At 44.1% G+C, this 247,500-nt stretch overlaps 8 protein-coding genes across 10 annotated transcripts in view; 2 read left to right on the forward strand and 6 right to left on the reverse strand.

The window, feature by feature from the left end:
• The window catches only part of strip2 (striatin interacting protein 2), a 47,085-nt gene extending 25,451 nt beyond the window's left edge, over positions 1-21,634 (reverse strand). The window contains exons 1-9 of the mRNA XM_056275882.1: positions 21,504-21,634; positions 14,380-14,449; positions 13,012-13,086; positions 7,015-7,149; positions 5,796-5,916; positions 3,486-3,554; positions 2,913-3,019; positions 2,538-2,665; positions 447-635 (exon numbers count right to left, since the gene is read on the reverse strand). Of these exons, the coding sequence (XP_056131857.1) occupies positions 447-635; positions 2,538-2,665; positions 2,913-3,019; positions 3,486-3,554; positions 5,796-5,916; positions 7,015-7,149; positions 13,012-13,086; positions 14,380-14,449; positions 21,504-21,524 (915 nt within the window). The 5' untranslated portion in view covers positions 21,525-21,634. The remainder of the gene's footprint in view (positions 1-446; positions 636-2,537; positions 2,666-2,912; positions 3,020-3,485; positions 3,555-5,795; positions 5,917-7,014; positions 7,150-13,011; positions 13,087-14,379; positions 14,450-21,503) is intronic.
• Positions 21,635-30,898: 9,264 nt separating this feature from the next.
• On the reverse strand, positions 30,899-124,785 carry ahcyl2b (adenosylhomocysteinase like 2b). 2 transcript variants are annotated; one of them, XM_056275961.1, is made up of 17 exons: positions 124,427-124,785; positions 52,086-52,194; positions 48,441-48,584; positions 47,894-47,994; positions 47,628-47,730; positions 47,270-47,364; positions 46,746-46,852; positions 44,874-44,990; positions 44,269-44,332; positions 43,012-43,100; positions 42,380-42,450; positions 40,263-40,357; positions 39,375-39,473; positions 36,384-36,452; positions 36,182-36,260; positions 34,520-34,640; positions 30,899-33,737 (listed from the first exon to the last, which is right to left on the reverse strand). In XM_056275961.1, the coding sequence occupies exons 1-17, from the start codon at positions 124,754-124,756 to the stop codon at positions 33,731-33,733; spliced, it is 1,800 nt and encodes a 599-aa protein (XP_056131936.1). In that variant the 5' UTR covers positions 124,757-124,785; the 3' UTR covers positions 30,899-33,730. The 2 variants fall into 2 exon arrangements, with proteins under 2 accessions (XP_056131936.1, XP_056131937.1); XM_056275962.1 differs by lacking the exon at positions 36,182-36,260.
• A 783-nt stretch (positions 124,786-125,568) lies between these two features.
• Positions 125,569-148,335, reverse strand: tmem209 (transmembrane protein 209). 2 transcript variants are annotated; one of them, XM_056277398.1, is made up of 15 exons: positions 148,292-148,335; positions 147,693-147,852; positions 147,458-147,516; positions 147,152-147,283; positions 146,749-146,975; positions 144,998-145,196; positions 137,057-137,232; positions 136,430-136,501; positions 136,173-136,269; positions 135,544-135,669; positions 135,198-135,295; positions 130,552-130,666; positions 130,034-130,131; positions 128,221-128,294; positions 125,569-126,266 (listed from the first exon to the last, which is right to left on the reverse strand). In XM_056277398.1, exons 2-15 carry the CDS (start codon positions 147,803-147,805, stop codon positions 126,212-126,214), a joined length of 1,641 nt encoding a protein of 546 aa, XP_056133373.1. In that variant the 5' UTR covers positions 147,806-147,852; positions 148,292-148,335; the 3' UTR covers positions 125,569-126,211. The 2 variants fall into 2 exon arrangements, with proteins under 2 accessions (XP_056133373.1, XP_056133374.1); XM_056277399.1 differs by having other exon boundaries at positions 148,297-148,332.
• Positions 148,336-149,182: 847 nt separating this feature from the next.
• Positions 149,183-157,513, reverse strand: prdm4 (PR domain containing 4). Its single transcript, XM_056276681.1, has 10 exons — positions 157,399-157,513; positions 155,101-155,289; positions 153,955-154,725; positions 153,364-153,513; positions 151,737-151,855; positions 151,549-151,634; positions 151,108-151,235; positions 150,053-150,664; positions 149,759-149,927; positions 149,183-149,528 (listed from the first exon to the last, which is right to left on the reverse strand). Exons 1-10 carry the CDS (start codon positions 157,511-157,513, stop codon positions 149,183-149,185), a joined length of 2,685 nt encoding a protein of 894 aa, XP_056132656.1.
• Positions 157,514-166,465: 8,952 nt separating this feature from the next.
• On the reverse strand, positions 166,466-169,749 carry sapcd1 (suppressor APC domain containing 1). Its single transcript, XM_056276682.1, has 4 exons — positions 169,651-169,749; positions 167,539-167,709; positions 166,812-166,970; positions 166,466-166,555 (listed from the first exon to the last, which is right to left on the reverse strand). Exons 1-4 carry the CDS (start codon positions 169,747-169,749, stop codon positions 166,466-166,468), a joined length of 519 nt encoding a protein of 172 aa, XP_056132657.1.
• A 29,193-nt stretch (positions 169,750-198,942) lies between these two features.
• cdkn1d (cyclin-dependent kinase inhibitor 1D) lies at positions 198,943-205,887 on the forward strand. Its single transcript, XM_056275627.1, has 3 exons — positions 198,943-199,194; positions 201,179-201,663; positions 202,293-205,887. Coding segments are annotated over exons 1-3 (546 nt in total). The 5' UTR covers positions 198,943-199,192; the 3' UTR covers positions 202,352-205,887.
• A 290-nt stretch (positions 205,888-206,177) lies between these two features.
• slc37a3 (solute carrier family 37 member 3) lies at positions 206,178-239,627 on the reverse strand. The gene is made up of 14 exons (XM_056275628.1): positions 239,582-239,627; positions 237,477-237,720; positions 235,675-235,789; positions 233,820-233,912; positions 232,338-232,421; positions 221,986-222,131; positions 221,182-221,278; positions 220,983-221,067; positions 218,284-218,492; positions 216,561-216,702; positions 216,109-216,210; positions 211,717-211,916; positions 210,637-210,702; positions 206,178-210,008 (listed from the first exon to the last, which is right to left on the reverse strand). Exons 2-14 carry the CDS (start codon positions 237,551-237,553, stop codon positions 209,916-209,918), a joined length of 1,509 nt encoding a protein of 502 aa, XP_056131603.1. The 5' UTR covers positions 237,554-237,720; positions 239,582-239,627; the 3' UTR covers positions 206,178-209,915.
• Positions 239,628-245,540: 5,913 nt separating this feature from the next.
• The window catches only part of LOC130109688 (DENN domain-containing protein 2A-like), a 15,045-nt gene continuing 13,085 nt past the window's right edge, over positions 245,541-247,500 (forward strand). The window contains exon 1 of the mRNA XM_056276683.1: positions 245,541-246,592. Coding sequence (XP_056132658.1) covers positions 245,601-246,592 — 992 coding nt within the window. The 5' untranslated portion in view covers positions 245,541-245,600. The remainder of the gene's footprint in view (positions 246,593-247,500) is intronic.

Consider the following 247,500-nt stretch of genomic DNA (forward strand, 5'->3'; position numbering starts at 1 on the left):
TAAGTCTAGTTTCGGTTATTAGTGTTGTGTAGCTATTGTAAACCACAGCACACCTACAGTATGGGAGGAAGACACTGCAGCCAAGCTGGCAGAGGTTAGAGAAACCAAACACAACTCTGCCATCGATGGGGAAACGAGTGTGACAAGGAGCTGGATGTTAGAGCTCACTATCCAGGCAAAATACACACAATGGATGGATTCACATGGCTAAACTACATTAGCAGGGAGTGTGACGTTAGCATGGACTGAGTCACATCATTGAGTCAATTGTGCGTTTAAAGATAAATAACTGTGTAAATTATGTGTGGACATATAATGATTGTCTCTGTCTATATGTGTGAGGTCAAAAAAAACTTTGCTTGTATACTGCATTTTGTGCGGGTGCGAGTCTAACGTACATGCAACAGAATATTTGTGTACATGTGCAAACTGCATGAGTGCTGTACCCTGCGGCTCCGGCGGCCTCTCTTCTGCTGCTGCTGCTGCTCGATGAGCTCCATGGCGGACGCCGGCGGGGAGGCAGCCCTCATGGCTCGCACCACCTTGATGCTGTCCTCGGGCAGGGGGGGCAGATTCAGACGTTCCCGGTGTCGCACCTTCAACTCCTGGAGCTCCTCGAAGCCTCCCAGGGTGAACTGGAGGATAGGTACAGATACAGAAACCCCAGCATTGACAACAGGTAACCTTCACCGCTGGTTACATGCAAGTTGCTCAACTGCAACTTGTTGTGTAATGGAAAGAAATATCAATCGCAACCATCATCACCATCATCATCATCATCTGTCTGGAACTTTGCTCGACTATGTTGCAAATGTAAAAGACTCACCGAGATGAGTCTCCCATTCCAACAAATGCACGATTTGCAAACATGTTGAAAAACACAGGAAAAATGACAGAAATACAGAGAAACAGCTGGTTGGGACACCGGCCCAGAGTCATAAAACTCGGCGATAACAGTACTGCGCCATCTACATCACGGTCATCTGAGCTCACTCGTGAAAACAGCATGGCGGTGGATGCTGCTCCATGGCGTTACTGTCTCAGCGGCGGCCCCAGTGAAACCCACTTAAAATTGAGGTGCAGTTGAAGTGTTACGTATTTATTACCCTCGGATCATCCACAGCCATGTGCAAACACAATGAATCAGCAACTGGACCAGTCAGAAAGGGCAAAGAAAACAGACGCTTTCAGCACCAGAACTCTTTCTTATTAAGAGAGGAGGTCGTCACCTCCCACTACAAAATGTCCGCAATCTTATTGCTGGATAGTCCTTCCTCAAATCATCTTCTTCCTCCTCCTCATGCACTTCCAGTGCCATAACCTCGGTGTATGTCATGAACTCAAACCACTTAAACTTTTTTTTTCGTGGCTATTTTTCTCCCTTTTTTTCCACAATTGTATCTGGCCAATTACCCCACTCTTCCGAGCCATCCCGGTCACTGCTCCACCCCCTCTGCTGATCCGGGGAGGGCTGCAGACTACCACATGCCTCCTCCGATACATGTGGAGTCGCCAGCCGCTTCTTTTCACCTGACAGTGAGGAGTTTCGCCAGGGGGATGTAGCGCATGGGAGGATCACGCTATTCCCCCCAGTTCCCCCTCTCCCCTGAACAGGCGCCCCGATCGACCAGAGGAGGCGCTAGTGCAGCGACCAGGACACATACCCACATCTGGCTTCCCGCCCCCAGACACGACCGATTGTGTCTGTAGGGACGCCCAACCAACCCTAACCCTAACCGGAGGTAACACGGGGATTTGAACCGGCGATCCTCATGTTGGTAGGCAATGGATTAGACCGCTACACTAATTGGTCGCCCTAGTTAAACTTTTTTTTTTTTACTTTTTTCTAAAGCATACCACCTTACCAGAGCAGACGGTATTTTAGCTTGCTGGTGAGTTTTTATTAATCTCTTGCAGGACATGAAATCAAAAGGAGGTCAAATATAACACAAGAGGGAAAAAGTGATGCACAAATCCCCATTTATAAACGGGGAAAACTCTTACCACTACCATATTACTCACCACCCCGCTGGCGCGTTTTATGAATTTGGGCCACAGACTAGATGTCTGTCTTTCTGTGTCTGTCTGTTCATCTGTCCATTCATCTCTGTCTCTGTCAGTCCATCCCTCTGTGTCTGTCTGTCCATCTGTGTGTGTGTGTGTGTCTGTCTGTCCATCTCTGTCTGTCTTTCTGTGTCTGTCCATCTCTGTCTGTCTGTCTTTCTGTGTCTGTCTGTCTATCCACCTGTCTGTCTTTCTGTGTTTATCTTTCTGTGTCTGTCTGTCTTTCTGTGTCTGTCCATCTCTGTCTGTGTCTGCCTTTCTGTGCCTGTCTGTCTGTCCATCCATCTCTGTCTGTGCCTGTCTGTCTATCCATCCATCTCTGTCTGTGCCTGTCTGTCTGTGTCTGTCCATCTCTGTCTGTCTTTCTGTGTCTGTCCATCTCTGTCTGTGTATGTGTCTGTCTGTCTGTCTGTCTCTGTCTTTCTGTGTCCATCTCTGTCTGTGTCCGTCTGTCTGCAGTGTATCTGTCTCACCAGGACGGTCTTCCAGAGCAGCAGCAGGACCTTCTTCATGGGGAAGTGAGGAGCGTTCATGCTGCAGAACTTGGTCACCATCGTGAAGAGCAGCAGAGCGAAGGGCTCCCCGTTGTACAGAGGAGAGGCTGAGAGAGGTGGGCAGATTTCTATTCATATGGCTTGTCGTTTACACTTTGAGCAATTTCAATCCAAAACAAAGATACCGACAAAAGGGTACAAAAGGGCAACATTTTAAACAGACACTGTTATTTGTGTGTTACTGAGGTTGAGTCATACATTTCGGTAATGATATTTTTTTTTGTGACTCAAATCAGCATCTTTATTAGTAAGAAGTAATTGCTGCACCAATACAACAAACAAACACATACACACCTAGTTCACTCTTAAAGGCGTCTCTGGCCGTCCTCCATTCGGGTCTGTCATCTTCTGTCTGCACACGTATGGTCTCCACCATCACATACATGATGCTCAGTAACACCCTGCATGGCAGAGGACACACCACACAACATAGTCCTGTCTGGCTCTGTTTAAAGTGTGTGTGTGTGTGTGTGTGTGTGTGTGTGTGTGTGTGTGTGTGTGTGTGTGTGTGTGTGTGTGTGTGTGTAACAGGATGAGTAATGAGAGTAAGAAACATGTAGGTGAATTCAAAAATGACAAAATATGACACAATGCCCAGGTACAAATACACATATATATATAGACACAATGTGTACATCACATCATATAATACCACCATATGATGTGATGTGATGTGATGTGATGCGTGATATAGAATGGACAAAAGCAACGTGCGGTGGCACTGATACACAGCCCGAGCGATGAAAAATAAAACGGGTCTGATTGCAGCATCCCAGATTGTCAACATGAGTCACTGCTCGGTGAGCCGCCGAACGTCCCGGGTGTAAACAGAAGGGAGATTGGCACCGCAAGGAAGATTTCTCTCACCTGAGTTCTGTGCTGTCTGCCAGGGAGATGGCTGGCTTTCTCACCGCACTGCTGCACGCCTGGCTGTTACTGCGACACACACACACACACACACACAAAACACACACACGTAAAGCAAAGATTATGCTAATACCTGATGTGCTGTGTGTTTAGCTACATACTGCATATTGTTTTCCATCACCAGAACCCAAGCCGGAAATCAATTAAATAGGGAACAATTAATATCAACAAACAGAAAATGATACAACAGAATCTCCATAGGTAATAATGATCCATTCAAGTACGTGAATTATTCTTTGTTTTGATTTTTTACAGGGTTCTCCCCCCTTTCTTTTTCGCCCCAATTGTCCTTGGCCAATTACCTGTTTTGTGAGCCGTCCCGGTTGCTGCTCCACCCCCCTCTGCCGATTCGGGGGCGGGGGGGGGGGGGGGGGGCTGCAGACTACCATGCCTCCTTCAATACATGTGGAGTCACTAGCCGCCTCTTTTCACCTGACAGTGAGGAGTTTCACCAGGGGGATGTAGAGTGTGGGAGGATCATGCTATTCCCCCCAGTTCCCTCCCCCCTCAAACGGGCGCCCCTACTGACCAGAGGAGGCGCTAGTGCAGCGACCAGGACGCATACCCCACATCCGGCTTCCCACCTGCAGACACGGCCAGTTGTGTCTGTAGGGACGCCCGACCAAGCTGGAGATAACACGGGGATTCGAACCGGAGATCCTCGTGTTGGTAGGCAACGGAATAGACTGCCACACCACCCGGACGCTTTTTTTTTTTTTTTTTTTTTTACAGCGTTTTACGGCAAAACCAACCCCATCTTTGATTTCCTGCCTTCTCCCTGCTATTCGGGTAGATTTGCTCCCGTTCCTATCCCCAGCGAGTTCATGTGCGTTTGTCACATGATCATACCGACACCCGCTGCTCTGTGGAGCGGCGAGAGAGAGAGGGAGAGAGAGAGAGCGAGCGAGAGACATGCCGGTGCCATCTTGACAGGGAGCGGTTTACATAAGAGGAGGGAAGACAGGCAGCGGAGCCGAGGCGAGGCCAACACCAAAGCGAAACAAAACTACCTTGAAGGAGCTGGCACCTCCGAGCATCCTCAACAGACTGTTTGAAGAAGGGCTCACATGCTCCGCACTTCCTCTATTTCAGTCCCTCTCCACACCTCTGCCTCTCTATTCCTTACTCTCTGGTCTCTTTTTCTCTCTCTATCTCACTCAAGTGGGTGCCTCATTGCCCTGGCACTTCTGATTTAACATTGACGTGTGTAGGCATATATACACACACGCATATGAATGTATTTGTGTGTGTGTGTGTGTGTGTGTGTGTGTGTGTGTGTGTGTGTGTGTGTGAGGTGAGAGAGTTAAATTTGAGATTGTCCATGGGCTCCGTTCCGACTGCTCAGTAGGATAGCTGGTCCCCTCAGCGGCCTTCCACAAATATCTAACTAGTATCCAGGAAGACATTGCTTTATCTGAGAGTCACCATACAGCTTTTTCCGTTCTGCTACAGATCCCCCCTTCCCATACCCCCCCCCCCCATACCCCCGCAGGCATCCCCCTGCAGAGAATCAAAGTAAAAATAGACAAAATCCCGTTGAACATCTTTTTTTTTTCTTTTTAAAAGACGAGAGCCATCCTTACCCTCCTCTCTCTTTATCCAATCTCTTCCTCCCCTCCTGTCTTCTTCATCTTCTCCATTCAATTCAATTCAATTCAATTCACTTTCTGGGCATGACAAACTGTTCATCTGTGTTGCCAAAGCTTTTGATACATTAAAATGGACGTAAACTAAAAACAATTTATAAAACTCCTTTATTTAAAAAAATAAAGCTTCTCTCTCTCTTCTCTCTCTCTATCCAATCTCCTCCTCCCCCTCTCCTTTATCTTGTCTCTCCATCTCTCTCTCTCCATCAGATCTCTTCCTCCCCCTCTCTCCTTTATTGTCTCTTCATCCAATCTCTCTCCTTTATCGTCTTTCTTTCTTCAATCTCTCTCTCTCTCTCTCTCTCTCTCTCTCTCTCTCTCTCTCTCTCTCTCTCTCTCTCTCTCTCTCTCTCTCTCTCTCTCTCTCTCTCTCTCTCTCTCTCTCTCTCTCTCTCTCTCTCTCTCTCTCTCTCTCTCATGCCCCTCCTTCCTTCCCTCTTATCTTATGCAGACACAGCAGCTCCGGCTGTATAATCTTACCCGGACAAAAAAATACAAGATGGCTGTAACATTGTACCTTCGGCTCCATGCTGCATACGAGCTGGATGTCACGTTCTGGAGGCCAAACACATGGTGTGTTTTGGAGCCGGCGTGTGTTACTCACTCTATCTCCATGCTGAGCAGCTCCAGCAGGGCTGTGAAGATGCCCATGTCGTAGAGGAGGAAGACGTTGTGTCTGGACCAGTGGAGGACGTCCACGTCTGTGTCACACTCGTCAAACACCCCTACGGCGGACATGTCACATGACACGCATCAGACACTGACATGGTCTGAGACACAAAGTTGCGCGTTGAATGAAAACACAGGTCTTTTTGTTTTTTTGGATCCCCCCCCCCCCTTTTCACCTCAATAGTATCAGGCCAATTAACCCACTCTTCCGAGCCGTCCCGGTCGCTGCTCCACCCCCTCTGCCGATCCGGGGAGGGCCGCAGACTACCACATGCCTCCTCCGATACATGTGGAGTCACCAGCCCCTTCTTTTCACCTGACAGTGAGGAGTTTCACCAGGGGGATGTAGCGCATGGGAGGATCACACTATTCCCCCCAGTTCCCCGTCCCCCCAAACAGGTGCCCTGACCAGCCAGAGGAGGCACTAGTGCAGCGACCAGAACACATACCCACATCCAGCTTCCCACCCACAGACATGGCCGACTGTGTCTGTAGGGACGCCCGACCAAGCCGGAGGCAACACGGGGATTCGAACCGGCGATCCCCATGTTGGTAGGCAATGGAATAGACTGCCACGCTAAGCGGACACCCCGGGTCTTTCTGATTTGGAAGTAGTTACATGAACATAACCAAACACTTATTAAATGCATACACACACTCTGAGCATTGTGCAATGCATAAATCAAATCTCAGAGGGCAGGCATTGCTGAAATTAATAAATTAGTCTAAAGTAAGCTTAACAACAAATGATTATTTGTCCACAAACTAATTGTGCGGATGGATCTGTGCACTTTATGTGGGCTTATACAAGTTGTGCTACTGTATGTTTTGCTTACTGTCCATCTTAATAGCAGATTTTGTGAGACCATACATGGCAGCGCCAGGCCACGTTGTCGTTTCTATGGGTTTACAGACTTGCGTTCGCCACCCGTGCAAAAAACATTCACAATCAATTTATGGTGTCTGTGTTGTGTCTTGTAATGCTTTCAGACGTCTGCAGTTTTTTGCAGATGTTTATTGTTTCACAAGATGCACATGAATCTTGGCTCTATTCTGCACAGAGCGATTAACTGCACATCCTACCACACACCGACTGCCGTGTACCGACTACAACGCGGCGACATTACCGCGGTGCATTGTGTGGCTGCACGTACCCTGTGCCAGGTAGAGGATGGCCCTGGCCACCTTCAGCCTCTTGTCTCTGTCCGTCACCTCCAGAGCGTCCAGGAGTCTCATCACATAAGCCCTCTGCTCCTCCGCCGTCAGCTCGATCCACCTCCTTCCCTGGACTGCAGCGAGGATGGGTGAAGGGAGGAAACACACAGGGTTAGCGTTACACACATTTTACCAATACCCCTTCTGTCCTTCCTTGGACAGATACATACACAGGGTTACTGTATATATACCGCAGGTCTGGGTACTTCGGTGTACAGTGGTGCCTATGAGAAGGTTGCCTGATGTCCTCTACTGTATCCATACATACATGGCAGAGAGTTGTTTGTTTGCATTGTGTTCTGTGTATTGCTATATCCTTCCCCTATAGGCTATACAGTTTATTACAGAGTTTATTCCCAGACCTTCTGTATTTTCATTGACTTGACTGTAAACAACTTAAAATGGAGGACCTCCTTCCAGATGGAGCTGCCGCCACCTATGTGTTAGCTCTTGCCTATAAAGTATATCAGCTGCTCTTCTCTACATATTCTTTGAAACTTCCCACATTAAGGATATTTCATTACAAGGGCGTCCAGGTAGCGTAGCGGTCTATTCCGTTGCCTACCAACACGGAGGTCGCCTGTTCGAATCCCTGTGTTACCTCCGACTTGGTCAGGCGTCCCTATAGACACAAGCGTCTGCGGGTGGGATTTTTTTTCTCCCCAATTGTATCCGGCCGATTACCCCACTCTTCCGAGCTGTCCCAGTCGCTGCAGTGGAACAGACCCCCACGCCACCAGAACGCCGCTATTCTAACACATTCTGACGCACCCACACAGCATCATATGGCATGTGTTGTCAGCAATGTGGTGCCAAAACCTATAAGGACATTTTGTAAATGGACGACTTAAACACTGATGTGGCTCTGGTGTGCTAGTGCTTATCCAGCCTCCAATGTATGTACAAATCAATGACCAAAAAAAAACAACACAAAACAATAAAATAAATAAACTACAACTGTTCAACACAGATGGAATATGTATATATGGATGTATTTCACACTACCTCATGATTTTGGGCTATAAAATAAACTTGACTGTAAAGAAATGCACACTGTGCAGGCATGCTAACCACTAGCTGCTGTTGCATCAGTTTAATATCCCTCTATGCATATTCATGTTCTGCTTTTGCTCATTTCTCTCAAATCCTGTCCCAGCTGTTTCCCCTTTGTGAAACAAAACTGGAAATGCATTGAATCACAACCGGGACCCGGCTGATAACGGGCCGGCGTGACCCACTTTGGTTGCCGACGTGCGCTTTTTTCTGAAATCCAGCACCGCTTTGTTCTCTGGTCATTTCCCTCACCTTTCTTTTCCACGGTCATCTGCACTCACTAACATTTCCTTCACTCTCTTTCTCCCCCCCCACTCCCCTCCACTCCCCCTTCCCTCCATCTCACATGGGAGCCAAGTCAAACAATCAAGGGCAGTGAAAGTTGAACCAGTGAGGAGCTTTTGACTGAGGGGATGTGGGTTCAATGACACCAGCTTGCACACATGCATAAACACACACACACACAGAGTGAGGAGCTGGGGGGGGGGGGCGCTGTGGTCCAGTGAGAGTGACCTTTGATTCGCTTGTTAAAGAGTTTCTGAGAGAAGAGGAGGGGGAAGTGGGGCAAAGAGAGACAGACCAGAGGGGGGGAACAACAGGAGCAGAAGAAGGTAGGAGGAGGACTGGACAACGCCGACCCGAAGAGAAGGGCTGAAGTAACAACAGAGGACAAGATGGAGTATGGAAGGAGACCAAGGTAGAGAGGAGGAGAGAGAAGAAAAAAAAAAAGGTGACAGAGAGGATAGAAGAGAGGCGGGGGGCTGGCCGTCTGTCCAAGTCTAAAGTTCTCTAGAAACTCTGCTCTCCTATTGGTTCCCCTCCCCTGTCCGTCATCCGCTCTGAACGTCAGATTCACACCCATGACTTCTGGCGAGAGTAACACAGTACCGCTGAGTCACGGTGTGGGAGATATGTAATTAACAGAATTAGAGGAGGCATGAGCCTGGCAAGAGAGCGCACACACACACGCACACACACACGCACGCACACACACACACACACACACACACACACACACACACACACACACACACACACACACACACACACACACACACACACACACACACACACACACACACACACACACACACACACACACACAGGTGAACCGACTCTCCCTGGGCACATGCCAGAGTGAAAAACAAGTACCGAAGCCTAGCCATTACCAAAATCACAGTAACAGAAGAATTTTCCAGGACTTCACGCACCTGACGGGTGAACAACACATTCTACGAACGCCTCGCCTTGTGAAGTCAAGGGGGGGAGGGTGCTTCAAGCCCCCTGTCTCGTCAGCCAAAGGCAAGCCTCCTATTCTTAGATGTGTGATTTGGTTAAGCAGACACAGCAGTGAGCACCGGGCCAGCATGGCATCACCGTGATCACCACAGACCAGACAGATCCTCTGGTACTTCAAATACCCCGTCTCTACTCAAATTAGGGAGGGTAAAAATCAGCTTTATTATGTCAGCATCTCCCGAGAGAAACCCTTTCATTTCCCCTTCTGTACGTTTTACAGCGAGTCAGACGCGTCACGATAATCATGGGGATTTAGGCGGAGCAGGCGAGGGGGTCAGGGCTTGACAGACCGGGGAATGATGGGGCGCGGCACTCGTATAAAAAATTGATGCGCACACACCGTCGGCGCCCCGACTGACTCGCACGCTCAAGCACGAGTCATGACAATCTACCCGGGCCTCAGACGACTCGCCCATGCTGCCCACGAGGTCAAACACAAAACACAAATGTAGCGCGCGCGCACACACACACACACACACACACACACACACACACACACACACACACAAAGACATGGAGAGCGTGATGCCACCCGACAGGCTTTGTCTCTGCAATGCAGGCCACCAGAGAGGCCCTCATCTGATCCGGCCTCATATTACCACTTGGCTAGGGGGAAGGAAGGTGTGTGTGTGTGTGTGTGTGTGTGTGTGTGTGTGTGTGTGTGTGTGTGTGTGTGTGCTTGCATTTGTCGTTCTGTGTCTGTCCAGTCCAAACAGAAAGCTGCTCTTTTGTCAGCATTCAGTTTGTTGAAGCAACTTGAGAACTGTGTGTGTGTGTGTGTGTGTGTGTGTGTGTGTGTGTGTGTGTGTGTGTGTGTGTGTGTGTGTGTGTGTGTGTGTGTGTGTGTGTGTGTGTATATACACACCATGTTTTTCTATTCTAATGGGGACCAACTGTCCCCATTAGAATAGAAAAATCTGAAACCACCTACCTCATGGGGACATTTTATGGGTCCCTATGAGGAAAATGATCTAAGCACTTTGTAACTTTGTTTAGAAAAGTGCTGTATAAATAAAGTTTATTAATTATTATTATTACTATTATTATTTTAGGATTAGGACCTGAGTTTTTTATTATTTTTTTATTTTGATATACTTTATTAATCCCTGTGGGAAAATTATGCTCTGCAGTTAACCCATCCTAGCTGTGTAGCTAGGGGCAGTGGGCAGCTGCCGGGTAGAGCCCTGGGACAAACTCCAGTTCGTCTTGCCATGCCTTGCTCAGGGGCACAGGCAGGAGTACTAACCCTAACATGCATGTCTTTCTGATGGTGGGGGAAACTGGAGCACCCGGAGAAAACCCACCGCATATACGGGCAGAACATGCAAACTCCACACAGAGGACGACCTGAGATGACCCCCAAGGTTGGACAACCCCGGGGTTCGAACCCAGGACCTTGTTGCTGTGAGGCGACAGTGCTAACCACTGGGCCACCGTGCTGCTGGTTTAGGATTAAGGTTAGAATTAGGATTAGGTTAAGGATAGGGTTAAGGGCTAGGGAATGAATGTAATCAATGAGGGGTCCCCACAAGTATAGGGTGACATGGTGTGTGTGTGTGTGTGTGTGTGTGTGTGTTGCAGTACACAGTGTGAAACAAAGCAAGTTTTCAATATTCAAGAGTGAAAAGTATGGGCTTTTTTTTTTTAATTTCAAAATTCATTTTTTATTCATTCAAAAAACAAAACAAAAACACTATCCTGCCTGATGAGAAGGCCTGCACTGACACAGAGCCCCTCAGTTTACCTTCCTATGGGTTAGCGTCGAAGCGCACACATGTAACTTCATGCTTGTCGTTGTCGCTCCAACATGGTTACACAACATAACAGGATGTCTCTTCACACATTCCTGCTAGCGCTAACACAGGCCAGGTAGAAACTAGTTTCCCCGCGTCAGAGTGGTTTTTCCACAGCGCTGGTTTAGGAACCAAGCATATTTGGTTTTGGCCCACCTAATGAAGTATGCTGAACTACCACACACCTCACACCAAATTAATCCATGTCAGTTTCAATGATAAGTGAAAGTAAAGCCCCTTGAGGCAAATTTGTGATTTGTGATATTGGGCTACACAAATAAAACTGACTTGACACTAGTAGCAGGTGAAAGAAGCATGTAAAAATAATGACTTTGATTCTCTACAGGGCCATGTGCGAGTTTAAATGGGTGGTCTGGGTGGCCATTGCCACCCCTACAATCTGATTGGCCACCCCAGATGCCGCCCCAAAATTTCTGCCACGTCACTGGCTTCCACCTTGCTGTGGGGCGGGGTGTTTGGCCAGCGAGTTTGTTTCTGCCCAGACGCTGTGCCGTGCCTGTCTGGTCTGTCCTGCTCTGCCTGAAGAGACTACTGAAAACAAACCATCCCCGCCACAAATAACTTCAGCCGTGCAGCAGATTTGGATAAGTCCCCCTCCCCTCCTGAAGTTGTGACATTAATGAGACTATCATTTCTTTTCTTTTTTTTTCAATTTTCCCTCTTTTTCTCCCCAATTGTATCTGGTCAATTACCCCCGCTCTTTTTGAGCCGTCCCGGTCGCTGCTCCACCCCCTCTGCCGATCCTCTGGTCTGTCGGGACACAGGACCAAGCCGGAGGTAACAGAGGGATTCGATCCGGCGATCCCGTGTTGGTAGGCAACGGAATAGACCGCTACACTACCTGGACGCTTCTTAGTTTCTCCAGTCCACTCATTCTGCCCTGAAAAAGCCCCATAATGCATCACCTAGTGTTTGTGTAAACTGAAACTTCAATTCTGCCCTTGAAAGATAGGGATGCTCCGATGTTCCAGCCTATTTTGTACCACCAGAGCCCCGCCCCCCACCCCCTCTAGCTCTCCCCCTCCCTCCCTCCCTATTTATTCTGATGTCTGTTGCCCAAGTCCACACCCCTCCTTTCACAGTCTGCACATTCTGGATTATGATAATTACAGGTGCTGGTGATGTGAACATAGCATTTGTTCGCTCCAGATAAATACAAATACTGTACAATATCATCAGATGCCTATTACTTCCACGCAGAAGTGTTTTTGCTGCCCCAAATTTTTCATATGCACACACACACACACACACACACACACACACACACACACACACACACAGCAGATTAGTGCTGATAGCTCACTCTTCTTTGCTACTCCCTGTGAGCCTGTGACAGAGGGGGGAATGTTACACAAGGGAGTCTTCCAGGATTCAGCTCAGCATCTTCTCTGGCTCTCACACACTCAGCCCCTCTCTCTGTCTCTTTGTGTCCATATAATCTCTTTGTCTATTTATCGCTCCTTCTCCCTCTCCCCATCTCATTGCGTCTATCTGTCCCTCCTTGTGCCAGTCTCTCTCTTCCTCCCTCTCTCTCTCTCTGTCCCCATCTCCTTGTGTCTATCTGTCTCTCTTTGTGCCAGTCCATCTCTCCCTCTGCCTTGAAACACATCTGCACACATTCGATGTTTAAGTAAGCTAACAGTTTTAACCAAGGTTGTTCACGGTGTGACCATTCACATGTGCATGCACGCACACACACACACGTGCACACACACGATAAACACATGCACACACACATACACGGCATGGAGACACACACATATATAATACCATGGCTTCTGAAGTCCTCCTCAAAGTAGTCTCTGTTGAGAGAAAACTCTGGCTCCTCGGTGTAACTATAGAGCTCTGCAGACAGATGGACAGAGACAGGCACGGCATTATTAGAAAGCCCACAGAACAGAACAGAACCAAGAGCTCAAAAACAACACATAAAAATAACCCCCTTTCTTTTTGCAAGAACACATAGCCGTTTCAAATATGCCCACCAAGTGTCGTCGTCTATTCAGGGCTCTACGAATACATCCGTATCTATTTATTTTTCCCCTACAGCAAATATGAAAAGGGTTTTTGGATCTTGTTTGACAATCACTCAGCTCTTAAAATAAAATGAGTAGTATGGGTAGAAATGACAGATGACAAGGTTGGTACATATTTTAGAATGATAATGCATTTTTAAGGATTATTTTGTATATTTTTGTATGGATAATATATAATAACAATATATATAAATAATATATATCATTCTTAATGCAGCTTCAACATTGAGGAAAATCGTCCATAAGAGTAAATATTAGCGTCGGACGTGGTTAAAGCAAGGCAACCCCACGTATTTTTACTCCAGACTGCAAAAGGGTCGGATGCGGCGTTTCTTACTTGGGCACGAAATGCGCGTCACGCTTTAGAGGTCTGTTATATTTTAACCAGCCTTCAGTCTGGATCTGACCCATTACCCCATGAATGCTCAGATCTGTGACGTCGCTGTCCAATCCTGCTGTATCTGCTCCTAATCAGGCAGGAGCCCTTCTTTTATCCTGAAGGCTCGTCAATACAGAGCCTCTGTAGCTGTCTGTCTGCCCTTTTTGTGTGTGTGTGTGTGTGTGTGTGTGTGTGTGTGTGTGTGTGTGTTGAAGCGACTGTCTAACAGCAAGTCAGTCTCTGTTTGCACCATACTAGCAGGATCGGTTATGGTGATTTTAAAAATCGATGCTATTTTTCATCCTCCCATTCTGTTCTGCTGCAGGATGGAGGAAGAAAATCCCATCATGTCAAATGTGAACTGCACCCAACAGGATGATTCCTAAGAAAAATCAGTGGTGAAAAAAAAAAAAGCAAACACTAAGGATATTGAATGCAGCAACCACTGCACGACCGAATTGGACGGTGTGCAAGTTTTTTTGCTGCAGTCCTCGGGGATCAGCATATATATATATATATTTTATTTTTTTTTACATTTGGTAAATCACGAGTAAACATAGCCATGCTTCCTCTCCACTTTCGGGGCATACGGTAGGTGTTTGCACAAACTTAAAAGCTTTTTTTTCTCCAGCAAACTGTGAGATTACAACATGAGTAAAACTAGCCAGAGAAAAAGCCTGGTCCGTGATGCTCGGGTTATGTTTAGCAGCCAGTTGGTCTGACCTGAAAGTTCAGCGGTCAGGCTGTCTGTGTCCCCATACTCGAACTCGAGGTTGGGGGACTCCATGGAGCTCTGTGGAAAAACAAGAAGAGAAGTAAGAACAGAAACACAACACTGACGCCAGACAAGTGAACAAAGCAACACGAGATAAAACGCATTCAGCTCTTCAGAGACTTCTAGGCTTAAAGCAAAGCAAGCGTGGTATATTGAAATCAACGTATAAACTTCTGAATATACTCCTCCTCCTCCTCATTCACACACACACACACACACACACACACACACACACACACACACACACACACACACACACACACACACACACACACACACACACACACACACACACACACACTTCATGCTCCTGTGTTGTTTCTCTGCAGCCTCATCAGCACAGTTTAATTACTCTCCGGGTTTTCTTGACTGGCTGCCATTATGCAGCTTGTCTCCAAGCAGCCCTGACAAGTCATTTACATTTTCCCCCATTTAAGCTGCCATTCTCATCCAAAGCCACTTATAGAGACAGGTTCCTCACAGCCACTCCGCCATGGTGGAGCACTGGCAACTGACAGCTATTGCCGGTCTCCAATCTGTGATAGTTCGGTCACGGGACAGTTTCTCTGACCTCTGACTGGTCAAAATAATACATTCAGGGTGTCCGGGTAGCGTAGCGGTCTATTCCGTTGCCTACCAACACGGGGATCTTCGGTTCGAATCCCCCCGTTGCCTCCGGCTTGGTCGGCATCCCTACAGATACAATTGGCCGTGTCTGCGGGTGGGAGCTGGATGTGGGTATGTGTCCTGGTCGCTGCACTAGCGCCTCCACTAGCGGTTGGGGAATCTGTTCGGGGGGGAGGGGGAACTGGGGGGGAATAGCGTGATCCTTCCATGCGCTACATCCCCCTGGCGAAACTCCTCACTATCAGGTGAAAAGGAGCAGCTGGCGACTCCACATGGATCAGAGGAGACATGTGATAGTCTGCAGCCCTCCCCAGATCAGCAGAGGGGGTGGAGCAGCAACCATGATGGCTTGGAAGAGTGGGGCAATTGGCCGGGTGCAATTAGGGAGAAAAAAAGGGGAAAAATCCCCCCCCAAAAGATAATAATAACAATAACAACAACAACAACAACAATAATAATAATAAATTCAAGTAGAAAATACACAGTAAAGCAGCCAGAGTGGTAGAGGAAGGGGGGACGGGGGGAGGGGTACATAGGAGTCACCATGCCCTCCATATCAGAAGGGATTAGCAGCTGGATCCCTTTGAGGGTCTCTCATGGCCCTGACACAACCCATGATTAGCACATGCCCTCGAGCTTTCGAATTACAGACACCGTGTGCATATAAAGAGGCCTATAAACACACTCGCACGATACTTTGTGAATGCTCTGATTGTTGCACACATCCACAAAATCCATGCACTCGCATGCGTGCATGTGTGTGTGTGCGTGCGTATGTACATGCATTGCACAATATCAATCACTCAACAATTGCACATACAGACACACTGTGAAGCCCTGTGGACTTATGGACGCATGCAAACATATGAATTTGTCAGACCCTGGCTCTCTATTCCTTACTCTCATACTTATACATGCACACACACACACACACACACACTCGCTCGCTCACACACACACACACACACACACACACACACACACACACACACACACACACACACACACACACACACACACACACACACACACACTTGGTGGATAACCCCTGGGGCAAAACAGACAGACACAGAGAGGTGCTGACATTTTCAGTGCTGCTAAATGGGTTCTTCTCTCAAATGTACAGTAACAGACTCAACCCTGTATAGTGTGCATGGTCCAACCAACGCAAACAAAACACCACCAAATGATAAGGCCACACAGTCTAGTCCAGAAAGAATGGACGTAGAGACGGATCTGTGCCCAAGGTAAAAAAAAAAAAAAAACATTTAAAAATTCTTAAAAATTGCAACCACCCAACCTTTTACTTCCCTCCGTATTAGCCGACTGCTCTCTGGCCAGCTTATTTAGACATTTGCAAAAGAAACAGGAGCACAATCTCTGTACCTTGGACAGTGGCAGCTTCAGAGATGGAGGGTCAAAGTTGTCAGTGAAGAATCATGTGTTCGACTCCCTGCCTTGGGTTATGCAGCACAAGTGAAGGAGAGGCACTCTCCCCTCGCTTTAGAAGTACTGAGTCAATCCGACGTGTGACTGGTTCAACATAGCCGACCCTGCAAATATTGCTCAAGGGCAAAGGCTTCAAATACAAACACGCTGTTGGTTAAATATCCTGGTTAAATAACTCTGTGTGCAGCAGCCAACCGACTGTAAAATCCAATGTGGACACCCATCATTGTACAGAATTGAACCACAGCAGCGCCGGGTTAAAACAAATTTAATTCCAGTTTACCAGTGCAATTGTAAAACCAGGAAATGACAGCCTTTCAGCTGCATAGCTGCCTCATCAAAATTACCGACATGTCTAATACCAGATGGAGAACCTGTTAGTCTGTTCGCCTGCCCATGTGCTGCCCTCCCTCTCCTCTCTAGTCCCAAACCACAACAAGCATTTAAAGAGTCATAAATTGTAAACTGGTTGTAATTTAGAGGCGTCCAAATGCTCCTGGGGCTTGACCTGAGATACCCTTTAACTTTTACATCCCACTGTTTACCGCTGCAGAGCAGGGTAAAACAAATAGTACCAAGAGATCACAAGTCGGATTCTTGCAGCTGTAAGAGTGCACATCGACAGCCTGCAGCTGCTGAAGCGTTCTTGAGCAAGGCATCAATTCCCTGCCAGCCCAACGGACACGTTCATTACTGGATTAAAAAAAAAACATATATTACTATATTAATCCCTGTGGGGAAATTCCTCTCTGCATTTTAACCCATCCTAGCTGTGTAGCTAGGAGCAGTAGACAGCCACCGTGCAGCACCCGGGACCAACTCCAGTTCGTCCTGCCATGCCTCGGTCAGGGGCATAGACAGGAGTATTAACCCTAACATGCATGTCTTTTTGATGGCAGGGGAAACCGGAGCACCTGGAGAAAACCCATCGCAGACACAGGGAGAACACGCAAACTCCACACAGAGGACGACCAGGGATGACCCCCATGGTTGAACAACCCCTGGGGTTCGAACCCAGGACCTTGTTGCTGTGAGGTGACAGCGCTAACTACTGTGCCACCGTGCCACCCAAGTACTATATACTACTACCCTTTTCTACTATCTTCTTAGATGTCTAAACTCCAGCTGCCTATGCTACGAGTAAATAATCTGGATTATTGGTTCTGGAGCCTGTTGCTGGATTGTCACCGATGCCAGTATTGATCAATCCATCTGTGAAATAGGAGTGAAATATTGACCAATAATAGTTACAGTTACAATTCCAGCTCGGATCAATAAAAATGCTTTTTGGTTGGCTTTTACTGGATCAATGGAAGTCACTTCTCTATGCTACTATTACTACTACTACTTTCAGCCGCTCCCGTTAGGGGTCACCACAGCAGGTCGTCCATTTCAATCTCTTCTTGTCCTCTGCATCCTCCTCTGTCAGACCAGCCACCTGCATGGCCTCTCTAACCACATCCATAAACCTCCTCTTTGGCCTTCCTCTTTTCTTCTTCCCTGGCAGCTCCATATTCAGCATCCTTCTTCCAATATACCCAACCTCCCCCCTCCACATATGTCCAAACCATCTCAATCCTGCCTCTCTTGCTTTGTCTCCAAACCGTCCAACCTGAGCTCTCCCTCTAATATAATCATTCCTAACCCAGTCCTTCTTCATCACTCCCAGTGAAAATCTAGCATCTTCAACTCTGCCACCTCCAGCTCCGCCTCCTGTCTTTTCATCTGTGCCACTGTCTCCAAACCATACAACATAGCTGGTCTCACAACCATCTTGTAAACCTTCCCTTTAACTCTTGTTGGTACCTTTCTGTCGCAAATCACTCCTGACACTCTTCTCCACCCACTCCACCCTGCCTGCACTCTCTTCTTCACCTCTCTTCTGCACTCCCCATTACTTTGGACAGTCAACCCCAAGTATCTAAACTCATACACCTTCGTCACCTCTACTCCTTGCATCCCATTCTGCTGTCCTCCCTCTCATTCAAGCAGAGGTATTCCGTCTTGCTCCTACTGACTTTCATTCCTCTTCTCTCCAGTGCATACCTCCACCTCTCCAGGCTCTCCTCAACTTGCACCCTACTCGCGCTACAGATCACGTCGTCCGCAAACATCATAGTCTACGGCCCTGCCTGATCTCGTCCGTCAACCTGTCCACCAACAATTCAAACGAGAAAGGGCTCAGTGCCGATCCTTGGTGTAATCCCACCTCCACCTTGAACCCATCTGTCATTCCAACCACACACCTCACCACTGTCACACTGCCCTCATACATATCCTGCACCATTCCTACATACTTCTCTGCTACTCCCGACTTCCTCATACAATACCACTCCTCCTCTCTCGACACCCTGTCATATGCTTTCTTTAAATCCACAACTCCTTCTGGCCTTCTCTATACTTCTCAATCAACATTTTTAAAGCAAATGTCGCATCTGTGGTGCTCTTTCGTGGCATGAAACCATACTGCTGCTCGCTAATCGTCACCTCTCCTCTTAACCTAGCTTCTGTTACTCTATCTTCATGCTGTGGCTGATCAACTTTATACCTCTGTAGTTGCTACAGTTCTGCACATCGCCCTTATTCTTGAAAATCAGGACCAGTATACTACTTCTCCACTCCTCAGGCATCCTCTCAATTTCCAAGATTGTGTTAAACAATTGAGTTAAAACTCCACTGCCACTTCTCCAAGTCACTTCTCTATGCAATAGAGCGTTATTCGTGGTGACGTGTTTGGTATAAATGCCCAAACAGGAGGAAAATTTGAGTTCTCATTGTGCGAATTGAAAGTCAGGAAAACGTTAACTTCCTTTTGATGCCCTAAAGTCAACATCAGTATCAAAATGCAGAAGGCTATCATTGTGTATTTTCATACTAAGCTCTAATACGGGTCAGACATGTCAGTCAGACTCTAATAATATAATCTGTGGCCATGAGGAACCATAATATCATAACATGACATCATAGGCTATCTGAGTGATTACTCCATGTTGGCCGCACCGGGACGATTGCTCAGTGGCACAACATTCATCCCCCCCCCCCCCCCCCGTCCCTGCTCATTCTTTATCATCTGGGCTCGGCCTGTTAGAGAATAACTGCTCTCAGTTTGGATGCACCTGGTGATCCAAGCTGAAGAGAAACCAAAGTGGTCGTTCCTTTCAAGACTATCTGAGAAGTGTGAGAGAAAGCCTCTCTCTCGCTCGTGCTCTCTCCCCTTTATCTTCTCTCTTTCTCTCTCTCTTCATCCGATCTCTCCCTCCCCCTCTCTCCTTTTTCTTTTCATTCAATCTCTCCCCCCGTCTTGCGCTCTCTCTCCAATCTCTACACCTCCCCCTCTCCTTCATCTTCTCTCTCTTCATCCAATCTTTCCTGCCCCCTCTCGCCTTTATCTTCTCTCTCTGTCTCTCTGTCTTCATCTAATCTCTTCCTCCTCCTCTCCTTTATCTTCTCTTTCTCACTCGCTCTCTCTCTATCCAAGCTCTTCCTTCTCCTCTCCTTTATCTTCTCTCTCTGACCACCTGCTTACCAACACTTGCCTTCTCTCCAACCTAGCATAACTGCTACTGTCTCTCTGGCTCATTCCAGAGTACCAACACTGGGCACAGCGTCAAGGCAGACACCCCCACGCTGAACGGCATATGCCATAAACACCCACCAAACGACCCAACAACACAAACGCAACAACACGAACAATGAACAGCCTTCAAAACAGAGAAATAAGCGGCGGCAATTATCTCCCACTCTCTCTTTTTCATAATTGTTCACGATTACAAATGGACGTTTTCTGCACGAGCGTCATGCAGAGAGCGTGTGAGAAAAGGCAAGGCAAAACATTAACATACCAAGTCAATGTGAATATTGACTGGATTTCAGTGAATGGTTTGAATTACTTACAAAGGACAAGGCTGTGTGTGTGTGTGTGAGGGGGGGGGCATCAACGAATGGCTTCGGCCTGAGCATATTATTTCACGCCTGTAATTCAAAATCCTCTACCCCGGGGGACCCTGCCACCAACCCCCCCCTCCCAAATCCTAGAAATCCTCTGGCTGCGGGTTGAATATCTTCCAATTCCCTCGAAACCATTAGATGTGCTCCAAACCAACACACTGGTGGAGGAGGATGTTATTGAGTGGGTGGGTGTTGCACCATGGTATGGAGCCATTGTTGATGCATCTGGGTTGAGCTCTGGAAGAATGAATGAAAAATGCATTTGCTATGGACACTGCAACAACCGCTTGAGGTCGTTGACGGAGTGGGTGGAGGTGGGGGACTATATAATGAGTTCAGACCCAGCAAGGAACTACGCTGGTGTACATAAAGCTGAATGGGAAACCACACCACACATCAAAACAGTGCATCTGCAGCCTGTCCACATCATCATCCCACCGGCAGGACAAACCGATCTGCTGAATCTGTTGATTTGGACACACTGCTTCATCGATTACGTGCTTCAAAGAAGCTTTAGATTAAGAAAAAATTGTGATTATGCGAATGAAACGCAAACGCAAAGCCACGTCTCGACGCGGCCAAATTACAAGGACCTACAGAAACGTCCCGGTTGGGATTCAGCGGTCACCACCTGCAGTATCGCTCCCCCCGTGTGAAATCACAGGCTTTACTCCAGCGTTATTTATAGAGACGCCGCTCGCCACTTGCGCTGTCGCCAAAATTACACCTCGCTCTTCGGCCGGCCGGCCGGCTGGCTGGCTGCCTGCATGCTTTACTACGACACTGTGAAAAAAATGACACTCAGCTGATCTGAACGCAAACGCACACACACACACACACACACACACACACAAACACACACACACACACAAACCTCTATAGGATCCTGCAGCGCCTATGTAAATCCCCCCACCGTACACAACCAAGACCCCTCTCGGATTTACCTCCGACTCCCCTCCGCTGATCCTTGAACCCATCTTTCCCTTTTCGACAGCGGCGGTCTCCCGTCTGTCGTTGCTTATTGTTCAAATGATTAATGATACGTTACCTCCATTTCCTCCGCCTGCATCGCCTCGGCTGGGTCGGGTCGGCTCACCCTCTCCGCGGTCGCAGCATTCCGGGGTCGAAGCTCTGAACTGCAACTGTCAAACTGGGAACGGAGTCCCGATCCCAGTTGAGAGAAATACTCCCCCCCACCCCACCCCCAATCCTGTCCGTTTGATGTGTAGCAACTCCGCGCCGGGGAGGGCGGTGCTACGGCTGTATGGACAGGCTGCTGATCACGTGCAGGTAGACTAAAATAGCATATAGTTTGTGCAGGGCCACTAAATAAATAAATAAAGGACTACACAGGTTTTTTACGTGATTTAACCAATTTACTGCATGTAGCGTACATTACTCCTGGCCGTTTTCCAAAGCACACCATAACGTTTTACTTTTTTCTTTTTTTATTTGTCCAAACTTCCAGGCAGCCATTGGTTTCCATTCATTTCAATATAAAAATCCACTAGCAGGGACGTGAATACAGGAAAAAAGATTTTAATACATCATGGTGACGTGTTTGGTATAAATGCATTAAAATCTTTTTTTCCTGTATTAAAATCTTATTTTCCTGTCTCCGTGTTGATATTAGTTGAGCACTCACAACAGCTGATTTCTTTTCGTACCCGTTTTCCGGGAACTCTGCCTCTGATTGGCTAGTACTCGTTGCCTCCGTTGATTAGGTTGGTTAAGGTTAGGGTTAGGGTGGGGTTAGGGATAGGGTTAGCCAATCATAGATAGAGTAGGGCGGGTCTTCCCGAATCCAGGTGAACGCTCGCTCAACGAGTACTAGCCAATCAGAGGCAGAGTTCCCAGAAAACGGGTACGAAAAAAATCACGCCTCACAACACCATTGACGGTGATTTCTACAGGAACACGCTTTGGTTGCATGTTGCTAACAGTCCGTGTGGGGCGCGAAAGAGGCGGAACACATTGGCCGAAATGTCATCTAGAGCCAAAACACCAACAAAAAGTATCGATGTTTGTGTATTGTGTGAAGGAACGTACGACTCGTGTCAAAAACCTGTGAAACAATCCGGTCGTAGACGTCGTTTCTCAACTCCAACTCGCATTTTCGCGTCTCAAGTTGCTAATCCGACTGTAAACAATGGCGGGCGCACGGAAGAGGAAGTCTTCGTGAGTAGCCAGCAGTTACACCGGAAGCCGCGAAATATTAGCCGTTGTTCCCAGAGCCTCTAGGGTCTTAGATTAGCACGACAGAGACGGGTAATCCATCACACTGAACATTTAATTTTGGTAAAAGTTGCGTTATCATCGCGCGATAATGCAGCTGAAAGCACATTTTGACTGCGTAAACTGATTTTTAGGAATTCGCTTTTCTGGGGCAAATTCTGCTTTGGGAGCTCCCCCAAAAAAGTCCAACCCTGCCACCAACTGATGTGATGGAGAAAATAAACTTTATTTTTATTTTTTTTGGGGGGGGTGTTAACAGTAATGCTGATAGGTGGCAACCCAGCCACTGAGGATGCACAAACCAGTGCATTCTTAGTGCCAGTCCAAAGCCTGGATAAATGGGGAGGGTTACGTCAGGAAGGGCACCGGCCTAAAATCTTTGCCAAATCAAATATGCGGATCATAAATAAGATTTCCATACCGGATCAGTCGACGCCCGGGTTACCAACGACCGCCACCGGTACTGTTAATCAGCAGGGTGCTGGTGGAAACTATGCTACTGTTGGGCAAAGGAGAAGGAGAGTGGGGCATGTCCAGAGGCAGCGAGAGAGGAGGAAGGGTAGGAGTGTTGAGGTGAGAGTCGGAACTTTGAATGTTGGCACTATGACTGGTAAAGGGAGAGAGCTGGCTGATATGATGGAAAGAAGAAAGGTAGGTATACTGTGTGTGCAAGAGATCAGGTGGAAGGGGAGTAAGTCCAGGAGAATCAGAGGTGGGTTCAAACTCTTCTACTATGGTGCAAATAGGAGGAGAAATGGGGTAGGGGTAATTCTGAAGGAAGAGTATGTCAAGAGTGTGCTGGAGGTGAAGAGAGTGTCAGACAGTGATGAGTATGAAGCTGGAAATCGAAGGTGTATTGATGAATGTTATCAGCGCATATGCCGCACAAGTTGGATGTGAGATGGAAGAGAAAGAATTCTGGAGTGAGTTGAATGACGTGGTGGAGAGGGTACCCAAGGAGGAGAGAGTGGTGATTGGAGCGGACTTCAGTGGGCATGTTGGTGAAAGGAACAGAGGTAATGAGGAGGTGATGGGTAGGTATGGTGTCAAGGAGAGAAATGTGGAAGGGTAGATAGTGGTGGATTTTGCGAAAAGGATAGAAGGGGTGATGTACAAGAGTGGAGGAAAGTGCACATAGGTGGACTTTATCTTATGTAGAAGGTGTGATCTGAAAGGGACTGGAGAGTGCAAGGTGGTGACGGGGAGAACGTAGCTAGGCAGCATCGGATGGTGGTCTGTAGGATGACTTTGGAGACCAAGAAGAGGAAGCGAGTGAAGGCAGGGCTGAAGATCAAATGGTGGAAGTTGAAGAAGGAAGACTGTTGTGTGGCGTTCAAGGAGGCGTTAAGACAGGCACTGGGTGGTAGTAGTGAAGAGTTGCCGGATGGCTGGGCAAGCACTACAGAAATAGTGAGGGAGACAGCTAGGAAGGTACTTGGTGTGTCATCAGGACAGAGGAAAGAAGACAAGAAGACTTGGTGGTGGAATGAGGAAGTACAGCAAAGTATACAGAGGAAAAGGTTGGCAAAGAAGAAGTGGGATAGTCAGAGATGAAGAAAGTAGACCGGAGTACAAGGAGATGCAGCGTAAAGCGAAGAGAGAGGTGGCAAAGGCAAATGAAAAGGCGTATGGGGAGTTGTATAAGAGGGTAGACACTAAGGAAGGAGAAAAGGACTTGTACTGATTGGCTAAACAGAGGGACTGAGCTGGGAAGGATGTGCAGCAGGTTAGGATGATTAAGGATAGAGATGGAAATGTGCTGATAAGTGAGGAGAGTGCGCTGAGAAGGTGGAAGGAGTACTTTGAGGGGCTGGTGGATGAAGAAAATGAGAGAGAGAGAATGTTTGATGATGTGGGGATAGTGGATCAGGAAGTGCAGTGGATTAGCAAGGAGGAAGTGAGGGCAGCTATGATGAGGATGAAGAGTGAGTGGAAAGGCAGCGGAGGCATGGAGATGTTTAGGAGAGACGGCAGTGGAGTATTTAACTGGACTGTTTAACACAATCTTGGAAAGTGAGAGGATGCCTGAGGAGTGCAGAGGAAGCATACTGGTACCGATGTTCAAGAACAAGAGCGATGTGCAGCACTGTAGCAACTACGGAGGTATAAAGTTGATCAGCCACAGCATGACGATATGGGAAAGAGCAATAGAAGCTAGGTTAAGAGGAGAGGTGACAATTAGTGAGCAGCAGTATGGTTTCATGCCACAAAAGAGCACCACATATGCGACATTTGCTTTAAAAATGTTGATTGAGAAGTATAGAGAAGGCCAGAAGGAATTACATTGTGTCTAAGTAGATTTAGAGAAAGCATATGACAGGGTGCCAAGAGATGAGGTGTGGTATTGTATGAGGAAGTTGGGAGTTACAGAGAAGTATGTAGGAGTGGTGCAGGATATGTATGAGGGCAGTGTGACAGTGGTGAGGACTGTGGTTAGAATGACAGATAGGTTCAAGGTGGAGGTGGGATTACATCAAGGATTGGCTCTGAGCCCTTTCTTGTTTGCAATGGTGATGGACAGGTTGACGGATGAGATCAGGAAGGAGTCTCCGTGGACTATGATGTTCGCGGATGACATTGTGATCTGTAGCAAGAGTAGGAAGAGTAGTGATGTTCACTTCGAGTTGGATAGCACTGTGGCCCCTGTCCAGTGCGCACCAAGAAATGTCCTGGTGGCCCTCAAGGCAGCTGTTAAGGCGCAGCTGGACCAATATGAAAAGGATGGACACTTAACCACAGTCACTCAGCCCACAGACTGGATTAGCAATCTGGTCATAGTGAAGAAGCCAGACAAATTGAGGCTTTGCATCGACCCCAAGCCACTTAACTGAGCCCTGAAAAGGTCCCATTACCTCATGCCCACTTTAGATGACGTGCTGTACAAGCTGCCTAAGGCACGTATCTTCACCCTGGTGGGTGCGCGCGACGCATTCTTGCAGTGTCGCCTGGATGAGGAGAGCAGCCTGATGACAACGTTCTGGACGCCGTGGGGTAGAAAGCGATGGCTGAAGCTCCCTTTTGGCGTGTCAGTCGCACCAGAGCTGTACCGGAGGAAACAACATGAGCTGCTGGCCGGTTTGAAACGAATTGAGCCCATAGCCGATGACATCCTCATAGTCGGCTGTGGGGACACGGAGGAGGAGGCTGTTCGCAACCACGACGCAAACCTCATTGCTCTGATGGACAGATGCAGGGAAGTGAAGCTGAGGCTGAGCATAAAAAAGCTACAGTTTCGTGTGAGGGAGGTCCGCTTCCATGGCCACATACTGTCGATGGAGGGCCTCAAAGCTGATCCCGAGAAGGTCAGGGCAGTCCTGGACATGCCAAACCCCACGGATGCAAAAGGCGTTCAACGGTGTGTCGGCTTCGTTAACTATTTATCGAGGTTCATGCCCCGCTTGTCAGAGGTGTGTGAACCGCTGAGAAGGTTGCTGGACAAAGGTGTGCTGTGGCACTGGTTGCCCAAACATGATGCTGCTATGAAAAAAATCAAAACGCTGGTCGAGGCGGTGCCAGTACTACGTTACTATGATGTAAGCAAGCCAGTCACCATACAGAGCGACTCCAGTCAGACCGGTTTGGGCTGCTGCCTGCTTCAGGGGGGACAGCCGGTCGCGTTCGTCTCCCGCGCGCTGAACCAGATGGAGCAAAACTATGCACAGATTGAGAAGGAGTGCCTGAGCATCGTATTCGCTTGTCAACGCTTCCACTACTACCTATATGGGAGGGGTTATGTGACTGCAGAGACCGACCACCGCCCGCTGGTGTCAATCTTCACTAAGCCCTTTCTCAGTGCACCAAAGTGCCTTCAAAGCATGCTCCTCACACTTCAGAACTACTGCCTCACGGTGATGTACAAGCCAGGCCCTGAAATGTACATCAGTGACACGCTCAGCAGAGCCACCACCCCGCCACAGAGAACGGACACTCAGTACAGACGTGAAATGGTCTGCAGCATGCAGCAGGTGCAGTACGACATGGCAGCCATTCAGCAGGCAGACTATCTAAACGTCACCAGCCAACGCCTCGCACAGATTCGAAAACACACAGAGGAGGATGTGTGTCTTCAAACACTCAAGTCGGTCATGCTGGAGGGATGGCCAGAACACAAAGAGGAGAGCCCCATAGCCATCAGAGAATACTGGGCCATCAGAGATGAAATAAGCGCACAGGACGGTGTGCTTTTTAGGAGCCAGCGTGTCATCATTCCGAAAACTATGCGTCCTGAGATGCTGAAACGGATCCACTACAACCACGTGGGGGGTGAGGCTTGTTATAGACAGGGTTACTCTCTACTGGCCAAATATGCAGGGGGAAATCAAAGACTATGTGCAGCAGTGCTCAGTGTGTAACGAGTATGCACACGAGCAACAAAAAGAGACTATGATGTCACACCCGCTCCCCACACGTCCCTGGCAGCTGGTGAGCATGGACTTGTTCAGCTACGCAAGGCAGGACTTCCTGCTCATGGTGGATCACTATTCAGAGTTCTGGGAGATTGATCTACTCCCAGACCTGTCGGCAGAAACGACCATCCGAAGGTGCAAGGCGCAGTTTGCACGGTACGGTATCCCTGACCGGGTCATTTCCGACTGCGGAGGTCAGTTTGATTGTGGAGAGTTTCGGGCGTTTGCGAGGGAGTGGGGCTTCGAACATGTCATGTCCTCCCCGAGACACCCAAAAGCTAACGGCAAAGCAGAGTCTGCAGTGAAGATTGTGAAAGGCCTATGCAGAAAAGCAGACCGGGCCGACGAAGACCCCTGGAAGGCTTTTCTACACTGGAGAAACACGCCCACTGAGGACATGCGCTGCAGCCCAGCACAACGGCTGATGTCACGGAGGCTGAGAACTCTTCTCCCTGTGGCCGACCAGCTACTAGCACCTCAGATCATCACTGGGGTCACAGACAAGCTGAGGGTGAAGCATCAGGCAGCGAAGTTGATATATGACAGAACTGCGAGGGATCTGCCAGAGCTGAACGTCGGCCAGCCTGTCAGGATGAAACCAATCCCAGGTGACAGGACGGGCCGATGGAGGAGAGGAGTATGCCTGCAGCAGGTGGGACCGCGGTCCTATCTCGTCAATGTGGAGGGAACCATGTACCGTCGCAACAGGGTTGATCTCCGACCAGCAGAGGTTGCCCCTCCACAGCCGTCAGCCCACACAGAACGGCCACCGGAGCAGCCTGTGGGCACATGTGCAGCTGAAGGGGGCCATGTGAGCGGGGGCAGCATGGAAGAAGTCGTCAGCAGCCCCGTAATGTCTCCAAGGTCGTCAGCCCCGAGGTCGCCGCCATCTCCCCCACAGGCTGTGACCACACCATGCCGTGAGTTACAGGGCCGGGCCTTCTCCCGTAGCGGGAGGCAGATTAAGCCTCCAGAAAGACTTGACCTCTAGGTCATACACTGTACTGAGATTGACACACACACGCTCACACGCACACACACACACACACACACACACACACACACACTGGACTGTGGACATTAAAAAAAAAAACGAAACAAAAACTGTGATGTTCACTTCTAATATTCTTATTCAGTGGTCTTGTGGATGTTCTGATGCTACCATTTTGTCGTTATTGTTCTGCAGAGGTTTTGGTTGATATTGACTTGCTGTTCCTTCTTGATGCACTTTTTCCATTGCACTATTTAATATTGGGATATGAGCACTAATGTTCTAATGGCTAATACTATCCATTATATTATTTAGTATTGTATTCTACGAAAGGAAGGGAGTTGTTGTAGGGTAATGTTATGCAGCCAACAGCTCCCCCTGGGGGCACTGATTGATGTATACTTGCCTTGTGTAACATGCCTCAGTTCCGTTATGGGCACAGCCGGTGAATACACGTTACTAAGAGACACAGCCCGACTCTTTCTGTTATTCATATGCACCTACACCTGCAACAGCTACGTCCCCCTGGCGAAACTCCTCAGTCAGGTGAAAAGAAGCGGCTGGCGACTCCACATGTATCAGAGGAGGCATGTGGTAGTCTGCAGCCATACCCGGATCGGCAGAGGGGGTGGAGCAGCGACGGGGACGGCTCGGAAGAGTGGGGTAATTGGCCGGCTACAACTGGGGAGAAAAAAGGGCGGAAAAAAATCCAAAAAACTGCTATAAGCAACAGCACTTTAAGAGGACTGTCTGTGTGCCCTCAAGAATTGAGAGGTCGGGGGTGGTGATCTCACATCTTTAGCGGAGCGACGGGTCGCAGGAGGGGGTGGAGTGGAGGGTTGTAGACTACCATGGCCCAACTCCTGCTTTCCAACACGGGTGCATGTATCTACGCACGGGTCCCTTGCTGAGAAAGCACTTTACAGTAGGATGACATGATTGGATTATACAGTCCAATGACTGCATGAGTCAAGCTCATGTCACTCTGCTGTGTGAATTTGACCACATGGTGGGTCTTTTTTTGGGGGGGGGGTTGATTTTGTCCATCGCTGGTTGATTCTTTTGGACTCAATCTGACAATCAAGACATCAAATGAAATAACACACAACATAGATAAGATGGGTGGATACTTTGTTGATCCCGAAATTAAAGCGTCGTTACAGCACGCATAATCTAAAATATGTAAAGGCGAGGTTTTATAGATGAGTAGGTAGCTGTGACATATCCCTCATCAAGCAGTGAACAATAATGTAACCTTCCACACCACTTGAGCAAGACACTTATAGCCCCCAGTGACCCCCCAACTTCTCCAACGGAGGTGCTCACTGGTTTTACTGGGCAGCTTCTAAGTATGAATGTGTGTAACTGTGTGAGCATGAAAATGGACTTTGCTGTGAAATAAGCATTCGTGGTCTGTGAACCTACTACTACTACTACTACTTTTGGCTGCTCCCGTTAGGGGTCACCATAGCAGATCATGTTTCCATCTCTTCCTGTCCTCTGTCCCACTAGCCACCTGCATGGCCTCTCTAACCACATCCATAAACCTCCTCTTTGGCCTTCCTCTTTTCTTCTTCCCTGGCAGCTCCATATTCAGCATCCTTCTCCCAATATACCCAGCATCTCTCCTCCACACATGTCCAAGCCATCTCAATCCTGCCTCTCTTGCTTTGTCTCCAAACCGTCCAACCTGAGCTGTCCCTCTAATATAATCGTTCCTAATCCTGTCCTTCTTCGTCACTCCCAATGAAAATCTTAGCATCTTCATCTCTGCCACCTCCAGCTCCGCCTCCTGTCTTTTCATCAGTGCCTCAGTCTCCAAACCATATAACATAGCTGGTCTCACAACCATCTTGTAAACCTTCCCTTTAACTCTTGTTGGTACCTTTCTGTCGCAAATCACTCCTGACACTCTTCTCCACCCACTCCACCCTGCCTGCACTCTCTTCTTCACCTCTCTTCTTCACTCCCCGTTACTTTGGACAGTTGACCCCAAGTATTTAAACTCACACACCTTCGTCACCTCTACTCCTTGCATCCTCACCATTCCGCTGTCCTCCCTCTCATTCACGCATAGGTATTCCATCTTGCTCCTACTGACTTTCATTCCTCTTCTCTCCAGTGCATACCTCCACCTCTCCAGGCTCTCCTCCACCTGCCCCCTACTCTCACTACAGATCACAATGTAATCCGCAAACATCATAGTCCACGAGACACATGGTCTGTGAACCTCCCCTGGGTAAATGAAGGTTAAAAAAGAAATCATCACTGTCCACAGGAAAGGCTGTGAGGAACCTACTGGGTGTCCTATAAATGAAGCTGTGGCCCGGTGGGGAGCAAGTGAAATGGTGTGAATTCCCATTCCAACTGCAAGAATTTGGGGGAAAATGGATTCACTAATTTCCTTTAACCCCAAAACTACTGCTACGATTTATCGAGGTGCCATGCCAGCCGTATAGTCTATATCTAGCTTAGCCTATATACCATTTAGACTGTGGGGGAACTCAAACTTAACAGTCTTCATAGACCAGTGCGGTCCAACCATGTGCCGTGGGAGGGCTGTGTGTGTGCAGGTGTCATCTCAACCTATAATACACCAGCTGATTTAAATAGTTAGTCCTTCCATCTGATCGAAGGTGCCAAATGCTGTCAGATGTTCCCATCTGACTGCTCATATCTTTCATAAGGGATTATAAAAAAAAGCAATTAGGTTGTAAAGTTGCAGGAAAATTGTCCCAACTCCGCCGAAGAGTTGTGTTGACAATGTTATGGGATACCATCACAAGAAAAACACAGAAAAGCACAAAAACGTCACTTTTTTTACATCTTTATTCATTAAGATTACAGATATTTTTAAATTATTGCTCATCATCTACCTTTTATCATTTGCAATATTTAAACTTAAGTTTTATTTGACAATTTAAATATGTCTGAGAGTGTTGCCAGTTCGTACTTTAGGAGGATTTACAACAATAAATACAGGTGTTGAGTCCGTGTTTGTTCCTACTCTGTAGAGGTGGTCATTTCTTCATTTCGGTGTGTATATTTCATATACATATATATGCTGGTGTCATCCCACTCCACCCATGTATTTGTCAGCCTAAGGGACCGAGAAATGAATTTCTCCCCTTATCGCGCAGGCTAGGATCCTGAGGCAGTTGTTAACAGAGCAACCCTGTCCTAGAAAAACAGGAGGCTATTACACACAAACACACCGAGACAGACTGACAGGCGCGCGCGCGCACACACACGCACACACACACGTCATACTGGCTCGCCTTTCACCCGCGTAATCACATAATCGCTAGAACTCACTAAAACCACGCTCGGGGTGCATGGAGGAAATATACGACTTAAGACAACGGGTCCAACAGGGCCGACCCGAGGTGTGGGCAGACTAGGCAGCCGCTTAGGGCGCCGCAGCCATGTGGGTAACAAAAAGGCTCGGGCCGACCCAGGGGTTGCTAACAGATAAGACGACTAAGAAGTGGTTCTCAACAGGACAAGGAGACGGTGAAGCGGTGCTGATGTGGGCGACGTAGACGGCCGGCGCGTGCGATTTGATTGGTGGAGATGAGGGACGGAAATGCGCAAAGCGTGGCACCGGACAACGTGACATCGATGTCGGGGGGTGACACAGTATGGGGGCCCTTGTCACACCGTGGCGTTAACACGGGTGTCATGGAGGGGTATTCCTACGTTTTCCCATTTTAAGAATTCCACGCTTTTTTTTTTTCAGACCTCAAGCTCTTTTAACCGAATCCAGAGATGTTCTGTCTTCAGTGACGGAGGCCCGCCAGTGGCCGAGTAGTAAAACTGTCAAGTGGGACACATCACACTTAGGATAGTTGTTCATAACGAAAAACATGACACTTTGGATTGAACAAATATACTTTTCAAGACCTATTTTTTTGTGCAATTCCTAAACCGTTCAAAGACCTGGAAACGGTCAAATTCATTTCCCAGACATGCATAGAAGCCCTGCAGCATTTGGAGAGCCATCTGGTTCAGGTCAAGGACCAGCAGCGGCATTGTGCACCGGCTGTCAATGATTTCCCATTTCCAATTTCCAGTCAGGTCAGCTGGGTACGAACTACCAAGGATGGTGCCGCTTATCATGCCAGAGAAATTTGACCTTCTTAGACATAAAAAAAAAAACGAAAAACAAAACAAAAATAAACACACAACATCATGATCTACACACTAAATTTGGGAATCCTTAAAAAAGGGTGAAAATTTCCTTCCACCACAAACACACAAATTTGTGAGAGATTTGCAACACTGTGAACTGAAGGTCCCCGATTACTCGGACTACATTTTTGATTTTGTCGTCGACACGAAGCCTTCTTCGCTATCTAAAATGGCTCGGTCGACCCCGTGACCGTAGCTGTGGGTACCAGAACATAGTGGCTTGTAAGTATAGCATATTTTAACAGCACCATACTTTACTTAAGTACCAGACTGGCAGGAAAATTACTGTACATTTGGTATCTCTGTAAATATTCTCTGTCACAGTATTCAAAATGAGGGTTTCAGTACATTTATTACACTTAGCATTATCATAGAACGTTTAAATTGCTCATCTTTATGATAACATAAAGGTTGATTCTTTGTCCAAAGGTAAATGATATTAGACAGCGGAGGAGGAAAAAAAAAAGATAGAAAAATCTTAATTTCTATATAAATATCTAAATATATATACCCCTTGTTATGATTTGATAACCTGCCATGCTTCTAATACAGTATAGTAATTCTTGGTAAAGGAAAAAAATCGAAAGAAAAAATAAACCTAACAAGGTGGCTGAAAACACGTTTCCTTGCTTCAATGCTGGCCTCGTGTCGGCAGCCCGAAGCCAAGAAATTATTTAAAAAGCCATGGGATTTTAAGTGACGAGTAAACCGGGGGCTTCTCTCTCTCCAGTCTACGATGAAGGCCACGTCCCACTTTAGCGGTCGCCTTCCAGTCGCAATAAAAAGGAACCGTCAAAACTACAATCTGATTTAAGAAAACAAGTAAAACACTTTAAAACAGACACATGGTCAATCCCGATGAAACAATCAAATAAAAAGACAGATATGATTGGACCCTGAGATCCCACCTAGCCACGCCCCTCTTGGTATCACAGAAAAGGAAAAAACAAAATAAATGAAAGTAAAAAAAAATACAATTAAGGGAAACAATTTCACTAAAATCATCAAGGTCATCTTCATTCACACAGATTTTTTTTTTAAAATCAAGTTTTTTTTTGTATCTTTTTAGCATTGATAACTATCTCTTGTAGGTAAAAGGTAACCTGGTAACAGGGTGGGGTGGAGAATTTATGTACAATTTGACACATGAGCGTCTAAAAGAGAGACGGCTGCGATGAAGACGGGGGGAAACTGTCGTTGGTTGACAGGGCGCTAGCTAGCTAGCAGTGAATGGCAGGAGCAGCTTGACAAACTAAGTTAATGTTTTCATCATCTAGCGTGAATAAATAAAATGACCGCTAGTAGCACAGCAAACGCCCCACCCCCACCCCACCCCCAATCTTGTTTTATAAAGCAGGTGTGTGACTGTTTCCCCCCCTTCCCCTCTTTCTCCTCCCCTTCTCCGGGTCTGTGCGATTATTATTTTTGTTTTTATTCCACCTCGATGTTGGTTTAATACCTGGAATAACAAAGAAGGAGACACAGTCAGGCTTTAAATTGTCGGCCCATGTAAAAAAAAAAAAATCAATGCACAAAATTACCAAAGCTTAAAAACGGTTTTCCCTTACTGGCTCAGCACGCAACTTTCCAAGAAGATAAAAAATGTTAAAATCAACTGAGGCATCGATCTTGCACTTACTGACTAATGGTATTAACTCACTGCAGTATACAGAGCTTGAAATTAACATAAGCCTCACGCCAAATTATGGTACATTTTTCTGTGATGTGGCAGGTGAAGTACCATTCTTTCTCGTCACTTTGCAACACTGGCAGATACCCAGCTAATTTTCCGTTCTTATCTCAGAACGGCGTTAGGTATTTCAACCAACCTAACTTAATCCTCAACAACTTGGCCGTTTAACACTGTGTCAAGATGTTGGAAGGGATTAGTATTAGACCTTGGAGGTAACCATAGTTTGTTGCTAGTATTGTATAGGGCAGTAGTCTTCTGATGCTCATAATGGTATCTGCATATAAATAAATGGACATAGCAATTGCTCCAATCAAATTAACAAATGTTTTACTTCATTTAAATTTCATTTTATGACATTTAACTGATAGTAAATGAGCAAAGGCAGATAGGATCAGTGTCTTTTTCTAGGGCACTACATGAAAGCATACTACATGCCTCTTGATGGACCCACTGCAAGAACTTAAACCCTGTCATCTTCTCATTTATGGGACAACCTGGTTAACTACAATCCTGTCCAGTTGCATTAGATGTGTTGGTGAGGTTTATACCTGTAGTAGTTTGGTTTGAAGGGCCCATTCTTGTTCAAGCCTAGATATTTGGCCTGCTCGTCAGACAGCTCCGTGAGATGGGCATCGAATGTGGGAAGATGTAGGCTGGCCACATACTCATCTAGATGGAGCCATCAAGACAGAGAGAGAAAAGGATGGAGTAACAGGGAGGCAGAGAGAGGGAGAAGATGTTACGATTCACAAGGTGCCTTTAGTTGATTAGTCATTCAACTGTGAGAAAGCAGAGAACAGGGGAGGCGGCTCTGAGATTAGCCGTCTTCCTTTCCCATGTCTCTCTCTCTCTTCTGCACCACCAGCGCACTCCCTATTCCCACATTCCTCTCCTTCCGTCCATATTCCCCTACTCAGTCCCCATTTCTATAACACCCCTATAATTCCTTTCTCTCAGTCTGCTGTGCCTTCCACCCATCCCTCTCTAATTCACTTATCTTTATGTCTGGGCATTGCAGTAGAGAGCATACGCCTTTGACAGTGTGACCTACATTTGGCTTTGTCTCTCTCTTTCCCTGTGTGTTTCTGTACATCTCTCTCCCCATAGGTCCAGAGCCAACAACTGCAATAGGCAGAGCTGAGGCCAAGCTGCTGGCTGTGTACACACAAGCATGAGATCACTCACTCACTCATTCACAAACAATTCACTCTATTGTAAGTAATGTTTTGTCTGGGGGGACAGATCTGCATTGAACAGATGAGACCAAGTGCATTGTCAATAGAAAGACTACACTCCTGGCAGTTGTTTTTGCAATACAAATGCATGTGCACTCTGTCATGCATGCAATTTGCCTGCAAGCTCTTTCCATGGTTTATGCAACAACCTCTCTAACTACTGAAAAATTTGTACCTAATCATACCTTCTCATCTATCCCTTCGTTATCTGACTACTTGTCTTCTGAAGCAAAGTATTAGTCTGTTCTGCTTTGTCACCTCAAGGAAAGTGCATGGCTTAACATGAAAGAGCTGCTGAAACAGAATCTGAAAATCTCCAGATCTTGCCCCACTCTCGCTGGGTAAGTACATGTTTTGCATTGTGTTCATTGTTATCCATTTATTCTTATGTCCACACGCATTCTGCAGCTTTGCTAATGCTAATAATTCATCAAACTTCATGAAAACAAAGCACACATAACTGTATTGCCATCCTCCCATCCATCTAACTAATGATGTTGCCAAGAGGCGGATTGTGTTTGTTATGTTTCGAAAGGGGGGAGAAGTGTTTTGAGGACAGAGCTAGGCCACTCTCCTTCTAAAGGGGGGGATGTAGGAAGGGATAGGGTGGGGGTGGTGAACATCAGTGCCAGCTGACAGCTAAGGGAAAGACAGCGTGTGAGAGATAAACAGAGACAGGCAGATGGATGGAAAGCTAGACAGATGACAGAGACAGATAGTTGGCGAGAAATAGATGGAAAGAGAGAGAAAAGAGAGGGACAAACAGAGGACGAGAGAGCAGAGTGCTGTGAGCAGGCAGTGAGAGGAGAAGGTTGAGGGCTCAAATAGAACGAGCAAGATAAACAAAAGAAGGCGTTAGTGTAGGGGTCCATCCTGGAGCACAGATAATGGGATATATGAGGTGGGGTAGACAGAACGGTAAACCAACTGGTTTAACCTTGTGTGTGTGTGTGTGTGTGTGTGTGTGTGTCTTACCCATTTTCTTGGGCAGTAGGTAAACATCCTGCTTGTAGCGTCCCTCTGGGGCATTGTACAGCTCGATCAGAGCCAGTGCCTGCCCAAGCACACAAAATTGCACCCCCCCTTGTAGTGTGACTTTATTGGCACTACTGTTTAATAGTGTTGAAACTGCTGAACCAAATTCAATAAAATCACAGACATTTTTCCATCAATTTACCTGAGTGGTGGCGGTGATGGAGAGCACAAAGGTGGGAACTGTGGAGCAGCTGAGATTCAGCAGACGACCCTGGACGGAAAAAGAAAATTAAAAGGTATTCTTCTTAACTAAAAGATATTAATTATTATATCATTCCATTCCATTCTCCAAGCCGCTTATCCAAGTTGGGGTGGGGGGGGGGGTGATGCTGGAGCCTCTCCCAGCAGTCATTGGGCAGCAGGTGGGGAGATATCCTGGACAGCCCGCCAGTCCATCACAGGGCCGACACACACACATTCAAAACTAGGGAAAATTCAGTATGGCTGATTCACCTGACCTACATGTCTTTGGACTGTGGGAGGAAACCGGAGCACCCGGAGGAAACCCACTATTATCATTAACCATTATTATGATTAATTATATATCCATCCATTACCCAAACTGCTTATCCTGTTCTCAGGGTCGCGGGGATGCTGGAGCCTATCCCAGCAGTCATATATAACCATTATTATTATTATATTATTCACATATTATTATTATTATTATTATATTATTTACTGATATAATAACAACACTAAATGAGTCCTGCATCCAGGCGCTAAGATCACATATGATGTATTTGTGACATTTATGGATTAGAACAGGTTGTACTTGTGACAATAGTCACATGTCAATGGGCACAAACACACACAAACACACCCATGTCTACCGTTTGCTGCCTCATGAAGCAGCGATGGTTCATCAGTGTGTTGAAACATAGATAAATGAGGGCCATTGGATGTTTTTCCTGTTTGCTCTTTGTAGTTTCACTGTTTTATTGCTCCGGCAATGCATGAAATGGAAGTGAATGACCAAAGACCTGGAAAGACTGCGCTCAACTTGAATCTCTCCTTCCAAATGCTTAACTGGTGGTGTTTTAGCTACATGCGGAGATGTTGCATTGCAGTAAGTGGGTTTGGGAGAGCCCCGAGAACATGAAGTCATTAGTATGTGAAACCGACACTCTCTGCAGTCAGGAGGGAGATTGGTTATCACTCAACACTAAGTTGATGCATGAAAAAAGCAGAACAAATACTATTTAGACTTCTCAATTCCACGCACACCTGAAGGACATCACACACACAACCTTTACACACTATAAAACAACTCCCTTTAAACCAAACTTCTGTCTCACACACACACACACACACAAGCACACGCACGCACACGCACGCACACACACACACACGGCTGGTATGACACATCCAAAAGTTTACCAGATGTTACACTGACAGCAACACCCAGTGAGAAAGAATAGGGGAACAGACGTACAGTCGCTACTGAAAAGTGGACAGTGTCACACACTGATTTGTACAAAACTGCACCAGTTGGGTGAAAACAACAGCAGGGACATCGAGGGACGGCTTGGCTGGCAGACTGTCTGCCTGTCTGGCTCTCTCAAACTGCTTTCATTCTGTCGAACACAGCAACATACACCCAAACACCCATGGACACCATGAGGACATTGAGGAATGCATGCATGCTTACATAATGTAGACTAATGTAGTGAGGCCAACGAGAATGTGTGTGTGTGTGTGTGTGTGTGTGTGTGTGTGTGTGTGTGTGTGTGTGTGTGTGTGTGTGTGTGTGTGTGTGTGTGTGTGTGTGTGTGTTTATGTCTGCATGTCTGACAGGTTCCCTTCAAAAAGTTACTGTTTTAGAAGTTTACACTTTCGGAGCATGCGGGTAGCGTGGTGGTCTATTCCGTTGCCTACCATCACAGGGCTCGACGGATCGAATCCCCGTGTTACCTCCGGCTTGGTCGGGTATCTCTACTGACAGAATTGGTAGTGTCTGTGGGTGGGAAGCCGGATGTGGGTATGTGTCCTGGTCGCTGCACTAGCGCCTCCTCTGGTCGGTCGGGGCGCCTGTTCAGGGGGGAGGGGGAACTGGGGGGAATAGCGTGATCCTCCCACGCGCTACGTCCCCCTGGCGAAACTCCTTACTGTCAGGTGAAAAGAAGCGGCTGGCGACTCCACATGTATCAGGGGAGGCATATGGCAGAGGGGGTGGAGCAGCGACCGGGACGGCTCGGAAGAGTGGGGCAATTGGCCGGATACAATTGGGGATAAATAAATAAATAAAGTCTACACTTTTTTCAGAATATTTTCATGACTACAGTTAAAGATTTTGGTCTCAGTAAGAGTCCCTCTGATAGTAGCTGGATGATCTGACTCAATAAGGCTACTACAGTCTAAGGCCTCATTTATGCTCAACATTAAATACGTAAACAGATACGGATGGAGCCTTCTGTCTGTACTCTGCATTCATTTTGTCTGTATTTGTGAACATTTTCTTAAAGCGTACGAATACTGATTTAACAGAGCAGTACCACTGGAGATCGTGGGGGCAGTGTAGCCAACAGGTGACGCGAGACCAGCGAGACACGACGAAGACATTTAAAAAAATGGCGGAACTCTTTGAGGAGAAATCCTACGAGTTGGTGAGAAATTATAAACATACGTTACGTCACTTGGACACAGAGACAATAAGGCACAGGTACATTTTTCAGTTGTCCCCTCATAGTTTTTCTCATTATTTGTATATTTCCCGAACTTTTCCAGGCCTTGAAACGATCAGATTTGTTTCCCGTAAATTTCCAGTTTTCAAATATGTGTTTGGCATTGATCACACACTTGAATTAGTCCGTCGTGAGAGCTGTGGGCTGATTCCATGCATGACAGACACTTTTAAAATATGTGTGTGCTATTCCCCAGAGGTGTAAAAACCAGGTCCAGAAAGTAAATGTCCAAACCGTGTATTTGCTCCAACCATGTTACTAAACCAGCTGATTTCATTAGCTAGTTTTCCCTACCTAGTTGAGGAGTGGTGTTGACAAGAATCTGCTGGTGTAGTGCATGAGTGGAGCAAATACATGGTTTGGACTTTTACTTTCTGGACCTGCTTTTTACACCTCTGCTATCCCCCCATACTCCCATCCCACGCCGAGTGTGAATGCATGTGTATGAGCACCTCAGCCAGCAGGACTATCCTCTTGCCATCCGGCCAGATGACGTGGTCCACCTGAGAGCGCACTCTCTCCCATGTCAGCTCAGGGGTCCGCAGACTGGCCTAAAAGGATCACCATGAAAAACATCTTCATCCAAATATTCATCATCATCATCATCAGTATCATCAGTAAATCTAAGGACTTGGCCCATTAAGTCATTTATTACTTCTGAGGTTTTTGCTGGTCTTGAGCCATCGTCTTTGTTGCGTTCTGAAGTCACCAAGTTTCTGTTTGTCACTTGCATATTTGTGATAATGATTTTTCTTTTGTCCTCCATTTCAGTACTATTTACCATTTACTATTTGCATGTGCAAATAAAGCAAAAACTAATTTACAAACAGAAAATTGATAGCTGTCACTCCCTTATCTAAACTTGCAACAACCCCAGTCATACACAAAACACTGGTAAATTCTGACTGTGGCTGATGAGTGACACTTTGACAGGAAACCAATCTTCAAATTTTGTTTTGAAAAATCAAGCAGGTTTATAATAACCTTCAAAGTGGTCAACTGGGACTTAGTAGCCTTCGTGACCAGCTAAGGTTGTAAATAATAGAGATGTATCAGGTGAACGCAGGGCTGCACAGCAACAGCCCAATATTTCATCCATCCTTTCGACCGCTGAGCTTGGGGTCACTTTAAAGCCTCATCCAACCATCGCAGCACGTTAGCAGTAGGGGATTTCACGACTGCACCCCCGAAGCAGGCAATGCTGTCAGTTGCCGTGACAACAACGGACTATCATCGCCCACGGTCAAGATGACTGACTGTCAATCATTGTGTCAGACTGTTTCACAGTAACACACACAGAAAAACAAACGCTTGCGTCATTAAGATGCGTGATAACTGACCACATCAATCTCGGTGTTGGAGTGTCCCATGTTGCACACAATGCAGCCATTCTTCATACGGTCAAGGTACTCCCTCACCACCACGTTCTTATTACCTAGAGAAAGAGAGCCGACGTGAAGAGAGGAGATGTCAGTGACAGTAAAGGAGAGGGGGATACATTAGATGAGATACATTAATACAACTGCAGAGAGAGAGAAAGTGAAACAAATGGGAAGAAAGGATGAAAAAGTAAATTGAGCCATTGGAAACATGAAGCACAGAACCAGTCCTTTATTTTTTCCTGGATAAATGACAAGGTCAGCATCTCAGCCAAGAAATCCATGTGTAGACTCTAGACTAGTGCTGCACGATTAATCTAATCGCAATCGCGATGTCAGCCTGTGCAATTGTATAACTGCAAAAGGCTGTGATTTAATTAAATAATAAAATGTGCGTGTGTGAACGTCTGCTTGTGTGCAGTCTGCATATCTACGCCCATAATTAAGACCTGACCAATTAGTCTCTGTTTAGCCAGTGAAGTGTGTGTAGTCTACGGTCACATGACTATCCGGTGTGCTGTGTGCAGACCAGAAAAAAGGAAAAAATGGACACCGATGACAATGAGCCAGGTTAATGCTGATGAACTGGTGGCAAAAAAATAAAATAAAAATAAAAGCGACCTCTGTTATATGGCGATATTTATAAATATGCGATATGTATAAATATGTTTATTATATCACAATTGCAAATTGCAATATTGGCCACAATAATGGCAATATGACCTTTTCACCAAATTGTGCAGCAGTACTCTAGACTGAATAAGCCGGGAACATTTGGTCTATCTTTGCTGACTTTTGTGTCAATGCAGATGGCAGCCTAGGATGCAGATGGCAGCCTCAATGACATTCATCATATGACTTTTGAAACCTCTGTGAACATTATAACCAATAATTACTATCGTGCACAAACTGCTTCCATGAGGCTGTTTGTTTCTGTACAACTTGGGAGTGTCCTAATTGATTCAGTGACTTCTCATCTCACTGCACCAATTTGGAAGTTGACAAGTCTATTAGGATGATAAAGCAGACATGGCGTTCGTGAGAGTCAGTGCGTGCTTGCCCATCTGTGTGTTTGCGCATCTCCAATTTGACTTAAATCCCCTTTGACATTTCGGTCAAAAATGATTAACTTAGCTCTTGCACAGGCCAGTTAAGATTTATGATGGGGGGAAAATGCTATTCAACAAAGACTATTTCAGTATTTCTATATGGGGTGTGAACACTTGTTTGCCCAGTTTCAAAACGAATCAAAAGTGGAGCCTTACAATCCCTCCCTGATGTCATTACTGCCTAATCTTAAATTGCTTCATGTGTTACTGTTCCAAATAAACATGTGTTTATTGGAACAGTAACACATGAATAAATCCGGCTAAGCAATCTGTGCAGACGTCAATGATCGATGGGTGTTAATTAAGTCAACAGGGCAATACTTTCTTGTTTATCTTCTGTAAATAAAAGGAAAGACGGAGTCAGCTGCCACAAGGTAGCTACATAGACTTAAGTTTGTATTGTATCTTTCATTTCCCAGAACTCTCACTTGTTAAATTTTTTGATAAATACTGTTATGATCTTATTATCTTTGCTGTTCCTTTACCATCGCTCTCTGATGGTTGCTTGGGGCCTGGCTGCTGAGATCAGGTAATGCAGCAGGGGAGGCAACCAAGCCTCTGTTCCAATTAAATGTTCAGGACAGATCCCTGGCTGCTTAACTAGAGAAAGGGATTAATGACTGCTAGAGGCTCAAAACACTGACTGGAAAATCTGTGCCTAGTCGCCCTAAGAGGAGCGCGTGTTAAGAGGATGGGCATAAACACGTGCACGTGCACCTGCACATGCACACGCACAGGCTCTGGTTTCTTAACGTGATCTTAACCTGTGCTTGTTCTTTCTTGTTGAAACACTTTGTAGAGAAGCTGCTAGTTAACGGCACTGTGGAAAGGAATTTGAATCCGTGTGAGATATAGTCTGATAAGGTGAGAATGTGAGACAGGGAGACGCAGTGGAACAGAATTGTTCATTTTCATTTTTGACTTAAGCAAACAGGAGAGGGATTGATGGTGTGGAGGGAGGTCTTTTACCTGTGCAGGTGATGACAATGTCCACTTGTCTGATGACTTCATTCAGTTTCACCAGCCTGAAGCCGTCCATGCTACAGATGGGACAGGAGAAAAAAACCTTAATAAATACCACAGGTATTAAGTTCTGTGTACTGCTTAGCAAAGAAAGACGGGAAGAATTTTAATAAGGCAACCAAACGTCTGAGTGTGGCAGACTTTCAAGGGTTGATGGAAAGGTTGTCTTGATAAAAAACAGGACTACTACTTAGTATTTTGAAAACAAAAAATGCAGTTTCTGTTCCATATCCCAAGAAGACACAGCTCAGGCACAGGGTAAAGGACAACACATGGTACCTGTATCTCAACACAAATCATTCGTTTCAAATAATTAAGTGAATTGGGTGAGGGTTTGCGGATCTCTTGTCACTCCTGATTAAGCAGTCTTAATTGGCAATTAAATATTCATGGTAGTATGGCCTACAAATTAAGTGAAAATAGAAAAGTATCCCTGCCACTTTGAATCTTATTCATAGAGACAACTTTGAATGAGAGCATTGACTGACAAATGGAATGGAACAATCTCAATTTAGGGTGTATGAACAGAATTGATATTGTAATATAGGTGTCACAATATATGACGGGTCACATCTTACCAGGCCTGCAGAGCACAGATTGGATCGATCTCTGTGACGTACACAATGGAGCCCATTGCCTTGAGGGCAGCACAGCAACCCTTACCCACCTGAAAATTGGAGACAAAGAAAACATGCATATATCAGTGACTGTATGCTTTAAGGATATCTGGCGTGATGCCATGTGACCATATTATGTTTTTTAGTACTTTAAAACTCAGTTGTCAGCGCGTGGAGCAAATGCTCCCCAGGTTCGCTGCCCTGTTCCATTTTCATTTTGATGGGTCAAGCATGGCACCAGTGGTGCAAAGGTCAAGGGTTGCTACCCTTTGTAGTTAATAAGCAGAGCATAGAGCTGACACAGCCAGGGTTGTGGGTTCTGTCCCATTTGTAGGTCAGTGGGTACAGCATGGTATTAACAATACTAGGGCATTAACGATACCAGGGTATTAACAATACTTGGGCAACAGGTTCCATTCTGACAGCAGTCACTGAAGTCAAAATATAAGTGCTGAGGGTACAAAACGCCGTTTTGGATTATTGTGTGTGCCGGAATAGAATGTGATTTTTGAAATTTAAAACACAAAACTATCCTCAGTGTAAAACATGTTTTTGAACATGTAATATTTAATTTGTTCTGTTTATGAGAATTTGTTTACTGAGTTTGTTGTATAGGTTTATTGTTCATTTCAATTCAATATTTTGTTTTTATCTTTTTTCTTTGTTTCTTTTTTTCATATGTTCAAAATAAATCATATCTCCTGAAAAAAAAAAAACCTTATATGGACCAAGCTGAATATAATGAGAGAGATATGTTTAAAATCTGTCCTTCCTTCTCCAGTTACCTCACGGCAGTCTTCTGAAGTCGATATGCACAAAGCCCTCTAGTGGCCATGTTATGTTAATACAGCTAAAGTGCAACTAAGCTAATAGACTGGTACAGTGGGTGTACAAAATATAGCCTCAAAATGTACCCCCTTTTGAAAAATAGTTTTATCAATGGACAAAAGGGTGCATCAAACGCCTCTTTACAATATATCTATATTTTTGTATATTGTACTGACTGTTAAGTCCTTTGGGACTACCTTGTGATTTTGGGCTACACAAACAACTTGTCTTGTATCCCCCAACAAAACGGATTTAATAAGTGAAATGAACCAAGGGTCATTATTTTCAGATGGGTTCAAGTGGCCACAGTGTTTATTGGAAGCAGCAGGTGGAAACATTAAGTAACAAGAGAACAGGTGCTGTCTCAGCATGTGTGTGTCTATGACTTACCTCACCATATCCGCACACCACCACCTGTTTGCCTCCAAACATGACATCAGTGGTCCTCTTCAGTCTGAAGTGGGAGATGTTACAATGTTACAATGGAGGTGACACAGCAGCTTACATTTAGTTGCAGTAACAAAGGCAGAGAATGCCTTGTAACAGAAAAGTCCCTGCTTCAAGCCCCGAAAATTAAAAAAAACGTCAACATTCATCTGCAAGGCCACAGTGCCCTTTTACCATACATTGAACTCCTATCCATTCCCTCACTGTTAGCTAGTCTGTATGAGAGCGTCCGGTAAGTCCTTCTGATGTAAATCTAATTAAAATCTAAACAGTGATTTCTAGCGATTCGATGCCACACACACAGAGCCTTTGCAACCGCACCCTGCCATTTTCAACCCTTTGCACAATTTCTCACCTGAAGACTTCTGATTGAATGGGAGACGTAAGGCTTGCTTAAAGCTGCTTGGAAGACAAGGGGCTTGGGTAAAGTATAGTGTGAGGCTAAGGGGTTAGGGGTGAAACTGAACAGGGACCTAATGTTTAGGGTAGAGTGGAATTGGAGACACTGTATTGGGAGAGGGTGGAACCACAAACAGAGCGTTTTGTACCCATCCAAGATGGACTCCCTGCAGCAGTAGAGGTTGTCAAACTTCTGCTTGGTCACAGAGTCGTTGACGTTCATGGCTGGAACACACAGCTTCCCTGCCTTGGACAGTTGGTACAGCCTATACACAAGGAAACACACAAGTTCACAAGGTGGCAGGGATTATGTGTGAATCTTGAATAGTTGATTTAAATGGGAAGGGGGAAAAAGAGATGAGAGAAGTAGCAGAGAGTGTTTAAATTTTGAGGAATATGTGTTTTTGAAATAACAATTTGAGGATTTGTCTTTATGTATGCTCAATAATCCAGGTAGGAAAATCACAGAAAGGTGAATCAGTTCTCTGGACACAATGTTTATTAAGAGAAACGTTTCATCACTCATCTAAGAGACCTCTTCATTCTCAACTGACTGCAGGTATCCCCACCCTTATAAACAATAAAGTGGCATAACAACCAAAAACAGTGATCGGTTTCATATGCAAATTGCTATGACCATTAACTAGAGTTACAATGGCCATGTGTACTATTCACAGAGGATTTGGGAATGGTTGCAATCACAGCATTGTGAAATGGTGACAGATGTACTCTTGGGCCCCCCTCTGGTTCAGGGATGGTCGTTACCTCTTCACATAGATGGCCTCTTTGACTCCCCGTTAAAACCAGCATTCCTCCCTATCAAGGATGTGCACATCTTCCTCCTTGAAAGAGTGGCCACTGGCCTGTAGATGGGTGTAGACTGCGGAGTCCTGGCCTGATGCGTGTTAGCTCTCCTGTGTTGTGTCATCCTCTTGGCGAGTGTCTGTTTGGTCTCCCTAATGTACAAGTCACGGTAATCCTGCTGGCACTTAACAGTGTACACTAAATGCCAGGCCGATTGCCGGCACTTAACGGTGTACACTAAGTGTCTGTGAATGTTCTCATTCGTGTCTGTGAATGTTCTCATTCATCCAGGTCATGGTTATCCAAAGGAATTGAATCGAGTGCAACTGGACTTGATATACACTAAATGCCAAGATGGCACTTAGCGGATCGTTGTGTTCGGTTGTTATGTCACTGTATTGTTTATAAGGGTGGGAATTGCGTAAACACTACATCTATTGCACGCTGTCCGTCTTGGGAGAGAGATCCCTCCTCTGTTGCTCTCCCTGAGGTTTCTTCCTATTTTTTCTCCCTGTTAAGGGTTTTTTTTTAGGGAGCTGTTCCTTGTCCAATGAGAGGGTCTAAGGACAGGATGTTGTGTTACTGTTAAGCCCACTGAGGCAAATTTGTAATTTGTGATATTGGGCTATACATATAAAATTGATTTGATTTGACTTGATTTGAATGCCTGCAGTCAGTTGAGACTAAAGAGGTCACTTGGATAAGTGATGAAATGTTTCTCTCAATAAACGTTGTGTCCAGGTGAACTAATTTACCTTTCTGTGATATTTGAGAACTTCAAAAGGGATGAAAAAAGTTCATGTTAATTCTTTGATGACACTTATATTTGTCATATAATAATCAAATCAGTTCCAACTCAGCATAAGACGTAGAATTAATACACTCCTGTAATGAGGAAAACATTTTGATCACGATTCTAATCAAGTCAACTTGGACTTGCACCGGGTCAATTCCTTACTATAAAGATGTTTACCACTAGGTGGCGGCATTATCATACCAAAATGTGTTCAGCTAACCGTTTAATGAATTTGAGGGGGTGAGTGAACTAATTCACAGCTTGTGTGTGTGTGTGTGTGTGTTTGTTCTCTGTTCTCAAGTATCGAGCTAATTTCATTTTCTCAGAAGTGTAATATTTTAAAGCTTCAGAAACTATGTCTGCTTGGAGGTCAACCAAGATTACATGTGAGTGTATCTATGCGTGTGACTGTGAGTCGCACCTGTGCACACCAGTAACACTTTCCTCCACAATACCCTTGATCTTCTTGAACATGTTGGGGTATTTTTTATAGATCCAATGAGTAAGGTCTCCACCATCATCCAATATCTGATGGGGGGGGGGGTGAGAGAACGAGGGAGAGACAGAGAGACATGGGGGGGGGGGAGAAGAAGTGAGAACTGAATAAATACAACCAGTACTTGTTTTTCCCCCATCACAAACATACATGTGAATTTAATCTTTACTACCATTTCTCAAAATAGCATTCAGAATCCATGTAGGAATTTAAACCCAGTCACCGACCACAAGCTGCCAATATTCAGCTGGAACTGTTGAGTTGTCTTTACTTACAAGCCCACCACCCGCTCTATCCCAATTTAGGCAAAAAACCCATTCAAAATACCCATGCTATTCCAAAAACCCAGTCTCTTGATAACACAGTGAAAACGGTTTGTGTACCAGTTTTGCTGTGGTTCTGCAGTGGCCAGTTGGTGGCGGTTTTTAAATGTAGAATATGTGTATTACCATGTTGGGTTGCCAGCCCTCCAGGTTGACACAGCGATCGATACACCACCAGAAGTCATCCTCTGACTCGCCCTTCCACGCAAAGACGCTGAAACCTAGAGAGAGAAAGCATGGCATTCAGAAAGACAAAGAAAAGAAACAGGCAGAGAGAAAAAGATGAAGGGAGTGATGGATGGATGGGGAGACACTAAAATGAGCGAGTCAGACAAAGTGTAGACAGTGAGTAGAGAGACCTTTAACAAGACCTTTAAGAAGTAGGAGACGGGGTGAAGAGGAGGCCAAGCGTCATTCCAGAAAGGGCACCCCCCCCCCGCACACACACACACACACACACACACACACACACACACACACTTACCTCCTTCTGCCAGGGCAGCTGCTACTTCATTTTGGGTGGAGTAGATGTTGCAGGCGGCCCACCTGCACTGAGCTCCCAAGGCAGACAGAGTCTCCATCAGCACCTAGTGAGAGGACAGGAGAGGAGATGAAAAGGCAGGCGAGAGCAAAGAGAGGAGTAAATGTTGAGGTCAAATAAAACAACATAGTCTGGTTTGATTACTGCTACTTTTATTACATTAAATGTATATTGGGTCAGAAATTATGTGTGCGTGTGGTCTTACTCACAGCAGTTTGGGCAGTGATATGGGTGCAGCCCACCACCTTTGCCCCTGCCAGGGGCTTCTCCCCTTGGGCTCTCTTCCTCAGAGCCATCAGGGCCGGCATCTCTGGAGATGGGTAAATACACAAACAAACACATATACCATCAAATGTTTTTGAGAAATATAGTGGAAGTCTTGGGAATTTCCTTCATTTATTTCACACTGAACGCTTATCAATCCAACCATTTGCACATATGTGTGTTTGTGTGCTCAAACTGTGGGCTTTTGTCATTAAAACTTTCACTGACTCATTCATTCATTCATTCAGTTACGCGCTCACACTCACTCACACAGAAAAAACCCCCCACTGACCCCTGTATCATCATATTTGCATTAAATCACATGCATTCCCTTTACCTGAACTTACACAATTGCCCCTTTTCAAAAGGAACACTGACAATCATGTCAGAGAGATTTCCTCATCTATTTTATCTGCATCGAGACACTTGATACTCATAACAATGCACAATAACACATATACACCGAAAAAAAACACACACTCCTACACACACCTTGCTCAGCAATCTCTATCTCTCTGCGCCCAAAGTCTGCCTGTTTGATGTTTTTGATGCAGAAGTCTCCATTGCCCTTGGAGTTTTTCTGCTGTTTGTCGCGGGGAGACGTCTCATCGTCTGAGCTGTCTGTGTATGACGCCGCTGCAACACAAGACACACACACACGCAAACACAGAAACCCAAGGCATCGTCAGTCAACACTTGAGCTTTACACACACCAATATGCCACATAACATCCATTTCCCCATCATCCTCCCCTCTCATACCACTACGAGGTTCCTTGTGGCAAAAAAAAAAAAAAAGTTGAAAGAAAAGTGATTTGTAGATGTGTCAAGTGTATTCAACAGTGGCTCTCTTTCTGGGAATAGAGCTGGTTCAAATGTGTTGGGAGAGAGAAAATGAGATGCTGTCGATCAGAGTTTGAAGAGTTGGAATAAGATAAAGTTGAACTCTAAGGGGATCTGAACGGGATAAGCGTGTGCTGGTAGGGAGGCTGCAACAACTTCAGCTATCAGATTGAAAAAAGCAGCCTCGAATGAGTTATCCTTTAATATTGGGAGTTTGGATATTTTTCTCAATAACTGTGTAGCACAGTTAAAATACAGTCAATATCCATCTGTGTATGTTTGTGCAGGCACAGAAACAAGTGTGGGGCATCATTGTACATCATTATACAACTCATTGTGTGCAGTTCCTCTAAAAAAGCTCATAGTCACAGTACTATTGGTTCGCTGAATACCACACAGTTTAGCCATCTTTTCAGTAGTGTTGTAATGTAATATTCAGGTACGGTGCAACATAAGCACTCCTATGGTTTATGATTTAATTAGCAGGTACAGAATATGCCAGTAATCCTTCAAGCGCCCCCTGAAAGTGTGCCAGTATCAGATGTGTTGAGGTCAGGTATAACCATGTTTCATTTAAATAATGTGCAAAACACAATCAAACATACTGTCATGCACCAGTGTGGCTAACATCCATCCATCCATCAATTATCCAAACCACTTATCCTGCTCTCAGGGATGCTGGAGGCTATCCCAGCAGTCACTGGGCGGCAGGCGGGGAGACACCCTGGACAAGCTGTCAGGCCATCACAGGGCTGACACACGTACACATACCCACCTGGGGACAATTTAGTACAGCCGATTCACCTGACCTACATGTCTTTGGACTGTGGGAGAGAACCCACGCAGACATGGGGAGAACATGCAAACTCCACACAAAGGACGACCTGGGATGACCCCCAAGGTTGGACTACCCCGGGGCTTGAACCCAGGACCTTCTTGCTGTGAGGCGACTGCGCTTAACCACTGTGCCACCATGCCGCTTGGTGTGGCTAACATCTGATACCAAATCTGATCTCAAAACAATATAATATTCGGAATCGAAGCCCAAACACTTGATTTTCCCAACCCCTCTAACAGGGGGAGATGTTAGGTCTCCTTAGCAGATAAACATGGATTACACCATCAAATAATTTACAAGTAATGGCCTCAATCTTTATGACTCTCTTTATCATCTGTTACTTAAAACAGGGTCCCTGATGAGTTTTTGCTTTAAAACGGTTTTAAAAAGACTTTATAGTCAGTGCTTAACATGACATGTCGATGACAGGAGGTTAAAACTGTCAACCCGGCATCCGGGTAGCATAGCAGTCTATTCCGTTGCCTACCAACACGGGGATCGCCGCTTCGAATCCCCGTGTTACCTCTGGCTTGGTTGGGCGACCCTACAGACACAATTGGCCGTGTCTGTGGGTGGGAAGCCGGATGTGGGTATGTGTCCCAGTCGCCGCACTAGTGCCTCCTCTGATCGGTCGGGGCACCTGTTTGGGGGGAGGGGGAACTGGCGGGAATAGTGTGATCCTCCCACGTGCTACGTCCCCCTGGTGAAACTCCGCACTGTCAGGTGAAAAGAAGCGGCTGGCGACTCCCACATGTATCGGAGGAGGCATGTAGTAGTCTGCAGCCCTCCCCAGATCAGCAGAGGGGGTGGAGCAGCAACCAGAACAGCTTGGAAGAGTGGGGTAACTGGCTGGATACAATTGGCGAGAAAAAGGGGGAACCCCTCCCAAAAAAAACTGTCAACCAGGATATTGACCATGCCACGTTAACGTTCTGATAATAGGATATTACCATCGGTCTATCACTGCATGAACTGTGTAGTCATGTCCGTAGGGATTGAACGTCAAAACCATGTTTTTTTTTAATATTTCGTGACCATGCAATATCTTTTACAAACTTTTCATGATAAAGAAGTTATATTTGCCCTTCCTTTCCCGACGTTTCAGACATGTTTGTGATGAACTCTAATATAAAGTTATCATGTCAAAAACAATTGTGGACAAAGGGCCTCAAGTGAGTACAGCGTGTCCTGTGGTCTGTGGGAACCGTCAGAGGAATCGGAGGCATTCTGCTGTGGGGATTATAGGCTGAGACAGTGGAATGAGGAGGGACGGAGGAAGGAGGAAACAGGGTGGGAGGTGGAGGGATAGGTGTTCATGGGAGGTGCAGCTGAGGCGAGTCTGTCTTGAGACAGTTGCTTTCTCTCTTGGGCCTCCCCTACCCTGCCTCGCTCTCAGCTTTCCTGCTATCTGTCATAATCTCTATAGAAAAACACTACAGGTGAGTGGGCTGCCAACTCGATTTAAAAGAGCTTCATTTACATGACTGATAGCGGGGCCTTCGCTGCACATCTCTCCTAGGGGATCCATGTGACTGCTATTCTTTTTCCCAGACAGTGGCACTGTCCATCTGTCTGCCACTCATCCATCTGTCTACCCCTCATTAGCAACAGTGCTAATTAGCCGAATAATAGAAATGCTGGACAAGCTACAGCCACCAGAGATGAATTCTTCAACTTAATGGGGTCATTGGCAGAGCCATGGCCTATAACTGACCCCAAAATGTAACACAAGCAGCATCCGATGTTGAAGCAGATGATGTGATATAAACCTTGTCTGAAACCTCAGCCATTACAGGGTTGGTGATGGGAGAGGGAAAGATTCACAATTCACTCTCTTGGAATGGTCCTTGCCAACATGTAAAACTAACAGAAGTCAGAGCTTTCTTCCAACACGTGTTTGTAGGCATCAGGCACAGACCACCATGGTGCAGGAAGCCTGCTGTAGAAATTGAATGGAGAAAAAAAAAGAATGTTCTTTGCTGGCTAGAATGAGTTTCAATGTGATTCATGCCATGCTATCACATTTCCCCCCTTTCTGCACCATCCTGTCAACCACCAACGTGTGTGTGTGTGTGTGTGTGTGTGTGTGTGTGTGTGTGTGTGTGTGTGTGTGTGTGTGTGTGTGTGTGTGTGTGTGTGTGTGCTGACTAACTGACCCATCGCAACCCCTACTCCACTCAAATTGCTCTATCATGCTCTTTCTGTCTCTGTCTCTAGGGAACCACCAGGCTCTAATCCTCTTACGCTTGACCACTCAGCAACGTCAATGAACCCAAATTTTCACACGAACCCTAGTGGGTCGGAGAGAGAGTGGAAAATCAAACAAGAGGTAAAAAGAAATGGAATGGGTGGTGAGAAAAGAGACATGACTAGAGAGAAAATATAATAGTATCCTTATAATGGGTACATCAGTGTATGTGTGTGTGTGTGTGTGTGTGTGGGGGGGGGGGGGCTTACCTGAGCTATAGCTGTCTGTGGAGGACTGGGAGATGGAGCGGGACAGTGAGCGTCGGCCAATCTTGCTGGGACGCTTGTTAAACTCCTGCTTCTGGTCCGCAAACTGAATCTGATGGTGTAGAGAAGACTTGGTGAGAGATCTTTCAAAATTCGAAGTGTGACCACACACACATGCATTTGGAGGGTTACATTACCATTATATACATTTTACTGTACCAGACTATGCAATTCAATTCAAGACTGCATGTTCTTACTTTCCAACTTGGCTGTTCGCCATTTCACATTGATTATTTCAACCCGGCATTTCAACACTCACTGTCCCACATGAGCACTGAGGGTATGCATTTGGCATTCTGCCAGATTTTGAGTAATGACCTCTCAGCTCGAGTTGTGATGACAACCACAGTTTAATTACCAGCTGTTTTAACCGAAGTTTCACCCGCCTATTCAGGATTAGCACTAAGGAACTGTCTTTGGTCTGTATGCAAGGTGTTTTTAATACACACCTGACACTAAGTGCTTCACAAAAAAACATAAAAAATACAGATAACAAAAAGAGAGAACGAATGTCAAGCAGACATCAAGAAATGGCGCCCATCTTAACAGTCATTGAGTTTAGTCGGAACTTGACAGATAATGGCTGAGTAACATTGGGGCAATTACCAACCAATATGAAGGCTATACAGATGATATGAGGTTCAATAGTCCATCGCAGTTCTTCGGGGGTGGGGGCTCGATGAATCGGTCTGTATGCAATGGCATCAGTATCAATAGCTTGTCAGCAGCAGCTTGGATAATGCTACCAGGACCTCTATCATAACACATGTAATGCAAGTATTAATGATATTATTACTAGATGATTCAAGGGTGTCCGGGTAGCATAGCGTTCAATTCCGTTGCCTACCAACACAGGGATCCCGGTTCGAATCCCCGTGTTACCTCTGGCTTGGTCGGGCGTCCCTACAGACACAATTGGCTGTGTCTGCGGGTGGGAAGCCGGATGTGCGTATATGTCCTGGTCGCCACACTAGTGCCTCCTCTGGTCGGTCAGGGCACCAGTTCGGGGGGGAGGGGGAACTGGGGGGAATAGTGTGATCCTCCCACACGCTATGTCTCCCAGGCGAAACTTTTCACTACTACTACTACCACTACTACTACTATTTTCAGCTGCTCCTGTAGTAGTGGTAGTAGTAGTAGTAAGAGGTGGAACTCCTCACTGTCAGATAGTGGTAGTAGTAGTGTAACGTTAAGCTAGTTGTAACATAGCTAACTATTTGCTGGAGCTCAAGGTTTAACAGTTAAGCTTGCTAACATAATCAAGAATGAAGGCTAAAACTTGCAGGATTAACAATTGATTATTAAAACTGACACATTTGTCATAATAACTTTCTTACCAGTGATATAGGGAGAAAATCCTTTTGTTTCAGTTAAGTAATTGTGTCCTAAAAATGTTGGTACGCAAAAGTGCCTCTTTTCGTATTATCTGCTGCGCATCATTTATTTTGACCACGCATGCACCTGCACACCAGTTATGTGCACCTCTGTGTGTGTGTGTGTGTGTGTGTGTGTGTGTGTGTGTGTGTATATATATAGCGTTTTTTCCCCGGAAACCGTCAATGGTGCTAATAGAAGTGCTCAACTAACGAGGTGCAAAATATCACTACAGATGCAGGAAATGAGTGCACGACGCACAAAACAAGCTGGAACTGCTATGTATTAAAAGTTTTTTTTTCTGCATCTGATATATATATATCCCCATTATCCAAGCCGCTTATCCCAATTGGGGTCACAGGATGCTGGAGCTTATCCCAGCAGTCATTGGGCGGCAGGCGGGGAGATACCCAGGACAGGCCGCCTGTCCATCACAGGGCCGACACATTAGGGACAATTTAGTATGGCCGATTCACCTGACCTACATGTCTTTGGACTGTGGGAGAAAACCGGAGCACCCGGATGAAACCCATGCAGACGAGGGGAGAACATGCAAACGCCACACAGAGGACAACCTGAGATGACCCCCAAGGTTGGACAACCCTGGGGTTCGAACTCAGGACCTATATAATCCAGTGATTCAAGTAATTCTTTAATGGACAGTACAAGCCTGTTTCATGCCATAAGCAATCATCAGCTGTCAAGCCTGTTTCATGCCATAAGCAATCATCAGCTGTCAACTGAGACATTGTCAATTGAAACTTTCCATTGACAGCTGATGATTGCTTATGGCATGAAACAGGCTTGTACTGTCCATTAAAGAATTACTTGAATCACTGGATTATTTTGCTCCTTGTTTGTCGAGCACTTTCCCTACTGTTGAGTGTTTCATTTAATGAAGATATATGGGGTGTTTGCTGGATTAAATTAAAGGCAGGGAAATCTACTACTTTGCTCTTTCTGCTGATTTCATATGTGGTTTTTAATTGGTTTCTGGGATACTCAATGTTGGCCTTTTCAATGTCATTACACTGCCGAACATGTTTCTCCGTTGTCCTTTGCTCAAAGTAATCCTCATCAAAATACATTTGCATGTCCTCAAATGGACATTCGCACTGTTGACATTTACCATAAGCAAAACCCACCTCTTCTTTAAAGCCACACAACTCATGTTGAGCTTAAGCATCTCCACATATTGAAACTAATGCTCCAAATACTTCTTGTCCGTGATTCTCAATTTGCATTTTCACAACATCATACAACAGAACCAAGTCCTTCTGCAACCTTTCTAATACTGCACCAATTTCACAATCAGACAGCTCGCTATGCTTTGCAATGGCAAATAGGTAGACTGTTAAAAGCCACAAACACATAGCATACAAACACACTGCCAAATAATTTTCATCACAATGGTTGGGAGTGTCCAACTGCGGCCAAGTGTGCTTATCTGGGCATGCAACAACAGTGCAAATTTATGGTTGATGATATCAAGCGAATTCAAGGGGTTATCACAATTATGGGAATGCTTCTGAACAGCCAAAGTCCGTTTTTTAAAGATTTGTTTAAATTTACATAGTTAAGACTCTAATATGCAATTATTTCAGAACTGAATTTAAAATTGGTTGAAGGAACTCACGTAGAGTAAAACTTATTACAATGAGTCACACCCCTTTGCAGGAAGCTGAGTTGGGACAATCCATTTGTTTGACCTTGGCGCCTTGCAATCTTCTAACGCAGGGGTGGGGAGATACAGGTGTGCAATTGCTTGGTTGGGGCAAAAACATTCACCCACACCGGCCCTTTCTGGATAAGATTGTCCACCCCTATTCTAATGTCTTACCCTCGGACTCCCCTCCCTTTCCATTTATGTATTTAATTTTCTTAATTTTCTTTATTTTTATTCCCCCTTTCTTTTGTTTTACGTGTTGTATGTACAATTTAAACATGTCCAAAAAAAAACCCAAAAAACTTCCTTCTTATGTAATGAAGAGGGAAAATTGGGTAATTTCCTCTCCCTGGGGTATGAATTAAGTAGTCTGATTCTGATATCCCAACTTAAAAAAAAAGATATTTATGTTCTCTTTGTAATGTTTTGAATTGAATTTAAATAGTTTTGTTAAACAGACTTTGACTCAAGTCACCGGAAAACGGAGGAATTTTGGTAGTTACACAGTGGCTTTGTTCGATATTGTTGTGGCATGGATGGACTGGACGATGTCACAATTGCCACTCTGAGGTAATTACTACTTAATTAACACCAAAATTGAAGTCAACACTTGTTTGCTGTTGCTAGCGAGCTAGCGCGCACAATTTGCTATCAAACTTGTTTGCTAGTCATGTTAGCAGTGCTGAAGCTCTTCCTTGCCATTTAGCTAGGTTTCATCCCATCTAACAAAGTTTTTTCTAAATGATAGAGCAGCTAATACTGGAGAAGATATACTGCCTACTTTCCCCCGAGATGACATGAGGGAAGGGATCTCTTCCCTGGTCCAGAAAGTTTGCTGCGGCGCAGGGCTATATGGCTCCAGACTTAGTGGAAGAAACGGTAAATTAGCTAACTAATACTGGTAGCTTTAGAATAGCCTTATATCTTCTAACCGTTTAGCGCGTGTGCTAACACCGGTGCGATTAGAACACGAGATTGAAAAAAAAAATCAGCTAATTTTAGCTTTGAGAAAACAACAATTTAGCGTTAAAAATATAGCAAATGAGAAGCTTAATACGCTCATGAAAACATAATGAACCATATAACGTAATCGGTTATTTTCTTGCCCGGTGCGAGATTCGATATGGGGTGTACTGCACCACAAGGCGACATCACTAACCGCTCGGCTAAAGGGTAGGAGACATTAGCTAGGGACTAACGTGTGTTATTAGTAGTTTACAGTCGTCACCCTCCCCGGAAGCGCGCCCTCGCGCTTGTTCTTCCCGCGCTCCGAAGAGACTACTGAGGATCTGCACACTTCCGGATCCTACCGCTGCCACCAATGTAACCGGCTATTTTCTTGCCCGGTGCGGGATTCGATAAGGGGTGCACTGCACCACAAGGCGACATCACTAACCGCTCGGCTAAAGGGTCAGACCCGTCAGCTAGGGACTAACGTGTTTTATTAGTAGTTTGCAGTAACAGGCGTGCTACATAGTATAAGATACGTTACGTGCGAAACGGTTAATAACAACAATAATAATGATAGTAGTTATTGTTATTGTAAATAATAAATGTGATGTTCGTGGCGGTCTATTCCGTTACCTACCAACATGGGGATCGCCAGTTCGAATCCCCCCGTTGCCTCCGGCTTGGTCGGGCGTCCCTACAGACACAACTGGCCGTGTCTGCGGGTGGGAAGCCAGGTGAGCGTATGTATCAATCAATCAATCAATCAATCAATCAATCAATCAATCAATCAATCAATCAATCAATCAAGTTGCATTTTCATAGTGCTAACTGCAACAGTCACTCAAAGCGCTTTAAAGTTAATTAATTAATTAATTAATTGCTACACACACACCGATGGCATGGAAGTGTCCTGCGACCTCCCCTGGTCGGTCTGGACACCTGTTCGGGGGGGTGGGGTGGGGGGGGGATAGCATGATCCTCCCGCGGAAGTGTCTGGTGAAAAGAAGCGGCTGGCGACTCCACGTGTATCGGAGGAATCATGTGGTAGTCTGCAGCCCTCCCTGGATCGGCAGAGGGGGTGGAGCAGCGACCGGGACGGCTCGGAAGAGTGGGGTAATTGGCTATGTACAACTGAGGAGAAAACGGGGGAAAATATGGTGAAACCTTGTTCCTGTACATTTTTAAATGTATTTTATTTGTACCCTGCAGCAGTATGTTTCTAAGAAGCTGTTTAAGAGACTCTCCATTGTGAAAAATCCTGCGAAACCCAAAGGTCGTCCTATCAAAATACAACGTCGGGATGAGGATGCTGATGTGAGTGCTTATTCTGGTAGGAGTGATGATGCCTATTTCAGTGCATCAACTGTTATTCTGGAAGACTCACCGGTTAGGAAAAACACCCCAAAACAGCTGTAGGACAACAATGATGAAATATGCACAGGTATATTACACAGTACATGCAGCTCAATGTACTTGTACAAAAGCGATTTTTGGGAAAATATTATAATCCACAAGGAAGTACACATTGCTAGAATTTTGTTATGCAGTCGTCAAGGTAGCGTAGCGGTCTATTCATGTAGCTTATATTCCTCAGCATTTAACACCATGTTAACAGAATTCTATTAAGATGGGAGGTCAGTCATCAATTGTGTGACTAGCACTAGCTGCAAGTGTTCCTGCTGATTTTTAAAAGCATGTGTGGATATGTTTTTCAGATTATGGATGAGCTGTGCAGGATAATAAATCCCAAGAATGCCCATTACATTGCTGACATGAAGGATAGATGGGAAACCTTCTACAGTAAAGTGCAGTTTTACGGTGTAATGAAAAAAGTTGTGAAGCCTCCAAGGACTGTGGATGGTGGTGAGTTCACAATTCATACATTTTAAACCTAATAGTTTGAGATCTCACACTGAGTGTTTTATTAATGCACTGCCTTTATGTGTTTTCTTTTACACCAGTGGAGGTGGAGCATGCCACAGCAGTTTTCACAGTCCTGCCTCAGCTTTTCCCATCTGCTGGTGCAGTCCCCAAGAAGTTGCACTCTAGCAGCGAGGCTCTCTTCCACATTTTGATGGTGAGACTTAAAGCAGTAATGACATTATTGCAGTTGTTAATGCAAAAGTGCTTATATATGGTATTTGTATATGAAACGGTCAGTTACGGTTGGGTTGAGTAGTTTGTGATTTGCTGGGGCACGTTCAGAGGGCCAGTATTCACAGTATAGGCCCACCTATGATGCTTTTACCTGGTTACCTATATTATTACCTACCTATATTATTATTATTGTTGTTGTTTTTATTATTATTATTATTATTATTATATGTATTACCTATATTGCTTAAGTGGTGGTGTCTTATCTTCTCCATTTGCTTACTATGTTTTCTAGCCTTTTGAAAAGCCTGATTCTTTCCTCCACAACCAATCCTTGGGCTGTCCGGTTGTGCTGTTGGGTGAGGAAAACTGCCTGCTGGCAATTGGCTCCACTCCTGTCTCAACATTCCCCTGAAATCTCTCCCCCAAGGGACTCTTATATTTAATGGGGTGCTGTAACACTTTTAATTTGACATACCCAAAATGCATCGCCACACTGCTCTCCGTTCTTCACACTGAAATACTGGGTGATGCCATCCATGAGAGGGGTGCAACCCCCTCACAGAAGAAAGCTATTTCTGATTGGAAATCATTCATTGAGTAACAGCCTACAAACTGCCGTACTGATTCAAGAACCCACACAGTCATTTTAACTGTTTGTTTTTTTATTCTCTTTTCCATTTCTCAACCTGAGTTCTATAGTCACAATGACAGGCTAGTCTATTTTTTTCGTCTCATCCTCTTTGCTGGCATCTCAACAGGTATCAAGTTAGCCCGCTTTGCTTTGCAATACTGTTTTTTTTCAATTCTTTTTTTCTTTTGCTCATATGTAATGATCGTAAGGGTAGTGTATTAAAAGAACTGTAAACTGTATGCAACTAGCCTCTAATCTCATTTCAAGACAGTTTGACTATTTATATTCATCTTTTGAGAAATAACATCTCATTATAAGCATTTGTCCGATATATACAAGCTAATTTAAAGAATAAAATACTTACTTTAAGATGAGTTATGAGACAAATTTACTCAATTTAAGCAATTTTATCCAAAATACTTGCATTGCAGTTACTTCTAACAAGCCAAACCTGCCTATTTTAAGGATTTCAGTTAGACATTTTGTCTAGTTTTAAGTTTTCCAGTGGCTAGAATTCTCTGCTAGTTTTAAGAGTTCTTCCCAAGGAAAATTTACTTACTCCATTGCTAGATTTTTTTACCTGAAACAGACTTTTTCCACATTAAAGATAATGTGACTTCTTTCTAGTAGTGCATTTTTTGCAGTGTAGTAGGAGGTGAAACTCCTCACTGTGAGGTGAAAAGAAGCGACTGGCGACGCCACATGTATTGGGGGGAGGCATGTGGTAGTCTGCAGCCCTACCTGGATCGGCAGAGCAGCAACCGGCACAGCTCGGAAGAGTGGGGTAATCGGCCGGATACAATTGGGGGGAAAAAGGGGGAACATTTTTTTAAAAATTTAAAAATACGAGGACATGCTACCAGGGGGGGGGGAAGCTCAATCAAAAGGCATGATGCAATGATGTAGGAGATCTACGTGGGGAGTAATAGTGCTTTTTAATCTTTGGTGAGACAGAGAGAGAGAGAGAGAGAGAGAGAGAGAGAGAGAGAGAGAGAGAGAGAGAGAGAGAGAGAGAGAGAGAGAGAGAGAGAGAGAGGGAGTCTTATTTTAGCTGTTGCATAACGTTCACAAATAGGAGCAAAGCGCTCCTTCAAAACACATATCATGGAGAGAGATTTCATAGATGTGACGTGCGTCTGACGGGGGGAGGGGGGGCTGAAAAGGGTTGGAAATTTGAGGGGGGAAAAAAGGACGCACGTCACTCGCTTATTTACAGTTTTTCTCCGTCAAACAGAGATTGGCCTTGAGGTACCAACAAGGTCACAAGGAAAATATATATATTAAAGATAAATGAATCAAAGCGTGAAAAGGCTTATGGGGGGGGGGCTAATGAGCCGTTAACATGGATGCACAAAGACATATTATGAAAAATCAGACTTCCGTTGTGTGCTTGTGCATGGGTAAGTGTGTTAAATTGATACATGGTAGTGAGTGAGTCAGCAACTCGGCACAGCTGTGTGCTCCTTTGGTCATTCATACTAACAGTGTGTGCCAATACACACACACACACACACACACACACACACACACCATATAAAAACTACGCTGTAAAGCGCTTGCTAATGACAGAGGACAAAGCTCTTATCAAGAGAAAGCAGTGAGTCATCACACAAAGGTCTCGCAAGGATGCACACATGAATAGTGTGCCTCTTTCTGTTCTGTTTCCCTCTCTCGTTCTGTTGTTTTTCTCTCTGCCCAGCGACCATCTATCCAGCTCACAACGTAGTACAGCACAGAGCCAACTGGAACGCTGACATGTCTCCGAATGGGTTCGGGACAGGGAAAGTCCACGCTGAACCACAAAACTCAACAATGCATCTTTCAAAAACAGTGCGGACAACAGTTATATAACCCAACAAAGAAAACCTCAAACATATTAACTGGCATCAAGTGTTTACTTGAAGTTTCCTCCAATACATGCTACCACTGGTTTTCTATTAGGAGCTTATGAGAAACACAGCTTGAAATTTTTATCATGAAAAGATGAATGAATTATTGAGTTTTTTTCACTGAGAATTTTGTCAGTTCTGTCAAATGAGTTTGAGCCAGGCCACACCAGGACTTTTCCTCATCCATCCGACCCCCCCTTCTTTCTTACCTTCTTCTTACTAGGCTCCCCATTCTCGCCATCTTTCTTCTTCTTCAGCATGGCTACAGGTGTGTGGCAGTGAATGCAGTGCGATGTGAATGTGTTTTAGCAAAGCCTATGAGGGAAGTGGGAGTTAGAAGTGGGTGTTATGTTGGGGCTTTTTTTTGGGGGGGGGGACCTAGCTGTTCAAGGTCCGATCCATTTATAGCCTACTTCTTGTCCCTCTGCCGTTCACTGGCCTCTACTTTACTCTGATCCAGCCCAAACTGGTCCGACCATGCGCCTGCAGACACAATGCAATGAATTGTTGTTGTTTTTTTCTCCCCTCGCTCTCGCCCTCTCTCTTATTTCTTGTTTGATTGTTGATTGTTCCACAGATTGGACCTCGGGGACATCCATATCAAAATCCAGCTGACCCAAAGTGAACTGGCCTGTAGCCCAGTAACTGAGGGTAATCGGGGTGGATATTGAAAACTGACCTATCAGTATCACAATTCACTAGTATCGATAGTATACAGTGAATAGAAAATGAATTTTCATATTTAGTGGACCTACAACCAGGAATTAAAATGCAATAAATATATATATTTCAAAGTGAAAACCCAATTATAATATTTTTATATCAATTAATAATAAACAAATGCCCTATCTTGGTTTGATAAGTATGCACCCCCTTTACTATACCATCCCTAAACTATCTCAGGAATAACCACTTGCCTTCAAGATCACAAAATAACTTTGTCCAACACCTGTGTGCAATTACAGTGATTAACTTCCATCCATCCATCCATTATCCAAACTGCTTATCCTGCTCTCAGGGTCATGGGGATGCTGGAGCCTATCCCTGGCGGCCTGTCCAGGGTGTCTCCCCGCCTGCCGCCCAATGACTGCTGGGATAGGCAATTAACTTGATAATGAGAATAAAAATAGCTGTTTAATTTGGTCCTTCAGTTTGCAAGTACAGTCCTGCACAAAGACGGCGACAAGGGCTCCAAACATCTCCCAAAACAAGTTTGTGACAAAGTTGCAGAAAGGTACACATCAGGTGAGGGATATAAAAATATTTCCAAGGTTTTGAAGAAACCTCGGAGCACTGTTAAGTCTACCATTAAGAAGTGGAAAGTGCATGATACCACCCACAGTATGCCAATATCAGGGAATCCATCAAAACAAGATGACCAGTAGAAAAGACAACTGGCAGGGGGGACACCAGGAATGGCAACCTTGAAAGTCCTACATGGTTTTACAGCCAACAGCGGAGAACATATGCATCACACAACAATATCAAAGAAATTACACACATCTGGCCTGTATGAGACAATGGCAAGATGAAAGGCATTTCTTATAAAGGTCAATCTAGAGACCTAATTACAGTTTTGTCAATTAGATGCTATCTTTTTTTTTCTCTTCCCAAATCAAAATGATTTCAATGCATTCATACGGTATCTTGTGTTCTTTGGATCAGGGCTACACAAGTCCCATTAAAATCCATGAAATTTACTCCAATACAAAAAAATGTAAAAACTTTGAAGGGGGGGTGCGTTTGTTTTATATCCACTGTATACTGGAAGATAGCCAATAGGCAATGAAAAGCTTTGGTGTGAGAAAAGCTTTCAGAGGGCATGGTCTATTCAGACAGGCATTACTTTTATATCCAGCGGGTTTTAGGCTGCTTCTTCACCAGGACCCCCAAATAATGATGCTGCTGGTTTCTCTTGTTTCCCTCTCATTAAGCATTCAACGTAACATTCTTCCAATGATACACTTACCAGCAAAATTTTTTAAAGACCTCTGGCCTTTCCTGGGACCTACAATGCTAAACATTGTTAATTCATCACTTACTACTGGCACTGTTCCCGAGTAGTTTTAAGACAGCTGTAGTTAAACCGCTTCTTAAAAAAACGCACCTCGATCCAGGGTCTCTTAATAACTATAGATCAGTCTCTAGTCTTCCATTCTTTTCTAAAGTACTAGAAGAAAACCATCTATACATGAACCTTTCAATCAGCTTTCAAGGTCTGTCACTCCACTGAAACTGCTCCGACCAGAGTGGTGAACAGTCTTTCATTAACTATGGACTCTGATTCCACTTCTGTGCTTCTATTACTGGACCTCAGTGCAGCCTTTGACACCATTGATCACTGTATACAATTAGACAGATTTAATTGTAATTTTGTTGTCTCTGGCTTAGTTCTCTCTTGGCTGAAGTCTTACTTAACTGGAAGAACACGTTGTGTCTGCTATAGTAATATTACATTGAACATTCTCTGATGTTAAATATGGTGTACCTCAGGGCTCAGTTCTTGGTCCTCTAGTTTTCTGTCTTTATATTTCACCTCTTGGTCAAATTATACGCAGTTATGGAATAAATTTCCATTACTACGCTGATGATACCCAGCTGTATGTGCCCATAAGGGCTGATGATCATACTCAAATGACTAATTTAGAGGCCTGCCTGGCTGCTGTGAAAAATTGGATGTCACTGAACTTTCTGCTTTTAAATTCGGATAAAACAGAGATGCTGGTCATTGGCCCTGCTAGACACAGACACCAATTTGATCAAGTAACGATAACAATCAACAACTCTGTGATTTCACAAAGTGTGACAGCCATAAAATCTTGGTGTTATGTTTGATCCCAGCCTTTCCTTTGATAAGCATATTAAAGAAATCCCCAAGACTGTTTTTTCACTTACGTAACAGCTAAAAATCGGTCTTTCCTGTCCATGCCTGACGCAGAGACTCGTCCAGACTTGATTACTATAATGTTCTGTTTTTGGGTCTGCCACATGCTAGTACTAAAAATCTTCAGATGGTTCAGAATGTTGCAGCCAGAATCCTAACTAAAACTAAAAAAAATTCTTGCCTCCCTTCATTGGCTTCCTATCCATGTTAGATCAGACTTCAAGGTGCTTCTGCTGACTTATAAATCCTAAAAGGGGTTGCCTCAACTTACCTGTCTGATGATCTTAAATCGTACATTCCATCTCAAGCTCTTCGCTCTCAAAAGACAGGGCTCCTGTGTGTACCTAAAGTTAAAAAGAAGTCAGCTCATGGCAGCGCCTTTTCCTATCAGCCCCTGTTCTTGTGGAATAACCTGCCTGCTGCCATCAATCAGTCTGTTGAATCCTTTAAATCCAAACTTAAAACTAATCTTTTTGCCTTAGCATTGAATTTGTTGCCATTACGTCGAGAGCTTCACAACATGTACTGCATGGCGGGTCGGTTTCTGTCTCAATGAATTTACCAAGCATTGTTCTGCCAACGAGATTATAGTGTATAGATTATTGACTATTGCAAACTATTCTCTTCTCTCACATCTTTTCTCTCTCTCTGAATGATAATTTTGTTATGCTATTTTAATGTTATATCTTTCTCTCACAAAGATGTTCAACTAAATTTTTCTTTGTTTTTTTTTTTTTTATGGTGATGCTGGTTGCGTGGCTCGGGTCCTTGGCTGTTCCGGTGGTGTCTGGACACTGCTTGGCATCCTCATCTTATTCTTCATATATTCAATAATTCCATTATAATTCTGTTATCCTCTTTCAATTTTGTATTCTGTAAATTGTCTGTCTGAACATCCATTGCACATTGTCCGTCTTGAAAGAGAGAGCCCTCCTCTGTTGCTCTCCCTGAGATTTCTTCCTACTTTTTCTCCCTGTTAAGTTTTTTTTTTTTTTTTTTTTTAGGGAGTTGTTCACTACCCGATGCAAGGGTCTAAGGACAGGATGTTGTGTTGCTGTAAAGCCCCTTGAGGCAAATTTGTAATTTGTTATATTGGGCTATACAATGACTTGATTTGACTTGTTCCTGTCTCATTCCTATGATGACAAATATCCACATTGTGACAAGATTGCAACTTAATTAGACCTGACCCTTTAATAGGCTTTAACAACCCATTTACGGGAGAGGTTTGGGCTACTAGCCTCATTGGGTTTATTGGATGGAGGTTAGATGAGGGGCTTTCAGGAGCTCAGAGTTAGACTGAACAATTGAGGGTCGTTTTGGGAGCTCAGAAGCAGGGGATGAAGGGGCTTATAGGTCGTTTGGGGGATAAGATTACCACAGGTTAACTCAGGTCTCAGGACAAGGGGTACCAGCCAAGAAAAAAAGACAAACTAGAATGACACGCACATAATCAAACAAAAGCTGCTTTGTTACACACTGGTATGATTACGATCCCTGTGTGAGTAAGAAAGCAAGTTAGCAAAATGAGAGCTAAGTAAAGACAGGGAAAGTCCACGGACAAAACAAAATCCTAAATCTGTGTATCTTCCTCACCAACCAGGACTATCTCAACTAAAATGAGGCCTATACACTCATGAAAGTAAGCTGCTGTTAATAAGCATCCCATAGATAACATGGATTATTAAATTATGAATACATAGGATTTTATGGAAGTGGCAAAATTCTTTCTGATGCATGGAACAGCGTAGACCCTGGGTTCTAAATCTATGGTTCAACACCCAAATTAGGTTGCAAGCTTTTTACTTTTGGGTCCATGCATGACATGTGAAGTTTATTGAGTATGGGTCCCAAGAGGAAAGATTTAATCCCTAATTTTGGTCCTTAGCTAATGAGGTTTTCAGAAGATTTAACAGATGACAATGGCCCCACAATTCATGAAAAACAAAGATTCCATTGCATTTTCCAATTTTAGAAAGGCTTCAAAACAGGGTGTTTGAGTGCAGTGAAACTGGTTGTCAGGCAAATCCTTATTCATTTTATTTACGCTGTACACAATCCCAAGTATCAGCACCCAACTCAACACACACAGACTTTAAAAACTGATCAAACACATTAATAAAATTTGTGTCGGCATCCCAGTTTATGTAACAACTGCAATATCCAACACTTTATGGGAAGCATGATAAAAGTGTCATTCTATTTTCCAATATTATCCAATCTTTTTGTGGATTGGTCAAATTAATAAAAAGTGTGATAGTACAGCATGTTTATCAAATCTGGTATGGTGAGGACATACAAACTCTGTGATAGTAGCAAAGCTGAGAATGACCAGCAACACATCACACTGCCAAAAACTACATATATCACAGAACCTGCATACAGACAAAGGGCTTGAGTTGTGAATTGGGGAAACCCATGTGCTCCTTTGGTTTTTAATCACATCAAGGCAGAGACAGGAGACACACACCTCATGTGACTGCACATATCTCTTTGCTTTAAGTTCCTTGCTTCACCAATGCCCAACTGTGGGTGTTTGAGTGCAAGGGACAGAAAGAACAAAAAATACACTGCTCAACAAAATAAAGGGAACACCTAAAAACACAATATAGACCTCGATGAATGAAATATTTCAGCTGAAAATCTTTATTTATTAGACAGAGGAATGTGTTTAGAGCAAAATAACCTAAGAATGATCAATGGAAATCAAAATCATTAGCCCATTAAGGTCTGGATTCAGAATCATACTCAAAATCAAAGTGGAAAATGAGAACATAGGCTGAGCCAACTTCTGTGGAAATTCTTCAAGACGATTCAAAATGAGGCTCAGTAGTGTGTGTGGCCTCCACGTGCCTGTATGCACTCCCTACAACGTCTGGGCATGCTCCTGATGAGACGACGGATGGTCTCCTGAGGGATCTCCTCCCAGACCTGGATCAGGGCATCGGTCAACTCCTGGACAGTCTGTGGTGCGACATCGCGTTGGCGGATGGTACGAGACATGATGTCCCAGAGGTGCTCAATTGGATTCAGGTCTGGGGAACGTGCAGGCCAGTCCATAGCATCAATGCCCTCGACATACAGGAACTGCTGACACACTCTGGCCACATGAGGACGAGCATTGTCATGCATGAGCAGGAACCCAGGGCCCACTGCACCAGCATATGGTCTGACAATGGGTCTGAGGATCTCATCCCGGTACCTAATGGCAGTCATGGTACCTCTGGCTAGCACGTAGAGGTCTGTGCGGCCCTCCAAGGATATGCCTCCCCAGACCATCACTGACCCACCGCCAAACCGGTCATGCTGGAGGATGTTGCAGGCAGCAGAACGTTCTCCACAGCGTCTCCAGACTCTCTCACGTCTGTCACATGTGTTCAGTGTGAACCTGCTCTCATCTGTGAAGAGCACAGGGCGCCAATGGCGAATCTGCCAACCAAGATGTTCTCTGGCAAAGGTCAATCGGGCTGCACGGTGTTGGGCTGTGAGCACAGGCCCCAATTGTGGATGTCGGGCCCTCATACCATCCTCATGCATTCTGTTTCTCACTGTTTGAGCAGAAACCTGCACATTAGTGGCCTGTTGAAGGTCGTTTTGTAGGGCTCCGGCAGTGCTCCTCCTGTTCCTCCTTGCACAAAGGACCAGATAGCGGTCCTGCTGCGGGGTTGTTGTCCTCCTGCGGCCCCCTCCACGTCTCCTGGTGTACTGGCCTGTCTCCTGGTACCTCCTCCATGCTCTGGACACTGTGCTGGGAGACACATCAAATCTTCTTGCCACAGCACGCATTGATGTGCCATCCTGGATGAGCTGCACTACCTGAGCAACTTCTGTAGGTTGCAGATACCGCCTCATGCCACCTCTAGTGGTGAGGGCACTAGCAAAATGAAAAACTAACCAAAGATCGGCCAGAAAAGATGAGGACAGGCAAATGGTCTGTGGCCACCACCTGCAAATCCATTCCTTTTATAGGGGTTGTCTTGCAAATTGTCTAATTTCCACCTGGTGGAAATTAGACAATTTACCAACAGGTGAAATTGATTCACAAATCAGTGTTGCTTCCTAACTGGACAGGTTGATATCTCAAAAGTGTGATTGACTTGGAGCTACATTGCATTGCTTATGTGTTCCCTTTCTTTTTTTTTAGCAGTGTAGTATGGCTAAACGATACCTTTGTGATCCTCGCAGTGAAATTCTCTTGTCACTTACCCTCCTTCCCAGGGAGGCCATGGTGTAGGGTAAGCTACAGAGGCACCTGTGGAACTTATTGTCTTGCTCACCAAATCTTTGGTAGGGCAGGTAGTGGGGTTAAACCTTGGTCATCAAGTGAGAAAAAATGATCTTGCTCACCAAAAGGCCAATGGGAATGTGTTGGTAGATGAAAGACTACACCAGTGTATCTGTGTTAATGGTTCTTTTTTGGTTACAGAAAAATCTAAACATACACACATACTTACTCAAATACATGCACAGTGCCAAAAAAAAGGTATCTCTCTGAGGGCAAGGACCTGGGGTGCAGTAAACGAGAAATTAAATGTTGCTCTCAATCATGGCTTTGGCTGCAATCATCCATCCATCCATCCATTATCTGAACCGCTTATCCTGCTCTCAGGGTCACGGGGATGCTGGAGCCTATTCCAGCAGTCATTGGGCGGCAGGTGTACTTTGGTCCATGCATGTGCGTGCGTGCGCGCGCGCACACACACACACACAACACACAACACAACACAACACAACACAATCCAAATACAGAGCTAGGAACAAATTGGAAGAAGAATTCATATAAAATAGGGCATAGTGGACATGAAAAGTACATATCTTGAAAGCCCCATTGGACTGGAAATAAAATCCTCCCCCTCCGATGTAACAGACCGAGATCCTTTGGCAATCAAACAGCAAGAGAAAAAATACCTCTGAGTAATACTGCACAACGGGGAATTTCATTTACAATTTAGGTACGTAGCCGTCTCTCTTATCCAGAGCAACGTACAGTGGGTGCCCACCAGGCATGCACTGGCTGGTTGCTGCAGTAGCAGTACTGCTATACAAGGCACTTGGAGAAGTAACTAACCGTAAAGATCAGAATTAATTGTGGCTGCTGAAAAATGTTCTAGCAGGAAGTGAATTTTAGAATACAGCAGTATTAGTGGAGGAAAAAATAAACAATCCTTTTGTTTTATGACCCGTTTTGGACTTTATTGCATCCAAGTCTACATTTATGAATGGAGTGTCATGGGGAGCTTGAGTGGTCACAAGATCATCATTTAGCAGGCTAAGAATAGGACTGTCAACTAGATGTGAAAGGCCTAATACAGAGGTGGACAAGGACTTGAGAATGTCTGGGGGAGGGTTGCCATGTTGATTTGAACAGACTAGGCACGCGCATCACAATCATGACATGTCAGTCAGTGTGTGCGCAGCAAGAATAGGAGGATGAGTGAGTGTAACTGTGTGAAACAAAACAAAAGCATTAGGTCTTACGTAAGAGAGAGAGAGAGAGAGAGAGAGAGAGAGAGAGAGAGAGAGAGAGAGAGAGAGAGAGAGAGAGAGAGAGAGAGAGAGAGAGAGAGAGAGACAGAGAGAGAGACAGAGACAGAGAGAGAGAGCACGCTGAGGGCTACTGATGGAGCTACATTAGTGTTCAGATTGATACAGTAGTATACCAATGGACAAAGTGACCAGCCCACAGACATAGCTCAACAAGGCTTAATAAATCTGTTTCTACATTTATTATGAGGGAATAAAACATCATCAGTATCAGTATCTCTGAAAAGAAAAGACATATTTCCCTCTCTCTCGCTCTCCTTATCTCCCAGTCTCTCCTCTATATCTTCCCATCTCGTGGTCTCTATGCATTCAGCCCACTTTTATTCATTATGAATGCTGACTGATTGGTAGGCTCATGACATGTGAATTCTGATTCTGATAATTCAAATCTGCGAAACGCCAGAGCACACCAAAGACAGTCACACACACACCGCGCCATTCACTGTGTGTGTGTGTGTGTGTGTGTGTGTGTGTGTGTGTGTGTGTGTGTGTGTGTGTGTGTGTGTGTGTGTGTGTGTGTACATACACACAGGGTGTTGTGATGCGTCTAGTGCAGCAGTGTGTAGTTGGAGGGAAGGTGCATGTGTTCTTCCAACCCGCTTGTGTCCTTCCTGCCCTTAGCTTGCTGCCGCTGGCTAGCCTTTGTGGCGAATAGGGAAGCATCCTAGCGTGTAAGCCTTCCCTTGCCAGTACATAGCCTCTCCTTCACCAAGACTCCTGCCAGGCCTCCCCGTGGCCACACATGGTAACTGGGGTCTTGCGGCCCCAGGCTAACTTGGCAGGGGATCTCGGAGCAGCAGTGGGCCCCAGAGATATGGTGTGCAGGCCCACCCTGGTGGACATGCCCTGGCACCTATCAACCACTGCCCCGCTGCCTTGTGGGTGAGTCTGGAAGACATAAGGCTAAGGGAGCTTACCCCAACAGAAAAGCAAGCTGTGGCGGCACGCTTCGAGGCGGTTTCCGAAAAACTGGATTTCCGGCAGCCCCCTGCAGTTGTGTGGAGGTGCCGGTCGTCTAGGGATCCCCCTTGCCATCGGAACCATCTCCTCTACAATCAAGTCATGTGGCGTTGGGAGAAGCGCACCCCCCATGCCACTTTAAAAACCATCTCTGCGCAGGTATCTTCTGCTATCTGAGTCCTCAAAGGACCCACAAATAGAAGAAGATGGTCATCATCGGGCACGATGGACAACCAGCAAGCAAGTATTTTTGTGTTTGGGTGTAACGATCCATCGATCTGGATTGATGTATTGATTCAATGATCAACGCTCCAACCATGCAAAGGGAAAACATCGACCCATATCATCTTTAAGATACGCCTACGCTGCTCCACCCCCTCTGCCAATATGGGAGGACTGCAGACTACCACATGCCTCCTCCGATACGTGGGGTCGCCAGCTGCTTCTTTTCACCTGACAGTGAGGAGTTTCACCAGCGGGACATAGCATGTGGGAGGATCACGCTATTCCCCCAGTTCCCCCCCCCTCCTGAACAGGTGCCCCGACTGACCAGAAGAGACGCTAGTGCAGCAACCAGGACACATACCCTCATCCGGCTTCCCACCCGCAGACATGCCAATTGTGCCTGACCGAGCCGGAGGTAACATGGGGGGGGATTCAAACCGGTGATCTCTGTGTTGGTAGGCAACAGAATACACCGCCACACCACCCGGATGCCCCCAAGCGCAACATCTCTAATCCACTGAGCACATAGACAGAAGCGTGTAAATCCAAGGTGATGAAGCAGAGGTGTGCATGGTTTATGTTCATAATGGAAAGGTCATCAAGGGCTCTTTAAGTTAACTGATAAAAAAAACACTTGCACTTAAACATGACAAATGTGGCACATTACAGTGAACAAGAGGAGGTATATTTTTACTATTTTTATTAAAAATAATAGATTGTTTTTCACTTAAATGTCGAAGAGCTCAGTAATAAAATGGTCAAAACATATTTTAGTTGCTTTTAATGAATTGATATAAATGTAATAACCGATTGTGTTAAATGGGCGTATGATATCATCTCATATCGATCGCAGGTCCCTGAACTGAATCAAATCGAAATCGTATCGTGGCAGACTTTGTGATATCAGCAAATATCGTATTGTTGTCAAATGAATCCATACAGCAATGTATCGTGATGACACTTGTGATTTAAACCCCTAGTTTATAGTCAGATAGGATTTAAGTGTAAGGAGGTAGCGAAGCCATTAGTTGAATCCAATATGAAGTATGACTGAGCTCCACTTCCTTTTTAAAATCAGTCATCCATGTATGGCTGTGTGTGAGTGTCAACTATCCCACCAACCTGTCCCTCAGTCTAGCAGGTACATTCATGGCTAAATTCATCTCCTCTCTCCAATGGGAGAAGCCAGGCCGTATTTAGAGCAATGTTTTAGCACAGAAGGTAAATGGGAGTCTAGGATCGAGGTCATGTGTATTTTTAAAGTGTACCTTCTACCCAAAATCTCAGTCTAACTTCACTCACTGCATAATTTTGAAGAATGCTAAAAAGTGGCCAAGGGGCTGGGGGGGGGGGGGGTTGTGTTAGGCAGGAGTAGCTGGGGAGATCCGCGAAAAGGGCTCGGCGCTGGCTCGCCCCCACACACACTGCTGTACCAGTCCTGGCATGGCGTCAAACACCACCCTACAGAGGGTGTCCGGGTGGCGTGGCGGTCTATTCCATTGCTTACCAACACGGGGATCCCGGTCCGAATCCCCATATTGGCTTCGGCTTGGTCAGGCATCCCTACAGACACAATTGTGGGTATGTGTCCTGGTTGCTGCACTAGCGCCTCCTCTGGCTGGTCGGGGCACCTGTTCAGGAGGGAGAGGGAACTGGGGGGAATAGTGTGATCCTCCCACATGCTACATCCCCCTGGAGAAACTCCTCACTGCCAGGTGAAAAGAAGCGGTTGGCGACTCCACATGTTTCGGAGGAGGCATGTGGTAGTCTGCAGCCCTCCCCAGATCGGCAGAGGAGGTGGAGCAGAGAAAGGGAAGGCTTGGAAGAGTGGGGTAGAAAAAAAAAAAAAACCCCGTAAAGTTGCCCCAACCACCGCGACGTGGATGAACCATAGACGAAAGGGGGCCCCACGAGACGAGCTGTGGCTTTCCAGTGGCGGAGAGAGGCAAGTGACGATGCATTTGCTCTCCTAGCCGTGGTGCTTCCCCAGTCTGATGGACCCAGTTGTCTGGTGGTGCTTCTACAGCCATCAAAACCACAAGTCCAAACCATTGCGCCAAAATTGAATATGACGAAACAATAAAACTGTAATTGTAAATTGAAAGAAATTCAAAAGGTTGGTAGAAAATGTAATAAAGGCACAAGGTGGGCAACACGGTGGCCCAGTGGTTAGCACTGTCGCCTCACAGCAAGAAGGCCCTTTGAATTGAACCCCAGGGTTGTTCAACCTTGGGGGTCATCCCAGGTCGTCCTCTGAGTGGAGTTTGCATGTTCTCCCCATGTCTGCGGTGGGTTTTCTCTGGGTGCTCTGGTTTCCCCCACCATCAAAAAGACATGCATGTTAGGGTTAATACTCCTGTCTGTGCTGCAGACCGAGGCATGGCAAGACGAACTGGAGTTGGTCCCCGGGCGCTGCACGGCGGCTGCCCACTGCTCCTAGCTACACAGCTAGGACGGGTTAACTGCAGAGAAAGAATTTCCCCACGGGGATTAATAAAAGTAAAAAAAAAAAATGCATGATCCGACTACTTGTTGGACGCAATGTTTTGTGGTTGACTTTGAAATGTTGGAGTTGCTGTGAAACACACGTAACTGGTTAATGTGAAAGGTTCAGAGGCCCAAACGCTTTCAAGTCAACAGCTGGAGCCATCAAGTCGTTCTGACAATTACTCCCAGATGACATGAGTGCAGGGTACCATGATACTAAACAAGCCGTTTTGGGGGATGGTTGAAGGAGGAAAGTTTAAGCATTTATTTCAGGATTAGGAGAGAACGTGTTATGTCCTAATGGTACTACTTTGGCTTACAAGGGAGACCTTGAAACCATTGAAACGTGCCTGGGCTGCAACAGATGTGTATCTGATCTCAGAGGTCACGCGCACAGGCCCACGATTTAGCATCCGCATGTTCCAATGTTACAATCCAAAAAATAGCCTAATCACCATTGATAACAGGAAGTTTAAATATCAGCCACCGCCAAAATCTGCATGGGTTTCTCTGAGGGTAATATGCATGTTGGGTTTGAGCTCTGGGATAAAGCGCTTTGCTCAAGGGTGGGACAGGGCAGGCAATGCAATGGTGTCAAGCCGACCTAACACTGGAAAGAGGCTAGCTAGTTACCATGGGGTTGCAGCACGGGGCAGGGACAACACTGAACCCAGGCAGAAAAAACACTAAAGCCCACAGGGAAAGACAGAAGGAAAACAAATATGCACAGATGTAGCAGGAAATGTGCTGCGATATGATACTGTGTGATGGCTATGTTTTGCACTTGGACAGAGCAAGCTTTTGGGAGAGAGAGAAAACAGGCAGAGAGAGAGAAAGTGAGAGAGAGAGAGAGAGAGAGAGAGAGAGAGAGAGAGAGAGAGAGAGAGAGAGAGAGAGAGAGAGAGAGAGAGAGAGAGAGAGAGAGAGAGAGAGAGAGAGATTAAAATAAGAAATAGATTACACCAATTACTGAAGAGAGGGGGATTGGTTTTCACTTGACATTATGATCAGAAGGCCACGCTACAGACCTGACAAGACATCGGTTTGAATCAAACAGCCCAGGATGTAGGCATTAAGCCCAAAGCAGCCAGAGAAAGACAGCACAACATGGTATTCAAAGCCATGATTTCCAAAAATCAATGTCGCCCATGGCATTTCCCAGTGGTGCTATGAAGATCATGGTACAAGCATGTTGATCATACAAAGTTATTTTAACACAATGTATCACTAATAAGACCTCATATAAAGACTTATACTACAGTACACACAAATAGATATAAACAAGCTTTAGCCCCATACTGCAGCTCATGTAAAAACCAAGACCAAGAGAACGTCCCTTTTCACTGATGCTTCCTGATGCTTTACCAAGGGTATTTAAAATTGAAGAATTATTATTAAGGTGGCTAATGACCACATGCTAGCATAAGGTCCAAGGTTTCAACACAACAGCACTGAAAATGTGACATAACACAACATATGCTTCCCATTGCACAGGCAACAGTCATGGGCGCAAGTCCATGAATACCAGCATTGCATCCGGTATTCATCCCTCATTCATAGGGTTAGTGGTTGTGTTAGGAAGGCCATCCGACATAAAACTCTGCCAAATCATTATACGGATTGACAAGATCATACCAGATCAGTCAAGGCTCCATGCTGGTTCGGTCGAGGCCCGAGTTGACAATGACCACCATTGGTGCTGTGCCCTCATAGGGTACCAATGGAAACTATAAAATCCACTGTGGCAACGCAAGAAACAGGGAACAAGCCGAACGAAGAAGAAGATGCTCCCCAATGCAGTGCCATTTCACTTGGGAGAGCAAAATTAAAATAATTTCTTCCCTATGTGGCATGTGAATATGGGACGAATGGATGTGTTTTGGGGATAATTTGACAGACGATGAAAGAAGAAAAACAAGCAGAAAGACTGATCGAACAAAGAGAAGGGAGGGTGAGATGCTACAAAGCTGACGGGCCTGAATGACAAAATTCAGCTCTGCCAGACATGAAAGACATTATTTACCACTTCAGAGCGTGTTGACATTTCAAAACTCTTCAATGTCTCAATGTCACACCATCCTCCTGCCCTCCTCTTCCTCTGCTTTGAGACGAGTGAGAAGAGGGATGGGACAAGACAACAAGACACAACACATTCAAGTATTAAAAAATGACCACTGAGAAGGCTAACAAGTGTGGTGGAGGAATGTGACTGGCTCTCAAGAGGTTCATAGGTTCCTATTAGTTCCTGATAATTATCAGTGGCTAGGTCAATAGAGGAAGACTTGCTTAAAAGGGTCACTTACACAACCACTACCTATACTTATGTAGGCAGGAACAATTATGACAATTTCATTCAGATGTGTTGGATTAGTGTTCACTCCAGGATGAAAATAAGAACTGCAGCTCAAACAGGTGGGGAAATTATCACCAGACTCCTGCTGCTAAATTTGAGTTGTGGCTGATCAAATTTGTCAATTTTTTGGTAGGTAACCACCCTTTAGAAGTTGTCTCCCTAAAGAGACTACAACTATAGGGAAAAGTAACACAGCAAAATACACACCATAACCAAAGCTAACATTGTGTACAGAGCCACATCGTTACAAGATACAAATAGCTGCAGGTGGTAAGGACCAACACAGTTAGTTTAAGGTTATGGTGTTCAAACAACCTGGGGGCTGACGGCACTATGTGACAGACTCGTGATATACTCCCAACATGAGTGCGAGTGTTTTTAATCTCCTAAAATCAGATAAAGACGAAAAAAGGACAACTCTCTTTATTTAATCGACTAAAACAGCAAAAAGACAACATCTAAGAATGAGTTCAGTTTCATTAAGCCAATATATGGGTTAAGCTAGATTCCTATTTTAGGTTGGCTCTCTTTAGCTTTCTCAGATTAGCCTCCTGAGCATCAATCCATAACCACCACCACTAAGGTGGGAACTGCTGGTAATCTTACCTACTCTAGCAGTCGCTTTTGCATGTCCTTGTTGACTTTAACTGCGATAATTTCTGGTTCATCTTTAATTGTAGCAGCCAGTGTGTCCTGGAGTCAAAAACAGCACATTTCTTACCATCATGCCTATCACTACCACAAATCAATATGACCATAAATTCCCCCTACTCGACCTCGCCCCCCACTTGGGTGTGTATGGGCCGCTCAGCCTCTCTGCCACTTTCCCTAGTCATCTTGAGGCCGAACAGGCCATATGTTCTCTTCACGGTTCGTCGTTGCCGTCGCTTAAAATCCGCTTTCAGGAGGTAAAAGCGATTTGATCCAGCTCCAAGTTCTGCCTTGACCAGAAATGGACACCATTTCATCTGGATTTACAGACCACATCCCACGGGTCAGGTGTAGAAACAGACTGTACAAAACACTAACTTGAGAAGGAGCAGCGACAACAATACAAGCAGGTAGGATAGTGTTTGTGGGTGTAACATGAGTGGTCACGTGTCACAAAGGTCCTTGTAATGAAGAGACCTGGGATCTGGCTGAAAAACAGCAGGGTGGAGTTTGTGCACATACAGGACAACCATGTACACTCGTACCGAAATGAGAAATCAACAACAACCAACAGCTGCCAGCAAAATTTTAGTCAACTGTAGTTATGGCTCGCAGGCACGACAGCACATGACAAAGTAGGCTTTCTGCTCGGACATGGGAGAGCTCTCTGCCTATAGCAGAGTTCAACCAGCAGGGACACAATGTTGGCAGGTTCATTATAGGAAATGTACAATATGCATAAAGATGTATAATGTCATATTTACAGAAATGTCATCTAAGACTGGGGTCTCCCATTGAAGAAAAAAAAAGCCACATTTAGGCCTTTAAAATTTTCACTCATAGAAGTTATTTAAGAGTGCAGTAGCTCTGAGGCATCAGAAGACACAACATGAAAAGTGAATGATTCTGCCATACAAGTGTTTAATCAGGCAGAGGTTGCAGCGACAATGCTGACGTTTCAGAGAATGGGATCACAAATGTGCCAGAAGTTAACTTTTCGGTGTGTGTGTGTGTATGTGTGTTGTGTGCGTGCGTGCGCGCTGGGGGAGACTGCAATATTTGTACATGAGGTCATTGATGGATGTGCCACAGTTACACAGTGTACTGCTATGTAGCTGGCAGTTCACATGGCCTCCACGTCAAACATCACACAGAAAAGACTGAAAGCATGTGTGTACTCTTTTCCCAGCATCACCCGTCTTCATGTTCACACAGTTCCGGGCTTTCACATCAGGGGAGCTGGATGTTAAAACCACAGTGATTGATTACTGAACATAAAGGTGTCTCATTAGAACAGTTTGAGTGCCTTGCTCAAGGTGACCACAATGGTTACAACCTAGCACACCTAATTCTTACACACAGACAGAGTATGGGTGAACAGTGTAGTGACAGATGGCGTCCAAAGGGCAACAAACGAAAGTCAATGAGGAGATGGAAAATTAATATCTAACGGCACCAATTAAATGGCAAGGCTAGATGTGGACACATGCTCAGTGAAAAACATTAGCAAACACACAACTCAAAGCTTGGTGATCAGAAACTCTATTTTCAGTGTCTGCACTGGTTCTGGCAAACTCAAATTTGTTGCCAGATTCTTAATTTGATAATTTCACGCACCTCCCTTTTTTCTCCCCAGTTGTATCCGGCCAGTTACCCCACTCTTAGCCTGCTCCACTCCCTCTGCCAATCCAGGGAGACGACCGCATGTGGCCGGCAGACGACCGGCATGCCTCCTCCAATACATGTGGAGTTGCCAGCCGCTTCTTTTCACCTGACAATGAGGAGTTTCAATTCAAACCGGCGATCCCCGTGTTGGTAGGCAACGGAATAGACTGCTATGCTACCTGGACGCCCCAATAATTTCCTTTGTTAAAGGAAAATTTGTCTTTTTGCTAAAGCCTGAGATTCTCTGACCAATTTTACATGCTCTTCTGGATCTGGTGAGAACTCACTGGATTGCCTTCTAGAAAAGAAATTGATTGCGGTGCTTTGCGTTACATATTGATTTAACAATCAGTGCTTAGTAATGCCAACCCTTCCTCTGATACTAATTTCTGACCCTACTCCGACACCCCATCAAGAGCAATGGACAGAGACTTGTGAGGTGACACACGATAAACAATACAAATTAGTAAAAGGCATAACCAAAAGAAAGCAAAACGGAGAAAATACATTGTTTGGAAAACTGCTGAATAAATACATTTCAGCCTGAGGAAACGGAGGGCAATGATGTTTAAGCTTCTCCCCAAATTCAAATTTAACTTTCAGGAGTGCAATCTACAGATTAAACTTTGTGGAAGACTACATTTTGAAATTAATTAAAAATATATATATATTAAGTCAACAGGCACACATACACTCACCGGCCACTTTATTAGGCACACCTGTCCAACTGCTCGTTAACGCACATTTCTAATCAGCCAATCACATGGCAGCAACTCAATGCATTTAGGCATGTAGACATGGTCAAGACGATCTGCTGCAGTTCAAACCGAGCATCAGAATGGGGAAGAAAGGTGATTTAAGTGACTTTGAACGTGGCATGGTTGTTGGTGCCAGACGGGCTGGTCTGAATATTTCAGAAACTGCTGATCTACTGGGATTTTCACGCACAACCATCTCTAGGGTTTACAGAGAATGGTCCGAAAAAGAGAAAATATCCAGTGAGCGGCAGTTCTGTGGGCGAAAATGCCTTGTTGATGCCAGAGGTCAGAGGAGAATGGCCAGACTGGTTCGAGCTGATAGAAAGGCAACAGTAATTCAAATAACCACTCATTACAACCGAGGTATGCAGAAGAGCATCTCTGAACGCACAACACATCGAACCTTGAGGCAGATGGGCTACAGCAGCGGAAGACCACACCGGGTGCCACCCCTGTCAGCTAAGAACAGGAAACTGAGGCTACAATTCGCACAGGCTCACCAAAATTGGACAATAGAAGATTGGAAAAACGTTGCCTGGTCTGATGAGTCTCGATTTCTGCTGCGACATTCGGGTGGGAGGGTCAGAATTTGGCGTCAACAACATGAAAGCATGGATCCATCCTGCCTTGTATCAACGGTTCAGGCTGGTGGTGGTGGTGTAATGGTGTGGGGGATATTTTCTTGGCACACTTTGGGCCCCTTAGTACCAATTGAGCTTCGTGTCAATGCCACAGCCTACCTGAGTATTGTTGCTGACCATGTCCATCCCTTTATGACCACAGTGTTCCCATCTTCTGATGGCTACTTCCAGCAGGATAACGCGCCATGTCATAAAGCTCGAATCATCTCAGACTGGTTTCTTGAACATGACAATGAGTTCACTGTACTCAAATGGCCTCCACAGCCTCCAGATCTCAATCCAATAGAGCACCTTTGGGATGTGGTGGACCGGGAGATTCGCATCATGGATGTGCAGCCGACAAATCTGCAGCAACTGCGTGATGCTATCATGTCAGTATGGACCAAACTCTCTGAGGAATGTTTCCAGTACCTTGTTGAATCTATGCCACGAAGGATTAAGGCAGTTCTGAAGGCAAAAGGGGGTCCAACCCGGTACTAGCAAGGTGTACCTAATAAAGTGGCCGGTGAGTGTATATGCCCAAGAGGATAACTACAGTTAGTTTGCACCTTTTACTGTGCCAATATGACACTGATGTTTAACTAACCCATAATAGTAGCACTCAGAGCTCACCTTAAAAGGTAGTCAGACAACACAACAATAAAAATTCAACATATTGATTCTCTTGAAGGATTTGATATTGTGTTGGAACTGTTTTGCATTGAGACTTTAATTTCTTGCCACCTAGTGGCAATATCAGAAACAGCCACCTAGTGGCTGTTTCTGATATTGCAGGTAATTTAGCAATTGCACTTCCTGTGTAGCATAGAAGAGTCTCAGACAGCAAGTCCCTCCTCCTCAGCAGAAAAAAAGCAGTGTTCCTGTGTTTAGATAGATGGGATAATCCTCAGCCATCCTTTCGTTTCCAGACCTTTGAGTGGCATTATCATTTCACTATCTTATGATATCTTAAAAGCCATCCGATAATACTGTGTCTGATTATTCTGGGCAAGGACACAACCAAAGGAGAGATACAGTCAGGAACACAAGAGCAAGTGAATTCATCAGTCAAACGGGAGAGCTCATTAATTTTGGTTGTCCAATTCCACTGTGACTTTGATAGCCATCTGACTTTACAATTTCTTCTTTAAATCACTGTGTTTCACAAGTATATATCAGCCAGCCAGCAACTCCAGCCAAAACTCTCACAGTCCTGTTATCCAACTCAGTTGTTTTTCAGTCATTCATTTTTTCTTGCATTTTTTTAAGAGCATATGGTTTTTGGTACAGGGCACTAAGGGCTTGTTGTCTCACCTGCATAAATGTGTTTCTTCTTTTCTTCATTCTTGCTTTTTTCCCCCACAAAGGCTTTGTTCAGACTGCAGATAAATTGGAACTGTTTCTCAAATCAGATCATTATTCAATTAAGCTCAGTTAAGATAGACTGACTGCACTGATCAGATTGGATTCATGTATCCAGACATCACCAACCTATCTGGATGGGTTGCTGTGGTAACGATGTAGGTATGTAGTAACTATGTACGCTTGAGATGCAACGCAGAAGCATGAGAAATGGAGAGCTATCATCTTGCTCTCCAAACAATCATGCTGTCAGGTCACGGTGCAGAACTCCTCCGTTGCATCATACAAACTCAGCGATGGAGGAGGCTGGTTGGTATACATTGCGATGTTCCATGCTGCAGGCATGGTGGGCTCCACTTCCGTCACTCTGTGGATTTCACGTCGTCATTGTGTATCGTGTTATGAGTGACGCAAAAGACAGTTAGAAATCCGATCTGGGCGGCCAGAGCGTCTGGACTGAGACACATCTGTAGAAATCGATTGGAATCGCATGTCAAACCAACTCACAGGACCGCCCACAGAAATCGCTGGGCCCTGAAAAGGAAGGTCCAGTGAATGCCCCCCCCCACCAAAAAAAAAAAGAAGAAAAAAAAAAAGAAAAAAAAGGTGCTTTACTCAGAACGCATGCGCATTCTCTCTCTCCTACTAAACCCACAGATGTACTCAGTAATGGGAGCTACATAGGCACACGCACATGCACGCACACACGCACGCACACACACACACACACACACGCACACACACACACACAATAATAGAACTCTTTGACAAAACACACCAAGGTCAACAAAGATTTGCTACACTTAAACCACACCTTTCCTAGTACAAAATGCAATTTCTTACCTTATGGCTTCATCTTTGCCTCTTATACAGCCATTGTCATTGTCTTACTGGATGCAAAGTCCTTTATAATGTCTTTACAGTTCATCTGTTCAGCCAGTTCACACTCAGTGGCAAGTATTGCCATTATCACTGCTTATATTTAGGATGAAAGTGATTATTGCTGGCCTCCATGGGCCCTCCTAGTGGCTTGGACCCAGAAAGCTTTCCCCTTTTCCCCCCTTATGGTCAGCCCTGCCACCTGCAAATGCGGTTTAGATCCGATTTGCAAAAATTGCATTTCATGTGGTTTTTTGCTGTTCATACAATCTGCCAATGGATACAATCTGGACATGCCGAAAACAGATTTGGGCTGGCAGTCTGAAAAAGGCCAAATATGTGCAAATAAATAAACCCCCTGATTGAACAAAGTCAAATTATGAGAGAGAGAGAGAGAGAGAGAGAGAGAGAGAGAGAGAGAGAGAGAGAGAGAGAGAGAGAGAGAGAGAGAGAGAGAGAGAGAGAGAGAACTTGTGTGTGTATGCACAGATAAAAGAGGTTATTGTTCCAACATTCCAGGAAAGAGGTCTATCAGAGAGCGAAATGATATTTTATCCTTGCGTGCGGATCATGGGCGCTCCGTCATGACCCTGAGCTCCATGTCGTGATGCCCCAGTGTGCATGAGCATCAGCATGTGTATGCATGTGTGTGTTCTCAGCTGTGGAGTAACAAGCTGCGCCAGTATGTCCAAGACCAATACGAAGCAGTGTTTCCCCAGAATTACGAGTGCCACTGCTAAAATTTCACATGAGCATTAGTATCAATGGGCTACTAATAATTATTTTCACTCACACACCGTGCAAACAAGATAACACCCTACATTATCGTGGGATTGTCTTGAGTCAACTACTGCATCAAATCCCAGAATCCTCGCGCCCCTCATTCTTCAAAGGACATCTACCTGAAAGGTAGTTATAAGAGTAGCTTAGCGTAGCTCCTTAAAGGAATAGGGCGGTGTATAATGTGTGTGTGTGTGTAGTGAGTGTGTGGTTGAGCAAGTGTGAGAGAGCTAGCGGGGAAAAGTGATTGTGAATGTGAGCAGAGCAGAAGAAAGGGTTAGCCAGGGTTTTCTCTACCATTATAAGGCTTAGGCGCAGCACCCAAGCCATTTTGGGCACCACCTAAGCCGAATGAATGTAAAAATCAATGTGGAGAGCATCAAAACTAACTAAATGACTTTTCCCAGATCCAGAGCTGGACTTGGGGGGGGGGGGTTCTGTCCGTGGCTAATCTCGCAAACTACTAGACCCATCAGCCTAAAGATTTTGTGCGCAGTTATGACTGTATGCTGTATGATAAAGAACCGCTTGTGGTTTAGGTAATTCAAAACCTTCGAAAAACGTTTATTCTCGCTATCGCCACTCCCTCTCTTCATTCACTCTCTAGCTCGCTCGACCAACGCTGCTCTCTGTCGTTACCTGATCTAAGTCAATGGTGCCCATGCGCAACTCACCTCTATGGTTGACTCGGATCGGGCAGCGACATGATCAAAGGTTATTAAAGGAGTTTTGATAATCAAAAAAAAATGTGAAAGGTATACAGGAACAACTTCTTCTAGGTTGCAGTCAAAACAGGAAGTGTTGCATATTCTTGTCGCTGCCTGATCTGAGTCAACCGTAGATGTGAGTCACGCATCTGTGGCTGTAAATGGTTTGCGCAGCTTTAATATATTATGAAAATAAAGACAGGATTAGGGTTAGACCAAAATGGTCATATAGCAAACCTTTTCTTTTTGGAAAGTACAAGCTCACATTGGTTGCATTCGTGAGAGGGCCTGCCTAAGAGGCTGCACATCTACAGACTAATGGGCAAAACGTTTTTATTAGGTATATTATTTAGCTTGAGCACTGCATATTAGAAGAAAAAAATTCCCCCCGTAATTCCCATTCATTCGAGTTGGGCTCTGCGCAAAAGTCTTAGAATGGCAGAAAAAAACTGGTTTTCCTCTGTGTGTGTGGGTGTATCTGTCGGCTGCTAATCTCACATACAACTGCGACTGTCAGCCTAATAGTGTTTGAGCACACTTATGACTGTATAATCAACAACCTCTCCTTGTTGCATTGTTCTAAACCTTTGAAAAACCTGTTTTATATCGCAATTTAGTGCTAATTCGTCTGGGGGTTTGCCAAAGTCCGAGCACCGGAGAAGGAGAGACAGGCAGTTAGTGCCTCCGTATTTTCCCTTCTCCCAGTAGGCGAAAAAGGGGTAATATGTCAACAAGTCCGAGCACCGGAGAAGGAGCGATACACCTGGCAGGGATCTGCACTCTACTGAGTGCACTCATCGTCATTAATTGAATTCATCATCATCGTCATCATGGCATGGCACACACACTACCTCCCTGCACCCTCCTGTTTCCCTACATACCGCTTACTGCTTCAACTACACTCTCCTCCTGCTCACTCTGTTCATTGGCTTCCCTGTCACACACCTGCTCCTCTTCCTGCTCCTCTGCCTGGCAGTGGCCATGGCCAGCCACATCTCCTCCTTCCACCTGTTGTTGCATAATGGTGGGCACTGCTGTCGCCATAGATATTGAACTACTGCTGCAGCCCCTGCAGCAAAATGTCTTGATGCACACTCAGTGTTGAAATTGGCGATCAGTTTCATATGAAAATTCTGGGCAATTTGCATATGAAATGGTCGTTATGCAACTGTGCCGTTTGTAAGGTTGAGGATACCTGCAGTCAGATGAGACTGACGAAGTCGCTTAGATGAGTGTTAAAACATTTCTCCCTCTAAACTTGGTGTCCAGATGAACTGATTCAACTTTCTGGGACCCTACAGCAAACATATCTGATTTTTGCACATTTGGCAGCATTCGCATCTATTCTAGATTCATTTTTTTGGTCTGCAACACCCTTCTTTCGGTTTTGCATATCCATCTTGACAACTGACAAAGACATTCTTCTTCATGCACATATGTTTGGCTCTGAGCCATGCAATCGGACACAAGAAACAGAGAAGAAAGAGGCGAAGGGATGGGCCAGCCTAGTAAGAGATGTGATTTGACAAGCCTGGTGTCATTATAGAAAATGAACCAATGGGCCGCTGCCCCTGCTTTATGGGCCGGTTGTTTATATATATATATATATATATATATATATATATGGCCCTGTAATGGTCTGAGAGCCTGTCCAGGGTGTCTCTCCGCCTGCCGCCCAATGACTGCCGGGATAGGGTCCAGCATCGCCGCGACCCTGAGAGCAGGATAAGTGGTTTGGATAATGGAATGGAATATATATATGTATGTGTGTGTGTTTTTTTTTATATTAAAAATTACAAATTTTATCGGCCCCAAGGTGCGTTGGCCCACCAGGAAAATGCCTGGTATGCCAGATGACCAGTTCAGCAGTGCCCAGATCTAATGGTTGTAGTTTTTCCCCAGTGGACTTCTTTAGTAAGTTTTGTCTTTGCGCTTTTTGAGTGTTGTTTTACTTATTATTTGCTCTAACTTTTCCAACTTTTTGTAAACAGATATGACAATAATAATGGTCAAAAATTATGTGCAATTGCATATTATTTAATTGAAAAATGTAAAAAACCCACTATACTGGGGAACCCATAGCACACCCATGCCTCTGCCTATAGTACTGCCCCCTGTATGTGAAGTACGTGGACTGAAGACACAGCTTCAGGAGCTAACACACTTGGTCAGTGTTAAGGGTGGTCCTATTATTAAGGGTGGGGTCATTTTGTAATTTCATACGGGCTACCTCTGTCACCATTTTACAATGCTGTGACTGCAACCATTCCCAAATCCTCTGTGAATAGTACACATTGCCATTGAAACTCTAGTTAATGGTCACGGCAATTTGCATATGAAACTGACGATCATTGTTTCAGTCGTTATGCCACTGTAGTGTCTATAAGGGTGGGGATACCTGCAGTCAGTTGAGACTGAATGTTGTGTCCAGATGAACTGATTAAACTATCTGTGATTGTCACCGGGCAATTATTTCATAGAAAAAACAAATTGGCACTATTTAACTATATAATAATCAGGGTTTGAAAACTGCTGTATAGTACAGCCACTGTTCATAGAACCAATGTTAAAACAGCCGCTTTTTATGCGCAGTCACACAAAAACAGCCGCTTTCTACATGTAGCTGTGGTCCAGCCATACTTGGTTTTACCCTAGTCTTGTTTTTACTCTCTTGTCAGATTTGTTTCAAGACTGTTCTACAGTTAGACTTCACTTTGATGGTTAATGCGGTTATTGAAATTTTGATAGGCGACATGGTTGTTGTTTTTTCACTATGAGATGGATAGCCTAACTGGTATTAGAAATACCAACAGACTACAGTTTATTTTCATTTTTATGGTACTTAAATACAATAAGTCATTTCATTTACAAATGTGATTACATTTATTCAATTCAAATGAGACAATTCCATCTTAAAGATATTGAAAACACGATTTTATTTAAAAGAACAACAGCCTAACTTGTTTTATCCAATGTGTTTTCAAACAGAATTATTTTCTTTATAAAAACAAGATGTGGTCTTCAAAAAGTCTTTTGCCAAAAATGGGTCTTGGGGGGAAAAAGGGGGGGGGGTTGTCTTATATTCAGTTCAATACGGTAATTCCAATCCTGCGCCCTATAACTATGGTTTATCTAAATGAATATCCCCTGGGCCCGGAGTTTAGGGACCACAGCTTTGTGGCCCGTTCACAGAGTGCCATTGCTTACATTGTGGAGGAGCCCTGAGGGAGAGAGAGCCACACCCACAGATGGGTGGGTGAAAGAAGCACAGAGAGAAGGTTGTTGTCACGCTCGCTTATTCCCCAGCACAGCGAGGATGAGGGAAGAATGTCTCAGATGAACTGAACACAACAGAAGGATAGAGACCAAAGAGAGACAAGGAGAGATAACAGACTGAACAAGAGTAAGAGAGAAAAAAAAGTTCCGAGTCAAACAAGGAGACAAAGAGAAAAGAAATGACGGCTCTGTCTTTTGTCATATCGACCATTAAACAGCCACTTAAAACCCCTAATTCTTGTCGCCTCTAGTCTGTCTTTTCAACTGAGAATAATCAGAGGACACTGGTTCAATCCAACACCATCTGCAGTTTATGTTATGTACCGACGTGACAAATTGTGACCGGAACGTTCGCTCATTAACTCCTCGCCAGCAATCTATCATTTCTACCTGCCTCCCTCACCCATCAAAGCCTTAAAATCTGCTACAGACCGGCTCGGTCTTGGCCATTCATAACCCACTTCAGTCCTGGGAGATTCAGAGCCCTTCTCGATGCACCATCAAAAGCAATCATTGTTCGCAGAGTGAGATCAGGGTGTGAGAAACTATTTTTTTCTGTTTGTGCCAGAGATACCGAGGCCCACGCAATGTGAAATGTAGCCTACTCTACGTCTGTGTCTGTGTGTGTGTGTGTCTGCATGTGAGAGAGTGAGTGAGTGAGTGTCCTTAAATGGCTCGGCTTGCAGACGTGGGTTCTGACACATTCCTCTGTCTGAGAGAGGGCTTTTTCTATTGAACCTGGTATGAATGAGCAGGAAGCTGGAACATCCCACACGGTGCTTGGAGGAAACTATGGCAAAATCCTGCATTTTGACTTCAATGAGAGTGGGAGGAAGACAGTTCAGAATCATGCACTGTGGTTACCTCTCTACAAAGGCCTTGAAGGAATGTGGTGTACAATAAAGGCATCAAGTTGTTGGGTTTGCTGATACGGCCAGCACAAGCTACCATACATAACATACTGAACTTTCTCATATTCAATTTAGCAGGGAGGTAATTTTCAACAATATGTTAAAATCAGAAGCGATTTTCAGATCTTGAACATCCAACATCAAACAGTGCAAAACGTACTGCAAAAGGCATCAAGGGTTTGGCTGAGGCCTAAATATAAAGTGAGGTTAGGGACTTGTAAGGGTTAGTAAGGCTCAGTCTAATGAACACTGGCTATCCCAAGACTGACTCAATATCATAGTGTCCCAGTGTGGGACATAATGTCAGCTAAGTATTGGGTCAAACATCCTAAATATCATCTTCCTATACATCTGATTATCCGTTTCTCTTCCTATAAAGATAAAGCAGTGTATCAAGAGGTTATATACACTGCAACACATTGACTAAATGCCTTGTGTCATACATAGGATATCGGTCTATATCTCTGCCTAGATCGGTTCTTCCTGACTGTTCCGGTCTGTTTATCTAAATCCATAAAAAGAGCTGAGGCTAAAGGCAAAGAGGGATAAGCCATTAGAGACCAGTTCCAGGGGTTTCCCCAAAAGACCAAGGCAGAGAGAGAAGACGCAAGAGGAAGTGTTCTCTATTGGGACCAGCGATTAGCTGTTTACCCTCCTCTGCTACAACACACTGTAAACTTAAGAAACACCCTGGTAACTACATTTCCAACAGGTTGTAAATAAGATGGGCTGGATAGGAACCTCAACTTTAAAAAAATCCTAAATATCACACATTTGGGAAAGGTGGAAAAGCCGATGCATTGATTAAATATTAGACCTTTTGATTGAGAGCAATGGAAATAGCATTTCTGGATTTTTCTAATGACAAGTAATTGCTTTACATCTTACTCCAATTTTTCTTTTGAACATTTTTAATAAAGTAATCTTGGTATTCCCTGTGTACTGTACAGGGAAATGGTTTGTAACTGCTTAAAACTCACTGAAAAATTGGACGGAAAAATTGCTACTTTCTTACACTGGCATATGCACAAACAGCACTGACCGACAAAGGATGCCTATTGAAAGAAACCATTTAAATTTTTGGTGCTGACACTGGTTTCAAGTTGAAAGGCCAAAAGCTTAAAATGTTGATTTTTTTTAAAAAATAAAACTACAAGATTTTGTGCCATTCTCCATGGTCTGATTCTTTCCATAAAATGCGAAAATTGTGATAATACTGTGACACTTAACAGATCTTTGAGGCATGAATTCTCTTCACAGCGTTGTTGCATGCGCAAGCAAGCATGGTCTGCAGTTATAAAAGTTAGCTTACTGCCCAATAAATTCTGTGTGTTTGCGGTAAAAGTAAAAACGGAAAAAAACACAATAAATTTGGGGGAAGAATTCAAGCTAATTTGAGGGGTGAAAGTTTACTTGGATCTAGTAAGTTGGATCTAGTAAATTCACAAATATGTATTAACAGCATGTTCGACAGACCTTTCCAAGGCTGTTTTCATCGCAGCACAACTTTGACAGTAGTAGAGATTTGGCCTAATCTTGTCAGTGGGCTATAAGACAAACGTAACTGCCTCATGTAACTGCGGTGGAAAAATATGAGTGTTCCCTCTTATGCTGAATCAGACAAGAAAGGTCCCAAACCAAAACAAATATCACAGGGCCTGAAATCTGACGACTGCGTTGCACCCAAAAAAAGAACCAGACATTGTGAGTGACTCATCTCAATGTCCCATCATGTTGACTGCAAACATGAACGGATACTAAAGTATTTACCCTGTTGTGTCAACACCTGCATGAGTTACTCCGTCCATTCTGGGAAGCTTGCAGTCACAGGGAAATCTCATGTTACCAAACAGCGCCGACAGGCCATATCGGTGACAACTGGCTCCGAGCAGCTTGGGTGAGGTTCATTCTTCTAGATAGGCGCGCACTATAGCAATGGGTGGTGGGGCTGGGGAGTGGCCCGATACTTGCAGTGATTCCCATGTAAAATGAAAGGTAAGCCGTTGTGTCCAGCATGGATATGCAAAGAACCAAACTCTTTATTGTATGGCATAAAATGGGCAAAATTAATTAAATCTAACTCATCAGAGAGACACATTATTCAAGTTCTGGTTAATTAAAGTACAAACCATAACTTCACTTGTGTGTTGTATTTATTGTGTGTGTGTGTTAGGGGTGGCTGATATGCCTCCAAAATAACATCAAGATATTTCAGGATATTTCTGCAATAACAATATTCTTGACGATATGACAAAACACTGAAAAATATTTTATTATTGATTTCAAGAAAATACAATTGCAACAAAATGTTAATAGTTTTCTTTGTCAGCATAAACACAACAGTTTTCCTTCAAATATTCAGTAAAAACTAGGGCTGCACTTCTTTCAGCTTGTTCCCTGTTTCTCAGGGGTCGCAAGAGCAGATTTTTGTTCTCCATAGCTTTCTGTGTGACGCATCCCTCCCCTGCAGTCCAACCCTCCTCGTGTCCTCCTCTATCTGGTCTCTCCATCTTTTCCTTGGTCTTCCTCATTTTCTTTTGCTAGGTCTTTCCAGGTCCAGTACCTTCTTTCCTACAGAGTCTATGCCTCCTCTCTGTACATGTCCAAACAATCTCAGTCTTGCCTCTCTCAACTTCTCATCCATTCCTCTGACCTTGAACATAGCTCTCACTTCATTTCTCTTCCGGTCTTTTCTAGTCACTCCGAAGGACCAATGCAGCATGTTCATCTCTGCTACCTGTAATATAGATTCTAGTCTCTCTGTTGCTGTCACTGCTTCCATAACATAGAGCATGGTAAGCCTAACCACTAATTTGTATACCTTGCCCTTTACCCCCAACAGCATTCTTTTGTCACAACGCACTCCAGCTAGCTTTCTCCATGAATTCCACCCAGATTATGGCCTTTTCTTGACTTTCTTCTTACCACCGCCTTGTCTGTATTGTCGATCCTAAGTACCTGAATTCGTTAACTTCTGGGACGTCTCCTCCTAAGGTCAATCCTGGACTTTCTACTTGCTTATTTATACACAGATACTCAGTCTTTTTCTTCTAATCTTTAGTCCTCTAATCTCTAGTGCTTCTCTCCAATCTTCAAGATCTCTTTCAAACCTTTCCTTGTCCTCATTTGCTAGCACGATTTCATCAGCAAACATCGTGCTCCATGGTGGCTCTTTCTTAAGATGTTCTGTGAGGCTATCAGTATCACAAACAGGAAAGGGCTCAATGCCGATCCTTGATGCAGTCCTACCTTTACCTCAAACTCCCCTGTTGTTCCCACTGCACATCAAACAACAGTCTTACAGTCCCTGTACATGTCCTGAATTATGCTGGTGTAATTTTCAGCCACTCCCTTCGCTCTAAGGCAATACTACAACTCCTCTCTCAGTACTCTACCATATAACTTCTCCAAATCAAGAAATACAACGTGCAATTCTTTCTGTCCTTCAACGCATTTTTCAGCTAAGGTCCCGAGTACAAATACTGCATCTGTGGTACTTCTTCCAGGCATCAATCCATATTGTTCTTTCCCTATAGTCACTTCCTTCCTAAGTCTCACTTCAATCACTCTCTCCTATAACTTCATTGTATGTCCCATCAATTTTATCTCTCTGTGGTTGTTGCAACTTTGAGCATCACCTTTTTTTCTTGTAAATTGGTACCACCATGCTCTTTCTCCATTCATCTGGCATTTTCCCAGTCTGTATTATGTTGTTGAAGAATCTAGTCAGGAACTCTATGCCAGTATCGCCTAAGTATTTCCAGGCTTCTGCTGGTATATTGTCCGGTCCCACAGCTTTTCCATTTTTCATTTGTTGCAATGCTTTTATCACCTCATCCCTCGTAATGTCTCCCACATCCTCTTCATTCCTTGGTTTGTCTGTCCTTCTGTTATTCTCTTCATTAATTTGGTGACTGAAATAATCCCTCCAATCTCTGTAAAATATCCTCATCTTTTGACAGTACTCTTTCATCTGCATCCTTGATCAGTTTTACTTGTTCAACATCCTTGCTTGTGCTATCTTTCTGTTTGGCTATTCTACATATATATCCTTCTCTCCTTCCTTTTGTATCTAGACTTTTGTACAGGTCCTTGTATGCCATTGCCCTTGCTATCTCTACTGCTCTCTTAGTTTCTTAGCTTTCTTACATTCATTCTTGTTTTGCTCATTCTTGTTTTTGTCCAGCTTCATTTTGGCCAACTTTTTATTTTTTATGCAGTGCTGCACTTCTTTCTTCCACCACCAACTTTCCTGTCCCTTCTTTTTACCCCCTTGAGATTCTCCTAGCGCTTGCCTGCCTGCTTGTCCTTCTGCTGTTCTATCCCAATCTATCTCCCAACAGCTCTCTTACCTTCATCCTAAAGCTTTCTATACATGTTCCGCTTTCAGCTTCCACCATTGAATCTTCCATGCTGCTGGTCTTTGTACGCTGAGTTTTCTTCTTGTCTTTATTTGGCATATCAGTGGTCTCTATGTTGTTTTGTTACACACTCGCTTGGCATTACTTTGCAATTTACAGCTTCCCCCGTGCTGCTTTCTGCATGCAAACTAGGGCTGCAAAATATTGGAAAAAAACCAAACATTGTGATTTTTACTGCCAATATATATTGCGATATGAAAAAATACAGTAATTTTCACTAGACGACTTGAATAGCTCTATTTGGAAAGAATTAATCATTCTAGTATGATTGGGATGATTTTGTAGGGGAGTTGTTTGGAAATTGTGAAATTGTTAAAAGTGAACTATGGCTTTTTCCGAATCAGAATCATTTTATTAATCCCCGAGGGTAAATTGGGAAATTTTGCGATTCATATGGGAAGAGGAGGAGATGGAGACAAACCGACAATGTGGAGCGACAGCTGAGAATAGTCATGTGCGGATTGGCTCGGATGTCATCTGAAGTTGCATGTATGCATCATCTACCCGCCGCCCATCCAAACCATTTTTTTTCTTCGCCGATTTAGAGAGCCGCACCCGAGCACACATTACCATTATTTCTTAGTGGGATAAATGTAAGCGCGATGATATGGTAACGTAACATCCATCCATCCATCCGTCCATCCATTATCTTAACCGCTTATCCTGCTCTCAGGGTCGTGGGGATGCTGGAGCCTATTCCAGCAGTCATTGGACGGCAGGTGAGGGGGACACCCTGGACAAGCCGCCAGGCCATCACAGGGCTGACACACACATACACACACCCATTCATTCCTCGTGACAATTTAGTATGGCCAATTCACCTGACTTACATGTCTTTGGACTGTGGGAGGAAACCGGAGCCCCCAGAGGAAACCCAAGCAACATGCAAACTCCACACAGAGGACGACCAGGGATGACCCACCAAGGTTGGACTACCCCGGGGCTCAAACCCAGGACCTTCTTGCTGTGAGGTGACCGCGCTAACCACTGCGCCACCGTGCTGCCGATATGGTAACATATTATACTATTATACCATGTTTGAGGTACCAGTTTTGTAGCCATAACAGCACTTTGGAGCTGTTGCATATGACATACCCAGCACTTGACACATCATGGTTAAGTATTTCACTAAATTGCTACCACAGGGCTTTTCTGCCCTTCCTTTTTTGTTTTTAATTCTTTTTTTTTTAAATTTTCTAAATTTTTTCTTAGATCTTTTTTGCCTCTATTGCTGCTTAAGGCAAATGGATGGCACAATCGACGCAATGAGAGTCTAGTCTGCTAATTCGTGCCTGACGAAAAAGGAAGCTTAAAATATGTAAACGTTTTAGAGAATCTAATTAATATTCTCCTCATTATGCATTATTTTGCCCACCCGTAACCCATCAGCTATTAATCAGAAGGTTAATTTGTATGACTCGGTCTGCCCGACCTGCGGATATAACTGCAATCTGTGCATCACTAGCCGGGAAGCGGACTAAGATGTCGACGTGTCATTTGTACAACGGAGCGAGAAATTACGACATTCTGAGCATTAAATCAAGAAAATTATGTTATATTCTCTTTGCTCTTGTAGAGTAATCATGGAAAATAAGAACCTTGTGAGTTTTCCTTTTTTACTAAGCAGCAAAAAGTTGTAGCATGAGGTGTTTTGAGTTAATTAGCCTTGCTTTGCACGTCCTATTGTGCATGTGCACATCACGATGACGATGCTGACACGATATATCATGCAGCCCTAGTAAAAACTAAAGAAAAGTTCTCTCTCTTAAAGCTGTTGAAGCCTTCCTTCTCAACTGTTTGGATTGGCATCATATTTTTAGCTAAACAAAATGTGATGGCTTCGGTAATTTATTTCCAGCGTCTATTTTTTCTGTCATACGGAGTATGACTTGCCAATGGTTCGGTGATGCTATGCTGAGCCAAAGTAGTTTGTCTGCTAGGTTTAGAACTCAGATCAGCTGTTGAGCTCTCCTTGCAGGACTTTTGGCTCTCCTCGTAATCAACCGGGTGCTTCTGCTTGAGGTGGTGAAATAAGATTGTTGTATTGCCCCCTTTTGTTCTTAGAGTCTTCTTGCACTTTTTATAGATTACCATGGTTTGTTGCATATCTGATCTTTTGTAACCAAACCACTCCACTGCGGAGCTGGTGGCAATGTTATTCTTGCTTTCTGCCATGCTTGTTGTTGCTGTGCGTAACAGTATGATATCATTACGTTAACAAGTCAGAATATCATAATAAAAGAAACCATATTGTGATTATGACGATATTCCGACTTGTTGATGTAATGATGCCATACCTTATTCTATTGTGAAAAATACATGACACACCCCTAGTATGAGTGTGTGTTTCTAATGACTATCTATACATTATGCCTGTGGTCTTATTGTCATCTTTTTAATTCAACTTCACATAATTCTTTATGGCAGCAATAAACTGTGCAAGTAACAGGTACCAAATTGGGCAGGAAACTAGGTTTAAGTTTATCAAATTTATCAGACAAGAGTAGACATTTATTTACCACAAAAAAATGTATCATTGTCTGGTTAATTGTGGGTATTTAAGCTGCTGTGTCCAGTGTAGGGCTGGGTATCTAGACAAGATCAGCAGTCAGATGTGTTTTTATTGTGCAGTGACAACAGAAAAATGACTGATGACTGTAAACAAAGCCCAAGACAAATGGAAGGAAAAGCAGGCAGAGAAGATCAAATCAAGTGAAAGCATGGAAAAAACATTTCCAAACCGGAGGCCTGCATGCTTTCAGTAGCTTTGCGTGCGTCTGTAGTTGACCTAGGGCATTCAAAACTGGAGCGATAGCAATGATGTAGATATGCTGCACTCTGTGAGCAGCTTAATGCTTAAAACGGTGTCTAGTCAAATCCCCAAAATGCATCTGCCTGGCTGTCCCCAATCTGAGAGCTATTGAAATTATAGGGTTGAATAAAAGCTGCTATGGGTGAACTATAAGAGTAAGATGTATAACTGCATGCTGAAAAAAAGAAAAACACAAACAAGCACATAATTTACATTAATTAAATTATTTTAGAAAATTATCAATATCTGAGCTTCATTGGTCAGTAGCTCTAAATTAGCTAGTTAAAGAATCATTAAATCAACCAAACACCTGCTTGATTTTAAACATCACCATAACTAATTCTAAACGTGTGGTACCAATATTTGGTTATAGTACAACAGATGATCACAGAAAGCTGAATCAGTTCATCTGGACACAATGTTTACTGAGACAGAAACTTTTCATCACTTATCTAAGTGACCTCTTCAGTCTCAACTGACTGCAGGTATCCCCACCCTTATAAACAATAAAGTGGCATAACGCCCGAAAACAACAATCGGTTTCATATGCAAATTGCCATGACCATTAACTAGAGTTTCAATGGCAATGTGTACTTTCACAGAGGATTTAGGAATGGTTGCGATCACAGAATAGTGAGATGGCGACAGATATACTCTTAGCCCCCTACAGCTCAGGGATGGTTGTTCCTCCCTGTCAAGGATGTGCACATCCTCATCCTTGAAAAGAGTGGCCACTGGCCTGTAGATTGCAGAGTCCTGGCATTGTAACTCTAGTTAATGGTCACGGCAATTTGCAGATGAAACTGATTGTTGGTTTCGGTCATTATGGCACTGTATTGTCTATAAAGGTGGGGATACCTGCAGTCAGTTGAGACTGAGGAGGTCACTTAGATAAGTGATGAAAGGTTTCTCTCTCAATAAACGTTGTGTCCAGATGAACCGATTCAACGTTTGGTGATTTTCTTGCTTGGATTATTGAGCATGCATAAAGACAGTACAACAGATGGCCTCTCATTTTGGAATTAAGTTCCTGCTTTTGCCATCCACTCCCATAGCAAAACCTGCTGTCTGCATTCTGATCTTATTTTGGTCACCAGAGGTCGACATGAGTGTAATCAAAATTCAGTTGCATAAAGGCACGGTTCAAATACGAATACATTTGAGGCATTGCGCTGTTGTCACATTGCTCTGCGAACAAACATGATGTCGTGACCACTCCTGTAATGTGGTTCTCTGGCCTTGGCTCTTGATGTGGCAGATGTCGTTTTGTGTCTGCCCACTAGACATTCAGGCCTACATGATGACAGGTTTGTGGACAGAGCGATGGTCATCTGCTGCTTTTGAGACACCCACACACCACCTTGTGGAGGACAACTCAAAGCCACTTTCATCTCCTTTCATTTACCTTCCTGCCACCCCCCCCCACCCCATACTACCTTCTTTCCTACAGCCATGACCGTCCTTACTCAGCTCAATGCAGGGGGGGAGCACGGTGAGATGGCTATGTGACACAGTTTATAATGAGGATTTTCACAAACTCACATTTGCCAATAAAAAAGAAAAATCATTGGATGGCACATGGGAGTACTGCGGACTCAACTCGTTTCTCAGTGCTTGCATGTGCTATTCCTGGATTTTCACTGTGACATAAAAACTCAAATAAAAGAAAAACAGAAATAAACCAAAGCAGACAAAGAGATGCCTGCGCTTTGTGCCGCTCTACATCTTAGCTTCTCACTCACTATGTCCAATCTCTCACTTACACTCTCTTTCTGAATCTCGCGTTCCGTCTGTGGCTATCTTTGCCGCTCCCTTTCCTACCTCCCCCTAACTGAGGGCTAGATCAAACAAAAATTTTGATCGTCTGGAACACAGTGCCCTTGAATTCAACTCGCAGTCAGATATACTAGACCCATGAAAACAAGGAGGGTGTGCAGTAAAAAACCCAGGGTACCAGTTAGCAACAGTCAAAGTGGATGTCAAACATTTCCCTCTCAATGGGAATTTTGACTGTTGTACTTAGTTATAGTTTTGTTATGATGCTTTGTTGACCCCCGTGGGAAAAATTCACCTTGACCCCCGCTACTGAAAGGCCACTACCGGGTGTTAGCTAAAGAGACACACAGGTAGCTAGGAGAAATTTAATGTCTTGCTCAAAGACACTTTAGTGGGAATTATGTTTGCTATCAAGCACCAACAGTTGAACCTGAACATTCCTGTCATGGGACGATCTTCCTAATTGCTACCGTTAGACCACCATGCTGACAGACCACAACTTGCAACGTGACAAAACAATGTCCATAACTGATTCTTCTTGGTGTAACTGTTAAGAGTGTTGGCAGTTGAGTATGTGATGACTACTGCTATAGGAGTGGGGAAGGGAAGATGGATTGTAAGAGACTGTTGTACAGCTATAGGTTTACCGGTTTCATCGTAGTAACAACCAGCATGTGTCCATCAAGAGCAGTCTGTCTTGTCTGAGTGTCCTTGAGCAAGACACTGTACTGTACACTGCAGCCTGTACCTTAACATGCGTGGCTTTTTTTTTTTTTTGATGGTGGGAGGAAACCGGAGCACCTGGAGAAAACCCATGCAGACACGGGGAGTTTGTATGCTCTCGCTGTGTCTGTGTGGGTTTCCTCCAGGTGCTCTGGTTTCCTCCCACCATCAAAAAAAGACATGCATGTTAGGGTTAATACTCCTGTCTGTGCCCCTGACCAAGGCAATGGAAAGAAGAACTGGAGTTGGTCCCCGGGCGCTGCAGCTGCCCACTGCTCCTATACAATAGGATGGGTTAAATGCAGAAGACACATTTCATTGTAACCAAACAACTGTACAATGACAACAATAAAGTGGCTTTCTTTCTAAAATAAAAGTGGCTTTCTTGATTGTCGCAGTGTTAAATTGCTGTGGACAAGCGTGTCAGCTAAATGCCTGAAATGCAATTGGAGGCTGTGGCACTGCACACAGACAGGATGAGCCACAGGCAGTAAGGGAAGGAGACAGTTATTGTGAACAACAGACAGCACATATATTGATGAAAATTCCCACGAATAAACGCACAAAAATTATGCATGCATACCATCATGTGTATGCATAGACATATAGTAGAGGTCAACTGATTAGGACGTTTTACAAACTATCAGAACCAGCACAACTTAGCTCCGATAGTGGCCAATGGCTACACAGCCTCCACCAGTCACACAGGGACATACGTCACCGTTTTGCATGGAGGCTTCATACATGAAGTCAAGGTAATGTCATTGTGTACTCGAGATAACTTATATTTAAATGAAAGCTAACTACAGCTTTATTCATAAATTATGAGCATGATAAGGTTGATGGCTGTATTATGGCATTATTGATGCATTAGACTAAAGGGTGGTCGTTAGAATTTGGCTGGCCATAAATGCAAGCCTAGCTCAATGATAAGCCAATGGCCATATCTGATATGATATTTGCTAAACATATGTGTACATATGATCAACTTCTGATAATAAGCTAAATAACTGTTAAAGACCCCATTAAAAGGCACTCTTACTTAATTGATTTTATGAGACCGGAAGAGGGGGGAAAAGCACTGGCACTCAGTGCACTCCTTCAGCCATAAATGCACGACAGACTAAATTAAATTACCTTTTTCAATGTAGACTACATCAGAGATCATTTTCTCAGAAAGCAAACCTCTACTCCATGAAGACATCTTCAATGCATTATTCTGGTGATAGGGTTTAGAACATGTGGGCTAAACCTTTGTGGTCCCAGGGTAAACGCTCGAACAGCTGATTTTACAGCAATGCTGACAAGTGGCATTCAACTCATTCAGAATTCGGCAGCACGGCTTATTACACGTTCGAAGTCCACTGACCATGTCTCTCCCCCTGCTGATTCAATTACACTGGCTTCCTGTGTCACACCGGATTAATTTCAAAATTGTATTATTAACATTCAAAGCTCTTCATAATCTATCCCCTGCTTATCTCACAGACCTAGTTCAGACTTACACCCCATCTCTCCCTGCGGTCTTCACCAGCAGGTCTATTGGCACTACCAGCCATCAACCTCAGCACAATGGGTGCCAGGGCTTTCTCCTATGCTGCACCCAAACTCTGGAACTCCATTCCCCGTCACATCCGCTTACTGGACTCCATTACAGAATTCAAAACTGCTCTCAAAACCCACCTTTTTAAACTAGCACACTCAGTTTAACAGCATCAAACTCATCTTTTTTTAACTCCTGCTGATGTATGCTCTATTGTTTATTGTGTGTTTTATTGTTGATTGCACTAATGTTTTTTACTGCTTTGTTTTATAGTATTTGATGTAAGGTGACCTTGAGTGTCATGAAATGCGGCTATAAATAAAATGTTTATTATTATTATTATCATTTTGACTTGTTCCAGTTTATTTCTCCCTACAAAAGTTATCTCTTGAATATATAATGCAACACTATCAGCTCCTTGTCCATGATACATGACAGAGGGAAGAAAAGACACCATTCAATTTTGACTTTACTTACCAATTTAACATTGTCTCCAACAAATAATCCAGCCACGTAACTATCCATTCATGAAATGAAATCGCACACTTTAGGATCCGTCTTACCCCAGGAATATGCACAAACATTAATGGTTTGCAAGAGTGGCATTTAACAATCTAACGGGATGTGCAACAGAAGTAATCCTGGCCAGTCATAAACCACAGATCAGCGCATCGCCCATTGTAAATAAAATATACTCCAACGATGTAATCCACCAAATCACACTCCAGCATGTTCTGTTACCAATGATGTAATCCATGATGGACAAAAAACTGGTTTGCTAAAAATGGCATGATCAAAAGTAGCAGACTAGGCTAAGTAAAGCACGCCATGCATGATAACATCACAAACTCCGACTGATGTCGCAGTCATAAAGGAGTAATTCACTTTTAAATAAGATTATTATTGTAGCTTCTTTGATGCTACTTGAGTTGTGTCAGCTGAGTTATGTAGTGTTTTGGCTTTTTTTTTTCTAAATAAAAGCCTGATTACCTAGAAAGATTTTATATTTTTTATGTACAGGTTTTCTTGTTCTCCCTGTGTCTACGTGGGTTGCCTTTGGGGGCTCCAGTTTCCTCCCACAGTCCAAAGACATGTAATTCAGGTGAATCGGCCAAACTAAACTTGTCCCTAGGTATGAATGTGTGTGTGTGTGTGTGTGTGTGTGTGTGTGTGTGTGTGTGTGTGTGTGTGTGTGTGTGTGTGTGTGTGTGTGTGTGTGTGTGTGTGTGTGTGTGTGTCAGCCCTGTGATGGCCTGGCGGCCTGTCCAGGGTTTCTCCCCACCTGCCGCCCAGTGACTGCTGGGATAGGCTCCAGCATCCCCGTGACCCTGAGAGCAGGATAAGCGTTTCAGATAATGGATGGATAATGGACAGAGTTTATGTTCAGTGATCCAGATTGATTTATCTAAGTATTTATTACTTTGACTTGGATGTTCAGTTCAACAGTTATACAATTTCTAATTGTTCATTTCCGACAGTGTCGATTAATCAACTATTGGCTTCTACATGTTCCAAACTATCATTATTATATAGAACTTAAAAAATCCACTATCTGTTGACCGCTAATATACAGAACTGTGAGTAGAATTAGAGGATGAATAGCAGCATGTTGTTATGACCTTCAGGCTGCTTCTGCTGTAAGTTCGGTGTGAAGCTTTGTCCTAACACTAAGCCAGATGAATATCTAAGGCAGAGGTGAAAAGTGGGGACTTTTATCAATCACAGCAACAAAAAAAAAGCCACGCGGGAGGGTAAAGCTATTCTATATGTGAACATATTGGGGGAAAGCAAGAGGGAGAAAGGGGTGAGAGACAAAGTGAGTCGAAGAACATGAGATGCTGCTCTAAATGGGGGAGGGTGGGTGATCCACTTCACGGCTCTCAGCCAATAGATATCTTCTCTCAAGAGTTTTGACCAATAGTGCCAGTGGATGGGGGAGGAAGCCGGCACCCAAGAAGTGCTGTCTATGCCTGTGTGCATGTGTGAGTCAGAGCACAGCTTGCTGCCCTGGGGGTGGATGTGATGTAAGGTTGGTCTTGCTGATTTATACACACAGACAAGTGCTCAGACTGTAAATAATGACACACACACAATCATAGGCCTGAGTCACGTCTGGTCACGCATGACACATTAGTGTGCATAGGCTTGGCAGCAACTAAGCCAACACGACGCTACCGGCAGCCTAACACGTGCCTGCACACATAGGCTTGACAACTCGACGTGCACTATTACATGTAATGCAGTTATATCACCCGTGGCACCAGGGGCGACCAACCAGGGCTCCTTCACCCCACATATTGTTGCAGGCTACACAACGTCTACAGACAGGCAGCAGGGTGGTACAGTGTGTAGTAGCTCCCATAGCAGCACGTCGCCACCTTACTCATGTGTTCCCAATAGGTTCACCTCAGCCTATAAGATGAAACTGCAATTTGACCAATCTGTTGAAGGAAACAAGCAATAAGATAACTTCCCATTGATATTAATTACCTACCATACTATAATTACTATCATTAGCAATGTATGTGGACAGGCTAGGCTACACAATCAGTACAGAAAACCATGAGTAAAACATCACTATGAGAGATGTGTGAAGGGCACTGCACAGCAGTTCTGAAAACTTTTCATCAAGCTGCTATAGTTTGAAGGAAATACATATATATGCTCTCTTAAAAGAGACACTGCAGTCAATGGTATTTACCTCTTCTGCTGAACTGGAACTTGTGGGAAGGTGGAGTTACATGACGATGATGCCACGCAGCTTCAGTATATGCGCCCTACCCAATTGCTGCTAAACTAGGGACAGAATGCATTCTGCAGTGACAAGTATACCAAATCAGAAAGAGGCCCGATATCCAAGCCCCAGTTTAAAAATCACCACAACTCCACCTGTTTTTATGCTAAGAATCTCCATACTTCACAAATCCCCAAAAATGCAGCATGGATAGTTTGGGACAGAAATCCAGAATACCAAGTGACTGCAGTATCTCTTTAAAGCTACAATTCTGTAGATTTACATGCAAAAAAAAGTCCTTTTAGATATTTTTATTGCTGGCATATTTAAGACAATAGCTGACAAGCTATGGCTATGGTTCCTAGAAATTCACAAACCATGAACAGTCTTGTATTTCTTCATTTTAATGAATAATGCTGAGTAGGACTTTCCCTGGGTAATTATAGGCTAAGCCTGGGCTATAAAACAATAGCGATATGTACCAGCGATAGACACTTCATCAATAGCATTAAGAAAATTGTTTGACAATGTTTGATAGTTTCACTTAAACGCATTAAATGCAAACCACCATGAACGTACATAACGAACACACATGCTTCCTCCCTGGCTCCTAAACAGCTTATCACATCCCTTGATAATGGAGCATGCTACAAGTGACATGCAAAAAGCCAATCATTTAACAGACAAACCCCAAGTGCGCTCCCTCCCTGGCTCATAAACAGCCTATCATATCCCTTCATAATGGAGTGTGCTACTAGTGACCCGCAAACAGCCAATCATTTAACAGGTGTGTTGTTCGGTTGCACCATCGACATGTGACAACTGAAACAGCATGGAATGAGAAAATAATGAGTGCAGCTAGACAGTGAGGAAATTGTTGATAAAAAAACGACAGGTCAGCTTGCTAGTATAGCAGTTTTTTAGTTTTTCACACGGTGCGCTCACAACTGCTGCTGTGGGCCATGCATTGTAAATTTTGCTAAGGTACATTTTAGTACAGACATTTAGTAGGATGTGCCATGGGTCTGGACGGTTTCATGCTTGTTTTAAGTCTGACCGATATCAGAAAACCTTTGTGTGCAAACTGCTCAAGAAAACCATGTCGACCAAGAGTAAATACAACAAACTTATTTTATCACCTTAGCTGCTTCCACCCTTTAGAGTAAAATTATTACTTCTATGCCTTGATAAATAAAGTAGTTAAATTCAACCTTTTTTGTCCCAGAGTTTATTTGAAATAGGTCATTAAAAATTATCAATAATTATCAGACTTAAATTAAACATTTTATCATGATACATTTTTCTGCTATATCACCCAGCCCTATGATAGGCCAAAGTGTTATACAACTTCAGAATAGCAGCAAAATACTTAATGAGGCAGTTACCAGCTAACTTGAAGAAGAAGCAAAGTAATTGTAGCCAACAAGCTGATAAGCCAAAGTTCATAGAAAACCTTTGCCAACAGATAAAACATCAAAAGCCAAAACTCAAGTTAAACCACACGTTTAGTTTGGCTGTGGGTAAGGCGCTGACACAACAGCACTGGTGACTCCATTTCAAATCGATCTCTGTGATTTGGGGTACTCAAACACCACTGTATCATTATATGTATCACTAAGCAAAAAAAAAAAAAAAAGAAAGAAAGAAAAGAAAAATCATCGGGATTTCAGCTTTAAGTTCTCTGTGTTCATGTTCCCAGCACCAGGAGCTTTTTAAGCTCCTTAAGTAGGTTTTATACTTTAAAATCACCCACTTGCAATGAGAGACAATAGGTTGGGCTATAGTGTTTAACTAATGGACACTTCAACTGCATTTATAGCTGACAACTGGCACAGTGGTTCTTATAGGGAAGGAATCTATGGCCCGTCAATCACAAAATCTGACAAGAATAACCTGTGTTGGTCAGTGCTATTATAAAACCATGGTATATGTGCAGGGCTATCTACAAAGAGTGTTACCCACAAGAGAAAACTATAAGTCTCTGGAATAGGCTGGTTGTAACTATTTAACTCAGGGACAATAAGTGTAGAGTAGGATTGAGAATGAATGACAGGTTCTTAGAAAAGGATTAAACTCTACCTGCCTCTTATGAAGAACAGTCAACACACATGGGATGGAAGCTGCAGGACTCTACAGTGCAATTATTTCACTTACATTTCCCCTTAAAAATAGATATGTGTGAACCGGAAAAATAATTTACAAGCACAGTGTGCGAGTTAAGATTACAACCTACCTTAACCCCCCCCCCCACTGCTAATCATTCAAAAACTACAAGTCCCACATTCCACAAGCTGCAATGCGCCAATCACAGTAGTTTTCTGTGATGAAGCAGCCGGTGTCAAGTGAGAGAAAAGTAGGCAACACTGAAAACAAGACAAGGGCAAAACCTAGCATATGGTTGGGCTGTGTATGAAAGGATGGAGGGCTTTTAATTTGAAATGATGGATACAGGTAGTGGCGACACAAGGCCAACCAATAGTGTAACGTTATCACTCAGTATCGCAATATCTAAATAAATAAATAAATCACTAAAATTAAGCCCATTAATATTAATTTTGAGCAACAAAAAAAAAAAGAGACAAGGAAAAAGAGGAATCCGGAAAGGAGGCTTCACAAGGTCTAACCAATATGTCTGTTAAAATACAGTGTCAATATTTTAAAGACTGTTTCAATGTTTCAAAAAAGTTGTTTAAAAAAAGTTGTTTCAATGCTTTAATGTTTAAAAAAAAACTTTAATCTCGATGGAGCTAAAGCTTTTGACAGGGTGGAATTTGAATTTCTGATTCTTCAGAGGTTTGGACTAGGGCCTGAATTTATTAAGTGGGTATGGCAGTTCTATAGCACCCAATGGCGAGACTGCTAGTCGATCGTTGTGCCTCCGAAGCCTTTCATCTGGGACAAGGCACATGATAAGGCTGTCCCTTGTCCTCTCTATTATTCTCACTGGCAATCAATCCACTCAAAGAGGCCATAAGATGTGCAAATGATATCTTCGGTGTGAGTCTTAGTGGAGTTGTTCATAAACTGGCAGATAATATAATTCTCTTCCAGACAAAGCCTGAAACTTCAATTAATGCCCTTGTCTCAACTATAGATGCCTTTTGGTAGTTTCTCAGGCTATAGAATTATTTATGACAAATCCAAAGCTTTGCCACTGGGAAGCTATGGGGACTCTTCACTCCCTGTCAACGAGGCTACAGACACTGTTCCTCACTAGCCTCCTCTCTTAACAAGCTCTGCCCTCTAGCATCCAAACCTCCTTGTAATGTCCCCCCTAGTCCATGGCTCACTGAGGTCATCGGGGCGTAAAGGGCAGAACAGTGCCTCACTCACCTCATTCTCCCTCTTGACCAGGGAGGGAGTCTCCCAAGTTTCTGCTGGGCTCTCGTCCCACTACTTGTCCGCTGGACCCGATTCCATCCAACCTCCTACAGACCATTTCCCCTGCACTTAACCCCACAGTCACACACATCATCAACTCCTCGCTTACAATGGGTGTGTTCCCCAACTGCATTTAAGCAAGCTCGGGTCACCCTGCTGCTCAGAAAACCTACACTCAACCCAGCCCTGGTTGAAAACTACAGACCCTTTCATTCGATGAGTGTACGGTCTTTAACCAAGTCTCTGAATTCCTTTCTGAGAACAATCTATATGATCCAAATCAGTCTGGCTTTAAGTGGGGTCACTCTACCGAGACTGCACTCTTGTCGGTAATAGAATCACAGCGTTTGGCTAGAGCTGCTGGTCAGTCCTCAGCTTTATTGCTGCTAGATCTGTCAGCTGCCTTTGACACAGTTAACCACCAAATCCTATTCTCCACACTCACTGAGCTTGGTTCTCAGGATCTGCCCTCCGCTGGTTCATGTCCTACCTCTCGGGGAGATCTTTTAGAGTATCTTGGAGGGGAGAAGTGTCCAAACTGCACGGCTTATCCACAAGGTTACCTCAAGGGTCAGTGCTCGGTCCCCTTCTCTTCGCAATATACACCTCCTCACTTGGTGCAATCAGCCGCTCCCATGGTTTCTCATACCTTTGCTATGCTGATAATACCCAGCTCTTCCTATCATTCCCGCAAGATGACCTCACAGACAGTCTCAGCACAGATATCATCATGCCTTGCTGATATGTCTGCATGGATGAAAGAACAGCACCTTCAGCTTAACCTATCTAAGACCGAGCTCCTTGTCATCCAAGCCAGTCCATCCTTACAACAACAGATCAATATCCAGCTCAGATCAATCCAACTCATGCCCACAAAGTCTGCCCGAAACCTGGGTGTCATGATGATCAACTAACCTATAAGGTTCACATGGCCTCGTCTGCTCAGTCATGCTGATTTGCCCTGTACAACATCAGGAAAATTAGACCTTACCTGTCTGAGCATGCAGCACAACTCCTGGTACAGGCTATCACGCATTGACTACTGCAACTCCTTACTGATATGTCTTCCTGCATGCACTTTCAAACCTCTGCAAATGATCCAGAACGTGATGGCACATCTGGTCTTCAACCAACCCAAAAGAGCATGTCACTCTGCTGTTCATATCCCTCCACTGGCTCCCAGTGGCTGTCTGCATCAAATTAAAAACCTTAATGCTCGCTTACCAAACTGCAACTAAAACGGCTCTCGCCTATGTGAACTCCCCCATTCAGGTCTACACTCAGTCCTACTCACTATGCTCTGCCAATGAAAGACGCCTGGCACTTCTACCACAACGGGACCCTAAGTCACAAGCTAGACTCTTCTCTTCTGTAGTTCCCAAGTTACCAAACTCCATTTGATCTGCTGAGTCCCTCTCCATCTTTAAGAAGTTAAAGACCCAGCTCTTTCTCGAACACCTCCACACCTGATGGTATATACTATATACATATATACAGTGCATCCGGAAAGTATTCACAGCACTTCACTTTCACCACATTTTGTTATGTTACAGCCTTATTCCAAAATGGATGAAATTCCTTTTTTTCTCATCAATCTACACACAATACCCCATAATGACAAAGTGAAAAAGGTTTTGTAGAAATTTTTGCAAATGTATTAAAAATAAAAAACTGAAATATTGCATGTACATAAGTATTCACACCCTTTGCTATGACGCTCAAAATTGAGCTCAGGTTCATCCTGTTTCCACTGATCATCCTTGAGATGTTTCTACATCTTGATTGGAGTCCACCTGTAGTAAATTCAATTGATTGGACATGATTTGGAAAGGCACACACCTGTCTATATAAGGTCCCACTGTTGACAGTGCATGTCAGAGCAGAAACCAAGCCATGAAGTCAAAGGAATTGTCTGTGGACCTCTGAGACAGGATTGTATTGAAGCACAAATCTGGGGAAGGGTACAAAAAAATGTCTACAGCTTTGAAGGTCCCGAAGAGCACAGTGGTCTCCATCATTCATAAATGGAAGAAGTTTGGATCCACCAGGACTCTTCCTAGAGCTGTCCGCCCAGCCAAACTGAGCAATCGGGGGAGAAGGGCCTTGGTCAGGGAGGTGACCAAGAACCCGATGGTCACTCTGACAGAGCTCCAGCGTTCCTCTGTGGAGATGGGAGAACCTTCCAGAAGGACAACCATCTCTGCAGCACTCCACCAATCAGGCCTTTATGGTAGAGTGGCCAGACGGAAGCCTCTGCTCAGTAAAAGGCACATGACAGCCCGCTTGGAGTTTGCCAGAAAGCACCTAAAGGACTCTCAGACCATGAGAAACAAGATTCTTTGGTCTGATGAAACCAACATTGAACTCTTTGGCCTGAATGCCAAACGTCACGTCTGGAGGAAACCAGGCACCTCGCATCACCTTGCTAATACCATCCCTACAGTGAAGCATGTTGGTGGCAGCATCATGCTGTGGGGATGTTTTTCAGCGGCAGGAACTGGGAGACTAGTCAGGATCAAGGGAAAGATGAATGGAGCAAAGTACAGAGAGTTCCTTGATGAAAACCTGCTCCAGAGCGCTCAGGACCTCAGACTGGGACGAAGGTTTACCTTTCAACACGACAACGACCCTAAGCACACAGCCAAGAAAACGAAGGCGTGGCTTCGGGACAAGTCTATGAATGTCCTTGAGTGGCCCAGCCAGAGCCCAGACTTGAACCCCATTGAACATCTCTGGAAAGACCTGAAAATAGCTGTGCAGCGACGCTCCCCATCTAACCTTACAGAGCTCGAGAGGATCTGCAGTGAAGAATGGGAGAAATACCCCAAATATAGGTGTGCCAAGCTTGTAGCTTCATATCCAAGAAGACTTGAGGCTGTAATCACTACCAATTACTGAGTAAAGGGTGTGAATATTTATGTACATGCAATATTTCCGTTTTTTATTTTTAATAAATTTGCAAAAATTTCTACAAAGCCTTTTTCGCTTTATCATTATGGGGTATTGTATGTAGATTGATGAGAAAAAAAAGGAATTTAATCCATTTTGGAATAAGGCTGTAACATAACAAAATGTGGGGAAAGTGAAGGCGTGTGAATACTTTCCGGATGCACTGTGTGTATATATATATATATATATATAAAAATCGCTTCTATGCATGTTCACAATATGCCTTTGTGCACTGCCTGTTGACACTTATGTCCTATCAGACTTGAACCTAGTTTTTTTTTTACACTTACTTGCATTGTTGCCCCCTGACTAGATCCTTGCTTGTGTTGTATTAACTCTCAGATGTACACGTATGTTGCTTTGGATAAAAGCCTCCGCTAAATGAAATTGTAAAAGTGTCTCGGGAAATTTTCCTTTTAAATGGTCAGAATCTGGTTTTACATATTCAGGTATTAAAACCTCTGCCAAATTAAATAACTTATATAACATTAATGTTGCCTATATCTTCAATTAAATGTGATTGCCTTAGGTGGCTTGACCCCCCTCTTTCCTGGATGGGTACAGTAAGTCTAATTAAGATGAATATCCTCCCAAGGATCTTATATCCAATGCAAATGCCCCCTTTGAGGATTATGAAGTCTGTTTTTTCTTATATCGAAAAATCTATTTCCAAATTTATCTGGCACGGGAAAAAAAACATGTCTCAGTTTTAAGACACTACAACTACCAAAGGGGTGGGGGGCTTGCAATCCCTAACTTTTTGTTTTACACCTTAACTGGCCCTGCCAAAGGCATTTAGTGTCAGGCTGGCTGAGGTACATTCTTGGGTCTAGGCGGGAGATCCATATTGATGCCTGGCACTGTCCTTCTTCATCTTTACTTAGCCTTGTTACTAACAAAACATCCTTGCTTTCAACCGAGGTCAAAAACTGCAATTATGCTTAGCACGATCAAAAACTGGGAAAATATTGTGAAGTTCACTAGAAGGAAGGGTCCCTCATCAGCCCTGCACCCCAATTTACACAACAAAGCCTTCCCCCTGGAATGGGTCAAAACATATTTCAATGCTGGTATGACCAAGGTATCAGGATTATTAGTCATCTGTTTGAGGCTGAAAAATTCTTATCATTTGAATGTCTCAAAGCCAAATATGGCATACCATCTAAGCATCTTTATGGTTTTCTTCAGATTAGACACTTCAACAATCTAAACTGTCCTGAAACTCAGTCAATAGCTTCTTCTATTTACTCATTTTTGTTACAGTCTCGTAATAAAAATTTCATATCCCATTTTTATGGGATTACAGTCCCTCAACACATTCAACAATGACAGAATTAAAGGCGTACGGGAGAGGGACCTGGGGACTGAGTTTGGAGAAGTGGCATGGTCTGATGCAGTGGAGTCGATAGCCTATTGCACAAAAAGATTTCCCAAACATACAGTCAGTACAGGATCCTTCACAGAATGCAGCACATGCCCCAATCCATTAACACTTTCTATCTGGGGATTTCTCCCCTCTGTGTCAAGTGCAAGAAAGAGGTAGGGTCTTACAAAAACTGCATATGGCACTGCCCTCTGATATTTAATTTCTGGGAAAAAGTCCCACAGGAACTTCACTCCATTTTTGATAAGGAAATACAAAGGAATCCCGGTTGTTTCGGCTGAATCTTCAAGGTGAAAGGCTCTCTTTGACAAGTGTCCAACAAAAACTTTTGAAGAAGCTTCTCCTATTAGCAAGAAGATGTATTTTATCGTAATGGATTAAGCCCAGACCTCCTACTGTTAACCAGAGGTATGGAGAAATATTTAAAGTTTTGCCGATGGAGCGTTTGAGCTTAGTCTTGAAGGGTAATGAGAGGGTTTTTAATAAGCTGTGGGCACCTTTTCTAAATTACCTCCCAAATTGCACAGCAGACCTAGTATGCAGGGGGCACTGCACTGTGACCTGGCATCCTTCCAGTAGCCCCGTTAATGTCTAATGTTCTCTCTGGTGTATTTAACTGTTTTGCATTAGTTGTATACTCCCTGCTCTGTGTAATGTGTCCAAGCTCTGAGATCTCTGTATAATGTCCTCTCATGTAATGTGTATGTCTACATGCCATGCTGTTTTTTTTTCATCCCTTAGATACAAGCAAATCACAGACCCTATCTTTAGTGTTGTGTGTTTTGTATTATATTCTGTTCTTGAAAATTCAACAAAAGTGTTAAAAATAAAAAAAGCTTTCAAATGTTTTAAAAAGCTCTTGCAATATTCTATTTAAAAAGCTTTGTTTCAACATTTCAGCATTTTAAAAAGGTATGTTAATGAATGAATGTTGTTTTCAATATTTTAAGGTCCATCCATGCCTAGTGTATAGATACAAGGGCCTTCCACTTTCATAGTCCTCTACTGGTTTTCACATCATAATTGCACACAAGAAGGAGCACACATGCACGCATACACACACACACAAAATAAAAATATGTAAAAATATGTATTTAATCAACTGTAAACTCTGTTACTTGTCACTGTGCTACTAAATGTCTTTGTGTGCTCCTAATTTTTTATTTTATTTATTTAGAAGCACATGTACTCCTTGGGAAAAAAGTTACTGTAGAGCCCTGAGGCTACCTTTAACTATACTTTCAGTCCTTTACCCCCCCCCCCTTCTGTGCCTCCCCGTTCCTACTTAAGCTCCTGTAGAAGTGGGAAGAGCCAAGACTGCAGGTTTTCGTGCGTCCTTTAAGGACAACTTAAAGCTTCCAGTGCACGTCTGCTTCTGTTTTACGGCAAACATAAACATCTTTCAGCATCTGGAATGTATGTTCGAGTTCCACTCCCTCCCTGAATTAAATCATTTCAAAGGCCATACGTACGAATATTTCATCACAAGTTTTAATTATAGCTTTCCATTTAATGACAGGAGCCCAATTAGGTCATCTAGATGCAGTGGAGATGGGCGTTTTTTACTCCTTAGTAAACGAACTACAACAGAGAACTCTTCGAGCCATAATGGGAAAGAATGTTTCCCAGTATAATCATTCCCTGTGAACACACAAGCATAACACACTTGTTCTGGAGGGTCCCCATTCCTGTCGAGACCAAACAAGGCCATTGTTAGGAGCCCTGAGGTTCAGAGAGAAAATCAATCTTTCTGATTGAGTGACCTTCATTCGGACTGACTGCAAAGCAATCAGCAGCACTATGGATCAAAAGCAGGAATCAATTGCTTACCACAATGTTCTCCCTTTTCCAAACCTTTGAAAATCAAATGATCAATGTGGCAAAAAACACAAACACTACAAGAAAGTCATTTCCAAGTAGGATCCACTTGAAACATCGTTTTCAAAGATCTAAAAATTGAGTAATGCAGTTAAAAACAATTAGCAGTAGTATTTGTGCATTTGTGTGTCTGTCATTCAAAACCCAACCTGTGATGCTGTCTTAACACTAAAGCTCATTGAAATCTAAGTAAATCCTTGCACTGGGGAAAAAAATGGGGCATTAATGTCTGTTAGCCAAATGAAATTGAATCCCTGCATAAGCCTGAAAGCAAAACTAAATGAAACAAGAGGCACAGAACACTTTCAGAGCTAGGAGATTATTCAAAACTAACAAACGGCTAAAAGGGGACAGGTCAAGCTTGGGATTGTGGAGCTGCATGTTAGCATTTCTCACAGCATTGCTAAAAATAGAATTTTCTTGTCCCTGGGGAAGGTATAATTTTATATAAAAGGCACACATTCAGTGGTGGTGCTAGTTTTTTTTTTTCAAATGAGTCCAGCATGCATTCAATGATCTGTGCTTAATTGGGAGTGCAAAGCAGTTCTCCATTCAATTCATTAATAGAGGAGGAGGAAAAAAAGAGAGGTTTCTGTCAAAATTTGTTTTAGGCCTAGATGTGGCTTTCCCCCTTGACTAAAGCTCTTGATCCCTGTGCTGAAAAAACAGTCAAATAGCAAGCTACAGCTGCTTACATTGAGTTTTTGCACATGGATAAATGCTGCTGATCTGGGGAAAAACTTAGAGCAGACAGAGGGGATGTTTTTACACAATGGTATCAGCCAGGGCCACCGATGCCAGCTTGACAACTTTGTCTATTTGTGTGTGTGTGTGTGTGTGTGTATATATATATGTATCTATTTTTTTATCTTGTTTGTACCACTGGGGCGTTGTACTTAATTTCATTGCACGGCTGTGCAATTACAAATAAAGGCATTCATTCATTTTCTTGTCACTAAATTTAGAGACTGTAGGTAGCGACTTAATTTGTCAAAAGTTACTGGCGATAAAACATATGACTTTTTCTGATCTTTGGGGAAATTTTTGTGTTGACACCAATATATTTGGTAAAAAAGTGACATAGAAGCACATGATATATATCCAGTTATGCACTTAACCTTCCCATCTGCACTTAGGTGGGTCGCATCTACTGAGAGGGGCCTGGTGGGTCAATTTCAAGAGAAGGGCTGCAACTCAGTGTGTTGGTTAAAAAGTGCTGGTTAAAAAGATGCAATGTAGTTATGTAGCAAAAATTTAAGAAAAGTAAAAGCCTAACTTAATATATGTGTTGTGTTAATTTGTTCATAGTAACTTTAAATCATCCAGACTGATGTCAATAGTATTCTTAAATATGTAAGCTAGTTTTTTGTTAATAATTTGGTGTCACTTTTTGTCTTCTTCCCTCACATAAATGCCTTACTGAATATTGTTCTTGTAAAAGTAAATCATTATGGTATCTAATTTCTGTCAACACACGCCACTGCAGCCCGTTTAGAATTAGTATGCAATTTAGTTGACGTCTTTTAGGTGACTTATAAGGTAGCCATTCGGTACTTTCTGCTCAGAGGAGTTGGCAACACTGGCTAGGGCTTTTCAAACTTGGACTAGTGGACTGTTCCCAGTCAGCGGGATACTGCTAAGCTAGGGGGTCAAGTCTTACATGAATCAAGCTGTGCTGGAGCTGAATAAAGTCCATAGTCCTCTGACTTCCCACACCATCAAGTGTGGGGCCTCTTCCAATATAAATGGATTTACCTGTGGGTTACCTGAGGTCTGCTGGGAGCTGGCAGACAAGGCCAACTGATAGGAAGCAAATCAGACAGGCCAGGGGGTGGGGGCTTCATTTCTGGCTTTGTAAGGGTCTACTATGAGGCAGCACTTTCTGAACACAATACTGGCCCTTTGTGTGCACATGGTGTCACAGAGTATGAGCCACATTCCTCTCTGTGCAGTGAGGTGATTCAACTGTTGAAACCAGTTCTTACTACTGGAAAACACGCACGCACGCACGCACGCACGCACGCACGCGCACACACACACACACACACACACACACACACACACAAAGCAGCTGTGGAGCTTCTAACTTACTTGTTCAACACTAACTAAAACAGCTGGTTTAAAATTTCACAGGATTCTGGCTCTATGCAAAAGGTACAGCTTCCAGGAGAAATGATCCCTCTCGGGTTCTCTGCATTTCCCTGTACTGAGAACCTGCGACACCAAAAAAGGCCTACTGATAAAACAACAGCGTGTACCTTAATGAACCGTGCTAGCACAGCGACCGGGAGCTGCAATGACAGAGCAGGAAAGGAGTTTCAAGTACACCGTACATGTGTGGATCAACAGGTCCCAGCTCCATTAAGGAAACTGCATTGCATAGATACTTACAAAATAAAAAAAATCTGTCCAACCAAAGGGTGCAACTTGTCAATCAGACTTGGGAAGTTGGACAACCACATATGAATTTACGGCTGGCCAACATAATAGTTTTTTTTGTTAACAACTTCCTTTTAAGTGTGTGTGTGTGTGTGTGTGTGTGTGTGTGTGTGTGTGTGTGTGTGTGTGTGTGTGTGTGTGTGTGTGTGGTGTGTTGGCTGATTACCAAACACGGAGGTAAAACCTTTTCCCACTCTGCTGCATTCTCTGTGGGTGAAAATGACCTTAGATAACTGCTAGCTATCAGCTGTTCCTTGCATTTGAAGCTCCCTCAGCCCAGAGTCTAATACCAGAATAGCGGCTAGAACGGCCCATCTGGAGAACGATAGAGCAATCATTATCTGGCGAGGCGAAGCACTGACAGTTGGTTCTGCGTTCAAATCTGGAAAACACTTGAGGAGGTGAGAACTCGCCTTCCACCTACACTGCGCAGTGATCTGCACTGTGGAGGGCAGTGGAAGGGAGTTTGCACCTTCTCAGTACATAATGAAACTGCGGCGTAGGTAGATTTGTAGATTTCCTTGCATCTAACTGCCCCCCTTGTTTTCGTGAGTTTATACGGTCAGCTGCTATACTCGTTTGGGTATCAGGCCTTTAGCTCTTACTTAATCTACTCTCCTAGGGCCACAGATTACCATAGAGCAAGGAGAGATGGGTGAACAGGGGCAGAAGAGATCAAGAGAGAAAGTAGTAGTAGATGGAGCAAAAGTAAGAGCCGAGCGACACAGTAAACTAGGAAAAGAACAAGAGTGAGAGCAAAACAGTCACCAGATAAGATGGGTGGTTTATTCTGAGGCTGTTAAAAAAACACCCATAACCCTCGACATGGACACTTGAGCACTGAGGGGGATGACTGCCAAATATACACTCCCAAAGCTTAATTTTTGAAGGCTGCTACGAAACACCAAATTACACAACAGCACTGCTGTGTTCCTCTAAGAATCTATTTTGGGACATACTTTTTGTCCTTATGCCTGGTAGGATTGCTAGTAGAAAGCCTGAGTAGCTTTTAGTAGTTTTTGAGCCCTTAACTCCCATGTGTTCAGTTAATATGATACCCACCCACAGCTGGAGAATTGCCCCCCCACTGATAGAGGTGAAGCAAATGTTACAAATACTCATCTCACCCTGTTGCTCATAATAAGTGTTACATTGCAGTTAGAGTGTAATTATTCCACACTATCTATTTAGTACAAAATACATTTTTATACAAACTGTAGGGCAAAAAAAAAAAAATTGAAACAAGGCAACACCTTGTTCTGAGGCAAAACCTGGTTCAAGCACAGAGCAAAGCCCCACTCCTCTGCCACTGGAAATTCCAAAGGAAACAGCTTTAACTTGCACCCTTTCTGCCTCCCATCTATCCCCTAACCTAACCCAGATGAACTGTTGAGACTGGTGAGACAGGGTTTTAAACTGATGCAGAGCAACAGTGCTACCTGAGGAGAAAAGATGGGGCAATTGGTCAACAGACACAACACACGTGGCCACAAAGTCTCTAAAACTTACAACAGGCGGCACGGTGGTGCAGTGGTTAGCGCTGTCGCCTCACAGCAACAAGGTCCTGGGTTCGAACCCCTGGGTTGTCCAACCTTGGGGGTCATCCCAGGTCGTCCTCTGTGTGGAGTATGCATGTTCACCCCGTGTCTGTGGTGGGTTTTCTTTGGGTTCTCCGGTTTCCCCCACCATCAAAAAACATGCATGTTGAGGTTAATACTCCTGTCTGTGCCCCTGACCGAGGTATGGCAAGACGAACTTGAGTTGGTCCCCGGGTGCTGCACTATGGCTGCCCACTGCTCCTAGCTACACAGCTGGGATGGGTTAAATGCAGAGCATAATTTCCCTACGGGGATCAATAAAGTATCCCAAAATCCAAAAAAAAACAACCCAAAAAACAGCATTACCTTCCATTTGACCCTCGTTCTGACTCTCAAATCTCTTCAATGTCATCTGGGATGCCAAGTGGAGTGAGACATTTTTTACTCGACAGGACTTGTTGGAACTCTAGTTTTCCAAAATGAAAATGTTCATATACTATCAGATGTAAGCATGGCACAGGTACAGCACAACTCAGTTCTTCTTGCAAGGTCCCCAAGCCGTTTAGGTCCCGTTTCCGTAGAACAGAGATAAGCAAATATAACCTACCATCATCCTTTCAAATAGGGCTGACGTGAAATATATTCAACTGCTTTGTCAGTACACTTCTTACATGTCTGTACCATACCTGTGTAGAAATACTAATGGGACAAAAATCACATTATATTGTGCCCGTACAGCTACATGACTGTACACCTACGCAAGGGGGAAAAACCCCTCATGGATGCATACAAATGATGAGCTCACTGGCCAAAGGCATTTAGAAAACCAACTGTAAGCAGGTGTTAAAAGATTCTCACACTTTCAGAAACACCATCTCACATTATAGTAGGACATATTGAGGCCAACTAAAAACACAACTTTTGTAAAATAATGATTCCTCATTGCTCCCTAAAGTGAACTCTCTTTACACATTCTCCCATCAACAAGGACATGGGTCAAATATGGAAGAGCACCTCTGGAGCTGTGAGATTCAGTGTCTTGCTCAAAGACACATCAGCGGGGAGGATGGACTCTACTCAGTACTGTTTGTAAATACATATACATTATATGCACACACCAAAAACAACTTCACCACCTCTAGTTTCCACATAAACCAGGTATGCAGTTTCATCACATGCAGGCCAGGCTGGGGTGTCCATTGCTGTTCCAGCCAAGCGTAACAGGTTTCATGGCTTCATGAGTTTCCTCAGCGGGCCAACTCCTGGTCAGGTTATCTTCTGCCTGCTTACAAAGGCCTACAAGCCCTCCTTATCTGTTGTTCTTTAAAGACCTCCTGGGCCTCTGTCTCACACTCATTTTCTCCTCCCCCGTGCCCGTGTGAGTAACCTCTGACAATGTTCAAACTTACTCGACGTCTTTCCTGATGACTCAATAACCAGGAAACAACATTTTGTCAGCAATCTAGTAACAATTACAGGACTACACTCTGATGTTGTCATTTCCTCTAGGAAAAAAAAAACCAAAACTGTTTGCCTATCAAAAAAGAATGGAAGCTCTGTGAGGTGGGTTGTAGTTTCAAATAGCACAGTCCTGTAGCATAAGCCTTTTGAGCTTACCTTGCTGTCGAAAATGGGCTGTCTGTTTCTGTGTGGCTGGCCATTAGGCTTCATGTCTCAAATACAAGTAGACTAAAGAAGAAAACAGCATTGAGCACAGGCTTTATTTAGTCCCCCGAAGGCCGTTTTTCACTTTTCCCTCTCCTCAAGCCCACATCTCAGATAACTCAACAAATCTGACTTCATGACACCATTTTCACATATATTTTCCCCCTGGTCAGGGATAATGCATTTTGCTCCATTAAGCTTACATTGTTATGAGATTTGAGAGGACTGACTGGGCTATCCTCAGTTTGCCCTGTAAAGTGGAGATATGGCATGACGACTGCAATACCATTGCCAAAATCCCCAGATCTTCAAAAGTTAAAGTCTAAGAGGTTTAGGAAATGGATTAGGACAATTTAACGGCTATACCAGCACTCAGGAGGCCATTACCCCTCTGAGTTCAACATCCTAACAGAGCAAGTCTGAAGGGCTGATCGGCATTGGAAACAGCATCACAGCCCCTTCCCTCTCTCTCTCGGCACATTACATTTGAGCCCAGCGAGTCGGTCTCAATCTTCACACTATGGTGCCACATTCCCCTCTGTCACCAGACACATACACAGCCAGAAATTCTTTGAGTAGGTATGTGGGTTTATCTCGCGAGACATTCCCCCATGTACCCCATGACACTCCCCTCAGGTGGTGAAATCCCACAAGCTGGTTAATTCTGACTGTTATTAGGAAGAAAAAGGGTAACAAAACAAAGGCCACGAGACACAGAATCACAAAATCAAACCCATTTTCATTTGGGTGTTTTACAAGCATAACTGCAATATTAATTTCAGACGTTTTTCTGAGGGGACTGGACAGTCGACACACACCACACTTAAGCATATTTTTAATTTCTCAAGGAAAAAAAAAACCCAGTATGTCAAACTCAAAACAATAGTTGCTGATCTGTGTTCGCACACGCCAACTTACAAAAAACAGGATTAGCGTCGATCTTTAACAAGAGGAGTGAGGAAAATAAACCATTAGTATGTGCAGACAGGTGCTCCTATGTTGCTGAAGGATGGATGACTATCTAGAGAGAAGGGAGGATGGGCGAAGAGGAGAGGGAGGGTGGGGGACTGTTGATAACGCTGGTGTCAGTTAGGCCTTTTCTGATGACAGGAGATGGAAGCCCTCAGGAAAATGCAGCACGCACACAACAAGCCAGCATGATCTCGGTTTGTGAGTCACACAGGAAAGGATGTAGAGGGGGGGAAAAAAGGGCACATTTCTTCTGCGTGGCCAAGGAAAGTCAAGGACAGAGGAAGAGAGATGGTCAACAATGCCTGACAAAAATTTCAACTTTGACTACTTTAAGAGCAGTAGGTAGGCGAATGTCTGCAAAGCCTTTCCACCTCATTGCTCATCTTTTGCAAATGACCCCTCGTGGATCTGTTATGATGAACGTTTGGGGCAGAAGACTTGGCATTTAAACATACTTGAGCTTGTTACAGTTTTAAGTTAAGATCGAGAAAAAGGAAATGTGACAGAAATGGAGAAGGTTGCTTATGACTACAAGTTCATTATCAAAACTACAGCCAATAGGGAAAGTATTATCCTTAAGTAAAGTTTATATAGCCACAGACAAGGGCTACACAATTAATAACAAATACTGGGATTTTATGTTTCCACAATCGATAATCAGGTAAATAAGCAATATTGGAAGTGTTGAAGCTATATTTCTAATGCTTCTTAAAGTCCCTGAGTTATAATATAAGGTCTTTCATTGCACCTGACCAATCACGGTCGTTGAAGTGTACAACATGCACCAATATGAGCAAAATGAAAGAAGTCGAAAGTAACAGGCAGGAAAGAGGGAAGCCCTATAGAGCCTTCTTGGAAAAAGGTGGTAACTGATAAAGAGAGGGCAGTGGTTAGCGCGGTCGCCTCACAGCAAAAAGGTCCAGGGTTCAAGCCCCTGGGTAGTCCAACCTTGGGGGTCATGCTGGGTCGCCCTTTGTGTGGAGTTTGCACGTCCCCCCCATGTCTGCATGGGTATCCTCCCACAGTTCAAAGACATGTAGGTCGGGGCGTCCGGGTGGTGTAGCATTCTATTCCATTGCCTACCAACAAGGGGATCGCTGGTTCGAATCCCTGCTTTACCTCCGGCTTGGTCGGGTGTCCCTACAGACAAAATTGGCCGTATCTGTAGGTGGGAAGTGGATGTGGGTGTATGTCCTGGTCGCTGCACTAGCGCCTCCTCTGGTCGGTCGGGGTGCCTGTTCGGGGGGAGAGGGGGAACTGGTGGGAATAGCGTGATCCTCCCATGCGCTATGTCCCCCTGGCGAAACTCCTCACTGTCAGATGAAAAGAAGCGGCTGGTGACACCACACTCCATGTATCAAAGGAGGCATGTGGTTGTCTGCAGCCCTCCCCAGATCGGCAGAGGGGGTGGAGCAACAACCGGGACAGCTTGGAAGAGTGGGGTAATTGGCCGGGTACAATTGGAGAGAAAAAGGGGGGAAAATCCGACCCCCCCCCCCAAAAAAGACATGTAGGTCAGGTGAATCGGCCGTACTAAATTGTACCTAGCCCTAGGTGTGAATGTGTGTCGGCCCTGTGATGGTCTAGCGGCATATCCGGGGTCCCTCCCTGCCTGCCGCCCAACGACTGCTGGGATAGGCTCCAGCATCTCCGCAACCCTGAGTAAGGATAAGCGGTTTGGATAATGAATGAATGAATGATAAAGAGAAAAGGAAATGGGCAAGGCTGTAGCCTCCTGGTTGACCGATATGCTCTTGTCCGACCAAATTCTCACTGGTCGGACAATCGCCGGCGCTAAGGCCCTTTCAGACACAACACGACAATGGCACCACTACGCTCTGAAACCCATTATTTTCTATGGCTTACGTAAGCTCGCGGGCACTGTGATGAATACCCATGCAGCCAATAGAAACAAAAGCAGCCAGGCAGGCAGGGAAGGCAAAATGGTAGAAATGATAATATAAAATAAATGATATAATAATATAAATCAGCTGTTAAAACAGCAAACACTACCAGGAACACCAGCTTAGCAAGTGACATAACATTACATCAGGGATGATCTCATAAGCATGCTGTTCTGTGGAGCTCTACCAAAATGTCACTAATGCCGGGATCAGACTACACAATTTAAGCCAGATTTTCACATGATTTTGTCACCGCCGACAAATTTCTAGCCTCAGGCCCGATTATGAATGTCGGGAATGATGAACGGGCATCTTTACTCCATGTAATGTGACATAATCGAAGAACAGCGAACACGCCACAACACCGTGACAAAAAGTCTAGCATGTCAGAATTTTTTGTATTTTCCTGCGTAGTCTGACATCTCCTACGACGTGTTCTTTGACATTGACAAATAGGATGACTCTGGTGCACATACATAAACATGGCAAAGAGAAAGCGATGCTGCTGTCAGGTGGAACGACAAAAACGAGGAAAGATTTATTGAGCAGTGGCAATACCCCTGTCTTTTTTACATTTCCTTGGGGGAGGACCACGACAGTCAAAAAAGATAGGAAATGTTGGCGAGAAATGGCGGAGGCACTTCAGCAACCTGTTGAGTAGCTGTTAAGCTATACTAGGTTATCATTCCCCAGTAGCACTAGCTGCAACAGTGTTCAGTCAATTTTTTCTCTGTTTTCTTTATCGGAACACAAAGACTGCCAGCATTACACATAGCGCTTCTGTAGCCATGATTGACGATTTCTTGACCCTCCTCCCTGATGACCTATGAACTCACGCAAGATTGTAAAAGGCAGCATTGATTGGGGTCATACTTGTAGTGTTGCCAGTTTCCTGGCCAAGACGCAGCAAGAATTTATGGCACTATGATTACCTAATCTAACATGGTGACCATCATGAAACACAAAAATATTGCGTAGTCTGACTCCAGCTTAAGTGATCTTTTCTAAAATATGTTACCAGGTGTCATTATTGCCAAATGTCAAACCATTGCTTAAGTGAGAACTGCTAAAGCTAGGGAAAACATCTCCCTTGGTCACCACTTCAGTTGGTCACAGACAAAAGTGTTATGTAGTCTACAAGACAGAGGCTGACATCATTGTAAAGTAAGCTAGTGGTCACTCGATGTCACAGACTGTGAGAACACAAATTTTTACACATAGAAATTGCGCTCAGTCACAGATTGAGGCCACGCTAAGGCTTAACTAAGCCCGTAAACCCTTTTACTGATCCTCCTCTCATCCAAGTTGGAGGAGGAATGACCCGAGAATTCCCATAGGTTGGAGGTATCAGTGCCAGGACCTGGAGATTCCATTGAACAATCATCACCGAGTCTGAAAACTCACATCTGGACCCACCTACAGTGAAAAGCTGGCCTCTTAATCCCCTCATGTAGTGGCATGATAAAGGCATGGATTAAAAACTGGTCGGTCATTGAGTCAGCCATCATGCTGCCTGCCTACATATCCACATTATCAGCTCTTCTGCTTCAGCTGCCCTGTAATCGACTGGGCAGGAAGAACTCAACAGATGCATCAGGCAAGGCCAAGGCCCCCTATACATAATGCAACATACCCCAAGACCCATACTGCATGGTGTTCTATAAATAGACCCAAGGCAAGCCTCCCTGTGGACATACACCAAACTGGTTGATCAGCCAAATGCAGAGACAACTGAGTGTAAAGGGTAGATGGCTGGTCTACTGTTCAACTAAGAATATTCATACTATGTTATTTTCATTTCACTGACATACCACTCACTCATCAATTTAAAGAGATACTAAACACCTACAAGTGTTTTTTGAGCCGTTAACTAAATGATATGACTGTACAGTGATGAAGAACATCAATGCTGGTATTAATATTAACATTTCTTACCAAATCCATAAAAATCGGCATTTGATGGGGTTGAAAATGGCTCAACACGCCATCTACGGTTTTAAATCAGCCCTGAACCCGCAAGGTCATGCTGATGTAGAGTCGACCGGTTGGGAATTATCTACGTAATGAAATGACAAAAAAAAAAGTTAACGCCCTATAATCAGAGCTGGGCAACCCACCTCCCCCAGTCCCGCCCCTGAGTGTGTCTGTGAAACCGTGCTTGTTTTATATACGCTGATCGACACCCATTATTCACAGGAGTTTACTTGCTAACCTTGCGCCTTTATTACATTTTCTACCAACCTTTTAAATTTCTCACAATTTACAGTTAGTTATAGCTATATTATTTCATCATTTTCAATTTTGCCGCAATGACTGCTGGGATAAGCTCCAGCATCCCGCGACCCCAACTGGGATAAGCGGCTTGGATAATGGATGGATTCAGACTAGTGCTTTTGATGGCTGTAGAGGCACCACCGGACAACTGGGTCCGTCGGGCTGGGCTCGCGCCGTGGCTGGGGGAGCAGTCTTCCCGTTGCCCATCTCTCTTCGCCGCCGGAAAGCTGTGGCCTATCTCGCGGAGCCCCCTTCCGCCTATGACGCAAGTGCGTCAATCAATCAATCAAGTTGCATTTTATATAGCTTTGCGGTAGTCGGGGTGTCTTCGTGGGGTGGTGTTTGACACCGTGCCGGAAGGCAAGCCAGTGGAGGGGACTGGGTATGGTGGTCTGTGGCGGCGAGCCGGCAACTCGCGCCGAGCCCTTCTCACAGATCTCCCCAGCTACTTCTGCCCATGCTCCTGCCTGACACATCCACTTTTTAGCATTTTTCTAAATTAGGCAGTGGGTGCAGTTAGGCTCAGACCTGGGGGACAAGTTACTCTTTACACCCACCGACATGCACATGCACAAACACTCACATGCACAAACAGTGCAATATCTATCTGTCCTACTGTGCCCTCTGTACATGGTCACTTTGCATAAAACCCTCACTACCCTGTAAATAACTGCTTCTACAAATAACTTCTTATTCTGTAAATAACTTATTTAAAATTTTGACTTAATTAAAATTCTGACTTAACATTTTCTAAATAGAGTACTTGCCATATTCCCAGTGTTTCCCCATTATTGCACCTTGTTTTTTATTTTATCTTGTAAATATATTTTATTATTATTTCAACTTTGAGCTTTACCATTTACTGTTAATTTTTCCCTCTTGCACCAACATACCAAGACACATTCCTTGTATGATCTTGAACTACTTGGCAATTAATCTGATTCCGATTAAAACCTAAAAATGATGAGGAAGGCTTTTGGTTACCATGATTATTGTGTCGGATCTGCTCACGTATAGACTTTATATTACTTCATCATCATAACCATCCTAAACAAGTACCCAATAATGTCTTTTAAATAGTAAGTCCATGGTGACAAATAGTAAAGAGACACTTGAACGAGCAGTAGCAACTATATTTTGGGATATATGTGCTGCTGCCTGTGGGCCTGGTGGTTCTGACTGCCGGCTGACTTCCAAATCTCTGTTAACTGACAGCGAGAGGCAGGGAGCGCCATCTGCTCTGTGCTGCTGCCGTGTTACAATTCATCCTTCACTGCATTATCTTGCACTCCCCCGAAGAGATACTTAAGTGGGATTCCCCTCAGTGGCCGTCAAAGGGGATAGGATCATACTGTTTGAAAGTGGGTGTGAAAATGGGGTAGGGTAGGAGTGAGAGTGGGTATCCCGTAGGGCTTCTTCTGTCACCATCTTCTCTTTTCGTAACATTAACAATCAGCTTGCTGCTATCAGTCATCTATAGGTGGGGTTGGGTGACCAGGTTTACGCTATTTCCATGAGCCCTTTGTCTCTTGAGCGTAATGCCTCACAGGCAAAACATGACAAACCAGTATCTTGCATTCATTTGCCTGGCGGGATGCAAAAAGAAAAAAACCCCACATAAGCACACATGCACACACACACATTTATCTTTAAAAAACAAAAACAAATTCTCAGTATTAGGCTAGATATGGAGGGGTGCACTGGGTAGTTAACACTTGGAAAAAAAATATGTAGAATACACACGTCCAAAGCAAAAATAAGGTGCAGGTCAGGGCACCAAATTGAACAAAAATTGAACAAAAAGTAGAGTCCACACACTTGTCTGCTCCCACCATTTTTAATGGAAAGATCAATGTTTCATTCCCACAAGGATCTCTGTCCTGAAAAAGATCCTTGTGGGATCCGAAAGTGTGGGATCAAAACATTGTTCTTTCCATCAATCACACTGGCAGCAGATAAGTGTATGGACCCTACTTTTATCAGTTTGGTTAACAAATCACTGCCTTGTCTAATGAGTGACACCATGCACATATCTAAGGCCAGTACCCCAAATCTAAGCAGCTTTGATGAACTATAATACAGCACAGGCCGTATTCAATCAATGTTAATAAGATCCTTAACAGTGGAGCTGGCAGCCTCCTCAAACAATCCCTTATCAAAGATTGCATTTTCCTTGAGCCTTGAACTTTTTATTCCCTTCTGTCCTGACCAGTATTTGCCATGCAACTGAAAAAGATAAGATGGGTTTAGGGTTTAAGGCTGCGGCCAAGCCGTAAAGGACCGGCCAGGCTAAAAGCGTTTGATGCCGTGCACTACAGAAGCTAAGGGACAGCCTCTGAATTACGCCAGAGGGTAGGAAAGACCTACCCTGGTATCCATTCTGGTAGCTAGACAGGCTAAATCAGGACTTGAGAGGAGACAACCCAAGCTGGCAACAGGGATCACAGATTAGTGACTACTTTAATGTCCCGACTTTCAGACCAAATACACCTTGGGTAGCATTATATAAACCAAACACTTGTCATGGCTGAGTGGGATGCATTTTACTATAATTGAACTAAGTCTAATGTAAAAACAAAGAAAACAAAACTACATTAGAGTCAAGTAAGGCGCAGGCATCAGTAGATCAACACAATCCAATCTTGCAATGAGTCATTTAAAAACAGAGCAGCGACAACAGACCACTTCCCCATTTACTAACATCCAAATAACCGTTAGTCAAAGACGGCTCCCGGTAAGAACCAGAAGAGGCATTCAACTGTTGACAGGGTGCAGAAGTGAGATGTAATCTTAGGAATAAATAAGTGCTTTAGTACCAGTTTTCCTCGCTGTCTAACCATAACGTGGCTCAAACGCTGGCACCGCGTCCACAAAACGCACTGCGGTCCGAGCAAACAAGGAACACCAGATCACATCGGTTTGGAGAAAGCCTTAGCTCAAACAGCTGGCATTTAACGTTTACTAAAGGTACGCCTGACATGTCATTTGTGTTATTATCTCAATGGTTCCTGTTAGAAATGTGTTGGCAAGAAAGCGCACATAGTACAGAGGAGCAGACTGACTGACACAGCTGAATCGTGTTTAGCAGCAGCTAGCCTACTAGCATCGTCACACAATGCCAGGTTTCCATCGCAGTGTGGTGGTCAACGCCGGAGCAGGACAGCTGTACGGTGAAAGGTATAAATTGCCAGGAAAGAATAAAATGGCTAGGTTTCCCTCACCTTTTTCATCCGCGGGGCTTCGGCGACGGTGCCGTCACGGTTGACGAAAGCGTCTCCGCCGTTTTGCTGCTGGTCCGGACGCCTCATCGCCGATGCCTGGGGCATCTTCGCGGGGTTCGGGGTGAGCAAGCCCGGGCTCGGGTCGCCGGCTTTTACGGAGGGCTCCGCCGTGGGGGTCGTGGCGGATGAACCGACCTCATGCGGCTCGGTTTTGACGAGCTTTTTATCCTCCGAGTTCGGTGTCACCGGAGATTCAGCCGGCGATTCTTTGCTGGGGACGTCTTGGAGCTCAACCTCGGCCATTTTCGCTGCCACAACCTGGACTGACATCGCTGCCGTTTCACAAAGTCCTTTTTCCAGCGCAGATAGTGAGTAAAGCGGATGAGTGGAGGAACGATGTCGAGCAATGCATTGTGGTCTTTGTAGTTCGATCATCAACTCGACCTAGCCTCACAAAGTTACACTTGAATTCAAAGTAAAGGCCACACTACCGGCGTCCCGATGCATTGACAAAAAATTAAAAGTGAATAACTCAATCAATAATTCATATCTTATTGATTGATGAAAAAAATAAAGAACCATACAATGCGACTACATTTCCCGTCACAAACAGCAGTTTCACAAGTGCATTACGGTAGATGGTGTTTGGCAAGAAAGGAGGACGACTAAAAACTACAAAACAAACACGACTCATGCCACATGATCCTTCCTGCTATGGGAGACGGGTTTTCTGGAAGAGCCCTGTAGATAAAAACTACACTGATTTTCTAAACGACATCGCCCTTAAAAGAAAGAAAGAAAGAAAAGGCATACAGATTAGAGTACGAAAAGGCCTAACTGAATATTATACAACATGGGCTATAATACGCCCGCTCCATCACAAACAAGCAACTCAACACCCCCATTCTCTGGTTAATACCCAAACGTAACGTGACATTTCTAATGTAATTTCCCGTGTTATGGCATGAGTGGCGATTTTGCATCAAATTACTGTCATTCGTCATTTAGGTTGTATTTTCACACAAGGGGGTGAGTCCCAAATTAGGGGGCCGTTAATTGTTAACGACGAACGACATCTCCATCAAAACGGATGCTTTCAAAAGATAAAAAATAATCCAAGAGCGTTCAGAATTATATTCTACATTTCCATGTGTCGTTTTTATTTTCATGTCTTATCTAAAATTCACAAAAAAATTGCATAATTGCAAAAGGGCAAACTTAATTGAGAGTTTGGAATTCAAGGCGAAACAAACACAAGATGCGCTGAAATACTAAAGCATTGTGATCTTGACAGCTTGAGACTGGAAGGCATTACCCGCAATAGATTATTCAAACTCAAACAAGAAATATCATGTACACAGATATTTACATTCAAGCCAAGCTGAGCCCTTTACCAACCATCAGATAATTATGAGGTATATTATTTACAAGGCTGTCATGCTGGCACATTCTCAAAATAAAAATTTCAGAAAACTGAACAGGCAAGTTAAAAAAAACACTTCTATTTTATTATATGCACATTGTTGTGTGACAAAAGCATGTATTCTAAACAATTCAATGAGTATTTCCAAATTTCTAACTAAAATTGACAGAATACTGTCTGTGTGCATATGCTGAGCCATTTCACGCTGCCGAGAAACTCTGAAATGCTTCCTTTCCAACATGTGTCTCAGGCCAAAAGGGAAAATAGCCTTTCCACCATCTAATGACACATGCGTAAAAAAAAAACCCACTTGCATCTTCTTGAGAGAGTCTTCTATGGTGTGTTCTTGAACTGGAGCGGCCTCAGTTACCAAATATCCACAGAATGTTCACACCAGACAGACCAAGATTTACTCTCCTGCCAAGAGCATGGGGAACAACTTAGAAAACACTCAAACTTGTATTAGACACAAGCAGTACCAAATACTGAAACTGTGTGTGATCAAATTATACATGAATGTTATACACTTCATGAGCCAAAACATTATGACCATCTGGCTAATATGCTGTTGGTCCTCTGTGTGCCGCCAATACAACGCCAACCCACTGAGGCATGGACTCTACAAGACCTCTGAAGGTGTCCTGTGGTATCTGGCACCAAAGCATTAGTAGCAGGTCCTGTAAGCTGCAAGGTGGAGTCGCCGTGGATCGGACTTGTTGGTCCAGCACATCCCACAGACGCTCAATTGGATTGAGATCTAAAGAATGTAGAGGCCAGGGCAACACCTTGAACACTTCATCATGTTCCTCAAACCATCCCCAAACAATTTGTGCAGTGTGGCAGGGCACATTATTCTGCTGAAAGAAGCTATTGTCATCAGGGAATACCACTGTCATGAAGGGGTGTACCTGGTCTGAAACAATGGTTAGGTAGGTGGCATGTGTCACGTGATGTCCACATAAATGGCCAGACCCAGGGTTTCCCAACAGAACATTGCCCAGAGCATCACACTCCGTCCATAGTCTTCCCATAGTGCATCCTGGTGCCATCATTTCCCCAGGTAAACAGCGCACACGTACACAGCCATCCACATGATCTAAAAGAAAATGGGACTCATCAGACCAGGCGACTGTCTTCCATTGCTCCAAGGTCCAGTTCTGACGCTCGCATGCCCATTGTAGGCACTTTCGATAGTGGACAGGGTTCAGCATTGGCACTCTTTCTGGTTTGCGGTTATGCAGACCCATACACAGCAGGGTGCGATGCACTGTGTTGTGACCCATTGCTCCCATAACCATTATTAAAAATTTCTTTTGAGTTGTGCCACAGTAGACCTTCTGTCAGTTTGGACTAGACAGGAAAGCCTTCGTTGCCCTCGTGCATCGATGAGCCTTGGGCACACAAAACCCTGTCGCTGGTTTGTGGCTGTCCCTCCTTGGACCGCTGTCGGTAGGTACTCACCACTGCTGACCGGAAGCATCCAACAAGCGTTGCTGTTTCAGAGATGTTCTGACCCAGTCGTCTGGCCATAACAATTTGGGCCTTGTCAAAGTCACTTAGGTCTTTACTCCTGCCCATTTCTCCTGCATCCAACACACTGACTATGAGAACTGATTGTTTGCTTATCATCTAATCTACCCAGACCTTAACATGTGCCCTTGTTTGGAGATGATCCAACATTATTCATTTCACCTGTGAGTAGTCATAATGTTTTGTATCCGTTTGCTCTCATGAAAGGAAAATGAATACATGGATATTTTATTCAACTTTAAATGGCTGCTTACTCATGTTGTCAAAAAAGGGATTGTGCCATGCAGGCTGGTCATTTATAGGACTTTGATGACAATATAAGAAATAAAAGGGGCAATCGGGTGGCATGGCGGTCTAGTCCATTGCCTACCAACATGGGGATTGCTGGTTCAAATCCCCGTGTTACCTCCAGCTTGGTCGAGCATCCCTACAGACACATTTGGCAGAGTCTGCGCGTGGGAAGCTGGATGTGGGTATATGTCCTGGTCGCTGCACTAGCCCCTCCTCTGGTCGGTTGGGATGCCCGATCGGGGGGAGGGGTAACTGGGAGGAATAGCGTGATCCTGCCACATGCTACATCCACCTGGTGAAACTCCTCACTGTCAGGTGAAAAGAAGCAGCTGGCAACTCCACATGTATTGGAGGAAGCAGGTGGTGGTATGTAGCCCTCCCCGGCTCAGCAGAGGGGGTGAAGCAGAGACCGGGACGGCCCGGAAGAGTGGGATAATTGGCCAGATACAATTGGGGAGAAAAGGGGGGGAAATTCCAAAAATAAAAATAAAATTTAATAAAAAAAAATTTTTTAAAATACAAGCAGGGGTTAGAATGCCAAAGTACTCACCCCAGCATCCCTGACTCTTTGACCTTTATGACGTAGAGGAACATGAGAATAGTGTGGAAGAGATTGTTTCTACCCTGTAACAGAAATCAAAAATATTTTGCATCATTATCATTAGAAAGAGGCCTGAATGGGCAGGTAGTTGTTTAAGAAGCAGAAGAAAGTTGGACTTGATGTGTGTGTATGTGAGTCAGCCCAAATTCTTGTGTGGGCAACTAAAAAGATAAGAGTGACTGGGCAAGAGCCAAGTGTACAGTAATGATACAGTTTGATACGTTTGGCCTTGGAGCAGTGCAGGCAGAGATAGGTAGAATAGAGGGAGAATATGGCTGTGTTGTCCTCAGTTTATCTATCTTTTGTCCAGCTAAGTTGTTGTGGGTTTCCTCCGGGTGCTCCGGTTTCCTCCCACAGTCCAAAGACATGTAGGTCAGGGGAATCGGCCATGCTAAATTGTCTTTAAGTGTGAATGTGTCGGCCCCGTGATGGACTGGCGGCCTGTCCAGGGTGTCTCCCCGCCTGCTGCCCAATCACTGCTGGGATAGGCTCCAGCATCCCACGACCCCGATGGGATATATGGCTTGGACAATGGATGGATGGATGGATGGATGGATTTTGCATCATTGCAGTGCAATTTAAATTGGGTGAGAGCAACCCCAAACTGTTTGAGGATAATGTGGCCACTTGTACGCGGTTAAGTGCCAGGAGGATTGCCTTGACTTATACATTTGGGAAACTAAACAGAAGCTGGCCAAGAGAATGGCACAGCACAGAAGAGCCAACACGTCAGACCAGGACTCTGCGGTCTACACCCATTTACAAGCCAGTGGCCACTCTTTCAAGGATGAGGATGTGCACATTCTTGATAGGGAGGAAGGCTGGTTTGAACGGGGAGTCAGAGGCCATCTATGTTAACAGGGAACGACCATCCCTGAACGGGGGGCTAAGAGTACATTTGTCAACATCTTACAATACTGTGATTGCAAACATTCCCAAATCCTCCGTGAATAGTACACATGGCCACTGAAACTCTTGTTAATGGTCACACCCATATTTGCACATGAAACTGGTCGTTGATTTCGATTGTTATGCATCTGTCACCATCTTAGGGCCCAGATACACCAAACTGACTACCAGCGATGAAGGCCGACTGTTGCGTCGTTTCATGTCGCCTGCCGTCTGGGCCAAAAAGTAGCACTTGAATACAACGTAAAGACTACAGCTGACGGCCCTGATTCACTATCTTAGAACTGATTCGCTAAGCTGAACAGCCAATCAGAGTGATCTCTCTTCCCGACGGACTCCACCGATTCAACTAGCTGAATCAGCTGAAAAGCTGCCGACAGGGGTCTGACTAGTGCCAACGTTGTGGGACACACTGCAAAAACTAGGGTGACAGGGGCTCACCAACGGCCCGACATTGGTCGACGGCCGACCATCCGCCTGGTGTGTCAGGGCCCTTACAATGCTGTGATTGCAAACATTCCCTAATCCTCTGTCAATACTACACATGGCCATTGAAACTCTAGTTAACGGTCACACCCATATTTGCATATGAAATTGGTCGTTGGTTTCGGTCTACATGCAACTGTATTGTTTATAAGGGGTAGGGATACCTGCAGTCAGTTTAGACTGAAGATGTCACTTAGTGGAGCGATGAAACATATCTGACAATAAATGTATCCAGATGAAATGATTTAACCTTCTTTGATCTGTCAGAATTGCTAAAAAGTCCACATGTGCCTGGAAAACAGAACTACCATTTCTAAAATAGAATAACAATAAGAAACTTGATAATTATTTTGAGTTCAATTGTTACCTCAGGTAGGCTGTAGATATGGCTGTGATGGATGAGCTGGTAGTGAGGAGGGTTGTTGCTGCTCTGGTGTATGCAGAAAAGGTTCTCATTGGTCACATCTAGGTCAGGCAAACAAACATATCAAGACTGAGACACCAAACAGCAGCATAGTATTGAGCATACAGAAGTAGTGCAAGATGATGTGTATGTGTTTTGGCGGATGTACAGGAAAGCAATTTTCTAGCCCTTTATTTCAATGAAACCTTTATTTATCTAAGGATGGGTAGCTCCTCCACATTCTCACAGCTCCATACATTCATATCTGAGAGGTGTCTGGTGCAACCAGTCAGCAAGGACACTTCAAAGGTAGCAGGTGACAAAACAAAAGAGAATTCCTCATTCGCTTTCCGCACCAACACTTTCCCAGTCAGCCCAGGGATTCCTGCTGTCCACTTTCCAGTTATGAGCAATTCACACTAACCTTTAGGTTTCCCCTGTACCAAATACACAACATACCTAGCAAAAGTATATGGGCTTACCAGGTTTATCTGGCATATGGCTGAAGTGTTGCGAGGTGAAGGTTTTTCCATCTGGATACTTGGGGTGTGGAGGCAGTCTGGAGTCCAGGTATGTACAGAACACGTGCATGAGGATCTGATGGGAAAAAATGGGACAGAGGTTTAATTTCACATGAACACGGTTCCACAGGCCCATATTTATGAAGCATAGGGCAACAGTGCCAATCCTGGGCAGAAATCCACTCAACAGAGTGTGAAACACAAAACATTTCAAGAGCAGGGCAAAAAAAAAAAAAACTCTTTACTGGCAGCTCTACTCAAAGGACCATATGGGACCAGCAGGGTGTCATAATGAGCAAGACTTCCCATCAACAAGAGGACCTGAGTTCAAGCCTCTTTGTCAGCAAAGGAGCCTTACACCTCCTCCTCCCCCTCCTCTAAATGTCCTGGAGGCAAGGACAACCTGAAAACCCTGAAGCACTACCCCGCAGAAAAGCCATCCTAGTCAACTATGTGCAATAGATAGTTCTACCAAAAACAATATTAGTGGCAGTGAGAGAGCGGAAAATGATTTTTTCCCCCCCGCTACTGGCCACGGTTGCTAATCTTTCCTAAAATCCAACTGGCACTACTATTAATTTACCGACCAACTTGTGTTTTTAGAATAGATAAATACAGCTAAAATGGCTGGTAGAGAAAAAAAGTCCAAAAATACCTGCTGAAGTCTGGTTTTAATTTGTCACCCTGTCAATTCACCAAACAGGTCGGCAAACCAAGAGCAGCACTCCTAAACTAAGATATTTGGAGCACAGAGACCAAAGTCCAGAGGCTCAAAGAAGGTGGAGATCTATTACAGATAAGTAAAGCAGTGTGAGAACATGTGCATTAGCATATGTTAAAAGAGTTAACAAGACCTGAAACTAATTAACTAAGCTCAGCCGGAAGCGCTGGCTTTTTTCTCTTCCATATCTTCATGCGAGATCAGTGTGAAGCCAGGCTTTGTGACTAAAAAAAAAAGCCCCTTTCACAAAAATGCAACAATGTTACATTTCAAAGTCTCATCGTTTCACCACTGGTCTCCACCTTATAACCAGTTTAGAAAAAAAGAAGTAAGGTAGCACAAAAGCACCTTAAGTTAAGATTTTCCTTAAAGTCCAAGCTAAGGTTTCCTTAAAATAAAATCAGTTGCACAAAACACCCTTTAGTCTTCTCCTTACGGTTTCCTTAAAATTTTAATTTAAGCATTTAAGGTTTTCTCTTTATCTTGGTCTAATACTTGAAGTTCATTAAACCGTTGCACAAAAAAAACCATAGCAACCAAAGTACGATCAAAAACTTAAGGAACTTCTGACTCTATCTTAACGGCAACATGGCCGAGTTTATGGCGATACATGAAGAAAATAAACACGTCCCCAGAAGAGTGTTCCGCAACCGAGAGAACCCAATGGATATGCTTAACGATGAGCAATTGATTTTACACTATAGATTTGACAATTCGTGATTTGTCCGACCATCTACTAGAATTGGATCACTCTACTTTCCCCAGCTGTGCTCATCCAGCACCTTTGCAATTAATGATTGCTCTACAGCAGGGTTCCCTAATTAAGTTTTCCACAAGGGCCAAATCATGTCATGCTGACCAAGCAAAGGGCCAAAACGTCCAGAGATTTTTTTGTGCCAGCAAAAGTTGTTATATGTGCCGATTTTCCTGTTGCTGCTATTATGATTATTATTACCATTTTTTATTATTATCATTCGTAATAATAGTAGTAAGTAGTAGTAATAATTTAAGCTGTGATTCTCAAAGTCTGTGTTGAGGGTCACAAGAGGAAAAAAAAAAAAGCACTCTTGAAACAAAATACGTCCAAAACAAACCATTTAATTATGGACAAAGGGACAAAAATAAATGGATGTTCATTCACCAACTAGTGAGAGCAAGGGGATGAGGCAATCCTTCTAATGTCAGGCTTGTTTTTTGTTGTGGCAAGCCTGAGGCTCTGGCCAAGATGTGCATTGGAGAGTCTGTTTCTTTTCTGGTTCTTGATTGAGTTCACTGAAGAAAACAATGACTCACATGTGTATGTGGAGGGGAACATTGTGAGATGTAGATGAGACACGATGTCACACAAAAAAATTAACATATGCCATCACTTTATTGTCACTTAAAAACCTCTGATATTCTTGGGCTTTTTGGCTCCACAGTCTGGGTAAAAATGACACAAGCTCATCATGCAGGTCGCACACCCTCTGCAGCATACGGCCTTTGCTCAGCCAGTGAACATCATTATGCAGAAAAAGATCCTCGTGTTCTGCTGACATTTCCTCCAGCAATGCTCTGAAAAGGCGATGTTGCAGACTAGAAGTCTCGTGAACGATATCCACCAGTCTTGTCACGCTATCCTTCACCTCTTTCATTTCCCCACACAGTTTATCGCACAACACTGATTTGTGAATAATGCAATGAAATGCTAAGAGCGCTGGGTTAACAGCGGCAAGCTTGCTTACCAAGCCCTTGTGTTGTCCCACGGTCGATGGAGCCCCATCAGTGACAATGGACACAATTTTGCTCACATCCAAGCCATTCTTCTCAAAGAACTGTGTTAATTCATGAAAGATGATTTCCCCAGTTGTGTGCCCAGGCAGAGGAAGCAAACAAAGTAGCTCTTCCCGAAAGGTCTTCCCATCAAAAGAATCATGTGAACACAGATAGCTGTTCCATATCGGTTCAGTCACAGGATGAGTCTATGGCTAGTGATATATGGCTTCTGCTTTCTTCAAATTGGTGAGTAGATTGGAAAAATACTCTTCCACTAAAATTTCTAGTCTTCTTGTTGCTGTGTTAGCCAACAATGGCACCTGCTTTAACAGCTCCACAACCGTTTTCCTGTTTTTCTCATCATGGCTTAAAACTTCACCAGCCCTATCAATTGCACACGTTTTAATCAACTCGGCATCAAGTGAATGGCTTTCTAGTTTAGTAAGGTTCCATGAAACATGCAATGATGCAGCTGTTGCACTCTCTTGTGCCCATGTTGATTTACGGATAGTAGAAATGGAGTGCTTGTATGATGCAATCATATTTGCTATTTTTTGTTTGTGGTGATCTGATTTTGTAGGGCAGTTGGCATTAAAACTGGCAGCATCAATAGTGTTGAAGTGCCGCTTGAGATTATCTGCTTTGCAGACAGCTACAGTCTGCATGCATATCAAGTATGTCGGTCTGGGATTGGCATGGTCCGGTAAAATAAAACAAAACTGATCAATCCAGTCAGATTTAAACTGACGGTTTTCCTGGTCGACTTTCCGCTTTGTCATGCAGGCAATGTTCTTGGTTTAGGACAGTTATTGATTATCTGTGACTTAGCTGGTGAGTAACTCAGTCTAGTTAAGGACCGTAGAGAGTGTAGAGTATGTCTTACATCTACGCATGCGCTACGGCATAGGTCAAGTGTATAGTGTGGGGTGAGGTCAAAATAAAGTAGACCAGCATGAACTTTATTTCACATGTTATGACTGGTGCGTTAGTGCCAATGGGTCAGGGCAGGCCAGACATTTGGCTCTTGTGGAACAGATGTGGCCAGTGGGCTGCTTATTTGGGTTCAGGGCTCTATGGTTTTATGCTACGCGATCTTTCCAGTCAGTAATAGGCAATATGAGGAGATTCAATGAATGTGCTGTTAGTTTGCAATCATGAAAATAAAATAAGAGGTCACCTATCTCTTCCTTCTCTGACCAATTTGGTTTTCATGTCTTCTTTTCTTCCATTTCTTTTTTACAATATGCCAACTTTGTGGGGCGATAACAGGTATCACAAGAGCAAATGCAATCAAACAAAAAGTCTCCATGGAAACTGTAGAAATTTACTGCTGTAAAATCTTTCAATGCAGTAAATCCCATAACATTTTTCATTGACTAAGAAAACATTTTAAGAAATTATGCATAACACCCTTAAGTAAGTCCATCAGCTATGGAGAAATTAAGCCCTAAGTGTCATACTTAAGGTGAAAACTTAAGGTGTTTTGTGCAACCGGCCCCTGAATTTTTTAAAAACCTTGCACGCACGTGTGAGAGAGAGAAAGAGTTTCTTACAGTACATACTGTAAGAAACACAAAATAGTCATGCATCTCCCCACACAAGCTCTTATTCCTTATCATCTCTAATCTACCTTGAAAAATGTAGACAATCAAAACCAAACCACCATTCATTTGAGAAAGGGGGAGCGATAACATTGTTGATTCAATTTTAAATGCTGTAGAAACAGCATTTCAGATGGTAATGGCAGGGCTTTCAAGCACTGCAATGTTAAAGATAACATTTGAACAAAAAAATGTCCCAGGTTTTGAATTTGAATGAACAGTTCCCAACTCCATTGTATGTGTGTGTGTCTAAGTGTGATATATTTATGTTCACAATTTTAAGTGAATACCAGTCCACATCTATAGGAGCACCATTATAGATGGTATATATGTATGACACAGCAATGATACATGTGAGCTAATGCAAACATTCATAGCAAATAACAACAGGAAAGAAAAAAAACTTTTGACAGAGCCGCAAAGCATGTTGGGAATCAACCCAAGTAACACACTGTTTTGCATTGTGTGCACTGTAATTGGTTGAGCCACCAGATCACAGTGTGTGTGTGTGTGTGTGTATATAGACTCACAGCACAGTCTGTGGGGAGGTCGGTGTCCCACTTCCTGTTCTTCAGATTTCCACCGGCATTCCAGCGGAAGGAGCTCATGCAGCCGCTACGCGCCAGCTCTGACAGAGAAGAACACAAAGCAGAGAAGTTATGTATTGTGTAGGAGGAAGACATTCTGTCTTATTCTTACATGCATGTAATGATTTATTCTACACAGATGCATATTATGCACTAACATGAGTAATTATTCCTTCTTCCTCTTATACATGGCAAAACCACTGAACGGGTTACACACACACACACGCACACACGCACACACGCACACACACGCAAAAATGCCACAGAGTTGGTGGCTTGTTGAGCCTACCCTTTATCCTCTCCACTACATACTCCTGGTTGGGTGTGACGTCAAGGTACTGGACAATAGCGTTCATGGAGGGAATGGATGAGGCTTTCACCACCGCTGCCTGCTTTAAGCTGCTTATACTGGCCTCTGGTGGTGTAGAGAGGTAAAGTCACTAAGGATATGCAGTAAAACAAGATAGCATCATCACATTCTTGACAACCGCAATTTCCAAATAGCAAGGGGTGCAATGAATATTCTATTTTTATTTTCTCTTTCTTTTCTGTGTTATGTGCAAAATTCCTAAATATCATTTTGTATTTTGCAGCTGTTGGATAAAGACTTTGTATCTTCACAATGTCAATTTTTAAAGAGGGAACAAAACACTTGACTACACATTTATTCATTGTGAAATTACAATACTGTGAGTTTTGAATAGCATTCAACACACTCTTTACATAAATCATATATTCCAAAAATATCATTTTATATCAATAGTTTTTTCTAGCAGTAACCCCTGCAAGAACTCGTTCACTTGTTGGCTACTAATTGACTAGAAGTAGAGGCATTGTAAACCCACCAAACAGCAGTTTAGGGACATACTACATCTCCTGTGATTCAAGGGACCCATTTAGTGATCAGCGTGCATGTACCTCCAATCTGGAGCTCAGGACAGCCCATCCTCCGGAGTTGGCTGTTTACAGAGTCTATCTCTTTCATCACAGGGACCAGGATGGTATCACTGAGCCACTGCAAAATACAGACAAACAGGTGTATGATGCTGTTAGACACCAATAATTTCTGCTGCTGTTAAGTCAAATTTAGGCCAGTCTTTCATGTGCTGAGAACTTTCATGGCTGAAAGGGCTATAAACTCCCATCAAAACACCCTTTTCCCTTTGACTGCTCACATTTCTCAGCTTGGCCGTCCAGCTGTCTATGCGGTCCACCACTGGTTGACTGGTGATGATTCTGGCCCAGACCTACACAACAGAAGAGTGACCGAACAGGCAGTTTTAAAGCTGGTCTCAAATCAAAAGACAACAATTACCGTTTATAGCCCAAATTTCCGTGTAATGGAGTGACTGCCACTTCATGTAAATAGCTGAGTTACACAACAATCGAATGGTTCAAATTTCTTGTCTTTTCCACTTGGCAAGGTCTCCATACAAACTATGATTTTTACCTCACTTTCATAAACACAATTAACCTGTCACACTTTTAGTTCAGGTCAAAGCCCGTTCTTGTCTGTTACTAAGGTTGCAAATAACTCATTTTCTGCTGCCCCTTGCAATGACGGAATCAACCATGCGACAACAAACTATCTATTTGGGAAATAATATTTTCAAAGCTAATTTTCCATATTTCAACATATATATACACACACACACACAAGTTCATAATGAAATATTCATAATGTTAATTAATTAGAGTTATATATGTACCATTATTCATTTTAAGAGTAGGTTTTGTTTTCTCCACCAAATGGTGAACATTTCATTTGAACATTCTTTATGGATTGATAAATCATCCCTGACCTCTTCGGCAGCCTGTTTGAAGTCTATGTCGGTCTCGTCCTTGTGGGCTGAGGGGGCCTGAGAACGGCAGGCAGACTGGTAGAGGAACTTCCTCAGGCTCTGGCTATAGTCCCCAACCGAGCGGTTATAGTTCCAAAATGTAGGACTGTGAGTTGGAGAGGCAGACTCGGGACTCCCTGCAGCGATGCCAGAATTAAAAACAAAATAAGAAAATATAGATGACAGTATTCTCAAAAATGCTAGCCTTGGCAAAGGTTTCTTTAAAGCTAATGAATTAATTTAAAAAAAATCCAATATAGGCTTTACTTTCTTGTCTGCAACTATTTTAAGAGTAAGTGGCACTTCAAATGCATTTTATATCATTTTACAATACAGTTCTTAATATGTTTCTGTACTGTTGATATTCTTTCCCTATTTCTCTGTGACCCTTGTGTTTGGGGAAAAAAAGAAACCCAACTGCCATTATTTTTCAAATGGCCCAGTATGGATACACAACTCCTCTCTAATGAATGTTTTAGATTTAAAACAAAACTTTTTTGGTCAACAAAACACAAAACAAGAAACTGGCCAGTAATAAACAACAAAACACAAAACTGGCCAGTAATAAATAGGGTAGAGGTGCGAATGCGAAAAAAGGTGCGAGCCTAACACGAAGCGAAATTCCCGAGTGGCAAATGCATGAAAATTCAATAGTGGGCGGAGTTAATCCCAGCAAAACTGCGAGTGTGGCGAAATTAGTGTTTGCTCGAGTTAAGAAATGTTCAACTCGAGCGAACATTTCACCTGGCGAAAGCCAATGACCAAGTAGGGCCAGAAGCCACGCCGCCTTTACATAAACGTGTTGGTTGCGAACAACTCAGCTCTATGTGCCAGCTCCTTTAAGTGAACGATGGGAGCTGGCTCCCGTCGAGCCAATGTCTTTTTTTCTTCCGTAAATTAATACAAGACAGAACAATAGGATTATCCTATAACGTATTTGTTAAATATGATCCAGAAACGCCTCACTTTGGTAATAAATTAAGAGCCAAGCATAGTGAGTCTTATGCACTTTACCAACATACAAAACATAGTTCAAATATAAAAAAAAATTTCAATACACCATGTGTAATGGTGTTCTGATGTTTTTACATTATTTATCATACATCATTTGGCTCTTATTGCTGAGCCAAATGATCTGGCTCACTAATAAAGCTGTAATTCCCATCACTTTAACTTAGCTGTCTTATATTGGGTCTAGCAAACTTGCTTGCAGCATTGATGTAATCAAAGAGGCTTGCTGTGACGTGGCACGAAATCCCCAATTTTGTGAACCCAACCACTGAGGATGCACAAGCCATTGCATTCTTAGCACCAGTCCCCAGCCCGGATAAATGGGAGAGTTGTGTCAGGAAGGGCATGGGGCATAAAATATGCAGATTATAAATCAGATTTCCATACTGGTTTGAATGAGGCCCGGGTTACCAACGACCACCACCAGTAGTGTCGGCCAGCAGGGTGCCGGTGGAAAAGGCATGTCCAGAGGCAGTGGGAGAGGAGGAAGGGTAGGAGTGTGGAGGTGAGAGTTGGAACTTTGAATGTTAGCACTATGTTGGTTACTATGTTGGTAAAGGGAGAGCGCTGGCTGATATGACGGAGAGAAGGAAGGTAGATATACTGTGTGTGCAAGAGACCAGGTGGAAGGGGAATAAGGCCAAGAGCATTGGAGGTGGGTTCAAACTCTTCTACCATGGTGCAAATGGGAGGAGAAATGGTGTCGGGGTAATCCTGAAGGAAGAGTATGTCGAGAGTGTGTTGGAGGTGAAAAGAGTGTCAGACAGAGTGATGAGTATGAAACTAGAAATCGAAGGTGTGTTGATGAATGTTATCAGTGCAGATGTCCCACAAGTTGGGTGTGAGATGGAAGAGAAAGAATTCTGGAGTGAGTTGGATGAAGTGGTGGAGAGTGTACCCAAGGAAGAGAGAGTGGTGACTGGAGTGGACTTCAATGGGCATATTGGTGAAGGGAACAGAGGTGATGAGGAGGTATGGTGTCAAGGACAGGAATAAGGAAGGACAGATGGTGGTGGATTTTACGAAAAGGATGGAAATAACTGGTGAATACATATTTCAAGAAGAGGGAGGAACACAAAGTGACATATAAGAGTGGAGGAAAATGCACACAGGTGGACTATATTCTTATGTAGGGGCGCAATCTGAAAGGGATCGGAGACTGCAAGGTGGTGACAGGGGAGAACGTAGCTAGGCAGCATCGGATGGTGGTCTGTAGGATGAGTGAAGGCAGAGCCAAGGATCAAATGATGGAAGTTGAAGAAGGAAGACTATCGTGTGAAGTTCAGGGAGGAGTTAAAACAGGCACTGGGTGGTAGTGCAGAGTTACTGGATGGCTGGGCAACTATTGCAGAAATAGTGAGGGAGACAGCTACAAAGGTACTTGGTGTGTCATCTGAACAGAGGAAGGAAGACAAGGAGACTTGGTGGTGGAATGAGGAAGTACAGCAAAGTATACAGAGAAAGAGGTTAGCAAGAAAGAAGTGGAATAATCAGAGAGATGAACAAAGTAGACAGGAGTACAAGAAGATGCAGCGTAAAGCAGAAGCGTCCGCGGTGGCGTAGCGGTCTAAGCATCGGCTTGGTGTCGATGCAGTTGCCCACTGGGGACTGGGGTTCGCGCCCCGGTCTCGTCAGATCCGACTATGGCCGGACTCGATGAAGCAGCAATCATTGGCAACGCTGTCTTCGGGAGCGGGGCGGAGTCGGCTTGTGTTCGTCATGTGAATGCGTCTCTGTGTGTGTCGGGAAAACAGTGGTTCGGCTTGGATTCGCCTTGTCACGAAAGCGGGGAGGCGTCTCCTTCGAGACTGCCGGCCGGAGAGATGCAGTTGGCGAACACATGCAATACGAGGGTGGGTGTTTGAATTAAAATAGGGATCAATTGGCCACTAAATTGGGAAGAAAAAAGGAAAAAATCAGAAATAAATTAAAAAAAAAGAAAAAAAGAAGATGCAGCGTAAAGCAAAGAGAGAGGTTGGGAAGGCAAAGGAAAAGGCGTATGGCGAGTTGTATGAGCAGCTAGACACCAAGGAAGGAGAAAAGGACTTGTACCAATTGGCTAGACAGTGGGACCAAACTGGGAAGGATGTGCAGCAGTTTAGGGCGATCAAAGACAGAGATGGAAATGTGCTGACAAGTGAGGATAGTATGCTGAGAAGGTGGAAGGAGTACTTTGAGAAGCTGATGAATAAAGAAAATGAGAGAGAGAGAGAGAAGGTTGGATGATTTGGGGATAGTGAATCAGAAAGTGCGGTGGATTAGCAAGGAGGAAATGAGGGCAGCTATGAAGAGGATGAAGAGTGGAAAGGCAGTTTGTCCAGATGACATATACCTGTGGAAGCATGGAGGTGTTTAGGAGAGATAGCAGTGGAGTTTTTAACTAGATTGTTTAACACAAGCTTGGAAAGTGAGAGGATGCCTGAGGAGTAAGGGTGATGTGCAGAGCTGTAGAAACTACAGAGGTATAAAGTTGATCACCCACAGCATAAGAAATAGGAAAGAGTAGTGGAAACTAGGTTAAGAGGAGAGGTGACGATTAGCGAGCAGTAGTATGGTTTCATGCCACAAATGAGCACTACAGGTACAATGTTTGCTTGGAGAATGTTAATGGAGAAGTATAGAGAAGGTCAGAAGGAGTTACATTGTGTCTTTGTGGATTTATTTCACTGCACTCGGGACTTCATTTCACTGCACTCGGGATTGTACTTGTGTGTACGTGACAAATAAAACTCTTAAATCTTGAATCTTGATTTAGAGAAAGCATATGACAGGGTGCCGAGAGAGGAGGTGTGGTATTGTATGAGGAAGTCGGGGGTGGCAGAGAAGTACATAGGAGTGGTGCAGGATACGTATGAGGGCAGTGTGACAGTGGTGAGGTGTGCGGTTGGAATGACAGATGGGTTCAAGATGGAGGTGGGATTACATCAAAGATTGGCTCTGAGCCCTTTCTTGTCTGCAGTGGTGATGGACAGGTTGACGGATGAGATCAGGCAGGAGTCTCCGTGAACTATGAGTTTTGCGGACGACATTGTGATCCGTAGCGAGAGTAGGGAGCAGGTTGAGGAGAGCCTGGAGAGGTGGAGGTATGCACTGGAGAAAAGAGGAATGAAAGTGAGTAGGAGTAAGACGGAATACATATGCATGAACGAGAGGGCGGAAGGCAGAATGGTGAGGATGCAAGGAGTAGAGGTGATGAAGACGTATGAGTTTAAATACTTGGGGTCAACTGCTCAAAGTAACAGGAAGTGTGGAAGAGAGGTGAAGAAGAGAGTGTAGGCAGGGTGGAGTGGGTGGAGAGAGTGTCAGGAGTGATTTGCGACAGAAGGGTACCAGCAAGAGTTAAAGGGAAGTTTTTCAAGATGGTAGTGAGACCAGCTATTTTGTATGGTTTGGAGACAGTGGCACTGACGAAAAGACAAAAGGAGGAGCTGAAGGTGGCAGAGTTGAAGATGCTAAGATTTTCATTGGGAGTGACGGACAGGATTAGGAATGAGTATATGAGAGGGACAGCTTAGGTTGGACAGTTTTGAGACAAAGCAAGAGAGGCAAGATTGAGATGGTTTGGACATGTTTTGAGAAGAGATGCTGGGTATATTGGGAGAAGGATGCTGAATAGGGCTGAACGATCAATTGAATTCAAACCGACATTGCAATGTAATAGAACACAATTTTCAAATCGCAAAGGCTGCCATTAAAAAAGTGTTGTTTCTTTTTATGTTACACAATCTAACCAATCAGAGGGTCGAAGACACCTGGCCATGTGGGGTTCACGTACACAGGCTACCCTACGCTCACGTGACATGCAAGTGAGCGCAGTAAATGAAGAAAACAACTTGCCATGGCTCTGATTTGAGCAGTAACGTTACTATCTTTTGAAAATGGCCTCAGTAGAACCGAACACTGAATAGGTGACTTTAGTGTCAAAGAGGAGCAGTACATCGGTTGTCTGGACCTATTTTGGATTAAGGAAAGAAGATGTTGCACAGAGTCAGGTATTGTGCAGAACATGTCTTGCTACCATAGCTACAACATGGAGCAACACCACAAACCTGTTCCAGCATTTAAGAAAGCATGACAAGGTCATGTATGACAACTGCATGGCTAAAAAACCTGACCATCAGTGTTTCCCAAGAGGGATCACTTTTTTTTCGTTCTTTCTTTTTTTTTTTTTGTTTAAATTTATTTCTGATTTTTCCATTTTTCTCCCAATTTAGTGGCCAATCGATCCCTATTTTAATTCAAACACCCACCCTCGTACTATATGCATTCGCCAACTGCATCTCTCCAGCTGGCAGTCTCGAAGGAAATGCCTCGCCACTTCCGTGACAAGGTGAATCCAGGCCGAACCACTGCTTTTTCCGACACACACAGAGACGCATTCATGTGACGAACACAAGCCGACTCCGCCCCCTCCCGAAGACAGCGTTGCCAATTATTGCTGCTTCATTGAGCCCGGCCATAGTCGGATCTGATGAGACCGGGGCGTGAACCCCAGTCCCCAGTGGGCAACTGCATTGACACAAAGCCAATGCTTAGACCGCTACACCACCGCGGACCCCCAAGAGGGATCACTGACTGAAATGTTCAAGAGCACATCTCCATATGAATGAGATTCAAAACAGCACCGCATAATTACTCAGGTGATAGCGGAGTTCATAAGGAAAGATATGATGCCCCTCAACACAGTGACCAAGGCTGGGTTTATGGCTTTGGTAAAGACACTTGATAAACAGTCATAAACATGCCATCCCACACATTATTTTAACCAGGTTGCAATACCAGAGCTATATAAATAGTGCAGGCAGAGAGTCGCAGTGGAGCTAAAAACAGTGGAGTTTTTTGCTACTACCATGGACATGGGGTCAAGTCATACAGCGGAACCCTATCAGAGTCTGACAGTGCATTTCATCAATGAAGAATTTGACCTCAAAGCTCTCTGTCTTCAGACTGCTTACTTCTTGGATGACCACACTGGGGAGAACATTGCAGCATAATAAGACCATCCTTACTGATATCACTGTTAGTACTTGCTCTCAAAATTGGAGCTCAACAACAGCCATTTGTAAAATCTTAAAACAAAATGTTACTGTAGCTGCCAAGTTTGTAAATTCAACCATCCACTTTGCTGAGAAACATTTAATGTTCCCATTCTTTAACAGCAATTAAAATGAAGGGTTAAAGTATACTGCTCAAAAAAATAAAGGGAACACCTAAAAACACAATATAGACATCGATGAATGAAATATTTCAGCTGAAAATCTTTATTTATTAGACAGAGGAATGTGTTTAGAGCAAAATAACCTAAGAATGATCAATGGAAATCAAAATCATTAGCCCATTAAGGTCTGGATTCAGAATCATACTCAAAATCAAAGTGGAAAATGAGAACATAGGCTGATCCAACTTCTGTGGAAATTCTTCAAGACGATTCAAAATGAGGCTCAGTAGTGTGTGTGGCCTCCACGTGCCTGTATGCACTCCCTACAACGTCTGGGCATGCTCCTGATGAGACGACGGATGGTCTCCTGAGGGATCTCCTCCCAGACCTGGATCAGGGCATCGGTCAACTCCTGGACAGTCTGTGGTGCGACACCGCGTTGGCGGATGGTACGAGACATGATGTCCCAGAGGTGCTCGATTGGATTCAGGTCTGGGGAACGTGCAGGCCAGTCCATAGCATCAATGCCCTCGACATACAGGAACTGCTGACACACTTTGGCCACATGAGGACGAGCGTTGTCATGCATGAGCAGGAACCCAGGGCCCACTGCACCAGCATATGGTCCGACAATGGGTCTGAGGATCTCATCCCGGTACCTAATGGCAGTCATGGTACCTCTTGCTAGCACGTAGAGGTCTGTGCGGCCCTCCAAGGATATGCCTCCCCAGACCATCACTGACCCACCGCCAAACCGGTCATGCTGGAGGATGTTGCAGGCAGCAGAACGTTTTCCACAGCGTCTCCAGACTCTCTCACGTCTGTCACATGTGTTCAGTGTGAACCTGCTCTCATCTGTGAAGAGCACAGGGCGCCAATGGCGAATCTGCCAACCAAGATGTTCTCTGGCAAAGGTCAATCGGGCTGCACGGTGTTGGGCTGTGAGCACAGGCCCCAATTGTGGACGTCGGGCCCTCATACCATCCTCATGCATTCTGTTTCTCACTGTTTGAGCAGAAACCTGCACATTAGTGGCCTGTTGAAGGTCGTTTTGTAGGGCTCCGGCAGTGCTCCTCCTGTTCCTCCTTGCACAAAGGACCAGATAGCGGTCCTGCTGCAGGGTTGTTGTCCTCCTGCGGCCCCCTCCACGTCTCCTGGTGTACTGGCCTGTCTCCTGGTACCTCCTCCATGCTCTGGACACTGTGCTGGGAGACACATCAAATCTTCTTGCCACAGCACGCATTGATGTGCCATCCTGGATGAGCTGCACTACCTGAGCAACTTCTGTAGGTTGCAGATACCGCCTCATGCCACCTCTAGTGGTGAGGGCACTAGCAAATTGAAAAACTAACCAAAGATCAGCCAGAAAAGATGAGGACAGGCAAATGGTCTGTGGCCACCACCTGCAAATCCATTCCTGTTATAGGGGTTGTCTTGCAAATTGTCTAATTTCCACCAGGTGGAAATTAGACAATTTACCAACAGGTGAAATTGATTCACAAATCAGTGTTGCTTCCTAACTGGACAGGTTGATATCTCAAAAGTGTGATTGACTTGGAGCTACATTGCATTGCTTATGTGTTCCCTTTATTTTTTTGAGCAGTGTAGTTAGAGTGGCTGTTGAGTTGTGACATACCAATAGCTGGACCTGTGGGCAATCAGTTTCCCACCCTACTCTTGCCCAAGCAGTGCTGTACTGTTTCCAATATTCTTACTTAAACAACTTCTCGTACCTAGTTGGCTGCGGTGGCTCTTCTCCTCCTCAGTCTGGAGGAACCTCTCCAGGGTTTTCAGGTCCTCCATGTAGTCCTCCTTTGTTCCAAGGGAATTAAAGACAGAGGGGGAGGTGCGGTAGCGAGCCCTCAGGCAGGAGACGTCTGCTGGGCTGATGCTGTTGGAATAGGGAGAGGAGCCAGGACTGTAGCTCAACACCTAAGAACACAGGTAATATGAGGAACCAAGACCATATTAAAACCAAGAAAGATAACAAAAATAACCTTTATGAATCAATTAACAGGATTAACATATTACCCCTTGTGGTGTCAAATTAGCATGATGGCATACGTGTGATGGACAGAAATTTTGCTTGGATCATGGTAGGAAGTCACTGAGTTAGCAAATCCTGAATTGTAATACTTGTTTAATCACAAGTGCAGAAGAGAGACCAAAAATGTGTTATCATTATCTTCTGCAGGTATGTGTTGTCTTCTGTTTAATGTATTAAGTTATTTTCTCTGGTTACTTATGCACCATTTAATTTTGCCTAGTAGATATCCCTCTGCTACACATAAATACTGTTTTTCATGGTTATGACAAGAAATTAGTTATAATTAAGAAAATATGTCCTTCTGCTAATTTTGTATGGCTCTAAATATGGTTGTATACGCTTTGTTGACTTAAATACATATTGAAATGTCAAGTTAATTAAAGAATGCATGTATTTTAAGAAAAAGTAATAAGACAGTGCCATATTGCATTGATGAGGGGCAGAGGTGCAGAAGAGAGACCAAAAATGTGTTATCATTATTTTCTGCAGAGCCAATAAATGCTGAAAAACAGTCCTTGAGAGTTGCCTCCTTCTATGCCCTATCCACATCCACTACACTGGGTCCTGAGACCCGTTTGAAACCGTTACATTGGTAACTTCCGCTTCCGTTGTGGCAAGATGGCTGCGTGAATTCACGTTTGCAGCGGCCTCACCCAGTGCCAGTGCCGGAAGATGGCGGCGCGAATTCACATTTGCGGCGGCCTCACTCAGTACCTTCCATGCAGTGTCTTTGTCCATGTCTGCGTCTAAGTTTTGTCTTCGTTTGATGGCTGGGAGAGCTGGCGCTGGATCGGCTGGGAGAGAAGGGCAGGCTAAGCTAACTGCTAGCCCATGCAGACCGGCAGTTCCAATAACACCAAGGGTGGTCTGGAAGCAGCCTCACCTTGGCATTGACTGTGGTGTTTTTGATGCCGTCATGAGGAGTGCAGGGTGGTTTGTTGAGACTGTCTGGCTGGGAGAGCTGGCGCTGGATCAGCTGGGAGAGCTTGGTCTGGTTCGTCCGGTGGGCCTGGCGACCACGGCCCCTGCCTGGAGCTGCGCCCGAGGAGGAAACGCGGAGGGCGGTCTGACAGGACGTGGAAGCAGGGCGGGCTAAGCTAACTGCTAACCCATGTAGACCGGCGGTTCCAACAATCATCCTGGCTGGCGTTCGTTCCCTTGGACAGTGATTTTTTTTGTTGTTGTTTGTTTTGTTTGGATATATGTGTTAGCTTGGGGATGTGTGTTCTTGTAGTTTTTGGATGTGTTTTTGTCTTTGAGTTGTACTGCTATGGGCTGGGGGAAATGGCAGTACTGGGGCTGTTGAGAATTGGCGTTGACCACCACTGAATTAATCAATAATGGAGAAGTTTTCACTGATTCCTAATGATTCACCTCTGAGCAAGTTACACACATCCAGTACATCAGCTATGTCGATGACAATGACTATGAACTAACCTTTCCAAAGGCCAAGGAGGGAGAAAAGGACCCCCCGGCACTGCCTGGCGAGGATGGGCTGCTCAGTGGGGGACTATACCCAGGCACACAGCTGGGGGAGAACTTGGGGCTTGTGGAAGCAGGCCGAGATGGGCTGTAACTCAGCACATTCTGCCCCTGCATTGGAGATGACTGGGCCGGAGCTGGAGCTTCTTTCTCTGGCTTCTGGGGTGGAGAGCCCCGTAAACCTGAAAGGAAAGGGACAGCAATCAGAGGAAGAAATTGAAAGGGAAAAAAAAAAGACATGAATCTCCATGTCAATTGATTGGTATGACAGGGGGAGGTTTCATCGAAACCATGGAAAACCATTGATTGAGAAGCATACAAAACCAAAGTGCTGCCAGCTCTGGTGACGGGGTCTCACCTGAGTTTCTCAAACCCAGGAGATGATGCTGGTCAGGTGAAACAGCTATGGTGGATGGGGCCATGGTGTATTTGAAGTACTTCCAAAATTCAAACAAGGCATTAAGGCAAAAGACAGAGGCCAATGCCAGCTCTGGGCAAGAAAGTGAAAACGTAAGTACAAAAAAGCATGTTTATTGTGCACATAGATATGCAATAAAGAAAGTGCAATCATCAGCACTGCTCAGCTTAAACTCTCGTGTAAATTGTTTGATGACAAAGTGTTCAATAAGTCCATTAAAGGAGGTGCAGTGGTGAAAGTACTCACCAATATACCATATGGGCCAGTAGGTGATATTATAGTATCGGCTCAGAAGTTTCCCAGACCTGATTAGGGAAAAAAAACAAAAACAAAAAAAAACAACAAAACATGAGCTTGACAACTGTGTAAAAAAATGGAAGAGTTGTATTGCTGAGTGGGTAAGTGCTGATACACATTAAATGTTTTCTTGCAACCGTTTCAGAGTACAGAGAGTATCTGTGAACATCTAAAGAACACTAACATTTCAGTGTAAATCATGCCAGCAAGAGAAACGTTAAGGACAGCCCATGCCAGGACCACTTGACGCGCCTGTTCCATCTTCATCCTCATGGCCCTGTCAATCATACTGGACATGGCTTCCTTCGGTGGTGTCAACTTAAGTTTACATTCAGCTGTTCGACCTAAGAAATAAAACAATAAAGAAAAGTTTGCCACAACCACATGTCACGATTAACGACAATTATAAAATGCTAGCGCTGCAAGACGTCACTTCATTTGGATTACGCTCTGGCTAGCACATAGAAAATACTCCCGATGACCCAGCACTGCGTCTATATTGCAAAAGGACTTGGCTACTATGGAGACATCGCAGTGTGAATTCCAGTATGGCTCTGTCAGCTCCTCATTTCGGCCATTCCAGACGGAGACGCTACCTATTCACGCTAACACTCGCTAGCCAGTTAGCTAGCCAACACGTTAACTTATGTTGATTTTACAGGGAGAACAAGATTTTCAGACAATAGCTCCTTTAGCAATGGGTACCGAATCGTGCAAATGTTTTCTATTTGCGTGTATCAACAAGGTGCAAGGGTATGTTTGTAAGCGTTGGTTCATTCCCACCTCACTTTAGTTCGCCGGGTACACACTGCGGCGCTGCATTGTTCGTATTTGAACCGGAAGCAAATTGTCACTGTACAAATTGTACATCCGGGTTCAAATGAAAGTAACACATCAGAGGACAACATTGCAATTTTCTTGTAACCCCTGTATGTTTGTTTGATTTGGTTTCTATATCTTTATTGTATCGTTAATCTCTAATTAAATAAATGTGGAAGATGAAAAAAGGAAACCACACCTAAGGGTTGGAAATGTCCATTTCTGCACAGAAAAAGGGACTGAGACGTCACATGTAAAACATTCAAATGTCTGCCAATGAAGAATCTCACACAAATGCCCAGATTTGTATTCTCACGAGGCTCATATTCATTAAAGCAATTAAAAAATATGCAAAGTAATGCAATTATTTGTAAAAAAAAAAGAAGAAAAAAAAGGCCATAACCTTTCATGGTTCAGTATAGCCAAAGATTCTACACTCTAGACCAGTATGGAAGAACATGGCATCTGAACTGGGTAAGATTTCATATTTTGTATCTACAAAATAATTATATAGACCACCAGCCATTCACTCCACGTAATCAAGTGAGTTAAGGAAAGTCAAATTAAGAAATTAGAAAAATGAGAATTACAGAGGAAAAGTCTCATACTAATCTCAATTACAGGCTTTAGAAATATGGTCATCCTTTTCAAATTGCCATACAAAGAGTTTTTTTTTTTTAGAAATAGTCCAATATTTTTGTGAGAATAAGTCTCAATCAACAAAGTTCTGATTGTGTCAAATGTTAATAAAAACGGCACATAATAACCGGAATTTGGCAAAGAAAACAAAAGACAGAAATTATTGTGCAAAAGCAAATAAATAAACATATCATCACAAAAGGCACAATGTAAATGTCAATGTGGGGGCGATAAGGATTTTTCAGAGCTATATCCACCAACATCTAAACTACAGTCCTTGTTACTGGCCGAGTCAAGTCTCTCTCCACCTCCTCCCCTTCCATCTTCCTCCTCCTCCTCCTCTTCATCATCCTCTTCCTCCTGCTCTTTGCGGGACACTCTCTCCGTCTTTGGACCTTTGCATATCTTTAGGTGGCGGGTGAGGTGGTATTTGGTGAGGAAAGCTTTGTGGCATTTCTCACAGACAAAGTCCCTTCGGCCCTCATGAGAGTTCATATGCTTTTTTAGATGGTTGGTCTTCAGAAAATGTTTGTCACACTTGGGGCACTGAATTCGACGCTCACTGTGTCGGTGATGGAATGACCAAGACGTGATGTAGGAAAGGACAAAAGATTGATTCAGTTTTGGAGTTCAAGAGAAGGGGGGAAAGACAAAAAAAAAAAAAGAGAAAAGAGCAGTGGTTAGAAACAATGCTGAAAAAACCAAACCAGTACTCATCAAACAACTAGCACTATTAAACTACATTATTAGCTGCTCAATGCTCAAATGTCAACTAATTACAGGTTTACATACTGTGTGTGAGAGAACATGTGCTGCTTCAGGTCATGCTTCCTGATGAACGCCCGGTCGCAGAGGTCACACTTGAGTTTCTCAGCACCAGTGTGGATAACCATGTGCGACGCCACGTGGGATTTCTGGGTGAAGGACTTCTCGCAAACTGTGCACCTGTAGTTCTTCTGACCTGTGGACAAAGAACTATGGTTGTCTATCATTTTTTTTCCCGCGTACATGATTCGCAGCCCCTGGCACAATGGTTGTTTCAGTGGTCAGTGCCATTATCTAAATAGGGATAAATTGCGTACATACCTGTGTGAATCTTTAGGTGCATTCTGAGGTTGCTGGGGTCACTGAAGGCCTTGCTGCAGTATTCGCACTTGTGAGGCTTCATCCCCACATGGCCCATGAAGTGCACATTGAGTTTTGTGGATGTGATGAACGCTCGAGAGCACATGCTGCATTTAAACTTCTTCTCCCGCACATGCCCCTGACCACTCGCATTTCTAGAGGTAGTATTATTAGACTTTGTGTTACAGTTGCTGCTGTTGCTGCCATCATTGTTGTTGCTGTTATTGTCATCGCTGTTTGTATGGCCTGTGTTGTGGGAAAGGCAGGGCCAGGGGGATGACGAGGTGCTAGAGGTCCCGTTGGTGAGTTTCTCTTCCTGGTGAGTGTGTTGCTGTGTTTGTGTTTGCCGCTCTTGCTGCTGCTGTTGTTGTTGATGTTGTTGCTGTTGCTGCTGCTGTTGTTGTTGTTGCTGTTGTTGTTGGGAATGGTCCTGCTGGGAGGGGCTGAGACTATGTGGAGGTTGACTATGGCTGTGATTACTATTATGGCTGCTAAGATGAGACTTGAGCTCAGTGAAAGAGGAGCACTCTTTGCCGCACTGGCAGATTTGACCTTCAGGAACCTGAGGAACCCCTGTGGATTTATATGCATGAATAATATCCGTTAATTACAAAACACCTTCTTTCTGCTCAGAACAGCTAAGCTGACCAAAATCACATTCATGCTGTGTTAAAGCTCACTGTTAAGCTATGTAGGACTGCAACCAACAAAAAACAAACAAAACTGGAGAATCAACAAACTCAGGTGAAGAACATTACTACTCTTAGTCAACTGTTATTCATTTAGCTATAATGACGCCCTCATCTGTAGAACTGCAAAAACCTGTGGAGAAAATGAAAGCACATCTGGTCTCATTTCTTAGCCTGCCCCCCTTACAAGAAAACTAAATTGCTAAATTGTCCGTTTCTCATGATCAGAATAAGAGACAATCTTAACCACAACACCTAAGTGTAAATAAACAGCACAGGAAATGATGCATGACCGAAACATCTAGGTTGTGAAGACAGTCATCATACCCAGCAGGCTGCAATAGTCTCTGCTATAATAGAAGAGCAGCTCCTGGTCAGGGTGGATCTCTGTGGTTGTGCAAAAGAACAGCTTGCCATTAGCAGGGTAGGCCACCATGTTCTGCTCCTCCCGGGTCCTAGACACACACACACACACACACACACACACACACACACACACACACACACACACACACACACACACACACACAGTGAAAAGTGAGTGTAATAGTTAAGGCTAAAATTGTTATAATATTGCCAATGAGACAAAGTAAACTTGTAATATTGCCAAAATGTCAATTTTCTGTGAATAGTTTGTGGAAACTAAAATGGTATTCACTGAAAAGTACATCTATAATAAAGAGGATGTCTAAATTAATATAAGATAGTCCCGTTTCATGTGGTAATGTATGTTTATGTGCACAATTTATGTTCTCACGTGTTCCATACCTTGCCTTGCGGACAAACATCATCCAGTTGCATTCATTTTCATGTGCTGTCACGATGCAGAACTCCAGCACATTGTTGTGGTACATCTGAGACAGAGATCATAATTTTGTATTATTTCGGAGTGCTGTGTTCTGGTTTCAGTTCTGCACTTGGCATGAAGACAATAGCCCTCCAGACAGCACACTAACCTTCCATATTTGAGGTCTGTCTTTCTCTGGCCAATCGGAGAGATCCACATTGCTGCAATGCTGCCCAACCATTGGTCCAAAACAAGTCCTTGGAGGAATAACATCCCGCGCGAACACTCCTGAGAAGTAATAGATGCAAATTTAGACCTTCAACAGAACAGCAGCGTCAGTCTTTGAGCTACATTGCTACTTGTTCATTTATGTCAGGGTTTACCTGCCTATTCAACGATCACTATACACTTTCTTTCTTTTTTTTTTATGAAAAGAAGTTAGTAGTGCCTTTCCTTTGTTAAGACCCTCAGATTGTGTGCCAACAGCAACACTATGTTCGTAGAAAAATTGGGCTGTGTGCTCTTTCACAGTCTGGAGCCTTATGTTTAACTTTGAACCGATGTTGATTGCGTCTTACTTTCATTTCTATTTCATCTTGTTTAAATGTTTTATTAATTATTCTTTTTGGTGTTCATCTTTACTATTTACTGTGAATTTTTCCCTCTTGCACCAATATATCAAGACAAATTCCTTGCATGTTCTTGTACTTGGCGATAAATCTGATTCTTATTATCGCCATCCAATGGGGCCTGACTGATGTACTAGTACGTTAACATTATTGAACGCTATTGTTTTCCTATTTTAGAGTCTTATTCCACATTTGTTCTGCCAACAATGCCCTGATAAGGTGTGAAACAAAATCCATTTCAGCACTAGTCAATAGTCTAAGCTGTGTTGACAGCTTAGACTATTGAGAGACAAGAGAGCTAAATGAGAGTACGCTAAATAACATTTCAGAATTTATGGAAGTTTGAAATTCTCTTAGATCTCAGTCTAGAGGAGGCTTAAAATGATTATGACCAGTACCATGAGAATGAAAAAATGTTTGCTTTTGACAAATATCTCACTAATTTTCTCTCACGGTAATCTTTTTTTTTTTAACCCCCCACCCCACCCTTTTCTCCCCAATTGTACTTGGCCAACTACTCCACTCTTCCGAGTCGTCCCAGTCACTGCTCCACCCCCTCTGCCAATCCAGGGAGGGCTGCAGACTACCACATGCCTCCTCCGATACATATGGAGTCGCCAGCCGCTTCTTTTCACCTGACAGTGAGGAGTTTCACCAGGGGAACGTAGCGCATGAGAGGACCACGCTATTCCTCCCAGTTCCCCCTCCCCCCGAACAGGCGCCCTGACCGACCAGAGGAGGCGCTAGTGCAGCGACCAGGACACATACCCACACCCGGCTTCCCACCCGCAGACACGGCCAATTGTGTCTGTAGGGATGCCCAACCAAGCCCGAGGTAACACGGGGATTTGAACCGCCGATCCCTGTGTTGGTAGGCAACGGAATAGACCGCTATGCTACCTGGATGCTTGTACCACTATAATTGTTTATCGGTTAATCAATCAAACTTTGTATAGCACATTAGATACACAGCAAAACTATGTAAAGCGTGTCATGTATACAGTATGTCGTGAGAAGTGTCAACACTTTCAGAACCGCCTGCTCCGAAAAAACAAATGTGCCCAAAGAAGAGAGATGTGTGGTCAAAGGACCCAGAGAAAAGGGAAGTCTCATCTCATGGATATTTACTTTTCCCGATAAAGATTAGAAGGTGGTGCGCTCTCTCACCAAGCGGCTCATCAGCTACTGAGATGCGGAGGCAGAGAGGGCGCGGCAGAGACAAGCGAGCCCGGCTTTGGATGGGCGTGTCGGGGATGAAGGTGACCGGGCCGTGCTCTGGGCAGTCTGAGGTATATGAGCGTTCACACAGTGTACACCCTGGTAGACAAACAACAACATCACAAAAGTTATTCTTGGTTATCAATCGGTTATTATATCTGTTTGATGGCAGGAAGGGTTATTTAAGCCCTGAATTTACACATCTTGTTCTTTAATTGCAACGTTTGTTCTCACATCTTTAAAACTGCATTTTCAAATTTAAAATTAGATTTAGATAAATGAGTTAGCATGTTACCAGAGTGGCCGCAAAGAAATCATCTTAATATACTATGTTAGCTAAAAACTCTGTAGTAACTGGGTCAGTAAAGTATTTTAGCCAACCAGATTTCATCCCTGGCTACCATTCCTTTAAAGGCATTTCCCAAAACTTTTAATATTGGTGTAAATTAATGGGTCTGTAAAATACAGTTCTCAATGTTATTTTTCAAAGATTTCAGGATTTTCTTTCAAGAGAGATAAACTGAATGTCTCCACACTCACAGATTGTATATGTAGTGACCATGTTCTCCTTGCTGGAGGTGGAGTCCTCCAGTTGCAGGGTGGAGTTGACCAGCACCAGGTTGCTTTCGGGCCCCAAAGACACCTCAGCTGTGATGGGAGACACATTCACGGCCTCCAGTCCGATCCCAGAATGCCCGTGGAGGGGCACTGGCTCTAGTTGGCCCTGGGCGGCCATGGAGCCTGTGAGCACAACACTGACAACCCCAGAGTTCAGTTCCCCAGCTGTGTGGAGTTGCTCCCCCAGCCCTCCTGCTCCTCCTGCCCCAGTGTTGCCCACCCGAGGCCCCAGGTGTTCTTGTTCCATCACCACTGGCAGCTCCAGGACTGGGGGTCCATGGAGGGGCATCACACCCCCAGAAGAGTCCACACCAGTCAGGCCCTCGTGTGGCTGAGGCTGCCGCCCTCCTCCGAGCTGCTGCTGAGTGTCAGACACCGTCACTACCCCAACACCTTCCATGGTGGCCAGCTCTTCGCCCATTCTGTCAGGGGACATGGGGCTGCTGACACGGGACTCCATGGCCAGGCCTGTGGAGTCCAACTCATGTGTGCCAGCTTGGTGGAGGTCCCCCTGGCCACTGACCTGTCTGGAGTCCAAGGGTACCAGGTCCTGCTCCAGCGGGCCCCCAGGGCCGCTGTAAGGGTCTAAACCTGAGGGGTTGTTACTTGCCACAGAAAGGGTGCCATCCATGTTGAGGCTGCTTGGGTGGATGTACTGAGGTGGTGGACGGTCTGCCAGGTAAGACAGGATACCTTAACCAGGAAAGAGCAAAGGGTTCATTTTAATAATAACAATAATAATATATACATTTTATGTAAGAGCAGTTTTTAATTCTTTAATGGGAGTCCAGTAAGCAATCCCTGTGCAATTTTATGACATTAGTGTTTATTTGGATGCCATCTGTCATAATCTGTTTATTTTGGAAAAAATACACGCTATCAGCTAAAAATGGCATATGCGTTTCAACAGTCAGAGATCAAGGAAGCAGTAGCCAAAAGCCAAATATCTGAGCTTCTCTGAGAAATCAATCTTTCTCTCTCTGTCTCTCTCACACACACACGCACACACACACACGCACGCACGCACGCACGCACACGCACACACACACACACACACACTAGCCCCACCTGGCAGTATGTGTCGGAAGTAGCTGCTCTCCAGGTGGGGGTATGGAGGGGGAGGCAAGGAGTAGTTCCTCTCAGGCAGGCCACACATCACTCCTCTGTCGCCCAGTGGGCCCATGGGAAGCATGAGCGACAGGGCTGAGGGCAGGGAACCCAGCGAGGGACCCAGGCTGGGGATGGCTACTGGCATGCCTGCACAGAAATAAAGACTTAGGAATAAGTAATGGACAATGTTAACAGAACAAACTCTGTCTGAGATACACAGGTGAAATACAAAGGACTCGCCAGAAAATAAGGTAAAAAAATAACTTTACAATAATAATAATAACTATTTATACAACACTTTTCTAAAACAATGTTACAAAGTGTGTTACAAAGAAATAAAACCAGAAAAGGCAAAAATAAGAACAAGACAAAATAAATAAGAGTAAAAATAAAAACAGCATGAATAAATAAAAACAAATATCAAATATTTGGAAAAGCTTTTACAAAAAGAGAAGTTTTAAGAAAAGACTTAAAAGGAGCTAGAGACTTGGTTCGTCTTCGTTCAACAGGAAGAGAGTTCCATAGTGTGGGGGCTCTGACAGCAAAAGCCTGATCACCCTTTGTGACAAACCGACACCTGGGAATAACTAGCACAGCTCCATCTTAATGATCGAGTGGGCATATACCAGGTCAATAAACCACGAATATATGTAGGCGCAAGACCGTTTAAGGCCAATAAAAGTGAGAAATAACATTTTAAAATCAATTCAAAATATAGCCAGTGTAGGGATGCAAGCACGGGAGTGATGTGATCATGCCTCTTTGTCAGAAACTGACAGGTTTAATAACAGAATGTAAATCGCTCTGCTATTCTGATATATACGTATACTTAGCACAAAAAGTAAGGACATTTGTGTTTGGTAGATTATTTCTTTGTTGTAACAATGCTTCTTGGCAATAAATCTTATACCGTTGGAAAGCCTGTTTATTTGCCTTTTAAATGGTGCCACATTTGTAAGGAACATGCATTTGTGGGATGAGCAGCAGAGCTGAGTATGTGGGTTACGCCCATGAAAAATTTGCCAAATCTTCTCTGCCAATGCCAAACAGCTTATTTTGCTGTTGCTATTGACTCTTGTTTTGAGCTTCTTGTACCCCAGGTGCTGACAATCAGGTGTCTGATATAAGATTTATTGCCAAGAAGCATTGTTACAACAAAGAAATAATCTACCAAACACAAATTTCCTTACTTTTTGTGTGAAGTTTATTTTGATTTTACAATGCACAAATTGACACTAATGCAAGATAGTTTGTGGCAGGTTGCCTCCAACCTTCTGGTCACTAACAGTCAAGGAAAGGTTTGGGAATTTGTAAAGGTGCTGGAAGCATGTGTCTATTTGTAAAATGTAAATTAATTTAAGATTACTGTAGCTATTAAAGAGACTGTTATATTCATTATACTTTGTGTTATTATTCTCTTCTTTAGTGGTAACAACACCATTGATGCAGATACACAGGAGAGTGCACTTACAGAAAAAATTTATTGTCATCAGCTGTAGGTTTGCACACTGCCAACAGTATTTAGAATGACTGATTAGCGTTTTAGTGCTCAGAGCAGAGGGTTGCCTTACCTTGTTATACTTTATTTAGTTTGTCAAATGATATCAATCAGATTTGGTAGTCTATCGTAGACTACCAAATTTCTGGAAGCTGGATTATGGTTTTCCAGAATGACCTTTGTGTGTTGTGAAGCCAGTTAGGGCAGAGGCTCTGGCTATTATTTTTATTGCTGTGTTTGGTTTTTTTTATTGCCATATGTGGTCCTACTGAAGTTCCAGCATCCAGGGCCACGGTTCACCACTGAGTCTATGTACACACACGTGTACCCATGGCAACCCTGAAGCCACAGACCCCTTACATAACAAATCCCAATTTAACTCTTGCTGTTTAATAACTTTGGATTTGTAATGTGATGTTGTATAACAAGGTAATATACCAGTTGTGTGAGATCAAATGCCGTTATTGACAATATCACTTATATCCCTGTATCCACTTCCGCACACTGCTGTGCCGCATTATATATTAATGTGTGCATTTATGATTTCATTCGCTGATGAGGTGCATTTGTGTTTGGATTAATTGAGCAAGTAGGTTTGTGTGTATTTTCATTGACGAGTTGGCTGCTGCCCATACAGTTTATTGTGCCCCACCAGGCTCTCAGTGCCACTGTTTCAAAGTAACACGGACAATCCTACATTTTTAAATTATTATAAGAAAAAAAACAAAAACAAACCCTCTTGACAAAGCCCTCTTTACCTGGCGTAGGAATGGGGTTGTGTGTAGGGGAGGTGGGCAGTCCCAGGTGGCTGGCACTCACAGAGGGCACACTGAGCTGGTCCATGCCCACAGGACTCAGGTTCATGTCATTCATCCTAAAGAAGGGATGGAGATTCAGGTAATCTGGCATCATGCTGTTTAACATGAATGCAGTTACCGTGCAGTATAGTATACACACATAAGTCGTGGTCGTAGTACTTATATGTAAGTGACTGACAACACACAGCAAACGCAAAGGCGATACATTCACGCACAAGTCAGCTACCTGGATTCAATTGGTGTCCATTACATTGTAAGGCTGAAGGGTGCATCTGAATTTCTCACCCTGCGAATTAAGAAAAACAGTTCACGTGTAACACATCAAACCACCTTGAGTGATCGCCACACATAACACATGCAATTTTCCCACACACATCATTAATCTACATATATAACTCATTTAAGGTAAGCATTAATGTTATGGCGACAAATGGTCTGCAGTAATCTATTAACACCAACCAGTTTCGCCCAGTTGCTAACGTTAGCCTCCACAGCTGCCTATGTAACTCAACGAAACAGAAAAATGCCGCTAAACAATGCGACTAGATTAAACTGCAACCACACCGCGAACCGGACAAATTTGTTGCATCCTATCAAATGTCGCCGTCATTTGAGACAAAAACGCTGTGAAAACAAAAACATACCAAAGTACTTGCCTCTGAACGGAGCCATGATGGCACACCGCACTGCGCATGCGTCAAAGACAGCGCCGCCGGGGCAGTAGTGGACAGAGTAGAGTAGAAACGCATCGAATAGAAGTGAAGTGAAGAGACGAAGATAATAGAAGAGAATGACCCCCTCCCATAGGGAACTTAATATGCAGTTGCCAGTTTGACGCATATAAATAAAATACGGCAATAAATTCTACAAATATACAAATAAATTATAGTTACAATTATAATAATTATACGTAAATTATAATTAACTGTAATTATTTATCAAGTTATACTAATTTGCTACAATACTATGATACGTTATGCTAGAATATTACAGTATACTCCTAATATATTAATCTTCTTTTATTATACTATGATAATAACACGTGCATAACCATAAACTAACAACAATGTACTATACTACTAGAAAAATTCTTTTCCACAGAAAAAGCGTGTGAATGCTGAGCTGCTGAAAGAAATCGCGAAAGCATTGCTGAAAATGGATAAATAGGAAAATTCAGAAAGTCACTAGCCTACCTGGAATACCTGGAAACTGAAATGTGAAGGGAAGGGTAGTGATGAAGAGGAAGGGTAGTGATGAAGACGAAGAGTAGCGACGAAGAGGAAGGGTAGTGATGAAGATGAAGAGTAGTGATGAAGAGGAAGGGTAGGAAGGAGGGTAAGAAGGTTGTAGGAAGGTAGGATAGCAGGGAGGTTGTAGGAAGGAAGGTAGGAAGGTTGTAGGAAGGAAGGTAGGAAGGAAGGTAAGGTTGTAGGAAGGAAGGTAGGAAGGTTGTAGGAAGCAAGATAGGAAGCAAGGTAGGAAGGTAAGAAGGTTGTAGGAAGGATGGTAGGAAGCAAGGTAGGAAGGTTGTAGGAAGGAGGGTACTAGGTAGGAAGGAAGGTAGGAAGGTTGTAGGAAGGCAGGAAGGTTGTGGGAAGGAAGGTAGGAAGGAAAGTATGAAGGAAGGTAAGAAGGTTGTAGGAAGGAAGGTAGTAAGGTTGTAGGAAGGAAGGAAAGATGGTAGGAAGAAAGGTAGGAAGGTTGTAGGAAGGAAGGCAGGTAGGTAGGAAGGAAGGTAGGAAGATTGTAGGAAGGTAGGAAGGCAGGAAGGTTGTGGGAAGGAAGGTATGAAGGAAGGTATGAAGGAAGGTAGGAAGGAAGGTAAGAAGGTTGTAGGAAGGAAGGTAGTAAGGTTGTAGGAAGGAAGTTAGTAAGGTTGTAGGAGGGTAGGAAAGACGGTAGGAAGCATGGTAGGAAGGTTGAAGAGGAAGGAAGGAAGGTAGGTAGGAAGGAAGGGAGGAAGGTTGAAGGGGGAGGAAGAGCAGTTAAGAAGTGGCAGAAGCTGTTCAGATCTACCAGGTGTTGAGAGTTGACAGTAATTAGGCTGGCAGTTGAGTTTCAAATTGATATGTGATGTCACAATGACTGAACATTCTAACAGGTAAAGTGTATGGCAGAATTGCTAAACTTTAGAGCTGAATTGTTCAAAAACTATAAAATATTTTTAAAATCTGAATAGGATTCTGAAAGAGCTGAATGTCCTGAACTGTTTAAGCTTTAAATTGGATTTCTAGCTCAAAAAATGGAGGAGATACAGTTCAAAGGTGATGAGGGTTTCAACCTTTCCCCATAGACTTCCATTGTTTTGAAAAAGTAGAAAAAGCTTAATATGTCTAAAAGTATAAAAGATTTCAAAAAACCGAAATGTGAGCCTTAATGGGCTTAAAGAGATGAACATTTTGATACCTGAATGGTTTCAGTGGCTAAAAGTATGAAGGAGTAAAAGAGGTGGAAATGTTGCAAAAGTCCCCCTTTGACTCCCATTCAAAAAATGGCTGAAAAAAGTTGAATATTTCAAAAAGTTCAAAAGGTATGAAAAATCTGAAAGGGGAGCACTAATGTCCTTAATGACTTGAACGTTTTGATAGCTGAATGGTTTCAGTAGCTAAAAGTATGAAGAAGCTACAAAGTGTCAAAAAATGGGCAGAAGAAAAATAAATAAAGAACTGCAAAGCAATAGTGTGGCATTCACACTGATTATACTCTACAAATACTATGATACTTTGTTTTTATACGTCAATAATACTATTATAATATATCTTGCAAATTTATAAATAATATCTAAAACACTTTGACCTTTTTCCATTTCTGTTGGCAGCACAATACTAATACTATTAGGTCTATTAATGACTGACAATAAAATCATGTGCTTTTACGTCTTTCTCGTTGGCCTGTCGTATTCATCAAGGTAGGTTTGATGAAGGAAAAGTCCTTCATCGTTAGATAAGAGCTGCTGTTGAAACACGTTGTAGGCTGCTGGGGGACCTGCCTTTCCTATTCCCCATTGCCTCTGGTAGGCACAGAATGCCCTGCAGTTTTATCTTGAAACGAGATAGGGCCTCATCCCCGCCCCAGATCACAACCACCTGGGGAGGAGGGGGGGTAGGCTCATAAGAGCATGGCAACTACATCTTGGCTGTCATATAGTCCGTCGTTTGACAACATCCAAAGGATCACCGGAATCCAGAACCCCGGAGTAAAGAAGGAACTTTTGGTTTACAGGCTGAAATAGGAGATGGTTTTAAGAAGAGGATTATGAGCGGGTGAGTGGGATTATTTTATGTTATTTTATTTTTGATCTTTATCCCCCCCCCCCCCCCAGTAAAACACTTGGATGACAAGCACGTCTGCATCCAATTTGCGGCATCCTAACGAGTCGACCTTTGTCGTTTTCTGTCCTTAGAAACATGTCGCACCACACCAAACAGATAGCGGCGTGCGTCCACCCGGTGCTGCTCCACGGCGACGCGACGCACCGCGGCGGCGACGTGCACCACCACGGCGACGCGACGCACTATCTCGACCCGTACCTGGGGCCGCTGCGCGTTCACAGGTGCACGGGGTACCTCGGTGGCGGTGGCGGCGGTGGCACGCACGGCTGCTGCTTCCTCGAGCCCGCGTTCGTGCGCAAGAGGAACGCGCGGGAGCGGCACCGCGTGCGCTGCGTCAACGAGGGCTACGCGCGCCTCCGAGAGCACCTCCCGCGCGAGCCCGAGGAGCAGCGGCGGCTCAGTAAGGTGGAGACGCTGCGCGCGGCCGCCGGATACATCGCGCGCCTGCAGCGGCTTCTGGAGTTCGGCCGCGTGCACGCGCCACCGGAGACGGCGGGCAGAGTGTTCGGTAGAGACGTCCAAAACTCGGCTCCTGCTCCTGCTTCCGACACGGCACCTCTTCATCAGGGTGCAGAAGGAGAGATGGAGGAATGATGCAAATGTAAAACAAAAAACAAAAACTTGAGGTCCAAACCGCTGGGTTACAATGACATCAGGCCTGCATCTTGTTTCTGCACCAAGGACAGGACATACTTAACGAATGATGACCAAAAACGAAACGCTCATGCTGTGTATATACAGATATTTAGAGAGAGAGAGAGAATGAGAGGGAGAGAGGGGGGGGGGAGGAGCAAGAGAGATGCAAAAATTCGGTCTGATTTTGTTTCCTTCCGTGCATTCTGCAAATTGGGACATGCTCCGTTGTATCGACAATTTTAAGCCGGTTTGACGTTTCAAATACTCAGTTACGTGAAAGGTCAAAGTGCGTGAGCGCTGCGACTTTGATTTAGTTTGACTTATATTGGTCTACAACATATTGGCCCACATTATTAACACCACAGCTGCCACCTTCATGCCTCCCCCCTCTGGCTGGTCCTGGTCCTGCACCTCTCATTATCACTCACCTGTCCCCCACCAGGATTAATCACTGCACCGTAGGCCTGCTCTCTCGTTGTCTGGGCCATGTTTCCCTTGTCATGTTCAGCCCTGCCCACAGCTGTGGACCTTGCCCGGTCTTACGTTTTGCTCCATGCAGCAGTTGCCATGCTGGTTTTGTCTGTTCTGCCTTATATTTTTGTGTTCTCGTCGATATTGCAAAGTAAAGTAAAGGCCTTTTCAGGTTTTGAACTACTACGTTGTCTCAGCCTCGTTTGTGTCTGCGCCTCAGTCCCACCTCGAACCGTGTCAGCAGCAGCTGATGACATTAAACTCTTACAGTAAATAACATTTAAGCTCTTCAGTGTCATAGGAGTATAGGCAACCCTCTTGTCTGTTGCAGTTTGAGTGATTGAGCGTCTCATCAGAAGACTACGTATAATTCTTAGAAGGTGAATTTGTCGAAAAAAACAAAACAAATTGAAGCTTTGCATCCGGTACAACTAACCTTAAATCTATTCTCCAACCATAATGTGATATTTGGCTGGGGTTAAACTGCTAAATATCCCATTTTCAGACGGTATTCCAAAACAGTTTTTTTCCTCCCAATGTGTTTTAGTCATTTAAGCGCTAGTCTACTCAAAGTGCACTGACATTTCAAGCTATCGCAATGGCAAAAGCATTTGATCATTTCTGTGCACGGAAAAAAAGAGCTGTCAAAACACTGACTCACAAGTCTGAGGAGGCTAACACCAGCAGCCAAGTGTTGATCTTAACAGTTTCAGAATTCGAGCCCTGTATTTGCGTGGCCTTTACAGCCTGGACAAGTCTTTCACAATGGCTCTATATCAACCCACAGAACGTCTCATCTGTGGGGTCACTGATGAACTGAATGGTCTCACTGACACAAACTGGGTACAACAAGCAATTTGTCCGAAACCCCCCAAAATCTATTGTGATCGTAAGAAAAGGGTCCCACGCCATGTCTTGAATAAAGAGATGGGGGCAAACCCGTGTCTCTTGACTCTGGTTACGGGGAACAGTAGGGCACTTACTAGTACACTACTGCTCCTCTGTTCTGCAGACTGAATTGCACCCCCCACCCCGGGTATAAGAATAAGGTCTAAGTTTAAGGGTTTTCCTTGCATCGATGTTTTTGTTAACCTAAGTACGCTTCAAAGGTCCACATCCTCCCCGTACCCGTCTCAGGGCACCCAGGAAGTGCTCCTCCCTAATAGCTGCAGGGGTGCATTTAGCAGGGAACCCTCAGCCCCACAAGAGGAAACGCTGCGGTCAGCCTCAAACAACATCCCGTCGTCGCCTATTTAACCCGTTTACAGTGCTTACCGCCCTGCTTCGAAACAGCGAGCATTTCCTATTCCCCTCTAATATGAAAACCGCAGGTTGAAGGAGAGAGAGAGAAAAAAAATCAACGTGACATTGTATGCAAGTAGATGGGAACATGAAGAATGGGAGCGACCAGCAGAAGTTGGGTGCAAATGAACCGTGCCGGTATGGAGGAACGGCGTTCGCTGGCACAGAGGCATAACATCCCCTCCACAAAAGGTGTTTGGATGTGTTTACGTGAATTAGACCCGATAATTAGCCGAGTGCTGGTACCCTGGGCTTGATGGTTCAGTGGCGCCCTGAAGATAGAGAAGATGGAGCTACTTAAATGAAAGCCTCTGCCATAATGGATGTTTTCTTTTCCAGCGTGCGTTGCAGACACACACACACCTGATTCTAATCAGATCCCTACAGATTCCTGGCAGGCATGTAGTGTGGTGTTATTTCACAGTGGAACAGTTATCCTTAATGCAGGGATGTGATGTTGTACTTGGACAAGCAAAGGAAAAAGTTTTTTTTTAAAAATCCCTCTTGGGAAGGTTCTGCACTAAAATTCGATTTCCACCAGCATTTTGCGTTGGCCTTTTATCACCCCCCCCCCCCCATTGCACTTTTTCATCGAGGCGCAATCGTTCGCGGTGAAGGTCGTTCATATTCGCTGTAGAGGTCTTTGTCTGGGCACTTGCTGCACTTAAAACAGACAAACAAGAACAACTTCACCTTGTCAGTGCGACATGGACATCGACACGGGGCCACCATGGACCCACAGGTAAACACACAGGACAATGATGCCACCATTCTCTGCACGGGAGGAAGGTAAAGCAAAACAAGATTCCACCAGAAGATAGTGTGTGTGTGTGGGGTAAATGCACGGTTGGAGAAGAGCCAGAATAAAGTATAGGATGAGAAATGATCAGAATATATTCAGAAACTTGTCTTGTTTTTAATAGGATTATAAGCACTGAAACAAAAAAAGAAGGAATCAGAGATTACCTGAAATGTGTGTGTGTGTGTGTGTGTGTGTGTGTGTGTGTGTGTGTGTGAGGCGAGTCTTAGCTTTTAAACCTGCACGTGCACAAAGCTGCAAATAAGTGTGCCACAATAGCGTGTTTGTGTTTCGCGTACAATTGTATATATCAGCATGAATGAATGTGTGTGTTTGTGTAAGTAAGGGCGAGAGAGCAGGCCTGAAAAGCTGTGTGATGAGCAGCCTCAATAAATCTTATCAGCCAAGGTAACATCGGTGTGGGACCACCAGGGAGAGAGCTGTAACATGTACCGACAGGGGACCTGCATGTCAGGACGGAAATGGAAAGATTGGTGAGGGATTTGCTGATGGCTGAGTAGTCCTCTACAGCAGGGGTGCCCAACTCTAGGCCTCGAGGGCCACAGTGCCTGCAGGTATTTGTTGCAACCATGCACTACACCACCTGATTTAACTAATTCCTTTCCCTCCTTGGTACAAGAGGTGAGCTAATTAGTTAAATCGGGTGGTGTAGTGCATGGTTGTAACAAATACCCGCAGACACTGCAGCCCTTGAGGCCTGGAGTTGGGCACCACTGCTCTACAGTCAGCCGAAACCAGCCTTCGGTGTCTCGGGGGCCAAATGACCCAGTTGGTCGAGAAAGTAGAAAACCTAACCATCATCCACAGTCGATAACATCCCTTCTCCACTAACTCCCATTTAATCCCACTTGTAAGTTTTTACACATAATAGCATCAGCTGAATTCCTAAAACATTGTCAATATTTTGCCATTATTATAATATTCATCCACCCATCCATGCATCCATCCATCTTCCTTACCTGCTTACTTCTTTTTCAGGTTCAAGGGTGCACAGCTGATCCTGTTACTTCCAGCAGATGTCAGGGAGGAGCCTTGAACAGGCTGCCAGTACATCGCAGCAGCACCCAGTCTAGCAATTATTCCCACTCCCTCCCTTTCGTACCTGTGGGCAATTTGGCGTCCTTCACCTGATGTGCTTCTTTGGACAGTTGCAGGAATCTGGAGAATCCAGAATGGCTGACAACCAAACCGAGGAGCCTCTTGCTGTGAGGCAACGGTGGTAAATGCAACACCACTGCACTAATCCGGTGTTATTATCTTGCTCATTAACTGTAATTATCTTGCTTATCATTTCACCTCTTCTACTTTTTCTGGTACTTAGGCCGTAGATTATGTTGAAACAGGATCTAGTTAGCTAATGACAACATGCAAGCCCGACAGCTAAGCAGGGTGTATCACCAAGTTAACTTTGGCTGCAGGTTGTACTCAGGCCGTGGGCTCTATACACCTACACACACACACCAACTAAGTATTTTTGATTGTTTCGTAACAACCTTATCCATTATGGAGCCACTGTTGCACCAGGTTTTGCACCAAAGTCCACAGGAGAAATTAGGAATGGTAAGGCCAATTTAGGAAAAAGTAAAACCTTGTGAGTCGGTGCTTTTCAAGTTTAGACGTGCAACCATTGTTTGACTTTAAAGCCAGAGTTAAGCCCAGAGTTGCCCACTAACATGCAAATCTTGCTTCATGAGACAAGCCCTTAGCCCGGTCACACAGTGAAATGTGCAGTCATCTATACTTGTAATGCTGGCCTGGATGCTCCCACGCAGCATCCTGTGCAGAAGTGAGTTATTCAGAAGGGAATCTAGTCTGCTAATAGAGCAACATGGTCTGACAGTATCTAATCGGGGCTAATTCTCATCACCCTGGGCCCAACAAACCAGTAGTACGAGATAACATGCCCAAGTCTGACACGTGTAGTCTCTCTGTGAAACCATGACACCGGCTTAACAAATCTCCAATACCATCTGTCTGACGAGTTATCTTCACTATGCTGTTTCTGATGTTTCATATCTTTAATATGTTCCGTTAGCTCCTTTGGATCAGTTATATTGTATATTTCATCCTTCGCTGCTGGAATAACTCGATTGGCTCGCAGACATAATCTAAGATTCATTTCTCTCAGCGGCCTTGAATGATGTCAGAGGATTAATTACTACCAAGTCAACATGTCAGTCGGGTTATTAGTCCGGTTATTCATCCACCATTCACCAAAGCTGACTCAGTGTTGGAAAGAAATCGCTACCACAGAATGTTACACAAGACAAGTAATTTGTTATTTTACATACTACATATTTACAGCGCTTGGAAAATCATAAAACATGACAACAGTTAATTGAAATGTCGATTTGTGTCAGTTGAAATTTCACATGACAGCATGCATTCACATACAGCGCACCACAAATGTGTCTTTACGTGTGTGTGTGTGTGTGTGTTGACACAGTCAGTGAGCCTGTAATTCACTAAGCTGTTGAAGGAGAGCTTCTCTTTCCAATTCCAGTCTGGCTATCTGCTGATTCTTTTCACCCACTTCCTATCAAACATAAACAAACATAAAAGACAAGTCAGTTATGAATTAGTGAAACCACATGTCAGCCAAATATCGACACGCTAAGTTTGCTCAGCGAGGAGGGAAAGAGGCACCATTTCCAAATTAATCAACCTTTAATCCATCACCCATCTCATTAGGTTTAAAGTACATGCCACTTGAGGGTTTTAGATGTAACGTAAATGTAATGTAATGTAGATGTGGTCTAGGCCCATGCCAATGGCAGAGCTGGCATTCTCACCCGAGCCAGCACTGTGTTCTGCCACCGGAGGTCGCTGTCCACCACTGTGTCGGGCATGGAGGTGGCGCGGCTGCCGCTGGTCACATTAGGCTCACTCATAATGTTGCCCAGAGAGCCATTCACCCTCTGGATACGAGACCTCAGCGAGGAAGACCATGCCTAGAGAGAGAAAAGGAAAGACATGATGGTATAGAGGTAAAGAGACAGTACTGCGAACGAGAGCACAGCCGTGCTTCTACCTCCCACCAGCCAACCGATCACCCATCATGCAGTTAACCATGGCCATACCATAACCATATAGCTACCAAGTCACTCTGAATAACTGCAGCTGATTGTCTCACATGTACAATGGTTTGTTTTTTAAAACTTAGCTTACTGGTAGCTACTGGCTGCTTTTGCCCCATCTTGGGACAATTTTTGGTTGCAGCTACACCTCCATCAACTTCCTGACCTGCTCCCAAGACTGCCAACCTTCAACACTTTTCCTTCAGCCCCAACTGCAACTTCAGTCCCAGACTCCATACTAAATCTTCAACCCCATTTCCAGGCAAAGGCTGACTAATATCGCCATCTCAAAACCATAAGCTCAGATCCCATACCTCCTCCACTCCACCATCCAGGTCTCAGCTACACCTCTTTTTAACTTGGTTGGGAAATGCAGCTTAAAAATCAAATTGAAATGATCATCAGTTATCAACTAAGGTCCTGTCTTGGACAGACACGATACCTCTTCTCCAGTCTCGGATCTGGAGCGAGCGCGGGTTTTGGCCTCAACACCAGCCTGCCGGGCCCTGTTCTCCTCCAGCCTCCTGTGGTACCAGAGACGGGCCTGCTCCAAGATGTCCACACTGCACCACAGTGAGTCCTTCTCCATCTCCAGATCCTTCAGCCGCTTAATCTGAAACGAGCATCATGGGTCGTTCAATTTATTTTTCACCCCAGAACCCATCCATCCATCTATCCATTATCCAAACTGCTTATCCTGCTCTCAGGGTCGTGAGGATGCTGGAGCCTATCCCTACAGTCATTGGGCGGCAGGCGGGGAGACACCCTGGACAGACTGCCAGTCCATCCCAGAACCCAATGCGAAAAACATAAAGTTACTTTAGGACCTGGTTCAAAAGATAATCCTCTAAGGGCTCTCAATACATACTGATGCATAACATGCAGACATGTGAACAGAATTATAAAGCAACTTAATAGCGTTTGTGTGTGTGTGTACGCGCATCAGCCAGAGTATTTTGCTAGTAGCCGGGGGCTTAGTAAACAAGTCACATGTCAAGAACGTGACCCCAAAGGGGGTAAACCACACCAACAGCCTGCTGTAAAAGAGCGTGAACGGTGCAGAATTGCCTGTTGTCTTTCCTGCGGCCCCAAGGCTTTGTCTGACCACAGACCCAAGCTGCAGAGCAGCGGGAGGCCAATTTACTTCCATTGTTAACTCTCGGCTGGAAAACCAAGCGTTTCAAACAAGCTAATTTAGTGGTAACACTTGTACAACAATCTGGGAGTCGTATGGTGATCCATCGCTGGCATCACGTGTGTTAAGGGAGGTCGCGGTCCCACTGTCCACAGCGTTACACTGTCACTCAAATGACATTGGACAATACAAAGGATCAGATGTAATTCGCGAACCAAGGCGGAGATGGGAACATTTCACACACACTATTACACACCATGCTTTTTAGCCCGTGAATTATAATGCAAAACATATTTAAGATGTATTTTATTGATCAAGTATATACTCAAATGCTTGGTCACAGAGATGAGAGTAATCAGCAAGGGCTTTTTCAAATGAAAACCGGATGCTAGCTAGTGCTGGTCTTCACAGCTGAGAATAAAAGGCTAACTTTGTGTGTTAGCACAGTTAGCTAGCTACCGTAGCATTGGCTCTGTTTGTCAGGAAGCTGTCAGGGCTAGATATGTTTGGGAATGTGACACCTGGGCGGCTTTTGCCATGTACCTCCCAAAACAACACGTAATTATGGCTCACAGATGGAAAAATAACAAGGGGGAAAAAAAGTTTATTAGCTGTTGGAGTTTGATGGTAATCCTTAACCTCTTACTATCCACATTTGTTCCCCACTCAAACACTTGTGATAATGAATTTAAATGTCATGTTCGTCGCTTGCCTACTACTATTATAAGCAAACATCTTGTCTTTCACGTTCTGAATATCTCATTCTAAAGGAAAATTACTCTATATTAACAAAAATAAACTGTGATTTAGAGTCATGAATAATGTGTGATTGGCAAAGTGCTGACATTCCACTAAAAATATCAGGACTAGAAAAAAAGCATTATTTGAATTTTCTGCTTTTTTTTTTTTAATTGTCTTCATTTTAGAAATAGTGACCATTGAATTTCAGTTGCCCCCCCCAATCAAAGGGCTCTGTTGTATTTTTGGAATACAGTTCTTGTTTCCTTCGGTGGAATTAACACGGTTAGATTCAGATGTGCAACGATGAAGCCAAACATAGAACCATAGGCATTTGTTGCTCATCAGTGAGCTTGTGCGCTACAGTCATTTTTTCCTGCTGTAACCTCGAGCTGTATTGTCAGCATACCTCTTCTCCATAAATAAGCACATACTACATACCGAGCTGATAAGAATCAGAAACTCCAGAGAAACATAAACACACAGGAACCCCCCCCCTCACACACACACACACACCAAAGGGTGTGATAAGCAGTAACCAGTCATGACCACTTTACATGTCACCAAACACATGTACACACACACACACACACACACACACACACACATTCACATACACACACACACACATGCTTGCAGCAGCCCCCCCACCACGAACCATTGGTATCCGTCTGTCCTCACCCATAGGTAGAAGCGCAGTGCGTCCAGGCTATGCAGGCTGGTCCTGAGGGGGATGATGACCACGGTGTAGGAGCCAGAGCCGGAGGGAGGACAGGCCATTGGAGGACACAGACCGACAGCTACTACTGCCCCATACAGCTCCCTCAGCAACAGACAAACAAACAAACGGACGGACAGCTGACAGCATACAGCACGCCACTGGTTACCTCTGTCTGAATAATACCAGAGAGAGAGAGTGAGAGAAACAGAAAGAATGAGTGAGTGAGAGAGCGGTATTGGAAAAAAAGAGGCACACCACAGACAGCGTGGTGCCCCTGGGGCAAAGTAATGAAACATTCCACATGTCACTGCCATGACTGGTTAATCAACATACGGACAGAGACAGATGTACAAGTAAATACACATATGATATAGAGTGTGAAGGATGGTGGGTTAATGGGAGATGAACAGAACCGAACAGAACAAAATAGAACAGAACGGAACAGAATAGAGCAGAACAAATTAGAACAGAACAGGAGAGAACATATCAGAACTGATCAAAATAGAACAAAACAGAACATAACAGTATAGAACAGAACAAAACAAAATAGAATAGTATAGTATAGAACATAACAAACTAGAACATAACAGTATAGTATAAACCAGAACAGAACAAAATAGATCAAACCAGAACAGAACAAAATGGATCAAACCAGGGGTTTCCAGTTCCGCCACCGAGAATGGCAGCCTAATTTTCGAGCTCCCCGACGGTTTTGAGAAATAACCCCAAAAACGTTAGTTCTGTTAACACTAGTTAAGTTTTTTTTTAACAATGAAGAAAAGGGGTAATATAGACGCAGGACAACGATGAACGTGATGGAAAACGATCCCGAAGTGAGACGCGGCAGCCGAAGTAGCTCCCCAAACTCATCTCCGCCACATGGCGAAGACGGCCCCGAAGTTAGCCTGCGATGCGTTCTCAACGAACTCCGGCAGTTCAGAAGAGACCACAAGGCGGCACAGCTCTCCGACATTAAACAAGAACTAAAGAGAACAAACGACAGACTGGACGCGGCAGAGGGCAGAATTAACGAAATGGAGTCCGTGCTTTAAGCCACATCAACCTAATTAAGCGGCTAATACAGCATCAGGCTAACCTGGAAGCTAGGCTGATAGACCAGGAGGGCCGAGCGCGGAGAGATAATGTAAGGGTTTACGGAATACCCGAAGATAAAGAGGCCACCGATATGGTTGATTTTATCGACAAATTATTTAAAAGCGCGCTGGACCTTCCCCTTGACAGAGACGTCGAAATTGAGCGGGCACACCGGGCATTAGCGCCGAAGCCCAGCGGCAAGATCCGGACTATAGTGGTCAAGTTCGGGAGTTCTCGGACGAAAGAGGTGGTGCTCCGGAGAGTTTGGCAGAAAAGAGAAGTGTTCTGCAACAATGTCCGCTTTTACGTCGACAGTGACTTCCCCCCGGAAGTGCTTAAGAAACGTAGTGAATATGCCGAAGCCAAGAAAGTTTTGAAAGAAAAACAAATCAAGTTTCAGACACCGTGCCCTGCAAAGATGCGGATCCTCTACGACGACGGCACCCGGCTATTCACCCTTTGCAGACGCGTCAGTTATCAAGTGACGAAGGAGCCTGCGCCATGACGGACGGCAGTAAGTGATAGACCGGGAAATTCAAAAGCGAACAACAAAAACAAACAAAATATTGCGACGGATGAGTAGCTATTATAGTTTAAATTTAGGTGATGGCTACCAATAGTCAGAGTAATGTTGTGGAGTTGTCTCGTGAAGTGAGTCACCTTGTAGGACGGCACAAAGAGCGATATGTGGAGAAGCTAGCGATAGCAGGGTTAGCTACCGACCCGTACCTTCTTCCTACCGATGTGTTCACGGATCTAGCAAAATCGTCCAGTCTTCCCGAGTTCAATCCACACGATCTGTCCCACTATGTTACCAACGGAGTGTCCCCATACACAGGTGCTGACCTAAAAGCATACAAAAGTCTGGATGCTTACCAGTTCTTTGTAGCTGGTTGGGTTACAGAATCGCGGTGCTACGCTCACAGCAGGGGGATGTACTTCATAATGGCAAAGGTAAGACATAGCTAGTCAGATGTGTATGTTTTTAACCTGTTTCCCATAGGATGCCATCAAAACTCAAATCGACTGTAACCAAAAGCAGCTCATACTTTCCTTACCATTTCATAGTAGGTTACACAGTCTTGCCATCTAGCTAGCATTTGGGTCATTCCATAGAAAGTGTTAAGTTTGAGTCCACAACATTCATAGGGGAGGCATAATAAAACTGTCAGTAATGTTTTCAGTGTCGGAAGCCACTGATTCAAGTGTACTGGTTAGCATGAAGCAAAATACAATTAAATAATAAATATACAATTTGTACATTTTTAGCTGTTTTTGTTAAATTACAATCATTTTCTCATGTCCACTCTAACAATTTCTCACATTCATGTAAGGTAACACTTAAAAAAATATCACATAAATCTCAAACTTTTATTGTTCTTATGAGCAAAAATACTTCCCTCTTCATATGAAATGTGTTAATTAAATTAAAAATGCATAATTTTTGGTCAAAATATTATATATATGTCAGTTCAGGTTCAGGCCTTGCCTGTTGGCACACTGCACGGCACAGCAGGAAATCACCATCGTACCATAAAAGTAAAATAAAAACTAGCTTCAAACAACGAAATGTGGAACTATAGCTAACGTGCCTGCTTGTCTTAAATTTGACGCCCAAGTCTTCTGCCGTCCGTCATGGCGTTCATATTCCCCGCGAGTGGGACATGACGTCACGTGCAAAGGGTCAATAACAGCCATCCTTGCCAAAAGACTGGAAAAGATCCTTCCTCAGCTTATACATAATGACCAGACTGGGTTTATCCCTCAAAGACAAGCTCACGATAATATTAGACGATCATTGCACATATTAAACCATATCCAACATTATAAATTGGAAGCCCTCTTAGTTAGTCTGGATGCTGAGAAGGCTTTTGATTCAGTGAGTTGGCCATTCTTATACAACGTTCTTGACAAATTTGGCCTACACAGAAATTTGTAAAGGGCATCCATACGTTATATAATAATCCATTAGCCCGAATTAAAATAAATGGGTACCTTTCAGATACTATTATATTAGAGCATGGTTCGAGACAAGGGTGCCCAATCTCAACGTTACTCTTTGCGCTTTATATTGAGCCTCTTGCACAGTGGATAAGGCAGACTGAAAGCATCAAAGGCATCTGCATAAATGGAGAAGACCACAAACTGGCATTGTACGCTGATGATATTTTGATTTATTTAAGTAAACCCCCGAACTCATTTTCTGAATTAATGAAACTCCTAGAAACATTTGGTAGATATGCAGGATACAAACTAAATGTAAAGAAAACGCAAATTTTGCCTTTTAATCATACACCCTCAAAACACCTTAGGAAAAAATTCCACCTCAATTGGTATCAGAACTCATTGAAATATTTAGGAATATACTTACCGAAAAAAATCTCAACACTGGCAGAGATAAATTATGGTCCCCTTTTAACAAAAATTAAAGACAACATACACAGATGGAATGCTGTCATCAAATTGATTCTGTAAAGATGAGCATCCTTCCACAATATCTCTATTTATTTCAAGCACTCCCTGTCGAAAATCTATTCCCTAATAGAAAAGGGACACTTAAAAGACTGAAAAGTTGAGGAAAGAATATGATCTTGAAAAATCTGATTTTTATAGGTATCTCCAGATACGTAATCATTTTGAACATAACATTAAGATAAAACAGACTTTAATGATCCTATACTGAGGATATTTATTGGTGCCTATCAAAAAGACTCAAATAGGGGTGTTGTCTCAAGATTTTATAAAGGTCTTATGACAAAATATCCCACTCTACAGAATACATCAAAGAAAAATGGGAAAAAGAAGGTAACTTCACAATATCAAATGAGGATTGGCTTGATGTATGTAAATTCCATTGGAAATGCACCAACTCTCACATATGGCGGGAGTTTGGTTGGAAGTGTTTTAGTCGATTTTTTATTACACCAAAACAGAAAGCACATATTGATGGGGGGGACACCAAATGTTGGAGACAGTGTGGACTTCAGGAAGCCAACCGCTGGCACATATTCTGGGAGTGAGACCTTTCTGGGCAGAGCTTCACAAAGCATTGAAAACCATACTTAATAATGATCTGCCCTTGCAATTTTCCATAATATTCTTAGGAAATGCCGATTTCCAGGCAGGACGGCCGGATGAATATTTATTTGGTATTTTGACATGTGCTGGTAAAAAACCACTCACAAGACATTGGTTACTTCCTGAACCCCCCACAATACAGGAGTGGATAGATATAGTAAATGACATTTATGTTATGGGAAAGATTACTTTTTCCCTCCGTCCTCACAAAAAGAAGTTTGTTAAATTCTGGGGGTCGAATATGTGAGGCCCTTAAGGCCAGATTTTGTGGAGCTATTGAATTAATCAGATTTTAATACACCCTCTCTCTCTACCCTCACTCTCCTTTCCCCTTCCATGCATTCAGAACCTTCACACTCTCCCTACCACAAACTGGGAATCCTCATATCACCTCTCTCCTGTATAGTCTTATGTACACACGTTACCTCTCCCAAATTGTATAAAGTTCTTAAAGTTTGCCTTTTTTTCTATGTGTGTATATATATATATATATATATATATATATATGTGTGTGTGTGTGTGTATACACTCACTGGCCACTTTATTAGGTACACCTTGCTAGTACCGGGTTGGACCCCCTTTTGCCTTCAGAACTGCCTTAATCCTTCGTGGCATAGATTCAACAAGGTACTGGAAACATTCCTCAGACAGTTTGGTCCATATTGACATGATAGCATCACGCAGTTGCTGCAGATTTGTCGGCTGCACATCCATGATGCGAATCTCCCGGTCCACCACATCCCAAAGGTGCTCTATTGGATTGAGATCTGGTGACTGTGGAGGCCATTTGAGTACAGTGAACTCGTTGTCATGTTCAAGAAACCAGTCTGAGATGATTCGAGCCTTATGACATGGCGCGTTATCCTGCTGGAAGTAGCCATCAGAAGATGGGAACACTGTGGTCATAAAGGGATGGACATGGTCAGCAACAATACTCAGGTAGGCTGTGGCGTTGACACGATGCTCAGTTGGTACTAAGGGGCCCAAAGTGTGACAAGAAAATATCCCCCACACCATTACACCACCACCACCAGCCTGAACCGTTGATACAAGGCAGGATGGATCCATGCTTTCATGTTGTTGACGCCAAATTCTGACCCTACCATCCGAATGTCGCAGCAGAAATCGAGACTCATCAGATCAGGCAACGTTTTTCCAATCTTCCATTGTCCAATTTTGGTGAGCCTGTGCGAATTGTAGCCTCAGTTTCCTGTTCTTAGCTGACAGGAGTGGCACCCGGTGTGGTCTTCTGCTGCTGTAGCCCATCTGCCTCAAGGTTCGACGTGTTGTGCGTTCAGAGATGCTCTTCTGCATACCTCGGTTGTAATGAGTGGTTATTTGAGTTACTGTTGCCTTTCTATCAGCTCGAACCAGTCTGGCCATTCTCCTCTGACCTCTGGCATCAACAAGGCATTTTCGCCCACAGAACTGCCGCTCACTGGATATTTTCTCTTTTTCGGACCATTCTCTGTAAACCCTAGAGATGGTTGTGTGTGAAAATCCCAGTAGATCAGCAGTTTCTGAAATGCTCAGACCAGCCTGTCTGGCACCAACAACCATGCCACGTTCAGTCACTTAAATCACCTTTCTTCCCCATTCTGATGCTCGGTTTGAACTGCAGCAGATCGTCTTGATCATGTCTACATGCCTAAATGCATTGAGTTGCTGCCATGTGATTGGCTGATTAGAAATTTGCGTTAATGAGCAGTTGGACAGGTGTGCCTAATAAAGTGGCCGGTGAGTGTATATGTATATTGTTTTTTGTTTGTTTTTTTTACATTCTCTTGTAAGTTTAAAAAAACCTGAATGGCAGAAGAAAATGAAACTGTTATTGTTTTGACATACATTTTGTAATATATACTGCTGTGAAAACTAAAGAATAAAAAAAATAGATCAGAACAGAACAAAATAGAACAGAATATTATAGTATAGAACAGAACAGAACAAAATAGAACATAACAAAGTGGAACAAAACAGAACAGAACAGAATAGATGATATCGGCACGTCACGTATCAGCTGATAAAGGCTTTAAAATGAAATATCGGCATCGGCCCGAAATGCCGATATGAATGGCCCATAAGACGCTTTAATTATGTGCAGATGACACGAACTGTTGAGCAGGCACGGACACGGCTCGTCACAGTAGGCTCGTCACATAGGCGCCAATTCATGTTTTGCCAGTGGGTGCCCAAGCTGAGTGAATGCCACCAAGGTGATGAATGTCACAAAATCCCTTATTGCACTATTACTAATTATTGTGACGTTGGCTTACTAGGCAGACACAAAGGGCAACGAAATGCGACACACTGCTACGCTACAACTTTTAACAGGCCACACCATACCAACACACAGTCTTGTTTTTTATTTATGTTTGATCGGCCTTCCCAGTGGGCGCTCAGCCTTTTCGGTGGGTGCTCGAACACTGGAGCACCTGCGTTGTCGGAGTCTATGGCGGGGTGGAGCGGGGTTGTTTACCTGCTACACCAACTGCGTCTGTGTTGTGTGTGGTTGCGTGCCGACCATGTTTTCTGAGGCGATTCCAAGAAGGGCTACTTTGGAAAATGGGCAAGTTAAGTGGCAAATGCTTCAACTGGTACTGAATTAATTAACCAGATCGTTTTAACTGCAGGACCATGGATACACAATGATTTATTTTAATGTGCAATAAAAAAAAAACCCACAGGGTTGCATTGCTGCATCGCATTGCCTCTGGTACAATGAGGTATTTATTGTAATCATTTATAAACAGATTGTACTTGTTTTTTTTTTTTTTTACACAGCTCTACCTAGTTTTGCCCGTTGGAAGGCCGCATAGAGGGGAAAAAATAGACCAGCTGCGTAGAAATAGAGATCAGCGCGTGGCTTCCGTTGTCAGTGTAGCAGCTTAATTTCAGTTCACTACAGGACAGACTTCAAGTTTTCTCTAATTAGTTGGGGGAAAAGTGCTTATATCGGCATCAGCATCGGCAAAATGGAAAATATCGGTATATCAGATATTGGCAAAAATCCAATATCGTGCGTCCCTAGAATGGAAGAGAAGAGAACATAATAAAATAGAACCGAACAGAACAAAATAGAACAGAACAGAACAGATGAGAACAGTATAGAATAGAACAGCACAGGATAGAACAGTACAGTACAGAACAGATGAGAACAGCGCAGAATAGAACAGCACAGAACAGAATAGAACAGTATAGAACATGAGAACAGCACAGAATAGAACAGCACAGAATAGTACAGTACAGAATAGAACAGTACAGAACAGAATAGAACAGCACAGTACAGTACAGAAAAGAACAGCACAGCACAGAAAATAAAAGAATGGAACAGAGCAAAATAGAACAGAACAGAACAGAAAACAGCTACTTGTAGAATCCGGTAAACTGAAAAGGTGAGGCAGGGGTTGGGAGATTGAGAGACAGGGGCATGAAAGGACAGTTACCGTTCCCTACCCATCCATCAATATCTTCCTTAAACACGTCTTTTGGCACAGCTTGTTTTTTTGGGGGGGCGGGGGGGGGGGGTTCTGTGTAGTTTCGGCTGAAGAGGCACTCTGTTCCAACATGTCCATTGGAATGTGCCTTAACCTGGGGACGAGAGATCACGCTACCTCTACAAGCACAGAGGTGTGTACGGTCTGCCGCTGCATGTTCCCATTGACTGGGGCTGTTCAGAGAAACGGAGAGGAAAGATCCGCAGTGGACAAGTTTCACTGGTTCTGGAGGCCACTTTTCTCCTGAATACAGGATTAGAATAGCCTGAATGCAGGGCGGCGTGCATGTGGGATACAGCATGAGCATTGCATGTTCTCTCGACATCAATTACTACGACCAGTCAAGCACAAGTGGTGAATCCCAGCACTGAAAATCAATGGCACATGTAGTGACACTAATGCATGATGCAAGTAAACTAGGAGCATGACAAGCCTATGAGTCCAGTAAATGGATGGATACTCTCATAATAATGCTGTTAAACAGGGGGGCTCATCCTTTGAAGGCATCTTAAAAGTCTTTGTGATGCAAATCAGTAAATACATACAGAGTTCTTCCGTATGTTATATTGAGATAGGGTGTTTTCAATGAAAGAAAGAAAATATCATTACTTGCTGTTTATATTGGTGCTCACTGGATGTTATTACATATTTCATCATTTCATTTATACAATTTGAAAATGTGTGTACTGTGGTCTCTATGGCAAACAGTGAGGGTAAGAAATTTAAAGCTAAGACGGGCAGGTACAGGTTTCAGCCCAAAATGAAGACATTCTTCATTTAGGAAACGTGACACCCTAACTTGCTAAAGGATTACCACCGTTTAAGCTGAACTATTATGTAAGTAAATTACATAAGCGTGGCATGGCGGACCGCCCATGTTTAACGTATATTGAAACCCAAGCTCCTCTACCGTCTCCGGTGTGGATATGTACAGACGGATGACAAATGAAAGGAAAAACAAACATAAAGTGTCTTATTAAGGTGGTGGGCCACCAGGAGACTCCAGAACAGCTTCAGTCCTCCTTGTCAGATTCTACAAGTGTCCGAACTCTACTGGAGGGATGGACACCATTCTTCCAAGAGATATTCCCTCATTTGGTGTTTTGATGATGGTGGTGGAGAGCGCCGTCTAACACGTCGGTCCAAAATCTCCCATAGGTGTTCAACTGGGTTGAGATCTGGTGACTGTGAACGCCATAGCATATGATTTACATCCTTTTCATACTCATCAACCCATTCAGTGACCCCCTCGTGCCCTGTGGATGGGGGCAAGAGACCACTCCCATCAGGATAGAAATGATTCCTCACAGGATAAAGGTGATCATCAGAATAACTTTGTATTGATTTGCAGTGTCCCTTCCCTCTAAGATGCACAGGTTTAACTATCTGAAGGGTGTGGTGGAGAATATCTGCACTGAAAACAGCCACACTAACGGACCCCTCCCTCTTTTGGAGGCCCTCCCATGGATGTATATCTGTAAAATAAATCAATAGAAGAGTAAAAATCCATGACTGAGGTTTGTCTTTTTTTTTTCCTCAAAAGTTTTTTTTTTGTGTGTGTGGAGGTTTTGCTCCAGGGGTTTGTCATCCATTATTGTCTAATTAGTCTACCCGTCTCTCAGTGGATGGATGTAAAGCCCTCTGAGACTAACTGTGATTTAGGGCTATACCTATAAATAAACTAGACTTGGCTGACATTTTGGTGTTTTACACTCACTAGAATTGAAAGTTTAGATGTTTATCTTTATGTTTAGCATGCTGTTTGACCTTCAAACCTGGTGAAACCCTCTAGTTTAGAAAACACAGGAGTGTAAGTGAGAAAGGGAGCAATGATGCTGGAATTCCTTAAGATTGTAGGTAAAAATAAATAAAAGCTACAAATAAAATAAACCTTTTCACAGCATTTGTGCAGGGTTACCTACTGTAATGACCATATCTTTACTTACCAGTGTTTCCTCTGCTAGCCCTTCTGTTGTCTGCGGGTCAAAAAATTACCCACAACAATTATTATTGCTTAAGGTACTGCATAGGTATAAAAATTAATGTTTTAGCAAGAGATAGCACTTGTATAGCCTAAGAAAGTAGCATAAATGTGCAGAAAGTAGTTTTTTTGTCCTGGGGTCATGACCCTAAGACAATCTTACCCTAGTGGTGACAATCTTAAAGATTGTCTTTCTGCACATTTCTGCTACTTTCTTAGGCTATACAAGTGCTATCTCTTGCTAAAACATTAATTTTTATACCTATGCAGTACCTTAAGCAATAATAATAATTATAATAATAATTATAATGATGATGATAATAATACATCTCTACTTAACTAAAGAAAACAAGTATGACAGGTGTGTTGTCATAAAAACGAGCGGTGTCCACTGATTAAATGCAGTCTTTCTGCCCTGTGAAGAAGGAAAACCCAGATAGTCACAGAGTTTGTGATGACTGACAGGTTGTTTCTTCGTGCAAAATAGATTTGGGGTTTAAAATTAAATTAAGTTGCTTTAATTTAGAGGTTTAATGAAGGCAGGTCATAAATGACCGGGTCATTTATACTGCCCTTGTCCTAAGGGTCATGACCCTCAGGACAAGGGCAGTATACAGAATGTGTGGACAACACAAGAGCTAGCATAGGCACACGTGCAGTCAGCCCTGTTGACACATGGAGATGTAGTTCCGCATTACTGCCAGAAGAGGGTACCATACAACTATAACTGCATGCGGCCTGTCGTTGTCATGGGATCATATTTTCAGCTGAGATTTTGTCTCATGACAGCCCTTCGCTGAGTTTAAAACAAGATGCTATATCATTTACAAAACACCAGATGGCAGAAAACAAGGACGGTTAAGACTTGGAAACTTAAAAAGTGTGTCAACTATTTTCAAACCCCCGGACTTCAACATGGCTGTGCCATGAATGTTACTCTTGTTGCTTTATATGGGAAACAGAAAAAAGGGGCCGAGGCCTGCAGATTCCGGAGACTCTTACACAAACAAGTTAGATGTTTCTCCTGGTCATTATTACACCTGCAGATTCAGTACAAAATGCAAATCCTCCATAGGGATTAGCTGAAGGGCAAGGGGGGGGCAGTTCACACACAGACCCGCATGCATACAGTAAACACATAAGCTGCAGAGGACCCCAGCATACAACTACAACAGCAACAACAAAACAAACACACACTTGAGGTTAGAACCAAAGCGGAGCGGGGTCCAGGTTTTCTTCTCGCTGGACGTGAGTATAAAGCTGAAGGCAGGGCACCGCGGGGTCAAAACACGGGATTAAATGGTCACAGTGGAGCGGCAGCATCGCTGAGACATGAGAATGGCGGGGCTGGGGGGGGGGGGGGTCAGGGGACCCATGGCCTCCTGTGTGCCATGTGATTCATGCCTGAGGTGAGCCGAACATTCGGATATCGAAGAAGTCAACGGATGACACCGTTCCAGCAATGATCTCTTCCTGATCATAAACCCGAAGCGGCCCACACGTCCCAGAATAACCGAACGGAGATTGCTGTGGCGATGACGGCCCGGAGATGTTACTCAAAAGTCTCAGCCGAACACTAGATCTCATTGTACTCGCTAATCTACTCCCTCTAACTTAATTTCTCTCATTTATTTTTATCACCATTCTGACGTTTCGCCAGAAATGACACTGAAATCGATCGACATAACAGCAACTGGAAGGCCGGGGGGTGGGGGTGGTGGTGGTGGCTTGTGCCTCCTCACCGGCGCATGTCGGCAGCGTTATTGCTGCATGCAACAGAAAACATCACGCCTGGAGTTTCTGTTGGGGCCCCGGCAAGGGGGGGGCGTTGAAATAAAATGCACCAGGGGTCTGTGTGAAAGCATCCATGCAGGCTGCATCGAGGAGAATCTGTTGCACATTTGTTCACGTTGCCGCCGAACCAGGATAAAAATATATTTGAGTGCACATATACAAGGACTTTGTGTATCTAAAGACGCAACACTATATTATAAAGGTTGTTTATCTCACTATCTTATAAAGGTTGTTTATCTAAGTGTTATCAGAAGGGGAAGCACTCTTACAGGAAATAATGGGTCACCGTAGGCACGAAGTCAGTGGTGTAAAAGGTGTTAACAAATAAGTTGACGGGTAGAAAGAAGTGGTGATGAACTTTTGGTGGGTTGTTGTTCTTCTGTGGTCATTACGCGTGTGGGCACGCACACACACACACACGCGCACACACACACACACACACACACACACTATAGTAACCTAGTTTCCCCTTTTCTTGACTCCTCTAAGGAATTAGTAATTTTTTTTGTGGCTGAAAGTGGGGCCCCTAGTTGCTTCCTGTCTAACTCTCTCCCTCTATCTAACTATCTCTACCACAGCTACAGTCATGCATACTTTAAAACCACCTGGTATGAAAAACACACACACACACACACAGGCAGCTGGAGTGGTATGCACATACATTAAAGAAACATTTTTTGAACCCACCATGTAAGTAAACAGGGGCGCCTCAGGCATCGTAGATCTCAGCTGCGCGGCGTAACGGAGTCGGCGAGTCCGAGCCGGACAGAACCGAGACACTGTTCTCCGGTGGCGAAGCCGGACGCTCCCTTCCTCTTTGCAGCCCACGCCATCGCCATCGCCATTGCCATCACCAGCCACTCTTGGCTCACTGTTCCACAACATGGCTGCAAAGAATCCCATCAAGGCCTCCTACACACACACATCAACACTTCGATGAACAAAAACGTACATTAACACACAACAAATGCAGACACAAGGACACACACAAACATCAACACATCGGTGCACTAAAAACATACATTAACACATGACCAATGCAGACACAAGGATATACACACACACACAGACGCACATACAGACACACAAACACCGACACATAGATGCACACAAAACATACATTAACACACAAACAAATGCAGACACAGTCACACACACAGACAAACAAATATCAACACATAGATGCACAAAAACATACATTAACACACAACAAATGCAGACAAAACGACACACACAAACATCAACATATAGATGCACACAAAAAACGTACATTAACACATAAAAAATGCAGACACAAGGACATACACACACAAACATCAACACATAGCTGCACACACACAAACATCAACACATAGCTGCACACACACAAACATCAACACAGCTGCACACAAAACACATTAACACACAAACAAATACAGACACAAGGACAAATACACACACACACACACACACACACATACACACACGCATCCTCTCCTCTCACACACACACACACGCATCCTCTCCTCCAACCAGGATGGAGGAAAGGAGCCTCTCCCCCTGCGCCCCCTGAGGCCTCATTTACAAAAGGTTTTTGCTCTGAAAATGTGCACTCATGACCAAATCCAAGCCCGGTTGTGACTCTGGTGCCAATCAAAGCAGCCCCGTCAGTTCCCCCCGACTGTCTGTTGTTTATCGAAGGCTGAAGCTCATATCTGATCAGTATGTGAGGAGCGGACGCCATGGGGGAAACAGCACACGCTTTTAAAGAGCTGCGTTAAGTTAAAGAACACTCGTTTTGTCATGTTATGATCCCTCCCTGCCTCCCTCTTGCTTTTTAATTCCACCCCATCTCTGCCCTCCTTCTCTCCAACCCCGTACCGTTTCTTCTCCATCCCTCCTTCTCCCACATATCTTCCCTTTTTCTGCTCTCTTTTTCGCGGAGCGCCTCCCGTTCGCAGGCTGCATACCTTGACTTACATAACCGAGGCCCTTACTGCCCCAGTTACCATCAACTCCTTGGGCCCCCAACACGGGGGCTTCTAATATCGAAAGCCCCCGAAACTTTGGAGGCCTTCCCTCTCCTCTCTTCTCCTCTCCTCCGCTTCCATCACTCTCCTCTCATTTTCTCCTCCCCTCTTGGCTCGCCCCCGCTTTCAGATACCTTTCGACATCTGGAGGTCCCCTCGTACCCCCGTCAGGGGCTCACTGCAGGCCCTCGCGCTTTTAGCGACGTGCATGTGATACCGATAGGAGTGTGCGACGCGTGCACACACACATGCGCAGAAGACCGTTTTTCATAAACCGGCTGACTCGTGCGCTGATACTGAGGCTGCTATGTCATCTTATCTCTCGCTGCCTTTTACTTGTTAATAAACATTTCCATCTTATCTACACGACACATGGAACTCAAATTAGGATTTACTGGTTTTACTGGTCAACTGACAGACTGGCATATATGCAACATGCACACCCCCCCCCCGCGCGGTCTCCCACTCACACGTGCACCTTGCACACGCACACAGTTGCTCGACGGCACAAACATATTTTTACGTGTCGCTCACTCCCTCGCGACTTACCCCATTCATTCATTTAGACACTGACCCTGTCAGTCAGTCGCACACTCGTGCCCCAAACTCTCAAATTTATTCCATTCTCCCACACAAACTATCTCTTACACACACACACACACACACACACACACACACTCTCTCTCTCTCTCTCTCTCTCTCTCTCTCTCTCTCTCTCTCTCTCTCTCTCTCTCTCTCTCTCTCTCTCTCTCTCTCTCTCTCACACACACACACACACACACTCACACGCAGCCCCATACCATGAAACCAGGTCCAGAGCCCAGATGTAAAACAGATGTTCCCCAGATGGAGATACGGACGAGGCACATCAGCTGAGGCACACCACCTTTTCACCTCACCTCCGCAGACCAGAAACAGACGTGGCACGCGGCCATCTTGGAGTGGTGAATGGCAGACACGGTGTATTTTCCAGAGGGGGGGGTGGGTTTATTAGCCGTGTTCGTGCCAGCCACTTGACAATCTGCGCCGAGCACAAACGCGTGTTGTCAGGGCTGAAACGCTGACCAGGGATCCGTTAGCCCAACAGCAACGCTCGGGGTTGGAGTCTAACCTGTAATGCTACGTTCAGACCAAAGGCGGCGCGAATTTTTTGGGCGGCGCGAATGCATGCAAAGTCAATGGGAGGATCGGTGAATGGGCGGAATAATTCGCGGCGAAATTACGGGCGGCGCGAATTGGGCGAATCGAGCGACGAACGCGCCTTCGCGGGAGTTCAAAAATGTCCAACTCGGGCGAATATTTCGCCAGGCGATAGCCAATCACCTTCAAGTAGGGTTAGAACCCGCCTTCACGTTGGGAAAGAATACACGCCCCCTACCCAGAATTATTTTCGGACGCCGTCCAAACGCAACTCCTGAACGAGCCGGTGAAATTCGCCAAGCTGGGCACGTCTCCGGTTTATGCTATGAACCCAAACAGAACGCTGACGCCGGTTTCGGCGGCGCAAGTTGATATAAAGCAGAGCCACCGCAACTGATCTCTGTCGCACATCCATGATGATCACAAGTAAACACAAACTGCTCGAGTGTGGTATTTGTTGTGTGCGGTCTAGCAAACTTGCTAGCAGCGTTGGTGTAACTAGATTGCTTGTTGTGACGTCAACACAGCGAATTCGCGTTCTGTTCGAACACACCTGGCGGAGCTAGCGGCCAAACACGGGCGAACAAAGCGGCGCGAACTCTCGCCGCCTTTGGTCTGAACGTAGCATAACGTATTCATAACCACACTATATCTGTAATATAGCTTTTGTTTTTCCAAAACAGACTTGCTGAATCCATTTGGGGGGAAATACCACCTTATGTACATTTTAAAGTCTTTTATATATATCTTATATATATATATATGTATCTCTCTCTCTCTCTCTCTCTCTCTCTCTCTCTCTCTCTCTCTCTCTCTCTCTCTCTCTCTCTCTCTCTCTCTCTCTCTCTCTATATATATATATATATATATATAAAATCCAGTGAGTCAATTAAATTCTTTATGAGACAGTACAAGCCTGTTTCATGCCGTAAGCAATAATCAGTTGTCAAGCTTGTATGTACACACACACACACACACACACACACACACACACACACACACACACACACACACACACACACACACACACACACACCAAGATACACAAATATCCATACACGAAAGGTTTTGAGGCTTTGGCACAGACGCACAATAGTTTTCCACCAGTAAATAACCAGTAAATAACGTCTGTGATGTTTCTTGGGGTGTCCGTGGCCGTCTTTATGCGGTTTGGTGTTGACACTGAATTAGCCTCGAACTCACCGCTCCGTGCCCCTCTCAGTAAGGCCAAAACAAGATCCTCTTAGACACATATGTTGGGACGAAAACAAAGTCTCGATTTACACCCGCCTAGCCCCCCCACCCCACCCCTTCCTCTTTATCCACGCCCCTGAACAAAACTGTAAAAACAAGCCTATATGCAATGTCCTATATTAACAGATAAATGCATAGGGGCCGTGAGAGAACACGCACGCACAAACGCCCACTCACTCACGCACACGCACACACACAGACGGAGCCCGCCACTGAGAGAAAATACATTTGAGACTCCAATCTGTACACTAAACCAGCAACTCCATGACACCCCCTGAGGACCCCCCCCCAAAACAAACAGTGAGCCAAGAGCTCCTCGGGCACATTTCATCTAAGACCCATTCACTGTGACTTAGAAACTCCCCTGGCGGTACCCCTGACAATATCCAGCTGCCAGCGCCGGTCCTCCGCCACACCTTATTTGCTACACCCCAACTTCTACACACACACACACACACACACACACACACACACACACACACACAGCCCCCCTCCCAATAGCAGGGCACGCCCTTCTAATTCCTCTCCTGCTCCCTCACAACCACATCTTTACCCCCACATCCACCTGTGGCTTCCACAGCTGGGCAAATACTCTCCCATAAACTCCTCCTATAACTGAGGTATGGAGCAGAGCACGCGCGTCATTCTGTTTGTGACTGTGTGCGCATGCAATATGTGTCATTCACTCACTTCTTACTTGGGGCCCCCATTTTTGGGATCACTGCTTATATTGCTCTGTGCATTATTTCGAGTGCATTTATAACTAGTGGTGGGCTGTCAAGACCATCAGGGTCTTCTCTGATGGCCCTGTCAAAATCGAAAACATAATTTGTTTTTCATTGTTAAATTGAAGTGTGTCTGAGACGTGTCTGAATTCAATTACTTGTTTTCCCCTCGGGCTGAGAAGGGATTTCCTACATCAGCACATCACAGCTCCTCGGACCAGAACTAGTTTGTATTGCTGGCCTTTCTTTGAAGCCCCAAAGCTGAAAACTGATCACAACTGTGAAGGACCGTGTATCAAGCCAATCAAATATTGCGACAGAACGCCCCTGGGCCCTGCCATGTGTTTTCTTACTGTTTTATGAATGAAAGTAATTCACCCACATTCATTTTATAGCATGAAAACCGTGACAGGTAAACACACCTAAAGTCTTTTAATAAGGGCCCCTTCTCCCGGTAGGTGAAAAAAGGGGTGGTTTGTTGCCAAGTCCGAGCTTCGGGGAAGGGGAGATAAGCCTGGTGGTGATCTGCACTCTACTGAGTGCGCTCTTCTAGTTTTTGTTTTTGTGCCATGTGGTGTGCAATCTGGTTGCTGAGTGACAAAGGAAGATCTGATGGTGATGCTGCAATAGCTGCTATTGTGGTGTGCGTGGTGGTTGTTGAAGATCAGCTGTCTTTTTTGTGTTGATCCAGTAGTACATATAGTGCGTGATAGTGTATTTTGTATGTGGCTGTGTTGGCTGTATCAGCACCCATATGAGAAATTTGTATGTGTGTGTGGGGGGGTAGTTTGTTACTGAAGGCCCTGACTGAAACCTCAAAGTACACTACGGTTAATAACCCAATGCATTTTAATTTGCTTTGCATTAATTGCATATATTCTATGTTACCTCGCTCTATGTGCAATCTCTGGTTGTACACTGTAACTCTGTGCATTCGACGCCTATTGCATGTCTTTCCATCCAGGAAGAGAGATCCCTCCTCTGTTGCGCTTCCTTTTTTTTATTCCTGGTTTTTCTTGTGGAGTTTTTCCTCATTCGAGTCAAGGGTATAAGGATAGGAGGTGTCGCATACTGCACTGATTGTAATGCCCTTTTTGATTTGGGCGATACAAATAAACTTTACTATTCACTCCCACCTCCCAACACATCGATCTAAATCCAGTCTTCCCTCCCCTGAATTTCATTACGAACCATCTGCTGATAAAATGTGATAAGGAATCACTGCCTCGGTCTGGATAATTATCTCCGACACCATATTTCACTCGCAGATCTTTCAAAGGATTTAGCCTCACTCCCTCATAATACTGCTGCCCATGGATGTCTTTATCACCGCTCTGTTCTGCTTATCCTGTAATGTTTTCTATGCCTTTGATCTCTATCTAGGAATGAATATGTGTGTGTGTGTGTGTGTGTGTGTGTGTGTGTGTGTGTGTGTGTGTGTGTGTGTGTGTGTGTGTGTGTGTGTGTGTGTGTGTGTGTGTGTAAATTGGGTTTAACTGTGCTTGTGCGTCATTTATCAGCTTCAAATTGATGTTGGATACGGCCAGAGAGCACGAGGTCCCAGTCCATAAATCACCAGTAGCACACAGGAGTCAGTAAGGTGTAACACCGGCAGAACAGAAAATAAAAATATATGGATCCTGCTTTTACAGTTCCTCCCATCCCTGTTTCCACTCTTTCAGTGTTCCCCCTCTGTCTGTTTGTGCATGCATATACGTGCGTGTATGTGTGTGTCGTGTACGTGTTCATGTTGTGTTATTCATCTCTTGGTGTGGTCTTGCTTTCACTCTTTGTCTATATTAAATCACACTGTCTTAAATCCACTCTTTTAGTGTTTCTGTTGTTCTTTGTCTCTCCTTCTAATTGGTGTGCGGCACGTCAACAATCTAGCATCAGAAGTGAAACTCTCCTTGGCAGTTACTTCTGCTGTTGAGGGCCAGAAAAGGTCTTCGGACCCCCGCCCCATTCTACACCTGTACACCAAGAGCTCTCTCTCTGTCTCTCTCTCTTGCTCACCACTTCCCTAATACCAGAGAAGTTTCCTGCAGAACTGAAACCACAACATGGAACATCCTTTGTACCAGTCAGTCACCACGCCAAAGCTCAGCTACAACACTACAATGGCAGAGTGCGCTCAGAATGGGAAACCAAAATGAATGGGATTGGGAACACAAACCCTCTGTTTGACTGATTTCCTAACATTGTTTCTTAGTTTCACATGTGAAACTACAGAAATGATTCTTTTGATTGCTAAATTTTTTTTCTTTCTTTGCTTTTTGTATGCCTGTTTGAAGACACTTGCTTTGACATTGTATGATTTGCCTATTTTTGTTCTTTCCTTTGAGGTTGTTGTAATTTTCTTGTTGTTCACCTGACACGTATTAGGTACAAGTACCATTTAGCCTTCTTTTCTAACCTGCAAAATCTTAATTTTAACTGTTGTTTGTGTCTGTTGGTATCCACCCCCCCACAGAAATCTCATCTTGTATAAAACATACCAGAATCAGAATTGTATTTATTGCCAAGTACAACAACCTACAAGGAATTTGTCTTGGTATGTTGGTGCAAGAGGGAAAGATTAACAGTAAATAGTGAAGATAAAAGTTGAAAAGAATAATAAACAAAATATGTATACAAGATAAAACAAAATAAAAGTAAGACGGAATAAGGTGCAATCACCACCCATTCAGAGTTGAATATGAGACCATGTGGCAGCCCCTGATGCCCAGCACCGGGTGGCAAGAGCTGTATTTACAAAAAGTTGAATGAGAATTTTAAGAAGTTATTTACAGAACAAGAGTTATTTATAGGGTAGTGCATATAAACCACGATGGCGCCGTGGATGGCAGCGTCGGTACAGCTCTCTCTAGTATGTTCTCTGTTTTTGTTTATTCTCTGTGTCCATTTACTAAAACCCAATTACTGTCTCTAGAGAAGAACTGCTTAACATTAGGCAGTTAGCTCCAGATAATTTTTTCACCAGTTTTCGCAAATCCAGAAAGTTTTTTGGAGATCTTATTTGGAGGGACAGCAGCTCTCTGTGAGACATGGAGGCGACGCAGATGGGGGAAACAGGCCAGTGCACTGGTGAGGTGCTGACAACGGAGATTTTGACCTGCACTCCCAGTGATTCACCTGGTGAATCTCCGCTCCATGCCCAACAAAATGGACGAGCTGCTTCTCAATGGGATGGACAAGGATTTTGCACATTCTGCTGCCCTTTGTTGGCTCAGAAAATCCATCCCTAAAAGCAGATTACATCTGCTGGGCTTCCGCCCACACCGAGCAGGTAGCATAACGGTGCTATCAGGGAAAGCAAAGGGCGGGCGAGTTTGCTTCTACATAAACGGAGATTGGTGTACAGATGTCACAGTGTTAAGTAAATACTGCAGCTTGAACTTGGAGACATTATTCATAAACTGTAAGCCATTTTATTCACCACAGGAGTTTTCATCCTTAATCCTGGTTGCTGTTAGTGTAACCAGGTTAAAATTAATGTTTTTATTTTATTTTGTTTGAGTATGAAATATCACCAAATCCTGTCTGTGTGCTGTTATTTGTGTTTACTACATTTTATTTTATGTCATTATTTACTTTTATGGGTTTTACAACGACCGTCATATACGTGTACTGTCGTTTTAAGAGAGAGGTCTTATGGGTACACGGAAGACGGAACGCGGGAGAGGCCATTTTTGTTTTGTGGGAGGAGTCTCAAGCAGCAATCGAGCCGAGCCACACGTGTTTCTTACCGTGGGACAGTTTTGCCGGTTGAGGAGAACGTAACCTTGAGTATCCCTGTAAGAAGATACTGCAAGCTGTGGGATAAAATACTTGTTTATCCTTTCTTACATCGGAGTCCCGTGGACGGTTTCTCCTTCCAACGCACACGAGTGGAGTCCGGGCAGTGGTTGAACTTCGACCCCCACGCCCGTAAGAAACACCGCTCCCGCTGGAGGACTGGACGGTTGTCGAAGGGTTTGAAACCAAAATAAATGGCAAGGTGGGCCAAATAGAGTCCTGTGTGTCCCCGCTCCTTCCTTGATCATGATGATGATGATGATGATGAGAGACTGAGGGCCCCCCACAACACCTGGGGCCCCACCCAACTAGAACACAACGCAGAGCTAATGATGAGAGTGACGGGCATGCAGCAGGCTGACCAGCATAGAACAGCATAGGACTGCCCCCGTTACATTAGCATCCCAACCAAGGCCAGCATTAATGGCGCACTGCAAACCCTGGCCGACCATCTTACCGGCTTGGAACAAAAAATTATTTTGTCTTGTCCGCATTCAGTTGGAGCTAGTTGTCCATGAACCATTGTGTAAAATGAGAAATAAAGTGTTGATAGGCTGTGATGGAGTTATTGTCATTAAGTAGTCCCAGTTTGACTGTATCATCAAAGTATTTGTAGTAAGTGGTGATGGGTGAAGGGCCGATGTAGTCATTTGTGTACAGTGTTGAAAAAGGGACTGAAGACACAGCCCTGAGGGACTCTGGTATTTGTGATGATGGTTGATGATGTCTCATCTCATCCCATCTCATCATCAGCCGTTTCTCCGGGGTTGGGTCACGGTGGCAGCAAGCTTAGTAGGGCACCCCAGATGTCCCTCTCCCCAGCAACGCCCTCCAGCTCCTCCTGGGAGATCCCAAGACATTCCCAGGCCAGACTGAACATGCAGTCCCTCCAGCGAGTTCTGGGTCTACCTCGGGTTCTCCTCCCAGTTGGACATGCCCAGAAAACCTCCAAAAGAATGGCGCCCAGGAGGCATCCTAATCAGATGCCCGAACCACCTCAACTGGCTCCTTTCGACATGAAGGTGCAGCGACTGTACTCCGAGCTCCTTCTGGATGTCTGAGCTCCTCCCCCTATCTCTAAAGCTGAGCCCAGACACCCTACAGAGGGAACTTATTTCAGTTGCTTGTATCCGCGATCTCACCCTTTTGGTCACTACCCAAAGCTCATTACCATAGGTGAGGGTTGGAACGAAGATTGACTGGTAAACTGAGAGCTTTGCCTTCCGGTTCAGCTCCCTCTTCACCACAACAATCCGGTACAACTTCCACATTACTGCTGATGCTGCACTAATCCACCCGTCAATCTCCTGCTCCATCCTACCCTCACTTGTGAACAAGACCCCGAGATACTTGAACTCCTTCACTTGAGGCAACAACTCATCCCCTACCCAGAGGGAGCAATCCACCATTTTCCGGTAGAGGACCATAGTCTCAGACTTGGAGGTGCTGACTCTCACCCCAGCCATTTCACACTCAGCTGCAAACCGCCCGAGTGCGTTCCAGAGGTCATGTTCTGATGAAGCGAACAAAACCACATCATCTGCGAAGAGCAGAGATGCAATTCTGAGGTTCCCTATCCCAATCCCATTGGTTGATGATGTTACTGGGGGTATTTTTTTGGGGGGGGGGGGTTCTCCCTTTTTCTCCTCAGTTGTATCCGGCCAATTACCCCACTCTTCCGAGCCGTCCAAGTCGCTGCCTCACCCCCTCTGCCGATCCGGGGAGGGCTGCAGACTACCACATGCCTCCTCAGATACATGTGGAGTCGCCAGCCACTTTTCACCTGACACTGAGGAGTTTCACCAGGGGGCTGTAGCGTGTGGGAGGATCACGCTATTCCCCCCAGTTCCCCCTCCCCCCCGAACAGGCGCCCTGACTGACCGACCAGAGAAGGTGCTAGTGCAGCGACCAGGACACATACCCATATCCGGTTTCCCACCCTTAGACATGGCCACTTGTGACTGTAGGGATGCCCTATCAAGCCGGAGGAAACACGGGGATTCGAACCAGCGATCTCCGTATTGATAGGCAATGAAATAGACCGCCACACTACCCGGACGCCCCATGAATTGATGTTATTATTGAATTTTTGAGGCAGAATCTCTCGTGGGGCAGTTTGTAAGAAAACTACAGCCAAGTGGGCTTCTTTGCTATTGGTTGAGGCTGCAGATTTGCCGGTCAAATTTCCCTGAAGTTGAACTCCACGTGAAATGAAGACGCAAATTTCTTTTGCCACCGGAACTGAATGTTTTATTTATTCCTTTGCTTGCATAGAATGGAAGTGAGGCGAATATTCGCCAATATCAATTTCGTGCATTTGTGACCGTAGCCTATTTCGCATTTTTCTATCATTTATTCATCACGTCCCCAGTGTGTAAAGGCCTTTAGGCTCAGACCTAGGGGAGAAGTTACACTTTAATTCATGAAGCATTTCAACCTTGACACATTTGAACTCTTGTTTTTTTTCGGCCTTCTGCTTGATTGATTGCCTAATTTTGTTTCATTGTCTTCCTTTCTTTGAATGAACCTGATGGTGGTATGGTTTTAAGGTCTTGCTCAATGGCACCCCGGCAAAGCGGATGCTTGGAGTTAAAAGGGGCTTGGACTGGGCTTTTCTGGCTTTGTGTCTATCCCTCACTATAGCACATAACTATAGTACCTGATGTGTTACATATATACTGTTTTGCGTTTGACCTCTATTTTGGTCAGGTTCCTCACGAGCCTTAATCGCTGTTCTCGGGTGCAAAAAGTCACTTATTAACTCGAAACTTTTATTTGCCAAACAGAACACTGCTTTACAGCTTTAAGTCTCTCTTCCTATTTCATTTTTGTAATTTCATTTATGTGTATGTAATTTTTGAATACATTTACCCCTGATGGCATCGCTCAGATGACAAAGTGAAATACCTAAATGCACGAAAGTCGTCCAACAGTTTTAGTTCAAGTTTCGCTTTGTCATATACATATAAAAAGTACCATGTACCTGCAATGCAATGAAATGCATGTGCCCTGGTTATCTCAGCCTCTAAACTATATATAAGGAAATAATGAGGTAAAAATTGTCTTTGAGGCGGCTGGTTGGGGCTCTGATTCTCTGTAAGTGTTGTCCTGAGGGAAGGAGTGAGAACAGACCATGTGCTGGGTGGCTGGTGTCCTCCATGACACTTAGGGCTTTCCTTCTGCAACGGGTGGTGTACATGTCCTGAAGCTGCGGCACTGCTGTTCCTATGATGTCTGAAGCCCTTTTTACTATCCTTCTCAGTTGTTTGTGGTCCTGTTCAGTCAGGTTGCCAAACCACACCAGTATGCTTCCAGTAAAGATGCTCTCTATGCTAGTCTGGTAGAAATTGATCGGGTTTTTGTGGACATTTAAGGGCATGTTAATGGTTTTTTACCCCCGGCAAACAGCTTTCTCTGTAGAGGATTGCTTTCATCCTTAACACTCAGTTGATCATGGGAGTCGTTGTAAGCAACATGGTTGGGAGCCGTAAATAATTATAAGATGTGAAGGGTGGAAAGATGCAAACTGAATGTTCCTTTATCTTAAGACCCACCAGTATACCTCACTGGTACAGCATCCTCTGACTCAGGTCACATTGTACATTGTCACTGCTGTTTTAAGAGGCTGTGGATGTATCGGTAGGGCATGGATCATGGACTGTAAACAATGGGATTAATGCCTGAATAGCCCACTGTGGCATGCTTATTAACATTGTTGTGTTGCAAACAGGGGAATCATTTGGATTGAGGCTAAAGGGAAAGAGCAAACACACACACACACACACACACACACACACACACACACACACACACACACACACACACACACACACACACACACACACACACACACATGCCATCTGAACACATGCAGTCCATCTGAACACGTACACTACACTCCCACAGTTGTAGACAACAAGACGGGGATTAAGAGCTCATTGTAGAACAATAGACAGACAGTAAATAAGGACCAGGGTGACGATGAAACAACAAGGCATTACGCTTGAAGAGGTCTCATTGTCTGCTGAAGACCCTTCAGTTATGACAGTGTGTACAGATTATGAGGGGATTAGGGATCTGGGATCTGGGTTACTGTGTTAATTCAGAGAATCCAAAACACAACAATTTTTTGAGTTGTGAGCCTACATTAGGGCCAAAAATAGTTTGGGTGTGCTGCCGTATACAGAACAACTAGCTTTTAAAAAAAATACGCTGACATTAGTCTTGATTAGATTATAATAGATTATATCAAATGGGATTAGACTGATTTAGATTAGATTAGATCATATTCCAGATGAAACTTTAATTCCAACTAAAAAAATCAAGACATAATTTATTTGATGCACATTATCACTCAAGAGGTGTCTCAACACATTAAAAGGAGAAAATACTTAAGAGACACAATTAATCAAAACAACATAAACCAGATACAAAGAACACCCGGAGGTTGTTAGTCCAGACAAATGAGGTTCAGGTAAGCCGTAAAAAAACAAAACAAAAAAAAACCCCAATATATATATATTATATTCAAAAAAAGTTTTGATTATCGCCTTACATAGTTCACAATTCAAGTTCAACCAATTTAGTGAATAATGAATCTAATCCATACAAATACATCGATCATCACAACGATATTTAAGGTAAAGAACCCTGTCTAAGGGACTTTATTATGTGAACATCATAGGTTAAGTGCCCAACTCCATAAAAAATGAAAATGTCTGGAGCTGCTGTTGTGATGATGTTTGATTTTCTTTCATTTGTAATCAAGGCTCTTAGTTTCGATGTAGTAGGAGCCCATGCAGGGGTCTTACTACACTTACAGCTACACTACCACACGCTGAGCGGCTTCAGATCAGAGTTAATTCTTTTCATGTCTAGTCCATTTGCGCTAGAAAAAAGACGGATGCAAAGTGAGGATTGTTAATTATGTTACAGATTTATAAAGTAATGGAGAGGTTCTGCATTTTGCATCAGCCTTGCCTTATAGAAAGAAAACCATTAGCTATTATCAGTCTTGGAACCCAGAGGCTAAATTGTCTGACGAGGATGTAGCTCTGGGGGCTACGGCTAATATTTCGGAGCTTCCTGTGTAGTTGCTGGCTGTTCGCCTCCATTTCCCATGAAGACTTCCTCTTCCATGCAAGTATCATATTTACAGTCGGATTAGCAACTTGGGGATGGCATGGTGGCGCAGAGCGGTCGCCTCACAGCAAGAAGGCCTGGCTTCAAACCTTGGGGTTGTCCAACCATGGGGGTTGTCCCAGGTCGCCCTCTGTGTGGAGTTTGCATGTTCTTCCTGTATCTGTGTGGGTTTCCTCCAGATGTTCCGGTTTCCTCCCACAGTCCAAAGACATGTATGTCAGGTGAATCGGCCATACTAAATTGTCCCTAGGTGTGACAGTGTGTGTATCTGTGTGTGTGTGTGTGTGTGTGTGTGTGTGTGTGTGTGTGTGTGTGTGTGTGTGTGTGTGTGTGTGTGTGTGTGTGTGTGTGTGTGTGTGTGTGGGCCCTGTGATGGACTGGCGGCCTGTCCAGGGTGTCTCCTTGCCTGCCGCCCAATGACTACTGGGTTAGACTCCAGCATCCCGTGACCCAAATTCGGATAAGCGGCTTGGATAATGGATGGATAGCAACTTGAGATGCGAGAATGGAGTTGGAGTTGAGAGACGACATCTACAACAGGATTGTTTCACAAGTAGTCAACACAAGTCGAACGTTTCTCCACACAATACACAAATATCAAAACTTTTTGTAGCTGTTTTAGGTCCAGACGACATTTCAGCCAATGCGTTCTGCCTCTTTTGCTCCCCACACGAACTGTTCCCAACATGCAACCAAACCATCCATCCATCCATCCATTATCTGAACCGCTTATCCTGCTCTCACGGCAGCGGGGATGCTGGAGCCTATCCCAGCAGTCATTGGGCAGCAGGCGGGGAGACACCCAGGACAGGCCTCCAGGCCATCACACAGGGCTGACACACACACACACACACACACACACACACACACACACACACACACACACACACACACACACACACACACACACATATTCATACTGAGGGATAATTTAGTAATGCTGATTCACCTGACCTACATGTCTTTGGACTGTGGGAGGAAACCGGAGCCCCCGAGGAAACCCACACAGACATGGGGAGAACATGCAAGCTCCACACAGAGGACGACCCAGGATGACCCCCAAGGTTGGACTACCCTGGGGTTCGAACCCAGGACCTTCTTGCTGTGAGGTGACCACGCTAACCACTGCACCACCGTGCCGCCCTGCAATCAAACCACGTTCCTGTAAAAATCACCACGTACTCAAACGTGATCGGTCAATACTACTCGGACTAAAACGGAAATGGAAGCCGGAACGCTTTCGATAGCAAAATCTTGTCCCGTGCCAACAGATTCTACATATAAATATATAGAATCAATTAACAGATTAGCTCTGGGGACAACGGCTAATATGCTTCAGGAGTGGCTGCTGGCTTCCATTTCCTTTGAAGACTTCCTCTTCTGTGCACCCATCACAGTTTACAGTCGGATTAGCAATGTGAGACACGAGAATGGAGTTGGAGATGAAAGACAACGTCTACGACTGGATTGTTTCAAAGTACTCGTATAGTTTTCTCCACACAATACACAAACATCAATACTTTTTTGTGTATTAGGTCTTTTAGGTCCAGATGACATTTCGGCCAATGCGTTCCACCTCTTTCGCTCTCCACATCGACTGTTACCAACATGCAACCGAACCATGTTTCTGTAGAAATTGTCGCCTACTCAAACATGATTGCTCAACACTGCTCGGACTAAAACAGAAATGGAAACCAGAATGCTTCCGATGCCAAAATCTTGTCCCGTGTGTTAATAGAGATTATGTCATTATTAAACTCACTTTGATGCACTCAAAATATAGACAATCAGCTGTACTGTTAATAGAAAAGAGGATATTCTGACCATGACATTCTTTGTTCATCGTTTCCATCTCGGCATGGCAAAGACACAAAATATGAGTGCGTGGGATAAGTTGCTGGTGTGATTTGAGCCTTGTGTTGAACGGCGCTGAGATTCGCTGGGCTCGCCGTGAAGAAAGAACTTTATTACTGATCAACATTCCATGGCGGTGAGGTAATTGTGCCATTACGTACGCGTGCACTCTCACGCACGGACACAATAGCGGAGCCGCCATCGGCTTCTGTCTGCTGTGACAGTAGCTAGCACAAGGGGCCTCCGCGGTACTAAACAATGCAACTCATAAACGTCTGCAGATATATCACTGAAATCTCGAGCATCCTCTGGAACATGAGTTTGGAGGCATGTATGTAAATGAGTCTGCAATGTTGTGCACAAATGAGTCTCAGAATTGTGTATATATATGACTGCAATAGAGTGTATGAATGTGTCTGTCATAGTGTACATAAGAGTCTGCAATAGTGAGTATGAGTCTAGAATGGTGTGAATGAAAATGAGTCTGGGATAGCATTTATACGTATGAGTCTGGAAAGGTGTGTATAAATAGCACCAAACCTTTCTGTTCCAAACCCAAAGTAACCTCTCTGAATGAGGGACATTGGCAGCAGGCCTCTGAGATGACTTCTTCATGATGTCACGACAGAAACATGCAACACAAACTGTCGCAGATGCAATAGGTCAGCGACAGCCTGTAATAAGGCTTCTCTGTGTTATAATGGCAGAAATGAGAGGGGGCAGTGTCCTGACTGTAAAGATGGTGCAATAACGGAATGGAAAAAGGGAGTAAAAACTGTAACAACGACAAAAAAAGAAAAAAGTGAAGACCTGTAAAATATCAATTCCGAAAATGGTCATAAGGGCGTGTGTGAGGAAAAAAACAAACAAATGAGGTAACAATATATTATGATGTGGAAAAAACTATTTTAAAATCTAGCCTGTCAAAGGACAGGACAAACCGCCGCGACCCACATTACTACGGGCGACAGACAGACTATTTTATCTGCACATGCGTCGTCATTTTAGCGCCATTTGTACCAATCGGCGCGCATTTACGAGCGTTCAGATGATTCATGAAGTTAACTCTAACTTCAGTACTCCCGTAAGTGTCCATTAGATGAGTAGACCCTACAAAACAAAGTTACATGCGTTTAAAGAAACCGCCGATGGGGGGGAAAAAGCAAAGCATAGGAGGCGGGAGAAACACTACTTCTAAAACTCCCAGGCAAAGTCTGGGCAGGTTTCAGGGGTGCAGGGCAATCCCGGTCTGACAACTCACGTTGCACTGCAACGTGACTGGGGCTGTTGGCACGGTGCCGGGGCCAAACGTGATGCAAGCGCCCGACACGAGAATCTGTGTCACATTTGTGAGGGAAGGGGAAATGGCCGCCATTGCCGAAATGTTTGACCTACTTCTTTCTGGCTGCAGTGAGGGAGAAGCCAGCACAAGGGCGCAGTTGAGCAAAAGCAACAAGTTGCCGTACATCCATCCATCTACACACACACACACACACACACACACACACACCGTGCAGCTAGGTGCCGCGCTAAAAACGATCCACGGAGGGTTTCTACCACGATAAAAGGGCAGGTAAACTATCGTTTTGAGATAAATAAATAATCTGTCCAGTTGTATGCGGGGTGTTTTTTTTCTTGCATTTTTTTGGGGGGGGGGGTCGCACGCATTTTGGTTATTGCAATGCAACGCCAGCCCGCGATGTGCTTGGAGGACTTTTGAGCGATCGCATCTAATTGCGATGGTGTAAATCTGGCGAAAGTGGACGACGGGTCTTCTCAACGTTTGTTTGCTCCCTGGCAACGCTCCAGCAGCGATTGTTTTGATGGAGACCATGTGACTACCTTTCTCCGAAGGACCTCCCCCTCCCCCTCGCCTGTTTTTTCTTTTAGGGCCATAACGAGTAAGCCGCGGATAAAGGAGACGGGAAAACACTCGGCAGTGGGTCGTGACTACTACGGGCTTGTTCAACGTGACACTGTTTCCCCGTGGACTCGTATGAGGCTGTCAGAAACACGGCGACACTGTTCTCCGCCGCTGTCGCAGGCGATACTTCACTTGGGTTTTTTTGTTTTTTTTCCCATTGCCGGAAAGTTCGCTGTTCCCGATTTCAGGATTTGACTTTGCGACGTAGACGCCGATGTAAGTGTCAACTACGAATGCCTTTGTCTTTATGGATATAAGTTCTGTGATGTCCTTTTTTATCTTATTTGTCTGGTTTTGTGTGGGGCTTTTTGAGTTTGATCTGCTTTGCTCGATTCTGAGCCGGTTAGATCAGAAGATGCCCCAGCGCAAAGTTTTGTTCGTGAACTGTTTGAAACGTACCAGGGACGGTGTTTTAATTGTCCGTTTCGAGCAAAGTGAACACCATTTGGCTGCGGCGATCAAAAAAAAAAACAAACCCAAAATAATAATAATCGAGGGCTCTCAGATCAAAATGTGTGCCGTTTCGTGTGTCGCATCTCATTAACCCAGATCCTGTGGGCAGTGCAGTCATTTCAACTGCGTCACATCGGGCAGCTTCTGCACGCACCATCGACATCTAAGGCTACCTCAGAGATGTCTTAAGTTGTTATTAATAATAACATGGGGGGTTTTCTTTTCGTGCAAATGGACAGTTCGTGTTAGTAAAGGTCCATTATAGGGGTGAAGATCCCCCCACTGCAGGGGTACTGTGGTTGTTGTTGGTCGCGACTTGGATGTTCGGGCACCACGGCGCTGTGGAGGAAACCTGATCCGCACACCGCGCCCACTTCTCCCGACACAAACAACTTTCACTCGGGAGAGGAGGAACTGGAGTCAAAAGTTAGTTAGAAAAACACGCAGACAGGTTTAAAGTTGTCCCTCCCCTCTCTTTCTCTCTGTATAACATATCTTAAGTATTTTTAAGCTACTTTTCGACACATTGCGACAGTGAAGACCCAAGTAATCACGCAGAACAAACGAGAGCCCGGTGTGCGTGCCGTAACCTACTTTTCATTTGCGCGCGCTCCGGAATCGGACGCGCGTAGTGACGAGGGCAGTGGCTTGCATCAACTCCCATTATCAACCCTCTGACGTCCCCCCGGAGGCACTTATGGATCACACGGCCTTGGAAAATTAGTAATAACTTGTAAACACAACTGAGGGGTGCTATGTAAGTTGTTGTATAAGTTAGTGTGGGAGAGATGTCAAAACAATTGCGCAACGCTCACCCCCCCTACCCTATAATCCCTTTACCAAGTATTCAAGTGTTTGGATTAGATTTTTGTTGTTGCTTTTTTGGGGAGGGGGGCGAGGGCAGATCAGTAAGGATGCATTACAGTTTATGGGGTGAAATGCACTTGGATGGACATTTTTCACAAGGACAAAGGAGGGTTTTATTTTGTGTGGCAATCCACTCTGGTCATGTTAAGTTTATTAAGGGTCGTTTAAACGAACTCTAGTGATTCAACTGCCAGGGGTCAAGCGTTATTTTGTGGAGATAAAATGTTTGGATTAAAAAAAAAAAAAAAACCTAAGTGTTTCCCAATCTTGTTATGGGGCAAGGGAAAGAAAGGGAAAAAAAGTTTAATGAATTATTGACCACAAGGTAAAGTGATTATTTGACTCTCGGTGGGGTGACATTGTAAAATGTCAGTTGGGCAGAAAGTGTTGTGTGTTAAATATTTTACATTCCAGATGTTAAAACCGTGTCCCTCTAAATTCAACAGGTCCACTAGCACTAGGGACTTTTGTTCTCACAGTTAATTAAAACACCCCTCACAGGTGGACAATGTTTTCTCCGTGTGACCTTTACTGTTGACCTCTGACCTTGAGACACCCGTGCAGGTGGAGGAGTCAGGTTAATTTTGATGTTTGCGAACGAGGATTTTATTTGATGGGGTTTTCAGTATTACCTGTTCTTGGAGTAATTACCCACCAGGCCAGAGAGAACACGTGTATTTGATCACGTAAAAACACAAAAGTGCTCAAAGAGGTCAAACGTGTGTGTTTTACCCCTTAATGGCTTGTGTGTGTTCATGTTATTCGAGCCAATAAAATCCAGATCACCTCATTGAAACTCTACAGGCCTAACACTAAACCTCTGCCCTGTGTGTGTGTGTGTGTTTCCTGTTGGATCAAAATGATGGGACCAAAATGACAGGGACATGGCAATGGCTACACCATCCACATCAACAGCAGCAGTAGCAGTGTCTGATTCAGAGGTCCCCTGCCTGGGCAGCATAGAGGACCTGAAGCTGAAGGTGGGGCCAGTACGGAGGAACCTGTTTGGGCCAGTGGACCACCACCAGCTGCAGCAGGACTTCCAGAGGTTGCTCTGCATGAGTGTGGAGGTGGCTAACAAGCGGTGGAACTTCGACTTCCAGAGCGACCGGCCCGGACAGGGCTCCACCATGGAGTGGGAGGAGCTGAAGTACCAGGATGTCCCTCGGTTTTACCGCAGCTGTACAGTGAGGCGCATGGCCGGGTCCGGAGGTTGGCCAAAGACCCCCAGGCGACCCTCATCGGGAGAGAGCTCCCCTGCCTCCAGCAGCTCTTCCAGTTCTGGGGATGAATATATTGAGGTGACCGCCAGGGGGTGCTACATTCTCCAACGGCCGAATAAACGCAAGCAAGCCATAATCACAGGTCAGTCCCCCCACTGGGCCCACAGGGAGGTAGTGTAAAAATCTACACCCTCTTGTGGTTGCGCCCCTATTCTCCATTGATCAATTTTCAAAAAATCAATAGAAATCCAAACCAGCATAGTTATTGGAATGACCATACACAGCAATGAAAATCGTCAAATTATATATAAAAAATGGTTGTAAAATTTATTTTGTTAATTGGTTACCACTAGAGGCTGACTCTATCACTTTACCCTACTATTGGTGAAAACTGCTTCAAAAATAAATTCGACTGCATTGATTTAAAACACAATTATGTGGTCAAAATACGTTCATGGGGAAGTGTTACAAATAGGGATCAGTATATTCTGATTTTCTGGTGAAAGCCGTTCTTGGGGTCCGCACTGTTTCTCTCTTCATGTGTTCATAAACCCCAAGCGTCTTCATTTTTTAGGCTCTAAACATGGAAGAATGCACAAATCTGACTTAAACCTTGTTAGGTGCTTGTATGAGCCATTCTACTGGCAGCCCAAACTGTATAATTACATTTTTTAACTTATGACATTTAGATTTAGCCCTAGATGCTAACCTTTTGGCCCTTTCAGAAATTTTTTAACTTCTGTTCTCTCCCTTTCCCTTTGCTATCTGCAGATTTCTTCAAGGTGAAGAGAAGGAGGCTTCTGAATTATAAAGGGTCGACTCGGCTGTAGAGACCCACCAAGAGCCCACTGCTGCACCACTTTGTGGTCAATAAGCCTCTACAAATCACCTCACATTGCGAAAACTGTCATATCACAAATACTATATAAATCTATACACATGTAGCAATTTTTAACTGACTTTCATAAGACTCCAGACAAAAGGGGCTGCAAAACTCCTCCGACACCACATACCTTATTTGTTTCAGCACAAGGAAGCTACAATTATCCCAGTTAACTAAACCTGGACCTTTGAAATGGTTTTTGTACATATTGTTCAATATTTTATATGCTATTTTCAGAGCTTATATTCTCAGCTTTTAATTATACTGTGAAATTATTTGAGTGCACTCTTTCTGAATTGACCTCTTAAAGGCCTGTCTTGGACCACAAGAGGTTAATTCTTTCCTGAGAGGGGCTCGGATAGTGTTTTTCTAAGTCCTGACCTCAGTCCTCCATCCCTTTCTTTCCCCCTCGCTGAGCTCACGGGAGTGTTTCAATTAGAAGGGTCACTATTCCCGGCCTCACTCCACACCTCATCTTTAGTCTCACCCCACGGCTCCGAAAGCATTTTGCCCACACGGGTCGGAGCAGGGGTCAAAACTTCAGCGAGGGTCAAATTAGCAGTACGACTGTGATTAGCTCTTGGTCAGAGGTCAACGGTGGAGTCTCAACAATGAGGTAATCTGACTGTGCCTGTGCGACAGGGACTTAATTGCAAAGTAGTAATAATATTTTTTCATACAGTATTTATTTATTGTTCACGATGCTAGATCATCGTCAAAATAAAACTAAAAAATGAAAATAGGCGTAAGCAATGTGCAAAATGAGGTAAAATAAGGTGCTTGTGGAAACCTGTGCCACTGCCCCGACATTAGAGAGTTGAAAATTGAAGTCATTACGGCTGAAGAACACTCCACCGTTGCCACTCTGTTTGGAAATGCAAAAACTTTGGCTTCTGTCCATCAAACCTAAGAAGGCAAGCAAAATCGTACAGAAAATGCAAATTATACTTTGCGCCGGAAGTATAACTTTATTCCCTTTTTTTGCTTTGTATTATTCGCACCGTGGGGTTGTAAAAACCTATACAGGTTTTTTTTTTTTTGTTTTTTGGTAATGGACCATAATACCTTATGACAACTTGTATTTTTGTCAGCTTGATGCTTTTAACAATGTAGCATTTTCCACTTCTTGTCTCTGTATATTGGCAAACCGAGCGGTTTGAACACACTCTTTCTCTCTGAAGGGTATGTAGTGTCAGTACTATAAAGAGTGGTTTATATCGGTGTCGCAGCTCCGACAAATCAAACGCAGTTCCTTTTCCTGTCTAGTTTATATGAAGCGTCGAGCTGCGTCACACCTCTGTTGTTGGTGCAGCTTCAGGAGAGGATGCTGTGTGTGTTGCGTACGTCTCGTCTCTGCTTGTGTGTGTGTCTGCATTGGTGCATGGACACTGAGGCTTTCGCACATCGTAAATGAATCGTCGCAGCAGCTGTGGCAGTTGAACCAAAGAGAACTAGCCAAGCTATTTCCACAGAAAGACATCAAATGGAAGTCGGTGACTGGCTGCCGCTTCTACGACAAGCTGTGGGCTGCAACATGTCTCCAACCCACCACGCTCTTCCGGTACATCACATTCAAATACACTACAGAGGTTAAACCCACGACTAGACATGACATTTGATGTGTTTTTTTTGTGTTTTTTTTGGGGTTCCTGTTAGACCTAAAAGTGAACCTTACTTGTTAAGCCATCCGCCAAGGGAGCAGTCAAGTAGGAAGTGTCTACTTCTTGTTTAATTTAACAGTAATTGTTGTTATTAGGATAAACAGCCATAGTCTGGATTACTGCCTACCTCATCATGCGACTGAGCAAAATGTTTGTGCTAGGTTTTACGGAAATTTTGAAATTAGAAAGTGAAATACAAAAGCCATTCCAGCTCAGCAGTTGCGTCTTGTCATCCACAGACAAAGATGGAGAGTAGGGAGATGGAGGGGCAGAGACAAGCAGGGTGGGACGCGGGTCTTTATTTCTGTTGTGGTAAAAGATTTTGACGCTTGGCTCAAAGTTTAGAGTTTCACATCAGGTAAAGGAGTCAGTGTGTCAGCGTGCAGGCCCCCGCGCCCTGCAGAGGAAACGCCCAGCCCCTTTGGGGAGCCAAAGAGCTTTGTTGTCTCTGGCACTCGCTCGCTCGCTCTCTCCCGCTCTTTCTCTCTGACCTCCTTTTCTTTGACAGCTTGCCCAGAAATAGACAGAACAGGGAGTAGAGGCGGTTCTGCACCAGTGAAGTCTCCAACCACTTGTGTCAAAGTGGCCCGTGGCACGCACGACTTTTCACTACTCTTATGCAGTCCCTTCAGAGTCTACCTCTCTCTCTCTCTCGACAACTGCCTGAGTCGCTATGTAAAAATTAAGTATTTCTCTTTCTGTGGTTTATCCTGTCAACACCATGTTAAATTCCGTTACTCTGTGGGGTTACACTACCCATTCGTTAAGTTCAAATCATGTTTTAAAGTTGTTTAGATTACACGTTCACTTGATTATTTTTGCCCATTTATGGTCATTTGCGTGTGTGTGTTTGTGTGTCTTATCCTTTCAGTGTGTTCAAGCCGAATCTTTTAAGAGTTTATATTAAGTTATTTTGATTTTTTTTGTAGGGAAATAATTGTAAATGCCCCTTTTTTTGCCATAACTAACTGTGTTGTTGCTGTTTTTTGGTTTTTTAAAAAATATATCTTTGCACTACTTTAAAGATAATGACAAGAGTTTTATCTTTTTTTTTGGTGTTCTGGAGAGTTTAAGTGGTTTGAATCTCGTAATGTCCCTGCAAACTCTGCAGAAGTCATGCACTGAGGCATAGGCTGCAGGTTTGAATGGTAAAATATACCGCAGGCTTTATATACACTTACGCCAACAAATTCCCTCCATCTTAGAAACGCCAAAGGCATTTGTTAAAGTCATCATGGGTTTTTTTTTTCTTTTCCCTTCCTCAACCAACTGTGGGGAAAATTACAACAGTGCTCCAGTTTCCTGAAGGTTACAGCATTGTCAAGGCCAGGGTCATGGCTTCACCATCTTCATTAAAGATGAAAGTTATCCAATTGAGTTGTATCTAATGAGAACTGGTTGTCCAAATCTGGCCTGCGGCCTGTGCCTCACTGAGCCATAGACAAATATTGCTTTCCAAATTTACCTGTCACAGCTACATTGAAAATATAGTATTCCTTATGTTGTATGTGCATGAGTGGACGGTAATCTTTGCATATAGTTTTGCAATAATGTTATGGAAATTTAATACGGGGTCATGTCTTTGCGACATTTTATAAGAAGTGTAACTGTACGGGAACAGAATATCTGATTTGGCAATATTTGTATAGAAAATATAAAGAGATTCCATTACTGGTTTGTTGGTGCACTGTTGCCTTTTGTATAGTTAATTTCTTACAGTGTGCTCAAAATATAATATTAATAAATGATACTGACGTAAACCACACTATCAGTTTGATGTTTTGTTTTGATGAGGATGACAGCCGATGAGCGTAAACGTGAGGCTACTCATCCTGCAGAACCAGCACAACTTGGTGATCATAGATAAGTATTGCAACTTTTCCATAAAAAAAGCAAGTGAATCAGATTCAGTCACCCTCTTCAGCCAAGTACAGCATGTTATAAGCTAATGGTCCTTTACTGGGTTGAGGCTCTTTTCAGAATATGAGGAGAATAGGGGGCAAAAAAAAAAAAATGCAAAATACATTAGACACTAAATAACATGCAATAATCTCTTATCTAACCAATTACTGTTTGCTAGATCATTTTTTTTCTAATACTTGCTGGGCGTTCTCCAAGTGATAAGAGCAAAAGTTATCAAAAGGTAATTTTGCTTTTATTCAAAACAGGAATCACATTCACAATAATTAAAACTCGGGAGAGTGAACATAAATAAAAAGCAAATAAAAACATACACCACAGATTGAGTCATACAATCATATACATTATATACAGTCCATTTCGTCAGCTTGGCACTTCTCAAGATGGCAGAGATACAAGTCCTATCTTCAATACCATTGCTCCACTTTTACAAAGCTGTCTCCAGTCCCAGCATAAGGACCCCCCCCCCCCCCCCCGTCTCATATAAGTGATTGTGAGAACAATAAAAATTCTCCAAAGCACTTGAAATAGTCCATCAATCTACATCCAGAACAGAGGATTACCTCTTCCGTCCAACTGGCACAGTCTAGAAACTTGCTGAAATCCACCACTTTCACTATTCTAGCAGATAACTCGATTTTTACATTTCCATACGACCTCTGAGCAACAGTTGGTTCCCTAACAAAGCAGCTGGTGGAGTGAATAAAACTCACAAGGCGTGGCAAAATGTTTACAATCATATGGATGGTGGTACTCGGTAATTTCCCACCTCATCTCTGAGAGGTCACACACCAATACAAGTATTTCCAGTAACAAATGTTATCAAACACAACATGATTGAAAATTATCAGGTCAGATTTACAGTGAAATGTTCTTCCAACAAACTACCACCCTTGAAGAATCAAGTAAACAAGTGTAGTTTCTGCTACAGACTGATAAGAAATGTGACCTGTGACCACACTATTTTCATGCTATGATATTTAAAGGCTGGTGTTTCCTTGTATACGCTAAAAGGCAGATATGTGAGCAACCAGGATGGGGCAGAGGATAAATTGTGAGACCGTGCGTGTGTCTGAATGTGTTCAGCAGGATTCTTTGTGACTTCTAATAAGAAGACAGCTTCATGTTCCAGTGAGCAGAAGGTGAAGGTAGAATGATTGACAGGTCAGCGTTACATGTACAGAATAGAGAGGACCCTGCCCTCCCAATTACAAGGCTTTATAGTGTCTCGAATCAAGACTACAATACACTTAATACAACTGGTCAAGGAACAGCTTCTAATGACTCCTGTAGAAGAACAGGTCAGTTTTTAAATCGTTTTTGTTTTGGGATCCCCCCCCCCCTTTATTTCTCCCCAATTGTATCCGGCCAATTACCCCACTCTTCCGAGTTGTTCCGGTCACTGCTCCACCCCCTCTGCCAATCCGGGGAGGGCTGCAGACTATCACATTCCTCCTCTGATACATGTGGAGTCGCCGGCCGCTTCTTTTCACCTTATAGTGAGGAGTTTCACCAGGGGGATGTAGCGCGTGGGAGGATCACGCTATTCCCCCCCAGTTCCCCCTTGAACAGGCACCCTGAGCGACCAGAGGAGGTGCTAGTGCAGCAACCAGGACACATACCCACATCCGGCTTCCCACCCGCAGACACGGCCAAATGTGTCTGTAGGGACGCCCGACCAAGCCGGAGGTACCAGGGATTCGATCCAGCGATCCCCGTGTTCGTAGGCAACGGAATAGACCACTATGCTAACCAGACGCCCTAAATCAAGGTTTTGACTGACTGACATCAAACTGAGAGTCCTTTTGTACTTGGGATATAGAAGCAGAAGTTGCGTGCATTTATTAACAGTTCAGCTTGGAGTTTCTCGGCGAAACCAAGTACAGACATTAGAGTTTCCCACCTGTTTTGCAACAGAGACATAAAGTAGGGTTTTTCCAAAGAAACTGGGCTCCACCACAGAGACCTACATAACCACCATAGCTGATAGCATTCAGTAATAACCTATACCTACTGTATTGAAATAAACCAAACACTGGTGAAGGCATTTTTGGATCGATTGACAGACCTTCACATCAGGATAAATTAAGACTAATCCAAACTCTAAAACTCCCTTTAAAACCAAAACTGCTGCATTGACATTTGTGGATAACCATTCCCAGATTTACAGTACTCAGATTTGTTTCCCTCTACATCAGGGATTCCCAAAGTGTAGTGTGCGCACCCCGAGAGGAAAAATGTAATGGTGGTGTCATGATGTAATCATTTTCTGAGCCTACGCGTGAGTCAGTCTGTTCTTTACGTGGTACATCATGTGTAACTTTATTGCAATTTGATTCAAATTACTGTTGGTCTAATTTCTGTAGCTGCTATATTATGTATGGTTAACTCTAAGTTAAACTTGATGCAATTTTCCTTTTAATGCGGCTGAAAATATGACAGCGTTCTTCCCCATCATCTCTCACGATGGGCCTATCAGCCTCTGAGCCTGTGCACGTGTCCTCGCCTCACCCACCCTGTGCACTTCAAAAGTGGCGGCTTGTGTGCAACTTTTTTTTTGTTGCAATTTATTGAAACTTTGTTAGTGTAGTTTCAGTTTCATACAAATGTGACAGCACATTGTTGTGATCTCTTGAATAGTGTGTTCTGATTATTTGTACGTAATTAAACTTGATGCCTTTAATGCGGCTATGAACGAGCTATGTTGCGGTTTTCTTTGACGGTGTGGGTGATTGGGGGTGCACCAACCCGGTCGGGATGTAGGAGGGGGTGCATTGCCTAAAAAGTTTGGGAACCGCTGCTCTACATGGATTTAATTTGTTTCTTTTTTATAGAGTTTCCATCCATCCATCCATTATCCAAGCCGCTTATCCCAATTGGGGTCATGGGATGCTGGAGCCTATCCCAGCAGTCATTGGGCGGCAGGCGGGGAGACACCCTGGACAGGCTGCCAGTCCATCACAGAGCCAACAGTCACACCTAGCGACAATTTAGTATGGCCGATTCATCTGACCTACATTTCTTTGGACTGTGGGAGGAAACCAGAGTACACAGAAGAAACTCACACAGACACGGGGAGAACATGCAAACTCCACACAGAGGATGACCCCCAAGTTTGGAGAAACCTGGGGTTCGAACCCAGGACCAGTTTAACAGAGTTTTTTTGCTTTAAATAAACTCTGGTGTGGCAATAAGAGTTGAGTTCATATGACTAGAGGTATCAAATGCTTATTTTCCCCTCATTTCTTTGTCAGACTGAGTCCATTTCAAGAAGCCTAAATGGTGTGATATTATTTCAAGAAACAAAAAAATTTCATATGTACAGGGAGATTTTATAGTCGCTTATATATATATATTTATATACAATAAGTTTTTTCACATTATTTAGGTCAACGCAACCCCCAAACCTCCCCTGTCACTTCCTGACTCTTTAGGTTGAAGACCCTAGTGTAAAAAGCCACATTCACCTAATTTTGCTCAAGTATATCAACATTAAAAAAAAAAACAGTCAAATATTTACATTCATTACATCAATAATAAATAATAGTGCATTCCGTGATCACTCCTGTGTGGATTGAATCCAAAGGCTGGCCTTACTCACAGTCTTTTCCATATTCAACCCCTAGCCTCTTCCGATCAGGCACTTCAAATCGATATCTAAAACTCTGCCTTTGTACAAGTGGAATTTCTATGTTCATATTTTACATTTACATTCCAGGTGTTTAGGTGACACTCTTACCTGGACGGACTTTACAGTGAGTGAACAGACAGGATTGTCTGCTTACTCATTATTAAGTCTTGCTAAAAAACTGTGGCACTAACCACTACGTCCCCTGAAGTGTGTTGGTTGCGGGTTGGACAGCTAACAGACAACCATGTCACCTTATGAGTTGGGGATAGAAATGATGAAGCAGGAAGATGTTCTAGCTCTCACAACTGGTGGCTGAGCGCCTGTCTGTCTCTCCACATGGCTTGCACCTCCCTGAAGATCAGGGGTGTGATGAACAAAATGCTGCCCCCTGTCTGTAAGACACACACACATCACCACCATCACTTAAGTCCATTATAGTTGACATTAATTCTCCTCTAATTTCATTTAAACAGTCTCAAACTATGCAGGTCTTGCTGTTGACAAGGCAATGCATAAAAAACATACAGGCCTTAAACCAGCTAGAATGAGACAGAATCCAGTGCAGTTAATTATGAACACAATGCAATACAATAAAGAATACACTATGTGAGCCTGTGGCAGTAGTCCATTAAAATTTACTGATAAAGGGATAGAAACAGGTCACATCAAGCTATCAAAGAAAAAACAAAACAAAAACAAAGGTATAAAACAGAGATAAAAACATGACATGCAGCACACGAGTATAAACTCCTAGATTAAAGGTTAGAACTTGGGGGTGTGTACACATACTGTTTGACCAGATATGATACTTAAGTAATACGTCACAGGCAAAGAGACTTGCGTTTTCGTTGGACTGGAATGAGACTTGCTATCAGCTGATATCTGTAGCTTAACATTGTGTTCCTGTACATCTTAAAGGACAGAACAATGCTCAAAAACTGTTAGGGTTATCAATTCATTTCCCAATGGGGCCACCTATAGGGAAGTGTATGTGCTCATGGAACTGCAAGATCCTCTTACCATGACTATGAAGAAGTAGAAAACACACATCCAGCCCAACTTGCTCTCAATTAGGGACACCAAGTACTGTAGAACAATAGACAGGTAAAGACACAGGTTAAGACAACCACTGTGTGTGTGTGTGTGTGTGTGTGTGTGTGTGTGTGTGTGTGTGTGTGTGTGTGTGTGCGTGTGCATCACAGCTATAAACTGCAAATCTTCCTAGAACCTGAAACATTGTAAAATCTAAAATTGAGCAACAATAAGGGTTAGGTAGTAGTGTTAACCTTAGTTGTATAATTGCTCATGGATAGGGAATGAAAGCAATGGCAATGCCCTCACTAGTACTATACTACTGACTTGTGTATATGAGGATTATATGCATATACCATATGCAGTCCACAGCAGCATGCGTACTCTTATTCTGTACACTGTAATTGAAAACAGCAGGACTTTGGGTGAAAACGTCAGAGGAGGAACAAACTATGGGTCAGCTGTCTGTGTGGAAGGGTTGACCCAGGTAAGGTGACCTCAAAAAAAACAACCCGAGAGCATAGTTGACACCGAGGTCAAAACCTGCTTTGCTTTGTGTGAAAATTCAGTACTTGTGCCCTGGAGCCACATTTCCTTTGCTGGTTGTTTCTTAACCAACAAGTTTGATGAAATATGAACTAAACAATTTGCTTACAAAGAGAAGATAGAGCATAATAGTAATAGATACACAAAGCTTATATTTGGGTTATTAATTGAGCCAGTGGAGCAGAAAACGCAGAAGACAGGAAGAAATGGAAACGGATGATCCGCTGTGGCGACCCCTAATGGGAGCATCCAAAAGTAGTAGTAGAATTGAGCCAGTGGAGCATTCACACTGCTTGTTAGGCCTAGTACAGAATGCATATCTCTCTAATTTTGATGACATCATTAAATGACAACTGACAGAGAAACGACAACTGAGAAGGACGCATGTGGGTCAGTCCTACATCTGGTGTGAGTGATGGTGACATAGAAATGTCCTCACATAGGAGGTAAATCACAGCGTCCTGGGCCGGAAAGAGCACAACTTAAAACTTCTGGCATGCGTGTTATATTGTTTTAGCCCACCTGTCCCCCAGCAGCCCCTATACTCCCAGATCCATCCACTATGCCTGTAACTGTAGCCAGAGCATCCTGACTGCCCCTGAGAGCCTCCTGTCTCCCCAAGTCAGCAGATATGGCTGAGCTGATCATGTTGGATGGACCGCCGATGAAGAAGCCAGTGGTGGCCAGAAGCACTGAATTTACCACCTGGTCGTTGGGTGAGTCTGGTGGAAAAAGGTAGACAGAGAAAGGGATAAATTAGATAGGAGGATCAAACAAAGTTAAATCAGTTCATCTGGACACAACATTTATTGACAGATACGTTTCATCACTCATCTAAGTGACCTCTTCAGTCTCAACTGACTCCAGGTGTCCCCACCCTTATAAAGAATACAATTGCATAACGACCGAAACCAGCAACCAGTTTCATATGCAGACAGGGGCGTGACCATTAACTAGAGTTACAATGGCCATGTGGACTACTCACAGAGGACTTGGGAATGTTTGCAATCACATCATTGTAAAATGGTAACAGATTTACTCTTAGCCACCACCCCCCCTCGGTTCAAGGATGGTCATTCCCTCTTCACATAGAGGGCCTCTTAGACTCCCCGTTCTAACCAGCGTTCCTCCCTATTAAGGATGTGCACATCCTCATCCTTGAAAGAGTGGCTACTGGCCTATAGATGGGTGTAGACTGTGGAGTCCTGGCCTGACGCGTTAGCTTTCCTGTGTTGTGTCATCCTCTTGGCCAGCATCTGTTTCGTTTTCCCAATGTACAAGTCACAGCAATCCCCTTGGCACTTAACAGCGTACACTACATTGCTCTGTTTGTGCTGGGGGACCCGATCCTTAGGGTGGACCAATTTCTGGAGTACCGTGTTTTGGGGCTTGAAAGCAACTGAGATGTGGTGTTTGGAAAATACACGTCTCAACTTTTCCGACACTCCCGCCACATACGGAATCACCACTGGCTTATACCTAGGCAGCTTTTGTCCTTTTCCTCTCTTCGATTGGCTGTTGCACTGTTTGGGTGTCTTCCTAACTTTGACAAACGCCCAGTTAGGATAAACATACTTAACGGGGCTTGTTTAATGTGGGATTTTTCCCCTTCCCTGGCCACTGTGTCAGTGGAGACGTTGTCAGCTCGGTGGTACGGCGTCCTGATGACTCCTAGTTTGAGTCAAACCTTCAGTACTGATCAGTATGTGTTGGCTACGGTAAACATCAGAAATCAAATGTCCCACATCACCAATTGCAATTTCACAGTCTAAGAAGGCTAATCTGTCGTTTTTCACATCCTCCCTGGTAAACTTGATGTGGTTGTCCACAGAGTTAATGTGGTCGGTGAAATGTGGTATATCCTGAAATTTAATTTTAACCCAGGTGTCCACAAATCTGAAACAATGGCTAGGTGATGTCCCTGGATAGGACATCAGAGCCCTCTTCCACTTCCTACATATACAAATTGGCCACTACAGGTGAGACTGGTGAACCCATAGTGCACCCATGCCTCTGCCAATAGTACTGCCCCCTGTATGTGAAGTACATGGACTGAAGAGACAGCTTCAGGAGCAGACACACGTGGTCAGTGTTCAGGTGGTCCTATTGCAAAGGGTAGAGTTGTTTTGTAATTTCATATGGTTACCTCCACTGCTTCATCGCCCATATTTGCATATGAAACTGACAGTTGGTTTCTGTCGTTATGCAAGTGTATAGTTTTTAAGGGTGGGGATACCTGCAGTCAGTTGAGACTGAAGAGGTCAATTAGATGAGTGATGAAATGTAGTATCTGTCAATAAACATTGTATCCAGATGAACCGATTCAACTTTCTTTGATTTTCTTACCTGGATTATTGAGCATGCGTAAAGATAAATAAGAGGATCTTTCTTCGTTGGATGTTCAGACTGGCCACAAAATGTCATCCAGCCTGACTTACATTTTGCAAACTACATAAATTGTGCTATTAGAGTTTAATGTATCACAGGACATACACTACCGTTCAAAAGTTTGGGATCACCCAAACAATTTTGTGTTTTCCATGAAAAGTCACACTTATTCACCACCATATGTTGTGAAATGAATAGAAAATAGAGTCAAGACATTGACAAGGTTAGAAATAATGATTTGTATTTGAAATAAGATTTTTTTTACATCAAACTTTGCCTTCTTCAAAGAATCCTCCATTTGCAGCAATTACAGCATTGCAGACCTTTGGCATTCTAGCTGTTAATTTGTTGAGGTAATCTGGAGAAATTGCACCCCACGCTTCCAGAAGCAGCTCCCACAAGTTGGATTGGTTGGATGGGCACTTCTTGCGTACCATACGGTCAAGCTGCTCCCACAACAGCTCAATGGGGTTCAGATCTGGTGACTGCGCTGGCCACTCCATTACCGATAGAATACCAGCTGCCTGCTTCTGCTCTAAATAGTTCTTGCACAATTTGGAGGTGTGTTTAGGGTCATTGTCCTGTTGTAGGATGAAATTGGCTCCAATCAAGCGCTGTCCACTGGGTATGGCATGGCGTTGCAAAATGGAGTGATAGCCTTCCTTATTCAGAATCCCTTTTACCCTGTACAAATCTCCCACCTTACCAGCACCAAAGCAACCCCAGACCATCACATTACCTCCACCATGCTTAACAGATGGCGTCAGGCATTCTTCCAGCATCTTTTCATTTGTTCTGCGTCTCACAAACGTTCTTCTTTGTGATCCAAACACCTCAAACTTGGATTCAGCCGTCCACAACACTTTTTTCCAGTCTTCCTCTGTCCAATGTCTGTGTTCTTTTGCCCATCTTAATCTTTTTCTTTTATTGGTCAGTCTCAGATATGGCTTTTTCTTTGCCACTCTGCCCTGAAGCCCAGAATCCCGCAGCCGCCTCTTCACTGTAGATGTTGACACTGGTGTTTTGCGGGTACTATTTAATGAAGATGCCAGTTGGGGACCTGTGAGGCGTCTGTTTCTCAAACTAGAGACTCTAATGTACTTATCTTCTTGCTCAGTTGTGCAACGCGGCCTCCCACTTCTTTTTCTACTCTGGTTAGAGCCTGTTTGTGCTGTCCTCTGAAGGGAGTAGTACACACCGGTGTAGGAAATCTTCAATTTCTTAGCAATTTCTCGCATGGAATAGCCTTCATTTCTAAGAACAAGAATAGACTGTCGAGTTTCAGATGAAAGTTCTCTTTTTCTGGCTATTTTGAGCGTTTAATTGACCCCACAAATGTGATGCTCCAGAAACTCAATCTGCTCAAAGGAAGGTCAGTTTTGTAGCTTCTGTAACGAGCTAAACTGTTTTCGGATGTGTGAACATGATTGCACAAGGGTTTTCTAATCATCAATTAGCCTTCTGAGCCAATGAGCAAACACATTGTACCATTAGAACACTGGAGTGATAGTTGCTTGAAATGGGCCTCTATACACCTATGTAGATATTGCACCAAAAACCAGACATTTGCAGCTAGAATAGTCATTTACCACATTAGCAATGTATAGAGTGTATTTCTTTAAAGTTAAGACTAGTTTAAAGTTATCTTCATTGAACAGTACAGTGCTTTTCCTTCAAAAATATGGACTTTTCAATGTGATCCCAAACTTTTGAACGGTAGTGTACATGAACAAACCAAATGACAAAAAGTCTTGATGTATGCTCACTAATCCAGGTAAGGAAATCACAGAAACTTGAATCAGTTCATCTGGAAACAACCTTTATTTCATCACTCATCTAAGCGACCTCTTCAGTCTCAACTGACTGCAGGTATCCCCACCCTTATAAACAATACAGTTGTATAACGACCGAAACCAACGATCGGTTTCATATGCAAACTGCTGTGACCATCAACTAGAGTTACAATGGCCATGTGTACTATTCACAGAGGATCAGGGAATAGCTGCAATCACAGCATTGTCAGGGTCACTATAATGCATCTGTAGCCATCATAATGCTGTGATTGCAGCCATTCTCAAATCCTTTGTGAATAGTACATATGGCCATTTTAACTCTAGTTAATGGTCACGGCAATTTGCATATGAAACTGATCATTCTTTCAGTCGTTATGCAACTGTATTGTTTATAAGGGTGGGGCTACCGGCAGTCAGTTGAGACTGAAGAGGTCACTTAGATGAGTGATGAAATGTTTCTCCCACTAAACCTTGTGTCCAGATCAACTTTCTGTGGCAAATGACCAAAAAAATAAATAAAAATACTCTGTATTTTTGGGGAGGAAATATAAAATCCAGATAAAAGAACTCTTGGACTGTACTGACAAAGTGTTTTTGAACAGGTGTACTGACCTGACACCAGTCAAGTTTAAATAGTAAATTCAATATTAAAGTGGTCATGTGACCAGCCCACTAATCACTGGAAACTTTCGGAAGTGTGTAACTCTGTGTAGTTTAGTGTGTGTTTACTCACGGCTGTAGCCCACCAGGGCTCCCATAGCCAGCAGAAGACTGACGGCCAACACTGGGGCTCTCTTCCCCATATAGTCAGAAACCACACCCTGCACTGTTCCACCTAACGGACACAACCAAAAAAAGAAAAAAAAAGACAAAGAGTGAAGGGAAGAAAAAGAGAAAAGATCATGCTTTTAATATTTGTTTTAGTAATTCAACCGAAACTTAAGCTTCCTGTCTTTTTTCCTCAAGTGATAGAGCAGATAATAACCACAAGGATGTAAATTATGGCTTCCTTACGAAAATGATTGAAATAGTTCAAGTGTAAGGCTTTGGCCTTGAATCCTAAAAAAAAAGTTGTGGGTTTGTTTTCTTGGTTTTACTGGGACTGGTTAAGATACATTTTAAGAGTTTAAAAACTTTTGCTTGATTTTCTCAAAAGGTCACGTGTATAGTAAGCCTGCCACTTACCGATGATGCCTCCCACGTCATACCAGACAGACAGGCGGTCGGCCTGGGTCTCCTCCCAGCCAAAGTTGTTGCTCAGGTAGAAAGGAAGCCAGAAGAAGAATGAGTAGTTGACCAGCTTCAGACACGCATAGGCCAGGGAGTACTGCAATACAAACAGAGACAGGGTCAAGATGATGTGAAGAGGGGGCATCCGGGTAGCTTGGCGGACTATTCCATTGCCTGCCAACACGGGGATCGCCAGTTCGAATCCCCGCGTTACCTCCGGCTTGGTTGGGTGTCCCTACAGGCACAATGGGCCATGTCTATGGGTGGGAAGCCAGATGTGGGCATGTGTCCTGGTTGCTGCGCTAGCGCCTCCTCTGGTCGGTCGGGGTGCCTGTTTGGGGGGGGAGGGAATAGTATGATCCTCCCACACGCTACGCCTCCCTTGCGAAACTCCTCGCTGTCAGGTGAAAAGAAGCAGCTGCAACTCCATATGTATCGGAGGAGGCATGTGGTAGTCTGCAGCCCTATCCGGATCGGCAGAGGGGGTGGCGCAGTGACCAGGATGGCCCAGAGGAGTGGGGTGATTGGACGGGTGCAACTGGGGAGAAAAAAAAAATCAAGAAAAAAAAAGATGATATGAAGAGGAAACAGGTTTGTCTTGGATCAAATCCAGTTCCATCTGGTACAAATAATGTAGGAAGACCTGGCGAATGAATAATTTGACCCACAAATGTTCGTCATTGCATCAATCAATCAAATTAAATGAATTATACTCCTATCGTTACACAACTGGTCTTCTCTGGCTTGGGGCTAACGGTGAACAGACTGCTTTCAAGACCTTTTCCATTCTTAAACGGCTCCCTGGGGACGTTGTGAGGTTTCTAAATGAAAACACATAGCCGTAATGTCTCTTTTTTTCGTTTTATTTACCCCAGTGTTTTTTTGGAACTTGGCTTAATATATATGGATGTATATGTTTCTATTTAAGCCTGTGTCAGCCAACTCATAAAGCCCATGTTCATTATTTCTTGTAAGCTAAACAAGGAAATGGCTTATCAGAGCAATGGCTCAGATATTACATCTGCAGACAATTACGCTGTTTTATCCTCACATCTTAGTTCTGCTGGGGGCGTCATATCGATGGGGTAAATAAATTTGACTAACGTAAATGAGCTGAGCCCCGAGGCCTTGCGAACCAAAGTTGCATGGCTCGTGAGGCCAGGTGCCCCCCCCTGCAAACATGGGTTCCTTGTTTGTTACTCAGTCAAGCACATTCTTTTAAAATGGGCATCAAGAAGTCAAAATATATCAAGCAATCAACACAGTCCTAGAATTGAGTTATGAGGAGTTTCAAATCAAACGAACAAGACAATGCACTCTATCATTAATCTCAGACAAGCAACACTTCATTGTCAAGACACAGAAACACAACGAGCACTGTTGTCACATAGGACGCTTGAGGCAAAATTCAGCACAGAGGCGGTGTGAGAAAGCAGGAACGGAGAGTTTATGGGGATACATAAGGTCTAAAGTACACAGGTGAAAAGGAGAGAGCAGGTTTTTTTATGACCCACAGAGAGATAAGCTGATGATGGGGATGGGAATCTTTAAGCTTTTATGTTTAACTGTATTCACTTGTGTCACTTTTGCTTATGTAAAGGACCAGCTGATAGACCTGGCTGGTTGTGACTTTAATACATATTTGATGCAGAGTAACCTGATGGAGGGACAGACTCACAGGTAGCACACCAGGCAGACAGAAAGCCTGGAAGAAGCCGATGGCACGAGGGGGCTCATCCTGCTGGTCATCCTGCCGCTGAACCGAGTAATAACCTCCGTCGCAAACTCCCACGTCCTCCTCCTCTTCCTCTTCATCACTCATGAGGGGCCTGTGGCTGTCTGTGTCCGTCTCCATTGGCCTGAGAATGGTTGACTCCAAACTCAGGCCTGGGAAAATTAACACATGGCCACACATAGATACACAGACAGATGCAAAGACAGGTATGTAAGACCCATCAGATTTTTTTGTATGTTGAATCAAAAGTTTAGATCAGTGGTTTTTCAGTTCAGCCCTTGGGTACCAGTACTGCTGGTTTTTCTGCCAGGTATTCATTCAATTACATTCACCTGTTGTGCCAGGTCTAAAAACTCCAGCTTTCTCCGAACTGTACATACTACATACTAACAGTATGCAAAATGTGAGCATGCACATTTAGTATGTAAAAGGCATGTGTATGTATCCTACCCAGATGAAAATATGAAGTATGGAGCGTGTGGTCCATGACCCTGAGAGCAGGATAAGCAGTTTGGATAATGGATGGATGGAGCTTGTGGTCACTAAACAATCAAAACTGTCCCATAATGAGCGTCTGGGTAGCGTAGCAGTCTATTTCATTGCCTACCAACACGGGGATTGCCAGATCGAATCCCTGTGTTACCTCCAGCTTGGTCGGGCATCTCTACAGACACAATTGGCTGTGTCTGCGGGTGGGAAGCCGGATGTGGGCGTGTGTCCTGGTCGCTGCAATAGCACCTCCTCTGGTCGGTTGGGGCACCTGTTCAGGGGGGAGGGGGAACAGGGGGGGGGAATAGTGTGATCCTCCCATGTGCTACGTCCCCCTGGTGAAACTCCTCACTGTCAGGTGAAAAGAAGCGGCTGGTGACTCCACATGTATCGGAGGAGGCATGTGGTAGTCTGCAGCCCTCCCTGGATCGGCAGAGGGGGTGGAGCAGCTTTCGGGACAGCTCAGAAGAGTGGGAAAAAACAAAACAAAACTAAAAAATCTGTCCCATAATTCTTTGGGCCTCTGTTCCATGGAAACGATCTGCCAGATTAGGGGTCAGGAACCTTTTTGACTGGGAGAGCCATAAAAGCCAAATATTTCTAAATATATTTCACTGAGAGCCATATAGTATTTTTAACGTATAATAAATTAAATATGTCTTACTTTTAATGCGACTTCTGGTGCTGCATGGTGCGTATCGAAGTGCCGCTTTATATTTGACCGTTTCATCGATGCAATTTTATCATTGCATATTAGACATACCGCAGATCCTGCTCTCTCCACAAATGCAAATTCCTCTGTCCACGCAGCCTGGAATGCACGGTAATCATCGTCTTTTTTTCTTTCCGCCATCTTTTCCGTTACAAGGGTTGAAGCGGATAAACTAGTTGGCTATCTGATAAAATTGATTTCTTCGCCTTTACAATGACCCGGACATGCTCGCGAGCCATTGGTTCCCGACCCGACCCACGGGTGACCCGTGACCCGTGAAATTTATCTTCAAAACTAATTTCTGTTTACTTTAAAATGACACAGTAGTATTAAGAAATATCACAAGTATTTTAAAATCAGTTCCAAACTGATTTTTTTTTTCAACTCAAAATTGTCTGGGAGCCATATGCCGTCACCGGAAGAGCCATATATAGCTCGCGAGCCATAGGTTCCCGACCGCTGTGCCAGAGGAAACTTTTCCAAAGCAGTATGGTGAGCAACCACGCGGGAGGAGCAGCAGCCATTGTCAGCAAATTCAAATGTATTTTAAAACAATTTCATGCTAAAATGTGTTTTGAAAATAAATAAAGCACTACAGCAAAATTAAAATGGACTATGCAAAAGCAAGAAAGTTCTTGTAATATGAAAGTGACAAAGTTCTTCTTCTGGTGTTGGGAAGGTTCACTTTCTCTTAGACTTATGTCCACCAAGTGTAACAGCAGTGCATACTGCATTCTCCGTACAGAATACGATGCCCCAACACTACATGCTTTAAGTCTGACAATACAAGGGCATCCGGGTAGCGTAGCAGTCTATTTCATTGCCTGCCAATGCGGGGATCGCCAGTTCGAATCCCCGTGTTACCTCCGGCTTGGTCGGGCATCCCTACAGACACAATTGGCCATGTCTGCGGGTGGGAAGCCGGATGTGGGTATGTGTCCTGGTCACTGCACTAGCGTCTCCTCTGGTCGGTCGGAGCACCTGTTTGGGGGGGAGGGGGAACTGGGGGAATAGCACGATCCTCCCACATGCTACGTCCCCCTGGCGAAACTCCTCACTGTCAGGTGAAAAGAAGCAGCTGTCGACTCCACATGTATGGAGGAGATATGTGGTAGTGTGCAGCCCTCCCCGGATTGGCAGAGGGGGTGGAGCAATGACCGGGACGGCTCGGAAGAGTCGGGTAATTGCCAAAGTACAATTGGGGAGAAAAAGGGAGAAAAATCCTTTAAAAAAGGATGATGAATGCACTAACAATTTTGATACCGCTTTCCTGATCAGATGGCTGGAATGCCTGACACAACAGGTGAACATAATTAACAATTTACTGAAGCAGTATTGTTGATCCCCAAGGAATGCACCAGGAACCTCTGGTTTAGATGACGTCAAACTGCACATTCAAAGGTATATCAACAGTAGACATTCTTTATATTATAGAACTTACCGACTTCTTTAGGGGACGTGAGCAGGCCAAAGAACACTACGACCCCACCAGCAAACTGCACTACGGAGGTCACCAGGAAGGCATACTAAACACACCAAAACACAGCACGCTTTATAAGCATTTAGAGTCTGAGGAGCCTGCAGTGAAAGGCATCTGTGTGCGCATGTGTGTTTGTGTGAATTTGGTGCGTCAGTCCCACCTCGTATCCGTACTTGAGCACGCTGGAAGCCAGGAAGGCACCCAGTATGTTGCCTACAGAGGCGCAGGCACTCCACAGGCCAAACACAAGGCCTCGTCTGGAGAAACACCCACACGATTAGGTCATTTCCAAAATCCCAAACATCCATTTTGGAAAAAAGAGGACCTGATTTTCATTACTAAAAATCTCTAAAATACTGCAGTCTACATCTGTAGCCATAGAGTGGTCATCTCTAGTAAATGGCAGAAGCAGTTCCAGCTATTCCCAATAGTGAATTTACCTTAAAGTACAATTACTTGTTTTAACTTTGCTTTGGTTTATTGCTGTCTTAATTTATCATGACTTTTTCAAATGGCAGTTGGGGTCATTTTGAAACACAACTTTAAACTTTCAGTGTTTAACTGCAACATCATATGTTACCATTTTTATATCCTGCTCAATAAGCCCTTCAGCCAAGGCCTGAATGGTGCCTGTGTTTTGGCAGGTACCCTACATGAATGGATGTTACTGTGTGTGTGTGTGTGTGTGGGTGGGTGGGTGGGTGTGTGTGTGTGTGTGTGTGTGTGTGTGTGTGTGTGTGTGTGTGTGTGTGTGTGTGTGTGTGTGTGTGTGTGTGTGTGTGTCATAAAGCTAAACTTGACTGACAAGTTAAAATTAAGACAGTGTGTTTATATGCTGGATACACATTTCAGTTGCACACACACACACACACACACACACACACACACACACACACACACACTCACTTCTAATATGTGTACATAAACTGCATATCTATCATAAGTGAAGAGGACTCTCACTCACCCTGATTTGCCAAACCAGTTGCCCATTACAGCTACCACACAGGGCCACACGGTTGACTGCAGCAGGCCATTCAGCACCCACAGACCACAGTACAGGTAGACGTTATAGAAATTAAACCATTCAGTCAGGGTGCCAAAGGCAAATTCCTGCAAACACATAGACATATTAATAGAGTGAAAAGCTGAATCCACACGGAAAAGAAAATATCACCTAATATGTGTTGCTCAGTGTTGATTAAGTCATTTAAAACTGCACTGCTGTGTAGTAAAATAGCTACAACTTAGTAACAGGAATTATCCAAAAGAGATCGCCATCTCCATTCCAGCCACTCAGGATACACAAGCCAGTGCATTCTGAGTGCCGGTCCCAAGCCCGGATAAATGGGGAGGGTTGTATCAGGAAGGGCATCCGGCATAAAATCTTTGACAAATATGCGGATCATAAGTCAGATTTCCATACTGGATTGGTTGAGGCCCGGGTTACCAACGACCGCCACCGGTGGAAACTATACTACTGTTGGGCGAAAGAGAAGGAGAGGGGGAAGGCATGTCCAGAGGCAGCGGGAGAAGAGGAAGGGTAGGAGTGTGGAAGTGAGAGTCAGAACCTTGAATGTTGGCACTATGACTGGTAGAGGGAGAGAGCTGGCTGATATGATGAAAAGAAGAAAGGTAGGTATACTGTGTGTGCCAGAGACCAAGTGGAAGGGGAGTAAGGCCAGGAGCATTGGAGGTGGGTTCAAACTCTTTTACTATGATGCAAATGGGAGGAGAAATGGGGTAGGGGTAATTCTGAAGGAAGAGTATGTCAAGAGTGTGCTGGAGGTGAAGACAGTGTCGGACAGAGTGATGAGTATGAAGCTGGAAATCAAAGGTGTATTGATGAATGTTATCAGCACATATGTCCTGCAAGTTGGGTGTGAGATGGAAGAGAAAGAAGAATTCTGGAGTGAGTTGGATGAAGTGGTGGAGAGTGTACTCAAGGGGGAGAGAGTGGTGATCGGCGCGGACTTCAGTGCAATGGGCAAGTTGGTGAAGGAAACAGAGGTGATGGGCAGGTATGGTGTCAAGGAGAGGAATGTGGAAGGACAGATGGTGGTGGATTTTGTGAAAAGGATGGAAATGGCTGTGGTGAATACATATTTCAAGAACAGGAAGGAACACAGGGTGACGTACAAGAGTGGAGGAAAGTGCACACAGGTGGACTATATCTTACGTAGAAGGCACGATCTGAAAGAGATTGGAGATTACAAGGTGGTGACAGAGGAGAATGTAGCTAGGCAGCATCGGATGGTGGGATGCAGGATGACTTTGGAGACCAAGAAGAGGAAAAGAGTGAAGGCAGAGCCAAGGATCAAATGGTGGAAGTTGAAACAGGCACTGGGTGGTAGTGATGAGTTACCGGATGGCTGGGCAACCACTGCAGAAATAGTGAGGGAGACAGCTAAGAAGGTACTTGGTGTGTCATCAGGACAGAGGAAGAAAGACTAGGAGAGTTGGTGGTGGAACGAGGAAGTACAGCAAAGTATACAGAGGAAGAGGTTGACAAAGAAGAAGTGGGATAGCCAGAGAGATGAAGAAAGTAGACAGGAGTACAAGGAGATGCAGCGTAAAGCGAAGAGAGAGGTGGTACAGGCAAAGGAAAAGGTGTATGGTAAGTTGTATGACAGGTTAGACACTAAGGAAGGAGAAAAGGACTTGTACAGATTGGCTAGATAGAGGGACCAAGCTGGCAAGGATGCACAGCAGGTTAGGGTGATCAAGGATAGAGATGGAAATGTGCTGACAAGTGAGGAGAGTGTGTTGAGAAGGTGGAAGGAGTACTTTGAGGGGCTGATGAATGAAGAAAATGAGAGAGAGAGACGGTTGGATGATTTAGGGATAGTGAATCAGAAAGTGCGGTGGATTAGCAAGGAGGAAATGAGGGCAGCTATGAAGCGGATGAAGAGTGGAAAGGCAGTTTGTCCAGATGACATGTACCTGTGGAAGCATGGAGGTGTTTAGGAGAGATGGCAGTGGAGTTTTTAACTAAATTGTTTAACACAATGTTAGAAAGTGAGAGGATGCCTGAGGAGTGGGGAAGTATACTGGCACCGATTTTCAAGAATAAGGGCAATGTGTAGAACTGTAGCAACTACAGAGGTATAAAGTTGATCAGCCACAGCATGAAGATATGGGAAACAGTAACAGAAGCTAGGTTAAGAGAAGAGGTGATGATTAGTGAGCAGCAGTATGGTTTCATGCCATGAAAGAGCACCACAGATGCTATGTTTGCTTTGAGAATATTGACTGAGAAATATAGAGAAGGTCAGAAGGAGTTATATTGTGTCTTTGTGGATTTAGAGAAAGCATATGACAGGGTGCCAAGAGAGGAGATGTGGTATTGTATGAGGAAGTCAGGAGTTACAGAGAAGTATGTAGGAGTGGTGCAGGATATGTATGAGGGCAGTGTGACAGTGGTGAGGTGTGTGGTTGGAATGACAGATGGGTTCAAGGTGGAGGTGGGATTACATCAAGGATTGGCTCTGAGCCCTTTCTTGTTTGCAATGGTGATGGACAGGTTGATGGACGAGATCAGGCAGGAGTCTCCGTGGACTAGGATGTTTGCGGATGACATTGTGATCTGTAGCGAGAGTAGGTTGCAGGTGGAGGAGAGCTTGGAGAGGTGGAGGTATGCACTGGAGAGAAGAGGAATGAAAGTCAGTAGAAGCAAGATGGAATACATATGCTTGAATGAGAGGAAGGACAGTGGAATGGTGAGGATGCAAGGAGTAGAAGTGACCAAGGTGTATGAGTCTAAATACTTGGCATCAACTGTACAAAGTAACAGGGAGTGCAGGAGAGAGGTGAAGAAGAGTGCAGGCAGGGTGGAGTGGTTGGAGAAGAGTATCAGGAGTGATTTGTGACAGAAGGGTACCAGCAAGAGTTAAAGCGAAGGTTTACAAGATGGTTGTGAGACCAGCTATGTTATATGGTCTGAAGACAGTGGCACTGACGAAAAGACAGGAGACGGAGCTGGAGGTGGCAGAGTTGAAGATGCTAAGATTTTCATTGGGAGTGACGAAGAAGGACAGGCTTACGAATGAGTACATTAGAGGGACAGCTCAGGTTGGACGGTTTGGAGACAAAGCAAGAGACAAGATTGAGATGGTTTGGACATGTGTGGAGGAGAGATGCTGGGTATATTGGGAGAAGGATGCTGAATATGGAGCTGCCAGGGAAGAGGAAAAGGGGAAGGCCAAAGAGGAGGTTTATGGATGTGGTGAGGGAGGACATGCAGTGGCTGGTGTGACAGAGGAAGATGCAGAGGACAGGAAGAGATGGAAACGGATGATCCGCTGTGGCGACCCCTAACGGGAACAGCCGAAAGTAGTAGTAGTAGATCTCCAATCCGATTCATTTTCATCATTTACCACTGTCTTGTCTTTCAGCTGACAAAGGCATGCTCTAAACTAACAGAAACTTCAAGAGCTAGCCTTGATGGGAAAAAAAAGACAGTGAATTTACTTTCTCTTGGTGGAAGCATTTCTACTACTTTGACTTTAGTGAGCAAACAGGGTGACAAGGGCACTGGACATTTTTCGTATGTGGTTGTCCTGATTATTAAATTCCAATGGAAAAAAAGGCAATTCCTGCACACACTCATCGCCTCTGTATTGCTTTATTAAAAGTCGACGTTTCGGCCACAAGGTCCTTTCTCAAGACATATCAATCACAAAATGATACAGTATTTAAATACAGCCCATAACTGCATGATAGTCCACAGCTGTGTTGGAGGTGTGTCCATGATGACATCTACTATTACTACCGTTACTTTTGGCTGTTCCCGTTAGGGGTCACCACAGTGGATCAACCGTTTCCATCTCTTCCTATCCTCTGCATCTTCCTCCGTATGGAATGATGTCTTCTCCATTCTCTTTTTCTGTTTGTGAATGGTGTCATGCGAGTCTCCCTTGTGTGCACGTGCAGTCGGTTCTCCTTCCAGGTCTCCATGGTGATGGTGGTCACCACTTGGACGCTGCCTGGCATTCCCCTCATCACATTTTCTTTTTATATATCTTATAAATCCATATCATTTTTTTTACATGATGATGCTGGTTGCGTGGCTTGGGTCCCGGACTGTTCCGGAGGCGTCTGGACACTGCTTGGCATCATGCGCATCATATTCTTCATAAATTTTATAAGTCCATTATAATTCTGTTTATCCTCTTTCAGTGTTGTATTCTGTAAATTGTGTAAACACAACATCCATTGCACGTTGTCGGTCTTGGGAGAGAGAGCCCTCCTCTGTTGCTCTCCCTGAGGTTTCTTCCTATATTTTCTCCCTGTTAAAGGGTTTCTTTTAGGGAGTTGTTCCTTATCTGATGAAAGGGTCTAAGGACAGGATGTTGTATTGCTGTTAAGTCCACAGAGGCAAATTTGTAATTTGTGATATTGGGCTATACAAATAAAATTGACTTGACTTGACTCTGTCACACCAGCCACCTGCATGTCCTCTCTCACCACATCCATAAGCCTCCTCTTTGGCCTTCCTCTTTTCCTCTTCCCTGGCAGCTCCATATTCAGCACCCTTCTCCCAATATACCCAGCATCTCTCCTCCACACATGTCCAAGCCAGCTCAATCTTGCCTCTCTTGCTTTGTCTCCAAACCGTCCAACCTGAGCTGTCCCTCTAATATACTCGTTCCTAACCCTGTCCTTGTTCGTTACTCCCAATGAAAATCTTAGTATCTTCAACTCTGCCACCTCCAGCTCTGCCTCCTGTCTTTTCGGCAGTGCCACCGTCTCCAAACTATACAACATAGCTCGTCTCACTACCATTTTGTAAATCTTCCTTTTAACTCTTGCTGGTACCCTTCTGTCGCAAATCACTCCTGACACTCTCCACCCACTCCATGTCCATGATCACATACAACAGCTTATTCATTTAAGATTCCCTCAACTGTCAAAACATACAATATGTATATTGGCCCACTTAAAAAAAAGAAAACAGAAAACAAAGAAAAAAGACATGTGCCTACATGTTATATATGTGGTGGTAGAGAAGGTGCAGGACATAGACCAACTCTTGACAACCCCATAAAACAACAAGAGGCGAAAGAAGTTCATCTCTGCGTAAAATAGTTTATACCATGGTATAAAAAAACGTTTTATACAAAACACACAGGTCACTTGTAAAAAAAAATCTGGGGATTTGGCTGGAGGTTGGGTTTGTTTCCAGGACATTTCACAAGAAAACCCTGCTAATGGTGGGAGAGTCTCTAATTCAGTAATCCAATATGCTTCATGTTTCAGGAGGGCTTCCTTTAAGTTGCCTCCTCGCCTGGAAATTTGAACTCTCTCCATACCAGTATGAGGTTGGGGGATGTTTCATATGTGCAAAATAAAGGGCAACTGGACTGTCTCTGTTTGCTTTTTTTTTTTAATGTTTCCTCTTTTTCTCCCCAATTGTTTCTGGCTAATTACCCTGCTCTTCTGAGCCATCCAAGTTGCTGCTCCACCCCCTCTGCCAATCCAAGGAGGGCTGCAGACTACCACATGCCTCCTCTGATACATGTGGAGTCGCCAGCCGCTTCTTTTCACCTGACAGTAAGGAGTTTCACCAGGGGAACATAGCGCGTCGGAGGATCATGCTATTCCCCCCAGTTCCCCCTCCCCCCCAAACAGGCGCCCCCGACCGACCAGAGGAGGTGCTAGTGCAGCGACCAGGACACATACCCACATCCGGCTTCCCACCTGCAGACACGGCCAATTGTGTCTGTAGGGACGCCCGACCAAGCCGGACGTAACATGGGGATTCGAACTGGTGATCCCCATGTTGGTAGGCAACGGACTAGACCACTACGCTACCCAGATGCCCCCTTTGTTTGCATTTCTAATAAATGATGTTCTGCCATTCTACTCTTCAAAGTTCTGGTTGTCATGTCGATGTATACTTTACCATAAGAACACTTGATGAGGTATATGACTCCAGTGGTTGTACAGGAAATTTTGCCCCGAATTTTGTGCTCTTTTCCTGTTACAGGATGGGAGAAGGAAATGCACTTAGTTGTGTGTTGGCATTTTGTGCATCGACCACATTTGAAATTAACTTCTGGTATGGGTGACAACAGTTGGGTTGGGTTGGTATAGAGGCAATCTGAGTGTACCAATTCATCTTTAAGGTTTCTTCCTCTATGAAAGGTTATTCTAAGAGGTTCTTTGTACATTTCATCACCAACTTGTGGGTCACTAGTTAGGATATGCCAAAAATTCTTTCTCTGCATTTAACCCATCCTAACTGTGTAGCTAGGAGCCATGGGCAGCAACCGTGCAGCGCCCAGGAACCAACTCCAGTTCGTCTTGCCATGCCTCGGTCAGGGGTACAGAAAGGAGTATAAACCCTAACATGAATGTCTTTTTGATGGTGGGGGAAACCAGAGCACCCAGAGAAAACCCACCGCAGACACAGGGAGAACATGAAAACTTCACACAGAGGACAACCTAGGATGACCCCCAAGATTGGACAACCCCGGGGTTCGAACCCAGGACCTTCTTCCTGTGAGACGACAGTGCTAACCACTGGACCACCGGGCCGCCCTTGGAGAGAGACTTGGAGGGGGCTTTTTCCACTCTTGAATCTCCAAAATACATTAGTCAATGCTGTGCTTAGTTGTTCATCAACATATCCTCTATATTTTAATCTCGCCTTCATGATTTCCACTGGTTGTTCTCAAGACTGGTGTGCTACAGATCCTTTGCAGTCTGTGAGACTGACTAATGGGGATGACATCCTTAATATACAGTAGATGGTAACTGAGAAGATTATTATGCTCTGCGATTTGAGATCTGTAATGAGCTTGTTGTCTTGTCTGATTATACACAGGTCCAAGAAGTTTACCTTTTGAGAGTCAAACTCCAGCTTGAACTCGAGTGATGGACTTGTCGCTCAGCCATGTGGTGAAATCAAGGAGAAACATCCCCCAACCTCATATTGGTATTGAGAGAGTTCAAATTTCCAGACAAGGAGGAAACTTAAAGGAAGTCCTCCTGAAACGTGAAGCATATTGGATTACTGAATTAGAGACTCTCACACCATTGGGAATGAATGAGGACCTGGATCTCAGGGTTTTCCTGTGAAATGTCCTGTGAAACGAACCATACCTACTGCCAAATCCCCATAATAGTTTTTTAAAAAAAATATTTGACCTGTGTTTTGTATACAATTTTTTTATGGTATAAACTATTTTACATAGAGATAGACTTGCTTCTTGTTGTTTTATGGGGTTGTTAAGAGTTGCTCTAAGTCCTGCCCCTTCTCCACCACCACATATAACATGTAGGCATATGTCTTTTTTTCTTTGTTTTGTTTTTCTTTTTTTGGGTGGGCCTGTCGTATATATTTTGTATATTTGTACATGGATGAATCTAAAGTTATAGGACCCCATGGGGCATTTGTATACTGTAGACTTGGGCTGTATTTAAAAAAAAATACACACACACACATATATATATATATATATAAAAATGTTTTGCTTTTTAGTAATATCAATATTGTATGTTTTGACAGTTGAGGGAATCTTGACTTAATAAGTTTTGTATGCAATCACTCAACATAGCTATGGACTATCAAGCAACTATGGGCTGTATTTAACACTAGACTGACCAAGACGGTCATTTTGACCGTTTTGGATTTTCAAAGTTTAATAACTTTGTGAAAAAAGAGACAAAGACTTGCTGCTCCCTGAATGCTCCTAAAATTGCATATATTTGCATAAAATGAGTTTTAGATCAATTGCACACAAAAAAAGTTATAAGATCCATCTATCACCGGTCAAAATGACCGCATGTAATTTGCGCGTGCACAGGATAGATTCAATGACTACGGTGTAGAACTGGCTCAACAACTCCTGTGGCAGACAAAATTTCCTCAATTGCCACAGAAAGAACATCCTCTGCTGGGCCTTTTTGAGGATGGGGTTGATGTTGGTGCCCCACTTCAGGCCTTTGGAAATTGTAGTTCTCAGAAACTTGAAGGTCTCCATGGTTGACACAATACTGCTGGATATTGTGGGGGGGAGCAGTGCTGAGAGGTATTTCCTGAAGTCCTCTGTCATCTCTACAATCTTGAGCATGTTCTGCTCCAAGTTGTTCTGACTACACCAGAGCACCAGCCACTCAATCTCCCGCCGATATGCAGACTTGTCACCATCTTGGATGAGTCCAATGACTGTACTGTCATCTGCAAACTTCAGGAGTTTAACAGCTAGGTCCCTAGAGGCGCAGTCATTGGTGTAGAGGGAGAAGAGCAGTGTACAGAGGACACATCCCTGGGGAGCACCAGTGTTGACTGTCCATATACCAGAAATGACTTCCCCCTGCCTAACCTGCTGTTTCCTGCGTGTCAGGAAACTGGTGATCCACTGATAGATGGTGGGGCATACATTGAGCTGGGAGAGTTTGGAGGACAAGATTTCTTGAATGGTGGTGTTAAATGCAGAGCCGATGTCCACAAACAGGATCCTTGCATATGTTGCTGGGCAGTCGAGGTGTTGCAGGATGTAGTGCAGTCCCATGTTGACTGCGTCATCTACTGACCTGTTTGTTCAACAGGCAAACTGCAGGGGGTCCAGCAGGTGTCCTGTGACATTCTTCAGGTGGGCCAACACCAGTCGTTCATAGGACTTCATGACCACAGTCGTCAGAGCTACAGGCCTGTAGTAATTCAGTCCTGTGATGGAGGGTTTCCTGGGGATCGGGATGATGGTGGAGCGTTTGAAGCAGGAGGGGACTTCACACAACTCCAGGGATCTGTTGAAGATCTGCGTGAAGATTGGAGCAGCACAGGCTTTAAGACAGGAGGGGGAGTCACCATCTGGACCTGGTGCTTTCCTGGTCTCCTGTCTCTGGGAAAAGCCGGCACACATCCTCTACACGTATCTTGAGTGTAGCCTGAGTATCTGGGGGGAGAGTAGGGGGGTTGTCAGAGGAGTGATGGGGGCTGTTGTAATTGGGCTGGAGTGGGTGAGGGGTATGAATTTGTTCCTGTCAAACCTGCAGTAGAAGACATTCAGTTCATCACCCAGTCTTTGTTTGCTTCAGCATGGGGGGGATGGTCTTCTGTAGTTTCTGATGTCTTGCAGGCCCCTCCACACTGACGCAGAGTTGTTGGCTGAAAACCTGTTTTTCCGCTTTTCAGTGTAGCTTCTGTGTCTTGTGAAAGGTCCTTGTGGCCGAAATGTCGACTCTAATAAATCAATGCAGAGGTGATAAGTGCGGGCGGGAATTGACTTTTTTCTTTGGAACTGGATCTTTGGGGGAATTGATTCCCTGCACCACAAAAGAGACAAGGCAAGTGGTGTGCGTGTTGCCTTCTACTCATCTTGCCCTGATTATTCAGACAAAGGTACAAAAGTGAGTCATTTAAGCAATCCTGATTTTTGAAGTCAAGAAAGGATGTATTCACCAATAATTGCAGTGGAATGGAAAAATTTTATAAGTCATATAATGGATTATGCTATGGGAAGTAATCAATCATGCAATGACAATGAGTAGTGAGTAATAAGTAATACACAATTTTGCATAAGTGGGCCAAAAACTGTTAAAGTTATCGGTTTGTAAGCAATGATGGCTAACATCGATACTATTTAATACAGGGATTCCGTGTGATGCTAACAATCACACAGGGCAGGTCTCATTACTTCAAATGGTGAATATCCAATTAGTTGAGGGAAAAAAACGAAAACACATTAAATCATGTGCTTTTGAAACAGAAACATTACAGCTAGGTCTCTTGCAATGGAAGCCTGGCATAAGCTCTCTGTGTCTGTGCCAGGTGGATATTTAGACCATACAGGGTATCAACATATAAGGGAAAGCCAACGTAACCTGCATGTCAATTTAATGTTTTATTCTTTTGCCCTTAAGCCCTGGTCAAGTAGCCAACACATGTCAGCTAAATTTAATTTATCTGACAACTTCAAAAGAACATTAACCTTAGCAAATTGATGTCAAAAGAAAGTAAGAGACCCCTTTCCATTCCAGCACCCTTCGTTATTTAAAAATGGCAGGTTGGGAAAATGTTATAGCTACAAATCAACTGAAAATATTGTACATCAATAAAATTAACAGAGATGCAAACCCATGGTGGGAGAAAAAGGTGACAGGAAGAGTGGTGGACAGAAAATTACTTAGAAATCATTTAAATATGTACCCAAGTTTGGAATAAACAAGATGACTGCCGCCTAAAAGTGACTTTTTTGCATCCTTGAATTTAGAATTTACATTGATACCAGCAAAGTGTGGTCACAAGGGCACTAGACCATATTTTCGAAATATCACACCACATGTTACTCATTTCCTGTCTGTGTAACTCACCACTGCCGCAGAGCCACACAGACCAAAGCACAGGACATAGCGCAGGTTCAGCCTGTCTCCAATCACACCACTCACATACAGACCCTGTGTGAAGAACACAAGAAAAGCAAGAGATGTGACATAAAAGACCATACAGTCACCGCACCTCAAACACGGTCAACGGTGGGTGACTGGTCAACAAAAATCGATATCGGAACTCAAATTTTCCACTCCTGCTTACAGTCAAAATGAAAAACAGAGGGGGGGGGGTATAATCAAGCAGGATGACAGATAAATGACAGATGTGATATGCAAGAGTAGAAGGATTGCTTTGTCAATGACACTGAAACTGCCCCCTGACCCTTTGGGTGAAGTGGGCTCAATGATGTTCACCTGAGAGAGAGCTGCAAAGAAACAATGTACTAATTACCCAGTATGGCAAGTGTTCAAATCTACGGTTATGATACAACAAAAGTAAGGTAATCAGTAGGTATTTCTAGTATCAGTATCCAAAATAAATGTTCTCAACTCAAGTCTTAAACTCAAGAAATGATAAATGAAAGAACATGTGTGACACATGAGGAGGAATATGGTCATAATGCACCTGCTCATTCACAAGGCTCCTACAAATAATGACAAACTTATTTATACCAATGTTTTTTCATTACCCGGCCTGTTTTTCCTTCTTTATTAAGACACAGCTTATCAGAGTTCATCTAAACCACATTACGATCTCTGCACGCTTTTATTTTTCCTCTTTTGGTGTTTGCATAGCTGTCTGTTTCAAAATATCCATCTGTCTCTGCTTCGGGGGAGAAAAGCGTCCAATCTGTGTCGATTTCACACTTAAGGTAATAAATTGCTAACCCCACAGCGACCCCACTGCACAGTATGAGATCTGAAGCTGGCCCTCTGACCCTCTGCTCCTACAAAGTTAGAACTTGAAGAATGTTTCTCACCGCAGGACTGCTGATCTAACATCAGCTTTGCCATTCAGATTCAAGTGTAGTGGAGTTGCAGCTGTGACCTGGTCACAGATCTCTATGAGGTCAGCCAAGTATTATCACATAATAATGATGAATAATAATAACATATGTCTTAATTATTACTGTTTTTTCTTGGCATGACGTGAAACCAACTTCTTTCAATTTGAAAATAGATCGAATCTCTAGATTAATTACAGTTGCCTGGCAACAGATTTTTGTTTTTAGGGTAAATAAATCTACCAGCTCATTTTTATTATAATAATTACTTTTTTTTCTTTGTATTTTTCAAGCAGCAGAGGCAGCTTTCAATTTTACAATTCAATAATTGCTACACAAACGTAAAGGAAACATGCATTTTTCATTAATTTACTTCTCTCTCTATTCCTACTAAGAGTGCTCTGCATGCGTAGCTGGAATGAATGAATGCGTGGGCAACACCCGTGAAACAAACCACTGCGGGCAGGGCCTGCTACTCCCAGAAGTTAGTTAAACACAGGAAAACATGTTCACTACTCACCACAGCATACGAGAAGAGGAAGATGGTGTCCAGAGCTCCCAAGAACAGAGTGGCCTCCTCTTCATTTGCAAACAGATGGTTGTCCTCCCAAGTCTGTCAAACAGACATAATAAAGAGAAAGAGATAGCGAGTAAAATTCATCATTAGATGCCCATTAAACTATATGAATAAAACTAGGACCGGCAACAATGGGTTATTTTATAAAACTAAAGTATGTGATAATTACTGTGCTGAGCCTTTGGAAATAATTGTTTTGACATGTTTCGGGGGTGATTGACCAAGTGATTAATTCCAATTGTCATATTTAAGTCGTTGGATTGGTGGTCATCTCTGTGTATTTTTTCTGTAATTGGCTGGTTGGCAAAGCAGAGATGGTCACAAGTGATTTAGAGCAGTCGTCAACATTGCATGTTTGAGTGGATTTTCAAGCTCAGCAAAGGCCCGAGCTAAATGCTGATGTACAGCCCAAAAAGTAGCTTTGCCATTAATATGTGTTATCTATACATAAAGATAAATGGTTAGGTAAGAAAAAAAATCATTCAGTCAAATGAGGGGTAAAGTCAAGGATCTTTTTTTCCCCTTTAGCTCCATTTTTAAAGCAACCTTTTTTGGCAACAAAACGCCCCGATCGTTGCCGGGATTCCCTCTGCTTTTATTGTCGTGGCTTGTACAGTTCCACATTTCCCGGGGGGGTTGTGTCTGGTGGCAGACTGAATACATAGCAAAAATACATCTTCTTGGGAACTGATCTCAACAGAATGTGTCATTCTCCTATAGCCATCACACTTTGCAACTTAAATGAATTTACCAATGGTATGTTAAAATAAAAAAAGTTACCTAGTGCTGCTTTAAATGCTGTTGGGCAATTAAAAAAAAGATTTTACCAGGCTTTCTATATTTTCTCAGATTAAAATATATATTGTACGCCCAAAATATAAGGAGACAATATTGGGAATTATTTGTTGTATTCCGCTGTTTAATCAGGCCACAGGTGACTTATGGTGCTGCTTCTAAAGACAAATCCTAGTGAAAACGCTTCTCTAATACTTGTACAAATGGACAAAGAGACATGAAAACCAACAGCTAATCTGTCAAAAACTGACTACTGGCTGGTTGAAATCTAGCCTTTTCAACGTCTCAGCGGCAAGGCTAGACAACATCCTTACGATATCTACCTGGTCACCTGATAACCTCTCTCCACGTCCACTAAACATGTAGAGGAAATCCAATACATCGCTAGAAGTGTTTGTCAAAAGGGCTCATACCTACTTTGTGGTAGTATCCTAAATGTGGTACAGAGTCAGCATTCAGTCTGGAAGGGCTTGAATTCTGAGCAATGTGGCAAGGTACTCCTCAAACCCGGCATGGATTTTTGCAAATTGACAGTTCACACAGCATTCTGCTCTTTTCTTTTCCACCCAGCACATCTAAACTTATTGACTACATATAGGCACTCCCCTAGATAAACTGTAACTATTCTATTCTAATTAAGTCCGGTGTAATTTTGTCCACTGAGCACATTGAGAAGCGTTGTTAGTAAGATGGGGTCTACTCTGTTCTGTTATATTAATCTTATTATGCTTATCAAGGGAGCACATATCCAACTCTGGACAGAGACTATTTAGGCCTACTTAATCCTCTTCCATTCTATTCCCCCCTGTCCTAATGTAATTGAGCTAATACAGCGCCGCTCTGCTCTTCAACCACAGTCGACTTTATTATAAGCCATTATGGCAAACGGGGAAACCTATTAAGCAAATTCCCAATTTTATTGTGATAAAAATGATTGATTGTCTTTCACAGAGCTGCAGACTCTGCTCCACTTTGCATGCATGTAACAGAAACAGTGCCATACCGCGCCAGGAGAGAAGGCCGGGGCACTGTCATTCCGGACGGATGGTGTCCACTGAGCGGAGATGCTCACTTTCACGTTGCTGAACGTCTTCCTGGATGAATGCAGTAGTACATAGCTAGGAACAAACAAACAAACAAACAAACAGACAGACAGACAGACAGACAGACAGACAGACAGACAGACAGACAGACAGACAGACAGACAGACAGACAGACAGACGGTGTTTAGAGAAAGCCTACCGACTTTCATAAATTCTACAGATATACATATTCACCGATGTGGAAAAACTTTGCACAGATGCAGACATAATAATAAGGAGTAGCTATCAAGATTTCAAATTAATTTTGTACATCAAGAGAACAGAACAGCAGTACGTAATAATAAAGGAAAATAGCAAATTGCACCAAAGCAGATATGGTGCTGTTGGTTTGACAAGAATGGTCAGATGAGCTCTCTTGAGAATAAAAGCACGAGATGCGGGCATTTTACAGTTGTTCTGCTAAGTCTTGCTAGATTGTGATGTTTTTTTTAAAACAGGTTTCAGGTTGGACAACCAAAATGGGAGTCTGAGAAAACTACAGTGAGGTTGATTTGAGTTTCAGGAACTGAAATATCCAATCCTATTCCTCATATCAGTGCCAGCACATCTTGTGGTTTGAAAACATTTGCTTATATAGAAAAATCTCATAACTTATCGAACTATTATTGTCCAGTACTTGTTTTTATTCGACTTAAAAGGAAGGCCAGAGTTTCAAAGTTCTGACTTTTGTGTGTGTGTGTGTGTGGGGGGGGGGGGGGGTGTTTCTAGCAAGATGGTGAGTGAGGCAGGGTCTTCCCAGTTGTGGATTTTGATGCTTTGAAATAAATGTAATGTCACTATCTGACAAATGGGAACTGGAGAAAAATCTAAACCAACTCCTCAGCGCTTTTGCTTAACAGTCGTGTCCAGTGTCTGCCACTAACTGCTGCAGACGACACTTTATATGACCACTCTGACCCCGAGATAAGCATGTCTCAAATAGACACAAAGCTGCGATACTTAACTAATGTGGTTAAACATTAACCTCCCCATAACTGTCGAGTGCAGCCCAAATAAACTGTACTTGTAAAAATGGCTCTGGCCTACAGACTCCGGCATGGAGTTTATCTATTGGCCGTCTATGAGATATAAGCTATGGTATACCTCGTTTCAAAATCCTTTGAACTTTCTAGACTTTGATAGCTTTATCAAATTTCAAGATTTTGGTCAATGTTCAGTTTTCAAAACAAACATCCCAATATAGGAAAGGATCGTCACTATAAGGCATCATGGGTTTGAAACCGGTGCACAGCCTCCCATCACGTCATCCTAATTTGCGTCTCAATCTTTTTAATTACCTACAATGTGTATGATCCAACAATGTAGAGCTCAAAAACCCAAAACATCTGAACGCTACAAAAGCAGCTTTTTAGGCGCCATGTTGGCTGAACAGGCTAAGCTGCATACCATATAGCAACTGTGTTGTGGTTTGAGTCCAGCTTGGGGCTTTAGTATAGTCTCATCCCTTTCTTTCTTTCAGGGTTCCTGTCCCTTTCTGAATAATCTAAAAGCAGAAGTGTCTTGAAAATAAGAAGAAAAAAAAAAGGGGGGGGGGGAGTGGTTTTCAACAGTACCAATTGACAATTCAGACGTCACAGTCATGTTTAGAATCACTCGACCAAGATGGTGTTTTGCCAAGAAAATATTCCAGCAGAAACACAGTAAAATTCCAACAAGTTTATCAAACCAACACTGAGACAGCATCTGGGTAGCTCTAGTTTACCTAAAGAAGGTAAGGAGGAAGACAACCAGGTGATGATGGGTGTACTGTGACAGGCAGCCACAGCACGAGGGAGGCATCACAGGGGTGGCTGGAAGGAGGAAGAGGAGTTGGAGGATGAGGAGGAGGAGGTGATGCTGGTGTAGGTCTTCAGGAGACGGCCACGGAAGTGGGATGGGGCTCACCTAAGTTTATCCACTATGCCAGCTGAGACAAACACTGGCCTACAGCGACAACAAATCTTTGCCTGAGAAGAAGAATGCAAGGTATTAAAACTACTGATACTGGGCTTTTTTAAAAATCTTAACGATTTGATCTTCGTGTGAACAGCTTTATTCCTACGCAAAATAACAAGCATTTCAAAAAAGTGACAACATATGAAATCGCAGAAAATGGCTGACATAACTAAATTTCAATAAAGACAGTAGGCATCTTAACATCTTGGTTAACCCCCCCCCCCCCCAGAAAATACATGTTTTAGAGGAGAATGTTTCAATTTGTGACACTTGATACTTAAATTATCTAATAGACACCAGTGAAAAGTCATTGGCTTGTCTTGAGGAATTATTCCATAATCATGAGTTGTGTCATAGTTAGGGATGTAAGAAAATATCGATACACCTGAGTATCGCGATATTATCTTTTGTGATACTGTATCAATTCTCAAAACCACTATATCGATTTTTAATTGTCTACATGTAAAGGTTTGTGACAAACATTTTGTGTTGTGTGTAACCCCATGACCGCTAGATAACAGTGCTGTAATCTAACTTCAGCCATTTGACTCTTCCATTCCAACCCAACAACGTAAACTGAGACAGGAAGTAGCATAAGCACAAAGAACACAGGCCTACGAAATCGCAATATATCGTTTTTCTTACAGTATTGCAATATATCACGATATATTGAATCATAACCCCTGTATCATGATATGTATCGTATTGCCAGATTCTCGCCAATACACAGCCCTAGTCATAGTCACATCCTGCAGGCATACATGCAGTCTTATGTCCTAGAATCTGGCCTTGTACCATTTTTCACAGAGTGCACTATTTGCGCAATAAGGATATTGAGCAAAATAAACATTTGTGCTTTATAATCTACCTTTTGCAGGTGTCAACAATAAATACTTCATGTGATCTCAATCCGAATTAACAGTTCCATGGGCAGTAGATTTATAGTTCAAAAGTACTTTCTCTTTAAAAGTTTCCCTTGGTATTAACTGTACACGTTGATGCTATGACTGCAGTGTGCAAACAGACGAGTTGATTCAATGAATAAAAAAAAAATCAAGGCAGTTTTTTTTGGGGGGGGGGGTCTCCTAGTACACAGTCGCTGATTAGTTTTAAAAAAGGAACCAACTAAAAAATCTCAGTAGTTTCCTCTCTTACTTGGATTTTTATCATGTTTTTGGACCTCTGGCAGGGCTAAACGTATAAACAACAGAGGACCAACTTATCAGACAACCCTAAAATGTGGATGGTCGAAAATCTTACAAAAACCAAGCAACAAGTCAGACCCAGTTTAGGATGTACTGGTCAATAGCAAGGGCCAAATAGTGGCAGGACATCCTTTTCACTGGTTATGCAGACCTGGTACACACACTACACGTGTCCTGATTTGCAGCAATTCAAACGCTGGGATCGGGAATTTAACCGTATATCCCATTAAAACAGAGACACATCACTTGACGGGCCCCTATTTCTTACACACCACATCAGACAGACAGGGTTTCGGGGTTTATTAGGCAGCTTGGTACATGGCTTATTCAAAATGACTCTTTCAAAAAAACAGGACGTTGATTGTCCTCACAAGCGAGCAGCTGAGATTTCAAATCCTGGAAACGTTTCAACTATTGTTCCATGTGTTGTCCGACAGCAACACGTCCGTATTTCGGGGTTTGTGAGCGCTCGCTTTTTGACTTTATTCATAGCTTATCTCAGCCTGCAAGCCTGGTGTGACAGCCAGCTACTTTTAGCGTAATATGTGTGGGTTCATGGTGGTGAATTTCAGTTTTCGGTCGACGGCCGTGACAAAACGACACGTTCAAGACGACGACAGCTATGGACGAAGATTAAAAAAGGGGGGAAAAAGAGCTTTTGTCTTACCTTTCTTCCAAATATAGGCTAGCTTGTGCCCAGTGTAGCCACCATCTCTGTTTACCGTGGCGTACGCGTACAGCTGTCTCTACGTCACCGATTGCAAACCGCAGTGGCGCGCTACTGCCACCACCAGGTTAGGAATGGAATGGCAACTTTAACCAATTTAGCAACTTCTATTTTATTTTCATTTTTTATTTTGTCTCTTATCATTTCTTATATCGTTTCTATATTTGCACTCTTACATCATGTAAAGATAATTTTCTCTGATTTATGAATCTTTTAATGGACTTGCTCTTTTAAACATAAAGGTCTACGTGTACACGTTTCTGGCAGGGCCCTCAGATCCACATGCAGTCTGAATATTCCACAAAGGCAAACTGAGTCTCATAGTGATGCATCCTTCCGTGCACATGACCCCAAACACTGAAATAGTCTCCCACTGGGGCCTGAGAACAGCAACGGCAATTGCACCTTTTAAGGGTTTACTCAAAAACATCTTGAATTCTGCATTCACTAAAAGTAACTCCGTTCTACTTTTATTCATTAGTTGTTCATCTGCGGCTGAACAATTACAGTTTTTTTTGTTTCATCCTTCCATTCCATCCATTATCCAAACCTCTTATCCTGTTCTCAGGGTCACGGGGATGCTGGAGCCTATCCCAGGAGTCATTGGGCGGCAGGTGGGGAGACACCCTGGACAGGCCGTCAGTCCATCTCTCTCTCTCTCACACACACACACACACACACACACACACACACACACACACACACACACACACACACACACTCATACCTAGGGGCAATTTAGTATGGCCGATTCACCTGACCGACATGTCTCTGGACTGTGGGAGGAAACCACAGCACCCGGAGGAAACCCACACAGACAAGAGGAGAACATGCAAACTCCACACAGAGGATGACCTGGGACGAACCCCAAGGTTGGACTACCCCGGGGCTCGAACCCAGAACCTTCTTGCTGTGAGGCGACCGCGCTAACCAGTGCGCCATCGTGCCACCATTATTATTATTATTCTTTTACATTCCATTCACCCTGTTAAAATTAAGATTTTTTTTAATCATTTTCATGTGTCATTCATTCTATGTTTCCTCTTTCATTATGACCTACTGTGCACTTTCACTCATTGGAATGCATTGCATTGCGCATTTTAATGTACAACACATATAGTATGTTATACACAGTAAGTTTGACTGACTGATTGATTGATTGATTAATAAAGCACATTGCATGACATTTTAATGAATAAAATGTGCCATATAAATGAAGTTTGATTGACTGAGTTACATATGAGGACAGCTGAGAGTGACACAACCTTTTGCTGCAACTGTAAAAGCTATGGTAGGTGGCAGCTGTTGGTCAATGCACCGCTGATGCCAAAGCCAGCCATTGGTCCAAACCCACCTTCTACGCAATGTTCTTTAAAAACTGCACCGGGAATAAATGCATTCCCCTGCCAGTGGTCCAGTCTACTACAGTACACTTCAGAAGGATCCAGTCTGGCCAGCATTTAAACCGAGGTAGGTAAGCCTAATCATATAACAAGACTGTGTAGGCATGTTTTGTGTTGACTATGCAGTAAAGTGAATGTAAAATCACAATATTTTATTGTATTAAATAAAATAGATCACTGCTATAAGAGATTAAGTGTAGTCTTCATCAGCAAACCAATGGCGGACCAATTGTCCAAACTTCGTCAGAGTTCATTAATTATGAATAGCAGAATACAAAGGTTTGATTCTTTTACTACACACATTTACTTTCAGGTGATTTAGTTATAAGAACATAGAGAAATCTAAGCCTTTACTGAGACATTTGGGGAATAGGCTTATATTATGGCACAAGATGTGGTCATACATTCTGCAAACAAAACAAAAAAAACAAAAAAACAAAAGTGCCACCGACGATGTTTATATATTGTTCCCCTTTCCTGTTTTCAGATGTGTTTTTAGTCATTAGTTTTGTGGATGTGAAAATATGCAGAATTTCAACTCCAGGGCAGAGGGAATAGGGCGTTTTACCACAGCTGTCATAAGCAACTGTGTCCAAGAAGCAGCTGAGCAGCAATGTGAATTCCAGCACACATGGGTTTTGGAGGGAAATAATGTAATACTGCACCTTTGAGTGCGCCTGCTTCTTCTCTACGGGGGCTAGTTTATTGGGTTCGGATTGATTTCTATTCAAGATCCATTCTAAGAATTCTCAATACTAGTACGTATGTAAAACCCATCAGATGAGGACAGAGTCAACAAGTTGATTAACGAAAGAGGAAGAGCAAGTGAAAAATGAGAAATGGAAAGCAAAAAGCCATACAGAGAGAGAGAGAGAGAGAGAGAGAGAGAGAGAGAGAGAGAGAGAGAGAGAGAGAGAGAGAGAGAGAGAGAGAGAGAGTCCCACACCCACAAGGACACATGGAAGGTCAGCCCAGAAAGCAGGAAGAAGTGAATGAGGGATGGAGATGGGAGAGATCAGAAAAGGGGGTGGTGTGTACTTTGGGGAAGGACTTCATCCTCCTTACTATTCCCATTGAACTGTACTTCGGCATCCGATGAATCAGATCTTCACCAGCACACCTTACATTCAAACATTAAGTAACGAGAAGGGGATTTCTGGCTTGCAAATTTGGATTATATGAATCATCCGCGTTAAGATTAAGGTTTGGATTAAGACTTCTCTAAAAGTCCCACCAATGGATACTATTGCATCAGGGGACTCTTCTAAGGGTGTGTGCTCCCATGCCACCGATGAATACATGGGATCTGTGCAGCAGAAGGAGGTAAGAAATAGACGTACCATATAATAAGACCAGACAGTTTCCATAATATTGACTTTTGATGGAAAATTGTGTTTCACAAAGTTTTTTAACACACTTTTTTTGTGGTTGACTTATCAGTCTATGAATCTGTGAAGTTTTATAGGATGTTGATGCTGACTGTGTCACACTGACAAAGAAAACACAGGCTAAGACACTGCAAACTAATAATTTGATTTAGGCATAAATTGCAATTTTGTTGTTTTCAGCTACTGTTTTCACGATTTCTCGTTCAGTGCCTTAAGAGATTTGCTGAAAAAATGAGGCTGCGTTGAAGGGGAATGAGATGCTGACAGTGATCTGCTCTCTTTGAAATATACATATATAAAAAAAGAGGATTTATATTTGAATGCAACTTTATTTGTGGGTGAGGAGCTCCACAAAACAGATGAACCTGTGCAGGATGCAACCTAGAACAGTCCTCTGAGAGGAAAATAGCAACACCTCTCAGTTTGGAAATTGAGACGGCTGTTAATTTTCTGATACGCCGCACAATTCTGGATGGTATGTCGTCTGCATCACACATGACTGCATGTCTTAATGTCGATTTCCCTGCTCACCCAACCGTACGGTGGCCCTCTGAAGAGCCACCCTACAGTTTGGCTTCCTATCAGCCAAACAAATGATGACAAAAGGTCTGAAAGCAGGACATTGGAAAGCATTATCTTAGAGGTCACTGAACTTGGGAAAAGTGACCTGAGGGGTGAGAAACCATGAGAGAGAGGAGGGGGGGGGGTTGAGTGGAAGACATTGGAGGGGAGGATAGGAGAGGTTAAAGGTCGATTCCATACAATGAAATGTGGAGTGGTTCGGCTGCATCATGGCTCCCTTGAGCAATGATCAGAGAGCTTAAATGTTGATTTGTGTGACGAACTCCATTTGGGAGCTTGCTCTGAACCTTTTGGCTGACACGCTTTGCCTCGAGTCTGCCCAGCTGGCTCCAACAAACAGCACAACACCAGCTGTGAATGAGCAGGCAACGCTTGCAAGCAATGTCAGCCGTACCAAGTTATCTCACAGGACCCCCCCCCCCAACTGGATGGTGTGTCAGTTCATCTCTTCAAGATGCTCAACTCAGCCTACTGCAGAGGACGTTTTCCGCTTTGCACGTCCTTTTACGTTCATCATTTTACAACGCAGTTCTGCATTAGACCGCAGCAGAAATGATAAATGATCTGCCATTTTTGCTCACTCTTTTGTGCATGTTTTCCTCCTTCTCTCAACCCTTTCTCATTTAAAGGCTGACTGTGACAATGGCGGCTGCTAAGAGAACGACTAATGGGCAAGACTGCATCTATTCCTCTGTCAACAGGTTAGCATCACAGGGGTCTTGCGCAGTCATTACGCTACCCACACACACGTACACACACACACACACACACACACACACACACACACACACACACATCTACCTCTATATATATATACATATATATATATATGTATATGAGACAGATCTCAAATCCCACTAATCCTTTCTAGCCTGAGAAATGAGGAACAACAGTTAAGCCGGTAGCAAAAGCTTTCACTCACTGTAACTAATGAGGAAATGACACGACGAGGCTTCCGACAGGGTTTCCATTTCCTCCTATTTATTTATCAAAACATAACAGTTTGATGAAGTGGGCCCTGCTCCAAGTGTCTGTTTATTTAGTGAGGTCAATGAGAAGAAGATGCTCGGTCATAGGCTTGTCCTCTGGCTTTTACTCCCAGCCTTTAAACCAGGGCTGGATTTTCCCACTGACACCAGAAAAAGACTGAGATGTCCCTGACGTGAACTGGCTGTCTGCACTGGGAGTTAAAGGACCTCTGTTGGCATTTAGCGCCCCCCTTTGTTAGCATACTGTGACAAGCTCCATTTTGTATGCCGTCGTATTTAGTTCTCTTAGGTACTACCATATAACATAATGTATGACAATATAGTTACCACTCTGTTAATGCAGACGGCATTCATACGTGAAGCATAACAGCAAAAACCTGCAGTTACTGGCGTCTATAATGCTTCGGTCGTTGTAGCATCGTTATTTCCCACTGAACTATTTTGAGCATTGGCTTCCTGTCGATGTTACTATTCACATCAGCCCTCTGTATGAATCAATGAGAATTAAATTAAACTTTACAGCCCTCAATTCAAGATTCAAGATTTAATTTATTGTCATTTCATTATGAACCATCCATCCATTATCCAAACCGCTTATCCTGCTCTCAGGGTGGCGGGGATGCTGGAGCATATCCCAGCAGTCACTGGGTGGCAGGCGGGGGGACACCCTGGACAGGCCGCCACACCATCACAGGGTGATTGGGGATCGCCAGTTTGAATCCTCATGTTATCTCCGGTTTGGTCGGGTGTCCCTACAGACCCAGTTGGCCATGTCTGCGGGTGGGAAGCTGGATGTGAGTGTGTACTGGTCACTGCACTAGTGCCTCCTCTGGTTGGTTGGGGTGCCTGTTCAGGGGGGAGGGGGAACTAGGGGGAATAGCGTGATCCTCCCACGTGCTACGTCCCCCTAGTGAAACTCCTCATTATGAGGTGAAAGGAAGCAGCTGGCGACTCCACGTGTATTGGAGGAGGCATGTGGTAGTCTGCAGCCCAGATTGGCAGAGGGGGTGGAGCAGTGACTGGGACGTCTCGGGAGAGTGGGGTAATTGGCCAAGTACAATTGGGGAGAAAAAAAAAGGGAGGGTTTATTTCTCTAAAAATTCCCTCAAACTATACCACTAAAAACATATAAAAACAGAGAACAAAACAACAAAGCACAAACAGTTAACACCACAGACCATTCAAGAGCAACACAGTCCATTAAAGTGCCATTTCCGTTCAATGTTGACAGCTGGTGTCTGTCAATGAGTGACCAGCACTGATGAGGGGGTTACAGGGTAGGTGGGAGGGGGCATGACCATGGGGGGGACACAGTTTGTTAATGATCCTAACTGCTTGTGGGTAGAAGCTATGTAGCATTCTGCTGGATTTAGGACAGTTTTCCCTCCAGCTACCTGGGAGGAGGGAAAACAGGTTGTGAGAAGGGTGGTGGGGATCCTTTATGATGCTGGATTGTTCAGGTTCAGGTTCAAGAAGAGCTATCATTGATATTAACTCTTTTGAATGCAGGACCACTGCACGGGGACAGGCGGGGACACGGAAACTCCCCTTAGCCCCTTTGGACAACCTGACTAACCAGTGGGACGGGCCCTCCAACATGTCTCAGAGAAGGACGACCTTTGACCCTCACAGTGGTGAGAACACCCTGTCGGTGGGCCACAAGCTCCCCCGAACCCACAGAGCCAATATCAAAGAGAAGATATCACAATGGGAGGGCAAGGAATCCCCTCAGACAGCCCCAACACCGGCTACCTCCGGCCCTCCCAGCGGTGTGAAGAGGGCAGAATCTCCGACGAAGCCCAACAGTAAACTCAGCGAGGACCCGAGAGCTGAGGAGGGCAGGAGAATAACCTGCAAGGAGGAGAAAAAGCTCAGGAAGGAGAATATAGGAAAGCTTGGGGATTCACGGCCTGGTTCGCCTATCGAGGCTGTGAGACAGCACGCAGGGCGGCTCCTCGACGGCGGCAGTAAATGCGTGAATGAATCCCAAACAAGAGAGGACTGCAGGGAAGTAACCCGCAAGGAAAAACAAAACGTGGGGAAGGAGAACGTAGGAGCACTCCGTGATTCAAGGCCTGCTTCACCGCTCGAGGTTTCCAAACAGCAGCTAGGGATGTTGAGGAGAAGTAATGATAGCAATATGAAAGAGGACAGCACCCGGGAAAAGAGGGCGGTATTCACTCTCTTTAGAAAGCTGGAGCAGGCGATGGGGAGCCATGGCAAAACCCCTTCAGAACTTGGGAACTACTTCAGCCCACCCAGCAGGGACAAGCAGGAGGACGCAAAGACGAAGGAGTCCGAATCCATGATTGGCTTTCGTGACACTTTGAAGTCCTTTGGGACCAGTGAGGACAGAGAGTCGGAAAACGTGTACACCGAGCCTGGGGCGCCCCCCATCAACCCAGTTCCTAAACCCCAGCGCACCTTCCAACACCCGAACGCCCCCGCCAGTAGGAGCCAGAGGCAGAGGAGGAGTCGGAGGAGCCTCCCCCCACTGCCCTCCATTTCCCCTCCAACTTCCCTGTCCCGTCCTCTTCCTGGTAACTACCGGAGACCCAGGGCGGACAGACTACGTAACACTGTCAACAGGTATGGAGGGATCACAGTCATCATCACAGCCCAATATCACAAATTTGTAATTTGTGATATTGGGCTACACAAATAAAATTGATTTGATTTGATTTGATCATCTAAGGTTATCATTAATTGAGAACTGTCTATAGAAAGTCCCAATAGCAATACATGTATTAAAGAGAATTAATCACAATTTTCAACTTCATCTGTTGGAGGTTTAACTCTCCAGTAGCAGCCATAACACCGAGCAGTCCTCCGTGTGTCTCTGAAACACCACTGAAGTTTGTCTTGATGCATGTTCAAAAATCCAGGTAAGGAAATCCAAGGAACTTGACTCGGTTCATCTGGACACAGCATTTATTGTGAGAAACATTTCATCCCTCATCTAAGTGACCTCTTCAGTCTCAACTGACTGCAGGTATCCCCACCCTTATAAACGATACAGTGGCATAACGCCCGAAACCAACGATCAGTTTCATATGCAAATATGGGCGTTACAAGGGCCATGGCGTACTATTCACAGAGGACTGGGCAATGGTTGCAATCACAGCATCGTAAGATGTATTGTCAGATGCACTGTAAGAACAGGGAGTCAAAGAGGCCATCTATGGGAAGAAGGAGCGACCATCCCTGAACCGAGGGGCCTAAGAGTACATCTGTCGCCATCTTACAGTGCTGTGATTGCAACCAGCCACTGTAACTCTAGTTAATGATCACGCCTATATGCATATGAAATCAATCGTTGGTTTCGGCTGTCATGCTACTGTATCGTTTATAAGGGTGGGGATACCTGCAGTCAGTTGAGACTAAAGAGGTCACTTAGATGAGTGATGAGACGTTTCCCCCAATAAACGCTGTGTCCGGATGAACCGATTCAACTTTCTTGGACCACCTCAGTTGTGTGGAAAAGTGGCGGACAATCG

Source organism: Lampris incognitus, chromosome 3, assembly GCF_029633865.1.
Source record: "Lampris incognitus isolate fLamInc1 chromosome 3, fLamInc1.hap2, whole genome shotgun sequence".
Classification (NCBI taxonomy): domain Eukaryota; kingdom Metazoa; phylum Chordata; class Actinopteri; order Lampriformes; family Lampridae; genus Lampris; species Lampris incognitus.

Bases quoted from the DNA above. Each gene is read 5' to 3' on its own strand.
- prdm4 (XM_056276681.1), bottom strand. From the start codon at position 157,513: ATGAATGACATGAACCTGAGTCCTGTGGGCATGGACCAGCTCAGTGTG. The intron at 154,726-155,100 runs GTGGGGCTAGTG...TTCCTGGTTAAG, and splicing joins CTTCCGACACATACTGCCAG to GTATCCTGTCTTACCTGGCA. The intron at 149,928-150,052 runs GTATGTACGCAA...CTTTGTCCACAG, and splicing joins GCACCTAAAGATTCACACAG to GTCAGAAGAACTACAGGTGC.
- sapcd1 (XM_056276682.1), bottom strand. From the start codon at position 169,749: ATGGCCTGTCCTCCCTCCGGCTCTGGCTCCTACACCGTGGTCATCATC. The intron at 167,710-169,650 runs GTGAGGACAGAC...TGCTCGTTTCAG, and splicing joins CACTGCGCTTCTACCTATGG to ATTAAGCGGCTGAAGGATCT. The intron at 166,971-167,538 runs GTATCGTGTCTG...TTCTCTCTCTAG, and splicing joins GATCCGAGACTGGAGAAGAG to GCATGGTCTTCCTCGCTGAG.
- slc37a3 (XM_056275628.1), bottom strand. From the start codon at position 237,553: ATGCCTCCCTCGTGCTGTGGCTGCCTGTCACAGTACACCCATCATCAC. The intron at 221,068-221,181 runs GTGGGACTGACG...TGGTGTGTTTAG, and splicing joins TGCTCAAGTACGGATACGAG to TATGCCTTCCTGGTGACCTC. The intron at 210,009-210,636 runs GTAAGAGGATCT...TGTGTCTTACAG, and splicing joins TCTACTTCTTCATAGTCATG to ACAGGGGGCAGCATTTTGTT.
- ahcyl2b (XM_056275961.1), bottom strand. From the start codon at position 124,756: ATGTCAGTCCAGGTTGTGGCAGCGAAAATGGCCGAGGTTGAGCTCCAA. The intron at 48,585-52,085 runs GTAAGCCCCCCC...CTTGTGTTGCAG, and splicing joins CACAGACAGCTATAGCTCAG to CGGCGTCATACACAGACAGC. The intron at 47,731-47,893 runs GTGAGTAAGACC...TCCTCTCACTAG, and splicing joins ATATCACTGCCCAAACTGCT to GTGCTGATGGAGACTCTGTC.
- tmem209 (XM_056277398.1), bottom strand. From the start codon at position 147,805: ATGTCCAGTATGATTGACAGGGCCATGAGGATGAAGATGGAACAGGCG. The intron at 147,517-147,692 runs GTTAGTGTTCTT...TTCCCTAATCAG, and splicing joins GGCATGATTTACACTGAAAT to GTCTGGGAAACTTCTGAGCC. The intron at 130,667-135,197 runs GTGAGTCTATAT...TTTTCCCATCAG, and splicing joins ACCTCCCCACAGACTGTGCT to ATCCTCATGCACGTGTTCTG.
- cdkn1d (XM_056275627.1), top strand. The intron at 201,664-202,292 runs GTCAGTCCCCCC...TGCTATCTGCAG, and splicing joins CAAGCAAGCCATAATCACAG to ATTTCTTCAAGGTGAAGAGA.